General features: G+C 38.4%; 2 protein-coding genes and 2 long non-coding RNA genes across 15 annotated transcripts; 2 read left to right on the top strand and 2 right to left on the bottom strand.

Moving 5' to 3' along the window:
• Positions 1-2234: 2234 nt before the first annotated feature.
• Positions 2235-146057, bottom strand: LOC147654701 (regulating synaptic membrane exocytosis protein 1-like). The gene is made up of 5 exons (XM_086875165.1): positions 145806-146057; positions 77039-77116; positions 32164-32377; positions 30510-30521; positions 2235-2579 (listed from the first exon to the last, which is right to left on the bottom strand). Exons 1-5 carry the CDS (start codon positions 145967-145969, stop codon positions 2235-2237), a joined length of 813 nt encoding a protein of 270 aa, XP_086731291.1. The 5' UTR covers positions 145970-146057.
• On the bottom strand, positions 90430-110041 carry LOC147654702 (uncharacterized). The gene is made up of 3 exons (XR_015282941.1): positions 109803-110041; positions 95005-95147; positions 90430-94039 (listed from the first exon to the last, which is right to left on the bottom strand). It is a non-coding gene; the product is annotated as an uncharacterized LOC147654702 (long non-coding RNA).
• On the top strand, positions 91790-103671 carry LOC147654703 (uncharacterized). 2 transcript variants are annotated; one of them, XR_015282939.1, is made up of 5 exons: positions 91803-91916; positions 92902-93028; positions 94942-95591; positions 99805-99920; positions 100996-103671. It is a non-coding gene; the product is annotated as an uncharacterized LOC147654703 (long non-coding RNA). The 2 variants fall into 2 exon arrangements; XR_015282940.1 differs by lacking the exon at positions 99805-99920 and having other exon boundaries at positions 91790-91916.
• Positions 146058-211206: 65149 nt separating the features above from the next.
• Positions 211207-232661, top strand: ASRGL1 (asparaginase and isoaspartyl peptidase 1). 11 transcript variants are annotated; one of them, XM_086876225.1, is made up of 8 exons: positions 212152-212309; positions 213196-213261; positions 213344-213612; positions 217351-217493; positions 222531-222685; positions 226846-226964; positions 228822-228932; positions 231560-232661. In XM_086876225.1, exons 3-8 carry the CDS (start codon positions 213426-213428, stop codon positions 231793-231795), a joined length of 951 nt encoding a protein of 316 aa, XP_086732351.1. In that variant the 5' UTR covers positions 212152-212309; positions 213196-213261; positions 213344-213425; the 3' UTR covers positions 231796-232661. The 11 variants fall into 11 exon arrangements, with proteins under 11 accessions (XP_023778168.1, XP_086732354.1, XP_086732355.1 ...); XM_086876226.1 differs by lacking the exon at positions 212152-212309 and adding an exon at positions 212332-212400; XM_023922400.2 differs by lacking the exons at positions 212152-212309; positions 213196-213261 and adding an exon at positions 211207-211448.
• Positions 232662-235744: the final 3083 nt, after the last annotated feature.

Raw genomic sequence — 235744 nt, 5'->3', positions numbered from 1 at the left:
ATTGAATGGAAAATAGAAATACTTGCACACAGTTATGGAAAACAAATTCAAAACCAGGATAAGCTATGGCAAAACAGAAAATACTGAATCCATTAACATGAATTTAATCTATTAATCCTTCCATCCTAATTTTATTTTCCAATAGCAAACAACTTCCAGAGTCCACAAAAACATAAATTATGAATGGTCCAATTAATAAGTAAAATTTTTTTAAAAAATATTTACATGGATTGAGATAATTTAGCCATGTAAGAAGACCCAGAGCTGTCTTTGTACTAACTGCAGCATTATGACAGAGTACTGGAGTATGTTCTCCATTTTTCTAGCAGCACTCATGAGAGTTACAGACTTACCACAAAATTCACTTCAAGTGCCCTAACAGAACAGATATAAATACCACCAAATGGAGTGTCTACCACAATAATATTACAGAAAGAAATAATACAGATATTTTAAAAATGCAGAAGATAACATATCCAGAAATAATATTTAAACTAACTAGTTTTATTTATCTTATTGAAACTCTAAAAAGAAGGACCCCTTTCATAAGCATGTAAAAAAAATAAAAATTAAGAAATGAAAAAATGAAAGCAAATTGATTCCTGGAGATAAACTAATGGCATTCCTTTCCCCAGTAGTAAAAGAGGATTAGAAGTTTATTTCTCTATGCAGATGTAAGTAGAAAATAATAAATAATGAAGCTGACTAAAAATTACTTTTTTTCTTTTTCATATTCTGCTTTGGGAAAATATGCAAGACAAATAATCATAAAATTCCCTCTTGCTGGATATTTTTTATTTCTCTCATCATGCCATGATGTTACCCTTTCAGTTACCCTTTAATTTAGCAGTTCAGATATGAATCCATTGATTTTGAAGAAGGATGAACACAGCTATACAGTGTATTTGAGAAGAATGCACACTGGGACAAAGTCACTAGGACCTTGTTTTGTGATTGCACTGAATCTTCCTTTCCACAACTGACACATCTTTGGATAACATATCAAAGACCCTCACAAAGTTGGGCATCATCCACATTAAGCTCTATTTTCTTTATTTTTTTTCCCATCTCCTGTTTCTCCTGAGATTTTGGCAATTAATGGGACCTGTGCTTACTGTAGATGGTCCTCAGCCAGAACATATTTGAAACTCTCAGTGAGAAGTATAGAACACTAATTTTGTAGAACTAATATGAACATCTCACTTTTGGGCGGCAAAGCATAAATATAAAGTGTTTTGCTGCCCCAGAAGTTGCAACTGCTCTGGGGACATTCCCTGGATTGAGGGACAAAAGTTAACAGAACTAAGGGAGGGCATCCTGTTCATTTACACAATACAAATACATAACACTAACCTGAATCTGATACAGTTAAACCCAGACAGATCTCACCCACACAGTAAGTTACTAGCCACTGCTCATCATCCATTTACAGCTCCAATAGCATGCGGAAAAAAAAAGTCATCAACCATTCTGGCCAGAATCTGGAGAATCTTCCATGGCAGACTCCTGTTTTGTTGTCAGAGGCTCCCTCCTCCTCAACTGCTCTGCCCTCTGCCAGGCAGCAGCCAAAAGAACAGCAGCTGTTTCATCGCATTAGCTTCTCTTGATTTGCTTCTCCTCAACCCATTCATCACACGGAATGCAGCTCAGGAATTATCTCATTTACTCAATTAAAATAGTTTGCTTCAGGTTGCTTTATTCTTGCAAACAACTTGCTGTGAATTCAAGATGGTACTATTGCTGTTCTACATGAATGTTAACTTCACACATGTAAATGAGGTCTTTTAACTGCATTATTTTTAACAATAAAATAATTGATGAAGAGATAGAATATAAGGTTATGTGAAGCAATTCCACAGGGTGTGTTTTCTGATTGCTTAGGTGTAGATTTTTCAGGAGTATGTCGCTTAAAGAATTCAAGAAAGCTAAAGGCTTGCTCTTTGTTTAATAACTTTGAAATACCTGTTAAATTTAAAATTTAAAGTAATCTACAATTCTATATTAAAAGCGTACACCAAAATGCATTGGAGTATATGGGAGTATCCATACAATACATTTTTTTTCCTCCTTTTTGTTGCACAGATCAAAATAGACAATGTATTTGCTAACAAAAAAATTATCCTTCCCTGGTCAGTAAATCACTTTACTCTTTGTTTTTGCAGAGTAGTAAACATACAGAAGGCCTATTTATGAACTAGCATTTATAATTGTAGGCTCTGTCTAGACAGAAAGCATTACCTCTCTTTTGGAGGTTCACTTCTAGACCTTGAAGCTTGCTTTTGGTCCGGGCCCATAGCCGGCTGCGACACTTCTGCTCCTTTCCTACGGTCAGGCTGCACACTGGAAGAAGAGATTTCCTGTGATGAGGCAGCTGCTGTACTTAAGGGAGTCTGAGACCTCGATCGCTCTTGAAGTCTTGCTTTCTTTTCTCTCGGTGTATCCGAGCTGGCGCCAGTGGCCGTATCACTCAGCGTTCCGTCCTGACTGGGTGAGGGCTGTGGTCCACTTCCAAAAAACCACGCTCCAGATTTCGTTAGGATTTCTTGTTGCTTTCGACATAAATTGCATACCCACATAACCTAGTTGAAGACAACAAGAAGAGTCAGTGCAGCTACCTCCCAGAGCCTGGAATGCATGCTCACTACCACAGAGCAGGTACGACCCCTGGCTCTCGGAGCCACTGAGGCTGGTGCTCATGACAGGACCCAGAACATGCTTCTCCACCAGCTAGAGCCAAGCATCCTACAGGCACATGCTATGCGAGCTTCTCCAAAATGTCTTGTCAATACACGTCAGTCCCACCTGTGGCAATCCTCCCTCAGCCTGGCCCTAGCTCTGCTCTGAACAGACACCCACAACATGACCAGTGCTGGCTGGGGGGGTTGATGCAGCAGGGAATGGGTTGGGTTTTTTCCACTGGTGTGGATTGCTGTCAGGACAGACAAGCCCACCAGACTGTAAACAGGACTTGTACCTCAGGGGGCAGCATCCTACCGGCTAACTCCCAACTTCTGTGGTCACAGAAAACTGACGCAGTATTTTCTTGTGATTAAATTTTCTCTCCTTAAATAACTACACATTATCCTGAAAATAAATTTATTATGTACCATGAATGATTTTAGCTACACCTACTGCAGCTGCTTAGAAGTGTAAAGTAAAACCTTAAGAAATCTACTAACAATAAACTAAATACACCAATTAAAAGAATGAAAAAGTACCGTATTTTGTACTACTTCCAAATTATCATTATTATCTCTTTGCTTTATAGCTATAAATAATAAATTAACAAACATGTGTCCCTGTAAATGACAATTAAGGTGTGTGCATAGATTGTGTGGTGCCTAGGATTTATTTTTTTGAATTGGGGGTTTAATTCCTTACACACAGATATACAGGAGCACACACATTAAAGCAAGACTCTAAGTTTCCAGTCTGTATATTATAGAGACAGTCTTATGTACAGGAGAAACTCACCAGAGAAAAATAAATGGTTAATCAAGACTAAAGTATGTGAAAATCTAAGAAAAAATTGAGACAAAGAACAAAAGCAGTTTTCAGAAAGAAGAAAAAAATAGGAAAAATGCATGAATGGAAGGGTATAGAAGAGAGATTATTTTTGTCAGAAATAAAAACAGAGTTGAGAGGAAAGAAAGCTGATTATTATAAAGGAAAATGGTAAAGAAAATCTCTTAATTTAATATGGAAAGCATACAGGAATGGGGAAAATTGCAATGTAGCTAAGAAGGATGACAAAAGTTAGAAGGAAAAATATGCTTAAATTATTTTGTGTAAACAGCAATGATGCAACAGTCACAAAATTATACAGTGCTTAAAATTAAAAAGAAGAGGAAAAAAACACTTAATGGAAGAAATTGAAACAGGACAAAGTTCTTTTACTGAGCTCTTTTAGTCTCTAGGCCTGTGGAGGTAGTGTATGGTTTACAAGGCACGACGAAAACTTTAGGCATTTCACATATTTAAAATAATTAACATTTATTTAAAACACTCTAGAATAGACTGTCTTTTCAGGTCTGAAAACTACATCTGAACTTCCAAGTGCATTTCTGCACTGTTTGACCAAACTACACAGAGAAGACATCCAACTCTTTAGCCTCTGTCAGGACTGTACCTTTAGCAAAAGATGACTGTTATATTTCTTCTATTTAAGAAGGATAATAAAGTATCTATATAATACATTAATTAAAAAAGACCAAATCTTAATCAAAAGCTACAGTTATTCCAACAGGGGCATAAACACTCAATAGGATACTAGAAACAGCAGCTTTGACAAAGATAAATGCTAGACCTTTAAGAACCAAAAAAAGTCCTTGATTCCAAAACATCTAATTTATTCCATCTAGTATACCTTGAAAACCAGCAATTCAGTTTATTGGACTATCTGTTCTAACTAGAACAGACCTTTAGTCTAATTAAACCGATCAGATTATTACAGGTATTCAAAAAAACCAGCAAGACTAAAAGGAAAAAAAGCCACATTTTAAAATGTTTTTCTAGGATCTTCCACAGCTGTTGGCTCATTAGACAGCAAGAGTGTGCATGCAAATTTGTCTCTGTATAAAAATCTATATCAATGTTATAAACCAAAGCCAGTAACAAAAAATGTCATTACCTGTATTTTATCAGTTTCCAAGAGAGGTTGAAAAATGTGCTAATAAAAAAATTCATCACCTAAAGTTTGTTTAAAGGATAAGGAATACTAAAATAAAAGTAAATTATCCTAATTAAATTGCACACATGTGTATTTAAGCCAAGTAACATACTTTAAAACTTAATGTATTGAATAATTTTAAATATGTATAAATTATGTAATAAAATTCAAGAAAATACTGTTAATTTACATAATCACCTTTGATACTGTCATTAATTTTATGCAAAATATTATGAGATACAAACACATAAGAATAGTTAATGCACAAAGAGACTCAGAAAAATACAGAATACTGAAAGAAGAAATACTAGACAAGTAAATACAAACCCATTTTCTTACAGCTATTTTTAAACTCTGCATCTTGGACACAATACATACCAATCACCACAGATTACACACGCAGGAAATCTGTATCATACTCACACAGAAGCTATACTACCATCCCTGTTTAGGAATCTCTTCAGGAATTAAAAAATGCTACAGTTGCTTTGAGATCTATTCGGTCCAAAAGGAAAAATAATAAAAGTTCTTCTTTAAGAGGAAAAAAAAAAAATTAAAAAATTCAGGTGACAGAAGAGTTTCAGTGACAAAACTGTATATTGAAAAACATTTTTAGAGAAGTATGTGGAGCAAGCAATTTAGCAGCATGCAGGAATTATATCCTGATTGAATACACTGGGATGTGGTCCAAACTAATCTAAACTAAAGCAGGTCTGTGTAATAACTTATCTTAACAATCCACAGATGTTAGGCAACCAAACAAATGCTCTGATGAAGGATTACAGTTCTCTAATGTGGCTTCTGGACCTCCACGCGATGCATCAGTAAAATGAAGAATGTTAGACAATTGTACTCTGGCCTGTCACTTCAAAAATAGTTTCTGTTTACTCTCCTCTGGACAGTGAGCTCTGTTGAAGTGCTACATTAAGTCGTTCAAGACATCCAGAGTCTGGTTTTTGTTTCTGGGTTTGTTTCTGGTTTATTGCATCCTTGCATATGTCAATGCAATTTCACACGTGAAGCTATTAAAGAGAACCAGTGAAAGGGTGCTCTTCATTCAAAGGGTTCATATGCATGGCTCTGGAAAAAAGTGCATTTTCACAGCATAGCAAAGGGTTCTGGGCTTTACTGCTACATAACAAAAAAGACCAGTGGCACACACAGGACTCAGCACAGGTGGGTCAACAGTTCCCACACAGATTCATGTGGAAACTTTACAGGCTGCGTGAAAACATGCTAGAAGGATCCCATGCTTGCCTTCATGTGGAATACAGAGTATTTCATTCACAGAAAAAATATTCCTCAAACTTACTCTTACAGGTACTTCTGAATGTGATCCACAATGAGGAGGAACAGTATTCCTGTACTAACACAACATGAAATTCCAACTTGAAAGAGCCCACAGTAATATATATATATATAACTATACACACAGAAAAAGCATTTTCAGTTACAAAAGTAAGAACAAGTCTACATAATTACACTTTTCAAACCTGCATTTTAGAATGCAGAAAAAAGGCCTTTTTTTCAAATTCAAATTTGGAAACTTCCAAACATGCACTGGGAAGCCAAAGTCACATTGTGGGGGGCACAAAAATTATACCAAATGTATGTGACACATGCCAAGCAAAACTCAGACGGAGGTCAGAGCAAGTTCCCCAAATCCTTCACCCAAGCCCGGATTCTGAGGAGGGTCCATAGGGAGCACACTCCTTTATGCTTCCTGAGTTTAGAAATTGAAATCCCACAGTTAGGATGACTCCCATGCGTCCTGCCTCATCCCTATGCAGCAAAAAAGGTAACAAGTATGCTAATGAAGCAGGCCACAAGCTATTCCTTACTGAACCTTCACACTACCTTAATTATTTCCCTTCTGAAGGGTGTACACACATTTTTTTCAGGTTATTGATTTGATTTACATTTCTTCTATGCACTTTTGGAAGACACTAGTTATTTCAGACATCTAATAAGGCAAACCCTCTTCACTGCCTCAGGCACCATTAACTTCAGCAGAGCTCTGCCACCACCTTACAAGTCATCTTGAAAAAGTCAAAAAGAAATAATAATAATTAGCTCCTACAAAATTTTCATTCACAAAATTGTTAGATTGTGCATCACTTAAAGTTTCTGAGGTAACCTAAAACCATGCAGCAAACCGTGAAATTATTATACAGCATTACATTTATCTCTTCTGCTATATCAAAATTATTTCTGTAATAAAATCCTGGCTAAAATGTCGCAATTGCTTCACTCCATTAAAATATAAATAAATAAAGCTGAAAATCTACTTGAATACTTACATTAGCCCAAAATCTCAATAAATAAACAACTCTGTCTTTCTAATGAAAGTGTGCTCACGAATCCAAGTTTCCATTAAACATATTTTTCAAAATGTACGGACAGTTGGGTGCATCCAATAACTCCTGCTGAGCAAAAGGGAAGGTCTTCACCCCTATTCCCTCCTCTCTTGTTCTCCTTCCTATCTGGGTTTGTTGTCTCCCTTTCTTGCTCACAGGATGATTCCCTGTGCCACATACACACTTGCATACTGCTCCTTGACGGTCAAGTTCTCCGAGGGGCCGCTTGTATTTAAAAACATTGCAGAAACTTACGTGTATTTTCTTAAACTGGTTTCATTCTCTGACACATCTATTTTTTTCAAAGAGGGAACGATGAGTCGTGAAATCATGTGACCAGAAACACAGGCAAATGGGGATAATGGTATGTTTTGCCTACAGCCCTGTCTCAGCATCTACCATGAAATTACATCTTGAAAAGTCACCAATACTGGCACACTAGACTTGCACAGAAACATTTTTGAGCACTGAAGTCAAATGATACAACATAATCAGTATCTGTGCTAGGATCTCTGCTCTCCTTCAAAGCAAGTTTACTCCAAACAAGGTGCTTCCTGGAGGTGCACCACGGAACACTCCAACTCCCCACCTCCAGGAAAGTTGATAAGGAAATGCTAAAGCCAGAAGACCAAGAGTGTGCCGAGCAGCTTTTTGTCAGTTTACTCACACTGATACTCTAAAACTAAGGAATAGTCCCAGACTATGTTTAATTTATTAGTAAAGAAGTAGCTGAGGAGTGTAGGTTCTGATTCTTCTAAAGCCTCTCCTCTAGACGGAAGGGTTCTACAGGACCATGCAGTTCTCTGCTGCCTACTTCTCCAATCAGGGAACCACTTTGCCCATGCGGATGGTCATCAGACATACAGGGCTCAGCCATTTCAGGACAGTGACAATAGCCATTTTAATTTAGTAATCTCTGTTCTTCCATTCCTACAGAATCTGCTTCTTCCAGAGTAGATTTTCTTCAGAACTTAGCTTTTCAGCTAGATATTTTTATTCTGGTTTGGCAAGAAAAGGAAGATTTTACAGACAGCTGATTGGGTTCTTCCCTATTTTCTACTCACACCCTACAATCATGTGCTACCCCACTGGACAAATGCAATAAAATTTTGCACAGGCATGGAAGTTTTCAGGTGATTATATTCTTAAAAGTTACATAAAACATGCAGTTCTGTAAAAGTCCTCTAAATATTTCATTAGTACAATCTTCTTGGCGTCACAGAATCAACACAGCAATTCAACCACAAGACATGCTCATAGCAGATGAGGCTGCTCACAGAACTACCTGTTGTCCTAAAGCCTGTGGTGCCATTTACAGGCTTGACTGAGAGCTTCCAGGAAGGATGTTTAGAAGTCTGCCTTACCAGAATTTTCCACTTGCACAAGAGACTGCACCTCCTACTCTTCTTCTGCTTGCCTTTTTAGTTAACTAAGATGTTACATTTTCAAATGAGATTTTATGTGTACAAATAAGGATTCAAGTAAGATGCCTAAATTGCTTCTGTCTACAGTGAAATGACTATAGGAATGCCAGGTATTCAGGTCTCCAGCCAAAGAGAGTTCACTGACTTTCACATAGAAACAGTGAAATAAAATAAAATCCTATGTCTAATGATAGCCTAATGCCTTTAGCAGTAAATCAGCATATCCCACCTTGCTGCCACAGGAGTTAGGTCCCATGTGCCAGCCGTATGTATGTGTCCTATGTACATAGGGCATAAAAAATGGCATTGGATGCCTACTTTTAGGCAACTGAGCACACAGTTCACATATTGGTCCTAATCATGTTCCCTGGCCTAGGCTCCTAAATCCACATCTAAAAACTGCCTGTAGGAGGGGGGAAAAGATGCATGAAGCAGTGATTCAAGGGGTTAACATCAAAAGGGCATTTCATGCTAGATTTTTTGTCACTGCTGTTACCAAGTCACTAGTCATGTTAAGATTAAAAAAGGAAAAGAAAAAACACCTGACTTTATTCACATGCCCTTCTGCCAAAATCTCTCAGCTACTGCTGCCAATCTTTCAGAAAGTTGCCACCAACTTAGACAAAAATTATTATCTAGAATGATCCTGCAGCAAACTGAGTGCTGGAACACAGATACTTTGGTAACTCTAAAATAACAGTATGAAATATCATCTCTCAGCACACAGCCATGTTCCAGACACATGTACTTCTCTGAGAATATCTTTGGAGCTCAATGAAGAAAGCAAAATCACTAGTGAAAGCAGTAGTTGTGTCTAAAAATTCACACCAGCACATTTACATACAGTAATTTAAATATCCTTCCCCTGCAAGTTCTTTTCTAAATCTGCTGCACAAAGAAATTAACTACCACACAGTACTAAAAGATACCATGAAAACTGCATTATCATAGTTACAGCTGTGATCTTCTAAAGCAAGACTATGGCTTTGTTCTCTTTCCTCACAGATTAGAATATTTTTCAACTTTATTCTTCTTGACTGAATTTCCTTCCATTTCTTCTGATAAAATAGTAGCCATGAATTGCTAGTCACATTTTCTGTAACATCAATCTCCATTTTTCACAGACCATTAAGTTACCCTAGGAATTATTATCTCACAGATAATTTTTGTGTATTCTTCTAACCTTCTTCAAAAAAAAAAACTAAAAAGTTTTGTATATTTATTTGAACATTTGGCTGTCTTGATGAGCTACAGAAGCTGTACTCCTCTTAACCACTTCATGGTTCCCATAGTTACAGATACACATAGAACACAAATTTATTTTTTTTTACATTACGGAAATCTGACAAAATAAGGTAAATGGCATGAAACAGCTTTACAGTCAAGACTGACATGAAGTTTTAGTTGCTATTCATAAAATAGGGACAGCACTGTTTATCCACTTATATATTTACAAACAGCAGTAACAATATAGAAATGCTCAGAACCAGACTGTCTTTAATCATGCATGGCTGCATTCATCATTTCTGTGGGAGCTTTCACTACAGCGCCGTTATTTATCTTTTTGTACTCTTCTTTTATATATTATAATACATCTATATATCTAATTATTTAGAAAAAGCTCATGAAAAGGAAAGTAAGTGGGTCAACTGGCACAAGTCACAGGGGACTTGATAGGCATGAAATAAATTTTGATTTTTTGCTCTTAAACATACACAAAAAATATTAAAAATAGAGTTATGGATTCTACATCCTTGGAGACATTCAAAACCCAAAAGAACACAGTCCTGGCAACCTGATCTACTTGGGCCTGCCTGCTCTAGGCAAGTATTTGGACTTGCCAGAGGTGCCTTCAAACATCAAAAACTCTGTGAAACACTAAAGAATAAAGCACTGAGAAATAGCCTTATTGTTCTTCAGCTATGTTGCATACGTTACAGCCAGAAGGTCTGCCTCTTCTTTGTCTCACTATCTACACAGGTTTCTGCCCTAAACCATATATATAACCTGTAGATCTGAGTGGAGGGGCACCGTGCTCACATGAGGGGCTTTGGAAAGCCCACAGCATGTTGATCCATTTTCTTCCTGGAATATACACCATGACCTATGAACATAGCTATGAACAGAGCTATCTCCTCAGCTATCCAAGACCTCAAAATTACTTCTACCAAAATCTGGTGGAGTGACTGAATGCTGGAAAACTTCCAATATGATACAGTGAGAACCAAGTTGTCTTATATTTATAGCATATATTTGTGTATGTATATACATATACACACATCTCCAGAGATTTCAGAGATAAGGTCCTGTGCTATCCTGTGCTGAAGTAAGGTGTGAACAGCTGATGGCATCCCCTCTAGATTTGAGAGGCTGTCTACCTAAAATATGTATTTGAGGTTCCCAACCTGTACAACATCTATCACTGTTGTGTTAATGGGAGGAACATACCAGCCTTGACAGCCACCAGGAGCATGGGGTCACCAGGAGATCTGTTCTGGGCACCTCTGCCTGCAGAGGCAATTCAGGGACGGAAACAGAATTCAAAATGAACACAGGAAACGAGCAAAGTTTCCAGACACTGCTTGTATCCACAGGAAGAGACAGTGGAGCTGAGACTAACAAAGCACTATGTAGACATGATGCAAAAACTGAGGGGCTGGGGGGAAGAGGAGGATTATCACTGGCTGTGTAAGTGGGGATAGAAGGCAACAGAGAATGGCTGGCAGTTCAGGAATACTCCTAGTGGGAATGAGCTGAATATACAGCAGAGTGGCAATCATGTTAAGACAAGGATTTTTATGGATGACATAACAAGCTGCCAAGGGAACATAATGTGTTCCCATGCATGTGCAGCACATTTGGATCTGTCAGTTATAACAAATGGCCAAAATTTTATTTGGAAGAACAAAATGTTTGGGAGAAGAAAAAAGCATACTTTTGACATATTGAAGGAACATTTCATTGCAGTGATCTCTGCCATGCAGCTTGACAGAAATCTTCTCTGACCTCTTGGATTGATCATCTTTCCACTCGCGGAGAATTGCGATTTACAAACTTGAACTCTGCTTAGCCAGAATTTTCCTCTGTTGCCCACCAACTCCTATGCTGGGAAGTTCTGGCTGCTGAGTTTTGCTTAGAGCTCCCACACTCCCCAGTCCACACTAAGCCTAGAATAAGGCTGTCAGAGCCTTGCAACCAGATTGGGAAATTGGGCATCTAATTTGTGAGTGATACAGTGGGAGGAGAGTGGCACCAAGCATGTGCTTCCTCCTGTGCCTGTGCAGCTCCACACACAGCCCTGGCTCACCACCAGTGACTGGGACAGTCCTCCTGAGGCTGAGCACAAAGATGTGAAATGGTTTCTGATCTGTTACAAATACTTTTTTTACATTACATACAGATAACAGTACTAAACAGAATCTGGATAAACCTGGAAATATAAGTGAAACAGAATCATTACAAACCTCCACCAGATTGATCCTGCATGTTTTAACTTTTCTTAAGAAAGTGAAAGAAAATAAATTCTCAGTGACAGAGCAAAATTCACAAATTAATATTTGTGAAATGTTTAGTTTTCAGAATTAAAAAAAATAATAAAAAGGCACCATGGTGTAAATTCAGCTGGACAGAACTTCTCATGCTTGGGGAATGTTGAGCATCATATGGTACCTTTAGTATTTTGCTACAATTACTACTATCCAGTAAGGGTTCTGACAAAACACCAAAAATGATTATGCCCTATACATGTTATATATATTCAGATTTCACCATCTATCCGAGACTGACGCTTAAGTTTACAGTTTTCTTCACATTATGAAAAATACTTACGCCTGACTTTTTGTTACGAATGTAAACGCACGGAATCCTTATAATTACGGAAAACAGATTATTCCCATTGATATCATCACAGCAACTATTTATATGATTAAAACAGACACACGCTTTATTTGCACAGCATTCTACCTTACACGGACCACCAACCTGATCTCCTCATACAAAAAAGCTACCAGAGTATCCTGAGGGAGCACAACATACCGTAAGAATTGGCTCAACATCTAATTTGCAGTTACTCCCTTACCAAAAAGATGACACAGGGGTTTTTGGCTTTTTGTTGTTTGGCTTTTTTAAAATTTCATCTTTGTTGATCCTACCTTCTGAGATGTCCATGGTCCTTTCTTTTAATTCTCCCACCTTTCGCTCCAGGTGCAGAGTCTGAGGCTAAGTTGATTAAGTCTGTGCTATCTGTGCTATCAAGCTCGAGTACAAAGGAATCTCAGTAAATCTGGGATGGAAGATTTGAGGAAGGGGAAGAGAGAATATCAGTGTTCTACAGAAAATTTGAGTGGATATTTCAGATTTATTAAAAAAAAATGGGGAAAACAATGTTTTTGGTAAGGAAAAGTGTAGATTTTTAGGAAAGCAAAGACTATGGGAGACTGAGAAAGGGTTAAACAACTGTGGGTCTGAATATGGAAGATTCAAAAGATAAGGAAAAGGAAAATGGGGCAGGAAAATGCATAAGGAGTTTTGTGCCAGTGTAAGAATATTGCAATTTTTTAACTCATCTAAACAGCACATTGTTGACAGCCAATTTACAGACTGTACCCAGTATTAATATCAGAGGTTTACTGTTCTGAATTTGCAATACTACTGGCAGACCACACAGGGAAAGAAGGAAGTTTCAATAAGGTAAGATGTGGTAAAGCAGTGCAGAACAATACACTTAGAAAAATCAAACAATAATGACATTTTGTTATCTGATGAAGCTACTGGTACAAAAACAGGTTATAATTTGAGATCAGAACTTTGCTAGATGAGAACCATTCTGATCTTCTGCACTTACCTGTATATTCTCAGGTATCTAATGAGGCTCTGTAATTCCTAAATAAATAAAAGGCATACAGTGCAGTGACAACTTAAGGCTGTTTGGGGAAAAGGCAACAGTTAAGGATATTTTGCCTCTTTATTATCTGAAATAGAGGGATGCCTACTCCATGGTGCTACAAACACAGGAACCATGAGCTGGACTTGTGCTCACATGCCTGTTCAACAGAAGCAAGCAATCTTTTTAATCGGGTAAGGGATTTGTGTGCTGCAGGTTTCTGTGTGTGTCAGTTAAATTTAATGGCCAGCTAGATCCCTTATATAAAAGAAGGAGAACCATGTTCTCCTTCTTTTTTGGTAGAAAGTCGCTTTTCCACAGCAACAGCTTCCAGAGCTGGTGTGGTCCATCTACTGTTGCCTAAACTTGGATCACCTTTCCTGCGTATTGCTCAATATCCAGCCCTGTTCAAAGTAGCTGAAAACTAAAAACAAACATGGAGTTTGCTAGAAGCAAGAGTACCTCTGATCACACTGTATATCAAAAATAACTTTCAGACACATCAGCCTTCTGCTGGGTTCAAAGACTGTGCCCATTTTGTGAACTGCAAAGATCATTTTGACCAAGCTGTGTGATAAACATTCTACACTCAGTGTTCCTCTCAGTTTTGATTTGATCCGTGCATGTTCTTGTGACTCCATCTTCGAGCTTTTTTAATTCAGATTATGTAACACAGCCAGCAGAATGATCTCAGTCAAACAAATCAACTTCAGTTATTTAAATCCAAAACAGACATAATAGACAAAGCAGACAATTCCACCCTCATCCACAGTCAGGGAGAGGTTTTCTAGAATATTTTAGTAATATTCACTAATATCTACTCTTTCTAGAATCTGGGTTTAATCATTCCCTTATATTTCTCTTTTAATTTTTAATTAATTTTAACTTTACTCTGAAATCAGGTCAGTAGACTACATATTTATAAGGTTAGTACTGTTTTATTCTGGCTGTCTCTGTAAGTTTTAGGTGATTATACTAAAACCAGTGGTTTATCCCAGCTTAAATACCACTGCTTTACTGGAGGTCAGGCTCTTCTGGCCCTGTTGTCTTTAATAACTTTCCCTTAACCACTTCAGTTCTTTAGACAAAAGAATACAGGGAAGAAAGGAAGACTTGTGGGATGAGGTGGCCAAGAAGAAGGAATATCCAAAAGGACATGGACAAACAGATGAAAAGGTTCAAAGTAGGGTGAAAAAACAGAGAGGCAACAAACTGAGGAAAAAATTTGAGAGACAGACAGTAAGGAGAAAGTAGGACAAATATCAGGTATTATAAGGAAACTAGTGTACTGGGAAAGCAACAAAATTGGATTGTTTTGTTGTCACATAGCAAAAGTTATTGCATTTGGAACAGAAATGACACATGGACTAATAAAACTTACTTCAGAGAAAACTCTATTTCCTCTCCTTGGTTTAAGGTTTTTTTCTTTGGGTTTAGGTATTTTTCTTCAGAAAAGAAAGAAGGCATTTGGAGATTCAGGGCTGTCTTTCTCTTTTAAGAGAAACGCTTTTAGGTGAACTTTACATCTCTTCAGGAATAATTAGCATAAGACATTACCAAGCCTACACACACGTGCACTATGACAAACCACTTTACAAATGAGCTTACCAGGACTCTCAGTGCACAGCAGAAAACAGCGGCAGATTGCTCGTGAGGCACTAAAGCTCTAAATGCAAACAAAGCACGTCCAGCAGCTTTTGTAATAATCATGTGGCACTGCAGGCTTTTATTTCCAAATCCTTCACTTTTTTCCCCCCTGCTTATTTTAAAGAAACAACCTGTTCTGAAGTTTAACATTCAACCACTGGAAGAGGCCTCTATTATTTTTGCCCTGAGCACAAGTGATGGGGATACTGCTACCCTTGTAAGAATTTGCTGCTTGCAGACTGTGACAGAACTGAAGGGTTTAAGATCTGCACTGAACATCATGCTCTGCATGTCAGACTATAGTACCAAGTGCTCTGTATGATTTTAATGGCTGTCTTTCAAATTAAATCAAAGCAGAAGTGACTCTTCAATTTCTAAATCTACATATGTTTATTTCTCTTCTTCTCTACTATATAATTAGATTCAAGCATTTTGTTTGAAAGAGTTGCTGAGACTACGCCTTGTCCCTTGCTGTGCAAGCACAAGGAGCTGTTTTTTTTAAAACATTTATGGTATTTGCTAAACCTAGCCATCCCAGAATGTTTATTATACAGAAGCCTAAGAATTTCTGCATACTACATTAATCTTGAACAATGCTCTCTTTCCTTGCTGTTTGAAGTACAGGAATCTAAGTTCTTTGCACTTCTTTAATACAATAATATGTGACATTTAAATTGAAAAAGGAAATTACTGGGCAGCTAAAGTCAGCCACCCAGAAAGCTATCAGAAATAAGGAAGGAAAAAAGATTGAGAGAGTACATACCTTTCAGCTATTCAGTAAGATAAACTGCTAAGAAATAGCAATTACTGTTAAAATATATGCTGGAGAGGTTATAAACTTAAAAGAACAGAAAAATAAAACCAAAATAGAAGCAAGGAGGAAAAGGTGATTTTCTTAGCCAAACATAGTGGTAGCTACATTTATAATATAGATATGGCAAAAAATAGAGATTTTAGTTGGCAGTGATCATCTAAGTGAACGCTAAGACGCAGATTTCCTACCAACAAGCCCAAGGCCTTAACCGAGTGAAAGAGCACAGAGCACCCTGTGTCAGATGAGTTTTGAGAATACAGCCAACTTACAGGTAATATGAGGTGTTCTACACCAGAAAGCTCTTCTAGTCATAATTTAGCACTTCCAAGAGTGGCTTTTAAAAGCCAATGTTAAAATAGTTAAACCCCAAATGTAATCCTTCCAGGGCTAAAACAAAAATACAGCCATTTTATTTTGATGTTATCTTACAGCGTGCTCTGTGATCATCATTTAACTCATTTACATCCACGTGGTGTATACAAAGTTGCTTTTGTATGATTCTAATTTATTACACAATGTATAATGTAACAGTTAGATGCTAAGTTCAGCGTTATTATCTACTAAATATTTACTTATAAATTAGTTTATAATGGCAATAAAGCCTGTAACACTGCCTCAAAACTTGCCATGATATGGTTTCAAAATTTAATCATAATCAGAAAAATTAACAGCAGTAGAGAAAAAAATGAGAAATTAAAGCAAGTGAATAAGGAGGATTGCAACCCATGTGCCACTGACTGCATAAAGGATCTTCTACTTTTAAAAAAAGGATAGAAAATTAAGAAAATAGGGAAGTCTTCCAAAGCAATGTTTTAAAAATCTGCATCATTTGCCCTGAAAACAAGCTATTGTTTCATGCATCAAATCCAAGGACTAAATACAGTCAGTTCACTGAACACAGAAGGAACTACAGGTACTTATGGCCAACAAAGAGGAAATGATTAAGCAGAATATGGCAAGCTGATCCCATGACATGCAGAGCTACAAAAAGAAAATGGGCCTTGCCAGCCCTAAGGCGAGGGAAGGAAGAGGGAAGGACATACTGCAGTCCCCTGAGCAGGGATTCCCCTACACCCTGCAGAGAAGACCATGCTGAGGAAGGTTTTCCTGACACAAGTTGCAGCCCCTAGAGAAATGACATAGGAGCAGGTATTTTTCCTGAAAGACTGCAACCCTTGGAGGACTCCAAGGTGAAGGAGGGAGCAATAGAGAGCTATTATGGACTGGTCCCAGCCCATGCCTGATGCCCTGTGCCACAAGGCAGAGGAGCTGGGAGTGGAGAAGTTGAGACTGGGAAGAAAGGAGGCACAGGGAGGTATTTTAGGTTTTGACCTTGCTACTCACAATCCAACTCTATTTTAGCTGGCAGTAAATTAAATTAACTGTCCCCAAGCTGAGTCTGTTTTACCCAGGGTGGTAATTGGTGAACCAACAATTACCACCACTCAACAACTTTTTATGTCAGCCTGTGAACTTTTCCATCTTATTTTCTCCCTTTGTACTGTTGAAGACTCTAGCAGCCAGACAAGGTCAATCCATCACAGAAGCTTCTCTAAAAAGACTTACAAAATGAAGAAATGTGTAAATCTTGTGAAACAAATGATTTTCACAGAAATTTGTGAAACAAACTGCGTAGCAGTTTTTTACAAATGACTGAAAGCCCATCTACAATCCTTGGAATTCTAACAGTTTATCCCCATAGTTTCCAGTGGGAGAAAAAAAACCATCCATATGCATTTCAGCAGCAGTCCAGATAGATTTAACAGCCTCCTTAATCAAATTTAACTTAGTCATGAACTTCCATATCAAGAGACTTGAAGTTATTTTTTGTGTAATTACAGTCACTGAAACATTAATTTCTATTTATCATTGGGCCTTGCTAATAGAGGGCCAGATCTGTCAAGCTTCCAACTCTGTTTTCAGTGGATAACTTGGAAATTTGGGCACATAGGCTGGAGAGAACTGTCCATAGCAGTATGCAACAGATGTTGAGACTCCATAAAGCTTCTGCAGCAGTAACTTTTGATAGTGTACAACTCTCTCTAGCGTTACAACAGGAGCACAGTTTCTGAGAAACACACACTAGTTTAGCATAAGACTGCCTGCCAAACCTGCCTGAAACTTATGCAGATTGAAGCACTGGGCTTGCTCCTTGATTTGGCTGCATGGCTAACTGCACCTGCCTTTTGTATCCAATTATCTGTCACCTTCTTTTTACAAAAAGCAGTTTCTCCTCAATCAACTAGACCAACTTGGTTTTTCTACAATCACCATCTTACCCTCAAGAAGGCTAAAACATTCTATCCTTGATGAAGGCTTTTTATTCCCTTAGCTGACCTGATCTTTATAAAGCTGAGTACTCAGCTGTACTCTACCATTCTCACTATCTGAAGATGATGTACAGCAGATTTTCAACAAGAGTTTATGACTGTCTCATTGCCTGATCAGAAAGTTAAAAAAATATTTTGGACTTCACGGGCCTATGAGTTATACTCAAAAAATGGAAAAGAATTTACCAACATGAACAAGCATATCCTAAATAAAATATTAAAAATTTATATGTGGGTTAGTACAATTTTCAGTAACACACAACATTTTCTTGCCAGCAACTGACTGTAATGCAGGGGAAAAAAGCCAAATTGAATTCTGTCTGGTGGAATATACTCAAAACTTTCCATATATCACAGACTGCATAAGAACATATACCCTCTTTTAAGGAGGTCAATTCATGTAGGAGACAAAAGGCTAAAAGAAAAACAGCTGGTGCATGAATTGTCAGGTTGCCTGTAGAGGAGCGAACACAAAGGTTTGCACAGAAGATTCAGACTGAGCATGTAGAGTTTCATTTGAAACAAGACTAAATGCAGGTTTCTAAACGTGTCTACAGGCCACTGCTGCTGTACGATTTCCTACTGTAGCTGATGAAAATCTGTTGTAGGATTCAACTTCCACAACACTGGCATTCATTTCTACCTTCAACACCCTAACATTTCCAAATATGTTATTTCCAATATGAGCATGGAGCTGTAAGGTACGACGTGGGTATTACTGGAGAGCCAACCTCATTGGGGCACCCGGTGGGAGCTACAGTAAAACTCTGCAGTACCTTACAGGACACTTGATGACTTGGGGCTCTATCTAACTAAACAGGAGCCACAGCTGAGAAAGATTCAGTGCTGATTTAGTCTAGTTCAGAGTAAGCTGAAGCACTCTGGGGCACACTGATCCCTCCCCATAAGTATTATGAAAGCATAAACCCAGCTCACATATAATGTAGGGGCTCATCTGGAACTGATTCCTACTCAGTTTGGAAGGTAAATGTATTGTCTTAATCTCCTTTGGATGCTTCACCAGTTTATTTATATCTTTATATTTTTATTTATATCTTTAATAGTCTACACAAGAGACCAAGAGGTAAGCTCCTCTGACATGAGCAATAGGCTCTATTAAACACTCACAGGTTGATTAGGAAAACATCAGATGTGTGAAGTGAAGGGGTATAACCTGCAACACAGGACATTCACAAGCGTATGTTTATGCTGAAAGCTTAGGGGGCAAAAAAAAACCTCAACCATAAAGTAAATTAAGTCTTCCTCAGCTTAATTCCCTTGTTGCTTTTTCTGCTGAATTAAACTTACATGGGCAAGAAGTTGCCTCTGTGGTCTCTTGTTGCATCCACAAAGGCAGTAAGATGAGCCCCTGAAACAGTCTAGAAAAGCAGGTTTCTTTACAGCTAAAAGGACTTTTCCAAAGAATCCTAAGGGTAAAGCTCTCAGGCTGCCAAAGGTCTTAAAAGCAGTTTGCTGATGAACTTCCCACTGTCATCTCTCTGTTTGTAGAGCTATTTGGTCAGAGAAGTAGAGAGAAAGATTAACTTTGCTGCTGCATGCACAGGTATGAGCTTTGACCACTTACCACATATTGCAGAGAAAATGTCACACTACTGGTATTAAAATCCCAGCAACATACAACATAAAAATTTCCTCCAGCCATGACAACACAACCATCATTCCCACGCTCATCTATTTATAGAGAGTCCCAGCAACATCTGCTCATCTCTATGAGTATTCTGCACTTCTCCATAATACTCAACTTTTTAGAATGCAATATCCCAAATAACTTCCCCAAAACTCACCGCTACAAAGGGTTTTGCTATGGGAGCCTGTTTTTTATGGACAAGTTAATAACAAATATAATAGATTACTGAGAAATTAACATTTAATTCCAAAGATTCTGTAAACCTGCTGCATGTAAGTTAGTTGACAGGTGTTTTAGCTGGAATACTGAACTTGCACAATACATGATTAAACTTCAGCCTAAATAACACTCAGCTTTTTGGAAACCTCAGTCTGGTTAAAAAAAATATTACATTTTATCTGCTCTTTAAGGAAATTCAGATTACGTTTTGTCCAGATTTTCACTTAATCTCTGACCAGTCATTAAACAATTTGTAACAGATACTTTATATCAGTTTTTGGAGAGAGATTTAACTCAATAGGAAGGCTTAGTTGCTGACTTGGATCCTTATATTAAAGGAATTTGAAATAATTCACGAAATATTACAGAAACTTTGTCTATAGATTTCCTTGCTTGAAATATACATTTCTATCTTCAATTATGCTTAGTAAGATCATGTACCTTAGGTAAAACTATCCTACGTCCTCTGTAATTGCAGCACTGGAGCTGTATAGACAGAAGTATCTATCCCTTAAGTAAAATTACAAAATGCTCCAGAATGCAAAATATACAAAAACATAGATGGAAGTATCTTTTATCTAGGACATTATGTGGCTAAAAATACACTGAATTTTAATCCTGGATGAGGATTAAGGTTATTTATGATAAAAAGAGAAATAGCAAGAGAGCACAGATTACATTTAGCCCTCATAATTACTTTGTTCTCTTGAAATTTTTCAGCTACTTGTAGATTTATCATAATTCATAATAGGTCAGAAATCTTATCAAATCTCTCTCTGCTGTAAGATCTCTTTTTGGCTAGAAAACCTCTGGTTTTCTTCTGATGCCAGAATAGCCCAGGAATTCAGTTTACTAAATTTAGTTTTATTTAGCATTCCTATGTTATTTTGTAAACTACTAAAACCAAACAATTTTGCCTCAGTAGCATACATAGCTATGAACATTTTAAATATTAGAAGTCATACTTAGTCCTAGCCTCCACATATCACATTAAAAATCCCATCACATAGAAGAATCTTACATGATCGAGGGCTACAGTGATTCAAGCTGAAAACCACAAATTCCAAGAAGATATAAAAGGATCAAGTAAAGAATTTGTTGGGCTTAAGGGGCACACGCTGGGCTGTCAAATCAGCCTGAGCTTAAATGACTGCACTCCCACATGCCTGGGAGCTGGCAGCTGGTTTTTGTGTGACCATACAGAACAAATGTATTTAGAGTCGGAACAAGGGGATTTGGTTACTTTTGCCAAAAGCTTGAGTCTTTTAGGGAAGGATGATGCATGATTAGAAGATATCTTCCATTTTATGGGACCTTTTTACAAGAGGACATTTCAGTTACCACAGCTGGGCACAGTTTGAAATAAGGGACATGATGGGATTAATTGTCTTCTAGCAATAAAATATACTCAAGTATATCTAGGGAACAGATCCCTGCTGGAAAAACTGAAGGTGCATTGCTCAGTCCCATCAGGTGCTGCCACATCCCACAGAAGAACACACTTCTTAAGTCTCCTGAGCCTAAACACATCCCTGGACATCTGCCTGTTTACTACTCTGTTCTCCCTCGATGTTTTTTAGAGAGGAGAAAAAAAAAAAAAGAAAAAAAGAAAAAAAGAAAAAAAGAAAAAAAGAAAAAATGAAAAGAAAAAAAAGTGTCTTCAGTCTCTAAAACTAAGCTTTTACTGGAGTGTCAATCAGAAGAGCCACAAGGCTTTTTCTTCTGGGTGAATTAGATGAAAGTTAAATGGTGTGTAATATTTGCCTGCCTGGTATGTCTTTGTAAAGTGATCCCTTCTCTTTAGCTCTCTACATCAAGGAGGGCTTCCAGATAATATTTTTCTACACTTCCAGGTTTTTGTTGGTTTTTTTTTTTTGCATCACAACTGAAACTGCAAACGACAAAACACAAACCCACCTCCCTTGGTTTGTCAATAGATGGCACACTGTTATATGCCTCACCATTCAGAAGTAGATATGTTAATTTTGGATATATTTACCTGAAGCAGTCAAGAAATAGCTCAAAATTATGACATTCAGGGTTCTGTCTGACAGATAGGCCACCTCTCACATGTACAAATGCCACATGAGTATATTAACTATTTGATTCTATACAATTACACACATTGTATGTTTGTCAACATGTAATAACGGCATTTTTACTAAATTTCTATCTGCAGTCCACACTACACTCTACAAATAAAAAAGCACTGCACACTACAAATCCATTTCCAGTGCTCAGCCTTGCCATAAGAAGCACATTGGAAAAGGGGGTTATATCCAGACTCACCCCACTCTCACACAGATGGACTCCACAGGCTTCCACATCCTCCTCCACCAACATTGCAGATCACCAGTTTCAAAGAGCTGTAAATCTACCCAACAAAATTAACATATTCCCTAAAATGTTGATATAATAAATACATGCAGAGAAATTAGGCATGTACAAATTAAATCCACTTATACCAGTCACAGTCTCTGGAATAGTCACTTTTTTATTCTAAACTTACGTTTTAATACTCCAAGATGACTTCTTTATAAACTGAAAAAAAATAGTTTCTTGCACAACTAAGGCAGCTAAATATTATAGGAAACCACATTCTTAAAATTTAAATTTTTAAGACAGTGGAGATACTTTTTCTATATATATTTTTATTAAGTTAGTGTATTTGCTTATTAGTTCTGTATTCCATAGCAAAAAACATAATATCGTGTTTATTATATGTGATCTATTGTGGTTTAGAGATCTCTGATCTCTTCTATAATTTCTGCAGTGCCAACAAGTAACAAATTATTGCATCACAGGAATGAAGAAAACAGAAATACAGTAAATACACAATACCTTGCAAAGAAAATTTTTGGCTTAATTAGAAATGCAATAGGGCAAACTGAATACAGAAATAATAATTGTAAATTTGATGTGGTGATGAAAATGCCAGTGGAGTTTTGGATTTTAAGACACCATAAAGTCAATAGTCCAATATTAATAGTAGTGAGACTGGATTTGACTTGTTAGCAAGAGGCAACAATAAATTCAAAGCAATTCATATAATGAAATAAAGGACTTTAAAAAGTAGTGCATTGTGGAAAATTAACACAATTAAATGTGCATAATACACTGAAAGGATACAAGAACAGTTCCAAATAGGTATAGTGCTCTCACAGCTGAAACTGCAGCTTGCTATCTACAGGTTTTGCAGAGATTTTAGGCTGAATTTCCTTACTACTGATTGTAACATTTCTGGAAAAACACTGAAAGAATGAAGAACTGAAGAACTCATAAACAGATTCCTGGAGTGACTATGCTTTAAAAATGATCGTCTACACAGACATCCTACCAGTAGCTAACCAACTCTACTCCCAAAATTCTGGAAAAAGAACCTGAAATATTTACTGTATAACCTTTAAATATTTGTAAGACATAGTATTTATGAGAATGCTAATAATGATTCAGCAATAATGATTTGTTCATAAGAATAAAAGGCTTCCTTGCAAAAAAAGCCTTCATTAAAGAAGAAATTAAAAGAAATTTAATTTCAATTTAATTTTGAAATTCCATTCAAAATTAAGATTTTAATTGTATGCATCATTATTATTAAAGCTATCTACATTAGTGATGGCATAAATGCAAGCAAAAGGTAATCGAATACTATTAATGTATTTCCAATCTATGAGAATAGCTATAAGCAATAAGATGCAGAAATAAAATTTTATTTCATGCATATACAGATATAATTTTAGCAATTTTTTAACTGATTGATGTTTTTTGTCCTGATTTTATAAAATTGTATACATATTCTGACTAGTTAGAGATGATCGGAATTATGCCTGGTTTAAACTGTTCATTTTTTCCTTTTACCTTACACCAAATATGCATACATTATCATATTAAATCTATAAGGTCATACTTGTTCATTTTCAACACTGTATTCACTGGACAGACTAGGATCAGAATCTACTATAAAGTTCCAGTCTATAGGATCATATTAATCATATTGAGGTATATGAACACATCAAAAAGAAACCAGGTCTTTCTCGTGGCTTCTTACTCTTGTGCTGCACCACTAGTATTTTCTTTCATTATCCTCTTTCTTCTTACTGTGCACTGCATAAAAAAAATTTCTAAGATTTCAATTGTTATAACTTGCTTAATTTATTTGTCTTTTCAATATGTAATGGTAGTTGAAGCTAATTAACTGAAATTATCTTACTTTACACAAGATCCTGAATCCCATCTCTTTACTTACTTTTTGGGCATAGATGAATCATATTTGACAAAAAGTGAATAAAAGTGCCACAAAATCATTTCAGCCAAGATCTAAACACTAACTCAAAGTACACTTCTGGACAAAAACAAAAAAAGAAAAATAATTTCTAAATTTTGTGTTCTGTCTTTGTAGTGAGACTGACCCAAGTCAGGCAGGAAGATGTTCCTTTTCAATACTGACAGCACCGTGTCCCACCTGGAAAAGCAGCTTTTATCACAATGGAGTTCAACAGTGATCTCCCACACCTCAGATAGTAACTGAGCCACTAGGATACACAGTAGTTTTGGGAGCACCACTGGAAGGCTCTCCTGCTTTTGCTACTCAGCTTTATATCACCAACTCAAACAGAATGTGAGAATGTGAGTGTTAAAATGATAAAGATACTACTTCAAAAGAAAGGCAAAGCATAAAGCTGATTTGGTAGCTTTGGTTTTTCTTTCTCTCTGAATGCTGAGCTGAAAAAAACCATCACAGTGTTTGTGCTCTTTCTAAAGGATTCTGTAAAATTATGAAATTCATTTTTCCAAAGCTGTAAATCACAGAATTATTCCCTAACAGAACTTTAGGTGATTTTATGTAAGCCTATGTTGTGTACAGTTACAGTAACTAGTAACAAACAAGTAACAAAAATTACATGAGATATCTGTTTCAATGTTCACCTTGCAAGTCAAAAGACACATGAATACACCAAGCTGAAAGGACCGAGTTCCCTTAAGTAGCTCTGCCTGAGCAGGGTTTGGATTGGATCAGATGACCTACAGAGGCTCCCTCCATCCTCAATCCTTCTGAGATTCTGTGACTATGCTATGGCATAACATCTCTTTTTGTCCAGATCAATGGGTGACTCAGGTCATTTAAATACTTTGAATCATTAATAGATTTCAAAGGTCAAAATACTGGGTTGCCCTGTACTTCCTGTATTAGGCCATGTAGCAGGATGCACGAATATGGTACACATGCATATTCACTTATGAAAAATCTATACAGTATATGCTTATACATGCATATACTATATAAATACACACACACATATATATATATACAGATACACACGACATTAGGCAGGAGGAGGTGGAATAAAGCTTCTCCTGATATGCCTAATTGACCTTTGCAATCTTACACTTTTTTGTTTTAATGCAAGTTTTTGCACTGGAAGGAATTATTACACTTAAAGGTATTGCCTTGCATTCAAAATAATTCCCGTATTATCAAATCAGTTCAACTGAAACAACAATACTGAAAACACAAGACTAAAAATAGGACAACATATCAAGAAATAACACTGTGGGGGATTTAAAAGTTTGGGGGTTCTAGGTGCTATTATACAAGACGGAATATCCGATACTTTTTGTGTCAGGTATGCACAGATCACTGTTACTCAGCTTGCATGACAACAGCAAGAACAGACATGAAGGATTCAGGAGCTCTTTATCACAGGTTAAGAGAGAAGGCTGCAGTAGCAATGTATTTTCTTGGTCATAAAGTGTAGAACCACACGACAAGTCACAGTTTAGGAGTTTGGCAAACAGGTAAACTAAACCTGGGTAAACCACAGAGCTTAATCAAGTGGTTACTGATTTAGTGATGACTTAAGGCTATGGTAGAAGAAAAAATCCAGCTGTCTAGTGACTCTTCTACAGTCCCATTATTAAATGAAGAAACTCTGATCTGGTTAACTTCAGAGCATTAGCATCATCTGCCTACATTTTTTTGGTTTTTATATATAAGAAGGAACCGATCATTTTTGCTAGCTGGATCCTATAAAAAGCCTTGTATTTCAAGGCAAACATGTTTCCTCAGAAGACCTGGTGAAGAACAAGCTAATTTTAGGGATTTCCTTAAAAATTTTATACACTCACACTTATTTAAAAGCAAATTAACTTCCCAGAGGCAGAGGACAGCGATCCCCATCTACTTGAAACAGACATATTTCTTCATCCTCAGTTTCTTTTTTTTTTTTTCCTGCTAAAAACAGCAGTTCTAGGGAGGCATTACTGAAAAGCAGCGCTTCTTTCATGATGCATATACACCCCATATCTTTTGGGAAACAAATTATGTTGAAGGCTACAGAGAGAAAATTTATCTGCTATCAATTTGCAATTTGCTATGCAATTTACATCCTTCTGTTGGATTTTTTTGTTTTGTTCTACAGCTGTGTTAGTCAGAGCAAACAGAAATTAGCCTTTTAATGGACAATTTGACCTAAGAGCTCTGTTCAAGAGATGTAAAAAAACCCCTGACAATCCAGACATTTTGTTCTGAGAATATTACCAACTTCTGTTAAAGCATTAGTACACAGCTGAATTGCATGGCATATGTACTCAAGTTGGTAAGGCTTAAATTAGGAAGCTATTATGTAAGCAAATTTTAAGCATAATTTAAAGGAACTAAATGACAAACTCCCTGAAAAAAACACCTGACATACAATTAAGGAAATGTGTCCAAGTTGTCTTTCTTTCCAAGTATAAATCACTGACATTATACTAAAATGAAAACAATCTCAGTGAAAGCCAGATCAGAAATAGGACTCTCTTCTGCACTGATTAACAACATTATTTTCTGAAACCACATACTACTAACTTCATGAAATAAATTCTCATATATTTATAATGTATTTTACATTTGGATTTCCTACCAGTTGTCCTTCACATATGTAAACAGAAGAAAGAGAAAGCAAAGTGCTCTATGCTGCAAAACACAGGAAAATTGTGACAAAATTTACTTTCATCATTTTGTCCCAATTATTTTCATTTGAAATTTGATAAAATATAGTAATCCTAAAGAAACCTGTACAGTGGTGGACTGATTGCTATGGATAATTATATGGCTTAATCTGGAACATGGATCTTCCACCTAATTCTGTCAATGTCATATGAATTTCACTTAGTTCAATCCACCCACAGCACCTCACAAAATACTTGAATTTTGATCCAAAGAAACTACATTTACTCATTCATTTTCGTACCCTGAAATGTATCTCCTTTTCTGTAAGGAGAAAGAAACATGTATCAGGTGATCACAAAGGAAATACATATTTTTTCATTACCTAACCAAATACTGTGAAAAGATTTTACAGGAATGAGGAAAGAAAAAAAAAAAATAAATTGTATTTTAAGTCATTTTTCTGCTCTACAAGGCTGTCATACCATAGCAGGGATGAACAGAGGAAGCAGTGGCAGCCAGGCCATCAGGAGGACTGAGGTGGTTGGGCCCTTCCCACCCCTTACCAAACCATGGACAACAACTAGTTGGACATTTTGCTGACTTTCTCCACTGCCCTAAAAACCAAAATATTTCACATCATGAGGGAAAGTGAAAGGAATAGAGGGAAGTAACTTAAACCTACTACCATTTTTGCAATTAAAATCTTGATGTACAGAACATAAATAAAAGGATTTGAAGTGAAAGTGTAAGCCCTCTATAGGAGCTAAAACCACTTAGAATATTCTTCCAAAATAGAAGTGTCAGCTTTCTCTTAAAAAAAAAAAAAAGAAACCTACCTGGCTTCCTTCTGAAATGTTATCTCACAAAAAATAAATTCAATAAAATTGAATTAAACCCATTAAATGTGGTCTGCCTGCAACTATATGAAAGGAGAGCAAACTCAGGTGAGAAATGCAAAGAGCTAACCAATACTCAAAAAACATGAAAGAACTTAAGAAACTTACCTGAGTTTGACATATTATCTTATTTTGACATATTAGAACAAGAATAACTGAAATTCATGTAAGTCATTAGGAACTAGAATATGCCAGTTATTGCCAATTAATTTGTAATGTTTTGATCAGCCCAGGATGTCTACTAACTCTCACTGCAAGGTGTTTTGGGGTGACCTTTATGATTTTAAATGAGGAGAGAACATATTAAGTTCTGATATATATATATATATTTAAAAATTCTTAAGAAATATTTGGCACTTACTTGTAAAGGTCAAGAACAGCTTCAAAGCATTACATTTTTTAAATATTTAGCTACAATCAAGAGCTGCAAGGACCTCTTACGGACATTATACATTGCCCTACAGCCACAAGCAGCAACCACATCACATAAATCCTTTCCTAACCTCATTAAATTTAGCCTTTAAAGTTTTATTGGGCTCTTTTTCTTTCCAATAAGCTACATGAGATAAATTCTCAAGGCTTCACTCCAAAGCTTGTAAACATTTTTTTTCAAGCCAGGAGTGTTTAGGGCCAAGTTAAACACATTTGATCTCATGTATTCACTGTCCTCTATTCTTATTGTTTAAATTTTCTGCTTTTCTACATATCAATTCCATACTTCCAGGTATCAACTGTAATTGCTTTAGCTGTTGTCCCCTTAATCTCTCTAGCCTTCTCTCACACGAGCAGCTCTCCATTTCCTGGGTCATCCTCTGACTGACTTTCTTTGTGCCTGTCACGGTTTGTGTTTGTCAAAGATGGGTAATGCATGGGAAACAACACTGCAGGTGAGGTATCCTTAATTCTCCAACTCTACAGGAAGCACCTTGGATCTCGGTTAACTTGACTTTTCCTGAGTTGACTATTTGCTAATTCACACTTCATCATCCTTTCCAAATGATGAACCCTTAACTTGAAAAAACTTGGTGCATGTGATTTGTATTAGTATAATTTATTGTGGTAAAAATTCATATGGACACTAAGGGATAAATATGTTTTAAAAGTTTTACTGATACGAAACTTGCCATATGCAATTAATTAGAAATATTGAGCTGCTAAAAATAACTAAGAAATAGTATTTTTCCTCATGTTCTTCTATTTTAATTATATCAATTGTTCTGTTATAAAACATGCTATTTCTAGGTGTGTATGAATATTTTGAAACTATTTAATTCTGTATATTCCATTAACTTTCAGAGAGAGGCAATGCTAAAGCAATGGTACTTAAAGGAAGTGCTCCCCACCATGTTTCTCACACATTCAGGACTAATTATTGGATATTTTCCTCTGACTACCATTAACTTTTTAGCTGTTAAAGAGATGTAGCTCAGCTTTATCACACCATATGAATTTGTTTTCACACATTACTATCAGGGCATTTTCTTGGCATGTGGAAGTCTGGAGTTCAACACCTAAACAAACCTAAACCTTTAGCAAAACCTAAGTTAAGACAAGTGCAAATAATAAGGATGTAATTAATTGAATTTAGGACAATCCAAATGAGTCAGATATGTCTTCAGAATACATCTTCAGTGTACTTTAGTGCAGTGGACTGCACTAGTCTTATTAAATGACTATTCATGACATATTAAAAACCTACTGCAATACTCTAATGCAATAGAAATAATCTTCTTCAAGTACTGAATAATACTAAATTTCAGGTTACAAGCATGCTAGTATTCAAATGGGGGCATAGCACCATAACCCAAGTATAACTCAACAAAGAACACATCAAAAACTATACTGGGTTGTAATTAATTTATACTTATTTCAGCTGAGGTGCCAGAAAAGCTAGCTAATTTCTACACTTATTCCCCCAATTAAAAATCTGGACTACCACCTTTTGCAGAAGTGCCCCAGCAGAGGTGGTAAATGCATGTGCACTGTTCTGCTCAAGTACTGCCAGCCCTGATGCCATGCCCAGAGTGCAGGGATGAACAGGAAACCACCCTCACCTATTTGATACAAGGCACAGGCAATACTGGTGAATATGTACTTGATCCTAAAAATTCTGCCCATTTTTGAAATTATAACTATGCATTCAAAAAGGATTCATTTCACCATGCTCTCTATACTTATGTCCACTTTGTTTGCCTGTATATATTATTCAAAATGTCAATCAAAAAGCTGATGTTACAAGAAATTTCCCTGAATTTCTGCTGCAGCCAGAAGTGGAACACAGCAAACCATGTAAAACAACGTAAAATTACAATTAAAAGACTAAATTAGGTTTCCTGAAGCTGATGGAAGGACCTTGCATGCAAGAAGTCAGAAGTGTTAACTAAAGACGTATTTTTGAAATAAAATTTTATTACACTTTATTGGCTCCTCTACTTTTTAGCCTATAAATAATTCTCAGTTCTTAACTTCTTTGATTGTCATAATTTTGATGACAGTCTTGAGTTTCCTTGTTGAGCTGTCTTTAAGGCCTATGTTCAGCTAAGGGATGTAGGGCCTGGGTGTCAGGATTCGTGTTTTCCCCCCCTCCCCTGCAGACAATGACGAAATTTTAGTTCAGTTTTTTTACATTAATATATATCCCAGTTAACTAACAACATTATAATAATAAATTATAAAAAGCATGGATTCTAACCACTTTGTCCTCCTTTGGGAAAGCATCCAAGGAAGCAGAATAAAAAGAGAAAAGAAAAAAAGGAGAGATAAAGAATAAAATAGGCAAGTATTAATTGACAGAATTCAAAGAAATGCAATTCTAATAACTCTCTATGAAGAGACAAAACCACAAAATTAAGAAAAAAAAAGACCTTTAAATAAAAAGATGACATCACTGCGTATGTTAAAAACATGTTTTCCCACCTTGACCCACAGAAGCATAAACAATATAAGAAACAAAATGTGAGTTACAAATGAAATTACACTCTTTCATTTCTGTAGCTTGAAATAGTGGGTGAAAAATGGCTAAAACATATATTCAGATTTTTTTCTGAATAAATTTAAGCTGTATCTCATGCACTCATTAATAGAATAATGTAATACATCGAACTATATTTTCAGAGACTTGCTCTAATGACACCATCTACAGGTGATACAATGTAATGCATCTGGTTTTACTAATGTTAATAAATGCAAATTTTTGTTCAATTCACCTCTATAGTCTTCTTCAGAAAGTGAATTTAATTTAATGGGCTTACAGGTACATCAAGGCTATGAAAAACTTTTAAAATAACCATGAAATTCATCTTTTTCAGGGGTTATTTTTGGTTTACATGAAATTTCAGAAGGCCTATTCAGCTAATGTCCATCTTAAGGAGAGTGAAAAGGCCATAAACTAGTTCTCTTGTGAGCATGATTATCTGCTGTAAAATCTCTGCTCACTTTTAAGTGAATTTTTGTTGATACCAAGAGCACCTATAAATTTACTCTAAAGAAGCCGGGCATCTTAAAGCCATATGAGAAAGTTGCCTCATCTCATGACAGAAAACAAAACTATTCATGTACTAAAAAGAGATGTCTAAAATGTTTTATAACGCACCATAGTCCTTGATGACCAGCCAAAAATAATCACTGGATAACAGTATTCCAAATTCAGATCCTACTGCTAATGTACAAGAGAATACTCAGAGGCTTGGAAGGGACTGACCAGAGGATACTCTTGGATATTGTTTGGTTCTGTGGAAAGCTACTGCAGCTAACTCATGCACATCAGAGGGGGAATTGTTCAGTTCACCTGCCTGAAAGTAGGATGCTTAATCCAAACTAATCTGGAGTTTAATTCTTTAAATAAATTTTAAATAAATTGACAAAACACTTTCCTTGTGCTAACAAAAGTGGTTGTTTGGGGTTTTTTTAACTAAAAATATTGATTGGTTTCCTGTAAAAGAAATCTGTAATTGTTTATGAAAAGCTCCATGAAAATAAAAAATGTAATATGAAATAAGGCTTCAATAAAAATTTATTAATGTGGAGATGTACCTGAGAAAAAAGGTTTCTTCTTCTTCTATTCTATGAAAAACAAGTATATTTTCTAAAAGCTAGCATCCCATAGAGCTAGACATGATTATTATTTTGCTTTAATTAGCTCTGTGATTCCCAAGTACCCTGGCAGTCATTAAATACATTTCTTTCACTTGTACGATTTTACACTGATTTACCTGTATGATACACACCTCTCAATGAAGCAATGAAACGCCAAACTTAAGCATGAAATGCCAAACTTAAGGTGAACAATCTGCAGCATGACAGTGTCAAGGAGGCTTTTTCTTAAGAGTACATGTCAGAAGACTTACATTGTTTGATCGCAGAGAGACACGACCTCCACATCGAGCACAGAACTTGGTCCGGCAATAAGAGCATAAATGGCCACAACCATCTGCAAACTTTGTTTTATGACAGATTCCACATGTTGGAGCATCATCCTTGTGCTCTCCCTGGTAACGGCGAGCTTCTTCCCCTATCTTTCTTACTTGCTCTTTATAGCTTTCAAATTGTTGATGCAACCTCCTGCATAGATGAGAAAAAAGTTTATATAGCACGAATAGGAGGAAAGACTACTACTCTGTATTTCTTTCAGTTTGAAACTCCACCTAATATTCTGGGCCTGTTCACAATACTATATGCACCTCATATCAAATACACACTGCACACAGAAGACTGTACAGGGCAATCCAAAGGAAAAAAATTAATAGACGTCTTTATTCTTGAAGGTTTACTTCAAAGATTACAAGCAAATTATTTCACTTGACCAGAAATTTATCCAAATGCATATAGTAAACAAAATTGTCTACCACAAATAAAAGAAATAATTGTGTGATCAAATTTGCATCTTTTTAACCAACTTAATTTATACATCAGGTGTAATCAAAATATGTAAATCAATCTGAGTTCCAGTGCTATCAAAATCTAGATTATTAACATACGTAGCAAATATTTCAAAACATGGTCTACAATCCCACTGATCTTACAAAAATACGAGACCATCTTTTTATTTCAAATTTATATACTAACAATCTGTTGTGTTTGTTGTTGTGTTTGTCTCTTGTTAAACATGAGAGACTACTTATGGTTTGCTATCCCTCATTACAGATAGGAATGTAGGAATATATAGAAGCATTAGCAGGTACAGAGATCCCTATGATGAAGACTGGTGTTCAAAGAAGCAGCACTTCTCCTCCAGCTGCCCCAAATAACAAACACACTGACCCAATGTCCACCATCTGGTTAAGCATGCTGTTACACAACCCACCCATCTCCTAATCACAGCTCAGGAAGGAGAACACAGCCCCCTTGCCTTCATTCCCCCTTCTATAATTCAGGAATAATAATAATAATAATAATAATAATCCATAATGTTCAGTGAAAAAAATATTTCTTATCATTATTATATTTTCCCTGGGGAAAAACATGGTTTCCTGTTTGTTTCTATGAAATCTTCATGGCAAAGATGACATTTCAGAGGGAAACCATCCAAAGGTCTGGGCAGTTCCAAAAGGGGCAATACAGATACTCTCCCAATCCTGGCTGCATACTGTAACTGCTTCTTAGACACCAATTGCAACGTTCACTAGATCCCTCTCAGTGGCCTAACCCAGGAACCTGAACCTGAATCAAGAGAAAACTAATTCTCCTCCAAAAAAGACGAAAAAAAAAAAATAAAATTCCCATCATTTTGCTTCTGGAGACCTGGGAGGAATGTAGGACATGAGCAACCAAAGCCAACTATTAAAGGGACCAGTAAAGAGCTGGATCACCCTATTTAAAGCAGCACTAAGCTCAGGTGTCATGAAATTTCATTTAATTAATTCAATTTCATTCAAGCTTAATTTAAAAGGATTGTATTTTAGCTGTTAGCTATTTTACTAGTCATCAAATCATGCAAGAAAGAAACAATTCTGTAGGTGCATCAGGACAGCACCACAATTCCTGACCTTTATTGCCATGAGCTTGGACAAAGACCTCAGACTGCCTAAGGAGGAGGGTCCAGAAGGGAAAAACTTGGTCTTTGCACCATGCTATGTAGAACCCAGGCTCTTCCAGGTATTGCTTCAAATCTACATTTCCATGGATAACATTTAAAAATCATGAGCAGCTACACAGATTATGAATAGAAACAGGGAATCTTGACTAAATAAATAGAAACAGTAGGTGAGTTGTCTATGGAGGTCTTGGTGAAAACCTTTATCTCTTCTCCCTGCTTTGAGCTACCTACTTCCTTAGTTAGCACTGAGACACATCATATAACCAGTCTACTTTTAGTGACACAATTTCCATGTTTCTGTGGACTTTTGTGTGTGTGTGTGCACATGTGTGTTTGTACAGTGAACTTATCTGGAGTTTTAACATGTAAGTAATCTGTGTTCATTGTATGAAATACTTTTTTTGGTGAAGTGGATATTTTTAGTTTAATATTATATTCAAGCCTAAAAATGACAATTCAACTTACAGGAATCATAATAAAACACACATAATTCAGTTGGACAGGTATATTATTGTTTGTAAATGCATAAATCAACCAGCTCTCACACTAAAACCAGTAATTTCACATGGACACATTCTAGTGAGAATGCAGCAACAGCAGAAGCTAAGCAGCCAAATAATCTATTCTCCCTAACTACAAACACGATGCATTATTACTTACTGCTTTATGCAAATAAAAAGCTTGGCAGGAGCAGCAAGGGGGGTTGTTTTGTTTTATTTTTTTACTAACCTGCTTAAAAAACCTTTGCAGTATTGAGTAAGATGAGAAAAGTAGGTCAAAGAATTAGGTAAAATATTGGAGAAATACTGAATATTTTTGGCCATATAACTGGATTACATATATGAATTAACTTATCTTACACAGCTTCTCACTTATAATGCATAAAAAAACTCAAGATATTCAGAATTTTTTATAATAACCAGCTTAAAGAAGGCAATTAAATAATGGAGAGGTATGTAGCTAAATTTCTTATTACATCAAATATTCTATTAAAAATGAAACCATGGAAAGTAAATTCAGTTCTCCCGCACTAAAGTAAAACCAAAAGCCCTGATTGTTCACTAACATGGAAAGGGAAGATAGCAGCAAGTACCACTCTTTTTCCTGTTCCTTTCCAATTAGACCATCTACATTTGAACATTTTCTGTATCAAATGAAGGTTAGGAAGAATATTAATACAATTATGTTTTGCCCTTCTGTATGCACCAAGGGGTAGATGAACATGCTACCAACTGGGCAAAACTTAAGAGAGATTAGATTAAGTTCTTTTTAAATAAGTATCACTTGTTTATAGATCTGTTAATTTCTACACCCATGTTAGACACATTTTACTATGAAGGATTGGAAACCTTTATCTCGCATATCATACACGGCACTACTGAGGAAATGCTGACATTTTATCTACAGCAAGAATAGAATTAGAGAAAATGACTGCACAATTCACAGAGCAGAAAGAATCTTACCCAGCTCACAGCAGGTCTGGTTCAATTGGCTCTTTTTTTAACCACCTTTCTTATCTTTTTGAGGAAAAAGCTGGATCTCTGTATCTCTTGCTATTCTATAATGGTGGCAAGCAAATCCCTCTCAATAGTTTTGATGTATATAGAAATATATTAAGCAAGAACTAAAATACAGGTGGTAGATTTTGACTTGCTCCTTAACTATTGAGCATATTGAGCATATTGAGCTATTGAGCACATTTTCATCAGATGCAAGGAAAATTTAAATCTATTAAATATTCCTTAATGTAGACAAGGACCTAAAGATTAGACTAAAGACCTAATAACAGCATATAATGGCTTGGCAGACCCTTGAGGCAAATTCAACCCCCTCTAACAGAAAGAGCAACCAGACTACTGTGCAAGAAGAATATATACATATACCCATGTGATTTTTCATCATGCTCCCAAACATTGATCTGGTTCATCTACTGAAGGGCACTTGCAGGATTAGCTTCCTCTGAGATATTATTGCAGTACTTCACTTGTGCAGACCTCCCACCACTCTGAACAAAAGAGCTGCATCCTCACGAGCTGACGTGTCTGGGGAGAGTGCTGCTATTTCACACTCACAGGCATGGCACATATGCGTGATCAAAAAAAGATCCCACCATGGGAGAATCTTTGGGCACATCACATCTCCTGTGACTAAACCACCCTCTTCTGTTGTTAAAATACTGGAAAAGACTGAGCTGCTTGGAGAGGGACATCAGCCTGGGGACTTTCACTGCACCATAAGTGGTCAGCACCACCACCCACAGAGCACAAATCCAAAACACATTTTGCATGTCTACAGGGAAAGACTTAACCAGCTCGATTTCACAATATACATATAACTCAACATATGTTTAGGTTGCTACTGTTTTTTTTCTCCAAGGAAACATGATGGTTTCCTCCTCCCTTTTTTTTCAAAGGCATTTCACAAAAAACCCTGCTTCAGTTGTGTTATACATGTAACATATCTTCATTTGAATATTCATTATTTTATTTGGACAGTGTAAATTAGTAAAAATATTACTGATAGGCAATTCTTCAAAGCTTTATTCACATTTTCATGTACTTAGCAAAAACTGTAAGCCTTGGAGAGCACTTGTGATAAATACCTTACGTAACTTAAACCTTTTAAACAGCTCACTGATATAATTAGGAAGACAAACAATGAACATTGAGGACATTTATAACATTGACTGATCAAAAAGTGTTACACCAAGCCACAGAGAAATTATCACTTATGTTGTTGGGTTCTTTGGAGCTGGACCAAGATGTATATTTATATTCTTATTATTGAATTTTTCTTATTTTAATTATTGAAATTATAATCCAAGGCTGTAATTTTTCATCTTTTTCTGTTTCAAATTAATGTATTAAATTCTATTTTGCTATTTTAAATACCTATCTAAAATATTTTCACATATATGCTGAAGAGTAGAAAGCTTAAAAATAGTGCACTTGCATGTATAGGCTCTGGCTGCACAGATTTTATAAAAATTTTATAAATATTTGTGTCCCTTTCATGCAGTTGCATTTTCAATTACTTTAAATGTATGAAATTGTATTTTGTACTTCCTTAGAAATCCAGTAGATGGCAATGCAGATCGCATTTTCACTCTCCCACTTCAACTCAACTGGTTCAGTCTTGAAATTAAATACCTGATGTAATGTTATAAAAATATTATGCCCTGTCATGAGTTCATGTTAGTAGAAAAAATGCCGCCTTCTAAGTGACATAGCCTTAAGTAACTATCCACCAGCAGCTACTGCATATCTGAAAAAAGGCTTAGTATAGTGCAGTATTTTGTCCTGTTCACCCACGCCACACAAACACATCACACAGAGCTCAGACAAGTTTTTCCAGAAGATAAGCGGGCGTTTTACCAAGGTCTGTTCTTGGCATTCTTTTTTTAAGAAAAATAAATAATTTAAAATGCAAACGGCAATATTGCGTATGCCCACCAAGGCAAGAGCTAGAGCGAAAAACCTGTTGGCGATCCTTAAGCGTCTGTGTTGAAGCTGTGACCTGAAAAACGCTGTTCAGCTGCTCTGTAAAGCTGGAATTACCTCAGTGGCACCGGATGCCTCGCTGGTCTGCCAGCACTGCGGGCACCCATCTCACGGAGGTGCTGCCAGAGGGAGGCTGGCTTTGGCCTCAGCCCCACCAGCACCTCAGCTGGGAAAAGCTGTCAACTTGTCACGGGCTTTGGGAATACACTCTAGAAACAACAAAATCAAGACAGGCCATTTTAGCAAGTTGCTGCAGATAGCTTTGTCTGAATAAAGAGAAATGCGAGTTTATGGGGATTCTAGCGTGCGTTGACTAGAAAAACAGCTGAAGTTGAGTGAAGAAGTCTAGATATATTTTCTGGTTACTTCATTAATCATCCTATGAACTTTAAATCCATTATTAAAATTTATACCCTCTGTACAGGTAGGACAAATTAAGGTTGAATAGTAAGCAACATATCTAACTCTTCAAGCTCCCAAGTTCTTGATGTAGCAATGTTACTGTGTTAGTCTATTTCAAGTCCAGGATATTTTTAAATATTTGGGAGTGTGCTGCTTCTTTAGCATGGGCGATACTTTGTTTGGTTGTTTTGTAAAGATGAAATAACTGCAGGATGTACTCACATTGCAAAATACTGCAAATTCTGTGAATTCAGATGTTAATATTTCTATATTAATGCTATTACTGTACTTTTTATTCAGTGTGAACTGCTGTTTTGAGAACCAAAGGCAAACCAGACATGGTTTCGGTAAGCTGTGAAACAGGTAGCAATATGATTAATCAACTAATCTTTAGAGGTAAAAAAAGGCCATGCCTCTATAAAAGGAATATAAGCATTAGTCAAAGGACTTCAAAAGTTAGAGTTAGCAGCTTCCATATCCGTATTTTCTCCTGCACATACTGACTGCTTCTAGTCCTTTTGCTGTCTCCTACTGTCCAACTTGTCATTTTTCCACAGCTTCACTTGCCACCCATTTGACCTTTCCCTAATTACATTTCCTTGGTCTTGCCTCTCACTCCTACACATTTTTTAATAAATATATCAAAATAGTTATTATCGACAACATATAATATGTTCTATATCTTATAATAAAAACAGTGAATATTCCTCAAAATTTCAGATTTTGCCTAGCCTGAAGCTTTCTTCATTCTCCCCTGTTCACTCAACACACAACTATGGATTAACTCAATTTTCTGCCAACTTGGTGTTTACCTGCCATCCATATTTTTCACCTCACCAGCAATCACCTTAATCCTGCTGGGCATTAGCCTTTCCTTCTTCCCATGCCAAGATCTTTTCTTCTTCCCTGTTTTATTGGTGCATACAGAAATCTCACCATGCTTGTAACTCACAGGTTTGTCTCTCTACCTATCATTGGTCTCCTCTCCAAACTGATGTATTTGGCATAGATAGATACTGACTCCTGCCAAGGGTGTCCTGTACACCAAACTTCATAAATTGAAATAGAAATTTCCTTCTATCTCCTTCACAACTTACTACCCTCTCCATTCTGTTTTGCAGTCAGAACTGTTCTTGATTTGAGCTGGACTAAGACCTACTTAGACCTTTTCCTAAACTGCTGTACAAGTTGTGGGGGCTAGTTTTACAAATTAAAACCAAAACAAAACCAACCAACCTACTGAAAAACTACACCCAAAAAAGACCCCCACAACTAAAAAAAAAAAAACGAAAAAAATACCCCAAAAAACCAAGAAAACCAAAAAAAACCCCAAAAACCAAAAAAACCCCAAAGAAACTAACAATAACCAAACACTGAAATCTAGTTGATTTCATATCTTTCCAGCTTAAACATTCAGCTATCACCAGCTCACCCCTCAATTCCTTTTCCTGCCACTGCAAGCCTGTCAGTCTGATAGTCTAATCACAGTTCTGCAACAAATATGATTTAATTTATTTTACCTCTCTCTTTGTATTCCTCCGATGAATCTGCTTTTCTGCTGCATAAAACATAAATGGCTTATCTTCACCTTCAAAGACTTTGACAGCCTATTTCCATACTGCCTATTATTTCTCATTCAGTACTGAGGTGTTTCTGCTCAAGTTAAACTTTCAAGGAAGAATCACAGAATTGTTTGGGTTGGAAGGGACCTTAATGATCACCCAGTTCCAAGTCCCCTGCCATGGGCAGGGACACCTTTCCCTAGAACAGGTTGCTCAAAATCCAATCCAATTCGGTCTTTGAGGACTTCCCTTTGTTGCCTCTAGCATGCAAGTATTAGGAACACCACTAATCACATTATCCTTCTTAAAACTCTCCTTCACCTTGGTGCCTGCAAAGATCTGGACAAAAATTAGCTATGTCAAAATGTATGTCAATATGTATGTTAAAACTTTTACTTAACAGGCCAGGCAATACAGACTGTCCTGTCTGTTCTTATTATTCTATTATTTGTCTAATACTTACATGGCAGGCTGCCTCTGTGGCAAAGATCACCTTTTTTTCTACACGTGTGAAAAACCCCACTCAAAAGGGTCATAGTCCATGACAAGTGCTTCCAGGCAATATGGTAACATCTTCCAATGTAATTCAGAAATACATGAAGTTATTTATTTTTTTTTTTATTTCTTTTCATCATGTTATGATTCTAGTAATTTACTTTTTCCTTTCCAGCCCTCAGGTAATATGCTTAGAGCTTCCCCCATGTCCATGAGGGACAACAGATTTTTAATGATTGTTAGTATTTACCTATAGAAGCAAAACCACAAAAAATTTTATTATGAGATTCATGATAAAATTCAGACTTGGCCAAGGCAAAGATTTCATTTACAGACCTCACATAGGAATTTAGACTTGGCCATCACCACTGGAAAGTTGTTCACATGTAGCAGATACTTTTGCCCTCTATACAAGTTGTCTTAATTCCAATTCCTTCCTATAATCTATTATCAAGCACATACTACCTGGCAGCATCCTCACAAGCCTGTACAGGCTGTTGCAAAGAAGTCCCACACCTTGTCTAGAAAGTGTCCCTGCTCATCATATCAGAAAAGAGACACGCCAGAAAGTGGTGTGGGCTGCAGTTTATTCCCAGGACTCTTATCTGGTGCCTTTTAACCAGCAGGAACAGTCATTTTCAAGTTAACATTTTACTTAGGGCAGGTTTTCTGCAAGCATATAAATGAGCTCATTAAATAACTTGTATAAAATGTAATTTTTCATCTTCCTGGAAGATTTCCTAATGTAGATTATTGGAAAACTTTATTTTATTTGTTGGTGGTTTTTTTAAATAACTACAGCCCACAAGTAGACTTCTTCCTTACACAGCTGAAGGATTGTGAGTCAAAAATGTGCAATATCTACAAGGAATTTACATTCCAGCTTCCCACAGTTCTCCCAAATGACCGACATGCTTTCCGAGGTAAAAATGAGAAACCAGAGAACGAAGCAAACACCACATAATAGTACTAAAAAAGGCATAGCTGAGGAATTCAGAAAGAAACCATGCATGTCTTGTATTAAAAAACATTTACACATTGAGATATATTTAGTACTTAAGGAATCAATGCCTTCTGCTCAAACTCAATTGCCAAAGTGACATTTTGACTGGAGCCAGTAGAAAGGTGGTGACAACACCCCACAGTGTGTCCATGTCTCTTCCTTTGGTTTTAACCAGTATGGCCATTCTTACACACCTCTTACCTCTTTGGGCAGCCTCACCAGTTATCCTACGTAACCATCACAGCTCTGCTGCATTTTCCTGTTTAATTTCTTCACCACTCAGCTCTCCTAACACAGACAGTGCAGCAGGAGAGCAGCTGGTTTGCTCTGAGGAGTTGTCACCAATTCCAAGTGAGAAAGTTCAAGAAGTTTCATGAATTCATGCACACAGAGCTGTTAGCAGCCTGAACTCTACCAAATGCAACACCTAAAAAGTTACAGAAATGTCACTGTGTTACAGTCCCACTCTTACTACAGCATTAAAACACACATCCAGGCCAAGCATTGTCTACCTAATAAACACAGGACCTATAAGCGTGTTCGGCTTTTTAAAGATTGCTGAAACTCCTGACGCAACAAAACTGCAGAGGTAGATGGCTGTACTATTTTATTTGCCATTATTCATGCAATACCTGTTGCAGAAAAAACAGCCATAATGACCAAGGGACAGTAATAGCCATGCAACCACAGAGTCAGTCAGTCCAGGAAACTCAATGGGAAACTCAAACATCCAAAAGAAAGAAAATTAATGCACACAGGTGCATTAATGTTTATGGATGGATTGGGGCAGGGGGGATTGAAAAAAAAAAAGGCAGCAGCAGAATCAGAAACTGAAGAAGAGGACTTGACTGCAGCAGAAGTGTGAGCTTGAGCATCTCTTGCAACTTTACTGCTAAACCCCAGCATTTTAAGAAATAAAACTCTAGGACACTACAAGGCTCTAATATTGCTTGTATGTCACTTTATGAGAAACGGGTCTTTTAGAAAGAAAGGCTTTTCTTACTCAAAATCAAAACAACGTGATTTGCTCCAAAAATTGTTTTAAAATTGAATTTGATTTTCTACAGACATTTCCTTAAAACTGAATTTCAGTTTTAAGGAAAAATTTGTCAGCTTAATATTCTTCATAAGACTGACTGTAAAAAAGGCCTGAGAAATTTTCTCCTGTCTATCCACATTACCAGACCACAACAAGGGGACCGTCTTCCAGCACCTCTTCAATTCACAACACTCTTACAATTTCACCCATACTAAACTGGGAAGTGAGATTCCTCCCTTCTGAGTTCTTTCAGAGACAAAGATCTATTCACCAATAAATTATATACACACACACACACACACACACACAAATAGGAGACAGATAAAAATACCAAAGGCAATTAGTTAAGGCTAATTTGCCTTTGTTCTTTCAGTGAAATGTTTTCATTCTTTGTGTTTTCTTTATATAGTGTAACAAAAAAACTGTTTTAGTTCAGGTGTATTGCAGAAAACAAAGATCCCAGAGACACCCAGCCCCACCGGGACCATCTGTGACATTACGGGGCATATTCGTTTACATTACTGCATTTGCAGATACAAATAATTTTCATACACAATTGCTTATTTAGAAGAACAAGCCCCTAGGTATGTTAGACACAAGCTTCTCTTACAAAAACTTCTAAAAAGACTGCTGGAAAGCCCCTTAAATTTTTTTCCTTATCAATTGACTTGAGTGATGTCTTCATTTTCCTCATTTATTTAAATATTACTGATCACCAGTATTACTGATCACTTAAATATTACTGAATTTAATCCAGCACCCCACTCTCTTCTCCATGTTGTATAATAGACACACAGAACTTGTCTCCTGAATGAGCTGACTTATGTCAGCTTGCAGTGGCATAACAATGCTTTAATGCCACGGAGTGATCCTTTAAGTAGGAGTCTCTGAGATCCCTAGGAAATTTCTGCAGTAAAATACTATTTTGTGAAGTGGTTCTGCCAGCAAATGTCCCATAAAATACATTAAATATATGAGTTAAGAATGACTCGATTTATTTTCTCTTCAAAAACATCAGTTTCATTTTATTATGGAATACAAATATCATTTATTTAAGCTAAACTTCACCGCAATCAAATTTCTGTGAACAGACAAAACCTAATCTGTTTTCAGACTGAAGTGAAAGAGGATTAAATAGTGTTCTCTTCAATTTATTGAATTAATTTATTGAATCACATAATATGCAACTGCAGGGACGTTTTTTTTCCTAAGGATAGTCATCATATCGCAACCAACCAGCCTTAAAATTCAGAATATTAAGAAAGGAGCAGGGCAGGGGGAATAGGATGGGGCTGTGGAGGCAGGGTGCTACAGTAGAAAAACTCAATTTAAGGACCAGAGAATGAAGAAAAAAGATTAATCTTTTCTTAAGGAAAAGATTTTAAAAGTCAGGCACAGATATGCACCTACACAAAATCACACACACAAGTATTTAGCTCTCTTGTTCTGAATACAGAACTATTAACCAGTAGACATATTAATGAAGCATCACATGAGGAATAAAGTGAAAAAGAAGCCCATTTATCCAACTGAACCAATTTAAAAAACAGTTCCTTAATGCAACCCCATCTAAATTGCAATTAGCAACCAGAGAAAGAACAGACCCTGCTATACTCTGACAATATTGGTTTTGCTACAGTCACACAGTGGGAAAAGATATTTAAACACCCTATCATCTGCTACAAACAGTACAATGTATATAAGGTAAAAAAAAAAAGTCCTCAGTGCTGGAATATATCCCTTCAGTCAGCTGGCACCTGGTAAAAGTTTGCAAAGTTGAGAGGTATAGGTCTTGGTTCAACACTAACAGGAAATACTTGGGAGCGATGCTTATCAAAACAACATTCTGAAACAGTCTTTCTCATACATGCATTTGGAAAAAAAAAGAAATCTAAGTATTTTTGGCATCCAATGTGTTAAACAGATGATAGGTATCAGATGGCAATACAGGGTGAGTAGCAAAAATATGACAAAGCACAGTGGTCTGTAAACAGAGCAAAGCTACTGAAATTCTAACTACCATATGGTGGTAACAAACAGGACACGTGCAAAACAGGAAAAGATCTCACAGTGAGGGGTGTGATAGGAGCCAGCAAGATGCAGAACTGAAAAAAAAATACAATAGGACTGCAAGCACAACAGTGATAATGTTTCAAATTAATTATATTCAGCTGAGGCTCAGTGTGTACAGTATGTCTTCTACCTAAAAATAATTCAACAGCCTTGCTGAGAGCATCTCTAATTTATCATCCTGTTCACCTTCCTTTATAATTTCCATATTACAAGGAACAAAAAAGGCTCACACATCTATTTTAAATATACCATCAAAGTGCTTGAGCACAAGATAATGATTAAGCTTGTCTCCAGCATTACTTAATTCTCTTCATTCTTCTGGATGCCAAAGTAAACACAAATGAAAAGCATATGGCCTCTTAGTGAATTAGAAAATTAGAGAAGGAGAACATTAACTGGTTTATTTTATGCTTTAAGTATAGCACATGGTAAAATTTAAAAATGTCAAGGCTCTTTATATTTATGATTTATTTTAATTTCTTTTTTTCATGTAGTCTCCATTGAAGTTAAATAGTCTCAAGAATACTATCTGTGAAAGGAAACCAATAGCATTTTCTCTACATTTTTAATGCCTACTTTTTCTCCAGATTATCACTCCTCATAACCGTTTCAAGAAAATTGTCTTGAGTTTGAAATTATTCTCAGTAGAAAAATGGAGCCTCTTTTGTGGATGAGCATCCTTGCTTCTTGTTGCTAACTGAGACTGTACAAGCTAAGAAATAAACCCGTGTTACAGAAAAAATATTTCTGCAAAACTGTCTCACCTGATGAAGCTGTTGAGTACAAAGTGAAAGTCCAAAATTAGTGTAAACTATTTTTTTTTCTTTGATTTAAATTTCCTCAGCAAGGCCTACAGAAAAACATGATATTCAATTTCAGGTTTTCTTCTCCTTTCCTTCCTGTATCTATCAACATTTTGATTGAGTCCCAAGCCAACTATTTATGCCCAAACACTTATGAAAGACATTCCCATAAAAAAAAAAAATAATTTGTCCACACAGTTATGTACTGCTAATATTTCAAAATATGGATTTTATTTCTATAATAATGCATATTGGAAAAATGCCAATTGGACAACACAGCAGAAGAACATCAAGAAGGATGCTTCAGTAACCATGTGCTCATTCATCACATCCAGCAGACCCACTGCAGTTGTCTCCTGAGGAGTCATACTCATCATAGGCATGATTTTAAGAGAAGAAAAGCTTCTGCCAACCTATTTACCATTTAAGTCCTAGCAGAAAACCCCTAAGGCTCATTTTAAACCTATAATGTCTTCAATAACAGGAGTGAGTGTCCCTTGGGAAACACTGCACAAAGTCTACTAACCTGTTTTATGATTCCGCCGGCTACTCTGAAGTACCCATAAATTTGGCAGACAGACGTTTCTCCAAAGGTTCTCCTTGGTTACTATTTTTCTGCTGTTCCATAGTGGTTCTTACAACAGTCCACTAAGCAGTGTGCAGTCACAGAGATTCGGACTCCCTGATCATTTTGGCCCCCCACAGTGGTCCACAGGCTGCTGAGCCACCACATGCCATAAGCACAGACCTTCAGAAAATTTGGTTCAGTCCCACAGAAGGCTCCAGGTACAAACCTGATACTCCAGTGGAATTGTGTCCATAGAAAAAGCACTGGAAATTTTCAAGTACCAAGTCAGAATTTGTTCCAGAGCACTTGGATCTAGCCATAGCATCAGTCTCCTACTTACTCTCTAGTAGAAATAGGTACTTCATTCCCCTTGGCTAACCCTTTGCAGAGCCAAACACTGTAAAGATTTAGTTCCTGTCATAACTCAGTATTTTCTTAACCTAAAAATGGATTTCCAGATGGAGCTAGATGTAAAGGAAGAATATCAATCTTTAACATCAGGCTTTCTTACTGCTTCAGCCAGCAGCCTGTAAGCAGAGTTCTTGTCATTTTGATGACACTGACTTGACCTTCTGCCAATTCACAGATTTTTCACGATGTGGAAGAGTCACAGAATGTGACCACTATTTTTCAGTCTTGTTCTGCTCCATATTTTAAAAGGCACTCCTTTCCTTTACATGGGGTATGTAATTTAAAATCTAGAGCTGTGTGTCATGAGTGCTCAAGTGACATTTTTATCCAGCACGTTGTATCATATTCTCTAAAAGCTGAACAGAATGATGAAGCTGTATGGATATCTAGAGTGAGATCCTTCAAAATGGATGATGATTTCTTATCAGCTTTCTCCACCCAAGTGGAACAACCAGAAAATTCTTTCTGTCAGCTATAATCTGAACAGCCACAGTGCATTTCTGAAGTAGAAGTGGAAATCTGGAGGCTTCAAGAGAATTCCTGGAGCTGGCCAACAGCACAAACACTGAGAGTTTTTCCATGTTTCAAAGAAAATCACCTACGAAGCCATCTGTGCATTGCACCATGCTTTGGTCTATCGCCAGGACAGCAATAGGGTGAGCAGGACCCAGAACACTGACATCATCCAACCATGTCACTGACGTGGCCTCATATGTGCCAGCTTCAAAAAATGTAGGAAGCTAGGTACAATTTGCCAGAAAAAAAATTGTTATATTTAATGATGGGGCAAAAAAAATCTGACTTGGCTGATGAAAGGCAGTAATTTTCCTACCTGAAAACAGACAAGGAGTAGGTATCTCTGAGTAGCAGCAACTCTCACCCTTTTTTTCTCTAAATATATTGGCAAGATTATCAAAATAATATCCTAGTATGACCAATAATATGTGTATTTTCAAAAAACTTCCTGCTAGGATTGCACGATGTGAAATGCCATTTCTAGCACTTTAGGAAGAGGTAACTTAGGATATAGTGCACTGAAGGACAGACAGGATCTATTTTTCTGTGATGAGGACTGAGATGTATGAGATTTTTTTGTGTGTACTAGATTTTCTGCCTGTGCTCACTGCCGTTGCTATTGAAATTTAGTTATGTCACAGGTTATTAGAAGAGCAAAATACATATGTGAGGAAGATTGGAAGAAGGCAGAGTGTTAAGAAGTCAAATGATAATATCCCTAGATAAGAAGTTTGAACTAACATCCACTAGGTACTCTATTTTATATAATTTTGTTAGACCTAGTCATCTGGGGGTTATTTGGTATTTGATATGCACTCCTCAGCCAAACCATTACACTGTTAAGAGCCTGAAAGGATTACTGCATTACCCTGGAAGAGTGTGGAAGCCTGGCTTTGCACACTTTGTGTCATTATCTAATTGATTACCAGGGAGTTATGACTGGTGATATGGGTGACTGATGGCTGAGAATTAGTGGAGTGGTTGCAACAATTATATTGGAAATATTATCACCAACAATTAAATATATTAAAGCTTTAAATTTAGGTAAGTTGTCTTTACTAGACCATAAAACATCAATTAGTGCTTTTAGGAAACCTGCTCCTGAGTTAGGAAATGTACAATATAAGCTCATTAACATTCTTGCAACATAGTGACATCACAAGTTTTAGTTCTAGCTTATGTCATAAAAATGGCCCCTTCTGTCTTCTCTAGGGGAATTAAAAATAAAAATTAAAAATTAAAAATATAAGAAAAACAAAAACAAAACTAAACAAACAAATTATCTAAGTCCTAGAGTTCAGGAAGTGTGTAACACTGCGTTGATGGGATCTGAAGTTGTGTGATGCATTAACTTTAAGATAAAAGGAGCAAGTCTTGTTCAGAGAATCCTGAGAAATCAACACCTACTAGGTGAATCACACTCACCATTAAAAATGCATGCCCTGCTTCCAAGGACAGTCACTTCAAGTCCCTTCCCTCAGTGCTTATTCTGCCTTTCACCACTAGATTAAAAAGCTTTTAGTGGTGAATACCATGTGCGTGTGAAAGTGTTTACACTTTATAATTAAGTCACCTTTTGATCTCCTGTGTGATAAACTAAAGAGACTGAAATCTCTAAATCCTCCATAGCAAAGTAGTTTCTCCAGCATCTGAAACATTATTGTAGCTCTTAACTGAACCTTTTGTGACCTTTCAACAAGCTTTAAAAATATAATGCCCCAAGAATCGTGTCCTTCCTTTATCCTTTTTCCAAATGCTGCATTACAAATGCCAAGGGTGAATGTCAGGCTTAATGGTACAACAGCCTCCATGGTTATCCAAGTCCCCCTTCTGAATACTGCTTCTGTGTCAGGAGTCTAATCAATTTACAGATTTTTCCTGATTCCCAAAATTTAACAAAGGAAAACAGATTATCGGCCAGCCGGAGACTTCCGCATCCATGTCTTTAGTTTTCTTGTGCACAAATAATTCAGGCCTATTTATTTTAAAATATTTATCAGAGGCAGGTGATGTCTCAAGTTTTGTTCCATAACTATCAAAATCAGAAATTACTTCTTTTCCTCACAGGATGTAAACACATTTTCCATTTTTCCCTATGTACAAAAAGAAAAATTTAGCTAATTTTTGTACATCTGAAAAAGGGCCAGCATCTTCTTTAAAGTACCTTCTGTCTAAAAAAACATTCCAAAATTATTTATTTGCTATCTCTTACCAATTCTCTGTACTTCAAGCCTTATCATTTTAAACAGTTTATGAAACAAAGACGAATAAAGATGAATAAAGGCAGTTGGTGCTGCATCATTCCTAAGGTAGATATCAGTTATTCAGTTAAAATATCACATTCCGTAGAAGATACTCCATATTAAACTTGACAGGATACTGTTGGATGCAAGCAAATGAAAGTTTCAAAGTCTTACATCAGTATTTTCATCTTTGAAAAAAACAAAAACATTGCCCTACTTTCTTCTTTGTAGTGTCTACAAAGAACTGCACGAAATCTTCACAGACAATCTTTCCTATTGTCAGTAAACACATTTGAAATTTTTTTAAGGTACAAGAATTAACTTTTATTTTTATGATGCACAGGATTTACAGATGAAGAGTCCTACATAACTATTTAATGAAAATTAAAATAAAAATTAAAAATGCAAAATGAAAAGTGGCAATAATTTCTTATGTAAAAAATCCACCATCATTTTCTTGGCCAGTCAGGTGTCTGCTTTTTCTGTGATCACTTGCTCTACTGAAAAATTTTCAAAGTCAGCAAAATAGCTTATTTTCATGAAAAAAAATCAACTGTCCCTCCTTAAGTAAGAAGTCTCACTCTTTTAATGCAACTATTCTACCACCCTCCATTCAAAAACTCTAGATAATGTGAATCACAGTAGAATTTAAACAACTAAGACATATTTTACTTTCACAAAAAAAATACATCTATTAATTGCAGAAAAATGCTTCACTGTGTTCTATCCTTATTTTCTTCTACTAATGTTCCTTAGCTAAATCCCAAAATCTTCAGCTCGGAAGTTCCTTAGAAACAATTCTGAAATCCTTCCTTTACCCTACTTCCTATTTTTAGCTTTCAGATGTTGGCAGGTAGAAAAGTCAATTGCTTGCAAATCCTGAATTTCAGCAGAGTTCCTTTGATTTTATCCTTCGAGGTTGCAACAGACAATTAGTATGTCCCCGCTGTCAGAAAAGTTCTTAATTAAGTTCATGAAAAGGATTTTAAATTCTTGACTGAAGTGGAACACTGTTGTTTATTGCTCATGGTTTCATGGCTGCCAGGCTAGGAATAGCTCTTCCACTTCCCCTCACGCGCTCTCCAGCAGTGGAGAGGCCGCGGCCCCTCATCAGCTCCGCTGTCGCCATCGGCACCGCCGGCAAACCTTCCACATGCCTGGCAGACATCACCGTGCCACTGCTGGAGGTGCTCTCCAACGGGCTTGGTCCTTCATCTTAACTCACACACATTCAACTCCTACAAAATCCAACATGTCACCATAAAGAAAAGAAACCCTGAGTATCTGCCATTCAATTATTCTTGCCATCTTCTATGAACTGAAATGACCGCTACAAAAAAAAATATAAAAAGCCTCATTCAGAAAAAGGATATTTGTATGAGCTGAAATTCTGGCATTTTTATATAGTTTTAGACCTCCAAACAATAATGTGGCATTCTGTGATTTTCTTTAAGTGAATCTCAGTTTTTACTTTCAAATATTTATTGTGATTTTACTTAGATAAGTGTTGAGCTCTGGCAAGGATATAATTTGCATTTTATATTTAAGAAGAGTAAATACGGATTCACATAAAAAGAGAGAGTGACAAGAGTTGCGAGACACAATATAAAATTTCCAGATTAAATCTTTGCAGATGCTGAAAACAAAAAAGGAGTAGATGACAATACAAATACTGCTCTAGGAAAAAAGCAAAAAATTTCAAGTACAGTGTCAGACAACTTTTGTCACTCACTCATTTTTAGTATTTTCAGAATCTTGTAAATATACTGCTCTGCTGTCCCATTATTTTCTTCTCTATTTGGAAAATACTAGCTGCACTAGGAGGCTTCCACTATGGCAAACCAATATCGCTCGATGTATTTTACTTCTTTCCTTATTCATTAGCTGAAATGATGAAGTCAAAAGGATTAATAAGAAATTTTCTGTTTCTAGATATGACAGTGCAGCAAAGTCCATAAAGTAGTGGATTCTTCAGAGACACAGTCATTTAAAATCGTTTTTTTAGAGACTGGTGACTGTATAAACAAACTAAACATACCTGCTTAATTCTGCACCTTAAAACTACAAGCCCCTTCAACACAGACGTTCTCAAAAAAACGTCCAAAATAGCATCTCAAATGGATGCTGACATTCCCACAATCAGGCAGCTGAATCCTGCCCCTAGTGGAATTTATAGTGTAATTGTCTCACACTAGAGAAGAAATCTGCTTTTGATTGCCCTGGCCCTGCCTGAGCTGCTTTAGTTTTAGTTCTGAAAACAACTGTCTAGCAGTCAAAATAACAAGACAAAGCAGAAGCCTGTTACACTCTTTCAGTAAGTCACTTTTTCTGGGGGAAAAAAACCAAACACCTCTCCCATGCACATGATATACACAATTCCTTCTTTCTCCCCTCCTCAGAAAAATCAAACAAAACAAAAACAAACAAACAAAAAACAACCACCAAAAAACACACACACAAAAAAAAAAAACCCCAGGACATCCTCTTTTGAAAAGGAAGAACATGTTTAATTCAGACAATAAAACTGTATCAGCACTTTTTCAAAAATCTCATCCACACTTCAGAAATGAAGAACCACAGTAACAGCATTTGTGCAACTCCAACCTAAACGGTGTCTGTTATCAATTTTTTTATTATTCTGAAATAACCTACATTCACATTTATAAGGCACAAAACCACACTTAATCTAAATATTACCTTTCTGCTTGTGCTTCAATAAAAATCATATATGCCATTATTCAAAGCTGATAGTAATGCTTGATAGTAAAGGACTGTGGTTTACCCATGCTGAAATAATTCTTCAGCCTAATATGTTTCATACATTGAGTTAATGAAATAAAAATATGTCTGCCACTTTCTACATCATAAACTCCATGTGCTTACAGTATCTTTTGGGATGCTGAATGCGAAAATTTCGTGCAACGTATGTAGGGAACATCTGCATGTCCAACCCTGTTCAAGCACTTGATCATATAAGTGAGTAAAAGATACGGTGAATTAGTACAAACCAGACAATTTCACATTCTAGTCTTGGTGAAATGCTTTACTGTTCCCTCATTTGAGGTCTTACGTATATGTACACCCTCAATCTGCAGATGAAAAAACTTTCTTCTTGGGACACCAGGTAAGTAAAAGTAAGCAAAGATGTCAAAACTAATAAAACATCTGGTTCAGATGAAAACCAGGGAGAAAAAGAACCAGGAATCTCACAATTTCCTCAATTACAAATGCACATTAATTTTGTTCTTTGAGATCTTTCATCCCATGCATTCTTACTATGGTACCATATCCTATGGATTTGAAATTACAGTAGTTTCCTGAAGTTCACCAAGAAGAACCCAAGAACATTACTTGAGAATGGATCATCTTATCACAACCCTTAATTATTTCTCCAGCACAACTAGATCAAGGAATCCACAGCCTACCACACAGCTGGCATCTTCGTGCTTCGCCATAGAGCTAACTATATTAAAAGCTGGGGGTGAAGGGGTGGCAGGTCTGCTCACAGTCAAGGGGAGGATGGTAAGAATAGTAGGTTTTTGGTTCGCTGCTGAGTCACACTAATACAAATTGTGTCTTGTAGGTACAAGGTGAACAAGAGGTACCTACAACACTGACTGCTGCACTGGATGGAGTGGGAGGTGAAAAGGTGGACACAAGTGAGTTGATGAGTAAAGTTTTATTCCTTAGAACTTAGTTTGAAGTGAAGAATTTTTACTAATTTAAAGGTAAAAGGGACTGACCCAAATAGAAATACATGTAGGAGACTCATCTAAGATGAGGTAAGAGGCTGCACATGATCAGCTAGTTAGAATTTAAAAGCAGGAGAGTGGACCAGAAAAATGTAGTAAGCAAGGTACCAAAACTCAAAAATAAAAGGTGAGGTTTTTTTATGTGCTGCATTAATCACTTAAATGCCATTTTATTTGTAAATTTTATGAAGTCACTAATTTCTCCTGAGTTTTAAAAATATTTTTCTTTCTTTCTACTTGCAGACTGACAATGCCTAGACTTGTCTCAGAATTTTCAATTAAATATACTTTCCTTTCTTTTACTACATAAATCTCTACAAACCTAAAAATGCCTACCTTCCTTAACAGTTAATTAAAAGGGGAAGGTACCAGTCAGAGTAGGTAATTTTCTGAAATTCTCCATCTTTTATATGAGGAATTGGATATGTCACCTTTACGGATATAAGTGGAACTCCAAGAATAGGCACCAAGAATTTTGGCGAAGCAATACCTACTTAGCAGAAGTTGAACTAAGGAATCAGAACACTTTATAGGTCTTTGCTGCATGTTATGGATACACAGATGGTCTTTCTTTGGGGGTCCTACTGCTTTACTAGTCTTCTATTTCTCATCTTCATACAAGATGGAGTCCAGAGTCATATGAAGTCATCCAGAATCATACAAACCATCAGGATGAGACTTACAGGATCATGCAAATCCTCTGCTTTTACCAAGCTGCCATTCTCTAATATGTTTTATGAAAGAACTTAAATTTAACCAAGTTTAAAAAAGCAATATTTGGATTATTTTCATTCTCTCGCAGAGCTTTTTAACACTTTTAAAAAATAAATCTTTTCTTAATATTATTGCCTAAAATTATAGCTTGAAAACAGTCTTTTATCCTTTCTCTTGCATTTCTTCGTTGTAACTATTCAGAGGACCTTGTCAGCTATTCAGTACTGTCTATTATGTGATATTTTTGAACTCAAATTCTATTCCAAACACACCACAGGATTGCAATGTTACAAGTTACTACCAAGAAACATAAAGTCAGAAACCAAAAAGATGCCATTACCACACACAATCCATATACTGAGAGAACCTGTAGTTGAGAATTTATGATTTCTACAGAGAAAAACACTGCAGCAAGTGGTTTGAAGAATAGCATTAAAAGAAAGGAAGATGAACTAGATTTGCTTGAAAACATAATGGATTAAATGAGGGGCATTCATTTTATTCAACTCTTTTCCCAGTCCTGTGCTTCAGTTCATGAAGGGAAAACACTGGAGGTAATCCACAAGTGTCTTTGTTTACAAATTCCAAAGAAGTTGTATCAGAAGTTGCACTGCATGGCCCGGTTTTGGTAGCAGCAGGGTGGGGAGGGAGGCTACAGGGTGAGAAGCTGCTAGAAGCTTCCTCCATGTCTGGCAGAGCCAATTCTAGCTGGATCTAAGACAGATGTCCTGATGGCCAAGGCTGGGCCAATCAGAAATGGTGATAACACCTCTGTGATAATATACTTAAGAAAAAGAAATTATTACACAGTTGTAATTGCAAAAAGCAGGATGAGGACCTCTGAGAGGAAAGATATGCAGACACTGAATCAGTGGAGGATGGGAAGGAGTTCCTCCAGGAAACCCCCAAGAGCTGGGATCCCTCTGCAGCCCCTGGTGTAGCCCATGGTGAAGAAGCTGTGCCCCTGCTGCCCTTGGAGGGACACAGGGGTGCAGAGATCCACCTGCAGCCTGGGGAGGAGACCCACAGTGGAACAGGTGGATGGCTGGGAGGAGGCTGTAAACCCATGGGAGCCCATGCTGGAGCGGGGTCTTGCACACCTATGAAGAGAGGAGTCCATGCTGGAGCAGGTTTCCAGCTAGGACTTGTGACCCCACGAGGAAAGCATGAGCCAGCTGTGCCTGGAGGACTGCACCGTGTGGAAGAGTGACCCACATTGGAGTAGTCTGTGAGAACTGTCTCCCATGGGAGGGACCCCACAGTGGAGCAGGGGAAGGACTCCTCTCCTGAGCAGCATCAAGAACAACCTGTGGTGAACTGATCAAAACTCCTACTCCCTGTCTCCCTGTACTGCTGAGGGGAGGTGGTAGAGATGAAAAGGAGGGGCGGGGAAAAGGTGTTTTTAAGGTCTTATTTTATTTCTTATTATCCTGTTCTGATTTTGCTAGTAATAAATTCAATTAATATCTCCAATTAGAGCCTGTTTTCCCCACAATGGTATTTGCTGGGTGATTTCTTCTGGTACATATCTCAACCCATAAACTCTTCAATTATATTTTTCCTCCACTGTTCAGATGCAGAAGGGAGTGATAGGGAGGCTTTGGTGGGTGCCTGACTCACAGAAAGGTCAACTCACTACAGAAGTATAAAATAAAGACATTTCTATGATTGCTAAAGAGTATCACAATTATTACCCTATTTCAGATTTTCTTTCATTCTTATTACACCACAATAATGTCCACAGTGGCTTCCCACTGCAAGTTAATACAGAGAAAGGTATGAGGGAACAAACCCATACCTTCCATCATGAAAACTTAGGACGTCATCTCTAACATGTTCCCTCAATTCGACTCTGGGGTTTGAAATGTATTCCCACGCACTTCTCTTTGACAGATTAATGTACTGAATATGGTAGCTCATTAAAACATTTTAAAATAAAGTACGGTTTGGGGATTTCTAATGTGAATATGATTTCTAGAATTACCTCAACATGGAATTTCTCCATTGCAGTATTTCCCCAGACATCCTGCAAGTACAGAAAAGCAAAGCACCAAAGCACACTTTCCATTTTAATTTGTAATTGCCCAGCACCATAAAGTTGCTCAGGGAAGGCTTCTAGTGAGTAACTGTTTGGTGCACATATTCAATAACTCCTCACTATGAGCAAATGAAATCAACATTTTCTATTAATGGACAGAATATCAGCAGTAAATGATGAGCTGAATGTCCCTGTTGCTGCACAATACAGAATAAAGACACGTAAAATGCATGAAGACGTCTCAGCAATGACAGGCAGAGCCACTCTTCAAGTTGCTGCCTGCCATCTCTATACTTCTTCACACTCACAGTTAACAGTGCTATGCCTTCCTGACCAAAAGACCAAAAAGATAGGATCTTACACAGAAAAACAAGTCTGCAAATAGTCATCCATCATCTCTAGAGTCTTGGTGGGGGAAACTGTTTTCCTTCAACTTTTTCATACCAGAGAAAGGGACAGTGTGGAAAATACTCACAAAGTGAAGGAAAAGGTGGATTATGTAAGACAGTAGATGAACAGGGAAGTTGTTTCCAGCTATTCTGTGCTGGCCACAAAACTTGCTTCCAGCAGGCAATGATTTCAAGAATCTCCAGAAATTAAACCTCAGCTAAGAAGAGCAGGTGCATGGTTAGGTAACTAGAACACAAACACTCTTGTAGATTCATTTTGCTAAAACGGGAACTTTATGTCAAAAAATTTTCCCATACAACAACTGGGAGAGTAAATGTCCCTGCAGCCACTTCCCCACATTGACCAGTGAGCAAACACATTTAATACTACAAGCTTTTGTACATATGGAGGTAAGAATAAAAATAAAGTGATCCATTCAGGGCTTTGAAAAATTAACTGCCTGACAGAAGAGGTTCAGGACCAACATTTGCTCTAATTATTCCTCCTGTAAGCAGGAAAAAAAATGACTGCTATACCTTTGGTCTAAAAATCTAGAAGCAGTCTCTCCCCCGCACATGCCCTCCTTATTTAATTCTCCCTTCCACTCACCTGCTCCCCCTCCCTTTTTGTTCTATTTCCACCTTCATTACCACCTCCTCCTCACCTCTCACATTCTCTCTTTTGTCTCCCTCACTCTCCCTCTCACTTTCTCTCCCCCTTTTCTACTCCTCATCCCACACACCCTCCTCTGTTAGCTTCACTATGTGAGAAGTTAAGAGGAAAAGAAAAAAGAGAAAAGACAGAAGGATTTACGGAGGTGGAGAACTACAAATAAAGACGGAGAGACAAAAAAAGAAAGATGTGCTAAGCCATCCTATTTGTGTCAGTGAAAGCAAGGATATGAACCCAGAGCCCCTGATCCGGCAGACAGATGCTAACTAGTAGGAAGCAATTCTGCCAGCAGGGACACCATTTAAGAATTCAATCAATAGCAAATCTCTGGTGAAAACAAATAAGCATGCAATATTCAAATGTAGATTAAAAACCATTAAAATCACACTGGGTTTTAGTGGCAGAGTTGGAATTACAAACCGTAGTACAAATGAAGTGACTCCCTACTCAGAAAAGCTTCAAATACAAAAATGGCTGCACAGTCATCTTCCCAAAAAAATACCTGCAGCTGCTTATTTGTGTATAGACCGTCACATGGACATCTACTTACTAATATAAATTATCTGGACAGCATACTTTTTAATATTGAGAGTTTACTGACAATATTCCTAATTACCAATCCAGTTTATTCTTACATATTCTCCACCCAGGATTCAAGAAGTATGTGTCAGAGTTTGCAGCAGGGATCCTCCAGAGTTGCTAAGCCTGCCCAGCTTTCACTGTTTCATGGCTTTAGAATCAATCAGGCAGTACAGGGAGTAGTGATTTGTGTGGCTTTTTTTTTAATTAGATCATATCAGGATTATAATTAGAACTGTGTAGGAGCAGAATTAAGGTAACAGCAAAATGCAGAATGATTCTACCCTGCCTGGCATAGCTAGTGCCAGCAGTAAACCAGCTATAAGCATCTGATCATTTTTTCTTGCCACATCTGCCTTCGTTTCCAGCACAAGCCAGTGGAACCAGCTCTAGGAGGAGTGAGCAGAGGATGCTGCCCCAGCCCTCCAGTTGCAGAGATAGTGCAAAAGTGTCACAGCCACTTTCACTCTGAGTATTCCTGGCTTCCAGGAGCAACCACAGATCTGCTGCTCCATGCACAAATTATGGGGGTCTGCTATTAGAGGAAACACCTGCTTGGCTGCAGGCACCTCTTCTCTGAGCTGCTATAAGGGAGACCAAGGTGTTGGAAGCAGGCTACACAGCACACACTCTTTCTCACCCTCTCCCACTGTGAAGCACAGTTAACAGCTGAGGAGAAACACACTGAACCTCCCCCGTTTGGCAGCTAATCCCTCAGGGCAGCAGCACTAACATCACCCCATCACAAGGTGTAAGACATGTACGGCAGACCTCACTTGTTCCTCTGCCCCACCAGGAGACAGGTGGTGCAGGAGCGAAGCTGTACTGAGACAAGCAGCAGTCGTGACAGAGATGCCTGCTCACCACGGTTTGCAGACCATCGTCCCTGCAGCTCCGGCAGAGTGAGAGGTTCTCCCTTCAGAACTCCTCTAGGCATCCCCACTGAAATCTAAGGAAGAGACCCCAGCCATCTGCCCTCTCTCTTTGTATACATCTCATTATGAGAGAAAAGAGAAAGAAGCTCACCTTGTTCATTTTATCTCAGTAAATGGCTGCCTGATAATCTATATCTATTTTAACAAAAAATTACTAAATACCAACAGCTAAGGCCTCACAAAGCAGCCAATAAGATTTTGGCTGGAGAACAGCCATATTTCACAGAATAAATAAAAAAAAATGTAGGCTGTAAGGGGTCTCTGGACTTCATCTACTCCAACACCCTGCTCAGAACAGCACTGTTTTTGTCTAGAAGAAACAAGAGTACCTCTGCAAAGCAAGGAGCCAGCCACTGAGCAAGACAACGAGGCAGGCAGATGCTGCAAGCCTCGGTAACAAGGCCTGGAGCCCAAACGTGGGGACCAAAACAGGTTTGGCAGCCAAGCTCAGCCAAGAGTCCGGTGATTGCCATGTAAGTCTGTAATCATGACAGACATCCCATCAAACAGCATTGTTCCCACCATCAGTTCCTGAAGGACAGTCCTAGTAGCGAGTTGTCAATTGTATTTTGGATGTGGACCGCCAGCCTTGGAATGTGGCAATCCAACCAGCACTCACCAGTCCTCAAGCTGCTTGCTGGGATACTACTGAAGAATTTTCTGAAGAATTTGCTGAAGCACATGTGAAACAACATTCAATACACTTCTACTGTTTACAGAGCCAGTCATTTGCAGGAGGCAATTATGCTGGTCAGGTGTGATTTGTCATTAGTAAAGCCATACCAGCCATTCTCAACACCTTCTTGTCTCTTATGTGCTCAGAAATGAGTTCTAGAATAATTTGTTCCATAATCTTCCCTCATACTGTGGAGAGATCAACAACCCTATAGGTGTTGTTCTTCCTCTGGATAGGTGCAACATTTTTATTTTTCCAGTCATCAGGGATCACTCCTGATTGCCAGATGATAAAAAGCAATCTTTTTACATTTACAGGCTTCCTGCACAACCTTAGCTGCATCTGTACCAAGATTTGTAAGAATCACTGCAAAAAAAAAATCTTTATTTGATTTCTAAAATATGTTCTATATCTAGCAAAATTTTAGATTAATTCCATACTTTGCACAGGTTTATCTGACCTGGGGCCCAGAAACTGACATTTTTACATGCCACCAGAGACTTTAGGATCCTATTGATAAAATTAGCATACAGATTAACATTTCATCAACCAACAGCATTTGAAAAGCCCACTGGGCCAAGGAAAAGGATTGTCCCTCTCATCTAAGCAAGATCCCTTTCAGTTTGATGGATTACATTTGCTGTCAAACAAGTTTTCTCCAATGCCAAAGCCATCCCTGTGAAGCCAGATAAGCTGGATTTAAAGACATTCTCTTTTAATGCATAGCAGCAAGACATCTTCCAGTGGCTCAGATGTGGTTAATCCATGTCTGTGCGTGCAGAATGCACTTTATCCATACATGCATCTTCTGGCTAACTTAGCCACTTGCACTTTTGCATATTCAGGGGAATGCTCCATGCTCAGTCTCTTCACTGTGATCAAGTTCCTATGTATTTTCACATAATGGAATTTCAGTAAGATGCAGTACTTTTGTCAGATAATCAGTTAATTCCATTCCATATTTATTTCCATTTTACTGAAGCCAAGATATAGGCATTCTCTCCATACTGTGGAGAATTGGCTGCCCTTTTCCTCTTCTGTTCTGCCTTCACTACAAAGGGAATTACATTAGACTGGCAGCAACAGTCTCATGGCTTATTAGTATTTTCTTTGCTGATCTTTGAAAGGTTGTACCCAGAGAGGAAGAATTTAGCAGCTAAGAAATGAGCCGAAGAAACACAATAATTGAAGACCGTTCTCACTTTCCCAAACTAAAAAATAATATTTTTACTAGATTGACTAAAAGCATTATACACCCTATAAAATTAATTTAAGAAATCAAAATTTATCCAAAAGATCAAGAGAATATTCAAGAGATTGCTCCACAAAGTCCATTTCCTGACATGACCTCTGAAGTTTCTGTCATTTCCCTACATCCCATTTTTTCCCACATCACCCCCCTGAATCAGAACTATGGACTGAATCTTAGAAATTAACAACCAAGAAATATATAATATTCCTATATAATATATAATAAGATATACTTTGTGCCAAGTTTCCCACTTACTTTTCAGCAGATACTCATGTTTTCTTATTAATGAACCAAAATCAGTAATATGATTATGATTATTAAAGAAGGCATCCTTTTTTTCCCCCTAACCACTGTTGTCAAAATACTTAGCAATAGTTTAAATCATACTACCTGATTTTTGCAATTTCAAACAACTATATAATTTATATATTATTTATAATCACATAAATTTTGTTTAGTTTAAATTCAGATTCACAACAGCTCCTAACAACTAAGTGGAGTTTATCATCTTCTGATCTCACTGCCTAAGACTTGTCAGGAAAGAGACCTTAAGAAGAAGAAACCTGGAAGATGTCTTCTGGATAGAAATCCTGGAGAAATGAGGGGTGGGGGTAGGGTGGGGAGGAGCAGTTCACTGGCTGTTTTTTTCATACCTCCTTGTCTCAGTGTCAGGCACCATCACTACACCAGGAGAGCTGGTTTTTGGGCCAGTGCAACAGTTCTCCTGAGCTAGGATTTTATTAACTCCTAAGCAGTTACTGAGACGCACCCAAGGGGCATCTTTAGACTGACATTTCCTCTTCACTGCAGCATGCAGGAATTTCAAGGAAAGCACCTGCTCCCCTGAATTGTTTTGGGAAGTCACAAAAGGAGTACCCTTGGATGTCTGGCAGATGCAGATCTTCAACTAAAAAATAAATTCCAGGCTGGTATGTATCAATCAAAAAAAACCCTAAAGATTCTAAGTTGTGACTGCCGGAAACATCTGCTTCTATTAAAAATTGAGTGGGAGGTGGAAGGGAAGAGAACACAGAGAAAATGGGCTGAACCATGAACAAAGAGACCAGTATTGCTGGAGAACCTTAAGGTCTGATGGTATCTTTCCTAACTTTTAGGAAGAGCTTCCAAATATCCTACTGTAGGCATTTTCACCATCTTCCTCTAACATGTTGAAGAGAGACGTTCTGTCCTGGATTTTATGTACCTGACCCTTGACACCGAGACCATAGTTCTGAAGGATAATTACATGCCTCCATTATACAGAAGTTAGCCTAAGGTCAGCAGGGCAATATACATCAACTGCAGAATACTAAATAAATTTCAATGTATTTCATCTGCCTAATGATCAATAAGTATTTTAAAGGTTTTTTCAACCCTGTGATGAAAAAGGCTGGAGAAGTATGTGGGCAGTGCCTGCACCATCTGTGGGACAGCAGTAGTAAAAAAAGAAGCTTAACACAAAAATGCCATGATATTGTTAGAGATAAGACAAGCCTTAAATCCTCAGCTTCTTCACTAGGCTTAGTAGCTGCTACCCAAATAAAAGGAGTCAACATCAGACATACTCCAAAGATACTGTGTCAGATTAGTCAGTGATACTATCACATTTTATAAAAGCCAATACCAAAAACCACTGATTTGAAGTGGTGGTTGATCAAAACCATCCTGTGAGCTTTGAACAATCTCTGTAAGCTACACAGTCTTAGTAAAAAGCAGGAAGACTGAAGCCCCAGGGTGCTAACTTGGCTAACCTATTTTGGTTAATACAGAAACCTTTAAACATTTTATTAGAAAATAAAATCAGCGGGATGTTTTACAACTTAGAATGTTCTGATTTCCAGTGTTCTCTACAAAAAACTTCTCAGCATGCTCCTGTAAACTGGGGCCTCTGCTAAATGGCATCAATAAAATGGCAGCTCCCATGGAGAAAATGCAAACTAAAGAAACAATCCCTTTTTAAGCTTGAAAACATGATCCAGAAAATTCACACTTTAATTTTACATATACTTTGTAGAAAGATCAGAACTTAAGAGGCACTTTTAATGGCATTTGCTAATCCAGAACTCTACGATCCTTAGGCCTATATTTAGACCATTCTCTGGGACTTTATAGACACAGAAGCCAAAGAAAAGGGAAACCATTTGCAGATTCATGTGAGAAAAGTTCACATTAACACTGACTTTGTGATTTTTTTGACTGAAACTGTTAAGTGTGATCTGGGTTCTACCAGAAAGATGAAAAAATGTATTAAAAAAAAGGCAGCTGAGATTTTGCCAAAATAAGGAGCTCAGCTCTGATAACAACAGATAAGGCTTCACAGCGGTATCAGCAAGATGGATCATTTAGGCAGTAAGTACAGTCCTTATTTACACAGACCATTAACTAGCTATATATATACACACACACAAAGAAAACACATGGAAACTTTCTTCTGCCTAAGGTTTTATTTTACAATTAACTTGGGGACAGTTGGGGTTTCATATGAAGTTGCAGAAAAAGTCCTTAAAAAGCATTCTGAAATGAATGTCAGAACATCTTCTATTACAGCTTATTTTTGATGAGTAATGATTTTTACTTCCTCCAGAATCTATTTTAAAAAATTTTGCCTAATAGAAGCTGCTTCTAAATGACAACACACAATTCCATCTTTATGCACGCCATGCATTTCAGAGGTCACTGTGAAGGAGGAGCTGGGAGCTGTGCTGGCTTTAGGCTAGCAGGAAACACTTCTTGCAGTCAGCCCAGAGAAATCCTGGCGCTGACCACTTTAGGGCTGCCTGCACCCCGATGCCAGGAGAGCCCTCTGGGCAGCAGTGCAGCAGGACATGCTCTCCTCATGCCCCTGAGTGACCGTGCACCCCGAGATGCTGCCAGCCTGTGCCCCACTCTGGGATCGGCCAGCCCGGCCTCCACCCGCTGCCGACGGCTAATCAAACAGCTTTATATTAATACATAATTGATTCTTTTTTTTAAAAAGAAACTTTCAAAACATCAAACCGTCTTTCTCGGTCATTAATTCAACCCTCTGAATATTTTATATCTCCAGACACTTCTACTTGTGCATACTTATTTTAAGAGCACTTCATCACAGCACTGGTGCTACTTGTATACCTCCATTGCTTCTTAATTTCATTGTGTACGCAAACACAAATAGAAATGCTTAGAGTTTGATGCCATTACACTACCCAAACCGTACTGGAAAGATGTGAAACCACTTTTTACTAGCAGTGGTGAAACTTAAAAACCAAAAATTTGTCTGATTCCATACACAGAATAGCTACTTACTAGGCCTACTTATGTAAGACTATTTCTGGCAAACAGAACCTTCTATTATTTATAAAAGAGTAGCAACTCCTCTTTCCTCTGAAAAGAAACAAAATTTTCCCTTGTGTGAACATCTTATTTTGACATAACTACCTTCATATTTTTTTAATTCATAGCATACATCTTCTGTTTTCAAACACCAAATATCTACATTATTAATTCGATCCAGAATAATTTATGTGGGATGATGGATAAAAAAGCAGCCTGGAAGACAAGAGCTTCTTTTGGGTTTTATTTCCCAAGTGTTATAGAATTGATAATTTTATGAAAATTGAACAGTCAATACCATAGACATAATCAAAGTATCGACTTCACCTCCTGCATAGCCTTCCTAGCCTGTAAACCAAACCTCCAAGGAGCAAATATCATCCACCTACTTCTACTCTTCATTCATTTCCAGCTTCAGATTTTCTACAGATTAATGGGTTAGAGATGGGGCATGTGTTACTATCTGGACCAACTATCTGCAAAAAATATGATGCACTGTTTTCTTGGTAATCAAGGAGCTACATCATAAAAAGAACACCCTGCTGAATTCACCTGCTGGCTTTTCCTCCAACTCATCAATTCAATTGCTTGCAACTGCTGTCCCAACTTCAATCATTTAACTTAAGGCTCAATAAGCAAGAAGAGGAGCAGATATAATGAACGTGTCCCCCAGTGGCTGCTTTTTAAAAGACTTCTTAGAAGTCTAATTTTAAAAGCAGGATGGGAAGAGAGAAAGAAAATTAGAGAGGAGTAGTGGTGAAGAGTGGGGAAATAATTTGTATTCTTTTCCTGTAAAATGAGTTCTATGAGACCTGCTTCCAAAAATAGAAGTAATGCTAGTGGAAATAAATATTATACCACTTATGTTCTACTTTTCTTGAGCATCTTCTCTCTGAAGGCATCAAAATATTTTCAGTAACAGTATCAGCTAAAAATTAAGTGTTCCACTAATTTTTGACTTTTCTCAACTCTGCACAGAAGAATTTAGTGAGCTAGTACTGATCACACAGTGCATCATTTTCAACTGACAATGTGAAAATACATGATGATGAGATAAATTGGTCATGGAAATACAAGTGGATGCCAACAGTGGCACTACATCATACCAGACTTGGTTGTCATAAGAGGCTAAATTCTCCTCTTAGGATTTAAATGTTTTCCCATTAACAAAGATCTACCTCAGCTCACTAAGAAAAAACCCCATGGAACCTAGAAAAATATTCATGAGATCAGTACACACATATAACAGACATAAATTTGTCACATCTAAAAGCAAGAAAAATAAAAGGAGTAATCTCATTTGAAATTAACATCAATAAACAGTTCTTCACATTGATCCACATATGCATGAATAATTATTAAGAATATTTTAAAAGAAAAAGTGCACTGAACTCCCATGTGGTTCCTCTGGGAAAAACATTACTCTTTATCCAGGTAACTTTATGTATTAAAGAGTTAAACTCCAGCCCTTTGCTATTGAGACTGTTACTAAACCAGAAAACTTAAATGAGAGGCTTATGAACTTGATTTTTTTTTGTTTGTTTGTTTGTTTTTTTAATATAAAAGACCAGCTTTCTCACCTCACCAGTCTCTCCCCAGGGAAAATCAGCATGCTCCACCACCCTGGTGGAAGAGAACGCTGTAGCACAAATAAATGACTAAAAAAGAACTTGTGAATGACTATTATTTTGTCAGGTAATATGTACACCTAGATCACACATTCAAAGCTGACTAATCTTTGTCAATTGAGATAAATCAGGAAACTTTGCCACTACTTTTTAATTCTTTTTTCAAAACCTAGCAGCCTTCCAGAACACTTTCTAATATGCTGGGAGTGGCAATTTTTTTTTTTCAGAAAATGTCTACAGTGACTTCAATCACGTAACTGGCACATAACTGAGCAGTTTTCAACATGATTCCCTCAGAGACAGAGATGGCAACTGCTCAGTCCCACATTGCACCCAACTACTGCCATCTTCTTCCTCCATTAATTATCCCTTCGAGTTTCAGTTATGCTATTTCTTCCCTATTGCTTATTCTGCTATGCGTTTCCACTTTCTACTTAATTTTTCAGCTTTCCTTCCCACTTATTTTTTTTTTAAATCATTATTTTCTTAAGATTCCCTGCCTATTCTTGGTAGGGCTGTAGGATACACCTATTCTTAGAAAACCATTGCAAAGTCTGAGAGAAAATTCACATAAAATTACATATACCAATGTTATGCAAATACAAATATCCCACAGCTCTACCTTGCTACATCTTCCCTAAGTCTAACTAGGGACTAACCTAATATGTCTCCCTCTTGGGTATTCCACTAACAAATTCTCCTAATTTCCTCTCCTCTTCTTCTAAGTCCATCTGTCTTTCAAATCACTCTCATATCCCAGTCTCACTTTCATGGCGCTTCCCTCCATCACCCCAAAAGATACCTTCTTTCAGTTCTGCCTGGTCTCCCATCACAAAGCAGGAAAAAGTCAGGACCAGAAAGCAAAAAATATTTGATCCGGAATGTCAGGACAGAACCACAACTGGCCCTTCCAATTTATTACAGAAATTTTGTTTAGCTGTTTAGAATTAAAAAGGATTCAAAATAAATAAATAAACAGGATCTAGAAACTCCCATCAAAATCCATAAGTCAAGCAAGTCTGATATCATCATAGGAGAAGAAATCACCAGTCAAAGAAAAGTTGTTGCTTAGGATGGCTGTACCAGCAGCAGCAAGAAACCCATGGACAGAGAAGACAGAAGTTGAGCCCAGGCAAAAGATTCCAGTAGTGCATGGGAGGAAAGAAAGTCATCTTCAAAGCTTCCATTTTAACAAAAGGGAAATTTAAAATGATTATGAAGATAAAATCTCCAAAATCTGCCTTTCATTTTCTGTTACTTCTCTGTCTCTTGAATGTATCACTTCCATAGTATGTGTAATAAGTATGTGTAATAAGTCTTGGTTCTCATGCAGAATCATTTTGGTTGGCAGGGACATCTTGAGATCTTGTCCAACCTTGCTGCTCAAGCAGGGTCAGTTATGCAGGTTTCCAAGGATGAAGACTCCAGGACCTCTTCTGGAAGGCTACTTTCTAGATGTTCATTCCTTAGCCTGCACCAGTGCCTGTAGGTATTATTCTCCAGATGCAAGATGTGTATTCCTTTGTTGAACTTCATAATTTTTCTGTCTGCCCAGTTCTCCAGCCTGTCCAGGTCCTTCTGAATTGCAACACATTTATCTCATGCATCAGCTATTCCTTCCAGTTCTGTGTTATCTGTGAACATGCTGCAGGTTCATTTTGTCTTGCAGTTCAGCTCATTAATGAAGAGGTTAAACACTACTGGACCCAGCACCCAGTGTACTAAAAGACAACACTGAACACATGCAACACTAACTGCTTGGGATAGACTTACAAAAAACATCTTAAGGTTAACTACTCACTGTTTTGCTGAATGAGTTAGCTGAAAATAACCCAAGTATCATTTACATTGGGTTCCTGTTTACTAGAAATTTGACAGTACAGGACTGCCGAGACTGACAGGCAACATTAACACCAACACTCAGTTTTCTATACTGCACATTGCAAGGCAACTGCTTAATAGGCCAGCATTTTCTCTGCAGAATAGTTCAAAAAACTGAACTCTGCTGTAAACAGTGGACCTGATTTTCTGAGTCGAAGAGAGTTTTCAGCCTGTCAGTAGCCTTGGGAAGAATTGGCTACTGACAGGCTGAAAATTCCCTCAGACTCAGAAAATCAGGTCCACAGTAAACTGTAGCAGGAAGTACTCCAATATACAAAAAAACCAAAGGAGGGCTATACACAGCTAAAAGGCTGTGCTCCCTTCATATGTACCTGAATGCACAAACTTAGCGTCCATCCTTCCAGTCAACTGCTGGAGCTGATGGAACTGTAGGCTGACTTTGGCACAGCTGTAAACCCCTCTATTGACAACAAACCACCTCCAATCAGGACAAGAAAGAAATTCCTTCAGTTTGAGTAGACTAAAATAGCCTTTCCTTGAAATCATGAGAAAGGGCATCATTCTAGGCTTATGCTATTAGACTCTTAATTCTTTATTAGCAAGCAGTTAATAACGAAGAAACAGTTTATGCTCTGTAAGAGACATGCTGGAGTTTGAAGATCTAATGGATGACTTGAAGAGCACAGAGCAGACTGGGTCAACAATTCCTACCAACAGCACATTGTGTTACTTATCACCACTTCCCTCATTTGCAAGTATGATGTCTCTTGACTCAGTCCCAACTTCAACCACCTGGTTTTCTCAAAATGGTTTTAATTCATTAAAAGTATGTTCTTAATTATCGTAATGCAATAAATAGCCCATCTTATTACTTTATGAATAATTTTTTTCCACATTCACACTCTTAATTTTAGGTTAGCAGTTTAGGATATTACTTTAAATTTTTTTCACATACACATATTTCTAAATACAAATGTTATTGATAAGAAAGATAAGAAAGAAGTCCTCAAATGGTGTTAAACCCTTCTCAATGAAGCACAATTAAATCTATTCAACTAAACAGTACTTAGACAGTACTTGCATTTAGTAAGTACATTCCATAAGCTACTGGTTCTGAAATTATGCTGTAATACAAAGGAACCAATTTCTACATTAATTTGTATTAATGCAATGACTTAAAATCAAGAATTCTCTTTATTCTTTTCTTGCCTACTGTGAAACCATGGCCTGAGTTCCAGAAACATCTCACACTCAAAAGGCAAAGCCCACAGAAAACTCCCATATTGTGGAGAACAGCTTTCACTCCTGAAGAACAGATGTTTTTTGTCATTCTCTCAGGATCGACACTATTTATCCTAACATTTTAGCTAAGGAAACCTTCTAGAAGTTGTTCTTTGCCAAAATTTGTGTTTTGTTCAGAAGCAATCCAAAGAAATTTAGAGTTTGGCAACATGCCTTTTTACACACAGACACAAACTGCAGAGAAAAATAAAAATCATTGCCGTGTAAAATATTTTTTTTAAAAAGGAATGTAGGAGTTTGGTGAAGAGACAGCCCCTTGGTTACTACACTGCTCATAAACACCCTTAGTCTCTTTGAAACTTTCTAAAAGATAGCCAAGCTTATTGTAAGTAAGCACATAACCAAAAAATCAATATTCCCCCACCACTGTAGATCATTTTTGATCTCAGAGGTGAGTCTGTACTAAGTCCCACTACAAAAATCCTTGTCCCATGACCCATTTTATTTGCATATCCAGTATAATACAAGAACAACTCTCTGTATAAATTATCCCTGTTCGTGATTCATCAAGCTTCTTATCACAGACATGGTTTTCTGCACCACTGGACAGAATGGCTCCTACAGGGAGTGAAGTCAGCCAAAAGAGAAGCAACTCAACCAGAAACAAAAAGATTAATTAAACCCGCCAATTTATGAAAGAAAAGAGGGAAGTAATATCTATATGCTGCAAATTACAGATGTTGTATTTGTCCATCTATTCAGGAAGAAGAGCATCTACAGAGCCTTCCCTAGCTCTGTGGTGATAGTGACTATTTGAAATGGTATCTGGATAAATTTCTCCAATTCTATTTAAGAAGCTGTAAAACCATTAACATGTCAAAAATGCATTACTTAGTTTTCCCATGGCAAGCTATGTTACATAAACATTCACCTGCTTACTCTCCAAATTGCACTATATTTTTAAAGCTGTTATGAATTCATATTTTATCCTACTTCTGTTTTGATGGCTTGTAACAGATGGTAGAATTATTTAGTTTGTTTTCAGTTTCTCATGTACCTACCTTCTATGTGTTTAACCCAGAAAGGAGGCAAGCGAAGAAGAGGAGGAAGGCCACTGCATTATGCTGCCCTACCTACTTCCCTGGGGCCACACAAGAGACTGCTCTGCTCCTCAGAGTTTCTTTGCACTGGCAGTGCCTCTATGGACCATCAGAAAAGGAGGGCACTGAAGAAATCTACATTTCAAAAGCTGCCAGAGAGACTTCCAAGGCAAACCTCTGACAAACTGGAAGGAAGACACTGTTCTGGAGACAAGATGAAACTGCATGGTTTGCATGGCTCAGGAAAATTCTGAAGTTGGATCAATTCCTCCTTTTTAAGAGACTCAAATGAGATTCACCTAGCAGACAAGAGTTTCCCCTAGTTAAACAATTATCTTGTTTTAGATTATCTGAGTCTGGTCTAGTCAAACATGAATTTAGCTAATTGGAAGGTTTCTGCTATCACTTAGTTTTTTCAGCTTGAACAAAGTTGGATACCTTCACTCAAAGACTCAACTCTGAGTAGAGTCTCCTGGTGGAAGTTCCCTACTTCTATGATATATTCATTTCATTTCTTCTTTTGAGATGGAGAAGCAAAGACACAAAGAAATGACCTACATAAATACAGCAGCTGTCAGTGCTAATACAGAGGACATTTCTTAAAGCCCAATGGTTTGGGGATGAAATAATGATTCAGTTATTCTGAAAAAATTTTGTTTTCTATAAACAAGGAACTTGTCACCTGTACGCTCTCAACATTTGATGGTGAAAGACAGAGATACAAAGGATTACCATTCAACTTATTACAGATGCTTTTCTCAGTATACAAGCCCACTAAAAATACTTTTTAACAGCACTTAGAAGAACATTCAGCTGACAAGAAAATGTATATAAGAAGAATCTCACTCCAAACCACCTGCAGAATTATGAGTTTTCAGACACTGACTTTTCCTCACATTGCCTGTCATGTTATATTAGAAGCAGAAACAGAGATCTATCTCTATACATGTGGTTTCAGAAGTGGTAAGTGCTTTATTTGCTGTAACTTCAAAAAGATGAACACTCCTAAGGGCAGTTAAGGTCCCCCTAAAATATGCTTGGTTCATATAAGAAAATCTACGATAGTAATAATGAAAGAAAAAATGGCTTGCATTATTAAAGCATTTGTCTTAAAAAGAAACTAAAATTTGAGGCCAACACTTATATTTGTACTATGTTCCAAGTTCTGCCAGTCAGGAGGTCTGGTAGGAGGACTGGAATTACAGCAATAGGACTTACCATAATGCAGACTTTAAGAAAAGGCCATTAGAGTAGCTGCTCTGAGTACAAGTACCATTAATGACTTCAGGCTGGCAAGCAGCCTGACACAGACATGATCACTTCCCATGCCAACAGTATTAGCTGCTGTCAAGACCACTGCCAGTGATGGTGTCTGTCACTTTTGACACTGTTGACATCCAGTCAACAGTAAAAGGTTTATGAACCTCTGGCTGAATGTGAATCTGGTTGAGTGAAATGATGCATTATGTGAATTCCAAGCACAATACTTATTCAACAGGGTTGTAAGAGATACTAATGGAAGTTTCCAAGAAACAAAGCATTCTGTGTACATGATAGTCAAGCATTACAATAATAAGGATGTTGAAATATCTACACAGAACTGTAACACTTTAAATATTGTTATTCTGATGATATAAGAACTCAAACTGCATCAAAATAAAAATCCAGGAAATTATTTTGACAATTTCATGAAGAATTCCTCCTTTAAGAAGACAGAGATGCAGGAAAACTAACACATACAGACATGCCCTGATTTGAGTGAATTCTGCTGAATTTAGAGAATCACAGCATCCTTGAGCTGCAGAAGGACTGCTTGAGGTCCCTCGCCCCACCCCACCCTGCTCAAGCATGGTCTACAACAGCAGGTCACCTGGGACCATGTCCAATCAACTTCTTGATTAACTTCAGTGATGTAAACTCCATAAACTTCACATGGCATGAAGCTAATAAGCATTTAGTCTAACATGCTGTATTTTTCTGAGAGCTTTTTCATTCTTTGGTAGCTGAGACAGCCACCTGTCCTCAAAAAAAAAACATGCTCCATACACCATGCAGTTATCAACAAGGGAGAGGAACACTGCGCAGAGCAGCACATCCCACAGCATGCTGGAAGGCTGGCAAGTCTTCACTTAAACAGACAAGACAGTGGGAAAATGGCTTACTTTCCATTTTAATGCTTTTCTATTTTGCCATTATTGCTTCATTGAAAATAGTTTTTATATTCAGCATCTTTTTCATGTTTTTAACTTTAAAAGGCAACCAAAAAAAATCCAGCTCTAAATACAATTTTCTGACATCAGAATCAACTCAAGATTTGGTTTAATATTACCTACATCCAAAAAAACCTACCATGGTTGGTAATTTGTGTTGCCTCACACTATGCTTAAGGCTTGAAAAAATCATTTGGCTTATGGCAGTACAAAACAAATCCAAATTATTTTAAGATAATTTCTCAAGATGCATGTAGCTTAAAGAGGCAATCAAATTTACCTGAAATATATACTCTAATGGGAGAGAGAAGTATATTATCAGAACAAGTAATCTTATTAAAATTTCAGCAGCTCTAAAGAGTTGAAAATATTGCTTTCAAAATTTATCAAGATGCTCAAAGGGAAGAGAAAGACTGAGATGGAACACATACTACAAGGAAGGGAGGGAAGGAGGAAGGGAGGAAGGGAGGAAGGGAGGAAGGGAGGAAGGAAGGAAGGAAGCAAGGAGATATTTCAAATGGTTCTTATTTCAGTTAACAGATTTCAAGGTGTTTTAAAAAAAAAGGAATTATCTCCATTCTATTGATAAGGGTGTTACAGTCCACAGGAATAAAAGTAACTCAGTGCTGGACAATTAAACAATGAAGAACAGTGGAATCCAAAAACCTGGTAACATCTCAGGAAATGGGAGAGTGCTCTACGCACAGATACTGTCAATGGGAATTTTTTCCTTTCTTCTCCAATATTTCTGCTTACTTTGCTGAAAGACCACAGCATGCAAAAGCAAGCAGAACATGAAATCAGATCACATGTACAGCACAATAATGACAAGCTGTGTTGACTTCTGAAGAACGGGGCAATAATTTTCAAAGATGTATGGCACTGGTAGCCAAAGTGCCAAGCTGATGCTGCATGCAATATGATCTAAGGGCACACCACATAATTGCCTTAGGGGAGGTTGCTGGTTTTAGCTGCTGAAACACTCTCCACTTCTTGCAAAAAGCCATGCCAATAACTTAAAAGGAATATTGCTTTCAGATTAAATTTTAATTATATAATTTTAAATACTTATGTTTTCTGAATATATATATATGGTGCGGTACTATAAAATATGTTTACTACAGTATACCACTCTGAAGTGCATAAGCAAAAGTGAGGTGCATACCTTGAGCTTAAAAACTAACATTTCTTAAACATTCTTGCAATTATAATAGGCAAAAGCCAGAAAATCTTGAAGCATTTATTCCAAACACTGACAATCTCAAACAAAGTATCTTAATAAAATTTAACAGCTCTAAAGGTGTACTTTATAACAATGTATGATCAACAGTAGCTTTGGCTTAAGGCTATGCAAAGTTCTAAACCAATAGAAATTACTTTGTTCTGTGTAGCAGAGTTTATCATCTAGTAAAGAAGCAAGCATGAAAATAGAAAGCTTACTGAATATTGCAAAGTAAAATGAAGAAAAATCTTCTTTCTTGTTTATACCTTGGAGTATCGTCAGAACCCCACTCCCTTGGCTATCACTAAAATCTTCCAGTTAAGCTTGGCTCCGCTTGGCTTGATTCTAAGATGGTAGCTTGGTAAGATTCTAAGTATCTATTCTACTTCTCTAAAATAAAATTGGATAATGTAATTTCTCACTCTGTAACCCATTCTGAGAGGATTTTTTCACCTCTGTGCTCTGCTTCTCTTCAGCCAGTCCCATACATCCTGGACACCATTCCTGAACACTTCCCCATCTGAGCAGAAGTCCCAAAGCAGTTGCAGAGTTAATTCTAGCAACTCCTATTGAGATAACATCAATGTAAGGAAAAGGGTGACAAAGTGACTGCTACCCCCCAGCTCGAGAACACCAGCTTCTCAAATCAAAGATTCCCAAAAATGGGAATGGCACACTCACACATGCTTGAAATTGCAGTCTATGCTAGGAATCAGCACTAAAGAAAGAAAGGAAAGGATTGCTCATACTTAATCTATCACTTTCCTCTACTAGCTTTTGTAACAAAGGCAAATGCTGACAGAAGGCTCACCTGGTTCCTTGTAGCTGGAAGACGAGAATCAATACAGGATTACCAAAGAAGGAAAATTCTGAGGCACGTCAGAACGAAGCCTCCCAAAATCAAACCAAAAAAATTCACAATGAAGGGAAAGCAGCAATCTCTCACTTCAAATCACAATTTGTAATGCAATGTAATCATTCACCCTCCAGAGGTAGTCAAGCAGTATTTTGATTCTTGCCTTTTAGCCATTCTGAACAACTTAATTATCATCCTTTGCTAAAATGGATGTAGGAATGATGCAGGTTTAATTCTCCAGCCATGTTTTATGGTGTATTTGGTTGTTGATGTGAATATTGCAATTCAGTAAAGCAAGCTGAACTAAACAAAGCTAATGCTTTTTTGCCTGCACAATGATTTTAAGAGATTTCTAAATAATAACACTAAAAGGCAGAAGGACATACTGCAAAGACATGTTGGAAGCAAAACTACTGACATTTTCAAGCCTTATATAGCAAACATCTCCTGCATCTTAGTTCTTTTCCAGATCTGCTCTCTTGCTTCAGCATTAGTCCTATACTTGTATTGTACATCTATGTGGAACACACAATTTGGAAATACTTTGAAAGCACTAAATTTGATTTAGTAACTAATGAAATTTATCAAATGATCACTTCATTACAGAAAATTTCCCCTTCCTATATGAAGGTTGGGGCTTACTTATAATTTAAAGCACAGATTCAGATTTTGTTTCCAAAACACTATTTATATATCACCAGGCATATTTAATTTCATTTATTTATTTTTCCAATACATTTTCAATTCTGCTTTATTTTATCATGTGATTCAAAGTGACAGCCCATTACTGAGTTCATATTTCCTGTCTGACTTTTCTGGAGTTTAGATTAATAAATGTATTTATAGTCATTATTTAAACTAACACTTTGGAATTATATTTAACATCTTCTATACAACAACACCCACTTACCTATGGCAGATGCACTTTGCCTCTGTAAAACATTGACTTTCTATTACCACCATAATAAAAGACAGAATTTTAGAAAATTAATTTCTCGCCCACCTACAGTTTACTCATACATTTACAGGTTGCTCAGAGAAGGCATACAAAGTTACCAAACCAATGGAGTTAAAATAGATATAACTGCTTAAATGATTATTTGTCCTTCTAATGCTTTATAGTCACAATAGATGATAAATCATTTATATTTGTGACTGAATTCAATTATCACAGGCATGATAAAATTAGAATTACTACTTAGTTTTTTGGTTTAAATGCTAGTAATATGGAGGCACTAATTAATTTTTTGTATTAAATGCTAATAATATTGCAGCAGGAATCCAAACTAAAATTGTACTTTAAAGTTACATGAGCATTTAACACTGAGATGCAAAATTTTAAAGTGTGATTGTTTACCCAGAACACTGTTAATAAATGAGTCATTTCTGTGATACTGGTCACAACTGATAAAATATTGCCTAATGCTTTCATTGCAATAAAAAATGCTAATTTTCTACAGATTTTTTTTTCTTATACACTGACTGATTTCTTTACCACAGGGTGGTGGTAGAGTGGTTTAACACTTTTGAACTGTTCTCTTCTCAGATATTTTAAACCTAAAAAATAATAGTTATCTTTCACTCCAGAAAGATTACTGTGGTTTATAAATATATTTCTGTAAATTTCTTAGCTCTTTTGTCCACAGAGGACTGGAATATTTTGTTGGTCAACTGCAATAGTATTTTGACGAAGCACTGTACATCTCCAGCATAGATGTGTAACAGGCTGTCGTTTTTTGTCAGAACCGAAGAAATTCTCCATCTGATTAATATTGTAGATTTTGATGTAAAAGAGCTTGTTAAATAGATCCTCAGAGCAGCCAATTTGCTCATTTAATTGGCTCAGTATTCTTTCCTACTTCTCTTAATTGGTTGAGAAACTAGAATATAGATAATGCAGTATAAGGATAAAATTACATGCTGTATAAATTCTGCTACAAAAAAGTGATGTTAAAACAGTTCAGAATGAAGTACATTTCAATTATATAATAAAAAATACATTGCAGTGACGTTGTAAGTCTCCCTGTAACTGTTCATAGCATGAAAAAAAAAAACCAAAACAGTGGAATGGTTTAATTTGAAAATAACTTATTAAATTACGTGGGTCTAAATGCAGAGTCAGAACACCCAGAATAGCTTTAACTCTGACCACTGAAAACAAAATAGATGACAATCACATAACTAGTATATTTTTTGTATTTGTAGTCTCAGAAAAAAAATTAACTGTTTTTTTTTATTTTTAAAAAGCATTTCTTCTGGCTTCTATCACAACATGTCAAACTTACTGAATTATCTGTCTGAAATTGCAAGGTTCAAGTAAAAAAAAAAATTTAAAAATATCAAATTATATCAAGACACAGCAGAAAGGTGGTGATAAAGACAACCTAAGAAAATCCCCTAGACACTAAGCAGCAGAGCAATTATTGAAGCATTCTCTCCTTTTCCACTACCTAGACAGATCTCCTGGTTTTTTCAGATAATACAAAGAAAATATTGTGGTCCTAGGAAACATTATCAGATGCAGACAGTATCAAACACATAGAACACCATCTAATCTCCTTTACTGCCCTGGAAATTCACAAGGAGAGGTCATCATTCCTTTGCTAAGAAGAAGTCAAGTCACACTGGAGGGAATTTTTCTGTACTACAAAGCCCTCCATTAAGCCAAGCTGCCACTGTTCATTCCCTGAAGGGAACACCTTCTCCTACAGGAAATAGTCACGAAAGAATCTTTTTGAATAGGCTTCCTGACCAAACATACATGTAGAGGGAGTACAAAGCCCTCCTTCGAGCTCAAGCTTTGTTACCATATGACTTTTTCCAAAATGACCTTTTTAAGGAGGGCTGGTACACTGTGGATATGTACTCCTGGTCATGGTAAACCCTGTCAGATATATCTGCCCAAACACCAAGGGCTCCAGGTACAAAAATGTAAAAAATGTGACTTCTGAAACAATCTGGCTTGTGGGCATTTCTGTCTTCTTTAATAGAAAAAAAAAAAAAAAAAAAACCCCGAATATCAGATTATATTCACAAACAGATTTGCTTGACTGAAAATCTAAAATTCTTTCAAAGTAAGTCTTAAGGGAAGATTTAAGCTGTGTTACACAGCATAGGTTTTTTTTTTCTCTTTATCTATTGTATATAACACATACCTAAGCAATACCAGTAAGCAATCTGTTTCTCCTAAAAGTAATAAAAAACCACCACCCCCCAATTGCTATCACTATTTCTATTTTTAAATCTAAGCAAAATGCAATGATGATAAGTGCCTTGTAAGTACACAGAAAGAAAATTACAGAAGAATAACACAGCATATCCCAACACAGCTTCATTTCAGGTAACTCCAAAGAAATGGTTTGCTTTTCCGTTCAGGTCCTTACTTTATGCAGATCCCTATGGTATCTGAAGGCTAACTCTCATCCATCAAACCTAAAACTGTCACAGTTACAGATGTGATCAGCAGCAAGTCCACTTCTGGACACAAGGTACCCTTTATCTTAATGTGCTTTCCAGTTCAGAATTCAAATATGTTCCATCTGAATATATGCATGAAGCAAAAACATGGTTACTACTGAAATCAAAATATTTTAGAAGTCATCTACGAATCATACCTCAAATACCAAAATTAATTTGAAAAAGAATAAACAACATCTCCCAAACTTCTGGTGTTAACTATTTTTTGGTAAAATTTTGTATTTTGCTTTCCTTTTGTGTGAAAAAATGTTGTCACACTGTTTCAAGCCTGTCACTTCACTGCAGCTTATCTTTTAATTTCATTGATCTTCTAAATCAGCATATTCCTACACTTTAAATACTACCTGAAATGTAGTTTTCAGTGCTGGCATAGAAAGACTTACAAATATTCAGAATAGCATGAATATTCCATGTGAAATATTTTCTCTCATTCACGCCTCCCTAGCTACTCTTACTAATGGATGGGGATTTTCTGTGCAAATATTCAGAGTTGCTGTTCCCCTGATCTTAAAGGTCTGCCTCATGAAGATGGACAACTTGTGCACATTTTAAAAACAAGCTATTATCACCATCATCTGCAGAAAAGTTTCAAAGTATTAAAAGGCAAAATAAGTTAAACTGCAGTAACAATACATAGTAACATATCACCATTGTTTTAAGACAGAACCATCTGACCAACTGAAAGCAGTTTTCTCCCCTGAAGCGGTTTTGAAATCATGTCTAGAAGGGTCACTAATTCCACAGGTATCCAAGCTGAAAAAACAAGAGAAAAGTGAATTGCTTATAAGCCAGTAACTCCTCTTTTAAACCAGAGCATAATGTTACTCTTGCTCTTATTTGACTCTCTTTCAGCATGACAAACTTTTAATCAGACAACTAGTTCCTGGAGAAGCATGTGGCATGGCGTATTTTTGTTGCAAATCATCAAGATAATCATCTTTTCATGTGGCCAAAGAATTTACACCAGGAAATAAACTGTTTTCTGAGCATAGGAGATACAGAAACACTTCCATGGTAAGCAATGCTCACAGAGCTGCACAAGAGTCTGCTGAAAGAGGGAGCTTTCCAATGTATGAAGGATGTAAATGAGAAGCCCAGCTGTAATTTCTAAGGGCATCCTGAAGAAACTACCCTGCATGGCCAGCTCCTTTCTGCAGAAATTTCAAGATTTATAGCTTTACAAGGCTAATAATACAGAAAGTATTTGTGATTTGTCACCTGTCCTACACTGCACTGTAGATGTCATACACCAGACCAAGGATGCAAACCAGTAAACCCCTGTAGGGAAATACAGAAGGGCCTCCTCAGAACTGGGGTCCTTCCTCCTCAACATCAGATGAAGCTTTCCATAAAGCTTGTAAGCAGCTTTCCACTCTCCTGTCTAGGCCCCTCACAATTACAGAGGCTCTGCAAAAACATGGTAGGTTTGTAACAGGGTCTTTTTTCAGGCTTTCTTGTATGCTGAAAATCAACGGCATCACAGAATCATCAAATTGTTTCATTTGGAAAAGACCCTTAAGGTCACTGAGAGTGATACAGTCTCCCCTGAGCCTCCTCCTCTCCAGGCTAAACAACCCCCAGCTCCCTCAGCCACTCCTCACAGGACTTATGTTCCAGACCCTTCACCAGCTCCACTGCCCATCTCTGGACTCACTCCAGCACCTCAGTGTCTCAAGGCGTGGCCTCACCAGGAAGAATGACTTCCTGCTCCTGCTGGCCACACTATTGCTGATACAGGCCAGGATGCCACTGGATTTCTTGGCCACTTTGGCACATGCTGGCTCATGTTCAGCTGCTGTTGACAAGCACGTCCGGTTCCCTTTCCACCTGTAGCACTGCAGGGCACTGTTGTGACACAAGGGAAGGACCCAGCCTTGTTGAATCTCATACTGTTGGCTCATTGATCCAGCCTGTCTAGATCCCTCTGCAAAGCCTTTCTACCCTCCATCAGACCAATACTCCCACCCAACTTTGTGCTGGCCATATACCCACTGAAGGTGCACTCAATTCCCTCATCCATTGATGAAGATATTAAACAGGACTGGCCCCAATGCCCTGGGGAGCTCATAGTGACTGGCTGACAGCTGCCTGACTCCATTCACCACCACTCCCCTGGGCCCAGCCACCCAGACAGTTTTTTAGCCACTGAAGAGTGCATCACCGAGCTACGGGCTGCCAATTTTTCCAAGAGTATGCTGTGGGAGACACTATTAAAGGCTTTACTATGTACAGGTAGACACATCTACATTCCTTCCCTCATCCACTAAGCATGTCTCCATGTCACAGAAGGACCTGCCATTCCTAAACCAAGACTGGCTGGGCCTGATCCTCTGTCCTGCAAGTACTGCACAGTGGCACACAGGAAGATCTGCTCCACAGCCTTTTCTGGCACCAAAATCAGACTGGCCTGTAGTTACTCAGATCCTCCTTCTGACCCTTCATGTAGGGATGGCACATTTGCCATCTTCCAGTCAGCTGAGATCTCCCTGCTTATCCAGGACTGCTAGAAAATGATGGAAAGTGACCCAATAAGCACTTTTGCCAGCTCCCTCAGTACCCTCAGGTGCATGCCATCAGGGCCCATAGACTATGTGGTGCAGTAGGTCACTAATAATTTCTCCTGGATGTGTAACTGCTCTCCACACCTGTTCTTTCAGCTCAGGGGTCAGGGTATCCAGAGAACAACTGGTCTTGCTATTGAAAAATGAGGCAAAAAAACCTCAGCTTTCTCATCATCCTTTGCCACTATGTCTCGTCCTGCATCCTATAAAGGCTGAAGACTATCCTTGAGCCTCCTTTTGTCGGTGATGTTTTTACGGAAACATTTTTATTGCTTTTTATGGCACAACCAGATTAAGTTCTGCTTGGGCTTTGGCCTACATGATTTGTAGGCCAAAATATGATCCAGTCTGTGCTCCAGAGAAATGTTACAGTGGGCAAGAAGAGAAACCTAAACCACTCCCTCTACCATAGCCTACTGAAAAAGAAAAAAATACCAGCCAATATTAACAGAGAAAAAAACTAGAAAGATCCAGGAGCAGTTGAGGACATTTTCACAGTTATTTTGGCAGAAAATGATCTTTTCCATCCACGTCTGTTTTGCTCCGGTGGAGCCGCAGCCATCGCAGCTCTCTGTTCTCCTCCACCCCAGAGCTGTTTTATCAGGTCCAACTCTCGAAGAACCCAAGAGCCTCCACCTGTATTGCTGAAGTGCCCTCTCTTCATGTGTCCAGATGACCTCATAGGGCATCTGCTCATTTCTCCAGCTGATGCAATGTATGAGGCTGGGGTTTGGACTGCCCTAGTTGAAGAGGAATTTTGGGACAGGCCTTGAGCACTAAAACCATGAGCGAAAAAGAGCATAAACTGAAGCATGGGGGATTGAAATATGAGTGATGGCTGCCAGACTGTGGGAAAAAAAAGCAGCTAATATTCCTATGAGATGCAGAAGCCTGATTCCCACCAACCTGAACTGTGCAGTATTAATTCAGTATTATTTGTCCTTTTTGAGACTTTATTCTTCCTTTTTTTGTTATTTGTACTAGCAACTTAATGTTCTTCCTTTCATTGTGCTACATAAATTGTACTTTGTACTGAATAAATGTATTCAGTAAATAATAAATGGAAAAAATGCTAAGTCAAAGAAAATAGGAAAGCAATAAGCTATAGAAATGGGAATACCCTCAAACCTAGAATGAAAAACTGGATCAAAATGGCATACAGGACAAAGTGAGAAGTGTTTTTTCCCAGTCTTGCATACTCCAAAGATTTACCTTCAATCAGAAAAAAAATGTTAAAGTTAATTTTGTAGAAGAATTACGAAACGGATCTCTCTCACTTCCTCCTTCACCATACAGACTGCAAGTGATAAATGGGACAGGCCAAGAAGTGATTTGGGCATAGACTCCATGGATAAACTTAATAATTTAAGAGCAAGAGAAAACCACCATTGTTCACAATATCATATTTTGGTGCATTTAGATGAGATGCATTCAGAAATCTGTCTGTATGGCAGATGTCCCATGAAAGAGCCTGGAACAAAAAGCTTGTTTTAGAAATGGACTAACAAGCTACTGAATTCTGAGTCAGTAACTGGCTGTTCAGGGAGAATGTCTTAGATTGCCTGGTACCATAATTTATCTGAACTCTAGGGTACTCTCAACTGCTCTAAATTTATTCCGGCTTTGGGTTTTACATCTCAGTATACTCAGGTTAATTTCATTACAAGCCACTAGAAATAAAAGCCTCTAGAATATGGTCTGCCTTCTAAGAGGATTTGTTTTATGAATTGGCAACTGATTTTTCAAAAAATTGAAGAGATGTCAAAAAGAAGAGATATCTCTTCTTCAATTGGAGAGACATCTCCAATCACTTCACTTTTACCTAAGTCATTAAACCAAAAATCAAGGGGAGCTAAGAGGCATTAACAACTCTATCATTTTATCTGTCATAAACTCGTTCTTTTTAAATTTTATATGTTTGATATTACTTATATTTTATACAAATATATTTATTTTTTTTGTCCCAGGGGATGGGATCAAAGCTGCAGTGGATTTTTACCCAGCAGCTTCAGTTTTTCAGTGCACTGAAGCAGCACCACTGATTATAAATTCAGCAAGTCATGTGTTTTATTACTTCCACGTTTCTGGTCTCAGTGATGACAGCTGGACATTATTTGGGCAAACTACAGCAGAAGTTTTCCCCTTCTCATCTCTCTGTGGAGGAGCAATGGCTTCACTTTTCTATCTACAAAATCCCATGCATACCCAGGGATGTGCTCCTCAGACAACGTGTGAAGTGTGACCACTGAGTGCCTCAGGTGGCCAGAGCAGGTTTGGAAGGCGTGTCAGATGGTTCACTGCATGCGCACGGCGCTCGCATGTGCTCTCTTCTGCGTAGCCTCCACTGACTCCACAGTAAGCATGAAACATCCCTACGCTCCACATGGACATCTGGCTGATTGCTAACACATAGCAATTATTGGTCTGGGATTCCTAGGTGTCTCACAGTCCAGCCAGACCAGCCAAGAGAGGCAGCAGCCCCACAAACATACAAAACCCCACAGAAAACTACAAATTCCTTCCTTCCCCATCTCAACCCCAACCTAGATGAAGTACCCCTAAGCAACCAATTGGGAAAAAAGGATGAAAGACATGGCTTCTGTTTATTGGGAAGACTACAACTAGGGAGGAAAAACCAGATTTTTCTTTTAAACCCTTTTGCATGAAAGGGAATTCTGTGAACGGAGCACGCCATTGCCATAGGAGGCTCGTGGTAATGCAGGATTTTAACCCAGGTTATACATTTAAAATTCTTCAGGTCTGGAAGAGTCTAAGCCTTAATCTAACCCCTAGCACATCAGGCCTGACACCCTGAATCATAGTATAATTATAATAAATAATTTATCAAAAAAATATGTCATCCACAAATGCACAGAGCCTTCACCTACAGGTGAACCTGTTGTTTGGGGAACTCACTGACTCAGTTGTGGTTTCTAGATGATAAGTTCATGCAAATTACCCTTACTCCCAGTAGATAGAAGGATTACAAAACAGGATTTTTGGAAGCACGAGTCCCCATATTTATACAAGGTTTATATAGCTAGGAATCTAAAATAAACATGATTTTCTTCAAAACTTGAAAATCTTTGCTCCATAAATGTATTAGAAAAATTATATAAAAGGTGAATTGATTCTGATTACACCTTTCCCCTTCCTCCTGTCTTAGAATTAAAAAGTAGCCATTTCTAATCACAACATGGAATTGAACATTGTTTTTGCAGATTTTTCACAGATCGGTAGATTTACACTTTCTAAGCAAAAACCCTATGGTACCCTATGGTTCAAGGAGTTAAAAGACCATACACATTTCCATCTGCACAGTATATGCCTTCATTCTTCCTACTCTCTATCTTTGCATCCTCTTTCCATTTTCTCATGTGTGCCCCTGGGCATTCAAAATTATTCTTCACAATGCAGCAAATACACTTTTTCCTGCATCTAAATCAGCTTTTCTTTTTTTCTCTGTAGCAAAGAACTATTGAGACTGCAATGCTTTTTACAACAAGCCCAGTCTTCAACATTAACTTAGAATACATGAACAGAATAGACATTTTTGTACTTGATGTTTATCAAAGTTCTCTGGGATCAGACAGTATTATCTTCCCCTCCATCATTTGACAGGACTGTGGCTTACATTTATGCCACTCACACTATTAAAAAAGCCTGGCTATCACTTTCCAGCTCTGTACATTTGTAGAAAAGCAGATATAGGTTTCCCAAAACCCACACACTACTGAGACACTAAGCTCTATGCTTGTCAGATTATATTAAATAGTAAATATAAACAGAAAGAACTTCAAAAGGATTTGGCCTGTCTGCCACCAGTTCATACAAACTCAAAATGGAAAAGGTGCTTATAGGGTGCAAACAAGGTCAGGCTCTAATTTCTGAGTCTCAAGGAGGGCAATACCTGCCTTTCCCATTCGCTCAACTTTCAGAGAGGGCTGGGTGCTAGAAGCAGGCTAGGGAATACTGCTATGGCACACATGGTGCTGCTCTCAGCCAGCACAATGAGATGCTCCCTTGCCCCCATGTCAGAAATTCCTCTCCATCTCCAGTTCTACTAGAGACAATTCTGCAGTAATTTCTAGAATCAGTCAGATGAAGACTCTCCAAATCAAAAACAAGCAGCTAGTTAAGTTTACTTCAACAGGCTCCATTACCCTTCTTCATAAAACCACACAAGGAGATATTAGCTGTCTTATACTCTACCTACTCTACTGTATGTAACACAAGAAGGAAGGGTCAGCTTTGCAGGAAAAAAGGATTTTGAACCAGATTACATGGCAGTTCCAACAGAATAATATAAGAAAATAGCCCATACTGTGGAGGGTTTCTTTATAGTTCTCCTGAAAGCCTCCAAACACACTTTTCCTGGAAATCTCCATTACTGCCATACAAGACAGAACTACAAGGGGGAAGCATGCATAAACAGGTACTGTCTTCACACAGAAACAGGTCCTTTGGGAATGATTTTTTAAAGTAGTCATGCTTAAAGGGAGGTTTTTGAGTGGGTTGATAAAGTCTTATCAGGCACATGAGAGATTTCAGTAAAGAGTCTACTGAATTTTGAAGTTATTAAACATTGTCCATATTTTTGTCCCTGCATCTAGGCTACGAGCAATGACAGAACATACAGCTACCTAGAAAGATGGAAAAGATAAGTTACTTGGCTAAGGAAATAAAGCTCAGTAATCTATCTCAGAATGGTTTGTTCATATATAGAGAGACTTGACTGCTGTGATTTGACTCATCCACATTAGAGCCAGCCCCTCTGTGCTTCTTGCATAGCCAGGAGAAAAAGGCACATGTAGGAATATCACATTTGTTGTCTATATTTACTTTAGACTGAGCCATAGGGAGTCTAGATACAGAGCTTCCTATTCCTTTCAATTAACCACTTTTTTTTTTCACAACCAACAGCCCTAGAAGAAGCGAGTGATGTTGCAGATGTTTATACATAGTCTGATGCATCCTGTTTTAGCTGTCTGGATGGCAGCTGAGCACTAGCCCGTTAGCTGGTACTACCAGCTCTTTCACATTTTCCCATTTTCACATGGAAGCAATCAGAAAACCACAGTAGTAGGTAGAAGCAATTTGTGAAGATCTGCACTAAGATATTGGTTAGAATGTATACTGGCAGCAAAGGTAAGACATTGAAAAATGTTTCTGCAGGTAGGTTTCTCAGCCTGGCAGCAGCCATGGCATTTCTGTCACAGAAGAATTTGTATGTTTTTTGGGTTTTTAATGTTCCAAGACAAAGAATCAAATACAGGACTATGATTTTTCTGATCAAATAAATTTATTTCTGTAGCTGGTTTTAGGACTGGACTCTAAGAAACAACATATAAGCACAAAAAATACTTTACTGGGTTGGGCAAATGGTCCATTCAGTCCTGTATTTTGGGTCTAATACTAATAAAATATGGTAGATGAGGCTATGTAGGGAGAGTACATGAGATGTTCAGCTTTGCATAGTCCTCTCCCTTCATTCTCCAGAAGCATCCACTGCTGTTGTTTGAGGGATGCAAAAATAAGATGGGCCTCCCAAAAAATTGAGAGGATATTAGCTATATCCGAAATGTCACAGAAAGCTGTAGCATGTAACATGGGGAAGTTGCCAAGTTAAAAATAGAAACTGCCAATCTGACTACAGCTGTGAGATGCATTTCACTGACAGACTGGCTTTTATCTCTTTTATTTAAAAGGATGAATCTCTTTAAAAATCCCCAACATTGTAAAATGTTACCTACTTCAGAACACCAAAACCTGCAGTGCTGACTGCAGAGAGAAATTAAAAGCAGCCCAGTGCACTGCAATACATGTACTCATCAGCAGTAGGTCAGCAGAAAGTCCTGTGATGGATCTGCTGCTGCTCCTGCTTTTCTACTTTCTGACTGTTGCAATAAAAGAGATCATTAGGAATCTAAAAAGGTATCTTAAATGGCTCGATGCTCAATTACTAAAGTGGGACTAGCCTGCCTGGGTTTGAGACTGTTTTCAGGCCATCACATTCCCCTATATAATGTTTAGAGATGTACATGAACAGCTATGTCTCACTCATTTCTAATATCAGCTGCTCTCCAGTAATAGATGAGGACTTCAAGCCAGCCTCCAAGTATCACCCAACCGAATGGGCTTAAAATTAACAGACAATACATTACCTGAAACTTCTGAAAGGTGAAATATCAGTACAGTGCCATGCAAGCTTACATTTGTTTCTTCCCTCTGAAATGTGTCTTAAAATCAAAGAGAGATGGTTTTAAAAATTATATTTGTACAGCACTTCATTTTTCAAAATGCAAGGAACCAAGCACACTAATTTATCACCCACATAATCTTATGAACAGATAATATTTAGGTACCTGTAAATCACTCCACTTTGATACAGTAAATTAATTAAACATGTACATATTGATAAGAAAGGCTTCAAACCCCTTGTGTGCTGCTGTACTTGAGCAACTGGCCATCTCCATCTCACTTCTCTATCTCAAAACAGGAAACCAGTCTACTGGTCTGTGTATTTATTGGTGCATGACTCTGCCAGTCCACTCTATGAGAAAAAGTAACACACCTGGAGAAGTCTAACCTCCAGCCTGATCTTGCATACACATATCGCTCAGCAGGTCACATAGAATATTCTTTCTTCAAGCATGTATTTTTCTTTGATGTACATAGATTACACTTGTTAATACTAATGAGAGCACTGAGAAATTCTTGAGAACAAAGAGAAACCAGAGCCCCAGGGGTTATGCATTCACTCCTACTGAAAACGGTGACTGCTATAGTTTGAGCTGCCTGAACTACAACATGAAGCTTCCGCAAAAGGAGATAAAGCATACAGGCACTTTCATTGGAACATTGCCATAGTGATGTTTGGCTTATATATATTTTAGTCAGAGCTTCTGAAAAAGCTTCAAAGAGCCTACAGTGTACAATTTAATTAGCAATTAGAGAGAGACTGGGTTGGCTTTGAAATTCTGACATCTGATAAGGAACAAATACATTCAGTGCCTTCTAAACCATACACAGACAGTGCCCCAGACCTCCATTTCAAATGAAATCTCCTAGCCCAGCATTATATTCTTCCAGACCATGCTTAGAGCAGTACTGTAAGGAAGTGTTTTGAGTTTAGGACCCTAAGCCTCAACAACCAAGAACCTTCTACTTTCATGTGAACTCCTTAAATTTAATGCAACGTCAGCCTGAATATAAACCCAGCCTAAAATACCATGTCCCATCCAGTCATAGATCAGCCTGCAATGACAGCTCTGCAGCTTTCTGAGAAGCTGGGAACTGCATAGGGCAAACTAGAAGAGAGGGAACAGCTGATACAATAGCTTTTACTCACACCCAGTTTTGAATAAATCAGATTTGTAAATTAAAAATTGAAGTCTTTCAAGCTGCTGTAACTTCCACACTTTAGATAAAAAGATAAAATAAAAAAAATCTTGTTGAGACTATGAGATTGGCAGTCATTGCAGTGAGGGGAAAATACAGATGCAGCAATTTTTAGAGTGAGAACATAAAGGATGGCTTGTTGCTTCTGACACAGTCTCTTCTTGAAATTAAACGTTTGCTGTCATTTTTGTCTCAAAATTATGACATACAGTAATATATTCCCTACTCACCTCAAAATTTCCCTTTTATCTCTGGATCAAGACCCATTAATTCCCTGAAACTGTTTATGTTAAAGGCAAAAGACATACTCCAGAGGTGTCATAAACTAGAGGGCATTCCTTGAAAGTGATTTATAGCCTTTACCTGAACATAGAACCATTAGATCTCCATGTTCATAAACCATTGTGGGCTTGAGAAGAAAAGAACTGAAACATTTTTATTTATTCTAAGCATCCCCTTTAAATTAGATGCATTTAGCATACATCTTCTCATTACATTCATCATACCATATTTGAGCAGCTTCTCAAATCGCTTCTGATTGCACAAACTCGTCTTCTGCAAGAGCCTGAAAGGCGGCTGCTGCTGCTGGCTCCACCTCTCAGCTCTGCAGTTTTTTATGAATGACTAGCAATCACTGACAATGAATGACTGCCAACTGCCCACTCAACCCTTTCTACTCTTCCCTGCACGTACATACTAGAGAAGCAAACAAGCGTCGTGACTGCAAATGAGCCTTCAGTACACTTTCCAATATACGGCATTCATCTTTCAAAACAGGAACTAAATGTTCTTCCGGACACTTAGAGTATAGAAATTAAATATTAAAAGCTTATGCAACATCCTTTTTCTTTCTTTATTTTTTTTTTAATCAACCAGATAACTTTTTAGGCATTTAATCAACGTGAAATTGTCTTTTTCTGAATGCTTCACTGCTTCAGCAACAAACAGGAAAACTGGAATTAAAGAGCCCTCACCTACTTCCAGCAAACCAAGATTTATCTGCAGCCAAAACACAAAAGTCTTTCAGTTGTTTTGAAATACTATTTGGTAAGGTTTCAACATAACAGATACCTTCTATCCAGAAAGCAGTTACTTCTATACAACTAATTTCTAAATTTAATGGATACATTAAAAAAAATCAGTACTATTTTGCTGGTTTATTACAATGAGAATGGCCTATAAAAACCATTAAATGTCACAGCTACTATCATAGCCTGATCAATCTAAATTTGTGACTGAAAGCAGAGGGTAAAAACCCACACAGGAGAAACATTTTAATTACAGATTAGTTACTAGGGCAAAATATAAATCAAGAAGTCATTCACTGCATGCTCTGAAAAGGCTTTGCAATAACTGAAAATTGAAAAAAATAAAAAAATAAAATAAAATAAAATAAAATAAAATAAAATAAAATAAAATAAAATAAAATAAAATAAAATAAAATAAAATAAAATAAAATTAAAATAAAATAAAATAAAATGCAAGGTATGCTCTGTTGCCTACTGCTTAAGTTGCTCTTTCAGTCCTTGCAGCCCTGCAGGCCAGTAGTGCCACTTCCAGGAGAAAGCCACAGGCTTTGCACTCAGTTTTCAAGGCTTCAGGACTAAACACTTGTCAGCCCTGCTTTGTCTGAACTTCCCTTGGCCTGTCTTCTGCGTGGTTTTACTTAGTTTAGCTATAGCAGCAAATAACAGAGCTTTGTATCTCCCATTATCTAGAAGAGAAAACAGGACATATTTGGGACATGCAAAGATGAATGAACATGAGCAGGTTGTAATTAGCACACTCATTGGTATGAAAGCAGCACAGGTACAGCAGTGCCTTCACTAGGCATTATTCAATCAGGACAAATATAAAGGATCTAGAACAGAAACATATAAAGTTGTCAGAAGATGCTGTGTTCAACGTTCTAACATCTATTATCAAGAACAGACTTGAAGATGTAATTTCACACATGGGAAATTTTACACCATGTTTCAGCATAATTATTGATAAATAATGATCATGAATCACAGGTAAAGGCTGGGGGAGGACCCGACTTGGGATCTAAAGAGATCTTGTCAGTATCCTTAAAATAGCACTAAAAAGTATTTTTAATGTAAACATGTTGATAAGCAAACAGTACACAGGCTGGAAATCCCATTCTCCAAACACTTTCTCTAGTTCCGCTGGCCTAAATAAAGCTCCTACTCATGCTCTGCTCACCTGAGCATGAAGAAAATAATCTAGTAATGTACATAATGACAGAAGTATTTCAACACCTTTATCTTCATGTCAAGGGCTTAACTTCAGCTGAGACCCATGAAATCATCACAAAATCTATCAAAAGGTTTTTGTGAACTCCTCCTTAGGTGCTGTGCCCTAATGGAAATTGTTTCCTCCAGTTCCCAGCCAATACTGATACATACAGGACATGTGAAGTTGTATGAAAGGAAGGACAGAGCTAACATTTCCATTGTGTTCTGAGGAACACTATTAAAATAAACTCTTAACAGCAATTTTTATTTTTTTTTTTTTTTTTTGCTGTGACTTGGGGTTCCTGGTGTTTTGGGGTTTCATTAAAGCCTTTTTTCAAAAGAAATAAAAAGACAGAGATGAAGAAACAGATTAATCATTTCCCTATCTAAGGAAGATCAAATGGCTACAAAGGAATAGCAGTTAAGGGTGCCTGACAATAAGCATGTTCTTAGCCAGTTAGTTTTCCATCTCTAGCAGTTTTAGGCTGTCTTGTGATGATCACCACTTTTTTTTTTTTTTCCCATGCTTACTTACATCATTACACTATCACAAGCTAGCACAAAACTGCTATCAGAAACATGGAAAGTACCAGTTATAGACACAGGCTTTGAATGTCTCTAACCCTGATAGAAGCTTGGTGTCCTTCCCATCCCACTGCACTGACATCCATCTGTAAACAAAGGATGTCCCCTCCTTCAGTCTTTGAGAGCTGATCACTTTGCACTGGTTGGTTTCTAGGCCAGGCACTCAAGGATCATATCCCTAGGCCATTAAAACTTCAGTAGCAAAGAAAAAAATTTTGCTTCTGTCACAACAAAACCCAACATTTTCCACCCTAGAACAGCATTACTCAGTTTGCAGTTCTCATGATCATCCTCCGGCAAGAGGCACATCTGTTGATCCCCACAGGTGTTTCACTCACTATCCCACAAGAAGGTGCAAACAAAAGGATTGCAAAAATACCCAAACTGCTATCTAAAACAGTCAATACATCCCCAAATTTGTTTTCTTTTGTACTGGTTCCCCTGGGTATGCTGCATTTTCAGTACAGCCAACATGACTGCTTAACACATTCACACTAGTGCTATTCATAGCAAGCAAATCTCAGTAATTCCATTTTTTCTTTTGATCTATTTTTGCAGGTGTTCTGATGCTGACATGATTAGGTTGAGAGCACACTTCTTTTTCTGAAAGTAATTCTGAGGCAAGACCAAAAAACTTTTATCATTGCAAGATCTAAAATACCATCAGTCTTAAGGACATAATTATGATTTTTTTTTCTAAGCTATTTAAGATTCTTATGACAGATTATGACTAAACAGTACTAACCATTCTTTCACATCCAATTCAAACAATGTGATCATGGAGAAAGCCAACATGTTAGGCATCCTAACATATTCAGGAAGACAGTTCTGTTAACTTAGCACAAAATCAGCTCTTCAATTATTCTTGATTACATCTATGCTGCCCAGTTGGAAACATCTGAAAGATGCATTTAGACTACATTAGGGGACATTTATTGTATGAATTATTTGCAAACTGTCAAACACCAGCATGGTGTTTACCTAGAATACATGTATCACCCTTACTGACTTCACTTTAATAGACATGCAATATTTCAGGTGTTTGAAGGGTTGTCTCCAAATAGAACAGCTACACTGATATTTTGAAAGCTGTTTTTTCCACCTTTCATGCTCTATTCACTACATAAATGATGTAAATGGAAGTCATTTATTAAATCTTTCAGAGATGCATTCAACGTGAATCCAGGCAACGGATGTGTGCATGAATATGGTGACAACATTTCAGACTTTGCTGGTTCTGGGCTAAAATAAGATCTGCAAAGAACTGGGGAGGCACAGAAAAGCAGATACAGTGGCATTTTATTTTTCTTTTAATGGAAATCTGAATATTCCTTATTTTAAAAAGTATACAGTACTTGTCAAAAGTGAACCACTTTTGTGGCCTCTGTGAAGATAAGTTCCATATATGGTCTCCACAGAACTCATTCTGTACATAATATATACTTACATACTCCTACACACAGGATCACAGGATATTTGAGGTTGGAAGGATCTCTGGAGATGATCTAGTCCAACCAAATCTCACAGCTGGGTCAGCTCTGACGTCATATCAGGTTCCTCAGTCTTGAAACCTCAAAGGATGGAGACTACATAATCTTTGGGCAACTGCTCACTGCTTGACTATCCTTATGATGAGAAAGCTTTTCCTGATATTAACTCTGAGTCTCTCACTTCAGTTTATGACAAATATCTCTCACCCTCCAACCAACACAGTGCTTGGGAAAGCCTGGCTCCATCTTCTGAACAAACTCTTTGTAGGTACTGGAAGGTCACTAAGAGGTTCCCCCTAAAGTCACCTCTTCTCCAGGCTAAGAAAGACCAAGTTCTCTCAGCCTCTCTCAGGACGAGTGCTCTAGATCATTCTTTGACAATTTTGGTGGCCTCTGCTGAACTCACTGCAGTTCATCATCACCTTTCCTGTATTGTGAGGTTCAAAACTATATGTATCGTATCAGGGAAGATAGAAAAGGTCCAAAATATGCAATATTCTAGATGGAACCTAGCCATGTGCATTCTCCAGTCAGGGTGCTGACTAGAGAATAATACCTCCCTTTGATTTCCTGGCAGCTGGATGCTGTTGGCCTTTGCTACCAAGGTACACTGCTGGCTTATATTCTTCCCATCTGCTGGGTTGCTCAAGTATTCTGCGTAACTGCCACCAGTCAATTTACAGCCCATACTGGTACATTGTTTCTCAGAAGCAGGAGTTTGCATTTACCCTACTGAATTTCATACAGTTCCTGTCAACCCATTGCTCTTATTTATCAGGGTCCTTATAGATGAAAATCCTGTCCTATCTACTGGCCCTCCCAGTACTGTATCATCTGCAAACTTAAACCAAAATGCATTCTGTTGCTTTTTTCAGGTCACTGAAAAAGACATTAAATGGTAAAAACCCCTGTGGCACTCCACTGGTATCCAGGCAGAATATGAACCATTAACTGCTACACTCTGAGCCTACACATCCAGCCGGGTTTCTATTTGTTGCTAGTCCATCCGGACAGTAAGGCCCCAATTTGGACATGAGAATATTGTGGAAAACTTTATAGAACTTTCTGTTACAGCCAAGGTCGACAACACAGTACTCTCTCATCCATGGCAACAATGACTTCATAATAGCAAGGCAACTTAGTTGGTCAGGAAGGATTTACCCTTAAGAAATCCATTTTGACTGTTTCAGTCACTAATTTGTCCAGAAACATATTATAAAAGTACTCTGTGATTTTCCTAGGGGCTGAAATAAGGCTGACAGGCTTCTAGTTCTTCAAGGTAAAATTCAGGGATTTTTTGAAAATGGGCACATTTGCATTTATCCACTCAACACAGAATTCGCCTGACCTTTCTTTTCAAGATAAGACAGCAACCTTGTAAGGACAACTTTTGACAGAAGTCATAAGCCTCCAGTGTTCCTCAACAAAGTGTCTTTCCACTAATATCAAAACAGCCCACAAACTCCGGTTGGCCTCTTTTGCACAGTCTGGACATTCAGGTTCTCATCTCTGCAAGGTCTCTGTGAAGACACTCTCAAACCTTTTTCCGTCTTCCCTGACACCATTCACATAGTCTGCTCCTCTCCTCCTTCAGCTCCATAACTTGGCCACAATCTCCCATCTAGCACACAGCTCCAGCAGACATAGTTACCACGTCCAACTGCTCCAGCCTCAGTGAGCCTGTTGCTGTTCCAGAGGCTAACATGGATGGGTTCTTCCTCAGGGACTTTGCTGTGATTGCACTGCTACCATGGGCAGTCCCAAACATCAAACAAGGGGGGCTGCAAAAACCTCCTTTAGATATGATGTTTCCTTCAACACCCACAAAACAGCCACAAAGTTAAACCAGCTAGCCAGAGCATTCAGATGAACCTGTGAGCTGTTTTTCAGCATTCTCCTAAACTGAAACCTTCATCACAATCAGAAAATTCAGTACCTTTTTAACCTCTTGGAACAGGGAGACTACAGTGATTTTTGGCCACATACTGCATGAGAAAGAGCTTCTTCACAGCAATGGCAGACACAGAGAAACTGGGGCCCAGAGGTAACACATTTCATGTGGCATGGGTTTCTTTAAGCTAGCTAAAAAGACTCCTCATCTGAGAGATTTTATGTACATTATAAGGCTTCCTCTGATTTTTTTCAATTATATTTCAAATTAGAACCCAAATCAGACTGCAATGTGTTGAAGAACAAGGAACCAGTGCAATCATTCTGTCCAGTTCCCTTTTGTTTATGGATACTCATTTCTTTGATTTTGGCAGATCAGAATGGACCTACAAGTACAGAATGAGCATTGAAGGTCTAAGACAAGAAATAGGACCACCATGAAATGAAAGAGCATTAACTAGGGCCAGACATAAACGTCTGACAATATATAATCATGGACAGGTATGACTCTGGGGAAGGAAGAAAGCAGAGAGTAACTTGCTTTCATGCATGTTTTCAGACAAAACTTTTAGGTCCATAATTCATGTAAACAGCATGTCAGGTATCATACAATCAGAATGGTTTTGTTTCAAAAGGACATTAAAGACCACTATTTCCAACCCCCCTGCCATGGACAGGGACACCTACCATTAAGACCAGGTTGTTCAAGGCCCCACCCAACCTGGCCTTGAATACCTTTTGTGATGGGGCATCCACAACTTCTCTGGGAAAGCAGTTCCAGTGCTTCACCATTTTCCCAAAAAAAAACCTTATTCCTACTATCTAATCTAAACCTACCCTCTTCCCTTTTAAACCCACTCCCTCTTGCCCTACCACTACATGCCCCTGTAAAAAAGCCCCTGTATAGCTTTCTCATAGGTCCCCTCCAGGTACTGGAAGGCTGCTATAAAGGTGTCTCTGGAGCCTTCTCTTCTCCAGGCTGAACAACTCAAACTCTCTCAGCCTGTCTTCATGGGAGAGATGGTCCAGCCCTCTGTTCATCTTCATGATGCTCCCCTGGATTCATTCCAATAGGTCCATGCCATTCTTATGTTAGGATTCCAGAGCTTGATGCAGTGCCCCAGGTGTAGTCTCACCACAGTGAAACAGAAGAGGAGAATAACTCCCGTGCCCTACTGGCTATGCTTCTTTAGATGCAGCCCAGGATATGTTTGGCTCTGGACTGCAAGTGCACATGCTGGGTCACGCTGAGCTTCTCATTCACCAACATCCCCCAAGACCTTCTCTTCAGGGCTGCTCTCAATACATTCACAACCCAGCCTGTACTTGGGACTGCACTGATCCATCTGTAGAACCTTGAATCTAGCCTTGTAGAGCTTCATGAGGTTTACACAGGCCTGCCTGTCCATGTCCCTCTGGACGGAATCCCTTCCCTCCAGTGTGCTGACCCCACTGCACAGCTTGGTGTCATTGGCAAACTTGCTGAGGGCGCACTCAATCCCACCGTCCATGCTGCCAAGAAAGACGTTAAACAGCGTCAGGCACAACACCAGTCCCTTAGGAAAATCACTTGTCACTGGTCTCTACCTGGACACTGAGTCACTGACTACAACCCTTTGAGTGCATCCATCCAGCAAATACCTTACTCACCAAGTGGTCCATCAGTCAAATCCATGTCCCTTGGGTTAGACACAAGGATGTCGTGTGGCTACAGGCACACAGTAATACTGGGGTACAAGTGCTACAAAATGTACCATATAACCACGGGTATAAAGGTTTCATGAGCTCCAGCAGAGCCTGAAGAACATATTGCAAATTGGGTGGAAAAGAAAAATGATGCTCAAGGAAGGAGAAAGTGGGTCTTCAGCACTCAGGTCCTTAATCACCCAGTATGTGGGGAAAAAAAACCCGAAACAGTTTCTAATCATATTCTCATGACTAAATAACTGGAAGCAAGGGAGAGGGAAAACACAAAGACTCACCTCTAACTATTCCTTACAACTGACTTTATGCAAAGCCAGCAACAGAAGTATTTTAGATATGTAACCAAATACAACTCTAATAAGAACACAGTTACATAAAAATGGAGCTCATGCAGAGACCTCCCACAGGCTTCAGGGTATTATTTGGTAGCTTGGTAGCCTACTAGATATCCTAGCCCCTTGCCCAGTGCCACCCCAAGGATTATTCCCAGGCCAAGAGATTTCCCAAGAAATACACCATACTCTGGTGGCTCTTTAGATTGCTTTCATTGATCACTGAAGTCTCTGTGGGCAGTTGTCTCATTCCCAGATTGACAGTTTCTCTCCTGTAGTTTACTGGCATAAATTGTCCATTTCACTGAGGCCATAATTTGCCATTTAAAAATTTAACTCAAGCTAGTTCACTTCTCCTAAAATTTTATTTCTCTCTAGTGAAACCTGCCACACAATACTAGACCATATAATCTTCACAAAGAAGATCAACACCATCCTGACCTGCATGAGGTGGGGGCACTGCCAGCAGGTCAAGGGAGGTGATCTTGCCCCTCTACTCAGCCCTGGTGAGGCCACACCTGGAGTACTCTGTCCAGTTCAGGGCTTCCCAGTACAAGAGAGACATGGACCTACTGGAGCAGGATCTGCAAAGGATCACAAAGATAAGTGAGGGTCATACAAGGGGATGCTGAGAGAGTTGGAGCTGCTCATCCTGGAGAACAGAGGGTCAGGGGTATTTCATTAGTATGTTATGGGAGGGTACAAAGAAGACTGAGCAAGGCTGTTGTCTGTGTGAGCCAATGAATCGACAAGGGCCAAATGTTGCAAACTGAAATACAGCAGATTCCTTTTAAACATAACAAATTGAAAAATGGTTTATTTTAATCAAGAGGCTGCTTGAACATGGTTTTCCTGCAGAGGTGGTAGCATCTCCATGCTCGGAGATACTCAAAACCTGATTGAACATGGCCCTGAGCAATCTGCTTCAACTGATCCTACGTGAGCACGGGAGCTGGTCTAGACGATCTCCAGAGGTTCCTTCCAGTCTGAAGTATTCTATGAGTCTGTGTGCACTGGGTGCCTTGCAGGTATGTGTTCTACAATATTTTGCTCTGCGCTACGATTTTATCCTTATTTTTAATGTATATGCTTCATTATTTCTCAGAGAATCAGGGTAGAACTACACCAATATTATACAGTAAGTTCAAAACTGATCATTCAGGAATATTGTTTCAGAAGCTGAACATGGCTGTATCATCAGATGGTGCAGAAAATTCATGTTTCATTAGTACTTCTTTCTGTGGTCCCACCTCTACTGCTTATACTTTTGAAAACATCGTCAAGAAGCCTCAAAAGACCAGCACCAAAGTTTCCTGCATTGTAGCCTCTACACTAAGTTCATGTGGGGGAAGGAGGGAAAGGGGTTCAAATCCCTCATTACCAGCCAGTTGCACAGTTGCATCAGTTCTGCATCCAGAAGTCTGGTGTATTCCAGGGAAAGAGGTCAGGAGACTAGCTTGCTGCTAGTTAATAAAAGTTTATCTTGTCCCCAAACCACAAACTTCCACGTGCATTTTTTTTCAGGTAAGCAATGAAATAACTGGTCTGTGCTTTCTGAGTTGTGATGGAATCTGGACAAAGCACAGAACAGTTCAGAAGGCCAGAAGCAGCTGAGCTGAGCTAGCCTGTATCCAGAGCATAGGTTAGAGTAGCAGCTGTTAATCAGCATTTATTCAAAACTTTGCCTATAGTACCTGAAATTTCAACCAAGAAAGGGAGTTAGAAGCAGAGTCACTTTAATGACAAAATGGTTATATATCATTAGGACCCAAATTATGGCAACATCCAAGTTAACTTCACAAGCTGAACACACTCTCCTCCACATGCAGTGGGTGATCAATAGTATTTTTAGCTAAATGAGATAAAATTGTGCCCAACTAAGCATGTCTGAAAATGGTTAATAAATCCAGACTTCTACACCATTGATAACCAGGTCCTATATGTACCAAAAATACAAGTGCTTTCCTTGCCACCAACTTCATCCGTTGATACCAGAAGGTGGGGAAAAAATACGGTTTTCAGTAAATATTGCTTTGACTAATTTTCAAAGGTAGAACCTTAGTTTTAGAAAGCTATTTGACAAATATAAAAGACTAACAACTTTCTTTTGATAAAATCCAAATTTAACTTTAATAATTAGAATTTTTATAAAAAGGAAATTGTCTTTCAAAGCAAAGATTGGCACTAGTTCATGTTGTCAGATTTGACAGCATGAAATCATGGAACAAATGATGAAATTCTGCAGCTGCTAAATACTGTCAAATACACTTTACAAGTTTTATTCTTATAAATTCATTATTAGGAAGTCCTGGTTTTGCAAGGAACTGTCTCTCTTCCCAATGTACAATTAGGGCAAAAATAGTTCTAAAACACTCCTCACTGTTGTTAAGGTGGCTTGTGATACTTTTGACATTTTTTAGAAAGCCTTGGTCTGCACACAGAGCAAGGGCCAGGGCCCTACAGAGTTGGCAATAATTTGGAAGCAGCTGTAACAGTTTAGGAGCAAATTCCTGCAGTTGTTTTCTGTGAGAGACTGGACAATCACACGCACCACCAGCCAAGGCACAAGTTAACCCAGCTGACTTTGTACAGAAGTAGGTGACAGCAAACCCAACCCACTAAGTCAGCTCAGCAGCTGACTGTGACCTTCTGCTGGCAGACAACAGCTACTGAGGAGCAATGTTTAAAACCACTTCAGCTACATGTGCTGGATTTCATTTTTCTAGAAGGAAAAATATAAATCTGGGAAACAGATATTATATGTGTGGAGTCACATCAGCAGTAGCCTGATGCAGGCTAAATTGCCGTACCTGTGTGGTTGGACACACAAGGTAGCACATGTCATAAAAAATGTAAATGCAATCCCAAATATAATAATATATAAATAAGACACAAATACTTTGAATAATTACATTGCAAAAAAACATACTTATTTTAGGAAAGCAAAAAAGTGCTACATGAATTTTAAAAATCCCATTGGTGTCTTTTCATTGTTGTTAAAGAGAACTCAAAATCAATGGGACAATAAAATTCCTTTTAGGGAAGCATATGCTCACAAAATTTCTTATTGGACTATTGAACTATTTTTTTCAGCATATTCCATCTGATTTGTTGAAATTCATTCACAATTCAATGTTTCAAAAGTCAAAAGTGTAACTGTATTCATGGCAACTGTGTTGCACTTGAGTGGGGTCCTTGCCATTGCCATTTTTAATAGCAGCAATTGTCAGCTGGACAAAAACAAGCCCTACATCTCACATTCTGCTCAAGACTAAGATAATTCACTTCCTTCAGCTAGGGCTGCAGATACTACTTTTTTGCAGACTTCATTGCAGCAGTTTACTTCAGCACCTACTGACTACATTCACTTCTGCCTCCAGACACCATTGTGGATCACCTGACTGCTCCTGGTCTCCCTCAATGAAAAAACACCAGTTTTTCAAAACAACCAGTACAGTTCATGTACTTTACATCAGTTCATGCTGGGAACCACCCAGATCCTCTACTCCCAAGCTCTAGAAAGATGCTCACAGTAAACATCCATCCTTCTGTCTCTGGTCAAGGCAACACAAGCTGGTGTCCTGTAAAAAAGCCTGGACAGGTCATTCTTATACCCTGTGATACTGTATTAATAGCAACAGAGAAGGTAAAACACTATTTCTGTACAGCCTAGACAGGGAGAATTTATCTGAGACACCAATAAAGAACGCATGATGTTCTTGTAGAGGTTAAAAAAGTGAAAAAATATAATATGCATAGGAACTGCTTAAATTAAATGCTTAAGTCCTGTCATTTAAGCAGAATTCATATATGGCAAATGGAAGAAATCTTACCATAGTCACTATAATCATATATCACATCAAATCACATAATCATGGAAGGTTTGTTGGTCTCTATCAGATAAGCCAAGCACAAACACTGATTCCTAAAGAACATATTTTATCACTAATAGGAAAACCTTCATTAGAAAGCAATTGTGTATTGTTTTCACTAAGTTTTATTTAGTTTTATATGGATGAAGATATCTGTTGCTTTTATAAAATCGTATTTTCCTATGAAAGATGAGCGAGCCAAATTTCTGTTTACGATAAAGCTTGCTTCCTGACCTCTGCATATTGAAAACAATAACTTTTCTTTACTACTTTAAATCACCTAATTTCCAGCATAATTAAACTTACATTTGCTATACTCTACCTGTAATTTTTTTCTCATCTTTGGTTAAACTTAACCAAAACTTAACTGCATCTATTCATATAATATTTCTAATGATATCTTATATTAAGACCTATTGACTAAAATTAAGTGGTAGTTCTACAGTACTTTTATGGAAGTCCATATCTCTCTAGTACCTGGAGAAAACCCTTCAGCACTTGAACAGAACTTCCTTATTTGGCCTGACAAAGGGTGTCCTGGGCAATCCAAAAAAATGTGTATTGTATTCCGTATCTTTCCATATCTTGATTCTCCTCATTCCCTGGGCAATCTATGGGAATCAGAACTTTTGTATCTAGTGATTTTTACTGTTATTTTGCCAATTATTGTTTTAGTTTTTAGTAAACTTTTATTTTTTCACTTACATCTTCTCACATTTGTCTCTCCATCCTGGTGATAGGGTAGTCGTTAAAACTAAAAAGGAGGTAGCTTGTTCCCCAGGCTCCACCCGGTCAATTGTCTTAAACCAAGAGAAAGAGTTTTGCAAGAAATCAGTGCCTTGTCCACATTACATTTACTGGGAACTAGAGCTATAATAAGAAGAAAAAATATTTTCAAGGTCATCCAGTAAGAAACAGCAGAATCTAAGTTCCTAGTCCTAGACCTGTTAGTTTGAGGGATGGGTTACCTTGAGCATTTATTGACAGCTCATGTTTCTTTTCCTTGTAACATCACATCCAGCTCCAGGCAGTCTTTGCCAGCTCTGTATCCACAGTCCTGACTGCAAATGCAAATGTTCCCCTTAGGGTTATTTTTATGTTTTCTCTGAGTGTTCATTAACACAGATTTTGGAGCAAGATATCTATCCCCTCGTGCTGTAACTCTCTGATGCACAGGACAGGCATCCAGGAACTGCTTCCAATTTCCTGATCCTGAGAAAGAGGATTTAGCTTTGATACATAGCCACTGGCAAGCAGCTCCATGTTGCCTCACTGCCACAAGGAGTGAGATTTAACATGCCTATCTTCACACACCTACCAAAAAAATGGTATCGCTAGCTGAGTTACTCACTCTAGGTTGCTTTTGTAGTTGGCATAGAAAAACATGGACCTTAAGATGAGATGAATCTACCCTAACAAGTGTCCACTTCTCTCCAACGACAACTACGGAGAATTTCACATCACAAACTTGCATGGAGATTTCAGGTACAGCCATGTGCTTACACTTGTTAAGTTAAATCTCATTGATGGTTTCTAAGTGAGCACTTACTAGCACAGGCTTGGATTTAGATGTGGCAAAGACAACATACCAAGAATATTTGGGGCCAAATTTTCTTTTATGGCGTCTGAACAGACAGAGGACTGCTTGTATACATGCCAGAGGGCTTGATCTTTACACATGTAACAGTGATCAGCTGACTCCTCTTGGCTCCACAAGGTTTAAGTAAGAACAGCGTTGCACCAGCCTGAAAAAGACACTCTCCCTTTGACACTTCACATCTAAGATCAAGTTTCAAATGTGTCACTCAGTTTTTCAGCCCACAATCACGAATTTAACCTCCTATCAATCTGGCAGGGAATTCCACATCCCTGGATTAAATAAACTCTTAGTCAAAAAGTTCTAGACTTTCAACAACATGAGAAGAAGCCTGAACAAAATGGCTCTGAGGCTGACCATCAGGAGTTCTATGAATTCAGATAGGAGAAAGACTGGGAAAAACCCAAACTCTCATGTAAGCAGTTATTCAAAAGCATGATTAATTCTCAGCAGTTTCCCCCCTTTCCTATAGTCTAAATTGAACCAAATCTGCATTATTCCAAACAATAATTTTCTGTCTTGGGGCAGTGAAGACATATATTCAAGACATCCCCCTAGCCAGCTGCTGGGATCACAGGGAACCCACCCTGGATAGTGGTGAGGAAAAAGGTGCCTGCTAACAAGATATCCCAGAAGAGCAGTCAGGGACTGAAAGGCCATCAGTTAGAAGGCTGGAAACTGGATGCAGTGCTGGCACTCTGGGGGAAGGGAGCACCTTCCCCGCCTTCCATCAGAGAATGTAGAAGTCACAGTCCCATGCCACACCCATGGGTAAGAGAGGGTGAAGTACAACCCTATTTTTTCCCTTCATACCTTCAAACCTGGTCCTAATCCCCTCAACACACATACACCAAGTCCTCCTTGACCTCCGCCGCTCCTTCTGTTCCTGTGAGACAGAAGCACGAGTTGCCTTAGCTTCCGCACCCTATTTTTAAAATCAGCACTGCTTTCTGATTTTTTCAGGTCAAGTCAAGCTGCCCACGAGTCTGTTGATGTTCCATATGCTGCTGAAAGCTGGAGAGGAAGAAGGGCAAGTGAATACTGGCAGAGATCAATCAGAAGGAGTTGGTATTTCAATGCCATCACTGGTGACTGAAGTCATTCCCAGTCAGTGCTTCCCTAGAGGAAAGGTTTTTCTTTTACAGATTTTTACACGCAAATCCTTAGTGAATATATGGCAAACTGAATGTAAATGCTGAACATTGAAGGACTGGGCCATGTTTTCCACATACAAAATACACAACTCCATTCAGCAGAAATGATAAATATGTAGCACACTGGAGTCCACCTCCATTTTATTCTTCATGTGTACATGGCGTGTGGGTGGGGATGTATGGATTCCTATCATTATGATGAGAAGTCACTGCCACCATCACTAGCTGGTTAGATCTGAAAAGGAAAAGGCTGTTTTTTCAGTTGGCTGAAATTGAAATCTCATGAGAACAGCTGCTGTCATTTGAGTTCAGGCCAAGATGGCAACATTTGAGAAAAAAACAACTGATCTTGTGAATTTCCCACCACTTGGAACTGAAATCTAGAGATGCCAGCATCAGATATTTTTAAGTACAGAGTCGAAGCTTAGGCAGGAAACTAAACTATTGAAGCAGCTACACAGCCATCACCTGTGTCATCCTGTCACCCACACCTCATCTCCAGGGTCTTTAAAGGTCCGGGAGCTCCAGAAAACTCCACTGCTGGAAATGGTGGACAACGGCCACCATTGATTGTTGGCCGCCAATTTGAACCACAGAGCTTTCTGGAGACTGCAAGGAACCTGACACTTCAAAAGGAAAACCCCACTTGGCAGGAGCCAGCTTTCTCATAGATCAGCTGAAATGAGGACTTTACATCTCAAAAGGTACATACACCATCACTGCCTTCTGCTTCAAAGACACATCTTCAGGGCTGCCTTTTCTAATTCAGGCATACAGAAATACAATTAAAATTAACTCTACTAAAATAAATTGTTATCCTACATACCCAGCTTTCTAAGGCTGACAGTGAAGCACACACGACAGATGTTAATCGTGCCACTTAACGCATGACTGGGTGGATGCTGTGGAAATGTGGGTGGTTTAAAACTGTATATAATACCAACCTACAGCTGCAGAAGTAACTGAACTCTGCCTCTGCTTTAACAGCAGATCTATTATTTATGTGGACTTATTCATGTAACAGAAAGATCCTTTTAAAATGGCCTCATACCTAAAATGTATTAACCGAGCACTCAAATCACTACTGAAGAATCATAAGACAAGTTTTAAGAGCTAGTACTTGGCAATGATAAAAAACCAAGATTATAATTGACACACCTGAAGAACTCTCTATACAGGACTGAATGCATTCCTTTATTTTTGCTCATTACAAAATCTTACCAAAATATCAAAACTCTCTTTTAAGACCTTTTGTTATTGGAAATTATTCACACTGAAAGATCTGCAAGTAATTTTCACTTCAAGCAAAGCTTTCAAAATACTAATTATCTTAAATCAGAGTTATGTGAATGATTAGAATGCATGATATACTTCTGCTCCCTCACTGTATAAATCTGTAAGGCAGAGCTGCAATGCAAACAGTTGTGATAAATTCACATTAAATACACACATCAAACATTTGTAGGTATTTCTTTAAATATACTGTCTTCTCAAAGAGTCCTGTAAGTAAAGGTGCATGGAAAGCAAAAGCAAAATGGTTATCAATACAGCAAAAATTTAATTTGGTTTTAAATGGCAATGAAAATGCGTTGAAAATTTTTCACTCTTTTTCTAGTTCTCAGGGCACTCAGCAGATATTCAGTGAAGAAAAATCAATTTTCCTTTGAAATAGGAAAGAATGTAACTTTTTCAGTATTCCAAGTGGAAAACTGCTACATAGATGTTCCTTCACCTGTAAATGCTACCCTGCACTCTGTACCTACAGCTGCCAATACTGACTTTAAAACAATAGTTATCCTCAAAGATAATAGCAGCCACAAAATTCTCCATTTGGAATACAGGCAGCACTCTGTGGGCAATACTGTCTCCATGTCAAAATTTAAGTCATTTAAATTGTGAGTTCAATTTCTTTCTAGTTTATATTTTGTGTACTTGAAAAAAACATGTCAGAAGACCATGATTTGACCTCAACCAGTCAAGATATTCAGTTTTACATCCTGTGGAATAGATGGCAATAGCAGAGTAAAACTAAATTTTAAATTTCAAATTATATTATAGCATAAAAGCTTACTTCAGAACTGTCACACTGTGTCTGAAACCTAATAATTTCAGACACAGTGGTAGGTAAAAACCTTTTTTCCTTTCATTAGAGATAAGTCATTAATATTTCTGTGATAACTACAGTACATCAAAACTGAGTGCATTAATCTGATCAGTCTCCTGATGTGCTTTTAACTTTTCAATTGCTTTCTTAAAAAATGGCTGATGTAAACTCCTTTTTAACAGTCTATCTGTATTTTGGTTTTAACGTTTATATTATTGAATTCACTTATAACAATAGGATATCTAAGTTTAAAGTATTATTATGTGAAAGTATTATCAAAATCACTACCAATTAGTGAGATTAATAGGCATAAATAATCACTCTGAAATATTTCCTTAAAGAAGACTGGTTTTAATAAAAAGCTATGATAATTGACACTGTGATTGGTTTAGTGGATTTTTTTGCATTTCTTGACCAAATGTCTAGTGACTCTCTTAAAGTAATTTTACATTCTGTTCTGCAGTGTGAACTTTTGTAATTAAGAGTCTCTGTTTCAGACAAACTATTCTAGGTAAGAGTTAAAAGCTGAGAGACTAAGATAGTGCATGAAATTTGAGGGAGGCCCTTTCTGCAATATGTGTTACCAAAATCTCACTGAAATCAGATGGTCAGCATGGCAAGTAGGAAAGTCATGTAACACACACTTAAGGTTTAAATATTCTTTTGCTCAATTCAACACAACTGCAGGCGTGAAGAAAAAGAGGAGAAAAATCTACAGAAAACTGTATAAAGTTTTTTCCTAGACTAATGAGATATAAGTAAGTCATTTACATGGTTTGGTTCAATGACCTGTAAGATAACCCATCAATACTAAAACTATGCTGGTAATTAATTACATTCACTATCTTTTAATATAACTCAGTGTTCTGTAGAAACAGATTCTGCAAATGAACACATCAAAGTGCTTTAAAATTATTATTTAACAATAATTTTAAATTCAATATTATTCATTACCACACAAACTAAGCTCACACTCCCTTTTTTCTGCTGTGGGGGCTGACATACTACACCTTCTGAGTGGGCTTAAAATCATAGCCATTAGCCTATCATCTGGCAGTCTCTAAAGAATCATGATTTCCTAAGTTTTATGAAATATGCAGCCAGAAAAACGTATGTCAATCCAATTATGTATTTTAATTGTTGTTAACAAAGGTATTAAGTTTACTTTTTTAAGGGTCTTGTTTCCTTTTTTAACTGGGCTGAAATAAAGTGGGGGCAAAGCAAGGAAGTTCCCTTAAAAACTGATTTACTATATTTTAACATGTACTTAAATTACATATTTGTAAAAAACTGGTAGCCATAGGGTTTTTATTCATTATTTTCAAGTTAAAAGCATTGTGCCTCTGCACAGAAAATTAAAACAAAGGGTAAAATTTCATTGCAGACCAGCTTCTTGCCAAACATAAGTCAGTGCACAGAAACTGGCCTTTATCAACCAGTTCAATAGTTGTTACCAGCAGGACATTCAAAGCCCTCCTGACTTCTTAATTTTTCAGACAGTTTGTTCAAGGCTTTGGACCCACACCCAGAACATCACAACCATGAAGCTCTCCAGAGGCATTTTGTTTATGCTTCTTACAAAGCAAGGAAGGTCTCACAGGATCATGGAATCATTTGGGCTGGAAAAGGCCTCCGAGAGGTCACTGAGCCCTACCATTAAGCCAGCACCACCAAGTCCACCACTTAGCCATGACCCCGTGTGCCACACCTACAGACATCTCATACACAGCACCATCCTCCACACAGGACACCACAATGAACAACAGGAGACCAAAAACTGAACAGGGACACAGCTGCAGTTCAATGTGATTGAGCCAATTCCTTATTATTCACTCCTTAAGTCACTTCAGACCTCCAGACTCAGGATTATTGACAACAGCCAGAGCCAGCATGCATGCAATGCAGAGATGCCATATAGCTGAGGTTTACTTGCATGGCTTAAGTGGTTTAATGGGCAGAGTATGCTTTTGTACTGTATTGTATTGTATTTTGTATTGTATTGTATTGTATTTTGTAAATACAACAGCAAAACAGAAAGGCAGATCAATTTTTGCCTCCTTACTTAATTTGGAAAAAAAAAATAGAATGTCTTTTATGACAAAAGGTAAATAAAATAGGAGCATCCCAATCACTTAAGAATTCCCCAGTTTTACTTCAGACTCAGTAAGTGAATACTAATTAGCAGATAAAATGACAGCAAAATTGTTACTTCAGTGTTAGTAAATATTTTGATTTTACTGTTGCTTGAATTAAAAGTAAAAAATGGATAGTCTTATTTATGACACTTTCTTTTAATGCAACTCAGGAACTGAGGTACTCAAATAGGCCTTCCTTTAAAAAAGGAACAGGTTTTCAAACACTGACAACCTTGAAAATCCTCTAAGGTGTTGCATCTAAGAACTATCTTATTTCAATGACACTTTTTAAAATTAAGGCCACCATCCTTAATGGGCACATTTTCTTTCAATATTGGTGAACACCTATGATGTTCAGGTCTGGAAAATGCTAAAGGACTGTGAGGAATCATCAAAACCAATTATCTTGAACAGATACTGCAACTATGTGCTGAAGTGAAGCACATGAAAATTAAAACTACAATTCTAAAAGCAGAGGTATATTTGAACTGGGAACAAGCACTAACATCATATTTCAAACACCTAATGGTAAGTAGCAAAAACAGGTAACATGCAATGTCAGTATGCTACTGAATTGCATTATAGGTAAATGACATTTACACTTTAAAAGATGAGTAAATGATGAGTAATACTGACTTATGTCCCTCTTTAACTTATTTTAAATTCTAAAACAGTGTTTTTCATCTCACTGATTAATGACATACTATTATGGTGCAGGACTTTCAAACACATAGCTGATAAAGAGATGTACAGTTAGGTTAACACATTACAAAACTTTTTAACACTATGCATCTTCTAATTTTAAGTAAACACACATTTTGTCCTTACACCTAACTCCCACTTACCAGATTTTCTATACTGAGAGAGGTGCTATTGGCTGCATAGAATTCAGCATCAAAGAGCTAAAAAACAGTCTCGGTTGGCAGAGACTGGCATATTCGCAAGTACAGGTTTGCAAAATGACTACAGGAACTTCCTGGGTAGTGACTCTGTATGACTACAGGACAAACCTCCTTGCTGACTCTGCACTTTCAAAAGCAGTCAGATTTTGTTTGAGTCTCATTTGTTGCCCAGTGAACATGTGTGTTTCAGAGAACATTGAAAAAAAACTTCTTCAAGATAATTTATTCGGTAACCTTTTCTTACTGCCCCTGGAACAAGTAGGCTTTCTTTCATCCAGAACAACCTTTCTCAGGTAAAGACCATGGAGGTTTTGGATATTGAAGGTTATCTCTCTCCTCTGTTTGTGGAGCTCAGTGATAATGAGTGTTTGAAAGGAGAAAGAACACAACTCTATACATCCTTCTCTAAAGACAGATGACATCAAACACACAGGACCAACTTCCACCAGCTTTAGAAGGAGCTACTAAGGGAAGTAAAAGCTTCTCCAACCAGAAGCCAAAAACCAAAAACGTCAAAATCTGACAAGTCTTATTGATCATTTTAGCCAGAGCTGTGGATGCTCTGGATGCTGCATGCTCTAGGTGTGCAGTCACAAAAGCACAGCCCCTGACAGCAGATTACCCAAGTACAGGGAACACCACAATGCACGGACACCGACAGATGGGAGAGCAGAAGGAAAGCATGAGTCAGTATTGGTCCATGTGTCAAAAGAGCTGGCACATGAAATTCCAGGTTTATCTGCAGGTCCTGCAAGGGACAGTCGTATAATGAGGAAAAACAAAATTTGCAACAGTTTGCAGAAGGGTGATTAAAGCATTCAGTAGCCTGGGCATCCAATGCTTTATTGCAATCTACACAGTACAAGTGACTTTAGCCAGGCCTCAGTGATATGCTTTGGAGGGAAATGACTATCAAAGATAGAGGTAAATGTAGTAAAATTGAAAGAATTTATGAAAATATAGGTTGGTCCTTCTAAATAAAGGGAGACATAGCTCATGTAAATTTCAGCAAAACATTTGATACAGAGTCAAATGAGAAATCAGCGGTTAACTGAAGAAGGTTTCTTCAGCAACCAAGCTGAAGAAAAGGCAGGAAAACATTTATCTGAGAGGTGTGCTATCAGTCAAAAGAAGGATGACTAATCAAGTTTAGCAGAACTGGGATTAGGATTGCCTGTATTTATCATTTATCTCAATAGTATTTCCAGAAAAATTTTAACTGTGATGAAAAATATTTATTGTGATACAAATTTGGGAGGCAACAATAATTAAAGGAAAGATTGAACCGTACACAAAGTCAAATGACCTTGAGTAGCACAGTAAGATTACATTCAGTAGTACAAAACGTATTGTCAGGCAGCTACAGATTAATAGCATCTACTACAAGCTATGAGTTCATTACCTGGAAACGAGTGAGGAAGGAGAGAAACCAAGCAGCCCAAGTCTGCTCGTTCATCATGCACAGCTGTGAACAACAAATGCAGTCCCAGAATATGGTAAATATAGCTCATTACTGATAGAGATGCAAGAACGCTACCATGGTAAAAGCTCTCTCAAAACCTCATCTGTACTGAGAAATGCTGTGGAAATCCCAGTGAAAGCCTAACACTGTACCCAGCTTGAAAAGTAGGTTTTTGTAATAGCACAGAAACAGGCAGTCAAGGATGGCCTACAAAACTGTATTGGACCTCCTGTTAAAGCATTTTGACAATGTCACATATATTGTTACCTCAGAAAATTCGTATGTTGTATGTACTGTGGTTATATACACATTTAAGTTCCACCTAAAGGCTTTCTAATCCCTCATTAATGAAAGGTGTATTAAATAAAGACAAGAAATTAACTAATGAGAAAGCAGGAAACAGTGGCCTGTGATGTTTTGCTATACAAGTGGTATAGGAAGGTTCCCTCACTTTGTTATGTTCCCATACTAAAAACAAATAACAATTACTAATTACCAACATATACTCTCAATTAGTCCTTGAGAATTCAAGGATTTATGGACTTGGAAAATGTAATAAAAAATATATCAGGCATAAGGGCAGAATATAAAACTAGAAAGGAAAGGCACCACTGGAATGACCAGAAAAAAAATGTAAGAGGAATGAACTTCCCTACCACCCTGAAAACCTCCTCAACTGCAGTGATTATTTCAGCCTAGCTCAGATGATGAATCTGTCTGTAAGTTGCATATCTTGGTAGCCACCCACTGACAATTCTTGAATTTCAAGAATATATTATGACTCTGGCCAACCTCCTTCTGCATTTGTAGGAAGAAGGGAGACAGGAAAACCTCTTGGAACATTCTGCTGAGCAAAAATGTAATTAGGATGGCTTGGGAATGAAGCCTGACTGAGCAAAGCAGACCTGAGGAGCTCATTTGGTCACCCAAACCTTGCAAGAACGTAACACAGTCTTTAACTGCATTAGGATAAAATGCACAGAGCAGAAGAGCTGAACAAAAAATAATACATATACATTATCTAGAAAATAAATTCAGCCTGAAATTTATAATATCTAATTACTAGGCCAGATGTGATGATTGATCTCTTCTAGCCAGCATCTGAGGGTCTTGTGACAAAGGAACACGTTTGCAGAGATCTGAATAGTTATATGTATGCATACAAAAAGCATCACTCCTAACACATCTGAAAATATCAAGCCCTCCTCTGCAGCTGAATACTGGAAAATGTAATTTTTAACCAGTTTCTAAAAGCATCTTATGAATATCAAAAATAAAAATTACTGAGCTAAAATAATGGCCAACCTCACATATTTTAGTCTTCCATAAGTACATAGCAGCCAGAACTACACTAGGAAAATCACTGAACAGACCAAATATTTAGATTGAGCTTTTCAGGTCAGGTAATAAACACTGCACAAAAAATCTGAATCAGGCTATAGCATGCAAGTGGAGGAGGACAGACAGAGTATGGGAAACACCAACAGAATTACATGGTTACTCAGTTTAGATATAAATATTATTCTTCTGATTCAGATGTGTGATCATCTTTTCATTGCTGGTCCTTTGAAGTGCAACCACATATAAAATCATGAAGAGATATTTTTATCAGTTATCTGAATTATTTTCTACCATCATAATACCTGAATTATCAGGGAAGCTGCTACTAAAAGCCTTTTTATCACATAAAAGCAGTATTCTGAAGTAGTTATAATTCAAATTATGATCCCCCAATATATAAAAGTAGGAATTTTAAATCCAGGAATCATTATTTGGCAAGTATCTTTCAAAACAAAAATTTAATTTAGTTGTGTATGTGTGCTGTGTGTATACACATAAATATGGTTTTTCTTCAGATAAGGATTTTAAAGACCAGCAAATAATTCAACTACTATATAGTGGGAAGTAATTTAGGAAGATGCTGCCTTATAAAAAGTTCTTCCTCAAACTAGCACAGACAGGAGCAAGCACCATCCATACTGATCATTTGAAGTTTAGCACAGTGGTTCTCACCTGGGAGAGGCACATCATCTTTCCAGGGACTGGCAGAACTCCAGCCCTGCCTTTGCAGGCAGCTGCTGACACACTGATTTGAGCCACTTGGTTCTGTGAGCTGGCACACGGCTGTCCCAGGCAATTCCTACGTAAGGCTGCTGCTCTGGATGTGCCTGCCTTTGGCTGAAAGGTAAGGTAAGAAGCCAAAAATAGCCTGCTGCTCACTGGTGATGATTGTGACCAAATGACTTGAGCACAAATCACTGATCAGTGCTGACAAAACACTAGCAGCTGGAGAAATTCAGTGCTGTAGCCAGTTCTCAGCTACCTCCACAGCTTCAATAATTTAACCTACAGCATGGTGTTGAACTGATCTAGCCAGGACAAAACCCAGTGGAGGCATCACTTTAACTGAACATTGTCCTTGATTCAAAAAGATACATTGGGTATTTCAAACATAGATTTCATAATGGTTCCCTAACACTAACACTGCTGTTTTCTGAGAGCTTCCTTCTTTTTTGGTAGAGAGAGGATGGTAGAGGCAATGCAGCTTTTTCTGGAAGTAGGAGGGTGATGAATCTAGTGATTGTCCATCATTCTGTGTCACTGTAAGACTACAGTCAGGCCACATCTTACTTATCACTGACTGAAATCTTGCATGTCTGGCTTCAAAACTGGCCAGATTCAAAAGGGCTGACATAGCAAGGTGCCTTCTAAACCTAGTGTGACTTGGCAGGGAAAGATTTTCTGAGAATTAGGATCTGTGATCTGCAGCTTTCACAGAGAAGACTGCAGATGCATTGCTTCTGATGTACCATGGCCTCATTCATGCATGAAAATCAGCTGTGATTTACACAGCTACCCAGAATATATCTCCAGGGTCTGGATCCTGAGTAGGCTTTAGTTTGCAGCTCTGATCACCAGAGAAGGAGTTGTGACCCTTTTATGGTGTCTATGTATGCTGACTACCTGGGGAATTGGTCTGCTGGAATCTATTCAGTGGATCATGCTCCTCAGGCCAGGTGCCTAGAGTTAGGTGGTGCAAAAGCTCAATTTGTACCAAATGCCACCGTTCTGGACATACCCTAACTACAGATCTAACCCAAACAAGTTTATTCTCTCTTTCAAATAGAAGTTCCTCAGTTTTATTTGTGTAAGCCAACCATGTGTATCTGTGCATACAAAACAGAAGCCGAAAGAAACCATAAATACTATATTGCTGATCTATCCTTATTTATCTTTCTTCATTGGCCATTTCTATTTTAATACTGTTCACCTCTTTGTGGGAGGATCATATATCTCTCACCAGTGTTTTCAGCTGAGGGGACTCCCCACAGATTTTTAGCGGTACCAGCACCACTGCGAATACGACTTGTTTCTGAGCCCACCCTGGCTCACACCACGCTGCTGCTGCTGCTGCTGCTGATGTATTGAAAAGCAAACACAGGAAGGCATATTTCCTTTCTGCAAGTAGCATTGCAAGGTCTTCACATACTCACAGCAGACTCCTCAGGCTGATTGAAGACAAAGATAATTTGAGGGAGATATATTATGTGGTTTACACACAGAGAGAGGAGACTACCTTAGATGTAGCACAAAGAACTCACAGCTCCCTACAGCATCTGGAAAGCATCAGACACATGTCTCCCTAAGAGCAGAAGGCACACAGCTTCCAAAGGTGACTAAACAAACAATGGCATCATCAGCTACTACACTGATGTGCTGACGAAGTTTTGAAAATTTACTCATTAGAGTTTTTTAATTATTTGCTGATGCATACTGAGAAATGTACATACAGGGGAAATGTGCTAATTCAGTTTACACATTTCTTGATTTCTGAGTTCTCAAACATGGAAACCTAAAGTTGTCTTTTGTTTTTCAAGGAATTTCTATGTGGAAAACTACTGAGTTTTTTTCCTAGGACTGAATCCTCACACAATCTGACAAATATGTACATGCAAGCACACAAGTATGCACCAGAGCCACAAAGTGCCATGTACATCTCCATCCAGTTTTTGGGGCACAGAATGCAGCCTAGTTGTTACCCCAACTCCTTTACTAGCCAAATGGGCACTTTAAGGCTATGAGTCATTTTCTCTTTGCATAGAGGTAAAAAAAAAATAGGTTCTTCAAGGGTGTGATTCATCTGTCCTGCTTCTCTCCATTCCCCACACAGGGAGCCTTGGGTGACTAACTCAGATGTAGATGTCTACATTTTGCCATATGAATCCCACTCACAGTCTGTAATTTCCCAAGTGTATCATACAAGAGCATGAGATTTCAAAACCAAAGAAGAGAAGTAACAGAGACAATTTCCCTATCCTCCCCCCACCTGTGCCGAGTTAATTATATATGTTGCTCTTATACTGTATGTGGTCGCTAGAAGATCTGACAATATACCTTGACTTGTAAGACTATCAAAATATTTTCCAAGTACCACTTTTTTTCTGATACTCAAGTTGAATGTTATTGCAGAGCCAAGAAGAAGCTCACAATGAATATCACATTTTCAGGAAAGGAAGGAGATAGATGAAATTATAATTCAATTGACTAGATGAAAATTGGTTCAAGGGAAAGAAATCTGCATGTCAGAAGGTTTTGGCATCTCAGAGGACAATCTAGATTCAGGCAATCTGAAAAGTGAAAGAGGGTTGATCTGTATTCTCACAAACAACCAGAGATAATCAAATTTTCCTAAATTGATTAATAGAAACAAAAGAAAAAGCAGGGGTCCTGTAAATGCTCTGAATATTAACTTGAAAACGGTAATCTCAAGATGACCCTCAGTCATGGCAAAACTGAATTCTCAGTGATGCTAGATTTTTAACCTTCCCTGGAGGTGGCAGAAAAGGGGGTAAAAAAGAGAAGCCACTATTATTTCCTTTACTTGCAGAGACACAGAGATGAGAGGAAGAAATAGCACAAGGTGATGTCTGAGGAAAGAAAGAGCATGAAGGATTTTAGAGCAAGCTGAGAATCATCACATTTTTTATTTACAGCAAGGAGGAAAAATTTCTAATCCTTCTATGCAGAATATGCTCACCCTAGAAGTTGAGGTAGTATCCACTTGAGCATCCTCAGCTATGAGAAAATAAATTCTTCTCCTCATTTGCCCCTTCTGACTTTGATGCTTTCTTCTTGTAATTTACACTTTTCTCAGAAAAAGCACAACTACTTGCTTTTCTGAAATATTTACTGCTGTTTCTCGCTATACAAAGCCAAACCAGATGACAGATATAGAACATACTATTTTCACAGAGGAAGAAAAAACAAATAAAGCAGTGCTTCACACAGGTATCTTTGAAGTACTTAAAATCAAAGACATATCTCAGGATCCCAAGCAATAGGATGTGTTTCCTCAATAATCTGCAGGCTTCTGTTTGAGGGAAGTTGTCAGATGAGAAATCCCTATTAGTGAGTATTTTCAGTGTTCCCCTGAGAAGAGGCAGACAATGAAATTACAGTTCATGACTTTGGGAAAACTTCTGTCACGAAAAGTTAATGATATTACCATACTGTGTGAGATATTAGTACATTACCTATAAATATACTTTACAGAAATACTGGACCACCACTAGAGTCCATGTACACAAATCTTGTCTGGAATCTCTATAAGACAGTACACCTCTGCTTTTCTTTTAAGACATTGATTTGAGCTGTTTAACTTTTTTTTTTTAACTTTTTTTTTTTAGGGTTTTTTTTTTTAGTTTTGTCATTAATCTTACAAGAATTTCCAGAGACATTTCCATAATAATACACTTGTCTTTTATAAAATGAAGCACAAGAACATTTCCATTTTTAGAGGATTTTTCACAACTAAGAGCAATGTATTCCTTCTATTTAAATACTTTGCAGACTCATTTTCTTTCAGTACGCATCTAATGCATTTAGGTCCCAAACCTGCAATGAGCACAGATGCAGGGGTCTGCCCACACACAGCAGGAAAAGGGCCATAATTCTGACTCATCTGGTAATTTATGCTTCTATACTGGTGTTACAATAATGTTAATATTGCATGAAAATATTTCTATAACACTTATAATATTTGTCAAAAAATAATATTCAGAAATTGTCAAATTGCCACCATCATTCCTACATGATCAGAATATCTCATCTTCCAGTAGGCTGCACTGGCAATGGCATGTAGGAACACAGCAAACCTAGCACACATGCTTTGGTATTGCCATTGTTTGTAATGACCTGAGCCACAGACAGAGCTCAGAGGGGCAAGGAGACAATATGCCAGCAAATAAAAATATCAAATGAGTTGCTGTGAAATGCCTCGAAATTCCATGGCACAAAATGCTTTGCCTGCTTCCAACCACATACTTAGCAGCAGATCTTTAAGGTCTAACACCACTACTGTCTCTTGTTAAAGTGCACATTCAGCTCATGTTCATACCTCTCTCTTTGAAATGCAGAAGAAAACCACAGCTCTCAGAAAGTGCTTAGCAAGTAAAAACAACAAATTTACACTGGCCTGTGCGTAGCAATGACTGTCCAGAACAGGTCTAATATATAAGCAGGATAAATCACATGTAGAATAAACATGGGCATTTTACATTTTTTTATATATATATATATACTTTGTCTCAACTAGGATAAATATAAAACTTGAGACCAAAATTTAAACTTTTAAATGGTATTCCTACTATTTCACTTAATCTATTAATTTGGTTAAATTAAGGAATGTCCCCCACTAACTTTTTCTTAATTTTTTTTAACTTGTAGCATCCATCACTGATGAAATATATAATATACAAAGTTTTATAATTTTTTACTTGGATGCACATAGCCAAATTTATGCAAGCTTACCAGTTGGATTTCCTTTCATATTTTGCCCTTCCATGCTTGCATTTCAGGTATCTTTAATCTTTTGTCATTAAGTGACAAAACTTAACTTAAAACATTAACTAGGAGTTACACAAACACAGCTCCTAAGCTCTCATTAAGCAGAGATGGAATTGCTGGGATGTATTTCTCTTTCTTCTATGCCAAGAAGATAAAAAAAAAGATTCTCAAAAAAACCCACAAAACCCCACAGGATGGTTTCAAACTGCTGGTCAAACTAAAAATAAATAAACAAATATGTAGGCAGTGGAAACAAGAACAAGTACCCTGTGAAGAGTACAGAGGTGAAACTCAGTTGCGTGGGGATGGGGTGAAAAGCCAAAGTGAATCTGGAACTGCAGCTGGCAAGGGATGCAAATAACAGGAAGGCTCTCTAAAGGACACTAACCAGAAAAAGAAGGTCAAAGAAGGTGTACCACCCAATAAACAATGCAGGAAAACTCCTAACAGTGGATGAAGAGAAGGCTGAGGTGTTCAACAAATTTTTTGAGTCAGTATTCAATGGCAACCTCTCACGGGGGTGAACTGCAAGATGGGGACTGGGGGAACAAAGCGCTTCCCACTGAAAGTAAAGATCAGGTTCACGATCACCTGAGGAACCTGAACATATATAAGTCTATGGGACACAATTAAAGCATCCCAGAGTCCTGAGAGAATTGTCTGATGTAGTTGCCAAGCTATTCTCTGTGATATTTGAAAGGTCATGGCAGTCAGATGAAGTCCCAGGTGACTGGAAAAGGAAAATACTGTATCCACTTTTGAAAGAAGGACCCTGGGAACTACTGACCTGTCAGCCTCCCCTCTGTGCCTGGAAAGGTCATGGAACAAATTCTCCTAGAAGCTGTGCTTAGGCACACGGAGGACAGGGAAGGTTTTGGGACAGGATTTGGGACACGGTTTGGGATTTGGGACAGCCAGCATGGCTTCACCAAGGACAAGTCCTGCCTGACCAACCCAGTTGGCCTGCTATGATGGAGTGACTGCATCAGTGGACAAGGGAAGGGCTGCAGATGTCATTTATCTGGACTTCAGTACAGTCTTTGACGTGGATCCCCAGCACATCCTTGTCTTTAAATTGGAGACAGAAGGATTTGATGGGGAGACTGTTGGGTGGATGAGGAAGTGGGTGGACAGTCACATCCAGAGGCTTGTGGTCAATGGCTCTGAATCCCGATGGACATCAGTGACAAGCGGTGCCCATCAGGTGTGTGTATTGGGACCAGTGGTAATTAATGTCTTCATTAATGACAGAAACAAAGGGATCCAGAGCACCCTCAGCACATTTGCACATGACACCAAGCTGAATGGTGTGGTTGACACACCTGAAGGACAGGATGGCATCCAGACCTGGACAAGCACAAGAACTGGGCCTGTGGGAATCTCATGTGGCTCAACAAGACCAAGTGCGAGCTGCTGCACCTGGGTCAGGGCAGTCCCTGGTGTCAGTCCAGTCTGGGGGATGAACAGATCTGGGACAGATCTGCTGAGAAGGACTTGGGGGTGCTACTGGAAGAGAGGCTGGACCTGACCCAGCAATGTGCTTACAGCCCTGAAAGCCAACTGGATCCTGGGCTGCCTCCAAAGCAGGGTGGGCAGCAAGGCCAGGGAGGTGGTCCTGCCCCTCTCCTCTGGTCTGTGAGACCACACCTGCACTGCTGCATCCAGCACAGGAAAGAGCAAGTACAGAGAAGGGCCAAGTAAATTGAAGGGATGGAGCACCCCTCCTATGAGTTAAGACTATGAGAGAAATGGGACTGTTCAGCCTGACCTTCCAGTACCTAAAGGGAGCCTACAAGAAAGTTGGAGAGGGACTTTTTATAGGCATGTCATGACAGGCCAAAAGAGAATGGCTTCGATCTGAGAGTAGGTTTAGGTTAGATGTTGGGAGGAAATTCTTTACTGTGATGTTTGTGAGGTGCTGGCAGACATCGTCCAGAGAAGGATATATGATCCCCCATCCCTGGTAGCGTTCATAGCCAGGTTGGATAGGCTTTAAGCAATCCAGTCTAGTGGAAAGGTGTTCCTGCCTATGGTGGGCAGTTTGGAATGAGGTGATCTTAAGGTCCTTTCCAATCTTAGCCATTTAATCATTCTATGGCTGAAACAAGACCGTTGCTCTGAATGACTGAGATGAGCTTATTAAAAGAATCTTTAACACACTCAAATGACAGACCTAAGTATAAAAGATATGACTGTGTGTGTGAATGCATGCATGTGGCAGAGTGGGAAGATGTGGAATTGTGGGAAGATGTGGAATTATGTAGATATGTATGTTACTGAATAAAACAAGCTTATATTTTGGAAGAACATAAAACAGATGCAATTCCTATGGTCTTGAAATATTCTCTTGGAAAGATCAAATCATTCAACTCTTCCCAAGTTTTGCAATTATTGGATCAATATCACTCAAGCCATAACACAATTAAAAATATTGAGTGCTTTTTTTACTTACTACTGAATTATTAGAAACCCTCCTCTGGTTCATTTCTGCCTGCATGAAATTACAAATAAAACCAAAAGCAAATAATTCAACATCTTTTCCTACCACTAGGTGAGCTGTGGCCCTCAGATGTGCAAACACTAGCACTGTCATCATATTTTAAGTGTCCATATTCTCAGGGAGCTGTAGTGCAAGGAGGAATGGAGAGAAGGTTACCTACAGGCTCGTCATTCTGAAGCTAGACGATGAGAAGTGGTGGCTGCAGTTTATTAGCTCTTCAGTCAGTAAAAGCCATTACTTCACTTTTTTACTGACTTGCATTAAATTGTGATTCCTTTAAAGCACGTGGAGCAATTTACCTTACATGAAATAAAGGAACTGACATGAAGAAACCATTACCTGATCCCTGGCTGCAGTACTTCACACTTCCATATCATCTCTCATCCAAGATCTCAAAGCATTTAGAAGCCAAAATCTTGTAAAGATGAGTGCCTACCTTGCTCAGAGGTTACTGCTTGCACAGGCTTGTGTCTACCTGTCATGGAAGGTGTCTGTGAGGCCTTTAGAGGTCCAAAGCCATGTTCACAACAAAAGTCTGAGTGTCTGAAAAGAGCAGATCTGCAGGCACAGGTTCATGCACAGGTGGAAGGTGCACCAGGAGGCACGCAGACAGCAAATGCACAAGCAGGGCACTCTCATTACCACATCTCCACAGCTCTGCTTGCGTAGGTCTTATGGCACTTGACAGGGAAAGCACTTGAGAGCACTGTTTCTGCAAATGGCTGTATTTGAGACAACTGTTTTGGAAAGGGCAGACACACCCACACATTATGCTTCACTCATCCACAAAAACACATCTTTGGATTACTGCATCCCTTCTCATTTCCTGCAGAGAAGTTCGTCATTTCTCAATAAACTGTAAGAAGATAAAATTGAAAATTAAGGAAATTAATAAATAAGGAAGACGAAGTAGAGTTGTTAGGATTGTCTGGCCACTAGGGAATCAAAAACCACTGTGTGACACATTATGGGGCTTCATGAATGTAAAAGCCATGTTCTCACAAAGAGAAGCATTCCTCCAAGGAGTGTAGACAGGGAACTGTCGACAGAGGATTGAATCTTGCACACTTTTAACTACAGGTATTTCATTTCCAATGCTGAGCTCCCTTGGTAAGAGATTAAATTTTCAAGGTGTGGCACCGAAGAAGACTCAGTATGGTGACAGCTGAGGATAAATCTCTGTATTTCTGTCACACCTGTAGAGTAGATGGCAATGTCTGAAGCAATCCAGAACTGCACAGGTACAATGCTAACCTAAAGCTTTAATAATTCCCTTCCCTTTTAGAGGCAAATTCTTTTCTGCACATCACAGAATCTCATCCAACAACCTAATTTTATACACTGAAATTTCTTAGCTGATTTACAATTAAAACACTGGTGGATGCACACACAAATATATATGTATGTGTGTGTGTACACATTATATAAAACACACTTAAACATACCACAGAAAGACTGCAGAAATTGCCAGTAAGCAGTGGTCAAGACCCCCACCTGATATGATGAGTGATATGATAACACTTTGCATCAAAACCAGATCTTAGGATTCAAATTTACATTCTTCATGCAAGATCCTCAGCCATCAGGATCCAGAATATTTGGATATATTCTCTCCCATCGTTGATACAGCTGATATAAAAAATACTGAACTTACTGCTTCAGTGTAGGTGAAATTAACAAACTGACTTCATAGCTCGCTAGTTCAGACAAATACTTAGGAACTTGACTGGGTATGATCCACTCTCTAATAAAATTAATTTTTTTAAAAATTCACAGAATGATTTGGGGGTTTTGTTCTTTGGCATTGGTTGTGGGGTTTTTCTCAGAGTGGAAAACAAGTGAGAATTTTCTGATTAAGCACAATCTAAAAATACACTATTTTTTGTCACTGTATATCCAAATCTTCTTCTTTTCCACTTTGGGACTACATCCCAAAAAACAGCAGTCAGCACACACACAACAGTACTGACTAGAGGATGTGTCTTACTCTTTTCAGTCTACGTGCACTACGTAACACAGTAGGACAAACATTCAGAAGGGTTCGGCTTTCTTTCAGGCACCAACACAAATCTGATTTCACAAGTATGTGGCCTGCTGAGTGAGCACTGACACTGAGTGCTTGACAAACGGAGGCAAGGAAAAGACAGGCACCCCTATGTGTTTGCAAAGTACAGCAGACTCCTGCAATTCAGCATGCTGGTTGCTGCATCAAAGCTACAGCACATCGGCAGATACCACATTACCCGTGCATACTGTATTACCACAGCAGTATCAGCAGAGGCATTCAATACATTCAGCATTTCATCTCTCTTTCAGAAGCACCACAACTGCACTGAAAGCAGTGAGGAGAGTACCAACTCTTCAGTTGGCACTTGACTTCAGTGGACAAAGGTATCATCACCATGAGTCTCTACAGAGAGTATCACACTTAACACTTTTCATATCTGTCACGATACATTACAAGGTAAACTTCCACTGTTTATTCAGGATTAGATTTTTCAGTCACAGAAAATACAGTTAATTAAATTCAGCAGAATATCCCTTTGGTCCTGATGAACCAAATATTAAACAAATTATTCTACAGAAAATTTCCTTGCTTAAATTATTCCAGTGGCTTTCTTGTACATGGGAACATACAGACATCACTGTTTCTATCTTGTAAGCAAGGCGCTCATCAAATGCACCACCAGAGATAACTTCCCTCTCTAAATTTGCCTCCTCAAATCCTTTCTTCATGTAATACCTTTGCAGTGGTTACTCCCTGTTTCTTGCAGCTTATTATAAATAAGCATTCCCTACTGTTATACTGACTTACTAGCTTTGGAGAGGCAGTACGTCGTACTCTGACAATTGTCACCAAGGGTCTCGTTCCACCTTAGCACAAGATAGTCATCACTTAAAAGAAAAAGTAAAAAGAAAGGGGTTTGTTAGGAAGATAAAAAATACACTCTACAAAACAAATTTGGTTTTCTCTGTAACTTATAACTAGCTTATTTGCACCTATGTATATATTTGTCTAGGTGTTTAATCCTCTCTAAAACTCCAACACATATCCTGGCTGCTAGAGCAATAGCATAGCGAGTTACAGAGGCACATCATTAGGTCTCTTCAGTACAATTAGTGTTTTAATAGATATAACTCTCTTTATCCTAACAATATCCTTTTGGAGGTTTGTCTGGGAAGTCACTTCCCAGTGACTCCCAGCAGTCACTTCTGATTCCAGATCTAGCACTGTGCACCTGGAGATTTCAAGGACATCTCTTCTTCCCAAGTCATGTCTAGTTCACCACTGCATGTAAAGCCTACATAAATATACATGAATATTTCTAGAGCTGTGTATCAGGGCACTCTGCACCTACTTCCTTTCTCAGTTTTCTTCTATCAGACATTGTTGGGACTAATTCCAAATATTTAACTAATTCAAATTATTTAAAATTACATCAGCAATAGGCATACTGCATTCGTTTTTTTAAAAATTCAGGAATAAAAAAAAAAACTGACATGCCTCCTTTGAAGTTATAAGAGCAGATTTTAAAAAGCTCAGACCATCCCAGCTAGATCCAACCCCTCTTTTATAACAGGGACTATAAAGTGCTAGAGAGAATCTGGAGCCATTGAGCTTTACCTGTCAATACCCAGCAGTAAAACGTTCATGAGTCTGTTACAAGTCATAGGCTACTCTAACAGGTTCTTCAGGGAAAAAAAACACATTTTGGGTCCTGTTCTGGTCACAGCTTGGCCAAACATAAAGACTGGATCTAAGTAACTCTCACCTTATCCTGACATGTCTTTCCAAAGCTATTTCTAAGTGGTTTGGTACCTTCATCTTCACTGAAGATTGACCTACAAATTCCTTATTTGTTTCACGAGAAACAAAATACTTTTTAGCATGTTTGGAAAGGGGCTGTTTTTGGGAATACAAAGACACAGCTGTTCCTTTTCCAGTTACAACAGAAGGATGTGTGCAGTTTAAAATGTGCATGGTGTTACACACAGCTGCTTGCCTCATTCAAAGGTGTGGTGTGATTGGAGGAAGGATGGGAGTCTAAAGAATAGCTTTCTCAGTATCTAATGGATTGTTCTTTCAGGAGCTGGGACTACACAAACAAAAGCAGGAATTCCTAGGACAAGAGGGCTGAGGCCATGGATAAGCCAGGATATGAAGCTGGATGTGGAAAGAAATAAACAATAGTGCAGAAACAACATGTGATGAAAGATGAGGTTGAGATGACAGATGGCAAGCAGGAATGCAGCATGGCTTATATCTGTGCCAGAAACCACCAATACAAGGAAGCTAGCTACAGAATCATATATATGCATATTTTATATATTATATATACACACACATAGTCAGAAAAATGCTTTATAAGACATTCAAACAATACTTAGAGATTTCCCCATCCCTCTGTTCCCTCAACCACATTATCAAGATATATTAATGAAGCAAGTCTCCACCTCAAACACATTCACTTGAAACCAGCAGTAGAGTATACTCCTCCTTCTGGCCTTGTAGAAAACAAACACTCCTGTGCATATTTTCAATGCCAGTCTAAAGGAAAATTTGGTGGCAAATTAAAAACATGGGGGTCATTGCTGAACAAAGAGTGCGCTAAAATACTGAGCAAATTGTGACTTTCAGAAGATTCCATCTAGAACTTGTTAACATGTTAAATAAATCATTTTAAAATAGAGCAATGTATGAAAAAAAAATCTGGACAGAGGGTACTAAAAGGCCCAAACTCTTCCCATTTCCGTAACATTCTTCATTCCCTCACTACCACAGCATCCACTTTTATCTCTGCTTCTTACAGTTGTAAAAATGTATGCAAACAGTAATGGAACAAGTGATTGCAAAATCCAATTTTCCTGCTCCTCGTACAAATTTCCAATACACCGAAACACCCACCTATGCTATCTTACTCACTGCAGGAAAGCCCATGTGCTAGCTGCTACAAAATGTATTTTAAAAGACAAACTTGGACCTCTAAACACACTTACGCACACACACCACCATAGACCATTCAAAACAAAGAGATCAGTAATTATAAGATTCTACTCTATCACCATACTGTACTTTTTTTAAAAAAAAATCAACTTCTATGATTATTTAATGTTTTAGATATTATGTTTCTAATGAAATCTCTGCACTTACTAAGCCATCAACAAATACCCAGTACTTCATTTTTACTGCAGAACAAAACAGGCAGGAAAAGGAGAGTGTGAGCAGCATAAATTGACAATGGAGGCAAAAAGAAATTACTAAAGGCAAAGAGAACTCACTGGGTCCTTTAAAAGTCCATTGCCAGAGTCTCAAACTGATATATTTTTCACAGATTAAATATTTTGCCCTACACTTCTATTAGTTTGTCATGCATTTTTCTGTTCTTCCGGACATTAAGTTCTCTGAACGTTGCTAAGTAATCCCTTCAAAAAGCTGACACAGTTCCATGGCTCCTTACAGGAGCTCTGAGGAACTCAAGGTTTTTAACCTTTAAAATGAGACACTTAGTCACAAGTTGCTATTATCACCAAATACCATCAGTATAAAAACATATACATATATTACATTCCCTTAGCTGAGTGCAACTCAGTGTACACTTCTTAATCTGCAGCATGCTCTCCCTGCTGAGGTTAAATAGAAAAATGAAGAAAATCCCTTGATATGAGCAGAACATGCATCTCATATACAAAGATTATCACTGGCAATGAGAAAGGAATTTTTGCAGCCACCACTTCTTAAACTTCTGACCCACTCGTTAAACTGCTGAAAGCATACCACTCATTAGGGCCTATGGCTTCTAAAACAGACACTAATTTTTCAGCAGCTTCCTGTACTTCAGGGCATAGAAGAGTGAAACAGCTGTACTTGGAAAGAGAATTGTATTTTGGAGTATGCACTTTATTATACACTAAACCAAGATTTATGGTGTTTGATTAAGGGCCAAATAAGGTCTAAAAGTAGTGAAACCATTCTATACAATTTGAATTCTACATTAGCAAGAATATTATTTTAATACAGCTTTACATTAAGAATCAAGGCCCACAGAAAAAGAATGTTAAAAAAATCAGAAGATCCCTTTGAGGAACTATTTTAGTTTTCCTTTTTAAGCAGACAAAAAAGATATTCATATTAAATGTCTCATGAAGAAGTGTGGCCTTCGTTTCAAACTTTCAGTGAACTAAAACAATAGAGAAATTTAACAGAAGATGTCAACAATACTTTAAATCTCTTTTGTTAGAGAAGCATTTATTCTTAGTCTCATCTGCAGATCCTGTGTGGGTAAAAAAGTATTAAAATCACCTCTTTTCTGTATATTTATTAAAATTGTTTATAGAAAAAAAAGCAAAAAAGGTTTGTAATAACTCCCTTCAACATTTTTTGGATGATTTAAAAATTAAATTATATCTAAAAATATATAAAAACATGTCCTTAGAGAGGAACTGAACAGAGGACTCCATTATCAGAAGAACTACATGGCCACCTTGACCAGCATGGAAAACTGGTGAGGGCACACCTCGAATGCTGTGTCCCGTTTTGGGCCCTTCACTGCAGGAAGGACATTGAGGTGCTGGAGAATGTCCAGAGAAGGGCAACAGACTGGTGAAGGGTGTGGAGCACAAGTCCTGTGATGAGCAGCTGAGGGAATTGGGAGTGTTAAGCCTGGAGAAAAGGAGGCTCAGGAAAGACCTTACAGCTCCCTAAAACTGCCTGAAAGCAGGCTGTAGCCAGGTGGACGTCAGCCTCTTCTGAGTAACAAGCAATTGGAGAAAAGGAAGTGGCCTCAAGATGTGTTGGGGGATGTTTACATTGGATATTAGGAATGATTTCTTCATGGAAAGGGTTGTCAAGCATTGGGCCAGACTTCCCAGGGAAGTGGTGGAGTCACCATCTCTAGAGGTATTGAACAGATGTGTGATAGATGTGGGACTTAGGGACATGGTTTAGTGGTGGACTTGGTACTGTTTTGTCAAGTTGGACTCAATGAACTTACATTCCTTTTCCAATCCAAATGATTCTGTGATTCTATAATCTTGTGGAGGGCATTTAAATGCTGAGTTTTGTTAAACATGCTCCCTGCTCACGCAGTGAACAATATTCCCTGTTGTCAAACACCAAAGCACGAAATTTCAAGAAGAAATGCTGGTCACTAGCTGTTTGAAATGTGCGTGTAGTCTCAACTTCACATCATGCAGAGAACCCACCTATGAAATTCACACCATGGGGTCTTTGTTTCTTTGGGTACATCACTGAGCTGCACGGATGACTTTGGACAGAAAACGCAAGTGGAGAGATTCAAGGATATTCTCAGCAATACATTTCGGTAAATGTCAAAATTGTGTATATGTGGAAGACGTGTTACCTAACTGAATTAGGTAACTGAGTTAACTATATCAAACCTCTGAGTTTAAAAGCAGCAAACTTGAACCTTTCCCATGAGTTCAAAGTGCTGAACTTGCTGTTAAACTACCATTGTAAAATAGTAATCCCTAGTGCCATGTATCATAGACAATTGATTTATATTTTTCTTTGCCACAATTATTTGTTTTCATATCTGATTCGTAAGAAATTATCACCCTGAGCAAAGCAGAAGGCTTCACTATCCAGGAGGTAGCAGGTCAGATAGAATCCCAAGCACAGTCTGTATTCTGGTACAGAGGGTGAAGTCAGATCTAGCTGCAGATATCAATGAAGCTGGTTATTTGGATTTTTTATTGTTATTGTTATTGCTTTGCTTTGCAGCACAGAGCTCTGAAACCTCCACTGAGACCAGGAATTCTTGGGACCAAAACCTAGAGATTTTCCAAACACATAGGAAAGGAGTGAAATTGAGACAAGAAAAAAATCTGAAGAAAGAAGATGGAAAACTGAAAGGAAGAGAAAAGCATTATCTCAATTTAACAAAAGCAGACCTGAGGTACAGGCAGACTCCAACTTCCCGAGTGGCAGCACACAAATGTTAATTGTATCTCAAGTCTCTGTCCAATAACTTAACATTCAGCCTGATTCTTTCTTAAAGTGAAATCAAGAAGTATGAATCTCAGAGTAGCACTACCAGAACAATGACAAATTTTCTGTATGACAATGATTGATAATTTCTCCTGCCACTTGTTATAGGATTACTACAAGTCTTACAGCTACAGTTATACCCATCATCACAGCAGAAAAGTGCACCTCTGAAAAAAAATCAGATACTCTGATTATAATTTCTGGCAAACAAGCAGCTGAATTAGCAGAAGTTCATCACAGTTAGCACTTCCGGAAAAGCCCACCCACTAAGTTCAACCAAAAGTACTCAAGACATGAGAAAAAAATCATTAAATTGTCTTATAGCAACCCCTCCAGAAATGGTGGATCCCAGCACACAATCCAGTTGTTGCCTATGAGCTGTGGTGAAAAAAGGGCTCAATATCAAGGCCTCTATTTCTACCTTTCAGATGTTTAACATTAATTAAATTATAGAAAAAAAATTGTTTTCAGAAAATTAGTATCATTAATTACCCTGCTCTCACGATGGATGACCATCCTGATGGACATCAGTGACAAGCGGTGCCCATCAGGTGTGTGTATTGGGACCAGTGGTAATTAATGTCCTCATTAATGGCAGAAACAAAGGGATCCAGAGCACCCTCAGCACATTTGCACATGACACCAAGCTGAATGGTGTGGTTGACACACCTGAAGGACAGGATGGCATCCAGACCTGGACAAGCACAAGAACTGGGCCTGTGGGAATCTCATGTGGCTCAACAAGACCAAGTGTGAGCTGCTGCACCTGGGTCAGGGCAGTCCCTGGTGTCAGTCCAGTCTGGGGGATGAACAGATCCAGGGCAGATCTGCTGAGAAGGACTTGGGGGTGCTGCTGGAAGAGAGGCTGGACCTGACCCAGCAATGTGCTTACAGCCCTGAAAGCCAATTGCATCCTCCAAAGCAGGGTGGGCAGCAAGGCCAGGGAGGTGGTCCTGCCCCTCTCCTCTGGTCTGTGAGACCACACCTGCACTGCTGCATCCAGCACTGGGGTCCTCAGGACAGAAAGGACCTGTTGGAGCCCGTCTAGAGGAGATCCACCAAGTAAATTGGAGAGATGGAGCACCTCTCCTATGTGGAATGCCTAGGAAAAATTGGGACTGTTCAGCAGGCTTTGGGGTGATCTAACTGCAGCCTTCCAGTACCTAAAGGGAGCCTACAAGAAAACTGGAGATGAACTTTTTATAAGAGCATGTAGTGACAGGACAAGGGGGAATGGCTTCAAACTTCCAGGGTAGGTTTAGATGAGATATGAGTGAGAAATTATTTGTTTTGAGGGTGGTGAGGGACTGCAACAGGTTACCCAGAGAAGTTTTGGATGCCCCATCTCTGGAAGTATTCACAGCCAGGCTGGATGGGAATTTGAGCAAACTGGTCCAGTGGAAGATGTTCATGCCCATGGCAGGTGGGTTGGAACTTGGTGGTCTATAAGGTGCCTTCCAACCCATTTTATGTTTCTATGATTCTCTGATTCCAAGATATGTGAGTGATCATAGCATCACTACCATACCCTGACTTCTTGAAGTTACAAATTCAAAATTAATAGACACATGTTAGTACAGGAGGAAGATATCACTGATAAACCAGGTAGCTGATGCCAAGTTTTGTTTCTACCAAAGTGTTTATTCTCTAATTTGGGGAAGAAATACAAACTTGCCAGTCCTGAGCTACAGGATATTACATATTTTAGTTACCTATCTCTTTCCTCCTTTACTTAGTACAACCCCAAGGTGTCCTAGGTTCTTCTTTTCCAACTTAACTTGTGTCTCTCTGACTCTCCCTCATCTTCTCATATTTTTTTCTCCTTTTTTTCTTTTTCTTTTTTTTTTTTTTTTTTTCTAATGAATATCCCACATTGAGGAGCAGGGGTTTTTTTGAGGGGGTGAACTGCTGCTTCTAAAGGTGCACACTTGTGGCCAGCAGCACTTTGACCAGTAGCACTTGCTTGTGTAGCTGTGAAGACATGATTACATCTATTTCAGTTTGAGATTTCATTGTGCATGCCTTAAAAAGCACACTGGGGCAGACACCTTTTTCATATTAAAGTCTACATCTTAAGGTCATTCAAAACAACCAAAAGTGAAGTTTAGTCCAAGACTGTGTCCTGTCACCCCTCTCAAATGTAGTACTGATGCACTTGTTAGCTTCTTCTTCCATATCCATCTTCTGGCTGCCAAGATACAAGATAACACTACTGCTTATCTCTCATCACTTTGGAAAACTCATAACTTTCTCCAAAATCTAGAAAAGAAAGAGCTAGACCAGCCCAGGAGAGTCAAGGTTATGTGTTATCACAGTATTAATGTGTGGCAATCTTTAATTGTGAAAATAAGATTCATACTGTAGCCAAATCGGAGTTTCTGCACTGGAGGGAGAAGGGCAACAAAGAGCTGGAAATGCTCTTCTTCCCCTTTCCAGCTGTTTCAGGGAATGGATCACATGGTGCAGGATCAATGCAGTGACTTCTGTTTCACCTCTATAGGATTTACATGCTGTTTCCCCTCTCCACCCCCTTTCCATTGTACCACTGGGGACAATGCAGAGGAACAGCCAGATGTTCCAGGTGGTGGGATCAGTCCTAGAACTGGCAAACCTGGCCCACAATACCAAAGCAGAAGTAAAATAAGACTACCTTAAAGCATGCTTCCTCATCCCAAATGACACCATGCAGCCTATGAGATTATGCACATATGTGGTGTATCTTAAAAACTGGAGCAAAGTTTTCTACTGCTGTCTCCCAAACTCCTGTGTAAGACAGGCATATGCACAGCCACACATACACCAGAAAGACCGCCACACACTGCCTGGGGACCAGAGTTATCCCTACACACCAGAGTGTGGTACTGGAGGAAAAACTACTGAAAAGTGCCAAGGAGTCTTCCCAGCCAAGAGCGGCTGCTGATTTAGCAAAGCAGGGACCTTTACACATTCTGATTAAGGTCTCTACTGTACAGTGAACTCTTTGGCCTCCATTATTCACCCTTCTCCTCACCTGCTGAGACTTTAGATGTACTTGCCTCAAATGTCAACATCCTTTACTCCTTTTTCTTTCCATTTAATCAATTCTTTTTAGCTCCATTCTTCACCTACCCAATAAAGCAAAGATGCCACCTTTAATTAAAGACAAAAACACACAAACACTCACCATTCCCTCAGGCACTGAGCCTGCACAGATTAATATGTACATGCACATAACCTCCAATATGTCAGGCTGGAGATGACAAGGCTGGACAGACGCAGGGGACATGGCACCCTGCCTATAAACCCCGAGACTAACAAAACATTTAGAGCTGCCTTACAGCAGATCTACTTGTTCTCTTTAAATCTCATCTCACTCCTCTCTGCTTACACTGTTAGGAAGGTAATATCCCGGTTCAGGGCATTTCTACAGACTCCATCATACAGCACCTGTCATAGCAGGGGCCCCTTCCTAAACAGAGAAAGCATTCTTATGAGTAGAAAGATTAAACCAGATTCCAAGTACTCAAAACCAGTTCTGGAGCTTCAAAAATGCTCCAAAATTCTGAGACTGAAGTAACATAGCAAATTGCTTTGAAAAATAATAATGTTGATTACTACCATTAGGTTTAGGAACCCTAAGATGTGGTTGAGATTGGTTTCAAAGTCCTCTGCTACAAACAAGGAGACCTAACCATCCTCTTTTTAAATCAGACCAGATCTCTTATGTGGATCTATCTTTTAGTGGGAAGGTATGGGGCAGACAAGGAGTAGTTAGATAATACTATAAAATTATTATTTTCTGGGAATGTTGAATTCAAATGAACTGAGCTGTGCACTTCCTTCTTCAGTCAAACTACCCTGTGTTTCCGGACGCTCTTGCTGTACCACCTGAGCCTGCTGAAATCTGTGAAAGCAGCTCTGCCAAGCCTCAAGTGCCTGAACCTAATGACTCAGACCCTTCTCTTCACAGTCATGAAGCTAGCTTACACTCTGAGAATTTCTAAACCTTTGTGTTTTCTACTTGCCTTCTAATTTATTTATTATCACACTGAAAATAAATGTTCACCTCCTCCTGATTCATGTGCTTAACTATCTCCAGTTCAAGCCCAAAGGGAAACAGACACATAAATAAGCAAGTCCCAGGTCTGCTACCAGAGGATCCATCACTTTTCATTACCCAATTCTTAGTGTGCAGAAGTGCTATTTTACGCTTGTTCTGTACTAGACGAATAGCTAGCTGCATCACTCACAGCCTACTTCCAGACTCCCATCCCAGCTAATTCCAGCCTTCCCCTAACATCTTGCTCATGTCATATATTCCTCTTCTACTGATCCCCACAGCACTGCCTGTAATCCCCTCTAAGTCCAACTTCTTGTGCCTTAAGGGAGGTGTACTTTCATGCAGTTTCCCACTTACTTGTGTCCTTTCCCCTTTCCTGCTGTCCCTCAGAAGGCCATAGACTGCATTCTCATCCTCTCACTTCATTTCTCTTCTCCCACAGCAACTAAGCAACCACAGCTTTTCTAGTGAATAGCCTTGCCAGCACAATGCAAAATGCTGACTATTTTGCATACTTCTCTCATTAATCTGATGGTTACCTTGTGAGGGCATTTAAAACACCTTAGCTAACGTGGAGCTTAAGTTTAATGCAATAAAATAAAATGAGGATGTTATCAAAGAATCAAAGTTTCACTAATGGCAGTTTAATGACAATTCACATTCAAAAGGTACTGCTTCTCATGTGGAAGGAAATATGCTCTAACCTCAACCATAATACTATTTGAGAAATGAAAGATCCCCGAAGGAAAGATAGTGATCTCAAAAATTATACAGGAGGGATCTGAAGAAAGTGGCACACTGCTACACAGGTCTGAAAACCCAGTCAGAATCACTGACTGAGCTGAAACCTTTTTCACTGCTGTCTGTGTTCCAGCAATGAAACATGCAGAGTCTGGAGACCACTTTGACTTGAGGAAATACTCAGGATGTGTTCAAGGGAGCTCCACGTTGGTCAGCTCCAGAATCCAACACCTGCTTCCAGGCTCCCTCCAATCCCTGCTGCCCACAGCTACAAAACCTTATTTACAATAGCAACCAGCTTCCCACCCACTCCTCACTCCTAAAGTCAAGAATTAGTACCAATGGACATCTCAAAAACCAGCTGACATCTGTGTTTAGGCAACAAAATCCCCGCCTGGGAAACACCAGTCCAGCTTCAGTACTGTCACCACACCCCCAGGGACAGTGCAGACATACCCTCTGCCATGACTGGAAAGTGCTTTGTATCCCTCAACACTGACTGCAGTTTGTCCTCTCTGCAACTTTTTATGAACTGAGCATGACATTTGCACTGAACAACACTGCATTTACCTTACAATTTTGCAGGAAGCTCACCTTAAACAGAAGTGCAATTTATTATGTTCACAAAGGCTCCTTAACTCAGCTTGATTTGGCTAAGATTTTATTTTATGAAGACTATTATTATAATGCCTGGAATGAGGAAAAAGAAAAATTGCACATGTTCCTAAAATATTACAGATTGAACTCTGATGCCCTAGACATACTGTATGTAGTAAGTCAGATATAGGTACAATATATCTCCATGTAACCATCATGATTTAAACATCTGGAAGGTAAATAAACTTGAAAACCTTAATGAAAAATACAGTATGAGATAAAGAAACATATAACTTTATAAACCATTTTTTAATTCAGCTGGGGAGAACCATATTACTATAGGGCACGATTTGAACTGTCTTCTAGAGAACAAACTCTAGTAGTACTTTTCAGGCTTACAACATAAAACAAAACATATTTGGGGAACTAATAAAAATTGGATGCTGATAGCCCTGGTATGCAGCTCTCCAAAGGATATTTTGCTACCACATAAGAAAGGCTCAACTACACAGCATAAAAAAACTTGAAGACTGCTACATTCTGACAAACTATGGAGTGGCATTGGGTTTGAGTGGCAAGGTTTTAGTAGCTGGTGATCTACAGTGACTCCTATGAGAAGCTGCTCGAAGCCTTCCCCAAGTCCAACAGAGTCAGTGCCAGCTGCCTTCCAAGATGGACTCATCACTCACCAAGGCCAAGTCCCTCAGTATCAGTGTTAGCGCTGCTGGGATAATCATAGAATCATAAAATTAAGATCACTGAATCCAACATTTCACCAAATGTTACCCTGTCAATTAAATCCTAGCACAAAGTGCCACATCCAGACCTTTCTTGCACACTTCCAGGGACAATGACTCAACCACTTCCCTGGGCACCTCACTCCAATGCTTAACCACCCTCTTCATAAAGAAATTATTCCTGATGTCCATCCTGAACCTTCCCTGGTACAGCTTGACACCAGTTCCTCTTCTCCAGTCACTGGTTGCCTGGGAGGAGAGCCCGATTCCCACCTGGCTGCAGACTCCTTTGGGAGTTGTAGAGAGTGTTAAGATCTCCCTTGAGCCTCCTTTTCTCTGAATTAAACAACCCCAGCTCCCTCAGCTGCTCCTCACAGGACTTGTGCTCCAGACCCTTCCCCAGCTCCATTGCACTTCTTTGAACTCACTCCAGCACCTCAGTGTCCTTCTTGCAGTGAGGGGCCCAGAACTGGACACAGGACTCAACGTCAGGCCTCACCAGTGCAGAGTACAAGGGCATAGTCACAGCCTGCTCCTGCTGGCCACACTGCTGCTGACACAAGCCAGGACACCATTGGCTTTCTTGGACACCTGGGCACACTGGCTTGTGTTCAGCTGCTGTCGACCAGCACCCCCAGGTCCTTTTCCCTGGGTTGCTTTTCAGCCACTCTGCCCCAGGCTGTAGCACTGTAGGGCGTTGCTGTGACCCAAGTGCAAGACCTAGCTCTTGGCCTTGTTGAACCTCATTCAGTTGACTCTGGCCCATTGGCTGGCCATTCCTGTTCAGATCCTTCCTGCCCTCCAGCAGATCAGCACACCCACTCAACTTGGCACTGGCTGTAAACTTACTGAGGGTGCACCCTATCTCCTCAACCAGATAAAGACCTTAAACAGGACTGGCCCCAATACTGAGTCCTGGAGAATACCACTAGGGACCAGCCATCAGCTGCATGTGACTCCACTCACCACAACTCCCTGGGCCTGACCATCCCACCAGATAAGAGGCCATGGGCTGACATTTCCTCCAGAGGAAGTCTATGTCAATGGCTTTACTGAAGTCCAGGTAGGCTACATCCAGTTTTTCCCTCACACACTAGGCAGGTCACCTGGTCATTAAAAGAGACCAGGCTGGTTATCCAGGACCTGCCCTTCTTAAACCCAGGCTGGCTGGGCCTGATCCCCTGGTTGTCCTACACACACTGCATGATGACACTTAAGACGATCTGTTCTGCACTGGAGCTGGGGAAGACTGTGAGGAGTTTTCCCCTGAAAAGGAAGGAATGGCAGAGATAACACGTGACAAACTGACTGCAGCACCCATTTCCCATCCCAAAGCTTGTCTGAGGGAGAAGACAGAGAAAATCAGGAGTGAAGTTGAGCCCAGTAAGAAGGAGAGAGTGGGGTAAAGTGTTTTAAGATTTGGTTTTATTTATCATTATCCTACTCTGATTCTGACTGGCAGTAAGTTAAATTAATTTCCCCAATTTGAGTCTGTTTTGCACAAGACAGTAACTGTTCAGTGATCTCCCCCTGCCCTCATCCTGCCCAGAAACCTTTCATTATATTTTCTCTCTGCTGCCTAGCTGAGGAAGGGAGGAACAGAGCAGCTTTAGTGTCCACCCAGCATCCAGCCACAGTGAAGCCAGTAGAGTACACAGCAATAAAATCTTTCCTGTACTCTCTGTCGCCTCAGCTTTAGTCTGGAGGAAAATGTACTTCTCCTTTTCCTTCTCCTTCAGGGAAAACACTTATAATTTTCTTGTTCATTCAGTTCTTGGCCTCTGACAAAGGAGTCAAAAGGGTGGCAGTTGCCAAAGTCACTTATTGATTTTCTTGGTTTATTTATGAATTCCAGACATGCAAGTGCTTGTCTTCAAATTTTAACACCTGGTATTTCACACCATTAAGTAAATTGCCAGGAAGACTACTTCCTTTCCACCTCTGCAACTTTCACATGGCTAGCGAGCTGTCCTCACAGAAAGTTCATCAAAGTTTGGCTTCCATAGAAAGCTTTCAAATTTAGGTCTTCTTCACTAAAGCTGTATGCGAAAGTTACCTGCCTTTTCTACTTTAAAGAAAGCTTTTTTCTGTGGTCTTAGTCTACCAGTACACAGGAAGGAAAGCTCTGTATTAAGATGAAAAGAAATAGGAAGCAAAGGGAAAAGTAAAAAGGTACAGTATGGGATCAACAGGAAGTTTCAAGGCTAATCCCAGTACAATACACTGCAGTAATCCAACAGAATGAGACAAAAACCATGAATCACTCTGTCAAGGTCTTAATTTCAGAGAAATACGGCAAACACTTATATGCAGGCAGAAAAAAACCACAAAACCGTAAATTCTTCAACGATAGAGCTGAAAGCACTCCCAAACTATACACCCAGTAAAAACTAAGAGGGCAAAACCCCTCTATTACAAGGAGCATTCCTGTTGCTGCTGTTCTCCTCAAGATTCTTCCCTCATATTGTTCATGTCATTAATTTTACTTTACATCACAGAAATCTCAGCTTTTATCTTTTTGATCTCATACAGAGCAAAAACCAAGAAAAAATACTCAGATCACCTTGGCTGAATGCAAGATAGAGCATGGTGTCACCAGCCATGTAACCAGAACTCTCCAGCTTCTTTTCTACAAGGACTGCTTAAACCTGGTCAGACAGGGACCAGCTTAGAACTTCAAACAGGCCCACTAGAAAAAGAGATGCTGCAAATGAACAAACCTGTAAATTCCTGCTGAATCCCTGGTCAGTCAACTCCCAAGAACTTGTGTTGATAGTTTTTTTATGATGAGTGCATAACTGATGAAGGAAGATTAAAAAAACCCTTTCAAGATAAATTATGAAGATATTTTGCTGAAAAAGTGAGAGCTTTTAAATTTAAAAACTACAATCAATATCAAATCATCTAAAAACACAAAATACAAGAATCATAATATATTAGTGAGGTTCTATAGTCTTAGAACAGATTTCTCATTAAAAAATCAATATCTAATTTTGCTCTGAAATACAAGAAAAATGTCCTGTGCATTTAATCTCAAAGGAATTTACACACTTTTCACATACACACTAGCAGAATCAATTCATATAATTCTGCAATTTCCACCTTTGAGTAAATACAGTTCCTTTCTGTGAGTATATTGAAAAACAGTTTCTTGGAGAAACCAACAGAAAACAACATACAATATTATGACTGCAGGAAGTTAGGGGTATGCAGAACACAAAGTAATAAAAAAATACAGATACACTTCTGAACAGTGATAAATAAAGTGTGGTGCTTTTTTTTGTTGTTGTTGCTTCTCTAGAAAAGTAGGTAGCCATGCCTTGGTTTCACTTTTCTTAGGTTTCTTACTTTCTGTGTAAGGCTTGGGGTGTAACTGAACAATTATTGGATGCATTTGGGTAAAATGCACTTTGGTCTGCAAAACACAAGATTTACACAGACATATCCCATTTAAACAGAGTGAACGACTCTTTGGTTTTACTCCAGTTAACAGATGTGCTTCCAGTGAGGATTGTTAAAGGCAGAGACTCAACACAGTTAATCAAACTCAGCAGAGACATGGGACCACAGAAATATAATGTTTTGCTGGTCCATGGCAGCAACTTTGTCACTTGTCCTTGAGATATGACTGCAGGCAATATTGTTCCTAATTTTCAGCTCTTCAACAACTTTCACCAATGCATTCTGCATGTTTACAGCAATGCTAAGCAACATAATGTTGCAATTAAAGTCCATAAAGCAACTTGTACATATTTCTGTACAGCGCTATTCATAGTTCCATGTTCTTAGGCACAAGCACATATACACATATAAAGCCTCTTTTAATTCTCTTCCATAAAGTGCAAACCCATTTCTCTGTCACTTTGCACGTAGTATCCTGGGCCAAAATCAATAGAGTTAAACTAGGATGATCTAGAGCCCTCATAAATCCTCTCCTGTCTTTTAAATTGCCTCAGCTCATGCTCCATGTGCTACATCAAACAGCTGCCTTCCCGTTCTACATCTATAGCTAAAAACACATGACCAGCAGAACATGAAACTGTATAGCAGAAGTTTGTTGTCCAATGTCAAACTTTCTACAACCAATAAGAGTACCAGGAAGACTTATCACTTAAAGTAACTAAAATACTCATAGATTTTTATATTCTTTTACTGCTCAAGCTTTAAAATTTTTTCATCTACATCTGTGCAATATCATAAATCAGTAAAAAATTTAATCTCCTGATGTCAAATGTCAAAATTATTCTAAATTTAATACCTTAAATAAGCAAAAGTGCAACAACTTTACTTTGAAAATAACTTCATATAAAAGGCTAATTAAAAACCTAGAGAATAATGAATATAGATGAAAAAATACTCTGCTTTCTTAGAACTTGCAAGTGCTAAATAAATTGTGGAAAGAAAAAAGATGAGAAAGCTCAGACAGCTCTTACATGTAGTTTTGCATAGCTCTTGATGCTTTTTCCAAGACCAATGGAATTACTGAAAGAAAAGTTACTCTAAAAAATCATGGCTCAAAACACAAGTAAACATATTCAATCATCCAGCTTCCAAATTGGCCTTTTCTTACATAAACTGCTCCATTGTCATTTCTTTCAAAATCCTATTACTAAATATTTAATCTTTAACATGATTATTACCCAGATATGTAAATAGTTCATGGATAAAACTTTGGATTGTTTGTATAGTATAGGACCATAGATTTTCTAAATATGTGGAAAGAGCATGAAGTATCAATACATGCATTACAAAATCCTAGTTTATGGATATGATTTTGAACCCTTCACAATATATTTAAGGACTTTAAAATTAATATATATTTTACAAAAACAGAGACAAAATCTTCATGAGCAGTGCCTACGCGATTTTTAGTGCTCACTAGGCTCACAGTCCAAACAAGATTGGAAAAAAATGTATCATCTTTTATTAGACCTTCTAGCATAAGACAGAGTTTTGTATTCATAAACACTTTGATCAATTCAGAGTATGCAGTATTGGTAACCTAGAGAAACACTTGAGAAGACACTTCACACTTAGGTCATTCAAGCATGTGAAGACTTCCATTAGCAATTTTCAGAACAAACAGAGAGCTCTGCTTCTTGCTAAAAGAGTAGTACCCTTTTTCCCTGCAATATAATAGTACTTACACTAAAATAGTGTTGTTGGGCCGTGCTCTATTTATGAGAAATGTTCTAATAAATTTCATATAATGCAGTTCAAAAAGTAACTCTCAATTAAGGATCTTAAAGTAAATAACTGTATTTTGATGCAAGATATTTAAACAACCATTCAAAGAAATTTACTATAATTTAGGATTTATCTAAAACCCAAAATACACAGGAAATTATTTTGTGGTTATAGCTCAGATCCTCAAAATTTGAAGCAGTTAATTTGATAAATCCATCACTAAAAAGTGTAGTTCTATCTGCTAGGTTCATCTCTGATCAAAAAGCAACTCTCAGAGCATATACTGATCTTCAGTGATTCCAGGTGGCCTTAATATAGGAAAGACAGACCAAAACATTAGGAGATTTCTAACACTACATTTTTATTACAGATATCTGAAAAAACTCCATATACATTCCCTTAGCTTCAATAGTATGAACAGTGCTTGCCATAGGCAAAGTGTACAAACTCCTGACACTGAAAATGAGACACACATGATGTGAAGAAATTCAGAAATCTGTACTTAAATAGGTGTTCTAATTAAATCTAGAACTGTCTGGAAACAGCTACTCATCATGCCGTGTCTTTTCATGCCTCTGAAGTGGCAACTGTATGAATGGTTTTGTGTGTCATTATCCTGAAAATTGCAACTAGCTCTTCTTGCCTCTGTAACAGTGCCAGGAAGTATATTTGGAACATGGCTTTTTGCTTAAAACTCTCTCTGGGCATAAGTATCTGACATGCAATCAAATTTTGAGGATGATTACTTCAGTTTTACAGAAAATGACAATGATATCCTATCAATTGTCTTATCTAAGAAACCATTAGATGAAACTCATCGTGATATTCTTTCCTGCTGCTTGTTGCAAATATCAAAAGTCTGACTAACATTTACTGTCTAGATTCCAGAACTAGCCTACACTATAAACATTGCATAATATTTCACCATACCTATGGTATACTGTGAAGTATAAAAATAAGAGATAAAACAACCATAATTCTTGACAGATGTAGATATCTGATAAGGTATCTGCATCTTTACAGATCTAATACCTAGATTTGACTGAGGCAAATCGTACAGAGGTGTAAATCTGGTGAGGTGTAAATCATTTCACAAATTTTAAATTTATGCAAGTATTTTCAAAAAGCAAAATGAAACTACTCACTCTGTGTTTGTAACTTATGACATAGGATTTTTTTACATGTTTTATCACTGCTGGGAACTCAAGTCAGATTATAGGCACACAAGCTTTTTCCCCTAAAACATAATTGCATGCTAACATCTATTAATTAAAACTGATAGGCCCAGGAGAGTAGACAAATACAGCAGCCACCAGTGGGTAGAGCAAAGGAGAAAGTAAAATGAAATAGAAATTATAATTGGTTCTAATTATTGGCAACTGAAAACAGAATTTCAGTTTTGTCATTTTCCACCTTCAATAATGCCTGCGTTTCAACAAGCTTCAATACAAGGGCAGCAATATTTTTAAATAGCCTTTTCTTAAGGCATTACTATCAAGTCCTAAAATGCTTAGTAACCGCTTGATGAAGGAAGCATGCTACATCTTTGTTAGATGCTTTCCTATCCAAGGATGCAAAAAAGTCTTTGCATGAGTCTTCAGAAATAAAAGGATATTGACAAGACTGAGAATTTCAAATCTCTCTTAATGTTGTTCTCCCCCTGCTATTTTCCAGAAAAATAAACAACAGGATAGTACCCTCCCCCTCTATGAAGAAGCCTCTTCTGCATAATTCCTTTTAAGATAAGGTTTATAACAATTCTGTACTTTGAGAAGTTCCTGCCCAGAGATCATGTTCTTTCACAGTCTTTGTCTTCACCCTTCTGCAGGGCACAGATAATGCCCTGAATTTGAAGAATGACAGACTTCTTAGTTAGAAAGTATTACTGCAATGTCAGACAAAGCTAGCAGTGAAGCTCAGGCAGAATCTTGCATCAAGTGAAGAATCATGTGGGAAGACATATGCACAGAAATAATGCCCTGTGCATCCAATACAGCCACTTAAACTCGGGCCAGAAAAGAGCTCTGCACAACAGCTTGCATCTCAGGCATTCTGAAAGTTCAACATACACTGATCTGAAGCCTGTGTCTAAAAGATGGTAGGAATGTTTATTACTGTCTGTCATCCCCTATCACCTCCCTGTAAAGCTACCTCTTCTGTAGCTTTTAAGAAATGCCTATCAATCTGCTATTGTCTGCTGACAGTCTCCTGCTCCTCCTCAGCAGTGAGATGGCTGCCCAGTAGATCAGTCAATGACTGTCTCATAATTGCCTTGCTAGTGACTGTGTTCAGTTGAGAGTATGTTTTGACTCCTCAGTCTCCTTAGAAAACTCAGTCCACCCTCAAGTGGTGAAAAAATCACTCTCAATTCTCTGAAATACCCTGAAAGGCATGAAAACACTCCTTGCAATTCTGAGGTCACCACAAGTTGTCTGCTTTATCAAAACACATTTATGACCATACCTGCCCTCTCAGACTGATGAAAACTTGGAGCTTCAAATGTTGTTAAATTCGTTCTGATGTTTCTATTGGCCAAAAGGCCATAACAGTTTCTGCACTGTTCAATTCTCTCTCCTCCTCTCTGAGCAAAGGCCTTGAGCAGTAAAGAGAAAAGAGTGAGGAGCAGTGACCAAACCAATCCTTTCCCTGAATTATTTGAGCACATGTTTAGATACTGGTCTCTCTTATAAGCCTGAAAACATCCAGCATAAGAACATGCCAAATCTTGCACAAGGAGAATAATCCCAGGGGGCAACCAACTGGAAAGAAGCTCTTCAGAGAAGAAACTGAGAATTCCTGGTCAAGACCAAGCTGAATGTGAGCCAGCAACATATGCTTGCAGCAAAGAAGGCCAATGCCATCCTGGGCTGCACTGGAAAAGCATCACCAGCAGACTGAAAGTAGTGATTTTTGCTCTCTGCCACATCTGGATGATAAATCTAGTTCTGGGCTCCTCAATTTAAGAAAGACATGCTGGAGCCAGTGCTGCAAGGAGCTGTGAATACTGACAAGGAACAGGAGCACGTTACATGAGGAAAGGCTGAGAGACTGGGGACTGTTCAGCCTGAGGAAATAAGACCCAGAAGGATTTGTACACATGTAAATTCCCAGCGGGGAGAACTAAAGAAGACAGAGCCAAACACTTCCTGGTGTCACCCAGTGACTGGACCAGAAGCAATGGACACAAACTGAAACACAGTAAGTTCCATCTAAATTATTACTGTGAGGGTAGCTGAACACTGGAAAAGACTATCAGAGAGACTATGGAGTCTCCATCCTTGGAGATACTCCAAAGCCATCTGCACTTGGTCGTGGGCTACCTGCGGCACGTGGCCCTGCTTTGAGTAGGGGGTTGTACCAGACAATCTCCAGAAGTAAAATTGTTTCATCATGGATTTGTACACTCAAGTGTCAGGAGCAGAGCTGGCACTGCCAGTAAGAGGTGCAAGGTAATATTTGAGCAGTCTTTCTGGGTGATTTGAGAGGCTTAAAATATCCATGCACACAGCAAGCAACCTGCTTACTCCCTGCACCACCATAGCGTCTGAAATATGGTGGATCCAAACTGCTTTAAGTACAAAGGAAAAAATAAAGGCTTTCAAGCAGAAGCCTCCATTCCTCCTGCTCCGCTGCAGAGAAAGTGAGATTCATGCAGCCATGGAAAGAATAAATAAGAGGGAGGCTGAATCAGAGGAGAGAGTCTTGGTATTGTTTATCTATTTTATCCTCTAAGTCCTTGGTGCCAAATGCACAACCAGTTCCCAGAACTCTCAATTCCTCCATTGTTTCTCAGTGGGATTAAAGACAGGCTTTCGACCCTTCATATTAGAGATAAGACAGACTTCCTGAAGATGGCCCCTTCACTCTCACTTTTATTTCTGGAAAGTGGCCCAGTTTCAACTGAAAGGAGGAAAAATGATCCCACCTCTTCCTTCCCTACTTTTTACGGAAGGGCAATTATTATCAGGGGACTTATAGCATACAGCCTAAGAAGGTCTTGGAACCATACTTCGTCCTGCTGCCTGTAAGTATTATACAAAATGAGGATGGCAGCAGCTACCACACTGAGCAGTAGTCAGTGTTTTCTGACAATGTTAGGTGTGGTCCAAGTGCTGGAAAGGGAGAAGACACTGTCTCCAGGAAACTGGTTGAGAGCACAAGCCTCAATCTTCAATTACACAGCAGTGAAAGCTGGAAGCTTTCAGTGCCCCAAGGAAATTACAGAGAAGTTACTTTGCAAACCCTGAAACAGATATTCTCACCAACTCCAAGTGACCAGGATTTAGCAGCCCTGAAACATGAGCAGCTACAATATCCCTATTGATTCTGGAGACCTGAAATTAAAATCATGCTTGTGTGCCATACTAGGTGGTCAAAATAGGGTGTTAGCAACAAATTCTCCCTAATTATTAACTGCCATGAAAAATCTTGAGATAAGTTTTAAGATTGGAAAGTTTCAAGTATGTACTACCTCCTCTACTCAAGCTACTCTTTGAGTAACTCTAACTAATTAGAGTTACAAAACTACAAAGCACTTCCCATGTCTTAGTTAACTTTCCTCCTATTGCAACTACCTCAGCCAATAACTCCACAGCCTTCTTTATGTCCCATCAGAATCTTAGTAAGAGCTTTTATCCCCACATAAGTGTGCTCCAGCAAATGAACATTGTGGTAACTAGGAACCACTTCCTACCTGGAACTCAATTAGCTGCGTTCTCAGTTACCATAGTTTCCACTTAGTACTTGCCTAACCCAACACGATAAGGCACACAACTACATATAAGCAAACTTCATCCCAAGTACACACATATATATAATTCTGTGATTTCTCTGTGACTGAAGTTTGCTGTACATAACTGTGGTTTTTTCAATTCAAGGCACCTTATACCCACAAACTAAATAGTTGCCTCAGGCTACCTAGTGTTTAAATGTACACTCTAAGCCTTTAAACTATTTTTTCTTTCAATTTTACACACACACTTTTGCAAATGACAGTTTGTTTCTCTCTACAGTCTCATTGAAAAAACTTACCCTTTCATGCTTCTTCACAATTTTTTAGTCACATCAGTCACCTGTTGAGCAATATCTGGACTTCAGGCTAGACATTAGTCACTCAACATGAAACTCTTCCCTTCCAGCTACAGGAATATCTACCAAATAAAACAGGAAAAAATGCCTCCAATGTGAATTAGTCTGCAAAGGAGGCCATTTTACTACATTTTGCTCTATGCAAACATTTATTCATAAAAGAACAGAAAAAGCTTGGGTGTCTAAGATTGAGTACTATTAAAAGAGATGATAGAGACTATAGTCTTCAGAGATATGCACAAAATCTGGCAAAGTCAATGTGAACAAGAGTGCATGAGAGTTCAATATACACCATGGTAAAGCCCTATCTACCCAACAGACAGCTCTCCATGCAGCTTTCAAAGGTGTGGCAAATAGGAAAGTGATGCTCTCCCGGCCACAGAAGAACAAAACACAAAGCTCTGAAGCTCCAAGATGAGATAGAGGACCTGCTTCCTCCTCCCAGACTGTGAGACTGCACTGAAGAGGTTTCAGTTTCTACTTAGTGCCTAGCAAGCAGCAAAATGTTTATGTGGATTTGAGTCTTCAGTGCCATGCAACAGACGGGGACAACAGTTCATCAAATGAAGGCATGGATATGGGCTCAGGAATACCTGGTGACACTGTCCCTATTACAGAAGTGTCATGGTGTAGCTTTACCTTTAAGACCTTTAATGCAGAACCTGCCTTTAGATGTAAAGGCAATTTCAAAGCAATCAGTTAATAGCAAAGTGTTCTTTCCTGTTCGTAAAACATGCAAAAGAAGGATCCTTTACAAACGCCCAAACTCCTCAACACATTGCTCCATGGTATTCAACAAGTCATAGGACGGCAAAGTGTTCCCCTTCCACAAACCACCCACAGCAGTGTGAAATCTGATATCAGAAGGGTATGGGAAAGACGAGGTCCCTTGCCGCTGACCAGGCGTGCCTAGAAAAAGGAAGTCTCACTGACCAGGGTAAGATGCACATCTTTATCCTAAGGACATTACAAGCTCTGTTAGCCCCACACTGCTGAAGGAAACTCAACAAAATGACAGATAGGGAAAGTTCCTGGAAAGCAGCAAGCAGGTGGTCTCAAACCAAAGGGGGCATTTGTAATGCTCCAGTGCAAGCAGTGAAAACAGCTCAGTGTCCAGTTCTGTACCCTGTAACAGCACCCTGTTCACAGGCTGGCACGCTGCAGTACGTGCTGATGTCAGCGGGAACTGGCAGACAGGGTTTACAAGAAGGCTTTTAGCTCACAATCAGAAACAGGGATCAGGAAGACACAGAGGCACAGACCCAAAGGAGATGGACACAGCCTCTTTAACGATGACCCCAACTGCTTTCACTTCTCCGGAAATCCATATAAGTCCACTCACAGAAGCACTTCAAATTCCCCTGGATCCACAATTTTATGACCACTGTATAAAGAATATAGTCATTTAACCAATATTTCTTCCTATGGCTTTCTGCTATGAGGAGTGATGGAAAGGAAAATTCCAAGTACTGTTTTAGAAACTTTCATTGCTATCAGGACATCCAGAACAGGAGAGAAATGTTGCACCCATTTTAGCCCTTATGATTCATGAGACAGCACATATCCGGCCTCTGATCAGCCCAGGATTGAAGGTAGCCTAGTTTGCAGCACTGATTCTCAGCTTCACTTTCAGGGAAAATTACAGATTTGCATGTGGGTGTTACAGATGGAAACATTTCTCCACCAGGTGGTTTTAATGAAAACTGGTGGCAGTTTTGTTGAGACATTTGGATAATCAGAAAATCTTTTAACAAAGATAATAGGAAGGAGTGGTGATGATATCTGACTTTCATAATATAGCTGTGTCATCTGATAGTACCACTGTGTATTTGTAACAACCCTTCACAAAATTATGGAAGTAAATTCTTGTCAAAATTCCAGTCTGAAAAGAATTACTCAATGGAAAGGTGTGTCAAACTCTTATCCCAAAAAGAAAGTAAGCACTCAGCATACAGAAAAAGCAAATTATTTCAGAAAATCTAACAGCTCTCTCGTAAGAAAAATATTTGCTGTGATTTGATTTTTACAAACTAACGATACAGCTAAAGCAAATATACAGGTTTCTAAGTTTTCCAATGTATTTTCCCTTAATTTCTGCCTCTTTAAATAAAGACAGAAATCTAACATCACAGTTTCTCAGGCCAGTGGAGGATATAGCCTGTTATTATTTGAAAGAACTTTTGTAGAGAAATGAACTTTGAAATTTGGATATCACAAAAATTTAAAGATAATATAAAGTAATTTCTAGTTGAATTCACAAAGCACGATTTTTGCCCTCTTCTAAAAATTTTATTTGACGTATCCAAAGTTCATTTAGTGAAACTGCTGAAGATTCCCAGAATCTCATAGGAAAGGAAATATTAGTCCAGAATTCAGAAACACCAATGAAAAAAAAAAAAAAAAAAAAAGGGGAGGGGGGAAGTGAAAAAAGGAGGAAAAGTTTTCCTCTACCCAATGCTAACAAGAATAGGGCTGAGAAAATACTATCTTTACCAACGGAAGCTCATTCTCACAGTGACTTAAGATTTATAGTATTCCTCTACAACATTATCACAGAACCAGTAATCTTCTTCACAGAATAAAAGCTAAATATTTGTAGAAAAGTAGCTGTGCTGGAGGACAAGGAACAGAAGGATACATATAGTTTAGAGCCTTTGAGCTACTCCTTTATTTAATTTTTTTCTGATGAATAGAAACTGAGGAGGGATCCTTCACTCACGTTTCCCCACAGTGACTAACACAATGCATTTTCACGGAACATTTCTCATTCCGATCACCCCACTTCCAAGGGTTGCCACACCCCAAGCACAATGAACTGCAACAGCAAACTGAACTCCTGCGTCTTGAACCGAGATCCAAGCACCACGGTGCCGGACAGCTCCTAGCGAGCCCAGCACTGGCAGCTGGGCCTCAGTACCCACCACTGCGAGGATCTCTAGTAGCCCCTGTAAAAATCAAGTCAAGAACGAACAGGAAGGGACAGGGACAAGAGTGTACTAAAACGCTGTCCCAGCTTCACCACGCACGGCGCACGGGGCCGAAGTCGGGAGCCTGCGGGGGTTTGGTCCCCAGCCGTGGAGAAGAGCTGGCACCTGCATCGCTCAAGCGGCTATTTCCGATGCAGCCGAGAGAAACACCCAGATCACGTCACACCTTCAGCGCATCCCTTCCGAGCACAGGTGCACGCAAGCAGGCGACAGTGAGGTAAGGATACAGCTCCTGTGGCACGGAGGGTCTGCCTGGCGTCAGAGGCTCGCACTGTTCCAGTCACCTCTCCCACCAGCTCCCGCCCGGAGCCAACAGGCCTGACGGGCTGTCAGAAGAGGAGAAACCGTGATTCTCCTCCACAGGCCACGACTCCAATCTGTTTATTCTCATCACTCGCAGTAGGCGATTCAGCAACGCTACGTTTGAAGCCTCCGACTGACGGAGGAGGCTATAAAATGCGATCACATGCGTCCCTGTTTGGCAGGGACGAGGGGGTGAGGGAGAAGGTTCAAAAGAGGCTGTGGGGATCTGGTTTCCAAACATGGCACCTACCCACACCCCGCGCTCCCCGCACCCCTCCCCGTGCCGCCGGCAGCGGGATAAACCCACTCCCCCGCCGTCCCGCCAGCACGCCCGCCCGCTGGAACGAGCAGTGCGACTAATTCCATCTATTTCCTAATTGCGAACGCCCTGCTGCCCCACAGCGCGCCGCTGCCCGGGGCTGCCCGCCCTGGAGCCGGCGGCGGGCGGGCCGAGGCCGGCGGCACGGCGGGCGGAGCGGGGCCGGGGCCGTGCCGGGCGGGGGCAGCCGCCCCAGCCCCGCGGCGGGCGGCAGCGGGGGCCGAGCCAGGCGGGGGCAGCACGGCAGCCGTGGAGGCTCCCGCACGGAGGGAAACCCCACCCAGCGGCCCCTCCTGGCAGAGGCGGGGTTTTGGGGACCCCAAAGGAATCCCACCTCGCCCCTCACCCCCGTGTCGGGGTTTCCGCCCGCCCTGCGCCGCCGGCTCCCTCGGGGCGGGGAGGGCCGCCGTCCCGCTCCGTCCCGCCGTGCCGGGCTCTCCCGGCGGTGCTGCCTAGGGAGGAGCTGCCCGAGGTGGGGGAGGAGGAAGTTACGGGCCGGGAGCCGAGCGGGACCGGGTCTCCGCGGCGCCAGCCCCGCCGAGCAGGGCGAAGCCGGCTGGCTCCGGGCACCGGCCGGCTCCCGCTGTGGCAGCGCCCGCTCCGCCCGCCGGCGATCGGTGCATGAATGAGTGCCTGAATGAATGAATGACTAGCGTCTGCTTACTTGAGCATGGCCTCTTCTTTTTCTTCCTCCTCTTTCTGCCGGTCCATCACTGCCATGATGATGTTCCTCTCCTCCTCTGTCAGGTGGCTCAGGTCGGGCAGCTCCTGCATCGGGGGGGGCACCGTGGGCGGGCGAGGGCCGCGGGGCCCCACCGAAGAAGACATTTTCTTTCCGCCTCTCCCTTACACCTTCTACCTTTGCACGGCGAACCCAGCCAGCCTCTCCTCCGCCCCCTTCACAGGGTAGTCCTCCGAGCAGCGGCAGCCGGCAGCTCTCTGGCAGCAGCGGAGGAGGCGGAGACCCAGCCTTTCATGGTTGCTTGCATCCACCCCGGCCCGGTGCTGCCGCTGCTCGGTCCCTTTGTTTCCGCGGCTTCGGGGAGCTCAGGGGCTGCCGCGCCGCCGCCCGCAGCCCATCCTCCCGGCGGTGGGCGTGCGGGGCGGGGGTGCGGTGGCGCGGAGGGCTCCGGATCGCCGCCGGCGGGCTGCGTGAGGGAGCGGGGGGGCGGTGCGCGCCGCCGGCCGGCCGGGAAGGGCGGGTGCTGCCGCCGCGATGCTCCGCCGCTGCGAGCCTGGCGCTGGAGAGGGAGGGAGCGAGGGAGGGAGGGGAGCTCGGTGCCGGTGAGGCGGAGTCCGAGGCGCGGCTCCGCTGCCCCTGCCCCGCAGCCTCCCGGGCTCGTCCGGCGGCCACACGGCCGCGGCGCTGGCACCGGCACCGCCGCCCTCCTCACGTCCTCCTCCGGCTTTCCCCACCGCAGGTGCTCGCCCGGGCTCCCGCCGGGGCTCCCGGCTCACCCGAGGCAGGGCCACCCGTGGGAGGGTGCGGGTTTGCTGCGGGGCTGCCTGGGGCGCCGGGAAGCCTTGGGCTCCCGGTGCTGACGCCGCTCCCTCGGACGTGATCCGCGCTGATCCCTGCTGCAGCCCCCTTGCCTTAAGCCAGCGCTGTCGCGGCTAGAACGTCCCTTCTTTAGAGTCCCACGCTTCACGACTTTCTTGATAAGCTTCTTAAAGCCCGTTGTTGCCCCCCATGCCACGGCCCACACACGCCTCCCACGCGGGTGACAAGCGCTCTTACCTATCAGACCCATTTTTTAACTACTGTGACCCACTAAAACTGGCCACGAAACATGTCACAGTGCCGACTGCTGAACTGAGGGGTTAGTGCACAGTGGAACAAAACGTCATGTCCAGACAGAGATCGCTTCCCTGACAATTTCTGGTCTACTAGCTCTGAGTAACTTCATTTTGGGGAGCTGGTAATGAATGCAACAGCTCTTCTCTACAGGAGATCATCTGCGTGTAATCCACTAGCCAAAAGCTCATGCATCTCGCTCTGAGGTGTCCTCTGCTCACACATGTGCCTGTCAGTGAATGAAATCATTCAGACTGTTTAGGAATGCAAAGTTAAAATACAGAGAAAATTGCACTTTCGGGTAAAATGTGAGCTACAACTAACACATGCTGATACTTAAGACCTCTCAGTTGTGCTTCTGCTGAGGCCACAGCATGGAAACAGCTCTGGTTTCTAGAGAGATCATCTGATGAGCATGAACCAAAGGGGAAAATTGTGTGCTGGCAATATTCAATGCTTCTTTCTGCCAAACTTGCCAAGTTTGGAATAGGGACAGGGACCAGATTTCTCCCAGCCACACTAATACCTCTCACACAAATTCTGAAAGCCATGAACCTTCATGACCCTTTGAATTCGAGAGGAATTACTGTGGCCATCTGCCTGTGTCCCCCAAGAGATTTTCTGCAGGACACAATTTGATAACACAAATTATGAAGAAAAAAACATAATAAGCACTATGGTTACCATCAGAACTTTCGTAGGATGATATCTGAGTTCAGTTCAGAATCTGAAGTCTCCTAACTTTTCCAGTACATGAAGGAAACAGAAACTTGAATGACCGACAGATGGCTCAGAAGAGATTACAGTGGTGTTAATAAGCAAAGCACTATGAAAGGCTGGTAAATATAATAATGTCACACTCACTTTAAGACACAGACCCTCCACTAACTCGTATGGTGATTTGTCCCAGGGCCTGGCCACATCATTACTGCTAGATGTAATCCTTCTAGCTAAGTACTAACAAATCAATAAAATCACTTCCCGCCATCTGTGACCGGCAGGGAAGATAGCCTTCATGTAACAGCCTGATGCTGAAGAATTTATCCATTCATTAACAACAGGCAGCCACGTCAAAACTAAAGGAAGCAAGACTGAAAAAAAACATGATGAGAAGAAGGTGAGGTACCACCATATGTTTAGTGTCAGAAATAATTAAAACATGACTGGAATGGTAATACTAGACGTAATGATTATGTTGTTAGAGGTATACATAGGTAGTCCATTCTCAATCTTTTAGATAATTTGGGTGTGAACTTGCATATGCCAAGTAAAAGATCTAGCTCAAGTAACTTCATTGACTAGAGAAATGGCCTTAGTGTTCAAGAATCACAGCTTTAAGCACAAACTAAACAAAATATAAAAGGTCTAAGACCATAAGATGCAAGCGTCTCACAGATAATTTTATGAAGTAAATATTACATGAGTTTAAGTTATCCTACTCACCTTTCTGCTTATTAATTACTGACACAGTTATTTATATCTGTTCTGTATTTGTGTTAATTGCTTTATACTGGGTCAAGCACATGAATTCTTACTGCTCTGTGGAAAATACAAAATTAACGCAATGAGGATAGGTTCTTACATATAGTTTCTTAAAAGGGAAAGCTGAAAACTCTTGCAGAATAAAGGTTTCAAAAGTTAGGGAAGTTGGAGTGTAGACTTCCAATATTGTGACTAAAACTGTTTTGCTGAAAAGCACATAATCACAAAAACATTCAGATTGGAAGGCACCACTGGAGGACATCTGGTCCAGCCAACCTGGTCAAGCAGGGTCAGCTAGAGCAGGTTGCTAAGGACTGCATCCAGATGGCCTCGAGTCTCTCCAAGGATGGGAACTCCACTGCCTCTCTGGGCTGCCTGTGCCAGTGCTTAGTCACCTGCACAGTAAAAAAGTGTTTTCTTGTGTTCAGAAAGACCCCTGAATTTAAGTTTCTGCCCACTGCCACTTGCTCTGTCACTGGGCACCGCTGAAAAGAGCCTGACTCAGTCTTGCTTACACCCTTCCATCAGATATTTACTCATATCTGTAAGATGCCTCTGAGCCTTCTGCTCTTTAGGCTAACTAGTTGCATCTCTCAGCCTTTCCTCATATGACATGCTCCAGTTCTGAAATGATCTTCCTTGCCCTTCACTTGGCCAGCTGCTCTATGTCCATGTCTTTCTTGTGCCGGGGAGTCATGAACTAGAATTATCACTCCAGATGTGGCTTTAACAGCGTTGAGCAGATGGGAAGGTTCACCTCTCTCAGGCTTTTGGCAATGTTTTTCTTTATGTCTAAAAAGTCCTAGACACAGCAGATGTTTTTGTATTATTTTTGTACAAAAGCAATAGAATTTACTAGAGAGAGATAAAGAAGAAACCATAAAAGTCATCTCATTTTTTGACAGGTCTGCATGAAGAGACTGAGCTCTTACTGACAGTATTTCCAACCTTTAGTGGTCGCTTTCTGATTGAAATGATGAAACAGCTGACACAATTGTCCAATCAACAGTGTGTGGGAAGCCCAGTCTAGTTCAATGTATTATGTCCCAAAGTTGGAATGATACATGAGAGACTTCAAGAGAATTTCATTGCTTGGTTAGTAAGAGTTACCCTTGTTTAGTAACATCTGAAGTCTTGTCACTGACAGGCATTTTATTGAATCAGTTTCTCTGAAGTCCTGTCTAGAGCAGACTGCTGTGAAATCTAGAAATGGAATACCAATATAGCTATTGTAACATATCAGGTAAATTACTTTCCTAGACTTGAAAAGCCAATCATTATAATGGAATCCATGACCTTTTTTTCTCAGTTCATTACAACAAATGTTCACTTGTTTTCATGCATGGGGCATCATAACATATGCCCTATGCATAACAAATGCATATTTCTTTATTATTCTAGACCTCCCCTGAATCTTAGGAACCTTTCTCCCCCATATCTTCCTTTTGTATTGACTAAATGCCACATTCTAAATTTCTCAGTTCCACCAATACTCTCTTTTCACTAGCTGTAAGCAATCATGATTGTATTCTTGCATAAGACAAACTGAAAAAGAAACAAACCATTCAGAGGGTTTTCCTGTAGGTTCCTTGCCTAGAAGAGTGCTGCTCTTTCTCAGACTGATGAAAGACTGGGGATATGAAAGCTGTGGAGGAGTTTTCAGTCTCAGTGGGTATGCCATTTAAGGGACAGTCATGAAAGATGAAATATTCTGTAGCACTAGGGGCTCAAAGTAATTTCTCACAATATGTTAATTAAAGTGAAACACTGTGGCTTCTCTCTCTCTCAAGAAGTTGAAGGATTTTTAAAATTTCAAAGACTGACCAAATCCAAAGTAAAATATATTTTATCAACATATCATAATTTTCAAGAGCAGGTTTTTTTGGCATCTGACTCATGACTTTTCATTTCTTTAAGTTTGGTGCACCACAGTATTTTAAGAAAGAGAAAAGGGTCAGAGCTAGCTCTAGCATGGGAAGAAACAGTCCTTTCCACAGCAGAGAGAAAACACTGGCTGGCCCAAATGGATTTCATTTCATGTAGTAATTTCAGGGCCTGTTCTGGACAAGATCTGGTATTATAGATAATTTTACAATGAGTGCCAATATTCTGCAGCAATGAACATTTTAAAAATCATCTCAGGTAGAAATCTTTAGTTTCTTTTAAATATATTTTATTTAAAAAACAAACAACAACAACAAAAACAAACAGAAAAACCCAACAAACAAACAAGCAAAAAATTTCCCTACCTAAATGACAAACAAGCAGTTCCATTGACAGCAAACCTTATGGAGCCTGCTCTTCGATGACAGCTTTGGATTCTCTTGTATCAAATAAGGCAGCTGAGTTCACCCTTCCACCTGTTCTTTACTGGGCACACAAATCTGAGTCTCTGTCTGGCTGTGGATTTTTGTAAAACCTACAGGAGCTCAGTTTTCAAACTTCTCCTTTTTTGTCAGGGTTTTTTCAAATTGGTCAAGAGATTCAAATGTTGCTGGCATACTGACAGAAAAGCAGTGCAATTGCATAGCTTTGTTTCCTTAAGAAAATAAACTAGAGACCCTCTCCCACCTCCATAGGTCTCTAATTATTCCCTTTGCTCTTCTCAGTTCTCCCCTGTTTAGCTGTGTATTTCTGGCATGACAGTTTCCAGAAAATCATCCCATCCTTCAGGTGCAGCTTGCCAAAAATGTATAAACAGGAACTGTCACCTTCCTCCTCCCCAACACGATGTTTCTGTATGTGCAGCTCCAAATCAAACCCTTTTAGTGCACTTGCAAACTTCTGATTTAAATCCTTTAGGAGCTGATTTTTATTTCAGTCAGACTACTTTCCAAATGTGCTTGTTAAATAATGATTTTTTTTTTTTAACTCAGAAGTACATACAAGGTTTTAAGTTCAACATCATTTTCCAAGATACTAAGATCAGTTTCCACTTTTCCCCCTTTAACTAGAAGAAAGTGGAAAAGTGATGTAACAGACACCACCCTCCATCCTAAAAAATTATCGCCTGCTTTTTGTTTTTCTTCTGAACCTATTGTGTAAAGTTGATAATGTAGACAGATTCAACCCCATTTAGTTCAGGGGAACTCAGCATATGACCATTGCATAGAAAGACCCTACATTTGTAATACCATTTTATATATTTCAGAAAGGCTGAGAAGTGTTAGAGCTCAGAGACAGCAAACAGAAGCCCAGTACTTTTAGTCAGCAGTCTGGAAGATGGGAAAGTTGAAAAATTTTCAGTTCAAGCAAATAACACAACATTTTTTGTAGTTGTGGCCTATATCTTTTTGGAATAAGTATTTTATTGTTGCTTCAGTGTTTTTGTTGAACATGTCTAATATCATAATGATAATAATAATGATAATAATAATGATAATAATAATGATAATAATAATGATGATAATAATGATAATAATGATAATAATGATAACGATAATGATGATGATGATGATGATGATAATAATGATGATGATGATAATAATAATAATAATAATAATAATAATAATAATAATAATAATAACATCTATTTACTTCCAGTTGAATGTTAATTGAATTAACATTGGTTTTGCTCCAAAACAGAATCTTCAATAAAATCTTAAATGTTTTATGCTATGACTGTGTTAGATAGTGCAGTAAGGGTAAGATCTAAATGACCTAAATCACCAAATAAACAAAGTGCTAAAGTACAGAGATCTCTTGCTGTATATGTAGCCACAAGCTCTCCAAAAGCTGCCAGAAAGTCAGAAATACTATTATTGAAGAGAATACAAGAGAATACTATTATTGAGAGAATACAAGAAACTCTTACAGTTTTATCAAGCTTAATTGGCAGTAAACATCTGATTCCCAAGACTGACTGTAAAGAAGCAGCAGGTAAGAGGATTGCAGTGAGCAGAGAATGGTGTCATTCTCATACAGTGGAGGATGTGCTAGGGCAAGTTCAGTTGTACAATTGCAGCCTTATCATAATCTCATCCATTCTATTCATAAATTGCAAGATACTTTAGAAGTTAGTGTTAGTACTAAAATGGGCACAAACGTCTTGATGGAACAGTTTGCCTTAAAAAGAAGGGGGACAAAGTTTTTAGGAGAAAGTATCTTTAATTATCCAATGGATATAATCAGAAGAGATGAACAAACTTTAAAGCATACAAGCCCTTTTACATTAAAAAAATACAGCAAAATTCATGCTAAGCAGAGCCTGGAAACAGTTGCTTTGAACTTAACTTCATTATTTTAATCTGTCAAACAACGTGAGGAGAAAAAAAGAATGTTTGAGATATCTGGAATATAGAGGATATTTGTAAGAGGAGTAAAGCATTTTTGGAAAGGAAAAGGAAAGACAGACAGAAAAAAATTATTACCTGTGAAAGAAGATGTCAGATGGGAAGTAAGAACAACCAGATGTCATAAAACCGATATGCATACTGAGTTAATGACTTCAAATGAAATGTAGTTTCATCAAAGTGAAAGCATTTGTCAGGAATGTGTTGGGATCAACTGAATTGTTCTACTGGAGAGAAAACATTTTGTTTCTGTGGTGTAGATCTCAATTTTGATTCGTTTTGTTTGAACTTTATACTATACTAAATTCTTGAAAGAACAACCACTGATGTAAAAGATGTGACATATATATTGTATTTAAGTCAAACACTTCAATTTAAGAGGTAGAGCTGTATTACAGAGAAAGCATGAAAATTGAAGTTGTGATATACCAAAGCAACATTTTGGGGAATGTTTGTTTTTTAATTTTTTTCTGCTCCAATTCAGTAACCTAGAAAACAGAAAACAATCACATCAGAGATAACCCCTTTCTCATCTAGGTGTAACATCTTTATAGCTGAGAAACTGAGTCAGGGATTAACTAAGCAATATTATCCAAGTCATCAAGTGAGTCACTAGAAATAAGAAGAAAATTTAAGAAGGTTAGATTCACTTTACTATTCATTTGCATTCCACATCCTAGGGTGCTTTTACAATCAGGCTGAATAATCTGTGTAGTTACTTCCCTTAATCCTTCCTCAGTTGCTGTAATATGAATCACAACAAAGACTTGGAGTCCACCACTGTACAGGGTAAAACATGTGATCTTAAACAGATGATTTAAAGTATTTGTTTCGGCATTAATCTGTAAACCAGCTGTTTCCTTTTCTTGTTCAAAAATCTTATTTTTGTTACCAAAAATCTGCTTCTTATTTATGTGTTAAATATCTTTTAGCTACTTAGAAATAATCCTCTCTATTTGTCCTGAGTCTTTAGCTACACACATAATTTTTAATGAATGAGGAAGTACCAAATTGTGAAGAGGGAGGAAATTCCAAACCATCGCTCCTAAATCAGTGTGTCCCCACCAAAAGTCTTGCCCTGAAAAATCCTGTTTCAACTTTCAAACAAAACAATATAACAGTTTTTATGAAGTTCCATGCTTCATAAATTAAAAACATAGGAAGAAATTTGAAGTTAGTAATTCACTGGTGCCTTGAGATTATGTTCCAAAAATTACTTCCCATTGGTCTACAATAGTCATTTTGTTGCCAAATAATTATACTCACCAATTACTTTTCAAGTCACTTTTAAAAGCTGAAATCCTGAAAGCAAAGATGAAACTCAAGATACTGAACTAAAAGAGAGGTCTGTGATGTCTCATCAATACTTGGGATTCAACATGGAAAGGAATATCTATGTATGTGTAGCTTTATGTTTAATATAGAATCAGAATTATATATGTTGAAACACTTTTTTTGGCAAAGGCATAATTAGAGCAGAGATTTTTACAAGTAGCAGAATGTCTGCAGTTACAGTCAATATTGTTACCCTGTGGGCTAAAAATGAAATCAAAGTACCAGAACAGAAGAATATCAGGATGAGGAAAATGGAGTAGAATTAATGATTTTGCAATGAAGGTGAAAGCATTCATGTCTCAGAGAGTAGTAGAGGAACAGTAGATGGAACTAGTAATAATAGAGTGAGAGTAGCAGGCTCCAGGGTCAAAGCACAACAGCATAAGCTCTGCTGCAGTCTGAAAGCAAAGGAATTGTACCAAAATTACTAATGATATGACTGAACAGTTACCAATTTACAACTGGTTTAGTTCCTTATTTTTTCCTGAAGAAACAAAGATAGCCAGTGGCATGCTGTGATCCTAGTGTACAAAATACAATGGGATGAAAAAAGTGTACCGTGTAATTGTTACAGTAGAATTCTGTGTTTAGTTAGAGCTTAGAATCAAATTGAATTAACAAACTGATCACCTTAAAAGGTAGCACAGAAGCTGAACTGAAGTGCCAGACCCAAAGAGAAAGGCTATAGAATGGGGGAATCTGTAGAATGCACTATAAACCAAGAGCAGAGACAGGCTGAATTAAGTTGTAAGAAGCCATTGGAACACGAGTCAACGTGTGCCCAGATGGCCAAGAAAGCCAATGGCATCCTGGCCTGTGTCAGCAACAGTGTGGCCAGCAGGACCAGGCAGTGATTGTCCCTCTGCACTCTGCACTGGTGAGGCCTGATGTTGAGTCCTGTGTCCAGTTCTGGGCCCCTCACTGCAAGAAGGACACTGAGGTGCTGGAGTGAGTTCAGAGAAGAGCAGTGGAGCTGGGGAAGGGTCTGGAGCACAAGTCCTATAAGGAGCAGCTGAGGGAGCTGGGATTGTTTAATTCAGAGAAAAGGAGGCTCAAGGGAGATCTTAACACTCTCTACAACTCTCTGAAAGGAGTTTGCAGCCAGGTGGGAGTCAGGCTCTCCTCCCAGGTAGCAGGGGACAGGATGAGATGAAAGGGCTTCAAGTTATGCAATAGGAGATTTAGACTGGACATAGGGAATAATTTCTTCATCGAAAGGGTGGTCAGGCTCTGGAACAAGCTGTCCAGGAAAGTGGTTGGAAGTATTCAAAAGGTGTGTGGATGTAACACTTGGAGATATTGTTTAGTCATGTCCACAGCAGTGCTGGGTTAACAGTTGGGCCTGGACAAACTTAGAGGTCTTTTACAATCTTAATAATTCTATGATTCTAAAGTATCATAAGGATAATGACAAAGGACAAAGTCTTTTTGTAAGGATAAAAAGACAATTCAGTTACTCTGTAGAAGAGAGAAACCTCATTCAGGGTCATAAACTGTAGATGAAATTGTCAATTATTCTCTCCTGGATTAGCTGGCTAGCAACCCCATAAGAGGGAATGAAGCCCCTGACAAGACAGTGACAAAGATGTGTTCCAAACTTTCCTCTGGAAACACAATTCTAAAGATAATTGTAACTCAGATCCAGCATCCTTGACACAAAAAAAGTAAAAGATAAAATCTTCACCACAATTGTCACATCCATTAGGTAATAAAGAATTAAGTTACAGGTGGTTTAGAGGCTGGAGAGCACCAAAGTGGAAGCACGATAGCATTGCTTACTGTATATTAGAAGAGGCTTGGAAACTGGCAGAAGGAAGATGAAATAGCTAAGCCCCATTCTTGGAATTCAGAAAGTATAATTTAAAAATCTGAAGTTGTATTTAAAAAAAATAAAAAAGAAGGGAGCATAAATTTTGGTAGATGAAATGTGAAAATATAATCAGGCAGATCAAAAAATAATCAAACTACTTTCCTAAAACAGCTAAAATTAATACTACATTATTTTCTTAGGATATCAGGAGAAAAATGTCTGGCAAACATTTTGTAGCACTTCCTTAATTGGAGTAGAAAAGAAGCAGTCAGAAGGGTATGACCATGGAGAAAAGATAAACAGATTACTAGCATCCAGATTTGTTATAGAAAAGACAGGAGATTACAACACGGGCCTCATTTTTAGAGGAGAACTCAGTGAACCATTTGTCTGAAAACTGAAGCATCTTTGGAAGGGATTATGATTCAAAGAAAGACAATGAAAAGTTGCAAATACTTGGGCTGGGTGGTATACTCTTAAAAACTTAAATAAGAAATATATTAATTATTAATGGCACTGTGTATTCATTCCATCCATACCTGATGATGATTATGATCTTGAAAAGAGAAAACATGGCTCTGCCTTGTAATCCTCCTGGAGTTCTCTGACGTGACTAATAAGTATGGTTCTGGGTGATCCTGTTGATACAGTTTACTGGGATTTCCAAAAGATCTTGACAATATCCTTCAAGAAAGGACACTGAACAATCATGGGAGAAGATGGAAAATTCTGTCTTAAAGGCATAGGAACCTGTAATAATTTAGGTTGAATGGACTTCTGGGGATCATATTGTCCAAAATCCTGCTCAAAGTAATGCCTGCTAATAGCTTAAAGAAGGTGTCTTGGGGTCATGAGCAGTCAAACATTGGATATTCTGAGGGACAGAAATCCCACAAGCTCTTTGGGTGTCTTGGTGCCCTGTGAAAAAAGTCTTTCTTTTGTCTAATTAGAATTTCCCTTGAAGCAAATAGTGCCTGTCACCTCCTTTACATGTGAACCTATGAGTTCACCTCTGTGTTCTCTATAATCTCATTTTAAAAAGCCAAACAAAACAAGACGATTTCCCTTTAGCCTTCTCTTCAAACTGAACAACACAGCTGTAGGCAAAATGCAATAGGAACTAATAGTCAAAATTCTCAGTAAAAGAAGAGAGTTTGACAGAGCTCTGTGCTGGGACCCACATACTTTAGCAAAGCCCAAATTACCTGGAAAAGGGGATGAGCAGTGAGATTCCAAAGTTTCCAGATGATACAGTTACCAATGTAATTGGAACTAAGGCTGAGCATACAACTGCTGAAATATCTTAAGAGGCTTCATGACAGAGGAGTAAAGTGGCTTCATGACAGAGCAATAAAACATCTTGTGAAATGCTGTAGTGAAAAACAATCTTGGCTTCATATATCAAATAGTGGACTTTGACCTGACCATTACCACTCAGAAGTGAGAGAGTCTTCAAGGTTAGGATAAATAGTTCCAAGAAAGCACTATCTCAGTGCTCAGCAGCAATCAAAAAATAAATCAAATGCTACAAACTATTAGGAAAGGAGTAAAGAACAAGAGAGAAAACACTGGACTAATGCATACTTCTTTGAATACTATTTGCAGTTTTGGTCCTCTTGTTTAAGAAAGGACACCTTAAAGCATTAAAAAGATCCAGAGAAGGACATTTTTGTCTATAATTTTTACTATCAAATAGTCTATACAATGAATGATTAGGTGGGCTGGAATTCTGGAAAAAAAAAAAAAAAAGAATGATTTGTGGGGATGTGCAGAGATCTACAAAATTGTAAGTAGCACAACTGAAATGGAAAGATATCAACTACCCACTGTCCCTTCCAGGAACATTAGGAGTCATCAAATGAAGTTTTCCATGGTAGTTCCTCACACCTTGGATCCCAGACCTGTGTAAATCCTTGCAAAACACATAGTAATGGAAGAAGTTTATGTAAGTTCAGGACAAGAAGTACTTGGAAGAATGATTCATAAAGTATTGCTAAATAGACAAACTATAAAAGACTTGGGAAATCCAAGATTAAAACTGTAAGAAGTTGGAAGACTATTAAGGGTAAAATCCATATATATATATACTTATGTGGTTGTTATTCTTCCCTAAATGTGAACTTATGATCACTTTTAGAGACAGACACTTGTTTTGAATGGCAGTTCTTATGTTCTTCCTATTTGGCTTATTTTTTCCTTAAATAATCATCCTCATAATTAGCCCCACATTTCATCTGGGTTACGCAGTTGCCCAGCCTGTCTTGCTCCACTACAATATCAGCTGACATATAGCCTAGAGTCTAGTCCATTTTATTGCTTTCCAAAACAAAGAAATACATATTTTATCACAGCATAACAACTTTTGCTCCAACCACAGAATAAAATAAGCCCAAGTGATGTGTTTTCTAAGCACAGCCTGCTCCAGTATATACTCAGAACAAAGAGATGTTCAATATCTCATTAAACACAATGCTTAATTTATCTTCTGTGTTGACAGGATGGAAAAAAAAAAAAACCTTTGTAAGACTGGAGACAGATGAAATTTCCTTATTTAAAAAAGCTCAAGCCAGTTCTGTAAAGGATGATTGATAAATTTTTTATAGTGACCTGACCCAAGCCAGATGCTCTGAAGAAAACCCCAGAGAAAACTGCCAGCTGCCGCTGGTAGAAGCTAACAAAATGGATGTCAGACTAAATAGCTCCTTATACTCTACAATGCAGTGGGGTTAAAAGACACTTATAGATCTTTGTCTTTTAACTGGTGGTACTACAGCACATAGGTAGGTTGATGAGAGACTTGTATTAAAGAAAAGCCTTGATCAGCAAGCATACAGCAAAAACAGATTTCAGTTCCTTGGAAAGGATTGTTGCTTGGCCTTCTTACTCTGTGTTAGGGAATTTATATTTTTCCACTTTGATTTAAAAACCAACATTGTTTTCAATCTAATGGCTGTACCACTAAGAAAAAATCAGGAAACTAGAAGTCAAAGCTATGAGACTTCAAAATAAAATTACTTCTTTCTGAGGGCCAGAGATAGCTGTCAAAAGAAAGGTAAATTCATTTGTGTTGTGACAGATGACAGGATCAGCTGTCCTCAGAGAATTTTCCTCAGACTCAGAAGCATCACAAACCAGAAGAGTATTGGTGATAATCAAGAGGCCCGAGGAAATCAAAGATTATACTAAATCTGTCTCAGTATTAATAACTACCCACTACCACACATTAATTTATGTAGCTGTACTGAAGCAAACCTGTAGAAGAGATGTAATGTATGGACGTGGTGCATTGTAACTTACAGTCTTATATACAGTATACTGGTTCAGGTTATAATTCACGTTAATAAAATGTATTTGTCTTTCAGGGAAGGGCAGGCATTGCATCTGCTACAACTCTGCTTAACTATAAGAGTTTCTTGGAAACATTTTTTTTTAATTTTATAGTAGTGCACCCTAGCAAGAGGAGTCCTCTGCTTAGCTGTTTCTGTAGGGGCAACAGCTTCTACAGAGGTACAGCTACTGAAGAGAGTATCCCCAGAGGCAGCACACCAGCTGAATGACTTCAGGCATAGCTGTGATTTAGCTCACATGTTTCTTGCACAGCCTCGTGTCCTCAGACCACCCTGCTAAGTCTACTGACTTCCTGCAGCGTGACTATGGCCAAGTCCTGGAAGAACACCTGAAGTTCTGTGAGAGTTCTTACCCTAGAAGCTGCAGGTGGCAATTTGCAGATCAGTAGCTTAGTGGATATCTGGCAGCACAGAGGGTTTCCTCAGAGACATGGTGCTGGAATTGCAGGGATAGAGCCCCTTCATGCTACCCTGAGAAGAAGCATGCTGCCAGACATGGTAGCAAGTGCTTTCTGGGCACTCAGACTCTGGCTGATGCACTGGCTTGCAGCTGGTGGGCCTAGATAGGTCTGATTTGTTAGTAATAGTAGCACCCGTAGAATTCAGCATTAATGGCACTCTCTGCCCTGCAACACCTGAACTACAAGCTGAAGACAGGATGAATACTATATTGTTGAACTAACATGCAGTTAAGATGTCTGTCTAGACATCCAAGTATGTTTTCCTCAGAGGTCAGGAACATGTTTCTTTCTGACTCTTCTCTTTTTTGGCACTCTTTGAAGCTAAATACCCCTGGCATGCATCCTATCAGGCTCAGAGATCCTATTATTTTGTTTAGACCCTTAAGTCATCTTGTCTCACAAAGACTCTGTCTCTTCAGACCTCAGAAGCCTACTTTACCTGAAGCTTAAGACTGACTTACAGCATTGAGTATTGCCACTGAATCAAGGCTAATGTCTCATCTCCCATGAACCATTCAGAAATTAATTCCTTCCCTGAAGAGTGGGACATTTAAGCATGCAGCCAGAGTGTACCAGGAGAGGGAGCATATCAAGAAACTGTATCTGCCAGCATGAGAGGTGATAAGTCTCAGCCAAGGACTTCTGCTAGTGTGGCAAAGGAGAGTGTAAGGAGACACTTCAAAGGAATTAATGAGGTGGTTTTGTGGCTATTTACAGTATTTTCCCTTGGTGTGAAGGGCACCAGGGATTAGAAACCACAGGTAATGTTTAGGTTTTGGTTGTGGTTTGGGGTTTTTTTGTGTTTTGTTTTGTTTCTTAATTTAATAGAAAGTGGCAACTGGCAAATTTAAATGAAAAAAAAAAAAAAAAAAAAAAATTTGAAGTCTGAGTCCTAGGACTGCTATTTGAAAGACATAGCCTAGCTTTTGTTGAAAATTGCCAAGTGAAATGAAATGTTATTGGTATGCCCCAAAACATTAAAAAGATCAATTTACATTATTTTGTTTCCCAGGATATCTTCCTGTATGTTAAAGTTCCACATAAGACAAGGTAACAAGACAGCACACCTTTGGCTACCAGCTACTCTTGTAGCCAGGAGCTACTGAGCTTCAGAGCTTTCTTTTAACCCTTATTCTATCAGATGGCATTCACAGTGCCTATGGCCTGTGAATTTAATGGCCTAATGGAAAGATTTTCTCCCTTCCAAATGTTAGTAATAAGTAGGACTTCTTTAAGAACATATCTTTGAATCTGTTTATTGAATGTTCTTAAACATACTTGTCTTCTGAACTATAAGTAAAGATTGGAGGTACCAAAGATGAGGAAATTAATCTGTCTGTATATTTTAAACTAGTTGAATAATCAGTCTTCATATAGAGGCTCAAGAACCTGTTATGATAATGTCTTGGAAGGAAGCCTCCAAACTATAATATAAAAATATAGAAAAGGCATTTTCCCCATGATCCTCTGCACCGTTATGCAAATGTACCCCTGTTCTCTGTACCCTGCTGGCCCGTTGGCCTGTCCCATCCCTTTCTCTCTTTTATGGTTACCCTCTGGAAAAATTGCCCTTCCTCTATGTCCCATTCACCCTTGCCTCCCTGTAACTCTGCCCCAACATCCCCTTGGCTCTCTGTTGGGAGCCCTGCCTAGGTACCGCCCCTGTGCCCTCAGCCCATTGATCCCTGGTGCTCTTCTCTGCCTCCTGCTGTAACTTTTCTCAAAAAAAATGCTTTTTCTATTTGCTCTGTTTCTGCTGTATTTCTTCTGTATTTTTCTTTCTCTTCCTGGATTTCTCAGTCTCCTTTGGACTGAATTCTTTTGGGATCCTCCCTCATGGGGAGCCCTGCTTATCTCGGTTCTCTGGTTTAAAGTAAACTCCCGAGCTCATTAGAAGCTGGTTTCTTGTGTTTATTAGAAGGTCATCACAAAACTTGGCAGGACTAGCTGCACAAGCTTAATTCTTTGCAATCTGGTACATTTCTTTCTTCTGATGGTACAACAAGGCTTGTGGCTCACTTGTGTTTGATAGCACAAAATGGTCCCAAATTACACAGTGCTTTTATCTTTATACTTATTCTTACCCCATTTACAATAGACATGTATATTATTTTTCTTAATGACCCAATAACCCATCACCTGTATGCTGCACTGTGGCATTTTCTAACCAATCACTTACTATTACCCAAAAAAGTTCTTCTCTAGGAGAAGAACATGAAGAAGAAATAAGAAGGACAAGAGACAACACCCTAAATCCTCCATCTTGTCTATTGTTTTCTAAACTAACTTTTTCACCCAGTGACTTAAGAAAATTTTCTAATCTACACACTTACACTTCTAGCTTTTCCTATCTAACTTTAACAGTTGTTTTCATGTATCACCATGAAAATGTGCTCATGAATTTCATGTTACATGAAATTCAGTGTTTTTCTGGATCTTAAAACTAAGTATCAGAAACAAGGGCACACACTCTGTATCGCAGACTCCAACACCTGCCTTCACTGTATTTAAGCCTGGACTCTCCACTGTTCCTGGCCTTTGGTCCCTGATTCCTCTAGAGTGGTGGCAAATAAACCCCCTCTGGACTACCATACCAAACACCTCTCTCATGTTCTCATCTGCTCAGAGCTATCTGTGGCTGAGGGAGTGTGTGTGAGTGGAGTGTCTGCTGCCTGCCCAAACACCCTCCAAACTGGAGATGTTTTTCAGAAGGTAGCATCACCTTACCATCTGGACCGCGATGCTACATCTTCACTCTACTAAAGAGAGTAATTAATGTATCACCATTGCTTATAGGCTTTCTGGTTTGCCTATTTTAAGTGGTTTGACTAAATGTTTGGTGTGGCAAATATCAGTCCCTTTGGTATCTTAAGTATATAGAATCAGTAAAAAAGCAAGTGAAAAGAGGCTTCAGGAAGTCCATCCTATCGCCCAAAGTAGGATCAATTATTCATTTACAGTCATCATTGCTGGTAGATGTTTGCCAATCAAGGTCCTCAAGACAGCTAAACTATTCCAGAGACTGTCTATCTTTACTCTCAGAAAGCTACACCTAATGTCAAATCTAATTCTGCTGCAATTTTAGCCCATTTTTTCCTGGTTTGTACACAGAGAGCATTCTCATCCTTTTTGCAGAGCTCATAACATATCTGCAGCATTACACCTCTTCTCAGTATTCTCTTCTGCAGTGTTCCCATCCTGGCAATTTCAGACTTCCAAACAACCAAACCTTTAGAATTAAAACAGATTTCTAAATTTCCCTCCTCTAAGTCCAAAAAACATGTAAAGTTTATTTTTAATGCTATCAGGAGGGAAGTGGCTACACAATTCTTTTGAGTCACTTGAGTAAAAGGTGCAGGAAAGTCATGGGCAAATGAAACAGCCCACAACAACTGTACCTCTTCACTTGCTCATTTCACATTTCTTTAAACATAATTTCAGTATTCTAATATCATGATGGAATTTAAGCATACTTTGATTTTGACAAGCGGGATCTATGATTTTATATCCTCTATTACAGTCTCATCAGTGTTGGTGGAACTAAGACAAATCTAATAGGATCTCATGGATATGAAATTATTTATCTGCACAGTCCGTTTCAAAGTCTTTAGATGTGCTGATTTACAACTGAAGTAGCCCCACTGAATTAACTATCCTTTAAGCATAACATTACAAGAATTACTATTATAACAAATTTTTATAGCTGTTGCCTACAAAAATAGTGCATAAATATTTATTTTTTTTATATAAACCAAGGAATTCTTTAAAAAAAAAAAAAACAAGTGTTAAAATCATCCATTAGGGTAATACAAAAGCAAAAATTAGATAGTTACAAATTTCACTCAAAAATAGGAAAGACTGGCATTCTAATTAGATATTTATTTCTCCTTATGATTACAAATACAGCTTTTTAGACCAGGAGCCTGTCTTGCTGCTAAAGGTTATGGCTCTGCTGCAGCACTATAAATGCAAAGGTCAGCAATTGCTAGGGCCCATTCAATCGCTCTTCTCCATTTATACACTTGAAAGGGAAAAAGAAAAAAGGTAGAAAGAGATTCTGTTTCTATTCTTGCTGAAGGTAACACAACAGTATCCTACAGGCTGTAGGTGTTGCTAGGAAAGTACTGCACAAGCTGGTCTGCCTCTTTTTTACTGTACTAGCTCTCTGCCTTCTACCAGCTGAGAATGCCATGGAAACAGAGGTTGGGAAGCAAAAGCTGGTCAGGTTGGAGATCGAGGATTTAATTTTTTTTAGTACCAGTATCAAAGGAGACTTTCTTTGGAATGGCAGTGTGAAACATTCTGCTCCATTTATAGTGATTTCTATGGTAATGACAATGTTCCCACTGGACAAAGCAGGACAAAAAGCCAGTATGACAAGGTAGGTGTAGAAATTAATGTATGTCCTAAGCAGTACTTAAAAAATAGAGAGTATTTAGAATAGTGAATTAGAATAGAATAGAATAGAATAGAATAGAATAGAATAGAATAGAATAGAATAGAATAGAATAGAATAGAATAGAATAGAATATGCAGCTGCAAAATCATCTTTGAATGCAAGCAAATAAACTCAGTTTAACTTACTCAGTACTGGTGGACCCAGTGGAAATTAATGAACAGCATGCATTAGCAAGGGTGAACACCAGTGAAAAAAAAATGGAAAAAAATCTGATTTTAATAGTGTTAGTTATGTTTTAATTGATGATTTTTTCTAATTTATTAGCAAATATCTTGCAAAATAACATTGTCTTTCTAGTTGTCATGCTGTTATCACTTCTTGTCTATGTCAATAAGAGCTTGATCTTAATGACTGCAAATAAAGTAACTTATTTCTGCAGTATCTCAACCCATTTCAAAGGCCTAGAGTTGATAGGTCTGTAGCTCACATTGAAGTTGCCATGATTCAACTGTTTGTCCTTGTCAGGTACCAATGTGCACAGTTTAAACCTTTGACAAATGTGGGGCAACACATCTTTAATGTTTTAATTTACAAGGAAGAATAATCAAACTAAATGGAAATACTTCTAGAATTGCTGTTCTGGGCCCCAATGAGCTTAGTTAGTGGTTTCAGTGAAATTAAGCTCCCATGAGCCTATGAATCCAGATCTTCAAACATGTATAGTTGCTGTAGAATTACTACAGCTCAGCTTACATTATATGACAAACAGCTCTGTGACTTGCTGCTATGGAGCTTCAAAAAACATTAACCAGTCCCTAATAATCTTATTTGGAAGTAAAACATAACAAAAACCCTAGGACGACCTAATTACATGAGAAGACTAAACCCCTGCATTACAACAGACTACTGTCAGGGGAGAGTGTATGCCTGATTTTGTACCAATTTAAACTTGCAACAGATTGTCAAGGTTTTGTTGTGCCTGACATTGTCTTGAGCTGGCAAATCTACTGTCATTCATGCTTCAATATTAAATGAAACTTTAAAGATAGCCATTATTGTTAAAGTTTTTCAGTGGCATTTATACATAAACATGCCATTAGTGATAAAGCATAATATATTTAATTACAATACTTGTGACCAGAAAAAAAATATCTAGAACTACTTAGCTGGTCTTGTGTTTTAAGGTTCATCAATTTCCAACCAATGAATAGTTTGTATTTAGCATATATTGGTGCTCTGTATTGGCTCTTGATAAACAAGACTTAAACCAGGTAGTCCCTGGAGTTGATTGCAGAGATCTAAGAACATAGATCTGAGTGCTGTGAACAGTCCCATTTATATCATAAGAATTATTTTAGATAATCAACAGTGCTAATCCAATTAAAATAATAAGCTACATAAAAGAAACATCTAGTACAAACTTGTAGGTGCTGCAGACTCTTGCGTGGGCTTGACAGACATGACTAAAGGACATACAGGGCCCCAAGCAGAATATTCTGTGACATCTAATTGACATTGGATAAATTAATATATAAATCTGAATTCTGCCCTAACTGCTATTTTGTAACTTTTCCACTGCTTGTGAAAGACAGAAGATGGAAGTTCACACTGATATTCTCAGCACAAGCTTACAATTGGCTCCTCTATTTGGCACTGTAAAATGGTTCCCGGAAGAGCAGGCCTGTTTATTTTGCTTGACATGTTTTTGGTTATTCTGACCCACTAAGCCAGAACACCCAAACAGTATGACTAAGTCTGAAGTGTATCAGACCTGAATCATAAACTGTCTGTATTGGTAAGTTAGAGTGCCTCACAATTGGCATAGATGTTGGAGGTCAGTTGTCTCTACTTGCAGCAAGGTTTTCTTCTACACAAGCTATCTCCTCTCCCAGACAATTCCTTTTCTTGGTTCAATACAACACAAGCCAGTCAGTTCCTACAAAGTACTTAAATAATCCAATGTTGCCTTGAAGGCTAAAAGTGTTTTTAAAGTGTAAACTTCTCCAGCTAGTCTGACCCAGTACAGAACCCTCTCCCTGTTCAACCTACTTGTATCAAGCAAGTACAGGTAAAGAAACCCTTATGACTTCTTATCTTCACAAATCACAGCTCCTAAGTGAAGAGGTCAGTCTGATCTGACAAGGACCAAGAGGTCTTTTTCCAGTCTTGAATTGGAACCATTTATTTCTCTGCTGGATGATATGTCATGGCTCAGAAAGACCTTTCATGTTTCCAGGTTTCATACACTGTGAAGTCAAGCAAGAGCAAAAGATTCAGATACCTTCTCTATCCAGTATTACTTTAGCCTTCAGCACCTAGAGATACAGATACTGGGCCTGCTCTTTAATCTAGACAACATATCAAATGTTCACCAAAGGGGACATGTAAAAGGAGTGCAACATGCTTTGTGCAGTATCTTGCTTTGGTATTTCAGGTGGGAGAAAATCGGCTTAAGTTGGATAAGATTTGACAGAAAACTACCAGTATCTTTTTTTTCCAGTGTAAATGCTGAGTCATTTTGAGAGTATGCTGCACACTGAAGAATTAAGCCTCTACCAGTTAAAGGCTGGATTAAGACATTTTGGTGGTTTAGGTCTCTAATCCAGAAAGCAAATGGGTTAAAGCCTCTTAAACTGCATCCACCCTTGGAAAGCTTAAAAGTTAAGACATCAATAGCTAACTGCAACACTTGTTTATATAGCCAAGACTAAAAAACTCAGATTGACTGCTTTGAAAATTGGGATCCAATGACAAAATTGTGAATGGACTGAATATTATTATTTCCTACAGTGTAGTTCAGGCAAAGACTTGGGCCTGAGCCTGAGTTTAAATGGAGCTTTAGAAGTGTGGGACAGAGGCTGAGGATTTAGAGGTGGAGCTACCAGATGTTCTCAGGGAAATCAAAGCTAATTGGTGCACTCAGAGAATACACTGTATTTCCTGTTCTAATGTCTATCAAGAGGAATCTTAAGCATTGCTATTGTTATTTTTCTGAAAGTGACAAGATTTTTCATTAAATGTATGCATTATCATTAAATGTAAGCTTTGTTTTTACAATGTTACAAGAGCTTTCTTATTACACTTCTGTAATTATTACAAAATTTTGTAATTATTTTGTAATTATTCTCAATTTTCATTAATGTGATTTTATTTAATTAATTTGATTTAATTAATGTGATAATTTAATTAATGTGATACCATAGTTATAATATTCTTCCTACAAAGTAAATAGCAACAAAAAAAAACTTTTGACCCCATCACCTCCCAGACCAAAAGTACATGCATTTCCTGAAAGATAATGTGCATTGGGAAAAACAGTAGAGGAAACCAATGAATGGTGGTGCCTCATACAGGAGATTTTACCTCACAACAAAATTTTCTAAGCATGGTGTTAGAGACCTCTGTCATAGTGCTTGAACATAGCGATGAGGCTTCTAGAAAACCAAGAGTTCTAAGTTATCTTGCTTGTGATTGTAACTGGTGGTGGAATTGAATAAGTACATTTGAATAACCAAACACCAACAGCTGCTGGAAATTAGAAGAAAGAAAAGCTAATCTGATAGGATCTGTCAGAGGGTAATAGTCACGGACAACATAGCATTTTCCTCTTCATGTGAGACCATTTCATGTGAACTATTCTTCCCTTGGTCTTCTGATGTGCTGGCTGAAAGGAGTGAGGTTGTGACCTCTTCATTTTATGAGCAGAGCTGATTGACAGCAAACGGCACACCAACAGTGACAAAGACCCACCCTGTATTGTCCTCTGACATCCAGAGCCTTTTGTTACATTTTCAAATCTTTTATATGACATCCCACTTGTTCTTAGAGCTTTGTCTGTGAAGTACATTTGTGTATAGAATATTTTATTTTTTAAAGCAGAGGATGGATGCAGAGTGCAGATATGATGGCACACTTGCATTAATGTGTTTACTTTAAAACTTGCACTTGGTCCAGGAAATCTCATTGATTTCTGCATTTGGCAGGGGAGCCAAATCTTTACCTGAACTTTGTCATCCAGTAGAATTTTGTCTGCTTCTGACAGCTAAAGTTCAAACCTGCCTGGAGAGTTCCTAAAAATAGAAATTTAGGGACAAGTAATGAAAATTACTAGGGGAGAGAATGCTCCTTTATAAATGAAAATGAAATAAATTTCTTGCAGATAAAGAAGACAACTGCAACAGCAAGTATTGGGTTAAGAAGTACTAGCACTAGCCTTTGAAGACTTCCTCACATGCAAAGAGACTGGTGATGTAGGTGTTTCACAATAAAATATTCAAACTAAGGTGCCTCAAACATTTTTCAGTTTCATGGCGATAGAATACTTGCTTTTCAGAAATTAGATTCCACAAGTTATTTTGAAATAATTACACAAACCAAATGAATTCCTGAAATTTTAGGCCATGTTTTAAATGTATATTGCATTACATGCAGTAGAGTTATGGATGGACTGTGCAGTGATGGTGAATAGTTAAACCCTCTTGGCATCCAGTCACAAGTGGGCTCCCCAGGGTTCAGTTTTGGGGACAGTTCTCTTTAATGTCTTTATCAGTGATCTGGATGACACAATCAATCTGGATGCACCCTCAGTCAGTCTGGAGATGACACCAAGTTGGGTGGGAGTGTTGATCTCCTGGAGGACAGGAAAGGACCTGGGGTGCTGGTCGACAGCAGCTGAACATGAGCCAGTGTGCCCAGGTGTCCAAGAAAGCCAATGGCATCCTAGCCTGTGTCAGCAATAGTGTGGCCAGCAGAACCAGACAGTGATTGTCCCTCTGCACTGGTGAGGCCTGATCTCAAGTCCTGTGTCCAGGTCTGGGCCTTTTGCTACAAGGACACTGAGGTGCTGGAGCAAGTCCAGAGAAGGGCAAAGAAGCTGGGAAAGAGTCTGAAGCACAAGTCCTCTAAGGAATGGCTTAAAGAGTTGAGGGTGTTCAGCCTGGAGAAAAAGAGTTTCAAGGGGGACCTTATTGCTCCCTGCAGCTACCTGAAAGAAGGCTGTAGCCAGGTGGGGGTTGGTCTCTTTTCCCGGGTTACAAATGAGACAAGGCTTCAAGTTGCACCAGGGGAGGCTTAGATTGGATGTTAGGAAAGATTCTTCACTGAGAGGGTGGTCAGGCTTTGAAACAGGCTTCCCAGGGAATTAGTGGAATCACTGCTTCTGGAAATTCTAGAAAGGTGTGTGGATGTGGCACTTGAAGATGTGGTTCAGTGATGAAAATTAGGTCTGGGTTAGTGGTTGGACTCAATGATCTTAGAGGTCTTTTCCAACCTCAATGATTCTATGAATCTGTCATTCAAAGTTCATTATAGCAAAGGTGTTATAGAGACCTGAGTGAACTTGGAGCTCCTTGAATGTATGAATTTCTAAATATAAGACACTAAATAAGTTTTGGTCAGGAAAGTATTCCTTACCATATTATCACACCTTTATGGGTATTGAAGATAAATTCTATGCCTTTCTATTAAATTTGAGACAAGATATCAGAACCTCCACATTGCTTCTTTTGTTAGTCACGCTTCTTTGACTTTTTTTCCAGTAAAGTATTTCCAATAATCAAATGAAGAGGAAGATAATAACCCTTAAAAACCTAGGAAGTTTTGTCTTATTTGCGTAAATCTTTTCTCCTCATATTTTCTGCTGACAGCTAAAAGGCATTCTTTCAGCCCACTAAGAATGCAATTCAATATAGATGAAATAAGATGCTGATATTGATTAAGAAGAACTTGGTTGTTTTATAGGTTAGTCTTTGGGTTTAGTGTTACCAGAAACCAAATAATTCTTTGGTATAGCAGCACATATGGCACATAACATCACCCACTGTTCTGAGGCACCCTGTTAGACAACCATATGTGCTGAAAAAAAGTCTCTGGTTGTTCAGGGGCTGATTGAAGATTGAGTGGCTGCTTTTTCTCAAAATGTCCTTGATTTACTGTTTCATGTCTAAATTAGAACCTTTAAACTGTAAATATTCATGCTCAGTTTTAAAATGCTACAGTGCCTATAATTTTGGCCTAAAACACCAAGCTTCATTTCTACCAGAAAAAACCAAGCAATTCCTTGACATTGAGGAGCTATGAAGAAAAGCTCATATCCTAATATTGCAGTCTAAACATTATTAACTTCCTTGCCTAAATCTTTTTCCCACTTTACTCCCTACTGGTACAGACATCTAGATGTGACTTTCTTCATGGTTGTATCACTACAGTCCTTATTTCACCTCTTATCTTTTAGTATCCAGTTTGCACTCAGTCTCTGAGTTCTCTGTGGTTTGAAGAGTGGAAATATCCCATAGGAAATGTGTGTAAATAGCAGCAGTTATGGAACAACAAATAATGAATCTTTCGTGAGTCAGCTTTGGCTGTTCTGAATAATACAGTGTAGAAGATAGCTCATCACAGTGAAAGGAATATTGTAGAGTATTTGCTTAAAGGAAATGTTAAAGCATGGGAATATATAATGAAAATAAGAGTGGAAGAGTATTTTATAATGCCAGTTTAGCAAGAGAGCAGTGCAGAATAAAACCACACAATATTTGCAATGAAATCTTTCATAAACTATCTTTAATGGGAATTAAAAAGCAGGAAGATAAAAAATTGAGTTAACACAAAAGTAGGTCATTTTACTTATTTGACATAAGAATTCCTTTGCTAGAGGAACTGAGATGATTTAACGTAGGCTTTAGCAAAGAGTATGACTTAGTACCTCATGCCATTCTGTTAAACAATTAGGACCACAAAATACCTGCAAAAGTGCATAATAAGGGGACACAGAAATTATAGTCTGCAACATTCTCTGTCAATATGGAATCATCCCAGGGCAGTGTGTCTCTGATGGATTTTCTTATGACTGAATTTCACAGTATTCAACATTTTCCACAGTGACCTAAAAGTAAATATAAAATCAGCATTAATAAAAGCTGCAGATGACATGAGGGTTGGCAGAATGGTAACTAATAGTGAATGTAGATAAGTCAGTACGATTTGGGTCAGCTGGTAGACCTGTCTATTCAAACAAACTGTAATTTAATGCAGCAAGATACAGCTGTCCCTGCAGAATACGGAATTCTCAGCTGAAAAATAGTGAGTTTAAAATAAATTGTGGAGTCACAATGGACAGGAATCTGAGTTCTCATTGTGATTCTGTGGCACAAAGAGGTAGTACAGATGGTGAAAGTGCAAAGAAGTAGTGAATAGAAACAGGGAAATATTTTTTAATCTGCACGTGGTATTGGTGATGCCGCTGTGCTACCTCCAGGTGTGCTACATACGTCACCTTTTTTTAAAAAAATTCAGGCCTATCTTCCTTTCAGAAGGCAATTTTAACCACACCAATATCTGAGTTCAAGGCAGGGGTAAGTGGTAAAATGTGAGGATTTATGAAAGGCAAAGTGTCAGGCTGAGTAATCTAGCACCTTTTTTGATGCTAAACACCATGAATCCATGATACATGGATAAATTTGTTTTCTCCCAGCTCCATTTGGTTGTTCCAGAAATAGATTTAATTGTGGTAAGTGTTAATCCCATTTCTTTCCAAAAAGCACTGGTATTTTCAAATGGAAAAATGTCAGTTAATGTGGAAAATCTTAAGTGTAAATGTTTATATTTACATCACCCTGAGCTGAGTGGGCAGGTGCCAATATCCATGGTGTAACAGCATTAATATGGATTATTGAGTAAAAGTAAGGAAAAATTTTATTTATTCATAGATGATTCTTGCACCAGTCATCTAAGTATACGGTACTTTTAAAAAGTACTTTAAAAAATACTTTACACAGGTAAAGTGTTCGTTCTTTCAACTATTAGTTACTCCCATGGAAGTTGTTACTTCCGACAGGAGCGGCGGGGTCCCGCTCAGCACCACGGCCAGCGCCCGGTGCCCGCTCGGCTCCCGGTGAAAAGCCCACTCCTCCTGCAGGACTGACGCTTCCCGGAGCAAAACCATTTCATTTGTAACCTTCGGTGGATTCGTTTGGTTATCTTCCATACATAATATCACTAATAATCACGGGGAAAGTGAAAGAGTCGTGTTTTGAAGTCCTTAAAGATTCACAGGTGCATGTCGAACTGCCAGCAAGGGGCGAGTGAAAACCTTGTCCTGCTGGTAGCCACTGCTGACAGGATGCTTTACCAAGTATGATGTGTAGTGGGATGCCAGCAGCCAAGCACCCACAATTTGCTCGCTCTTTTCCTTCTCACAGTGGGAATGGAAAGAAAATATGAAGGACAAGAATGAGAAAACTCATGTATCAAAACAAAAATTATTCACCAATAGCTAAAGTTGTCATAGCAGACTCAACCTGGTGAATTTAATTTAAAACATTTAATTGCTGATTTGGGGTTTGGGAAACAAAAACGACAAACATCTAAACACAGGGAAAACGCCTTTTCTCTCCCACTCACAGGTTCAACTTCACCTCTCCTCTCTGCTTCCCAGTCTCAGCTCCCCTTCCTTTCACTGAAGCTTACGCTCATTTCTGACAGCGAGGTAACAAATTAAGCAGGCTCCTGGGGCCAATGTGTGGCTGTTTCTTTGTGCTGTTTTGTTCCTGTTTTTACTCAACTGCCCCTTCCTTCTTAGTTTCTTATGCTCAAGTGTGGACTCCTCCATGGGCCATAGTCTCTTCAGGGAGGTATCTGCTCCAGTGCAAGTCCTCCAGTGCAAGTTCCCTCAGGGATGTGATCAGTTCCACCATGGAGCATATCTTACTGCTGTGCTTTTGTTCCCCCTCTTTTTCACTTGTTCCATTACCCTTTGTTTTTTCTGCCTTTTCTTAAAGATGTATTCACAGAGGCACCACAAATTCCTCTGATTTATTCTAGCTTTGGCAATGCAGATCCATTGCTGAGCTGGCTTGAACTGTTCATGTCTGGCACAGGCAGTCTCTGACCTTCTCCAAGAGAGGCCACCCCTGCACGTCCCCCACTACCAAAACCTTGCCATTGATACCTTGTACAGAATGTCATATCCAAGCTAAAGAAACTAAAGAGGTCAATCTGTTGGGTAGAGGCTCAGCAGTCTTTTTTTATATGACAGGAAATGTCCCCTAAGGACAAGCGAAAGCAGCATTTGGTTCACTGCATCTGAGACCAAAACAAATCCATTATTTTCATTTTCCTTGGTTCTTCAAGGTCTTACGGATTCATTCCAGATTCAAAGCATCCAAAGTTAAAGGGATAATGGGGATAAAATTCATTTTTTGTCCTCTTTGATTCAATTGCCCCTGCATTGTACATTGGATAATTGCTTGCAGATGTGCAAAGGAAAGGTAGGATGCTACTTCATTGATTTCCAAACATGTAAAAATCTAAAAAGACTCAAAGGATTTGGGAATTAGGTCTCTCACCACTGTTAAGGTAAGGTAGACCTTTTAATAAGTATGGGTATTCTTGATAACACAAGATATTCTTCATAACAGCATGTGACATCAAATCTCTGTAAGATCAATCTAAGTAACTGTTGCAAGGAACACTGCAAACTTTCAAAGTGCACTCAAGAACTGGGAGGAGTTTGTGTTGTAGGTTCTAGAGTGCATGGAAGATCATGCCAATGTATCTTCACAGTTATTACTTACACTAGCTTGGTTAAGCTGGCACTGGCACTGGCAGAAGGAAAATTCCTGATCTGTAATTCCACTTTGTTTTGAGACTCTTCATGTATCAGAATGGCTTGGTGCAGCTCTGTTTACCTTTTGGGATTTCTTTGATCTAATTTGTCTGGGATTGATATCAGTGCAGCTCCATTAATTTCAGAAGCATATATACAGACTTACACCAACATAAATGTCAGAACCATATTTATAATGACATTCATATATTCTTCATTATATTCATGGACAATTGTCTACTAACAAGTCAATCAACTTCCTTCCAAACAAGCAGACTAGTGAAAGTAACATCAATAAAAATCCATACAAAATGAAATCATATCAAGCAAACTAAAAAGCCTCGATGTTTTTTGTGTCTTTAACACAAGAAAATAAAAAGGCAACTATTTGCACCCAGAATTCTGCTTCTGTTGGATTATATGATTTTACCAAGGTTTTTTAGTCTGCAGTATGTGAATTAAAGAATAACTAACTACCATTTAAATATTCATTAGTAGAATTTGTGTCATAAAAGACCAACTAATATGTCACTACAACAGAAGAGTGCATCATTGTCAAGCATTGTTCTACAAAATTATATTAAGTATTATCTATAGAGGGCTGTAGGTTCTGTTCTAAGATTGAGATTGCACTGAAATTGGGTAATACATAGAAGATGCAGAAGTCAGATCATGACAAGTCTTCATGGGGCATTATCACCAGACTTCCATCACTGCTGCTATTAACTCACACATAACTCTGTGTGAGTCTGTAGCACTCAAACCAGGAGAACTAAATCTTACTGAGACCAAATGTTTTTATTTAGCAGCATTTTCTGTCACTTTTGCATTCAAAATACAATGATTAAGCATGATTCAAGTCATCTGTGCCTAGACACTCATATGCCAGACATTCCTACAGAGTATTTTATGGGGTTCAATTGGGTATTTTTTCCTTTTTTCATCATAGCAATGTTTCAGTGAAAAGATTGTTGGGGAGTGAACAGGTTGAGAAAAAAAAGTCAGAACATCGAGTACCTCCATTAAAACAAGAAGCTCTGAAGCAGCTTTTCAAAAATATTCAGGGTTCAGTGTTTCTCAGTGTTCCCTGTAGGAGACAGGATATGAATAGGCTGTGAGAAAACAAACTTAGCCCAGGTTCTGGAAATGTTCAAGTACAAAAATGCACTGGTAACATCCTTGAAAATTAAGAAGTTACATCTTCTCCCTCTCTTCCCTCAGCTCCACTTTAATTCTCAAAAAAAAATTCAAAAAAACCTGATTTTTAAATGAACTTTCCAAAGCTCTGACTTTCCTGTCATGGCTTTAATGGACAAACAGATAAATTGTTAATAAGTAAAGATGGTGGCACAGCAGGAAAATTTTGATGATTAGCATATCTTTTGTGGAAACATACCTCTATGCAAGAGACAAAGGGTTTTGTTCAAAGGAAGCCCATTATTTCTATAGAAAGTGAATAGTTCAGCAAAATATTATAAATTATTACCTGTATTATTTTAGTAACTTTTTTTACTGCAATTTTAGTTGATGACCAAAATTCCTAGCTGAGATGTTCAAATCTCCACTGTTTTAGTAACATAGACAGTTAAGCAGATATCACCTTCTCTTTCACTCCAAGTACCAACATTTTAATGAGATTGTATTTAAATTAGGTACCTAATAGAGAAAATAATTTGATTCTGTAAAAAAAAAAAAAATCTATACTTCCTGTTGTTTTGACACTTGTCTAAAGTTTTGTTGTTTTAACACTTGTCAAGCTTTGGATTAACTTCATTTCAATCAATAAGCTCAATCTTGTGAGAACCAAGTCTCCTTTCTTATACTGCTGGGCTTTTCAGCTATCATAGGTCTTCAGATAGCATATTCCTAAGAAATTGACTGTGCCTCCTCCTCCAGCAAGAGGTTCACCTTTCATTACAGAAGTTCTCATTTTTCCTTTCCTGTCACTTTGCTGTTCTGCAGAAATGCAAGATCTCTATTTTCAGTCTCGGCCTTACATGGTGGCTCATGTGGGGTTTCACCTCCTGTTGATGTTGACATGAAGCAGCTTCTTCAACAGCCTCAAACTGACAGGACACAAAGATAATGAAAGGTGAAAACTGGCAGCTAGAAGCTAATCAAATAAATCTTTGCAGTTCTTGACTTGCTCTGGGTAAAAAGGCTAATTACAGCCTCAAGAGATTTTTTAGGGTTGTCTGAATCTCCATCTACATCTAAAATTAAGATAGCAGATTTATATCTGTTTTTCACCTGCACTGTTCCTCTTAACATTGCATTTTTATCATGCTGGAAGAAAATGGAAAGAAATACAAACAGCAGGAGTGAAGAGAGTCAAGAGGAGATTTCTGAAAAGAGCACTTGACCTTAACAAACCCTTGTCAGGTCAGCAGGTATCTTGGTGTATGCACAATGGAAGGCACTGTGGGTAGCAGAATAGTCAAAATGGCTGCATAGAGGTTATTATTTTCAATCACTTGAAAAGCATAGACTTCAGCTGATGAAAAAGTAGAAAAGGAAAATTCAATATTCCAAAATGTTCAAAAATTTCTGATGTAATGTCTAGCATTTTAGAAAATTTTCAAATCTGGAACTGGAAAAATAGATTCTTCTGACATTTTTCTATTAATTAGGATAATCAAGTCAAGCTTTATTTAAAAACAAGCATTACTCAAAACCACAAACACTACCACTAACAATGTTCACACAAATGTCCCATGAGCATATCAGGCATGGAGATTCAATCTAAAACCAGATACCCTGTGCATTTTCCTGTTCATTCAGATTTGTTTCACAATTTCCCATGAAATATTATCAACTATTAGAATGCAGAATTGGTACAGAAATGTCTCTACTGCTCTTGATGCCCTTTTATCTTTCTCAATAGTCATACCTCTTTTGTCCATGGTAGGTGGCTGCAGAGGTTTTGAGGTTTTTCCTAATGATTTGTTCCAACTTTTCTATTATTTATGTTGCTTCACTGCTTCCATCCTTCTCCATCACATCATTTCTTGGAATCTTCTAGCTTTTCTATCTCACTCAAACAGCTTTGGTCTGTTACTCGTATATTTACTTCTTCACTCATGGGATGTTTTCTCTTGACAGAAGAAAAGAAATTTCTTCTCTTTGCTCTCGGAGCAAGAAGGAAGGGAATGCTCTTCTCTGTTACTGTTCCGGAAGGAGCAGAGCTCTGACTGAAATGGAAAGGCATTTCTGATTCTGATTTCCACCTAAACACAAAAGGTTTCTTCTCTAGAACCAGGATTTTTACTTCTCATTCCTTAGTTTAGAATAGTTTTAGTGCTGCATTTTGTAATCCAGTAAAATTGCTCTGCTTCTGACACCTGAAGTTCAAACCTGCCTGGACAGTTCCTAAAAATAGAAATTTATGGACAAGTAATGAAAATTACTAGGGGAGAGAACACTCCTTTATAAGTGAAAATAAAATAAATTTCTTGCAGAAAAAGAAGACAACTGCAACAGCAAGTATTGGGTTAAGAAGTACTAGCACTAGCCTTTAAAGAGTTTCTCACATGCAAAGTGACTGGTGATGTAGGTTTTTCACTTCTCTAGCTGTTAGTTGACTTTGACCTTTCCATAGTAATTATTGTCCCTTAGATCTCATAAAGGAAAAGTTTAGTACAAATTTCTAAGAAGGGTTTCTAATACTGCATGCTTAAATCTGTATTTCTTTGCCTAACTTCCAGCTGAGCAGCATACTGCATGACTCCTATGAATTCCTGTCAGTTCTGAAATAAGTAAGGTGGAAAAAGAAGATAACATGAATTATAGCGCTACAAATCCCCCTTTTTCTGTTAGATTGTCGACAGAGAAATTCAGTAATAGCTAGGCAGTCCATGATCCCTGAAAAATCAACTCTTTGTTTTCTTGGGCTTTCCTATCTTTTTTTCTGAAACCCTGCCAGTAACCTCTTGGAGGCAGCTACTTAATTTCAATATTTTTGTGCCAGACCTACTAACTTGGAAGGTTCATTGTTTCTTGATTTTTAATTTGTAAAAAAAATTTTTGAAATTTACCTGAAAATATTAGTGCCACAGTCTATAGAGTTTTAATAACTCTTATGAGTATGATTTCTTCTATATAATCCAGTCTATTATTAAAATTTGGTACTTGTTTCACTGTTTTATCTTTGTCTGTCTACAAACTTTGGAGGATGGAGGATGACTATAGTTTTTCTGCTATCTTTAGTAGAATGGCTTACTGGTTTCTGGTTGTTTGTTGGGCTTTATCAGTAATAAGAGGAACAAGATGCCTGAAAAATTTAGTTTGGCCCTATGCTTGGCAGTGGTAGGCAGATGGATCAGTTTGTATCATCAAAGAATGTAAAGTACATATCAGCAGGTGGATTTCATCCATGTATTTGGGTACCCAGGGAACTGCTACTAGGACTGTGTACTTCCTATTGATCACTTTATTTGTCCAAAGACAAAGTAATAATCCAGTACTCAGGATGGGCCAGATCCACCAAAAAAATCACCAGACCCATCTAAAAATTGCCATGCTGGGATTAATGTACTTAAAACACTAATAAGTAATTTTTCTCTGCCTTCATTTTCTTGCATTTTTGTACTTAGGGAAGTCTTTGTTTTGTCCTTCACATTTACTACTGGTCCCAGCTGCAGGTGAGCTTTGATTTTCTCAGCTTCATCCCTGCATTCTTTAGCAACCATCTTTACATTCCTCCTGAGAACTCCACTCCTTCCTCCTCATTTCATGTACTTCCTTTTGGTGTCTGAGCTCATTCAGGACTTCCGTGTTAACCCATGCTGACCTTCTGCCACACTGGCTCACCCTCCTGCACATACGAATAGAGGGATTTTATTCTCTGAGGAAATTCAACAAGCTCTCCTGTGCCCTGGTGTCCTCAGCTCTGCACTGGATACTGCCAAGAAGATGACAGAATAAGCCAAAATCTGTTTTCCAAATGTCTGGGGTTATGATTCGAATATTTGTCTTTTTCATTTCACTCATGATTTTAAACTCTATGATCTCATGGTCACTGTAATCGATACAATTCTCAACTGGTAATGGTCTATCTACTAGTTTCCCATTTGATGGGATGATTTCAACCTCTTCAAATCCATGTAGCGATTGCATCCACCTCATTGACTGATACTATGTTTTCTCAGTTTTAATAAAGATATTGCACAAGATTCAACAGAGAAGATCTCTGCAGGACCTGCTAAAAACACCTAAATGGATTATTTGCAATCTACATATAATAATACATTTTGCAATATATTACTCGGTTACTTTAATTTGTTTGAAGTTGCTTTATTGATTTTTTTATACTCTTTTTATCAGAATGTCATAAATTTAAAGATATTACACCAGTAACTTGTATTAACAATGTCTTTAATCCAAGTACAAGCAATATCAGATTTGCTTGATAAGACACAGTCAACAGAGCCATGTTCATTGCCATTAATTAAACACCCCAATTTGCTTCCTTGCTGATTGCATTCTGTATCGGCCTTTTTGTGATTCTGCCCAAAATTACTGTACAGCTGATGGGCCTATTGTTTCAAGGTGACGGCATTTAAAAGAGAAAAATATGGAAAGGAGAGAAGGAAAAATTGTAGAAACAAGTATTTTACATCTGAATGTATGTTTTCCTGCTCCCTTGGGCACTGGCCATGTTGGAAGGAGGCCCAGTACACATGTTTAGGATAAAACCTGTCCCAGTCAGGAAGCCTCAGCAGAGAGAGAAAGCAAACAATATTTTGTACATTATTTTGCTGCAACAAAAAATTACTTCAATTTTTCAGTGTTAGAGGATATTTAAAATTTTTTTTTTTACAAAATGCACATCCCAAGCTAGCAGAACAGAAGAGGCAAGGGTGATGTTCTGTCTCCTGCTGCTCTAAGGAGTTTTCACGGAGACAGCACTCCATGCTTGTTGAGCTGAGCTGGCTGCTTCGGAAAGCATCCTCCTCTGACAAAGTTGAATGAGACAGAACTCACCTTAAATATAGAGGATATCAGCTCATAATTGCTACAGGTCAAGTGTCTCATTGCTTATTCATTAGGTTTTGTGTTTTTAAGTATAGGTTATTAATCTGTGCAAATGTTTAAATCAGGAAATGGGGCCCAGCTGACACTTACTTGATTTAAGATGTTCCTCACCTCACCATACATACCCCTCTGTCTACTGGCCTTTGCAATTTTGACTGAGCCAGACAACATTGTGTTTAAACATATCTACTGCAGCCTAGCTTAATTAGGCACTGCCATACCAGCTTCTCCATTAATAAATATATTCAATGGAATACCTCTCTGAATAATGTAACCTTTTTGTTTATTAGAAAATTGAGCCCGAGACACATTCTTGAAGGTTGACAGGTAACTTAGCATCAATTTTCATTGTAAAGGGACAAACATAGCAAGAGCCCTGCTAACTAGCCATATAAATGGATTAAAAATGTATTTCTAAAGTTATCTCAGCATTCAAATCTTGATAAAGTATTTGTCTTGGACTTTGTGAAAATATTATTTCAAAGTCAGGGTAGGCTTGGATTTTAAGGAGATGTTTTTATTTTCTCTTTCCAGGTGAGTTTCACTGCTGACTACATCTCTAGAGTAATTCTTATCATCCTTATAATTTATAGTAATTCTTATAATCCTTAAAATTTATCTGGCCTTTTTCAAGGATCAGAAGTCCCTCATAAAATTCATTGCATGTTAACTGGGACTGCACTGTTGTGTGGCTCCCCTTCCTAATGTGCTTGTAGCCTGCACATAAAAAAATGGCTGGTACTAATAGTCTTGCATGTATTACATACTAATTACTGTGATTAAATTCCCTAGAATTCAACTCCTCATGCCTCAATTAGTACTCACCAATATATCAACCACATCTATCATATCACTGGAGAAATCCTGATAGAAGATCCACAAGGATTTTAAACTCTTCTCTCAGGAGCCCAAATTCCAGTCAAGAATTTCTGTTTGGTGGGTTTCTGAGTTCTTGGGGCCTATGAAATTACCAAGGATTTTTTACAGACTTCAAAAGGAATAGGATCTGGATAGTAACATATATGTTCACTGTCCAAAAGAATCATAAATATTCACACTACTTCTGGCAGGTATATTGTCTGATTAGCCAGGATAGAAAATGGCAGGCAAAGAACTCTTTTTGTCATTAAAATGCTAGTGGTTATTTTTCTCTGTTCATCAGTAGATTTTGCCTTTTTGCCCTTCCCAGGCAAGTCCTTCAGGCCACATCTCGAAGATTTAAGACATCTTTTACTCAACAGGGCTGCTATCAAAATCTTCTTTCTCCTTGCAAACTGCCTTCCTTCTCTCCCCAGTTAAAAATTAAGTTTAATAAAGTTAAAAACCACATATTTTCTCTCTCATTTCTTCTCCTAGAAAAAACTTAATTATAAAAATCCATCAGCAATTGCCAAAACACAGAAGGTAATAAATCTTGTAGAAACAAGATACACAAATATTCTGATGTAGACCAGTACCCTTTTTGACCTGCAGAGCATGGGGACAAGACATGTAGAATTAGTTTAACTGAACTAAACACAATACCCCACTCCATTGGCATCTCATGTGAAAATAACCTGGGTGATTATAGTTCCTAAAACCTTCAAGCTTAAACTTAAAAAAAAAAAAAAGGTTGTTTATTTGGCTCTCACTGGTAGATATTTTCAGATGATATTGCTTTTTCCTTTACAGATTGAAGTCACCCTTGATAACTTGGCATCTACAATTTCCAATTGTAAATTCTTGGAGCGTTACAATAAAGTTTGTGCATAAATACGTTTAGAGAGGCTAAACTTTCAAAATGCTGTCCATGTAAAGCATAGCAACTCTGCATGGGTATGTATTTTAATTGTCTTATTTGTTTCTTACTGGCAATAACATTACTAGTTCTTTTATCTTTTGTTATCTACTCCATTACTTCAAGCAGGTTGAAAAATAATCTAACTAAAAAGGAATTCTAAACCACTCAGTTAACATGCTTTCCAATTTACTATGCTTGGAATATTGCCATTTGAAAATAAAGGCCACAGAATTAGAAGGAGTACTCTGCCTTGATGCCTTTTTTCCCCCCCTTATATATAGAAAATACTTATTTCCTCCCTACTGATGAAGAGGAAACTCAGAGTCATTAGCTTAGCAGTAAGTGGCTCTATTGTAGACATCTAAAGTTAGATGATATGAGACCCATCTTTTTTTCATAGTGGAATGTTTCAATGCTGCTGGCTGAAATCTCTTGCACTTGCTGGGACTCCTTCAGCAGGTTTAAGTGAGACTGCGCTTTGGTGACCTAACATCTTCACAGCTGTAAGCTCGGCGAATATCTGCAGCAAAGCAGCAACCTCTTTCCGAAGACTGATGTTACATGTTATTCAGCATGGACTCAGTGTTTGGAAACACCAACTCGAATTTTCAGCTTTTTTGGTTAAGAGCGTACCTTTAAGTACTGGCCAAGGTAGCAAATTATATGCATGTTTGCAATAAGTCTCTGTATTATTGATAGGAGGTCATGGTCTGGACTATCCTCAGAGAAGAATAAGATTCTTACAAAAATTCCTTACTCTCAATGGTTTTGTTCATGTTGGAGTCACACAGATGTTTTGGGTATTGCTTTCTCACACTTTGAATCTGGAGATGGACAAAAAACATACTAGAAGAATAGGAAGTAAAACTGAGAACAACTTTCTGGTTAACAAATGCAACTGCTGCTGCCTCAAGCAATCATATAACACAATCTCTTTCGTAACTCAATCAAGCACCAAAGTCACACATTTTCACTTTGTTACTGTTAGAAGATTTTTCCAGAACCTGAATGTTTTCAGTACTAAAATCCTTCTTTGAATTTCAAGCCTGAAATTAATTCATGCCAAATTAATCTTCATCTATGCTGTACTGCTGCCCCTTAGTTTAAACAGCTCTACTCCTACACTGATCTTTATATTTATAGGCAGTGATCATTTCTCCTTCTAGCTCTTGATCTAGTGTACTGAGAGCCAATCTCCCACAGGCTCTCCATCACCCTAATTATCCTGTTAACCATTTCAAAAATGCATTCCGGCTTCTCTTTCTGCACACAGATGAACAGGACAGCACAAAGTATTCTGCATGAAAACTCATGAAACTATTCTAAACTTGCATTAATATTTGCAGATCAAAGAAAGCATGTTTGGTGGATATTTTTCCAAAGATGTAGGCAAGAAGGATGTATATTCTTTTTATCTAGGATATATATAATAATCACACCTCCTTTCAAAACCAAATGGAACTGTTACAGACAATGTCCAGTGCACACTGGCCTGATCAGGAGTTAGAAATGCAACCAATTACACACACTTTGAGTCCCAAGTCGTTGCTGCTGGTGCCCTCCTCAGGGGTTTTTGAGATTGCACTGTGTGGACTAACTGCAAATAATAACGGATAATAATGCCAGCTGGATAAAACTTATTTTCTTGTGTATGGAAAAGAGATTTAAATAACCACCAAAGAAGATCCACTGTGCTAAGAAACTCCAGTGCTGAGGTCCTCAAATGCTTGTACATTTTTACAGAACAAAATGCCAACTTCTAAAGCAATCCAACTCCAATGCCATGACATAGAAGACTCCAGATATTAGTACTTAGGTGCAGGCCATGGCACTAACAGAAATTAAATTTCCCTTATTTTACTGACATGCTTTGAACTGAAATTCCTGGCATGACATATGCCCATACATAGACACTGATTGCATTTTTGCCAGACACTGCAAAGGCTGCTGGAAAGGAAGGCTGTCTTCACAGTACAGGATCTATCTCTAGAAATCAGCATGTCTGTAGAAGGAGATCTGTGATTTTCAGTGTTCACAAGGTGTTGAAAAGGATAGTGGGACATCTAGGTGAAATATTTTCTTGTCTGTCAATCATTCAAAAAGGCAAAGGTCCAGTTGTTGGTCTCCACAGTAGCTCTAGTTACTTGCTGCTGATTCAAGATACACCACTTATATCACAGCTGACATTTCTACTTGAACCAGATCCAATCCATTTTATGCTTATTCCGTCCTTTCCAGTACATGAGGAGGCAGCAATACAAAAATCAAAGCATAAATAATACAGAAATACCTTAGTATATGTACCTAATTTATGCCATGAAAAATGCATTTTAATTAATTTTTCAAAAAGGCAAGGATGAATTAGATGAGTAGAAATAAATATTATACACCAAATGACATAAAATTTAGACTATTTTATAATCTCCAGTTTAAAATGGGTGATGGCCTTACATTTTAAAAAGCTAAGATATAAATATTCCCCCTGCCCCAGCTTTGGAGAATTTTGATTCAACTGCAAAATAAACATAGATGAAAGCACCTTCCTGGGTCAGAATCGTGGCTTAACAAGTCACTAGTAACAGACAAAGCTTCAAACCCTGATGAAAATTCCTTGGATGACCAAATTCTGTGATTCTGTGAAACAGTAGGAGCACTAAAATAAAAAGAAAAAAACCCATCCCTTTCCCTTGAGATTTCTTCTACATAGCAGTCATTTCTAGACTTTATTGCACAATTATTGCTGTTCAATTCTAAAGACTTTTTGAATTTTGGTGAGATCTTGAAGGCATTGTTTTGAAGAAGTAACTTCAGTGGACTAATTATGTACATGTGGAAGTGCAATAATGTGTTCCCCTTCTAGTCATCCTTTACAAATATGAAATTGTAGCAAATTATAATTTTACAGATTTTGATAAGAGGTTTTGCTGCAACAATAAGATCATTTTATTGATAGAATAAGGGAAGAATTAAAAGTATGGAACAAGAAAAGAAAAGGAAATTAAAAAGAAGAAAAACAAATGATCTTGAAATAATTTGTAAAGTAATTGTAATTTCGACTCCGATCTTCACGTGAACAAAAATCTATCTATATGGATATTAGATTATAGGAAGAGAAATATTTTTCAAAATAAATAAAATTTGTCAAAATTACTACTCAAGAAACCAGATGGGGGTGAAAGTAGTAATATGTATTTTAAAAAGAGCTTGAAAACATACCCTGTACTAAGGAAGAAAATTATTAACTGATCAAGGATGGACTAACAAGAGAATGGCAATACAAGAGAGTGGAGACAATTATGAGAAGACTGTTTTAAGAAACAGCTACTATTATGTTTACGTAACTGAGACAAGAGAGGAGAATCTTCAATGTAAAAGGTGGTTCAGTAATGAAGCACTAAAAGAGTTGGAACAAAATTGGTCTGACTAAAGACAGGGAAATTATGTATTGTTAAGATTAAGAAAACAGAGTATTAGATTAAATGCTATAAAAATAGAAGAGGATATTCCTACATAGAGGACGCTGAAAATTAGGTAAAAGAGAATGACAATATGGAAGCTTAGACTGCAGAACTTCTTATAAATAAATGTTTTGAACAAAGTCTTCTCATGTCTGAGAAGAAAAAAGCAGACTTAAAGGCAAATGAAATGTTGCTGGTTTAGTCACATCTCTTAGGCAAAAAGTTCCACAGCTTTTATAAGTCACGCATATTGTCATGGAAACAAAATTGGAAGTCTTGCTTTGGTGAAGGGTATTTCGAGCCCAACAAAAGCTAAGATGCACATTTGCTTGTTTCAGTTATGCTAAATAGAGGAGGTCTGTTGTCAAGTTATCTTTGGATAGCTCTGTTATAAAGACAGCTTTACCTAATGCTTTTAACTTACCATCAAACACAGAAGGAAGAAAGAATATACAAGAGAAACTATTTATTGTAAACAAATATTATTTTATTTTCTCCATTTCCATTTAATTTTCCTGTTGGATGAATTCAAACAAGTTTACTTTCTGGATTACTAGGTTTATGTTACATTCTTACACAGAAAGAAGTGTTTAGATATTCTTGGGCTGTTGTTAAAAACTGACTATGTTATCTTTTAGATAAATCACATATAAAGGGGAAATGCAACTTTGGTTTCTCCTTGAAATATTCAATTCACTGATGGAAAATATCATGGATGGCATCTGAAGTTTCTGGCCATTCTGAAATGTCAATTGATTAATGCATTGTTTAAAACCCAACTGATGTGATAATAACCATGCAACCTAGGAAAGAGTTATTTTGTGAGCTACTTTGTCTAAACTAGACTCTCATTAAAGAAAGAAAAACAGGAAAAGGAAAAAAGGTAAAATAACCTGGAAGTGTTTGAGGAAATTTGTATGCCAGAGATGTTTAGGATTTATCTAGGCTGGATTAAGGTGTGCTAAGAACTGTGTCTTCCTTCTGAAACACTGAATAATGAGATATTTTCAAAACAGACCAACAATGATATTCAAACCATGGAAATGTCAAAATATTTAAAATTTGCTGTCCGAACAGCTTAAAATTTTGAGGTTTCAGTGAATACTGTTCAAAAGCCAATTTTATCTCATTAGGCAGTCAAACATATCTACAGACATTCATTTCATCTCTAATGGGCTGTTCAAAATGTTTTCCAAGAAAAGAATGGAACTTTAAATTAAGACAATAGGAACCTGGTTCAAAACAAAACATAGAGGAATTGTTTAGGTGCAAGACGGCCCCAGATAGGGATTGCTTTGCCAATGGGGTCTGGATGTTTCCATTAATTCAAAGGGCCACTATAAGTTAATTGAAAATAAATCCCCTGAAGGTTACAAGAAGCAGAAATCATATGAAGCACAGGAAATTCCCAGTGAGGATGGCTAGAGACTGGTAGAGCATCAGGTGTAAGTATCAGCCTTGCTCTTATGTTCTCTATTTGCTTTTGGCTGCTGTTGGATACCTGGAAGGTAGTCAGGGTGGTCTTTGGTCTGTCATACCATGCCTGTTTATCTGGTGTTCTAGTCTAAGCACTTCCTCCTCAGTTAAAGGAACTTGTCTCTCATTGCAATGCTACTGTATGTTCCAGTCATTTAAACCTTCTAGTCACAGGTCTTGAAAAACATAATCTTGTTTATACAGTTCTTTACAATACCATTTTTTTCCCCATCAGATTAATTTCTGTTCCATATCAGCCACTCAGCATATTTGGTGTTGATTTGGTTTCAGTACTTTCTGTGTGTTTGAGTTACTTTTTCAGTAACTGCTGTTTCTAACACAGATGTACCACAGCAGTTCTGCCATGTTGCCCTTCTTTTAATATTTTGAAAATTTGGAACGTGTTTCCCAATTCCCTGTTCATGTTTCAGCAACTGTAATTCAAAAGCAAAGATCTTTATTACCTCTGGTGTGCAAACTCCATCTTCTGGAAGTCACATCTCTGAAATCTCCATGGTAGTCAGTGTGACCAATTCATGCTGAGCATCGAGAGCACTGCAGTGCCTGCAGCTCTGTCCCCTTCTGGGAGCCAGAGATATGGCTAAGGCAAGGATCTAACTCTTACCTACAGGCAAACCACTTTTCCCAAACTTGCATACACACTTGTATACACCCACTGCTCATCTAACCTCTTTGTATACACTTTTTGGGCATTTCTGATGTCATTACAGTGAAGAGATGTTTCAAATAGCTTAGGAAATTGAGAACTTGTCCTAGCCTGGACTTGTGAGGGCTCTTCTTTTGCTATTTCAGGTAAAAGTGCTCCATCTGTGTACTTGCTCTGAATTAAAAGATCAGTGCTTGCTTGTACAAAGAGCCTACACAAATCGATGGCAAGCAGTGATCAGCAATGTTTCAGCCTCTCAGAGGACACTTGCTAGCAGCAAGGGCCTGGCTGTTCCCTCAGGAAGGAGCAGAGGGCAGCCCCAGCACAGGCTGTGCCCTCACCCACAGTGCCATCCTGCAGGGGCTGAGTGCATCGGGCAGAGATGGACAGATTCATCCACAGTCCCAGGCACTGCAAGCACTCCAGTTGCTCCAGGAACTGGAACACTGGTTCCTTCTGCTAGGGGTACGGCACACAGGGCCAGAGACAGGACTGGCGACATGCACATCCATCATGTAGCTGGGCCAGCGACTGGTGGCCCCAAGACAGGATGAAATGGAGGTGCTGGGGCTCAGGAGAGGGTTGGGGGAGGCACTGGGAGGCAGGGCTATCTGTACCTTCCAGTCTCAGGCATTGAATTGACCTCATGCCCAGCGAATATTGCAGTACTATTGCAGTACATGGGAAATGGAGATGTCAGAGGGGAAGAATAATACTGTATCATGCTAGAAACTATAAGCCAAAACCTTTTTTTATTTAATTAGTTTGTTCTTGTTAACAATTTGTTTTTATCCTGGCAAAAAGTTAATACAGCATAGAAGCTGATAAGACTTTTTCCTCTTCTGGCCAGTCTAAATGCATAGTGGTCAAATTCTTCATAACTAGGATATCACATATATATTTCAGTTTTCATTATTCCCACAAACAATTAGCTACTTTGTTCACAGGAAACATCTGGCAGTGAATTAAATCCAATTTCCTGATTTAAAAAATCAATATAGTAAAAATGGAAAATTAATTATGGAGCATTCCACGGGCAGTGGTTTAGTTGATCAGATTCTGAGACTTTTTGAAGGTCTCTGATGGATCCATTGTAACCACTGGCATCTAAACTAGTTACCCTAGACTTGCTTTTAAATCTGGCAAGACAAATATATGCCTTTTAGGTGTGTTTATCCTAAACCTTGTATCAAAAATGTGCCCAAGAAACACGTACTGCTCTTCATGGACCTTAAAGTGTGTTGGCTACTTTAAAGTGTAAATACTAGACAATTCATTATTAGGTGAGGTGAATCCCACATTGTCTGAATGAAGACTAAGACTTCATTCAGATTTTCCTAAAAAAATTTTGTTCCTTCTTTTTGGTGTGTAAATCATCCTATCAGCAAGATATTTACTGAAGTGTGTTCAGTTCTGTCTATCTCCATTTAACATCTGTCTCTCAGCAACACTGGAACATGCCTTGCAGAAGGAAGCAAGTTAGCTAGAAGTCATTTGTCAACTTTGATGTCTTCCTTCCAGACACCCAGTTCTGTGAAACTTTCCCTTACTCAGTTAGACTGTCACAGCTCATTATTGTCATACAGTAGCTTGATATATTAGCTTTGCAATCTCAGAAAGCTTGATAGCCATCAATCATTTATAATACAAAACTCAAAGCCCTGGCTGATTTTTTAATGGGAGGACCAAACCAAATTCTACTTATTACAATGTCATTCTGCTTGATTTCTATTTTTGTATTTAGTCACATGAAAGTAAGGATTATATGATACTTCAATCTATTAGTCATGCCCTTTAAGAAAATTTTGACACCAAATCAGCCCAAAACAATCTTATAGGCCTAATTATTTTAACTCTATTAGAAGCTTGCCTTTATAAGACATGTCTCAAAACTATGCCACAGTTAGCCCTTTCTTCAGTGAGAGTTACTTGTTAGGCCAGAGAAAGTTAAAACAACCTTGATAATTGAAAGCAGAATGTTTTTATAAAGAGGATATCAAGATTCAAACCAGCTATTTGTACAAAGTTCTGTCCACTCACACATAACTTGTACAGCTGGTTGAAAAAATTTTGTTGTCACATTTTTCTACAAAAATTTGTATATTCCATGCTATTCCATGGAAATCAAAACTTTCTCTAGGAATGGACCAATTTTGGTGACATTTCAAAAGGAAAAGGCAATTCAAGTTGAAGGATACCAGTGAGATCAAAATATTCCATTTTGATCTCAAGTTTCAATTTTTCATATTAAAACCTCTCTTTATTTCCAAATGTAATTTTTCCATTGTGAATTATAAAATATAAAGGAAGAAAGCATGAGAAAATAAGCCTTCCTTTTTACTAAGAGGGAATTTCTAAATATGTAATTTTCTTGAAAATTTCTTGAAAGTGTTTTTCTTCATTATAGCATTGAAGAAAACCAGTTCCTTAAATCCATTTCCCACAGAATATGAAAACCATTTCCTGAACAACTCCAATCATTTCTGAGGCATATATTTCAGAAAGAAATCCTTCTCCACTTACCATTTCTTCCAAGACAGGCAGATGAATCATGCCCTGGAGGTGCCTGTTTCTTTCAGCTGGCTATAAAGGGAATCTAGGTTGATAAGTCTAGACATAGACAACCAACTTTCAGATATTTACCCTCAGGCAAGACGACTACTTTCTATTGAAAAGATGAAAATAGTATACAATTACTTTTCAGTAAGCATGATTTTTAAAATCATGCTTAAGGGAATGTTTATCAACAGTTTGTCTTCTAATTATATGCCTTGAAAGAGATTAGCTGGGGAGGTGGTGGAATCCCTGCCATCCCAGTGCAAGAATTTACTGAGAGTAACTATGGATACCTGACAACACCTTTGTATAATTTCAAATTCAGCAACCCCAAATTTGTGAGAAAGCTTAATAAATGCAGATACATTGAATTATGCCCTCCCTCCTCTTCTCTTGGGGACATCTGCCCTGGGAAGGCTGGTAAAAATCCCAGTGTCCTGCTCTCAGTGAAAGTAACAGCAGCATGTGGCAAGAGCAGCGTGGGTGAGCTGTGGGTCCAAGAAGAGGCATCAGGGGATGTTCTGTGCAATAACAGCAGCTCTATCAGAGCTTGGCGTGATCAGAGAAAAAAGCGATATGCTAGTGCCTTAAGACATGTAATAAACTACATTTGGGGTTATTTTGCACAGAGAAAAGGAAGCTCAGGAGAGGCCTTATCACTCTCACAACTACCTGAAAGGAGGTTGTAGTGACGAGAGGTCAGCATACTCTCCCAGGCAACCACTGACAGGATGAGAGGAAATGGCCTCAAGTTCCATCAGGGAAGTTTTAGCTTGGATATTTGAGAAATTTTTTTCACTGGGAAGGTGGTCATACACAGGAACAGGCTGCGCAGCAAAGGGTAATCAGCATCCCTGGAAGTGTTCAAGAGGGATTTGAACATGGCATTGAGGATGGAATTTAGTGGTGAACATGGAGGTGTTGGGTTATTGATTGGTCATTTCCAAACTTAATTTTTCTATACATCTTAGAAATTTTATGGAGAAAGGTGGGTAGAGTCAGCTTACAGGTATTTTTGTTGTCAAGCTTTTCAACACTGAAGCTGGAGAATAATATAGTTTGTGTAGAGGCTAATTGAAAAAAGAAGAACAAATAGTGTTATATTGTACGTGTACGTCCAGCTAAAGGTGACAATGTAGCTGTAAAATTTAGCAAGTGAGTTGTACTTCTTTGGGCAAATATGACCACAGAGAAAACATAAGCAGCTTCTCTCTCATTACAGTTTCGGAGACAGAAAGAGAGAAGTTTTATGTTTATTGGGCCATTTTTCAAATAAAGCAGAATTAAAGTTATTTGAGAACTGAAAATAACTCTTCATTTAGAGGTTTTCTAGAAGTCTAGTATTTGTTGACTTTCTCAATCTGAAAGGGCAGAAGATATGCCTGGGATGCCTTTACTGCCTCAGCAGAGTTTTGCAGCAGTGAATTACTTTGAAGAGAATGCACTTACATTCACTTTTGTACATGCCAGTGGACTTCTCAGCAGCTGCAGACAGCCATTTAAGATGTGGCTATAGTGATGCAGTTCAGGTATGCAAAATCAGACAGTGCTTTCCCTTGGCACTTACTGGAGGAGGAAACACCACTGTCTATACCACACAGAGAAGGAAAAGGTCAACTCACAGGGCACAGACACAAGCATCCCCCCAAGGCCAGTAAGCAGCTCTAGGGATCCCACATCACTTTTCTCTCCACTAGCTTCAGGGGTGACAGAAATGCCCAGTTCCCAGGCCTAAATTTCTGTTTGTTATAGCACAATGGATATTGGCTAATGGTTGTCTGAAATACTGTTTCAGAAAAGAGAAAATAACTTTCCTCTATAGTTGATGATGTCAATGACCTTTCATGACATGATGGTTACAGTAATAGTAAGCACTTAAAAGCAAGTTGATGTCTGCCCCTGTCATCATCTACTTCCCCATTTCAGAGTATAAAAGTTATACTGGCCATTCAGAGCCTGTTCCTTTTTCTTTTTATCCCATTACCCCAACAGTATTTAAGAAGGAAAAAAATTTCACAGAATCTGATAGTTGTTATAAAAGCTTGTTCTTGCTTTCTCCAAAGGCTTCCTTTGGAGAACCCCAGGACAAAAATTCTTCAAAATACATCTCAGAACCTCCATGACTACAATACAATCAAAATTGAATAAACATATGTATTTCAGAGCATTTACACCAGCTATCCTTTGCACGTGAAAAGCTTGTCCAGATCATTCATCTAAACACTGTTAATTGAATGCAGGTACTCCTGGAGCAGGAACAAAACCATCTCTGGCCATGTCCCTCACACTCGGTGAAGGAGGTCTGAGACAGTCCCTTGCTATCTCAGACCTACGGGAGAAAGGTGAAATGCTTACGTGACTCATTTACACGCAAGAGAAGAAAATGGGTGACTGGGGAAGACAGCAAGTCTACCGTCCTTTGTCCCTCTTGCTACTCTATCCTTTCCCTCCTCTCAGACCTGAATTTCACTATACAACCTTTTCTTTACCACAATGATGTCTTTTGTTTCCTGCTCTTGCCTCACCCTTTACTTCACTCCTGCACCCCCTTCCATTTCCTTTGTAAAACTGACATTGTCATGCCAGCTGCCTTATTACATATTGGATTCTGCTAAGTCTGTTTGAGAGATCTCCATGGGCTTCTATAAGTTCTTGCTTGGGATCAAAATCTGTTAGAAGTTCTAATCTTAAAACCCCCTTTTCCACCCTGTGAAGATGTGCTTAAACAACTGGTTTTGTTGGTAGTGTTTTCATCTCAGAGGAAAATTAACAGCAGGTGAACTCTTATCAGGATTCTATGGTGAATCTATTCAATTTAAGATATGCATATTTTCTGTAAATTTCATTTATGCATAATATCTATGAAAAATTAATTTGCCATGTGTGTACCTCTGAAATACTTGCTTCTTCAGGAAAAAAACCCATAAAATTAGCACTCTATCTCTATTCCAAATAATATTCTGTTAGAATGATAAAAATAACTAGGTTTCTTCATTATATGAAGCAAACAGCTCAGATTTATTCTGGGAATCTTTTATCATACCTTCAAGTATATTAATTATGATTAGAGTTAAATGGAAATATTCCTATTTATTTGATGCATTTTGTCTTTTTGCTGTTCCTAAGTTGTTTACAACTAGACCAAGCCTTTCTGGAACTTGCTCTTGATTTACATTGCAAAACCAGTTTGAAAGCATGGCATTCAGAAATCACAGCTGAGGAAATATAACCCCTGAGGTTTGGATACAGATACTCATGGGTACCAGGAGGCTCACTCAGTGATGGGATTTGCCATCCTTTTTTTCCCCAACATTCCCAGACTGAAATGTGAAGAAGGGCAGGATATGGTCACTGAGCCACCAGGCTGTTGCTTCCAGTTTCCCCAGATGGTTGCTCTTCCTCATAGACATCATCTCACGTGCAAGACTGAAAGGTAACCCATTAATATCTATATACTTGGTTATTTTTAATAACAATTTAGAGTATAATGAGGGAAGGATGTTTGGGGAAGGAGGTAAATACATTTTGACATCAATCCTTTTGAAAAGAAGTTATTGCAATTCCTTACCAGTGTTAGATAAAATATCAGAGAACCTTTAGGGTCATTCTGGTGTCATTCTTCAGCACACTGCTGTTAGCCAGAGATCAGCACTGCCCAGGAGCAAGGGTTGTTTGCCTCACTTATCTCCAACAAGAGCCCAGTGCCAGCTGATCTAACCACCATCAGCAACCTTCAGAACCTCTAGCACTGCTTAGATGATGCTGTATTAGTGAAACCTCATCACTGTGAGAGCACTTTATTTTATTAAAAGTGCAATTAAAACAAAATCAAATACTTTCATTAACTGCAACAACCAAAAATTATACTCCCAGTTGCTTTCTTCTCATTAAGAAAATTTGCATTTGAATAACTTTTCAACTGTGTGTATTTGTAATTAATGCAATTACAAGGAGAGATATGTTCCCAAAAGTAAAGAAAACTTCTTTATCAGTTTTACCATTTTAATTGAAATAAGACTTTGTATAGTGAATTATTTAATGTCTGTTATCTGTAAAGTACATATAGAGATAACAAGTCAGCCTCGGTATTTGGGACTGTGCTCATTTATTTTAAAGCTGGTGTAAGTCCTGGGAGACACAGAGGATGAATTGTTGGGTTCAACCCTGGAATACTGAGTATTTTGACTTTGTTGGTTTAAAACCAGGGCCTATTGTTTATTTAACTCTGTAAAATTATATTTTTCTTTTCCAAATTAATAAATGAGAGATAGGAAGATAAATATTCATAAAAGGGAAAACAAACTTCAGCTAGGTTGAGGAAAGATAAAACATGTTAATGGCAAGAAGGGGAAAAATATATAGTTTATAAATAAAATAATGCTACCTGGAATTGTCACATAGTCAAGGCTTGTAGACATAACCAAGGCAATATCATGCTGGATTCTGCACAAACACATGATGTTTGGAGCCTTTACTTAAAATAACTTATCATCTCTGTTTTCAATCCTGAAACCCTTTTTTTGAAAATTTCTCCTGAACTTTAGAGAACCCCTCAGTCAGACCTCAGCACTGACAGTCTACATGTAAGTATTACTGCAGGGCCCTGCATCTTCATGCCTGTATTCCATGGCAAAGCCTATTTTGAAACAGGAGCCACAGGTGTGCACTACCAGTAAATGGCATGAGATAAAAATGGTTAAAAATATATAAGTTTATAGATTGGACAGTTCACAAACATCTTAAAAGGTTTTTAAAAACCTCCACCTACTGCTAGCTATTATTGCTTGGGTAAGAGCTTGTCAACAGGGAATTTTCATTAAATTCCTTCTTTTCTTTGACTACACAGAAATATTTTTCCTTAATTTTCATTTTTCATTCTGAAAATGTATTCAAGATGCATAGAATTCCTTTAAACATCTTCTCATCTTCTCTCCAGTAGTGAGAGAATACACATCTTCCACTAGTCCTATGACACAAATACATTAAGATTTTTCTTACATGTTCAGCAGCAAAACAAACCATATGTAGAGAGTAAACAAGTAGAAAGAAAATACAGATGGAATAGATAATTTTCCAAACTTTTATGCTCCCCCTCCCTTTCCTCCCTCACAAGTACAGGACTCACGACATGCTCTTAAACTGTCTATCTTCTAGCTTTGGTTCACTGCTGAAAGAATATTCCAAGTGAAGAACTGAAAAAAGAAAAAATTGCATAACAACCTGAACACCAAAGGTGCACCCATATGTAATAGACAAGAAGGAAATCTAATCCAATCAGGAATTGCTTCAAGAATATCCAATCTGCTACACAGTATGTCAAACAATATGGTCACATTAGCTCTTTCAGGGTTATATTGTTTTTAAACTAGGAGTTTGCCATGAGTTACATCCCAGAATCATAGAAACACAGAATTGTTATGGTTGGAAAATACTTCTAAGATCATGAAGTCAAACCATCAGCCTAGCACACCACCAGGTATCCATGCAGGATTGTTCATTAACTGGTGTTTTTTCAGTCCTTTACTGGTATTTTTTCCAGCCATTTACTGGTGTTTTTCCATAGTAGAAGGCTTCCTCTTCTTCCCTTGAAGGGATTGTTGCAAGAAGGAAATTTAACATCACAGGAGCTGAGTTCTAGAACTGATCAATACAACTTTTCTTCATTTCATCCTCAATTCTATGCTCTGCTCATTGAAGTGTGTAACTCTCATCTTTTCTGTACACTGTTCAAGTATATATAAATTGTTATTGTACCTTTGTAGAATTTTGACTATCATGTAGCCAAGTGATACAAGTTTAGTCTTCTTCTTTCTCTCTTCCACTTCTACAACGTTTTTTATTGCATTTTGGTGTTACTCTGACTTGTTGAGACCTTCAGGGCATTGACTCGCCCAGAGCGAAACACAGTACACTACACCATGCCTGGTTTGTCACCAATGCTACAGAGCTCTTCAGCTGCTCTGTATTGTTCCCTCATATACATCAGGCAATATCCAGGTCCCTGCAACAGCTTTCACTGAATTTGGCTGTCTCTGTCACAAGGATTTCCATCTTGGATCAATACTCTCATCCTCATAAACCAAGAACAAAAATGTTTACATTGAATTTTGTGACTCCAGACTATGTAAAAGGAGCTCCTAAAATCTGGCATTTAAAATTCCTCTGCAGGTAAACACATTTTAAAAAAACTGACAACTTTTTCTTATCCAATAAATTAATTAAGGGCAATATAGCAATATCTTTTTCAACACTCACCAGATTCATTTAAAATCTGCAAGCATTACAGGAACCCATACTCCACCAATGCATATTTTAACTATGACCCAGCACTTCTCATTTCCATTAAATTTCCACCCCTGTAAGCCACTGACGACATTATCTCTCTTTATTTCTACTGTCCTTTTAGTAATAGTACACTTGTTCAATATAATACATAAATTATTACAGAACTTAAAATTTGCATCACAATCTTTGCTAGAGACTTTTCCACAGTTTCATATTATTTTACAGTGTTCTCATTTCTATATTATTTGGAATTTTGACTTTCAAATATTTTAATAATTCCACTGAAATAAATACCCATGCCAAGTAATTTAAAATTAAATCTAATATCGTACAGATATACTTCTCAGGTTTGAACAGCAATATGGCTTCTTTGATAGCTTTTCAATAAAGAATGCTGTTATACTCAATCCTTCCATCAAAACTGCTCAAGGCACCTCTTCTCTTTAAACATCTTAATTCATGAAACTTGTGGAAAATTACCTGTTTGCCTCTTCTCAAATTTGGTTGAAATGGGACACTAGATTCAAAGGTTCTGAAGGATAAAAGAAATATATTCTATCAAGTGTAATTATTTCAAGGAATCTACCGTTCAATTGAAGAGAAATTATATTTTAGAAGAATCGTATAAAAAGAAGTTGAGAACTTCTAATGAGGAAATTGATGATTAACAGATGAGTCTGCTGTCACCTACACATAATGGGGAAAGTATATTTTGTCTCACAGGAAATTGAAAAAGGCAATCAAATTTCTCAAATTTAAAGAACTAATGACAGGTTTCCAATATTGTTCTGCAGACGTTACTGACTGGTCATACTTCAGCCTTTAATTCAAATACATATTCCTTTTACAAAAGAGTTACTTGGGATACTGGTGTGCAAACAGAAACAGTCTCTGTGCTGCTTAAAATAGACTAGGGTCACTTAAGCTGCATCAGTTTGTTAAGTCAGTCATTTCTTAATAAAGACTGTAAATTCAATTTCAACACTCTTTATAGAATATACATGCTGGCAAAATAACATTAAAAAAAGAAGTAGGTGTTAGGAAATATAATTTATATATATATAATGAAAAAAAAAAACAAAAACCAAACAAACAAAAAGCAAGCCTCAAAACCTGCTCCCCAGACTGCATTATACTAATTATCTAAAATAGCTGTTCTGAAGTTATCTTCTGGGTTTTTATGCTCTCAAAAGTCTTTTGCTTGCACTTTTGCCATGCAAAATCCAGAGTAATTTCAGCCTGGAAAGATCTTTACCCAGTGGTTTAAGGTGGTGTTATTGGTGTGAGGTATCTGAAGGCATTAAATCTGAGAGACATCATATGAGATCAGGTTTGTGCCTTTTTGTATGGAGACCTTCTGCTGCAACCACTCTGTATTTATGGAGGTGCATATCACAAAAAAGGCATTTCTCTTCTTTAGCAAATGGCATTATCATCAGATAAGTAGAGGCTGCAGTCAGACTCAACCACTTTGAGGTGGAAATTTAGAATTTTTTGCTTGTATGATATCCAGCAAAATGCAGTATATCCTGATTGAAGCTATCACAATGTAAAATAAAACACATTTCTATTCCTTAAACAGTCACACTTCACATTGTCTCTGAGGTTTTTTTTTATCTAGGCTGTAGATTGGTAAAAGTATTTTGGATCAGTGAGCTAATGTAAAAGCACATATTTGATGCCTATTCTCATTTTACAGTCTAATCTTAGGCATGTTGAAGCCATGAATGAAAGAATGCAAGTGCCTTATGAAACATCCTGATATGTGCATAGCAGGAGCACTGGGGCCCTTCACAAAGCCCCCATGAAGAAAACATACCAGCATATGGTCTCTGTCAAGAAAAAATTTTTACAAAACCTGTCTGCTATGTTCTCTGATAGCAATCAAGTGCAAGAGCAGCATTAGCACTGACCTTCTGGATGCTTCTTTTCCACTACCTTTGATATTCTGGACACTGTGAATGAAAACAGGGAGGAAAAAAGAGTTGATTATAAATACCTAAACCAAACTCTATTAAATATTAGAAATCACAGAGATTTAAGTTTGAAATTGTCACAAAATGGAGATCTGCTGAGAAAGAGAATTCAGCATATCAAGATCAGCCCTGAAAGATATTTGGGTAACCTACTTCAAAAATTTTACAACAAGTATGTTAAAGAAACAGTAATAATAGAGCTTGTCTTGCTTTAGGCAGAAGGTCTTCTTGAATATAGGTTTTGGGAAATATTTAAATTGCTGTCCTCTTGCTCAAGTGGCAGCTCCTGCCTTTGTAACAGCTTTCTACAGACTGGAAGAGTTAATTGTCATCAAGAGATTCTTTATATCCACAGATATATACATATACATCTCATTAAACACTAAATACTATTCACTAAACACATACAGGTAAAGTGTAAGTCAGGCACCTCAGTGGGAGGCAGTGTTCTCCACTCCTCATTTCTACACTGCATTCTGCTCTCTCTTACAGATTGTATTTTCTACTGTGCTTGTATTTGTTGTTGTCCTCTGTATTCTCTTTAATGGTGTGTTACCCTCTAGAAGCCCAGCTAACACCACACAGATCACATACCTCCAGTGCTTTACATATGATATTTATTTAATGTACCACAGAAAAAGGTGTGGCTTTTCAACAATAGCATCATATTGTCAATTTAAATTGAATTTGCTGTCCATGGTGTCGTTTCGTTTTCTGTGTTGTCCCAACCTACTGAGGAGGAAGGTGGAAAAGGTATTATTCTGATACAGGGATCTGTGGGTGGGATGAGATATTGTGAAGAAGGGGTGTTACTGAGATGACAATATAAAATCAAAGCTAAATTAGAAGCTTGACTATTTCACCAAAACCAGAAGTAGATACTATGTTGGAGAAAACCTGCATATCTCATGCAGTGCTTAGTGTCAAAGGCTTTATACTCTCTTTGAATTGTATCTTCACACATATTTGCATGAAACTATTTGTGAAGTTTTATTACCCTATTGAATAAGAGCCCAGAGCTGGTAGGAACCAGAAAATTATGTATCTGGTCCCAAGGCAGTGTCTATTATCTCTGACAGATATTTGTCCGACCACCTCATAAACAAGCAGTCCCACTGCTTTCAAAATTCCTAGCAAAAATAATGTAACAATAATATTTAGCTTGAAATTTTCCTATGATTTAAGCCCATTTTATATTTTCCTACTCCCATTAGCCCACAGGACAGCTTATTCTCTTTCTTCTTTCAACTCTTTTAAATATTTTATATTTGTCATGTCTCCCCAGCACGTTTACTTTTTTATAGTAACACACCACTGTTGACTCATGCTCAACCTAAGTACCACTGTCCATTCCTCATATTATATTTTAGGTAAGAAATACACCTAAATAGTTGTCTCTGAACTGCATCCTAATTTTCTCTGACTATTTTTCTACATCAGTATTATACCTCTCTTGGGCGTATTTCAGTCCTACCAGCTTTAAATTTTCTGTAAACATAAAATAAATGCAATCAACGTTGAGAAACATATCTCATGGATACTATATATCTGCAAACCATTGCATGCAGGATATTTTCTGCCATTTGAGATCAGTGTGAGACAAGAGTAGTCACACCAAGCACATTTATTCATAAATTAAAGACTGGAGAAGTGATTCATGTAAGGAACAGTATCCCTAAGCAATTCTAATTTATGTATCTTACATTTACAGAACATGGCAGAAATCCACACTTCCCCAGCTTTAATGGTATGCACATCCATATGCAAGCCTAGCCTTAACTATGCTCTTAAATCACTTTTGTACAGCTGTTTAGGAATGTTGAATACTTTTTATTTTAGTAAAGTTTAAGTTTAATGATTAAACCACTTTTTACAAATACAATCCAGCTAATTTCTCGCTGCTTTAATCAAATTGGTAGGTATATGTTCAAAAGGCACACTAATAAATCAGTTAGGCCTTTTCTTTATCTTCCCCAAATCAAGGCCTATTCCATGCCGCACAGCTTAAGTCTTCTATTCACCTCTCCAGCCACACACACAAAGTCAGCCATCTGAAAATGTGATGTTTATTCCTCAAATACAGTTCTTTAGTTTGCACTTACCCTTTACATGTTTTTATGTAATCATCCCAGAATGCTTTTACTTTTCATTCTGTGAGATAACCATGGAGATCTGAAGGGGTTGACGTTCCACAGCAAGGAGGAGTAAGGCAGTGCTCCAGAGTCTTTGTAGAAAAAGTAATCCAAAACTAATCCTGTTTATTGAAGCAACAGTTGTTCTACAGCATTCATAAGTCAACATTGTTCAGAATTTTTAGCAGATTTTTTTTCTTAATCTGGATGCAGTTTTGAGGGAAAAAAAAAAAAAAGAAAAAAGAAAACAGAGAAAAATGAACATTTAATTGTTGTGGACAGTGAGCAATATAAGCAGCTATGTCAGAAAAACTGCAACAGCAGCTTCATGTGCTGTTCCCAGGCGTGTTAAAGTAAGCCAATTATAGCAACCCTTATGTATTCTCAGAACATGTGTTCATTCTTTATGAAATTGCAGGATATCTTAGTTGAGGGAGTTCATGTAAATTATTTATGATTAATCCTGTGGCTTGGCTTAGCTTACGTCCACTCTCAGTGAAAGAACTTTAAACTTTTTAAGTGGAAGTATGATGTGAAATATTAAAGAGAAATATTTATATATACATTCTCTTTCTATCTATGGATTTCAGACATGAGATAAAAGGTTTCTATTGTTGATTATTTCAGCTCTCTTGGTACTACTGCAAAGCACTTACTGCTGAGCTTGAAGCTACAGCTTGGGGATTTCAAACTGACAGAGAAATGCTCCAAACTAGCAGTCTCCTTTTGATTTGCCAAAAAGTCTTCTGAGCTAGTAACAGCAGTATTCTTCTGGTGTGAAAATGATCAAATATAATGAATCACTCTCATCACGCTCTAGAGAAACAATTACATTGCTCTATTAAATAAAAGCAGTTTGTATGAGGTAATGACTTTGAGAGTCTACAATGAAGTCTATCTATATTATGGATCACTTAAAGTTTTGCTCCAGGTAAATGAGATGCTAGCTGACAGCACAACTAAGTTTATATTCAAAACCAGCAAACTTCTCACAGTTTTTTTTTTAATGGATGCACTCAGATACAGAACTTGCAATGCTGTCCAGCCAGTTATCTTTAAAGTATGTTTAAAATGAAAATTAATTCAGTAGCTACTCAAGTAATTTCCATTACCCTGTTTAATGCTCCCTATTATAGACAAATCTTCTTTATGGAACCATACAGTGACAGATTGGCTTTCTTTGTTATCAGGTATCAAGCAAGTGAGCCTCATCAAACAACTCTGGCGACTATGAATGATGTTCTTGTTCCCCTGGATACACCCTTGTGTCCTTTGAAATTTTACCTTCCTTTGTCTTTTATAAGAAGAATTACCAAAGAACAGAATTTGAACTTATCCACCAGATTCAAGGTTGCTTATTGTCTTTGATGAAACATTCACTGTGTCTTACGGCTACCATATTAAAGTGATTTCGTCACCTAAACTCCTTCACTGGGAGACAATTCCCAGGGTACAGCACAGCTGTTGCTTGTCTTTTATAACTTGCCTGCTTTTCTTCCTGAAAGTCTGGAAACTCCGCCTCCTCCTCCAGGTGCTAAAGCAATATCCTATATTGTGCTTTTTCTCCAGGTGTGTAATGAAGATTAATCAAGGCTGATTTGTGTTCATGACTTCTCTTCACCCTTCACTGATTTTGTGCTTTATGCATAAACTTGGGCTTCCATATTAAATGAAAGGAAAATCCACAGATCTCAACTTACCATGACAATACATTCCTAAACTCTGTAGATTATTTTTCAAACTGTAGCAAATCAGTTAACACCCTGAATTTCGAAGCCCGGTACAATCTGCATAAAGAAATATATAACCAGTGTTTTATACTTTCAAAGCTACAGTAGAAGTGTACTGCTTTAGGTAAAACAGCTGTTGACCAACAAAAAAATATAACAATTCATTGTGCTGTTTGATCCAAAGCACTGTGTTCTGACTCTGAATGTAAGGGCAGGTGAAGAAGGCCTTACAGTGTCTGTGCCAAGCAGCATTCGCTACTCAGGGCCTTGCAGACACAGTAGAGGTTAGAACTGTTTATGGTTCAACTAGAGAGCACCCAAAATGAAAGCAAATTTTCTGAGAAAACCAAATTGATTTTGCTGATTATTCTGGACATCCAGGGGTGCTCAGTTAATCAAGCCACAAGAATATAATTCAGATGTCAGCATGCTACATAGACTACATACACACCTCTACGCTGTAAGCTACTTCATTAACATTGCTGAGCATACTACGTACATTAACCATGCAGCAGGCACTTCTAATGCACGCCTCACATTCAGAAATATATTCCAAATACATTCAGAAAAATATTGCACTCTGGGTCGACAAGGTATTACTAACCTAAGAATTACGATAGAGAACAGCAAGGGGAATATTCATGTTGCCCATTTCAACAGCCTACAGAACCAGACTAGGCTTCCTGCACAGTAAATATAGAGGGATAAATAAGTATCTCAGTGATTATTTCAGAGGATTCAAGTTAGGCAGCAGCAGAAGTCCTCTGGAGGGCAACCAGAGCACTACCTTCCTGCTTACCTTAGCTGCTCTCAAGTGTTCCCTGGAGGTGTCAATTCTACTTTGCTGATAACAAACGGTGCCTATACTCCTTATTTAGAAACCTAATTTGGTATCTAAAATCAAATGTGGTGAATAATTACTGAATATTCCCTAAGACCTAAAAATTTTCAAATCGGGCAAGTGATGGGTTTAAATTAAATATTAATGAGTTTAAAGCTTAATTTTTGTAACTTCTCCCAAAAAAGTGCATCTGAAGCAGCTGACAATGAAGTTAATGCCCTGCAGACTGCAGATTTCCATGCTGTATTTAAGTGAATACATGCTAACAACCTGTTACACCCTGCCTAATGAATTTTACATCCAATACCACCGGTATAAATACAAAGCGATTTCAATACAAAGCAATTTCAATAATGAAAATTTATGCAGAATAAATATCATGCTCATTGCTTCATAGATCTATTTAAAGTAAATAACACTTATCCCTTTCCAGTGGGATCTTTAAGGTAAAAAATGTCTTTTTTTCCCTCACCTTGATATAGATTAATTTAGCAAGAAATAAAACCAACAATTTATGAAAGATACAGGAGGATAGCAGTGCAGGTCCATCTCTTTTTCCACATATACTGCATGATCAGTGGTCATAGAGACTCCTTCATAAAGACTGCATACTTGAACCTCTTTTCATTGAAAGAAAAATACATTGGTACTGAGTTTTCTCTCCTGTTATCTACCAGTCCAAAATTTAGCTATCTACGGTAAGTTAGTCATCTAGGTCTCCCTCTGTCGTCAGTAGAGTGGCAGGTACTTCCAGCGGATGAGTCATCTCATCTATTTTAGACACATCTTAGAACTGTATGAATCACTCTGAAAATCCCTCTCCCCACAGTTACAGAGGAAGCCTAGACAACCAGCTTAGCCAGGGACACTTAACTTTTTGCCAGCTAAGGCAGGTGCCTGCTACTTGATGTTCTTGCAAAGAGGACATCACTTAGGAAAGTGTTTTTTTGAATGTAGACATGTGTCAACTGATGGCAATATAGAGTCATGTTCATGCTGAACTACCAGACCATAACAGCATTAAATCAGTATTAGCCTGCCTTTTTACTGACCTTCAGGTGAAAAATTCCCTGTTACTCTGCCAACTTTTTGTGCTAACTAATTTACAGCTGAACAGGTTGATAAGGCAGGTGCAGCTGGGCAAATACCCCAGCAAGCATTAAGCCTCTAAATTAGTGACTGGGTAGTGAATTTTTTCTAGCCACTTCAGATAGTCTTTAATCTCCATTGGTTAATACCAGTTATTGATTTATATCATCCTGATTTAAATTTATACAAGAGTGCTTTCATACAAATTCCATTAAAAATGTGCAGTTACATTCAGAAAAGAAGGAAGCATTAGAACACTACTGTGTGTATATATATATATATATATGTATGTATGTATGTATGTATGTATGTTCTTTTATTTTTGCCCCACACTTCAAAATGGGCTAGAGAGGGAAAAGGAAATCAGCTAATTAAATTACAACATTTTGAAGAGGTCAAAATAGTGTAACACACACTAAACTCTAATTCAAAGAACACAGGAAGCAGAGCAATTCGGATTTGTCATCCTTTGACACAGACTGTAACAATGTAGTCAGAATTTTGAGAGAAACACGCATCTTTTTCATTCTTTCTCTCCCTCTAGGGTCACTGCACTGTGATCTATTTTTACACAGGAAAAAAAAGGAGTTTCCATTGTTAAAACAAGTTGGATGCTTCCACATCTCATTTTTGATCAGAAAGCATTTCAGAAAGCCTAGTGTCCTCCTTTCAATCAGCTTTGAAGCATTTCTACTGGTTATAGACAGCATTCATCTACAATACTGTAATCGTAAAAACTTCTTTTTTTTAAAAAGTGGGGGAAAATGTGACCTCCAATGACTGAAGAATGAATGGTATTAAAATGATTTCTTTAAAAATGCAAAAGCTGGAAAAGGAATAAAAGCAGCAGAAAGATAATAGATCTAACCACATATCTTCAAAATTTTAGGGATACTGATATTCAGATGTTAACTACTTTTTCTTCAAAATTCCTCTGCAGAAACAGCTAACCAAATATGATGAATCTAGTACTATCTCACATTCTTGAGTTTTCCATCAATTTGAAATACCAATTCTGCATTGCCAGTTTTTTTCATAAAGCTCACAGTACAAAAAAAGGAAATTTGGAGGAGGAAGGAAGGGAGGAGAGAAAAAGATGAAAAATACGGAGGAAAGGAAAGGGCAGCAATGGTAATCGCCTTGGAATTGACAATGTCTTCCTGATTATAGCAGGAGTCAACTTCCCATACCAAACACAAAGTATAGTTACAAGAACACAGATCACATTTTAACCCTGACATTCTAAGAAGGAACACAATCTCCATCACGAGTATACACTGACAGTCCCAAGCACTGTCACAGCTCACGGTTGTGCTAGGTTAGGTCCACACTGCAAACCTCCTTCCCAAATACTGGTCAGAGTTCAGCTCCCCTCTATGAAATATCCAACAGTTGTAGAAAACCACAATTCCTGAGAGTCTCCCTTTCCTTTCCTGTAACACTAGAAACTATCTGATATTCAGAACCAGGGGTTTTTTTGGCCTCACCTCAGCACTTCGTTCACAAAGCCTGTTCCAGTTCTCTGGACAAATGTGACACTCAAAACTAAGTTCTTAGATTTGGATTGAAAATTTGCCCTTGAAAACCTAGCATCCGTTGTCCCAAACATACATGCCAAGTAAGTTTTATTAGATATGCAAACATTTAGATGAAGAAATAAATCCTTCCTGCATAGCCCAGCAAAACCATCAATGTAACTTCAATGTGTGGATGCTCTTAGCAGATCTGTCTCATATTGTGCTAATTTATACCCAACTGAAGATGACTATTGAATGTAACAATATGCATGATGATTTATTTCAAAATTCCCTTAATAATATTTTAACTTGAGACTATGTTATGAAAGAATATTAAAATAAGGACTTAACAGACAACATCAGAGGCTATTTATAAGTGCATAAAATAGAGAAAAGGAGAATTAGTGGTTCATGAAATACTTTATTTGCAGTTTACAACTCCACCTAAATCTTGCCACTTTAATACAAGACATCATATTTGTATTTGTCTCATTTCTCAAAATATATTTCAGTGCTAAAATCAGTAGAATGGTACCAATATTTTGAACCCTTGAACCCTGTCTTGAACTTTTCTACACTCAATACTCATCTTAAACCAGTCCTAATTACATTTATTCATATGTTTGTGTTTTGCTAGTACTGCAATAATTTTAGTCTCTGCAATAAAATACACTGTGAATCCATATCCATTTGTTTATCTTTACTCAAAGATCAGATGACAAATTGCCTCTTTTTGCAACCTTAGAATAACACCTAATTCTGAGTTTTCTTTTCATATGAGCTTGTTTAGGAATATGCTGGCACCAGCAACATGATCAAATCTTCAGGAAGATAACTAGTTTTGCTGCCATCTAGCAGTCTAGTATGCATATGTAAGCCACATTTTTGCTTACCTGAAAAGGCAAACAAAGTTTGCTGCTCTCAGCAGCTTTAGGAAGCTTCCCAGATAATGGTACCAAAATAAACAATACTCCAAAATAAACAATATTGTGTGATCAACACAAGTGGCACTATGGAAATCTGTACATCTGGTCTTGAATTCTTCTCCAAGCTCTCCTGGGATGATCACTTTCTGTACTGCAGCTGGGGGCAAACATCACCGCTTTCATCCTCATGATTGAGGAGAAAGACAAAATAATGTTCCCACTTTCATCCAACTCCACTGGTTCTCCAGTCACATCACAATCAATTTTTAAAGTGCTTTTTGTTTCCAGTATCTTTGCATGGCTTACCCAAAGATCTCACACAAATTTCATTACCTGTTACATTGCATTTACAGAGATCTGATATCAATTCTCACTACAACAAATCTATGTCTGTGCCTGGAAGACATCAACTGGCTATCTCATTTAGTATTCTCATTCTAAAATACACCTTTTTTCTTTTCCCTACTTGATTAGTTTTCCCTGCCACCAGCCTTATGATTGACTTCTTTGATTGATACTGGAAAATTTTCTGTTAGCAAACTATTCATGGTCTACTCTCTGCAGTATTTTTGCATCTTATAAATAAATTTATAAACATCTTAAAAATCCACCCTAAAATATGGCTTTTAAACACATATGTAACAAAATAGGTTTTAGTTACTTCATTAGAATTGAGGTTCTGACTTATGAATAGAAATAAAATAGAAGGGGAAGTATTCAAAATAAAACCCCTTAGTTCCTGGCATTTCCCTTGTAGTTATTTTCACACCAAAACCTACAACTGCAGTGATGTCTTAAATGTAAGCTTTTCCAACTGCATTTTTTATCAATTATTACTACAATATTACACATACTGTATGAGTTTATACTTAGGTGGAACTGAAGGGAAAGAAATGCAATTCCTTATTAAAAAACAAAACATACTATTTATTTAAAACCTGTCTGACAGCAGATAAGATGAAAAAACCTGAAATTTTCTTAAGAAATAAATTGAGGAAGAACTTTGAAGAGTAACCCTTCCAAATATGCCTTTGAATCTAGTTTTATGTACATGGCACATATTGTTTCTAAGTATTTCTTAATGTTAATTACTGCAGTAGGAGATACTTTGATTGGATACATAAACCACTTGCATTAAACTATCACTTAAAATTCCATCATTCTTCTACTGTCACATTTCAACATTTTATTTCACTTTAAAAAACCGTAATTCTAATAATACACTAAACATTTGAACTAAGCAAAACTATTGTGTCTTTATTTTTCTTTCTAATGGCCACACATGGTAATTATAATCCTCCTGATAACTGGGTAACTTTTATCTATAAGCATACCTGCAATAGAATGCACAGCCAGCAAACTTCCAAAGCTTAATTTTTCCCTGCCCACCTTTCTGCAGAAGCAAATACCTCCATAGGATCACAAGTAGGTAATGATAGTGACTCCCTGGAGCATCATTTACTAGGTTTTTATGATTTGAACCCCATTTCAAATCACAAGAGGGAATATTTTATCTGACACAGGAGCCCTGTAATTCTCTCCAATGCCTGGCAACTTGGTTAAGTCTTTAAAAAGTTACTCAAAAGTAATTTCTTTAACACCATGACTGTGTGTCCCCACTTAGTTTCATTTGTTCCTATTGCATCTCTCAAGTACAAAAAGCATCTCAGGTACTGTACATACACTTGGTGCGTATCTGCCATGTTTTTTTATTTCCTGTGATTATTTCCTGCATCCTGTAATTAGGGGAGCTAAAGGTCCATACATTTGAGTGACAAGAAGTCACAGGGGAAGACAAACTTGGACAGCCATTCATTTGTCATTTGATTAATTTTCATTCTGTTCCCACATTGTGACAGGGAAATCCCATATGAATTATTTTTAACTGTTTTGTGATATCTTTTTTCCCAAAGGTATTCCACGTATTGACAAAATCCACCTAAAATCTTTACTTCTATCGCCTTCAGTAAGCCTGCATGCATGACAAAACTATTAGAATTGTTACTTTGTTACTGCTAAGTTGTATAATAAATTTTCCTGAAAGTTCCTGGACTGTTTAGAAGCTTGAGTCTGTATCTCAAACAATATTTAGGCAAATAATAATTCTAATGCACCTTAAAAAGTAATGATGGTTTTGCCTAATACGGGCTAAACTGAAAACCTTTTTTTAATTATAGCCTTTAGCATGTTAATTGTATATCATTAAGAACTAAGAGAAGTGCATTTTTCCTAATATAATCAAAATATAAGACAAAATAAATCTGAGAGTTGCACAAGAGAAATACTTCTTAACTCCAGGGTTTAAAATGCTGCTATTGTTGTGGTAGCTCTGGAGTTTGCGAGGTGTTTTGGCAAGGGGCATAGGATTGAACCAAAGCAACTGTGACCCTTGCCAGCCTGTGGATGCAATTTTCTCTGAATGGATTGATCCAGAAGACCCCTGCATTGCTGGGACTTTGTCAGGGGAAAGTTGTAAGCCTCTGTCAGACACACAGACAAGTTTTCCAATATGCTCTTGTGTTTTATGCAGATCAGCCAAAACAAGAATGTCTGAAAGAATTTTACAGAGGGGATGTAAAGTTTCAGATAAACAGAGAATTGAAAATAATCTCAAAAAAATGAACTTGGTCTGCCTTCTTTTGAAGTTAAAGTGATTAGAATGGAGCAGACTGGGATTTATAGACTTCACAGGCTGTGGGAGGGACTTCAAAAGCATAGAGGTGACAGAGGAACATATTTTTTCAGCCATGCAGTGACAAAACTGCAACATGGTTTCAGAGTTCTTGCAACAACAGGAAGAACAGGAAAACAAAACATTCTAATTTTAGTCTCTGCCTGTCATCCCATGTGTCAGTCTGGTTGTCTTCTACTCAGGACACTCACCTCAAATGCACCTTCAGCAGAGCACACAGCTGATAAATACTGATAAAATCTCAGTAAATACAGAGGACAGAGAAACAGGAACCACCAGGACCATTTTTAAACTTTAGCTTTGAAAACTGGTCAAATGCATGATGCACACAGTTCAAAACTAGGATGTGAACAGGGATCTCCCATGACCAGTACTGCAATCTATGCCGCCCTCCCTTCTTCCCCTCACACAGGTTTCTGAGAGTGACCTGTTAGAACCATCCCCCAGTGTGCAAACTTCTTAAATAATAGGTGCAGAAAGGCACTGTTAACTTCTTATTTGAGACAATCTGCCATGGGGAAGACAACTAAGTTCTGTGGTTAAAATCTCCCCAAAGTGGGAAAACAAACCCATCTCAAATTTAATCTCACTTCTGTGCAGAAGGGGTGGAAATATCAGGGACACTGATTTTCTACTGTCTCTTCCCAATAAATTATTTCCATCTGAAGTATTAACATACAGTTCATTCATCAATTAATAATATTATTAATACTAATCATTAAATAGCTTACAATTAATCAATTAGAACTGATCACAACTGTGTTTTAGTGAATACCTCATCTACCATTTACTGTTCTACTACTGCACATTTCACTGCTGATCTTACCTAAACTTTTAACTTTGCATAAAAAAAATTTAACTCTCAGAGGAACAGTTTTTTCCAGCTCCCCTAAATGGTGACACACTCTTCACAGTAAGAATAAGGTAAGAAGTGGTTTACAGACTTAATCAAATTGTGCATATGAACGAAGTTATTCAACATGCATGAGTTTTTCCAGAGTGTGACCTGAGCATCCTAATGCTGCAGTGATCTCCATATGACAGTTCTGTCTAATATAAAAAGATCCAAGTCTGCAGACTTTGTGAACAGCATTCTGCTTCTGCATGCTTGACACTTGCTCAAGCAGCCTTAGCCTTGATCAACTCTGCATGCTCCTTCAATCCAATTAATAAAATATAGAGCACTGCTTTCTGTGCCGCATCAGATTTTGAAGATTTTAAAATAGTTTATGGATAACACATGAGTAGCCACATAAACATTTATTTTAAAAATATATTTATTATAAATATGCATTAAAACAGTTACTTTTACAATATATTTCACTTGCTTTGCTGGTTCCTAAAATTAACATTTCAATGAGTGTCTAGGGGAATTCTTTCTCTAGGAGGGCATGTCCTTAATTTATGGATTTTTCAGGAAAACAAGAAGGCACAAGTACAGTTGTATTTTAGTCACTGGAAGTGCAGAGTAGACCCTACGACATCAGAGTATTTTTACACACATGTTCCCTATCCACATGAGCCGAGATCACTTACTTCTCCACTTTAGCCCTCTACACTTACCTATGATAACATGTTCCCACTTCTTTCAAGTAAGGCACATTCAGCTTACAAGCAGGAAAGTTAATTTCCACAAGGCTACACATGCAACCCCCTAATTTATTCTGAACATTTAAAATATTGTTTCTTGGGCAATAATATTACACAAAGGTCTCCTACGAAAATTAGCAAGAACAAAACCAACAGATTTCTAGAGCAATTATTTTAAACTTATCCTAACAGTTTACATAGCTTTAGGACAGGTTCCTGATGTGCAATTCAATGTGCTAATTTTAAAAACCTAAATAATAATCATAAAACTAAATACTAATACTTTCCAGTCTGCTCTGAGATGATTTACAGCATTTTCTAAAACACATCAATTGTTTGACCACAATGACAAAGGCAGTGGCCAAAGAGACCCTAAGGTAAAAAGCTGGTGTAGAAACAGATTATTCCAGTTCTATCAAGTGACACCCTTGTTTTGATGAATCATAATGTTAGACTAATACTAAAATTTAAACTTACTATATAAGTGTTGTGTTCAGCTGTCCATGCACACAACCAAAATGACTCTTCTAAACTATTTAATCTAAATAGTATTGGTTTCCTGTATTGAAACCATCTTGTCTCTGAAAACAAGATAAATGGTCTACAAACAGGCAGCACTCTCAAATAATTAATGTAAGAAATTTTAATGTCTCTGTGTTAAGTCTACCAGCAACAAAAGGAAAAAACAAACAAAACATCAGGAGTATTTCCTTTTCATTAAACCACACTAATTAATTCTGACAAACCTTTAGGCTCAAAACACTTTTTGAGTGTTTTAGGAGCTGCACTCTTAAACTGAGTGACTTTCACATTGCCATAAATCCTCGCCCTTTTTGCACAGCCGTGTCCCCTCAACACTGAGTGGACACAGCAGGCTGCATTCACTCTCCCTGCAGCCCGAACTACATCTCAACAAAGCCAAGGGAGCAGAGAGGAGGTGAGCAAAGCAAGAATGGTCAAGGGAGAAGGCCAGATGCACTCCAGTAGTTTGAACAAATGTTGAGAAATCTTTTTTTACACTTCTAGTTACACAGGTAAGGGAGTTCAGAATTACGAGGATTTTTTCATAAGCTCTATTTTTCACTTCTCAGGAAGAACCTTTAGCAGCTCTACTTTTAGTTAACTACAGTTTTTTTTCCACCAGCATTGTATAATTAGGAATGAAACAAACATCAGGCTCAGTTCTTGCCTTTGCCATCAGTTAGGGAACAGTGTGGCCACATACAGCTTACCCTCACCTATATATATGTATATATGTATGTATATATATGGAGACATAGATATATACAGTAGTCTGTGCCAACCTGCCTGGGAAGAGCGCAATGATCCCCCCAGACCCAAGCTCCCTGGGCATACAGCTCCGTTCAGGTTACAAAACTCCACAGCCAGCCCGAGCTTTGGGAACGGGAATAACCCGGCCCGGCCAGAGGGAAGGGTGAGCACGCGGGACGTGCTGCTGGGGATCGATTTTGGGGAGAGGTGCAATTTTTCTAATTGAACTCGAGGGGAAATCAAGCGGTGGCAGGCGGCCTGCTGGTCTGAGAGCGCGGCTGTGGCCGTGCGCAGGGCGGCGGCGGCACTGCGGCTGAGGGGGCACCACGCCGGCATGAGCACGGCCCGGAGGCACCCGCCCTCCGCAGCCCAGGGCCGGGCCGCCCTGCCCCAGGGCCGGCGGCAGCGGCCCGGCCCCTGCCGGAGCAGGGCGGAGACCGCGGGCTGCGAGCGGTAGCGGCCGCCATGTCAGGTGCGGGCACGCCCCGGGGCCGCCATGTCTCTTAAGGGCGGCCGCCTGCATAAGCGTTCCTGGGGCTGCGCCCGCCCCACGCTGCCGCGGGCACCCGCACGGGAGCGCGCCCAGGGCGGCCGTGAGTCACAGCAAGGACGGGGCGCTGCAGGTGGGATCTGACCCCGCGGGAACGCCGGGAGCGGGCGGGAGAGCGCCGGGGGCCTGCCCTGAGCGCGGCAGGCCTGAGCCTACGGCCGAGGGTAGCGTGTGCTGAGTGAGGGAAGAGCGTTGCTGCTGGCTGAAATAAAAGCCCGAGCAGCCTCGCTTACGGGATGCTGTGCCCCACAGCGGCCCCGGCTGGGATTTCCTCTGTTCCCCGCTTGCTGGCATCCCGGCCGGCCTCCCCTGGGGCAGCAGGAATGCGAGGGACCGGAGGGCTGCGGGGGGCTCTGTCGGGGGGTTTGCCTGTAGGATGAGGGGAAAGGCTGTTAGTTTCTAGTCTTCACAGCCTCCAAAAATAGCCGTCCCCGAGAAACTTTTTCAAAAGGGGAGTTTTCTCTGAGAGGTGCCCCAGATTTCAGCAGGAGACGAGTTAGCTGCTGGTTCTTTGCCTTTTTCTGGAATCAAAATCGGTGATTTGCATCACCAAAGGTGTGTAGCAGCTAGCAACAATCTCTTTAGCTCGTAGGAGGCCATGAGCAGTAACAACAAGGTGTTTGCTGCCAGGTGTGAATGAACACCTTGTTTTCTTGCTCGAACTTCAAAGTGTTGCAAGAGGCCAGAGGTCTCGGATCCAGGGGGTTGAGCAGGGTAAGCCTTTAACTCGGGTCGGGTCAGTTGCCTTTCCTTATTGCTGGTGATATTACTGTACTCTGACAACAGGCTACCCATCTAAAACAAAGAGCAGTTAGCAGGGTCAGGGGTTACTCAAGGCTTGTTCTCATGTAATGTATAATCACCACACAATGTTCATACTAAGCAACAAGATTGTAGAGTAACTTAGCCTGAAAGGGGCCCTTTCTGTGCCACTTCACCCAAATCCTTCCTCAAAGCAGGGCTGGCCTCAGAGTTGCACCAAATTGCCTGGGGTCTCATCCAGACTGGATTAGGAGCTCATCCATGTGAGTGCTTGGCTTCCCAAAAGGTAAAATTGTGGCAAACTGCCCATATGCGTTACCTAACCTGGAGCCATTCTCCATGTAGAATGAAGCACATGCTAAAGACTACCCCTTCCAATCGGCTGACCTGTGTGCACAGCTGAAAGCCTGGGGAGGAACTTGGCAGGATGAAGCCTGTCATCGTGGTGCATGGTGGAGCTGGCCGGATCTTCAAGGAGAGAGAAGAGGGATGTCGTGCTGGTGTTGTCAGAGCTGCACTGCGAGGTTACTGTGTCCTGAGGCAGGGAGGCAGTGCTGTAGATGCAGTTGAGGAGGCAGTGCGGTCAATGGAAGATGACCCTCATTTTAATGCAGGTAAGTTTTTTAATAATTAAGTGGATTTAAAATCATATTATATTTCAAGTGTTTTGCCCAGATGCTTCTGCAAATTCTAGCTTGTATTATTATTGATTTATGTACATTGCAGTGGAGTAAATACTAGTTTCACAAAATAAATTTTGTGAGTGGATTTCTCACCATGGTATGTACTGTAGTTTCTCATGAGTACGCTTAGGAAGATGACTTATGCTTTTCCCATTCTTCAGTGTTATCTATCAGCCATTTAATTTGTGTAGTGCTGTTTTACTCTTCTGTAAATCTTCTGTTACTGTGCTATGAATATCCACTTTTAAGACATGGACTCTTATGGAATATGTGTTAATGTTCCTCTTTAAGGCACTCGGATATACCTTGCAGCATTGCGTAATCCTCAGTGCTTGACCTTTACCTATTGCCATAGAAATACTAGTTTTGGGGATTTTAGGTGTGTTTCTCTTCATTAATGTTTGCAATTAGTAATTTTGTAAACAATACTGGAGAAGCAATGCAATAATGGTATGAGTCATAAATCTGTACCTTCTTATAGTAAGGGTTCATAACTGGATTTCCTAATCAGTAATGTGAATTAATGTTAGTGGTAGTAATCAAATACTTTCTCCTCTTCTTAGGACCTCAAGTTTATTATTTTGATGAATTTCAGCAAAAATATTTCCCCACTTCCACCATGGTATGTCAGAAAACAACATGGAATGAAATAGCTGTAGGTGCTCAGTATTATAGATAGCATAGCTATTATTTTATGTGCAGAACTTCATTCGTTCTGTCTCACCTTGCAGTTGAGAGCAGCTTATTTTAATATGAAACTTTCATTGTTTTGTTTCTGTCTTGGGTTGAACATTTTCATTTTTAGAGCATTCAAGCTGAAATCATGAAATGGACCTGGAGATGTAGTTTGTACTTTTATATAGTTAGCATCAGGGTGGCATTCTCTCATTTAGCTTTTACTTAACTGGACTTGAGCCTCCACCCATTTTTCAGGTTCGGCTATGATGATCTAAGCAGCAAGTAGTCTGTTACTTACAGATATATCTAATTGTGTTAAATCTTATTAGGTACAGCTGCTCTCAGAATCTGACAAACATTAGCTGAAAGAAAAATTAGCTGAAGAGGACCCTGATTGAAGTGGCTGTTTAAAACTCACTGTGTAGTATTTATCTTCATAAAAGAATAAAATCAATTTTGCTGTAATATTTTCTAGGCAAGCACAGACATTGCTATGAGACAACAATAAAGATGGGGAAGAATGGGCAGAACAATCAAGTTGTGTCCTTTTTTGCATGGAAGGGTGTAGCCATGCTATCTAGGATCATCTTGATGTAGGCTTAGTGCAAGGGCTCAGAAGCTATACTGGTGTATAAAATTACCATTTTTGTGACTTGTGCAGCACAGTAAAGTTACCAAGTTCTACTTGTGGCGTGGTTATATTTCTGTGTCATCTCTTTGGCTAGGAGTATGAACCAGCTTGGCGTGAGTACTCCAGGTGTAAGAACTGACATTCTGTTGATCCTTGCACACTCTTTCCTATGCAGCCTTTGCAGAGAATAGATCTATCTATCCACAGACAGAGAGAGTTGCAGTACTCCTCTCAGTATCCCAGCTGTGATTAGGCTGATGTCAGATATGTTGATTATTTGTTTCCTCCTAGATTGTCTGTCTTCTGTTGTCTGTTTCTTTTATTTTTCGTCTGCCAATGGATACCATGGCCACAGAGGCTGGTAGTCCCTACCCATTGGTTTGGAAGGCAGATAAAAAGGAAGCCTTTTACTTTACCTTTACTGGTAAAAGGTAACCACAGAAGGGAGGATTCATCCCACCTGAGATCACCTCAAGTTTAGTAAGTAGCTTTACAGTGGCGTACAGACTTTTGTGGTGATTAGTGGAATGCAAAAGTTGGCTACACAGCTTCAAAGCTGTAGGAGTTGTGGATGCCCCATCCCTGCAAGTATTCAAGGCCAGGTTGGATCATGCCCTGAGCAACCTGATCTAGTGGGTGGTGTTCCTGACTGTGGAAAGCAGTTGGCAGTAGATGATCTTTAAGATCCTTTCCAACCCAGGCCTTTCTGTGAGTCTATGGCAAGTGGGATAAATTGTTCTTAGAAGGTACATGTATCTCTTTACCAGCTGTAAGAGGAGACTTTTTTAGAAAGCTGCCTTTGGTTACAGAAACTGTCTGCAACTGTTTTCTGCTCAGCAAGTTTTAGAAAATCCTAACATGTATCCTATGAGGTATGTCCAGTAGACATAGGATACTCTTAATGCAGTGATGAAGGGGCCTCCTTGAACCATGGAACCATGGTTCTGGTCACTGATGCTTGAGAAATGGTACCCTAATTCTAGTGGGAATTTTGTGATCACATGTTAGAAAGCCTACCCTGTCAAAAGAAGTTAAGAGTATGGCAGGGTTTAGCTAAGAAAACAATTCCTTACTAGCACAAGAAAAAGCTGGAAGAATGATGTTGACACAAGTTGTACAAGGCAATTAAACTGTAAGCTCTTTACAGATCAGTCTAGAAATTAACATATTGTGAATGATGTAGGACTGAACTGTGGAATAATTAATGCAGTTGGAGACAGGTAAAAAATTTTTGGGGGTGTGTCTGTACGTGGCAAGGGCAGTTTTTGAGATTACAAGAAGAATTACAGGATTTAGCTGCCTTTTGTCACAAAGGTTTTAATTTCATATATTAAGGTCTGAAGTACTTTGGAGTAGAAGTTTTATGTCAGTTATTAACAGTGGTTTCTGGACAGCTTTAATGTTCCTTTAACAGAAAGGAGAAAAACCCTACTGGATTAGTTATGTACAATGCTCAGGTCTTTTTACCTGAGCATTGTAAATGCTCAGGTAAAAAGCATTTTTACCTTTTTACCTACCTGTGTAAATCTGCCATATTTTGGTTTGGTTTTGTACTTCTTTTCAGGTTTAGTCTTTACCATCTATATTAGCAAGGCTTGTGCATTTGATGACTTACAACCTATTATTCTTCTGTGGTACAATTATTGGCATTATTTTAAAAAACACACAATTTGCATTGTTTCATTTTGTACATCATTAATTTTCAATTAGGTTAGTGAGCACTGATGATTATAGAAGATAACTACCTGATGTTTTATTACTTAATTTCTATTTTTTAAAATTACTCTATATACTGTTTTTATTTGGTAATGGAAGAACTTGTTATTTCAAGCTTTTGCTACTGTAGTAAGAGGACACTTATTCTGCTCCATTAATTTTGGCAGTTTCTTGGAGTGCTGTGTGATGTTAATCTGTTGATAGGACCAAAAGTTACACTATTCCTTTTTTGGGTGGTGGTGTATCCTCCTTTAGAAGAACTGTGAAGGCAAAATAGTTTTGTACACTTAAAAGTGATCTGGGGAATAAAAAATTCTGTTTGTGATGGTTTGTTGATTTAACTTTAATACCAAGTAGATAATTTGGATGGTGTTGGAAGTGTGTTTTCATCTTATAAAAAATAAAACTCAGTTTTTAAATAGATGTTGTACTCCATGAGACTGTTAATGGCTGGATTTTGTGGTTATACTCAGCAGTGTTTCTGCTGTTTTGTTTGTATTTGGGAGATACTTTCAGTAAGTCAGCAAAGTGGGAAAAAGAAAGGTTGCTTGATGAGAGCTTATAATTGAATCACCTGGGTGGTTAGCTCTTAATGACTTTCTTCTTTTTCTCTTGGCCCCTAATTTTTTTTTATTTGTCTTTAGGTTGTGGATCTGTTCTAAATGAAAAAGGTGAAGTAGAAATGGATGCCATTATCATGGATGGAAAAAATTTAGACTCTGGAGCAGTATCTGCAGTTAAGTGCATAGCAAACCCAATAAAACTTGCTCGACTTGTTATGGAAAAGGTATGCTGGTTATCTACTTGAGTATGAAGCATTTTCTTTTCTTTTGAACTTCATCCAGTATATTGATACACCTCAGTGATGATGTTTGTGTAGTGCTTTAAAGCAGTTAGGAAGGGATCAGTCCTTGGAAACTGTGATCATGACCATGAAGCACTTACTTTAAGGGTTTTTGAGAAATACTTACAAACAATAGCATTCTAAGGAAACATAACTTGACCTATACATGTTGGTCTTCTGTAGCTCCAGTGCTGGTATTCAAGGGTATTTTTGTTGTTTTTCACTTGGCTTTTGAAGAGCTTTTATGTTGCCACTGGGTGTTGTGCTTGATCTTGCAATATTAAAGTTAGGTAATACACTGTTCACTTTGCAGTGGTATGGAACTGAATTAAATGACCCAGTTACATATTTGGCTATGTAATGCACTCCTTTGTTGTTCTGAGCAGCCTTCTCCACTGTGACCTGATCAGGTGGTAGCACAAGGACAGTTGTAGTCTACTGTCAGTAGAAGATAACATTAGCTCTATGTCGTGCTGACAGATTTTCCTAGATAATCCAATTCATCAGAGCAGTAAAATATTACTTGACCTTTTATATAAGATCAATCCCACCTTATTCCACTAAGTCCGTTTAATATTTGCCACAGCAGACTTACCTTATTTTTCAGATGTGGTACAACTGTTCTATGTCAGGATGGGAGTAAGTGATCTGTGTGATATTTGTCTGTTTTACTGTTATGAGGCTGTGACAGTGACCAAAAGTTTGTCCTGTCTTTGAAGTTTACATTTTCATCCTACTAGTGCAGCTGCCCCATTGTTGAGAAGGTTCGTATTTATAAAAACACCAGTAAAGAAGACTTACGTTTCTCTCACCTTTCAGATTGACTTCTGAGGAAGCAAAAACTGTTTTGGTGATCCATAAAGATGATTGACATTTATCTTGTCCTCAATGGCCTCCAAAGCAGATAGAATTTTTTTGTGTCCTTAATTGTAGGATAGTTCTGTTTTTAAGATCAGAATGTTTCACTAATATATTGGATATAAATACTTCTGTGAAATGTATGTTTACTTGAAAGCAGTGTTAAAAGTTGTGATGAATAAAGTTGCTTCCTTCATATGGATTTATTTTGTCATTAACTAGAAATTACTAGAAACAGCTCTCTCCTCTGTCTTGTCTATTACAAGGTCATTGCATGGTGCTGCTGGTGTTCAAAAGTGTTGAGGCTAAATTGTCGTTCCGATTGGGAACGGCGATAAAGAACGACACGGACCCTCAAGGGGGTCACAACAGGAGAATTCCTCTAGTTTATTGCTTCAGGCCTGTCTTATAGACAGATACGTGGAAAGTACAAAAAGGAAACTCTTACTGGTTAACAAAGTGCTACATCACCATCATTGGTCAGGGGCACACAACCCCCCTGACTCCCTCCTGCAAGGAGAACAAGAGGACAGATAAACAGCACCTGGCAGTTGTTTTCTGTCTCTGAGGATTGTTTTGAAATCCTCCTTTGAATTCCCAGGCTAGCTTCTCAGGCAGGACTGAGAGGCCATGGGCCTGCAGTTTCTGCAGCTCCCTGCAGCCTGTTCCAAAGCTAGCATCCATACTAAATTTGAAATGAAATCATAAAGTTCTACTGTACGGGACCAAGTATAATAGTGTAGCCCTAACACCATGACATTTTGTGGTAAAGGTATTACTCTTTGCCAAAATGCAAAAAAATCTATGTGCATAATGATAAATCTCAAATGTAAATGTTGGCCTAAATTGCTTGATGTTATCTTGCGGCGAGTTTCTGCGCTTCTCCATCTCCTGTAAATGGGAATACCAACTGATGTTGCTCCTGTTTCCCATCTATCTTGGACAGGAATTTTGAGACACCAACCCAGGGTATTTCACAGTGCATTTTATAGTGTGTTTTGTTGTACTGTGCTTAATTAAAAAATATTTTAACTGTGTGACTTGGGGGCAATAAGGATAGTTTTCCTGGGGTCTTCAGTCTGTATGCATAATTCCCAGTGGTTTTGAGGTGCTTTAATGCCATAAAGAATTTTGAAGCATGCAGCTCCCGAAAACAAACAAACCAACCAAAACCACACAGTACTTCTGCTTGTAATTGTAGTTCCATCCTATTATGGAACAGTGTGAGCTCCATCTGGTGGCCAGAGTAGCTCCTCTACGTTGTTGCTGCAACACATTTGTCATTTTTGGCTGTCACTTTCCCACTGGGCTCAAACTTGTCCAAATTCATGGAGCAGAAAAAAGGAGAGCACCAGAATAATTTCCATTCATTATTTACTGTACTGTTTTTCACAGTAGCTTCTAGAAGTGGAAAACTTTTAGTACATTAACTAGTATAACACATTATTGAAAAAGCACTTAAATTTCTGTTTAATTATTCCTGTTTGTATTGAACATAAATATAACGATATAGTGAAGTGATTTTTTTTTTTTTTTTTTAATTTGGGGTATGTAACCCTTCTCAGGTCCAACACTTCATTAGATAGGCTTCTCATGAACATTATAGCACTAATTCATTGGTATATGTAAGCTATGTGTGTTTTCCCCTACTCTTATTGTGCAGGACTTTACATGAGGTGAAAAGTAATTTAGCTTAGAACACAGACTTCTGTAAGCAAAGGGCCAGGTTTTTTTCTGTGCTGCCAGAATTGTTAAATAAACAACTGTGATGCTTTGAACTTTAGGCCAAGTAGAAATTTGGGGTATTTTCCTCATTTCCAGTGAAATTAACTAAAAGTGCCATCATTTTTTACTTATTTGTAAGATCTCTTGAACCCTTTCCTTGTCCTTTTGGATTACTTTATGTAAATGTCTTCCAGGCACTTACATTAGCAAACATATTAATGAAACTGGAAGAATGAGACAGAAGAATGTGCTTTTTGCATTGTTTGACAGTGTTCTACTAGTTCTTTTGACTGACAACATCTGCTGAAGAGAATGACAAAAATCACCTTAAGACATCTTATTTTCAGTGAAGACTGAAAAAGAAGGAAAAAAAAACCCCAAACACAAAGTCCTGTCATAGAAGTTTATTTATCAATACTCAAGTTTGTGTAGTCTAGGAAGGTGCATATGTTATGCATATTTGCAATGGGATGGAATCCTATGAAAAAGTTTAGAAGTAACTTCCTTTTTTTATAATAAAGCTTTATATTTTTAAAACTTATTTAAAGGATTATATAGTCTTAGTTGCTGAAGAAAGGAAGGGATGGAGGACACAGCCTTCTGGTTCAGATCAAGACTAAAGTAAATTTCAAATTTCCTACAAAAATCCCACCAAACAATAAAAAACCCCAACCCACATCCACAAATTAAAACCAAAACTATTTTGAGTATTGTATTGTGTGCTTCTCATGGGTTAGTGGTAGTGGCAGAGGGGGGCAGTGTTGCACAAAGAAGTTGGCTTTCAAGTCAAAGAACACTACCTATTAGTTTTGTTAGAAATAGGTAGGTCTTACATTGTCTGGTAATATGGTAACAGCACTCAGCATGAAAGCCTGATGTCTGCTTTCACATGTACAGGGGACTTCTGCCTTGTCACCTTTAGTATTCCCTAAAACAGTACTCTCATGCATTAAAGATTAATTAAAAAGGCATTTAAATTTTCAAAAATGTTTGATAGCAGGTCTGCAACATCAGAAATGTTTCTAAAGTGTAGTCCTCTGTCCCTGTCCAAAGGGCTTAATTCAGAGGCTGTAACAGGGTTAAGTAGAGATCAGTGTCTTGGATATGGGAAGAGGTTTGTCTGGAATCCTTTAAAACAATGCAGTGCTGTGTGTTGGTCATGGTAATGATTACTTGTCTTTGCTGTAGAAATCAACAGCAGTTGATGGTCTGCAACATCTTAACCTGAAGCTTTGAGACTCTGAATGTCCTCAAGAATGTAGCATGACATAGAAATACCCAGCCTCTGCTGTCCTTGCTTCTGGCCAAGAGCTGGGACTGTGCCACATGGGTGCTTTGCAAGGCTCTGCAGGCCTGCTGCCTCCAGCATCACATGATTCTGCTTGAACCTCAGGTGTTCTGGTGTGCTGTGCTGCTGCAGGGACAGAAATGCTTGCTCTAAGTTAGCTGCTCTGCTCTGAAATTGTTCTGTGTTGTATAGTCAGACCACCACTTCTCTGAAACCTTCCCAGGCTCTGATGAGCAATTGACAGCTATGTAATTGTGCAAGAAGCTGCTGCATACTTTTTGACACATTAAAACAAACAAACAAAAAAAAAAAAAAAAAAAGAAAATCAGATTTCAGAGCTACTAAAGTATAAGGATTAATTAAACAAATTTATCTGGCAAGTTTCTCTAAAATATGAATTAACCAAGCTCTATGGACTTTGAAACATGGAATTAACTAAGATTGTTGAATTAAAATCTGGTTTGAAGTGCTTTGTAAATAAAGGAATCAAAATAGAACTTTCAAGTATTGTTAGGAAGAGTAAATATTGTTTGGTCAAACCCATTAGAAAGTACTCTGTGCTTAAATTTGATCCTCTGAGTTAATAAGAATAGTAGCTTGTTGAAGGAAATATTTAAAATTATATTGTTCATCTGATGATAAGGAACATTTTAGTTGTATGCTGTTTACATTTGTTGGTTATTTTACTAGGTGTAATGCCTTTAAAAAGGAATTTATTTAGCATTCTTTTGAATAAAAGCCTTCTAAATCTCTTCGTTAACTGGACAAAACAGTCAGTTATGTCGTAATTTGATGATTCATTTGAAACAGTACAAAACAGTTGCACACGAATTAGCTAAAGAACAAATTTATCAATTTTTCTTCTCCCATTATACCAAGTTTTAAATAGATAAGTACAGTTCTTTTCTGTTGATGGTTAAGCTTTGTGGTTTGGAGAACTGAAAGCTTTTTCAGCTATAGTGGAAGGGGATATGGACAGAAGTTTAGAAATGTTTAAAATAAAATTTGTAATTTTCTTTGTGTAGATATTTCTAAAAATAGCAGTTATACAAAATTGCTCAGTACAAGACCAAGGAAGAATTTTCAATGAATTTCTTGTCTTTCTGCAGACAAAGCACATGCTGCTGACTGACCATGGTGCACACCTCTTTGCTCAGGCCATGGGTATTCCTGAAATTCCAGGGGAGAAACTCATAACTGAGAGATCCCGGGAGAGATGGAAGAAGAACCTTGAACCAGATTCCAACCCTGAAGAGTTTCAGAAGTAGGTAAAATATATATATATATTCTTTTCTAATTTGGATAATTTAATTTGTGCTATCTGGTTACCAAAAAACTCAGAAGAAACCAAAAACACCCAAACAAAGCGACCAAGAAAAACAAAACCCCAAACAAATAAACACAAACCTTGAAGGCCTGTATTCCAAATGTTATGTGGTTTGATACAGTCTTTGCAGTATGTCTTTATTGAAAGCAGTAGAAAATCAAGCTTTCAATGAATTTGCTTAAACTTAAATTACTGAAACAAACTGGATGAAACTTGTTGCTGCTTAAGTAGATTATTGGTCACTTTGACAATAGCATGGGTTTTGTGGCTTTATTGGAGAACAAAGTTAGAACTTGTTACTGCTCTTAAAATCATCAGTTAGAGAAGTGCATAGATTAGCTATAACAAACAGTAGGTATTATTTTGCATAGCTTTTTCTGTGGAGGAACTTATTTTTAAAAATCTCCAGTGCACATACTAAAGTTAAATAAAAAAACCCAAAAACCTAAGAAAGCTGATCTTGGTTAAGTAGATGATCAGATTTGTCTTTAAATTAGATTAGATAGTTAAACATCAGACTTTGACCAGTAATTCCTTCTAAGTGGTGATTGTGGCTGTTGGTTATGAAAAGGAATGAAAAAAATGACCAAGTGTAGTGATGGGTGGGAAAAGATATGCTGCTGGATGGTATTGCCCAACAGCAAAATGAACATCACTTGGAAAACAACACAGTCTTGTATAAAGTTGGGAGGAAGGTGAGGTGGACAATATAGGAATGAAAAACATCGGCTGTTAAGAATGTTTTCTGTGTCTGTGAGGTAGGCATATAACACTAAATTGTTTTGAGCTTCCATTTGTACATCCATGCTTGTGGTGCAGGAAAACACTGTATTACATTACATAAATGATTTATTATGTGCTGTTCATCTGTTTTGTGAAGCAGGACTAATGGCAGGGCAGAGCTGAATTTGTAGATCAGAGGGAAGAAATTTCTTCTGTGAGCATGTTAATTAAAGTCCTTGAAATGAGGCTATAAATTACAACCTATATGTTACTTTCAGTGAATTGCTAGAAGGAAAAACAAAGTGATGATGAGACAAAGTGTAAATATGGTCTTGTAAACGAAGTGATGTTGTTCCTTGACCATTAAGTCTTTTTCTTGTATCCAAGAGAAGTTTTCTTTTGATCTGTAGTCTGTCCAAGGACTGTGTGGCATTATCACTCATTGCAAAGAATTTGAGGGTGGTGTAGCCACCACTGCCTCTTGTTCTCTTGAACATATCAATTGGAATAGCATGGCATTTAAGTCATCATTCATTCCTCATAACTCCTTCATTCTTACCTTTTTTTTTTTTTCTGAAAAGTGTTAGGCATCTTCAGTTTCAGCATGGACTTCTGAAATATCTGATAATAAAAAGCTTGTGTATTTCTGAGAGGCTGAAGACTTTTTCTCATCTGGGCCATGCTGTTCTTTTCCTGAAAACCAAAATACCACCACAAATTCACAAAGTTGAAAACACGTCTTTTTTAATGCAAACCCATTTCATTCTGTATCACACGTGGAATGTTCTTTTTCCCTGTTATGTCCACAGTGATTATGCAGAAACTTGCCTGAGGCGAACAGACAGAAGGTGAAGTAGTGTTAGTCAGAGGCACCATAATACCAGATCATACTGGGAATTCGAAGGTTGGTGTATATTTTACTTCCAATCTCCTGATCCTCACAGTGTTGGAAACCCTGGGGTTTCGTAGGCTTTGCAGGTAAAATCTGGTGTCTCTATAAGAGATACCTTTCTCCTCTGCTGGTTAGAAGCCTGCACTGATTTATGCTGAAAGCTTAGGATTCCATTGCATGTACAGCATTCCATCCTGCACACCTCTTGCCGAGAACGAGGCGTGATTTGATTTATCTGTAGTCTCATGCTGCAAAGACTCTGGCAATACCCTTGTTAAGAATTACTGGAGTTTGCCTGAGAATCCCACAGAAAGGGTGCTGAGTCTGGCTGTAATGTAGCAAATGGGCTTCTAGCCCCACTGTAAATCCCACTGCTAGAGTAACTTGAGGAGATATTAACTAACAAGGACCCTAACAACAATTAACAGAAAACCCCACTACTGGTGCAGTGCTGAGAGACAAAATTGCAGGTAACTCATTAGTTAAATGGGGATAGTGTAAGTATATGTCTTACATGTAAATGTAAGATTTAGACAAAAGGGAATGAACAAATCCAAATAATACTTTCTGTATCACAGTATATGTAGTATATAGGAATAATTCTTGATGGAAAAAATCCTTAATAGCATCCTCCAGTATACCATAGGTACTTGTTGAAGTTCTTGCTACTGTCAATAACTAAAAATAGAGAGATGATTATAATTTGATAGTTTTGTCTTCCTTGTTAATGTTTTGGAGTCAACTAGCCATGTATTTTCTTTGCCTTTGTTCTAAAGATGATCAAAGGAAAGGTTAAACTGAAGCAGTAAAAAAGGGACTGTAAGAAATCAAGTGTAGTTGTCTATTTTCTCCACTGTAGATGAGGTGTGTTAGACACATTCACTTTGTTATTTATTGCCAGTTGTGCTCTCATACCTAAACAGGTAATTACTGCCTGTGTCATCTGTGTGCTTTTATTTTCACAGTTGCCTAAGGTAAATACTTACCTAAGAAAATGTACATCTGGATACATCTTTCTTAATTTCTCAGGAGGATCTAACTTTAGTTGGTTGAAGGGTGCTACATGAATGTGCAAGGGAGTACTGAATTTACTAATGTTCTTTTCAGCAAATCATTTGTAACAGATGGATGGGTGGGAAGCCCATCTGCACTATCATATCAGTTTGAGATGAGGTCCGTCTCCACATAAATGTCAGAGCAGCTTATAAGGCCTGTGATTCATCAGTCAGCTTTGAATTGCTGTGAATGAAGTGTAGGGACTGACAGTATGATATTTTACATAAGCAGGAGGGAACAGGAAGTTGGGTCTCTGAGAAATTGACTGTGGGTTTCAAGGTACACAAGGTCTTTGTCTGACTTAATCAGCTTAGATTTTGCAGAGGTATAGAGAAACCCTCACCAGTGCCCAGGCAAATTCGAAAGGTATTCCTTTTCGAGTTGCCTGTTGGGTAGTTCCTTGAAGGATTGTTACAAATTATTTTCCTGTGTGGAGTGGTTTAGATTATTTTCAGGGTTTGGTATACTTCTAGTCACATACTGGGTTATATTCCTACGTGAATTGCTAAGACTGGAATATATGGATATTTAAACTGTTGCTTCTCAGTAATGTCTCACTTCTCAGTGCAGCAACTGTTACAGTAAGTCACGACAGGCTTTTTTTTTTCCATACACAACTACACATGTCTATTTTGAGCAGGCTATTGTATATGTCTTTTCTGTGTTGAAGAAATATAGTTGAGACTTCTGTTTTCTTCAGTGCCTGAAGATTTTTAAACCAGTGTGCAGTTTCAGCAGAGTCTACTGGCCAAGGGATTTAAACCAAGATTACATAGCTACAGAGTACAAAGACTGAAGTATGTCTTAATGATGCATTGTGAGCAATACTAGTTGAAAGGAAAATAAGCTTTTTTTTTTTTTTAGCCTTCAAACATTAAGGGGAGTAAGGAAAAGGAAAGAGGAGGAACAGGAAGGAAATGATTCAGTGCATGCATAACATTACTGTCCTTTTCTGTATTCACTCATTTATGCGCATTGTCATTAATAATTCCGGTTAACCTCCCGTTGAGACAGTGGAGCCAATTGTTGCATCTTTGAGTTGCCATTTAGGGGAAAGTTGTGTGTCAGTTTGTGTGTCAGCCAAAAAACTACTCCAGAACTATAATGACTAGAAGTATTTCTGCCCTGTGTGCTTTTGTTTTGCGGTCTTTTTTCCTCCCCAAGTTTCCATGCTATGAAAGTAAACAAGTTGTGGGGGAAAGATTTAAAAAAAAAGTGTTTTCTACTCTGTTAAATACAAAGCTTGTGAGAACTGTTGCACTTTTCTTGTTAGTTTTGTAATGAGAAGCATGGCAAAAATAGTTTTATAATGAGCAGTAATTCTGTTGTAGAAATCTTCTTTAAAGCTACCTGGGAAATAAAGGCAACGTGCTTTGGCAGGTATGCTTTAATTCTGTCTAATTTTGTGAACTGTTTTTCTTGGCAGAGACCTTGGAACAGTTGGTGCTGTTGCTATAGACAGTGAAGGCAATGTAGCTTGTGCAACATCCACAGGAGGACTCTCTAATAAACTGGTTGGCCGTGTTGGTGACACAGCATGCATAGGTATGGGGCATGGGATCTTGCCTTTCACTTTTCAGGGGTACTTCATATAAAGAAAGGAAAAAAAGTATTACAATTCTCCTTTTCATTAGTAAAACAAAATATAAATACTAGTCTATCTGAAACAGAGGTCTAACATTCAAATTTATCAAAGCTAAAGCTCCTTAGAGCATGGAGATTTGCAAGAAAGAATTGGGAGTTCTGTGTGGAAAATAGGGATGAGAGTTTGTTTTTTCTGTCCTTTATTTAGTGCTAACACCTATGTTTCCTTTCTGTTGATTCTGATAAAGCTCTCCTTTTTTTATGGCTCTGCTTTCTGCTAAGTCAAAAAATGTAGCCTTCTCCATAGTAAGATGCTGTTTCCTTGATACTTAAGAAAGAAGGTGTAATTGCAATTACCGCTTCTATCAGTGAGCAAGAGTTATAAAATGACTTGCAACTTTGAGTAAATTCCTGTTCTTAAGAGAACCCCGATAAGACTGTCTAAGAACCCAATAGATGTGGTGTGGAATAAAGGAAATATTTTAAGAGATCTCTTATCCAAGTATAAAGAGACACTTAAAATCCTTTCCACAGACATCTTCCTCTCATGAAACAGACTTGCCATTTGATTGCTTCACGGTTCTACCATACAGCTGGGATTTGGAAAATAATTATTTTTAGTAAAGCATGTTCCAAACTCAAATAGCATTGCTGTTGGCAGTATATGATTATTATAAAACTGCCTTTCTTTTGCATGCAAAGTTACTAACATTTTGGTATCCTCTGGATTTTGACTATGGTTTTCAGTTTTGTGTCTGGCTGCAGCCTTTTGACTGCAAATACCCTCCTCCTTTATAGAACGTGTTCAGCATTCCTATAGTTTGGAACATGGATTTGTGAAGGACAAGTGAAACTGTGCACTTTTGAGCATATTGTTTGCAACTTTTGGTCTCACTAGGCATCTTCAGGATTTGATACAGAAATGTCAGCTGTACTTTTAAACATCAGAGGCTTTGGTAAGGGGGCATTGACTTAATATGCAGTGTTTTTCCACGTGTCCCACGAAGTCCTTTAAAAGGGTCTGATCAAGAAAGGGAAGAAACAGAAGGGAAAAACTTTCACTGCTCTTCCACGGCCTCTTTCCCCTCCCCCAGTACCTTGTTTATAATGCTGTGGTAAGTTTCTTCCTAGCTCCTGGGAAATACTTTTCTTAGGAGATGTGCTAGAAGTATAGGTATTGAGCAAGCAGAAGCTTGGTGAAGAACAGGGTGTGGAATGTGCCAGCAAAACAAGGATGGGAGGGAAAAAAAAAGGGGAAAGGGGAGTTAACAGAAGAAACACTCTGCTTGTGGTGAGGACTTCAAAGATTCATCAGGGATGCTTTGTGAGGTTTTGCTAGAGCCCATGCTCTTTAAATTTCTTAGTTGCTGTGGAGGGTAAGTTCCCCTCAAACTGGTCGGCTCACCAATGTCCTCACTAGATCTTCCTTCATATCTTCTCAGTTGATATGACCTGGCATTCTGCATCCTGACTCTATCTTGCTGATCTTCATTATACCCTCCCTTGCTGTTCTGGAAAATATTTTTGCCCATTCCTGTGGAGTGTTGGCCTGCTTCTGCCTCTTGTTCACAAACAGATCACTAGTCTTTTCTCTCAGTTTGGCAGCTGACTTGCTCCAACTGTTGTTCATTTCTTTCATATATTTTAGTTTTCAAATTGTGGCAGAAATGAGAAAGAAGCTTTTCTGACACTTTTCTCTCAGAAAGGCACAGAATTAATGGACCTAAGGGAAGAAATTTTTGGTACCTATTTTAAACAATGCAGGGCTTTAAAATCATATTACAGAATACTGCCTTCTTTTTTTTCCCCTTTGAAAAGGAAGTGGAGGTTATGCTGACAACCATTCTGGTGCCACTTCAACCACAGGACATGGGGAGAGCATTATGAAAGTGGTCTTAGCCCGACTGATTCTCTATCACATGGAGCAAGGTATATCCAAAACTTCCTGTAATTTGAAATAATGAGGATAGGAAACATTGCCTAGTCACAGGTTTCAGTATATATGCTATCATCCTAGAACAGTTGTCAGAAGAGTTGCTCTCAGGGGTATGTGGATAGGTTAAAACAAAAACTTTAAAAACAAAACAAAGTATTAAAGTATTAATAAAGCTAAAATAGCTGAGATTAACAGAATTACCTCTGCTGCCTGACACTGAATCATGCTTTAGATCAGTGTGCATTGAAAGACATTACTCTGTACTTTAATGAAAATTTTCTTTAATAATTTTTTCTCCAATTATAAACTAGAATTCTGTAAACAGGAAAAAGAACAAGTAAAAATAAGATATATTTAAGAGAGCAGTAAGGGAGGGCTAGAAAGATAACTGGAACTGAAATAGAAATTACAGGATATTACCCTTCTAATAAACTGTAAAGTTTTAAGTATCTGATTACAGCAACAGAAATTATTTTAAGACTTTTTAACCATGATTTCAATTGACATTTTGTTTTGGAAAATGTACTAAACTGGCTGGGTATGTGGTAAACAGCTGACACAGTATGTCTTATGTGGCTGTAATGCAATCTGACTGTGGGATGACCCTTTGTAGCTTTACCTTCATGACTTAGTCTGTCATCTAAACCCTTGATTATGTTACAGCCTGTAAACATAGCCAGACAACATACTTGTGTTGCATGCAGTTCAAGAATCATTAATATAGATATCACCATTATTTTTAGAAAGCTGTAGCTTTGGGGCAGTACAATGTAACTTGCTTTGAGATCAACTTAAGTGGAAATAGTTGAAAAACATTCAATTTACATTTTCATTGGAGAAGCAGTAAGTAGAGAGACAAGTAACAGCTGCAATATTTTTGTTGTACTTTATAGGGCTGTTTGCATATAATGGGTGCATTTCTCTAAATCTCATAGCTGACGTGACAGTTTCAGCATAAAATACAACCTACAGATTATTTCCCAAAGCTCTTAACATGTTATGCTCTCCCTTTACTCTCTAAATTATGTCTCTAAGTATTCAATTTGTGAACAGCTTTCTAAGCTCTTGTCTAAACTGTGTTTAGTTTCTTCTCTGGATTGATGTTAGCTGCATTGCAACTTATGCATTGATAGCAGTTATCTGGCTCGTGATTAATCAGTTTGAAAGGCAAATGAGTCTCAAATTAAAAAGTTTATTGGAAAAAGAGAAAAAGAAAATGAACCCACATGTATTCATGTCTAATTGGTTTGCACTTGTTCACCCTGCCCATGCTTGCTTTACCTTCATTCATTCTGCCCAGAAGTATAACTCAGCTGCCAGGCAAACGTGTCAGCAACTAGATTCCCCCCGGCCCCTCCTCCCCACATGTTTCCATGAAGGCACTGAAAACAAACCCTCACGTTATTACAGCTTTTTGAGTCCTTGAACAGCGAGCTGGAGTTGCATATGTAAGAACAACTGTAGAGCCCACATAATTCTGTTTAGCTATTTGGTAATTTGTGGATACAAAATATCCTCTTTTGGACAAAGGCTGCAAAATTTACTTCTATATTTCAGGACTGAGTTGCTTTGCCAGTCTTAACAGCTGTTGGAATTTCAGTGTTATAGTGGCAGCTGTTGTCTTGGTGAAAAATCAAACAGTGAAATACTGACCCTTTGAAGACAGTGCCACTGACTTGAATAGTCACAGTGTCACCCGTGCGTCAGAGTAAGGAGCTTTATCCTGTCAGTCACCAGTGCTGTGAATAATTCTGACTGTGCTGGTTTTATTTGGTTTTTAACTCAAAATTTGCAGGGAAGGCTTGAAGGTCAGGTTTTGTTCTATAACCTAAGCTGCATAACGTGACTGACAGTCCGTATCTTAGGGTAATTAGGCCAAGCCAGCTGCATTCCTGAATGTATATTTAAACTTGCAGTGAAGAAATATTTTGCAGCTATTACAGGTCTGTGTGTATGATGTACCTATAAAATTGGATTTATTTAGAAAATACTCCTGCTAATACGAATCAAGTAGTGAAAAGCTAAAGTTGCATTGCTGGTCCTTTGACATCTAATACATTGAGACCTCATTTTGCCTGATGGTTTCTTTCAGAAGTTTCAGGAAGAGTCATGCTGATGTCTGCTTTTGATAAATTATGACAATGTGTAGTACGTGCTTTGAGCTCTGTTGCAGCCAGTGGAACTAGAGCAGAGATGATGACTGAAATTTTTTATTGTTTTGATGTGTGTTTTTCCAAATTGTAAATGCTTTAGATCTAGCTTGTCCCAAACCTTTGATGAAAACCTTGCAGACTGGCATTTTTTTCCAGTCAAATGATGGCATAAGAAATGGTGTGTCTTGAACATAAAGTCTGTGAGTTAGTTTGTATTAAACACTGAAACTGAATCAAAATCTGAAGCTATGTAAATAAATATTTGGAGCAGTACCACAGCATAGAAGCTCTTTGCAACTGTCCAGAGCCTTTCCAAAAATGCTTTCTTTGTTAGACTGGAAAATTCTTGCCAATCTAGTTGAAAGAGAAGTTAGATCCGATTGGTTCCATGGGAAGGGGTGAAATTTTAAGAGAATTTTTAAACTATCAGGACAGGTACTATGAAATGATTTTGTTTTTCTTTTCAGGAATGTCACCAGAGGTAGCGGCGGACACTGCATTAGACTACATGAAGTCACGAGTTGGGGGTTTGGGGGGTGTCATTGTTGTCAACAAGGCAGGAGAGTGGGCAGCAAGGTTCTCCACCAAGCAGATGTCGTGGGCTACTGTAAAGGATGACAACCTGCATTATGGCATTTATGCTGGGGAGAAGCATATAAAATCTGTTGATGAAGCACTTGCATCTGAACGGGAGGGATTCTAAGAATGAAGAAAGTTGACTGACAGAGAAGAATGAAGATCTCCAGTTTTTGCTGGAGGACAATGACAGTTGATTTTGTCTTTCTGAAAGATCTTTTGGTTCACAGGCATTACCACATTTACAGTCAAAATAAAATCTGCACATAGTTCTTCAGTGGACAAGTATAGATGTAGTCTTTAAATACCTTAATGAAGTCAGATCCTCCTTTTTTAGATAAGAAAGAGAATGGTCTGTAGGTTCCTTGGTTAGTATGCCCTAATCTTACATTAAAAGGAGCTTGAGTTTCAGTATTAGAGGAACTCCTTTTCACATCTGTTCTCAAAGACTGCTGCCAGGATGATTTGAGAGAAAAATACCTATTAATTAAAAGCTGCATTTTGAAAATCCAGAATCTTTTAAGCAGCCATCTTCTGGTAACAGCTTGCTAACGGTCAATGAAGTACCACCAAAGAGCAGCGAAGAGATAAGATTACAATTGTTCTCACAGGCTTGAGGTAACTCATCACAGGATATAATGAAGTAAAGAAAGTAACTTTCTCCATAGAAGAAAAAGCTGATGCTAAGGAGCTCTAATTCCATTCCATAACATCAGACCAGAAATCACAACCAAGTAGGCTATGATGTTTCAAACTGTATGTGGACAGTTAATAGAAAGATGCTATGGATGTAGTATCTGGGGTAGTAATAAAGAAGGTTGTGCTTTCAGTACAAATAAAAGCAATGTTTTCTACTGAAATGTAAAGGTGATAGCACCTTTTAAGTCAAAATATGAGACAGAGATTCTGATTAACTGGAAAAATAATTATCTGAAAGTAAGTGATCAAAGTAAATTGTACTAAAATAAATAAATCTGCCTGTTTTGCAAGCTTCTTCTGTGAAGTCTGAAACATTGTTTGCAGAGATTTTCTTTTATAAAAAAATTTTATATTCTGTGTTACTTCTAGTACATTTTCTTCAATAATATTTTGTATTTTTAAAAGGAAGAGAAAAATTCCTTTTTTATTTTCTGATTCTCAACTATATAATTTTTTTGTATTAAGAACTGTAATAATTTTATGCATTTCAGTTGGTGACTAGATTTTTTTCTTGCATGCCATCATTCTGTGGAATATTCCCTTCACAAGATAGCCCAAATAAACATAACAAAAATCTTAAATCATGGTTTGAAACTGCTCATACCTGTGTCCCAACTACAGTAAGCAGTATTACTGTGTTGGCACATACAGAATAGTAAGGTTGCCAAGACCAACTTAATTTGCTCCATACTTTGATCCCTGGCTTCTTGGACATTGCAGATGATTGGATGTGGACAGTGATGGTTCAGGAGGAGATGGTAAATGCAAAACATGACTATGGAGTACATATGCACTTCTTTCAACTGAAGATCATGTTGAAAATGGCTGCTACCTGATCATCAGAAGTTCATAAAACAGTAACAGTAATTCTGAGGTGCTCATTGGTAGAAAAAAGTAGCCTTCTATTGAGTAAAAATTAATTCCTTTCCCCTTCTGTGCATGAGATACCAACCCTACAGGGCCCGGCTGTTCTCCAGGGGTAAAAAAACAAAAGGCAGCTTAATTTCCAAAATACATCCGAAGTATTTGTCATCAATAATCTACTTTGTTTATCTCACCTGTCCCTAGAGGAAGATAAAATTGAGGACAGGCAATAGAAAAATAACCTCCATGAGTTCAGCCGAAATTCACTTTGCAGCATTATTTTCATGAAAATGCTCAGTGGGGTTTTTTAATGAAAAATAATCCAACTTGAAGTATGTTTTGTAGAACTAAATGGTGATGCATGGAGGCATGGATATAGGCTGTACATAAGAATACAAATATTTTATCACATATACTGGCTTTGTCAGCTAAGAGTGCATAGAAGGCACACTCCTCATAACCTTTCCTGTGCTTTAAGTAGCTGGGGAGGAGGCATGTTTACCCAGTACTGCCATAACACCTGGTGTACCTTCTTTGTAAAACTGTTTGTGTGTTAACATCTTTTGTTCTGGTCACGCTCCAAGCTGCCCAAAACCCAAGTGATGGTTAGTGTAGCAGCAAGCATAAGCTGATGCACCTGCTGGGTGGTTGATGGGTGGGGATTTGGCTCCATGCTAACCCCACCAGTTGAATAAGTTTTGAACAAGTTCACATTGACCCAAAAGGCATCAGCAACCGCAGCAGTGCTACACACAGGATCTCAGGGATGTCAGAAGAAATAGTAGATAGAAATAGTGGCTACAGTGGTTAATTCACCTCAGCTGTTCTCAGGAATACAATGTAATAAATTGCTGGCATGTGACAGAGTCATTATCCTCCATAGGTTCTTCTGTCACTCATAACTAGAGTCGCTGGGCACCCTCCAACAGTGCATTAAGCACTGTGACTACCATCTGCTCTGTATGAGTTCTTCTGTCTAACTCACCCCTTGGTACTATGATTTATATTCCTTTCCTATGAAAACTGTCTGGTTTTCAAAAATACGGGCTGTTTTCAAAAAGCATGGGCTGTTATGTTGCCTAAAATCAAAAGACAAAAACTTACAACTGATAAAAAGCAGATCTTTAATGAAAGCTTTCAGGTGCACAGAAATGGTTACCTGTACATGTGATAAAGGATTTCTACAATTTTTAATTAATTAGTATATCTAGCAAGGACATCCAATAGAAGATCAGTTGCCCCAGTAACCCACCCTCGGGTCAGCCCCTTGGAGTCGGTCCAGAGGCTTCCTTGCCCTATTTGTTATGTCTCTTAAGTTCTGGTGGAGAACCAGATATTCTTGTCCTAAGTTCTCTTCCTAAGAATAAGACTAAATAGAATTTCAAAAATGTGTTAGAGTTAGTTTATTATTCTAAATTGTGAGAAATGGCAAGAAAAGTACTAGAAAGCATACAACTGTAAATTAAAAATCTACAAAGCTACAAATATATGAAAAAGCTAAAAATCTTCAGGCATCAGTTATACCTTTCCAATTCATGTGGGGCTGGGAAAGACTACCTGTGCCTTTTATATGGCATTTGATAATCTTCAGGATGTAGTTCGATCCACAGTTCAAATTATGTCAGTTCAGGCAAAGCAGTGGCCCAGGAATTAGGGGCTATATGGTTTTCTTCCAGGTAGCTGACCAACACTCAGTAAAGGTATGTGATTTCCACACCTGATCTGGATAGCAGGTAGACCTCTTATAGGACAGTGTTCCTCTCCCTCATAAGGGAGAATGGTAGCAAATGGTCAGGGATGTGGTAGACCTTATTTTCAAAGAAGCTTGAGAGCTGGGGATGGAAGAGTTTTCTTCTCTCTCTTGTTTTAGCCCTTTCAGTCATGTTATTTAGCTGGAAGAGGGCGAGACTTTCTTGTAAATTATCTAAGAGGTTGCTGGTGTTGCTCAGGACTGCCTAATTTATTAATATGCTTACATGTTGCTTGACCTTTGTGAATAGTGAGAAAGCACCCTTTATAAGGGCTTTAACATTCAACAGCTTTTATAAATGTAGTTGCAAGATGCTGAACTTAGGGGGGATACCAACAGCAGGACAGGAAGCTGTGTGCCCCTGCTGTGCACTGCTGCTGGAAATGAGCCTCTAATCCAAATGGCTGTGACCTGGATATCAAAGAAAGAAAATTAGAGGTCTGTTGCCAAGAAACTGGGTGTCCTTGGCATCTAGCAAAGCAGAAACAGTTTTAATTATCTAATTAAAGTGGGGCATCCCATTATTTTATATCATTTAGAAAGCCAGTTGTGGATGTTGTCCTGTTGCTTTCATAGTACTGTGTAGAAAGAGTCCCTGACATGCAGAGATAGCTGTCATGGGTCTACGTATCAAGGCAAAGATGTTAACAAAAGCACCAGGGTGGTGACCATTGACTTTGTTCACATATTGTTAGTTCTGTGTAGGTTTTACTTCATAATCTTTGCAAGTTAAAAGTAATCAAAACCTGTTCTGTAGGACACC

This window comes from Cyanistes caeruleus, chromosome 2 (assembly GCF_971803275.1).
Source record: "Cyanistes caeruleus chromosome 2, bCyaCae1.hap1.1, whole genome shotgun sequence".
Classification (NCBI taxonomy): domain Eukaryota; kingdom Metazoa; phylum Chordata; class Aves; order Passeriformes; family Paridae; genus Cyanistes; species Cyanistes caeruleus.
This window is presented reverse-complemented; position numbering and strand designations above follow the sequence as displayed.

Coding starts and splice junctions, on each gene's coding strand:
- LOC147654701 (XM_086875165.1), bottom strand. CDS start 145,969: ATGTCTTCTTCGGTGGGGCCCCGCGGCCCTCGCCCGCCCACGGTGCCC. Junction 77,117..145,805: donor AAAGAAGAGGCCATGCTCAA/GTAAGCAGACGC, acceptor TTGTTTTTTCAG/CTTGGATACCTGTGGAATTA. Junction 32,378..77,038: donor GAGAAAACTGCTTTCAGTTG/GTCAGATGGTTC, acceptor TCATCTATGCAG/GAGGTTGCATCAACAATTTG.
- ASRGL1 (XM_023922400.2), top strand. CDS start 213,426: ATGAAGCCTGTCATCGTGGTGCATGGTGGAGCTGGCCGGATCTTCAAG. Junction 226,965..228,821: donor TGGTGACACAGCATGCATAG/GTATGGGGCATG, acceptor CCCTTTGAAAAG/GAAGTGGAGGTTATGCTGAC. Junction 228,933..231,559: donor TCTCTATCACATGGAGCAAG/GTATATCCAAAA, acceptor TTTTCTTTTCAG/GAATGTCACCAGAGGTAGCG.